Below are 239,988 nucleotides of genomic sequence, written 5' to 3' on the forward strand. Positions count from 1 at the left end.
TTAAACTACTTCTGCATTCACACTCGACATCTCTGTGAGTTTTTGATGAAAGGAGGCTTACTTCAGGGACTGCTGCAAGGAAAGAAGCAATTCCAAATGAAGTGTTTCCTGAAACCTATGTGCCAAACTGTTATTTGATAATTCCAAAATAATGGGAAGATCCTGAACCCTCTAAGTCCAGGACTCAATCTCATTTTAGCTACATCTCAGAACTCCAGTGTGGGTCTGTATGTAGAATTGTAATTGCTCTCATTAGATATGCCATCGTTGCATTATTATATTTGAAAAATACATTATTTCTAAGAAGACCAGCAAAGAAAAAGTATGATAATAGTATTCTTTTTCACAATCCTATTTTTATCGATATCTTGGAGATAGCTGTACGTATGTCTTTTTGTTGAATATAACATTTGTCCTGTTAGTGGAATAATACCAGTTTACACTGTAAGTCTTATTTTCTAATAGTTCATTTTGTTTTCATAAAGTAAACATAATTGCCAGCACTATATCACAGCACTGCTGAACAGAACACTATAGCAGCACTGCTAATCTTACTGACAACACATGACAAGATAGAAAGAAAGACAAAAGAAACATGTTTTAGCCTGATGAGAAACTGCACTCGGATCGTAGCAAAAAAAAAATTCAAAGCAGGAACTGCAGCCACAGTGATTAACAAGGAGTTTCCAGAAGTTAATATACCGGGCAAAAGGGTTGATCCTTTGGAGGCTGAGTACTGGAGAGTGGAAGTTAAAATGACTTGTGCACCATTGAGCTGGAACATGCTGCTCCTGGGTCATTGATCTGCTCTGCTCTGGCAGGGCACCACTTTGGTATTGTTAATTTTCAATGACATAAAGACTTGCATGAGTACAGGAAGCAGAATCAAAAGGCCGGAGACTAAAGGGAAGACAAAAGAGAGGCCAGTGGTAAACATGGAAGGTTCCAAGGACTGTGATGCAAAACCAGAAACAAACAGAGCCTCTGAACAATAAGAAACTCATTACTTCATTAATCAAATGGACCAGGCCAGATCCTCAGATGCTGTAAATTAGAATTGTTTCTTTCATATCAGGGAAACAAAGCTCACATGAGCTGGAAGAGTAGCTGATCCATAGTTTACATAGGCAATGGAGCTGTGTATAAGAATGATATTTCCCCCTCCCATAAGGTGAGTGCACACAGAATTGTACAATACATTTTTTATAAATATTTAACATCTAAAGCACACTGCCACTGCAATACCTTTTTATGACCCCTACAATAATGATAAGCATGAAAAGGTGCATAAACCTCAAAGAGCTATTCATTCGTCAGGAAGAGGGATGCTTATTCTGAAAACTGGGGGTGATAATTTATTGTTTGAATCTTCTGTAATAAACTTGAAATAATGCCCTTAAATTCCAGAATTTTATTGTCAGTGAGATAGCCATTAGTTCTTATGACTGAATTGCCATGCTATAACATTCATCAGCATCCCCAAACAGTCCTCCGGTGTTTTCCCAGGCTTTATATTGCAGTGGGTATGCTGACCTGGGGTCCTTGTGGCACAAGCACAGTCATGGCTTCCATATCTTTTTAACAACCATAGTTTTAACACCTAAAATATAGTAGACATTCTCCTCATTTCTTTTGACATAAGTGAAAGTCCTATTGTTCTTCCATCCTCAGCTGGCATCCAGCTTGGGAAGACAGCCGTCACTTTGATACTATTACATGTAAGGTGGCTGAGCTGTACATGGAGGAAACAAATTCTGCTGAAATGCCCATCACATTGTTGCGTCTGATAACTTATGCACTTAGAGCAATAAACAACTAGGAAAGGCATTAAGCCGGTGATGTGAGCTTTCATCTACATATTCTCTGCCATGCTGTATTTGCAAAGCAGAGAATTAAGACTGTCTACTTCCTTCAACATGATGAATGGAGAAAATAAACTGACACATGGTGGTGCAGAGGGTTGTTGCTGGATTTAGTCTGGGCAATGAGTCAGTTAATGGGCTTAATATAAAGTAGTAATTATGGAGAATCAAAATTTATTTAAAATATCAGTGATCTTCACTTAACCAGGGAGGGAGAAGAAGAGACAGTTGAATGGAAGTATGAGAACAGGCAGAGTCAGACAAACTGGAAGGAAATAAGAGTCATTGCCTGAATGAACTTGGTGGATATAGTGGTATGTCTGATTATATCAGTTACTTAAGACCAGATGAAAAACTAAACAGATAGGAAGTGTCAAAAAGGACATAATACTTAGCATTTAAATGCTAAACTCAGGTCTTATTTCCAAAGAAAATCACTAATTCAAAGTTTTCTGGAATTCACAAAAATGTTTTTTTTTTTTTTTTTTTTTTTTCCTCCCTCATTCAGATTTCAGCAGTACCTATTTCCAAGCTGGATTCAATGCTATGTGTGTGTGTGTATATATATATATATATATGCATTATATTTATGTATGTATGTATAAGCATTATATAGATATATAAGTATTATATATATATAAGCATTAAGACACTGCTCCATTTTCTTAATTAAAATAGTTTAGTAGCTTATGTGATATCAGGAACAGCATAAATCATTATATCAGCTGAACAACAACCTAGCAATGCAGAGCATCCCTCATTTCTAATAGATGCAAAGGAAATTTCCGAGTCTTCAGGACTATCTGTAAGATGTTTCTTACAGAGAAAGTATTCAAGATCTTGAACACTTTCCCATTCTAAGCTTGAGGGAAATCTTTTACTTCTTCAACAATGAATGAGTGCTTAGTGGTGCATAATGAAAAAATAAAGAGATTTTACATTAAGAAATGACAGCTTTGCTTTGCAGATTTATATGTAAAGCACATGAACTTGCTGAAAAACAGCCAGATTTACTGGGATTCATTTTTCAACTTTTCATTATTATAGCAAAAAGAAGGCTGGATTTCAGTGCACAAAAATCACAAAACATAACCAATTCAATTTTTGTTCTACTGAGTTTTCCATCACGGTGATGTGGATTAAAAACACTTGATTTAAAAAGAAAAGAAAAGAAAAGAAAAGAAAAGAAAAGAAAAGAAAAGAAAAGAAAAGAAAAGAAAAGAAAAGAAAAGAAAAGAAAAGAAAAGAAAAGAAAAGAAAAGAAAAGAAAAAAGAAAAGAAAAGAAAAGAAAAGAAAAGAAAAGAAAAGAAAAGAAAAGAAAAGAAAAGAAAAGAAAAGAAAAGAAAAGAAAAGAAAAGAAAAGAAAAGAAAAGAAAAGAAAAGAAAAGAAAAGAAAAGAAAAGAAAAGAAAAAACCCCACACCCCTACATGTGATTTGATTCAATGATTCTCTTGGCTATATCTAGATTAGTAATTTAAGTAGTGCCTGGGCACTGAAACTAAATTGCCTATGAAGTTAAATCATTTGAATTTGTCATGGTTTTGTTCTGGGGCAGTTTACACTGTCCCAGATGTTTCCCAGTCAAATTCAGATGGTTAGGGTGGGGTAATTTGTATTATGGACTGCCATATCTCACTGACCAGTCCAAATGCAGCCATCGTGCTTTAAATGCTATGAAAGTGTAGTAAAATGGGTTTTAGTCACTCTGTGCTAGTTAGTGCCAAGAAATTAGTATACAAGTAATCTTTCTAGCCACAGGACTACTGAATTTGTGAGGCTTCATTGCACAGTTGGATTAGGCTTTGGGATCCACTGACTAGTTGTGACTGGTATTTTATATCTAATCGATTCTCTCCCATTCATTCCTATGTTCCATTGTACCTGAAAAGACGACATTTCAGGTCATCAGTTGGAACAGAGCAAAGTCTTGTGGGTACATTCTCCAGAATTAGAAAGGAAATTCCTCACTAAGTCTCATAATAACACTTGTCTGTTTTTCTAGATACTCCTTTTTGTCACCAACAACATATTTAAAGTTCTTTGAGACCAAACCTGGCATATCAAATGTATATATATGTATATATATATATTCTTAGACTGTATATTAGGAGAAGAGTCTAGTAGCATCTTTCTGAAAGAACCTGTTGCAGTATTTTCTTCTCAGCTAAGAAAGCAAAATCAGTCACTTTAAATCCTTTGCATTTCCCACATGTGTAGAGCCCAACACATATTTAATAATAAATTGAAATGTCAAGAGAAGATCAGAATCCACAGCTGTCTAGTATTTCCCAGGGATTATCTTGGGAAATTATTCCTACGTTCCAGCTACCACTCCAGAAAGATGCAAGACTCCTGCATCCTCTGTCACATCTGCCAGTTCTGTGAGGAAGTCTTGGGTATCTTGACTACTCTTTCTTTGCATGTTGCTGTCACCAAAATTAATTTCCTTGATAACTTGAATATTCGTAGCCAAATTATCTTTTTCAGTGATATTACAAATATCAGTAGCAGTCATTGTAGTGGTGGTGGGGAGTGGGCTCCTAATCTTACATCATTTTCTATGTCTTCAAAGACATTTGAATTATCCAACCATCTGAGTGCAAAATCTTTGGGATGCTGACTATTTTACTGTATCTTTATCAACTGCAGAGAAAAGATCACCATTGTTTAAACAACAACAACAAAAATGCTGCATTGAGAGCAAGTATAACTCATTGTAGTTGACATCTCCATAAGGTGCAGCTTTCCACTGCAACAGAGGACGTCAAAAAATAGTCAGTCCCTGGACTTAAAAATGGTCATTTTATCGGTAAGGTTGGTGCCAGAAAACCATTTCCAGATTAGGTGTGTCCATCTCTATTTTGAGGACCCTTGGATGGAATAAAAAAATGTGTTTCATGGTAAGACAGTCCTTCTGATTTACACCACATGAGCATTTAGTCAAGTAATATGCTAAGATTACCCGTGGCAGTTCTAAATATTTAAGTTCAAGAAAACAGAAAGGAATGGAAATTGATCACAGTTCTAAAGACTGTTCAAAGCATATTATCTCGGGAAAGGCAGGCAGGCAGGCAGGCAGGCAGGAAGGAAGGAAGGAAGGAAGGAATACAAGGAAATAAAAGAAAAAAATGTTGAACGTTAATGAGATAATCAAATGCTAACATCTACGTAGTTTGAAAGTTATCTGATTACTCAAAGAACTGCCAGCTTGCATTTATTTCTTGCTTTTCTTTTACTTTTTCTTTTTTTTTTTATATTTTTTGTGCAAATTCAGCTATGTGCAAATTCAGCTATGAAGGATCCTGGACTAGCTAGAAATTTATAACTACTTTTTTTTTTTTTTTTTTTAAATCGTTTTGCTATCAAGGGTTAAGGTGTACTCAGCCATATTAATTTCTGTTTTAGAATTTTCAAACACGTAAAAGCGTAGGAGATTCTGATAAGGCCCTATTGTAGTTATCATGTGATATAGCTACAGCTAAGGTCATGTCGACCTGCTCTTGTTAGAGTACATCATCTACTTAGGAGAAAAGAAAACAAATTGTGTCACATTTTATTCCATCAACTGTTGTAAATGAAAAGGATATTTTGAGAAAATGAATTAATAATACATTAAAATAACTAGAAAGAGAGTCTGATAATTAAACATGCTATGTAATTCAATCCCAGCCTGAACAATGAATCTACTCTTTTTGGTAACAGTTCCTTTTAATTACAGAAGTGACAATTCTGAGTGACTCAAACCTTTGCTGTCATCTTGCACACAGACAAAGCCAATTAAGGTGAGACCAAAGCAAAAATACAGTTTATTCATTTTGCACCCAGTTTACCCAATCGCTTAACTTCTCTTTGAAGAATACAGAAGGGGAGCAAGACCCAGATCTGGTATATATTTACTGGTTTTGTTCTGCTTGCTGTTTGTTTTGGGGTGGTTTGTTTGTTTGTTTGTTTTTAAAGGTCTTAACAATTAATTTTGTAGACACAAGAACATGCATTAGGTTGACTTCCTAAATGTGGTACAGAACCATCAGTGAACCCTCTCAAATTAAGTATTCTTGGAGTGATATACTGCTCTACACAAGCAAAGCAGGCACAATAAGGACTAATGATAGTTACAGTTACTTATTAGAAGCAAGTAAAACTTTGGCTATCCAGGGTATTTTAATATGGAAGTGTTGTAAGACGTGGAAATATTGTGTCATAGAGCCAAGTAAGATTTACTAAAATGCTCTTTGTTGCATGTTTCTAGTAAAGTTCTCTTCAAAGACCGAGACAGTCCATCTCTTAGTCCCTAGGAACCATTGAATTAAAACATAACTCTCAGTGTAACTCAGTACAGATACATTTGCATTGATGATGCTATATGAAATTACACTGCAAGTGGGTGTGGCTTGAAGAATATGAAGGAGAGGAAAAACAGAAGCATATCCTTACTGGTCTTTTGTTGATGTCTACTAATAGCCATTTGCAGCCATTTGCATAACCCCATTTGGATCGTTATTCTGCTTTTCAATGTATCCATGTATTAATACTGCTATATTCCAACCAGGATTTGGCAACAAATTCTAAATTCTTAAAATCTTTTCAGAACTGTCCTTCCTGATAGCTACTCTATTGACTGTCCACAGGGCATTCCTTGTCTCTGAGGACTCCACAGTGGGAGGGGGAAACCAAGGTTTACAGCTGGGGAAGGGACAGAAATGTTGAGAATCTGTGGCAAGTCCATGGTGCACCTTTCTCACTTGTATTTGTTTAAGTAGGGGGACTCTGAATAAAGCATTGCTTTAAACTATGTCTGAACTTGGCCCTCACCATTAGATTTAAAGATGAAAAAATCTTAAAGTGATGAATAGGATTCATCAAAGTTACTGTCTTGGATAATCTGCACAATTATCATATTGCAGGGTTTTATGCTGTAAAGGGTGAAGTATTTCCTGGGCAGGCAGTGGCAACTGCTTCACCTTCAGTGCGTCTTGTAAATGATACAGAGCCAGTCTTTACAGAGCTTGGTGAAGGCTGCTTCTTGCTTGATTTGTTGAAATAAATAGCAGGTTGCAGATGAAAGCTCACTCTTCTTACTCAGGAAAAGTCTCATTTCTATCTTGTGAATTATGCAATTTTCCTGAATGATATTTTTCAGCATAGCTGTACAGATAATCTTGGATTGATAGATAAAAAGACAACATACTCTTTCTTTTTTTTCTTTCACAGGGAAGAGAAAATGTGGAATATAATATCCCCTTCCATACATTTTCAAAGTCTAATTTTACTGTATTCATCAGTGACGGATCCTGTATTCTCAAGTCAACAGCAATAAGAAATTTCTGGATATTTGCTCTTCATGGTTTTTGTTTGTTTGTTTGCTTGCTTGTTTGTTTTGTTTTGTTTTTAAACTGAGGACATGATAAAAGATTAAAGAAAAGAAAGGTTGTTCTCAAAAAACTTGAGAAATATTTTTGTTTCCTCTAGGTAGATTTACTCTAATGACAATCAAAAAATAAGCATTTAAAACCAGAAAGCTGGGTTGTTTTCCATTTAGTGAAGGAAAGCATCACTGTCATAAAGAACGATTTGACAGAGGCCAGATGAAGTGGATATTTTATTGCTAGGGAGCAGAAGGGCATCCACACCTTAGGAAAGCATACAATGTGTTTTACTCAGAAGCTCTGCTGAGCCATATCCTTCCAGAAACTCTTCATGACCTACAAATTGATCCCAAACCACAGTTTTGGAACTAGATTGTAGCAATAACCATTTCTTGCTGTACACACATTCCTGATGATGCTGATATAAAGAAAAATCAATCGAGCTTTTAAGAAAGGTCAGGAATAATCCATTCCACCTATGGTTCGAGGATACAATATGAGTCCAACAAAGAGGAAAATCACCTCTCTCTATCAACATCATGGATTCCTGGCTGAAACACTCCATACTCCCTACAATGCACTTGTCATTAAGAGGACTGATGTTACTGGCATCCTCATTTACTGAGAGGATGTGAAGCCAATTAAGCCACCATCACACTCTGAGGAGAAGCAGGATTCACTGAGGCCCATGGAGCCTCAAGAGACAGCTGGTAACATAATTTCTGGGAGGAAAGAACTGCCACGATCATACAATTCTTTGTTTAAGGCTTCACCAGAAATTCAGTCAGAATTTTGTACCAAAGTCTATTTCATTAGGAATAGTCCAATATCTGTCAATATTCCCTGGATGTGCAAGAGAGTCATTGATTTGAAGGAGATCATTAGGACCTGGTTCAACTTCCTTAGTAGGATTTGATGGGTGATGATACAACTGCCTAAAATAATCATTAGTGAATCTAATTTAAATCCACAGTAAATTCAAGGTTTATACATAAAGTTAACACCCTTAACTTCTGTTCTATTCACTTTCTGTATGAATATAAACCATATTTTGTGTAGTTGAGAGGCAAGTGGCACAATATTGTGTCTGCAAGTGGAGCTGTACAATATGACCTATATGGTGAGGGATACGCCACATTATCTTGGACACGTATTTTTCAGTTCAGAAATACTTCTGGACAGCTACTGAAACCTATGGAGATATGATTCAGATAATGAGATAAGCTCTGCTTTTTATCTACCTGTTTTTCTATTCTGATTGAAAAGGTAACCCTATGTTCAACGCCTTCCTACAGCTAAGAACACGATCAAATACATCAATTATTATTATTATTATTATTATTATTATTATTATTATTATTATTATTATTATTATTATTATTATTATTATTATTATTATTATTATTATTATTTTATTTTATTAGGATTTCTTGTATTACTTAACTTAAAAACTGAAAAATAAAGTGGGAAAGCTGAGAGGGCAAGGTACAGAAAAAAATCGAGTTAGCTAGATCCTAATAGGCAAGATAAGTAAATAGTGTTATTTGGTCAACAAAAGTATGACTGATTTAGGGTCAAACTTTGCAATAACAAAAAAAGCAGTAAAGGACAGCAGGAATGATACAAGCTTTTTAGTGTTAGATCACACAATGAGACATGAATAATGGGTTCAATGCAGATAAGCACCTGTGCTACCTTTAATCTAATTAGCAGAATATATTATTACATTGAATATTTAGTACAGAATGAATGATTAGCAGGAGAATACTCAATACAATCTACAACAAATATTACACTTGCCCAGTTGATCACTGAAGATGAAAAATCACAAGGAATGACAAAACACTACATTCTGAACTGAAAATTCTAAAATGCTTTATGAAGAAGGTTAAATGGCCAAATACAGCCATTTAGCAAAGCAGTAAAACTGAAAGAAGAGTAGACTTAAAACCAAGAGAAAGTGATTCCATAGATGAATCTACAAAGAGAACAAGAGAAGAATCTTCTTTGCCTAGAGAAACCCTTCTAATTCTCCACCTAAGCTGAGTTGCTTTAATAGTTTATTCACTGAAGAATGATTTCTTGAGAGACAGAAGCAATATATATTCAATGAAGCAGAGGAGCTTTAACCCCTTACTTTTAAGATCAACATGTTCAAGGTGGGATATTTAGGATCTTGACCATTACTTTCCCCATGGTGTTAAGCATTCTCAGCATGAGATTTGTCCTTGGATACTCAGTAAATGCTCAGTTGGTGCTGTCAAAAAGATGTTTTTAAGATTTCAGTGCTACTTCTAAATTGACTGAATTTATGGATTTGATTGTAAAAATGTGCCCCTCTTTCCCTCCCTGTTTCATGTGTCCCATCCTTTGAGTGCACTGGACATTGTGAATGGAAATTGTAACCAGGGTGGGCTCCCTCCTCCCGAATTAGTGACTGTGCTGTCACCTCATCCTGCTGTGCAGGTGGCTACGAAGAGGAGTTATCCCTTAGGGGAGCAACATAGCCTGTTCTAAAAATGTTTTTAGTGCTGTGGTTAGAGAGAAAGGAGCAGCAGCTACTGGGTGGCAAAGGGTTCCTTTGCTCTGCAGCCTGCAAACTACTCCAGTCAGTGAACCCCTGCATGAATAGTTCAGCCAAACTGATCTGGGTGGGCATTTCCCAAGTGGTTGTGACTTGATTCACCACTCTTGGAGCTTCTGTAGCTCTTCCTATTTGCAGAGGTCAAAAAGTAAAGATGCTTTGATTCTTTGTGCAGTTGAAAATGACCACATGTTGTGTGACATAACAGAAAGGAAAAGAAATATGATCAATCACAAGGAACATTCATAGAGGATGAATCTTCATTGTATTAACAGCATATGAAAACCTTTGGCTAGGATTCCATATTAAATATCTATATTTATTTCTATTTGTTCTTATTCCACATTGTACTTCACATATTCTACTGCTCATGTTATAGATTAAGTCATATTTCCATACTCAAAGTTTGTAGGTGGTTTTTGCCAGGAGGTTTTTAGTAAAAGGAGGTTACAGTACTTGACCCCAGGAGCTTACCGTTGACACACAAGACAGTCGTAAACTAAAAATCTTCAGAAGCTGTGTCAGAACTGTAGTTGCACATAAAATGGCTTTCTATGCCTGAAAACGCTTGAAATTATAAATATATATATGTATTTTAAGACATTGTGTTCTAATTACATTCCACAGAAAATGACAGAGGAACACCTGAAAATTGCCAATAGTTTGGAGATCCTCTTCTGAAACATAGGAAACCTTAGAGCTAAATTGTTGGAGTGCTAAGGTAGAGTCATAAAATTATTGAATCATTAAGGTTGGAAAAGACCTCCAAGATCATCTAGTCCAACTCTCCCCCCTATCACCAATGTCACCCACTAAACCATGTCCCCAGGCACCACATACAACCTTTCCTTAAACACCGCCAGGCACGATGGCTCCACTGCCTCCCTGGGCAACCCGTTCCAATGCCTGACTACTCTTTCTGAGAAGAAATGTCTCCTAATTTCCAACCTGAACCTCCCCTGGTGCAACTTAAGGCTATTTCCTCTAGTCCTATCAGTAGTTATCTGTGAGAAGAAGTCGACTCCCAGCTCCCCCCACCTCCCTTTCAGGTAGCTGGGGAGAGCAATAAGGTTTCCCCCGAGCCTCCTCGTCTCCAGACTAAACAACCCCAGTTACCTCAGCCACTCCTCACAGGACTTGTGTTCCTGGACCTCCATCAGCTCTGTAGCCCCTCTCTGGACACTCTCCAGGGCCTCAATGTCCTTCTTATAGTGAAGGGCTCAAAGCTGAACACAGTACTTGAGGCGCAGCCTCACCAGAGCAGAGTACAGGGGTATGATCACCTCCATGCTTGTGCTGGCTACACTATTCCTGATACAAGCCAGGATGCAGCTGGCCTTCTTGGCCACTTGGGCACACTGCTGGCTCGTGTTCAGGGGAGCGTCGAACCAACATCTCCAGATCCTTTTCCTCTGCACTGCTTACAGCTAATTTCCCTCAAGCTTGTAGTGCTGCAAGCGGTTGTGGTGGCCAAAGTGCTGGACCTAGCACTTAGCCATGTTGAACCTCATCCCACTGGTCTCTGCCCATTGACCCAACCTGTCCAGGTCTCTCTGCAGGCCCTTCCTACCCTCTGGCAAATTGACACTTCCCCCTAACTTGGTGTCTTCTGCAAACTTACTGAGGGTGTACTCAATTCCCTCATCCAAATCATCAATAAAGTTATTAAAGAAGATGGACCCTGACACCGACCCCTGAGGAACATCACTGGTGACTGGCCACCAGCAGGATTTCACTCCGTTCACCACCAATCTCTGGCCCCAGCCATCCAGCCAGTTTTTAACCCAGCAAAGAGCATACTTGTCCATGCCATGGGCTGCCAGCTTCTCCAGGAGAATACTGTGGGAGACCGTGTCAAAGGCTTTGCTGAAGTCTAGGTAGGCTACATCAGCAGGCTTTCCCTCATCCACCAGGCAGGTCACCTGGTCATAGAAGGAGATGAGGTTGGTCAAGCAGGACTTGCTTTTCATGAGCCCATGCTGACTGGGCCTGATCCCCTGGTTGTCCCACATACGTTGTGTGATAGCATTCTAGACGACCTGTTCCACCACCTTTCCTGGCACTGAGGTCAGGCTGACAGGCCTGTAGTTTCCTGTATCCTCCTTATGACCCTTCTTATAGATGGTTGTCTCACTAGTAAGTCTCCAGTCATCTGGAACCTCTCTGGATTACTATGACCACTGACAGATGATGGAAAGCAGCCCAGCAATCATGTCCACCAATTCCCTCAGCACCCTTGGGTGGATCCCATCTGGCCCCATGGACTTGTGACAGTCCAGGTGTAGCAGCAGGTCTCTAACTGTTTCCACCTGAACTGTGGTCTCATTTTTTGTGTGTTTATGGTTACTCTAAGCTCATATTAGTCTAGTCTTTGAAATAGCATCTTGACCAGTCTTGACCAGATATTCTTCCCCACCATAAACTAAGAAAAGTTTCCTGAAGAAAGTGTCATTGAAGCTGATATTTGTTGGCACAAATCCCCATGACTAGGCACTTTCTAATGAAAAAGAAGTCTGACAAAAATTCTCAGTAAGTTTCATACAAGTAAGCACTGAAATTAGACAAAAAATGAATGGACTTGGCATGTTAAGTCTGCATTGTTTCCAAGCACAATGCATGAAAAACTGAACTCCCAGATTTGTTTTAAAGTAAAAGTGTAATTGAATGGCATGTATCTTAATCCAAACAGTACTTTTCTTGCTTTTAATGCACTGAAAATGGAGATTTATATGCACAAGCAGTTCTGCCCAAGTAGCCAACCTTAAAATGCCTTTGTATTTAAATAGAGTGGCATCTGACATTTCTGTGTCCGTGTGTTATCAGACCTCTGTTTACCCTCTGGAAAGTGCTAGCATAAGGAGAGAATAATGGAAAGTGAGAATTTGCCTGCTGGTTTGGGGACAGCTGGAACTCTGATTTACTATGAAAGTTCAGGATGTCCCAATTAAATCAGGACACTTGAGAGATATGAAGACTTAAATGTCCCCCCAAAGCATTGGTCTAATGTGATTAAGCTGGCTGTTTTTGCTAATGATAGACACAGTCCAAATTGCAGAAAAATGATAAGTAGTTATAATGGGTTTTTACTGTTGTACACTTATCAGAATATGCCCCAAAATGGTTTCTATTCCCTGCTTCCATTTTCTATTGAATGTCAATCATTTGTAACTTTTGGCGCCTATTATGCAATCCTTCTTGAGATACATGATGCCCTTAGCCCTCAGGAACATCATGATCATTTATTTATACCCCATGACTCTTTTGCTACCTTTTATTAAAAATATATATATATATATCTTTGCTTGTTGATTTTTGGAGTGGTATGCATTTGTGAAATGCCTGCAACTTCTTCATTTGGAAAGCATTGTTTATTCAGTCGGTACTAACAGACAACAAAATGAAGAAAATGTACCACACTATACAGTGTAAGACTGTACAAAAGTGCACTGTGGCTGGAGTTTTGAATAGGCAAAAACATTATGTCCTAAATACCTGAGTAGCATTGAGCTGGGACAGCTTAGGAATCGCTCTCAGTTCTTTTTCTTGAGAATTATTGGTGAACTGTAAGCAAATATAACCTTATTGCTTAACTTCCACAATGACAAATATTCTTCAAGAAGCAAAAGGGCAAATAAAGGAAAATGGGTGTTTTGCAGTGCTGAAAGAGCCTAAAAGTGAATGAATAATAGAAAGAAAATCAATTTACAAGCCCGTAATTCTAAAATTTCTGTAACTGTCTAACATTATTTAAGCACCACACACACATTTTAAGACAGTGAAAAGTTACTATTCATGGTGAAATGTCATTCTTGAGCATGATTACCTCCTTTTCCCCCAACCATGACAGATTGCATTTAATTGAACAGTTTCTGGTTTAGAATTGTCATTAAAAATGCATATATTCAAATAATCTCAGTACAGTGTATTGCCCTTTCAGTTCATTTCTTCCTTTTATGTTGCTGTAAATATGCTTTCATATTCTGTTTCTAATTTATTTAGAAATAATGTGGTTCTTAGTAAGAGAGATTTTTATTTTTATTTTTTCCTAAGGATATACTATATATTAATCTTTAAGTTGATTGCCTTTTTTTTTTTTTTTTGGTTGTTAGTGACCTAGTGTCTTTCAGTACCACCGAACTCCAGAGTCTTTGTGGAGAAAAATCTTGGATCTAGGTGTTTGGGTTTTTTTTGTTTGTTTGTTTGTTTTGTTTTGTTTTTCCCAAGACGGTTTTAATAGAGATTATTTCTGTGAAGATAATTCTGGCCTTACAGGAGACAGAAATCTTCAATTCCAATCAAACAAAAAGGATCCTAACTGTAGGTAAACACTAGAGAGAGAGAGAGATAACTGGAGTTTTGCCAGAAGGAAGGATGAGGGTGTGTAAACCATATCCACACACACTGTGACTGACTGAAGAACATTTTTTGGCTATTCTCCCTCTCAGATTATACAGACTATGTTGTTCTCTAAATACAACCACACATCAAGTCAAAGAGCTAGCTGTCCATACAGATGTTTTAAAAAACATGCATACCCACACTTTGCTAGTAACCTGGGATGGAACCAGCAAGACATAGTTACCATTAAACATTATTGCTTGCCCTGCAACATTTACTTCTTAAATCTTAAACATTGATGTATCTTCTCTTTTCCTCTTTTATTTCATAGTGGGATGAACCTAACTACACAACACATTAAAATTACAAGAACTAATTCTATAAAATAGAAATATAATCTTGGAAGTAATGGGCCAGACCTCTTGCTGCTGTAAGCTGTAAGGCTTCACTAGCATAAATGGATCTATAATAAATCTACATCTACTGAAGATCTGGCTCATTGTTTATTGATGACAAAATCTTCAGAAATGTATGTGACTTTTATATGTTCTGTGTGGATATTGCTGTAAAACTTTCATATACTGAGAGAAAGGAGTGGTTAGCATCAGTGACAAATCTAATGCTTGGTAGACCCTGACATTGCTCATTTTTCAGCTGTCTAAATGAGGTCTGTTTTTTTGTTAGCCTTTTTTTTTTTTTTGAGATATTTCCAGTAATAATATTATGTACAGATAAAATAAATTTAACATTTCATTACTATTCATAATATGGCACTGGAGAGAAACTTGAGAAAATATACATTATTTACAACCAGCAAACTAGCATTATTTGAAATGAGTTAAGAACACTGACCAAAAAAAAAAAAAAATCACTAAGCTCTCACTATGTATTCCTCCAAGACACAGATCTAGAAGTGGAAGCTGTATGAGACCTAACAGTACGTTAATTATGTAAACCTAAAACCCATCACAATTAAGATGAAAATTAAGTATGAACATAGAAGAATAAGAGAGAGAAAATTTCTTTTACACTATGACTTCTCCAAAATCATGAGTTACCAACCCTGAGAACTGATACAAGTGATGAGAATAAAACTGGAGTGTTTAAATTCAGAAAGGTCCACAATCATTGATGAAATTTGCATGAGAGAGAGGTTTCTTAAACTGATGCTAAAACCTTAGGGAGGATTAGAACCTGGTTCACAGCCATTTGCACTAGCAGTCTAAGAAATTGGAAGGTCACTAATTCTTTTGTGACGCCAATGGCAAAAAAAAAAAAAAAAAAAAAAAAAAAAAAAGAGGGAAGCAATGCAAAGGCTTACAGCTGGTAACACATTTGTAGTGTAAAAAGAGAATCACTGAAGGTTCATAGGACATGTTAAGCAGTTGTAATGACATGTTAACATGGGCTCTGTAAGTATAATTATTGGTCAAGTACAGATTGTTGTAAAAATGGTAATAAAAGACAATTTTAGATTCCTTTGCAAAGGAATCTAAACCTCTAAGGCTCTATTTAGAGCCTTCACAAAACTAATATTAGTCGTACGTGCTATATATGTATATTTTGTACAAAACCAATTAACCTCCTTATTTGAAAACAAGAGCTTCGTTATTGTTGAATACAGGAGTTAATCCTTTGCTGCAGATAACTTTCAGCAGGAATGAGTGGAATGAGTTGTTCTTGCTGTGCCCATGCTCTTCCACCATTGAAAAATTAAATGTTTAATTTGCTAAATGCTGGTATATATGAAGATTAGGAAATTTTGTTATTGGAAAAGTGAAGACAACATCAGAGGATATAAAAAGTGTTTGCACTAGATCATTTTTTTCATTTAATTCTTTTCTAACCACTTAGGCCCTACGGGTAAAAACACACCCGTTTTGGTTAGCAAAGTCCAGCTTCTATTAAGGCAATAAGTTTTAACTAGCTTTAAATTAGCATCATAATTGCATAGCCAACAAAAAGACTGCTAAGAGAAGCAATCTTAATCTTTTTTTTTTTTTTTTTTAAATGTAACAAAATTGCACTGATAGACCAGCATAGGTGAACTGCTATTTCAAAGAGTTAAGATTAAAATATTTCTCTGAGATGCTTAACATAGGATTATACACCTCATGGGGAAAAATACTTAATCATAGTCCTGTCTTTATGATTAGGACCATAACTTAATGTAACAGCAATTCCTGATTCATGGTGATGTTGATGTAGCTAATTAGGAAGAAATGGTATCAATTAGGAACAAACAGTATGACAATGCAGTCCGAAGAGTCATTCCAAATTAAACTCTTGTTATAAGAATAACATTTGGTTATCAGAAGGTAAAACAGGCTAACAGATCCTTCATTATGGATTTTGGGCTTAAGATCCATGCTATGGCAACACCTTGTTTTCAGCTTTCTCATCCCAAAGAAGCACTGATTCTTGTACTCAACACAGGAATGATTAAAAACTAAGTGAGACTTAATCTGTTGTTCAGCTCCAACCAGACAAGGCTACTGAACTGTAGTTTCAACAAGGGACAGGACATTAGAAGTGTCTATTATCTTTCTCTACTCAAAGAACAGAAAGCTTCTTATCCCACTTAATACACTTAATTTTGAAAACAGACCTATTTTCCTTACACATAATTGAGTTCTGTTACAGAACACCGAACAGGCAGTGCTCGCTGTCATCCACAATGGAAAGAGGTCGATATCTTCGGACACAGATGTAAGCTCCACTTTATTTTCAAGGGCAAAAGTTCATTTATGAAAGGTGTCCAGAATAAACCTCTCCCTTCTGCATTTATGAAGTCCAAATGCTGTTTTGTCTGGATTAAGCAATAAACTGAACGTCTTCTGTATTCTTATTTCACCTATCCCACTCTTTTTCCCTCTTAAGGCAGCTACTTCAGTGAGCACCAGCTGCAATCAGGTCTTCCCTCTTTACTTGGATTTCTCTCCTTTGCTAGTGCATGTTTCATTTCTGTTTTTGTTTGTTTTTTTTTTTTTTAGTTATTATTATCTCTACTTTGTGTGAAAGAGGGAGGGTTAAAACAAAACTATGCAACCTTTTTTCGAACACTAGGGGAAGAAGGGCAGGCTGCTAGCATCATGCAAGCGTTCTCTGCCACAAGAATGGCTGTTAAAAAAACAAAAGAAGGTTGGCTGATTCAGCATTATTTGCAAATCATTTTAAAGTGTCCATAATAGAATGTTACTGGTGAACTAAAAGCACAATGATGATGTTATTGCATATGTATATATACATGTATATATGTTGTGTTTATTTATTTTTTTTTCACAGCACATAGGAACAGTCCTATTAAAATCTAAGTCACTAGTGACAGGGACTATCAGTTTGTACATAAATGAGGACAGTGAAGAACAGGTTTATGAGGTGCCAAGATGCCATCTTTACTTGTAATAAAAATTATAATAATAGAATAAGTGTTAAAAATGCTTTTTTTTTTTTTTTTTAATGATTCAGAAGAAATTCAGAAGTTCAATATATATGTCAAGCACACAAGCACAATGATCTGCACTAAGTTTCAAAACAATATTCTATTTCATCCTCTGAGGCCATAAAAAGAGACAAAAAGGCTTTTATGAAACCCGAGAGTTCAAACTGGCACAAAAGTTTGTCTCTTCTTTAAAGACTTATGCAGACAGTCTAATTTCTCCATCTACATATTAGTATGTCTTTATCATTCTTGTATCTAAGCAGTTATATGTCCTAAAATGGACATAGAATTCAGCTACCTCCATTCAGAAAACCATCTCCATTTATATTCCAAATACATCACTGCCACCTACTAAACCTGACATTCTACTATATCAGTCTTAGAAACACAATGTGAAAATAAGGTAACTACTTGTTACAAATCTCCTCTTCCTTTCACTTAAAAAAAAAAAAAGTGACAGCTGGCTAGGTGTCTTCACACATGCTTTAGATATCAAAGAGAAGTTCTTCTCAGACTAGCTGTGTTAGGATCCCTGGTTTCTTGTAATCAGTGAAGGTAACTGGACTTTTCCTATAGTACATTCAGGCATTTAAAGTAAGAATCTTTGTCTTACATTAAGAGCACAGTCCCAAAAATCACCACTGACTTTCACTGTAAAAAAAAAAAAAAAAAAAACCACTTTGTGTGTGTGTGTGTTGTGATCTTTATGTGCATTTTGTAGTGGGAAAGCAGTCTTTCTATAAAACTACAGTACACAAAATACATACACTGATGTATAGTTTACGTCTTTTTAATTGCTTGTTTTATGGAGCCCTTACCATGGCTGGACACTATTTACACAACAAAAAATCGAAATCTTCCAGTCTAGAGAGAGATAATTGATATCACCTTGTACAATTTATAAAAGGACTTTCTGGAGAGGAAGCATTACCATTAGGTCATTTACTTAATGTCTGCTTAAAGAATGCTCACTGTTGAAATTAACTCATTGACTTAAACTTAAGCTAACTAATGTTTACAGCTGCTCTACCAAAAATAAAAGAAATAATGGGAATATGTGATCCTGTCTGCAGTTCCCATCAAAATCACAAGGTAAGACATTTCTGTGGTCATCATGAGGCAGATAACATTGATTGATGTTCTTATATAGCAATGACACCATACATTTATGGACAGACTGGGGGACCTTTGCCAGGTTCACTAGAAGCAGCTGCAAGGCAGGACTGGCTTTTAACCACTCCTGTTTAATACTTCTTAATACTTCTTGGCATAAAAACTGTGCTAGTAGCATACAACCTGCAGGGTTACCATTACAAAAACAGATCTGGCCAGCAGGACATCTTTATTTCCTGAATAAATTCCTGATACATTACATGAAAGTGAACTTATACAGGCATATCTGGAAATTGCAACAAATTACAAGAACAAATGAATTCTTAGGGTACTCAAAAATAAACATATTTTTCCTTGATTTCTGATCTCCCTTTTCACTGGTTAAAAAGTAATATAATTTGACATGGGAAATAACTATAAAGTTGTCTACAGTGATGAAAGATATGTGGATGAATCCTTATTTCTTCAGACAAATTGATCCCTGAACAGTGAGGTGGGGCTTTTGCTTAGATCAAAAATATATTGCTAAGATACACAAGAAACAGTCTTGCTTGCTGTGGAGTCATTAATGGTTAAAACCAGTGTGCCAAAGTGGCTTGTCTGTGAGTTGCAAAAGAGTATTGTGGGAGAGCAATGGTATTTTCCTTCTCTTTTTGGGCAGGAAAACAGAGAATTATTTAATTAGGCATCATTAAGGAGGATGCTTTTTATTCCTTAAAAAGCCTTTATCTCTGTCAAACTCCATTTTCTGAATTCAGTGATATATTATCAGTGTCATTTTCTGGAACAAATGGTACTGTAAATAATTCCAGAAAGTGCACTTAATATAGATTTGCTTGCTAAGTGGTGGTGTCTCCCTCCAGGGTTAAAGGTAGAATAAAACATTGTTTATCCCATGAGAAAAAGAAATGACAAGATTTCTGGCTTCCTCTCTTGTTTCCGTCTGTGAGTCATCGTGATCCTGGGGCATGAGGTCTATCATATGCCAAAGGAGAGGATTCTTGCAAAGGGCCCTTTGTTTCAGTGGGGCACTATCAGTGGCTCATTGTACTATTCACTAATGCACCATCACTTTGCTGCTTCTTCTGTTTCCTTTTAAACAAGTCAGCTTCCTTCTGGAAAAAGTTGTTCTGTGGTCAGCTGTGTAACTCTGGATTATAGCCTCCTCAGTAAGCAGAAGAAAGAGAATTAAAACAGAGGGATGTGGCATGTTAGAGCTAGAATAAATTATGCTCACAGAGGGGGCTACTTGTCCCTCTCAGAGAAATCAATACTGCCAGTGAGGCACTTTTCTTCACACAGAGGATGGTGAGGCACTGGAACAGGTTGCCCAGAGAAGCTGTGGATGCCTGATCCCCAGAGATGTACAAGGCCAGGCTGGATGAGGCCTGATCTAGTGGGTGTTGTCCCTGCCCATGGCAGGGGGACTGGAACTGGGTGATCTTGAAGGTCCCTTCCAACTCAAGCCATTTTATGATTGATTCTATGATTTATGTTGCTGGAGTGAACCCAGAGCTCAAGTTTCTAGATCTTGGTGCTTGCGTGCACACATCCTTGGGCTCTTTCCAGCTAAATCTACTGCTTCCTCTTGCTCACTGTCCCTTTTGAGAGTTACAGTCTCTTTCTTAACAGCAAGTAGGGTAATGGTTGTCAGAGCTTGCACATTTGCTCTTTGCTACTTTCTTCAGCAGGGCAGTAAAGGATGGGAGTGTAGGTTTCTGGAAGAATGGGAAAAAGTACCACTACCAGATGCCAGATGTAAGAGTTTCCCGTTTAACAGAAGTGAATGTCACCATTTTACAGATGAATAAGAGAGCTATCATAGCTATGGTGGTGGTCTGTGAAGTTTATTTTGCTCTTATGAAGCTCTGGTCTAAATCTGATACTTTTGAGAAAAGAGCGGTGTGTGTCAAAATTATTGATTTCCATTCAGGTGAGAGCTTCCAGAAATCTTCTTTGGTATAACATTCATGTAATAGAATGTAATACCAAAGGGTATTACAAGAATCCCTGGGAAGAATACCTGGCAGCTTCACGTGAGCACATACATGCACAGTGCCTTACTTTGTGACTTATATGGTAGAAAAGAAAAAGATGGGGGCAGTTTTTCTGCTTCAGCTACTTGCTGGAAAATAAAGCTAACTACTCACCTAAAAAAAATAAAGCTGATTACTCACCTAGAGGATCCAGAAGATCTCTGTGGTTCCAGCACCATGTCAGAACACAGATTCACAGTAAAAACTCTTCTGTTTTAAAAACTGAGAGATGCTAATATATAATTCAATGCAAGAATGTTCATAAATTATTCATCTTTATATTGTTTGCAGGAAAATGAAATGAATATAGGTTGCAGAAAGGTGATGCTTTCCTATCATATGGAAGGAATCAGGATCTGCTGCCTTCAACACACACTGTTACAGGTGCTAAATTTCAAATTACAAACTCAAAACATTTTTTTGCTGGGAAGAAACTAGGCTTGTGATAGTTACATAAGTGTGCTAACATGGGTAATGTTTCCTAAAACTATTCAAAACGGCGGTCACACTAACATGCTTTCAGATTCAAAATGTTGATTTTCTTAAGTGTTTCAAAGTAAATTTATTGAAAAGAGTAAATCTACTTCTGAAAACTTTTACTTTGCTCCCAAGAACTGCTCTGCTGCATGTATTTCACATTCAGTGTAAATGAACTACTTTCAAACAGTGGCTCTGTTTCTCAACAGGCACATTTTAATCAACTACCCTCTTATAAAGTGACCACAACGTAGAAACCGTCAACCTTTTTCTTTATGTGAAATATGTGTATGAACATTTAAACAACTTTTACTTGAAAAGTCAACTTCTTTACATGAAAATTAATGTGAGGTGCACAAAACTGCATCTAGGCCTCTACCTCTGGTCTGTCTATCCAACTAGTTTATTTTCAAAAGACTCATCTTAAGACCACTAGAACATCTCCTGGAACATACATGATTAATCAGTCCTGCATTGGACTTATGTAAATACATAGCTCTGAGGATGTGAGTTCTGTTACTGACTTAACTGAAGTTGGTTACTGGCTTGAAATTCATCCAGTCTGAATAAACAAACTGCCAAGGTTTTATTTTTCTTCCCTACTTCTTGATAGACCAATTGGATTATTTCTGTTTAGGTTCATTTATTTATTTATTCTCTCTCTATTGTAATAATTTTCTATTCTTCTATCTAAACCCATATTTAATTTGTCCATTTTCCAGCTCTTACTTTTCTTCTTAGTATAAGTATTTACCTTCTTAGGAGAAAGTTTTACATTCCTTAGTATATTTTAATGGAAGACTTCAACTATATGAGATAGCTTTTTAGTGCACTATAGGGCTCTCCCCAGTGCTCATCAACACTATCACAACAAATGAATAAGTTCAACAACATCCATAATAATGTTGACAGACTATTAAAAAAGTCAAACACTCAGATATATCCAGATCAAAGAGGTTATTTTCTTAATGACAACTTGAGAAAGTGTATTTTCATTCTCACTGCAATGAGGAATTCAGCAGTGTACAAACTGCTGAAAAACAAACATTAAGAAAATGTGAAGGAGGTTCTTATTAGAAAATTCGAAAAATAGACGAGGACTAAAAATTTGACAACTTTTACATATTTCAACTGAAAGGACATCTCGCATGTATTAAGAAGGATGTTCTCCTGTCTTTTCTCAAGGAAGAGCTACAAGTATACATGTATACTGTATGACTAGAATGGCAACTGACACATAATTAAGGGCATTACCATGATTTGGAATCACTCCTACTCCTCCACTATCAATAGAATTTAACTTCTGAGACTTTTTTTTTTTTTTCCTAAATTGATGGCACTACTTTTTAAAATAGTCTGACTTTCTACACAAATTACAACTGGAAAATACAAGTGGCACAGTGTGGCTAGCACATAAAACTCAACTGATTGATTTCAGTTTGATTCAAACTAGGAGTTGCTTTATTTCTCCCTACATAAATAATGCCCATTTTCAAAAGGAAAGGAGCTGTAAATAATTTACTTTTTATATGAGCATTGCTAGTAACCAGAGCAGAATAAAGATGTCTTCATTCCTAACAATTATGCAAAGATCATATCAGACAATGACCTTTAGAAATGCTTCAGTGACCACTGTGTCAGGCTGTAAGTCTTAAGTGAGAATTCTTCAAACAAGATTTGACTTCACTTTCAGTTATACGCCTAATTTTGCCCCATTCATGTTAACATTTTTGCTACTGATTTTAACAAGGGAGGAACAAAGCCCTGATGTAGAATAAGCTTACAGAAATTAATAGATAGCCATATGTACAATGGGGAACTGAGGTTAGCTGTACATTTGTGTTTCTTGGCCTCTTGATTTTCCAAGGTCATCTTTTAGTATTTGATAATGGTGCCAATTAGAGAGAAGGTAGAGGTAGAATTTATAGCACCACCATCAATAAAACTCTTACAGAAGCGAAATGGGAACTATGTGCATGAATTTGGCTGAGTATCACTTTGGTAAAAGACAGCCAACCTACTGATTAGTTTCAGTTTGTAGATGGGCTAATAACTTCAAGAAAGCAGTGAAAGAGAAATGTCTGTTTGTCTGCTTTAAAATAACATTTTCAAGTGAACTTCTTACAACAACACTTTTCGTAAGATTCAACAATACAAATCCATAATATTCTCCTGCCATTCAAGGTCATGTTAACCTTCTTGAAGAAGAAGCCAAGAACTCCTTAAGTTAATCATCCTCTATGTTGAAGCTGGTGCTTATTTGATTCTGAGGTTTTGTTCAAGACAGAACAAGCATGTGAAAAATTGGTGAAATGCAAGATTTCATTTACACAAGGTCAGAGTGACCTAGATTTCAAGTGAGGTCCAAAGTATTATCGGTCCTTCATGAAAGAAAAGTTTTATGTTTCATTTAAATATTTAAGACATCTGTACAAAAGTATGTAAAAGAGCATTTTATTCATGCTCTGCTTAGGAAGGTCAAATAACTGTTAATACTAGGTAAATCTCATTTGAGTACTAGTCCCCAGAAAAACCTGGGTTATGTTTAGTATTCTCAATATGCAATCGTTTATTCAAGGAGGAAGTATATAGACAAGAGCCACATCCACTATAGATGTGTATTGTTCAGCTGTGTGAGCTCTGGTGTTGTCTGCTGAGGATCTGGACTACTGTTTGCTAACAAAAATAAGTATAATGAAGATAGACAATTTATATTGACTGTAAGACTGGTAGAAATGTTTTGTGTATTCAACTTTGTCTATATTGGAGCTCAAAAAAACAGGTAAACATATTAAAAAGAGTTCATATTTTGAGAAGAACATCTTTATGACAATTTAAGGAGCAACCTATGTTCTGGTATTAATACCTCAGTGACTCAGATCTAAACTACCAGAGTATAAACTGGTGAGAAAGCTGCTGGCTTGAAAATTAACAATTAATTCTATATTAAGTTTGGCAGAATGAGAACAGTACAGTCAATAACTCTAGCAAACAACATGATTTATATATCACATTTAATTACACGTGAATTCTTTAATGTTATTATTAAAAAAGCACATTAAACTTCTCTTATAAATATTTTAGCAGTAACATAATGGACTGGGTTGTTATTTGTAGTAAGACTTTTCTTCTTCATATTTTCCATCTGTCCTACCTGTCAACATGTCAATAGACAGATCAGGGACACAGACGAAGATAAATGGCCAGTAGAATACATGCAGAATAACTGATAACTGCACCAGACAGAATCAGATTTGAGGTGATCTTTTTTTAAAGAGTGTTGCTACACTGCATTGAAGTAGTTATTCACTTTTAGCTTTTAAATGTTTGTCAGCTACTGTAATTGAAAGAGGAATACAAGAGTTGTGACAAGCTGTGATAATTTTCCCTTAAGCATTTCCATACGTTAGAGAGAGATGAGAAATCTTTGGTGTGCAGGTCTCCTAAAATGTTTTTGCTGTCTGCTGACTTTCCTTGTGCTAAAGGTCAGGAGGGATGCTTGAAACCCCAGTCAAAGGAAGTGCTGCATCGTGCCTTGAAGACAGGGAGGCAGTATCCACCCCCAGCTTCTCCAGGAGCAAAGGTAGCCCTGCACATCTGCAAAGAGCACGGTCCTTTCCACCAGTTAATGCAAGGACAGAGGAGCCTCTACTGCAGCCAATCCCAGTCCAACATCACTTTGGCAAGGCTTGTGCTGTGAGCCAGAAGCAGCCCTTTGTACAGAGAGACAGTACAAGCTTAGCAGCTGTACCTACTACTCTACCTGCTCAGTCAATTGGTGAGCTTTTACTCACAGATTACACTGCAGAGAGGCCAGGAATTCTGCATCATTTGCCTTTAAATCCAGAGTGCATCTCACAACTGCAAGCCACTGCATTATTTATAAAAGGCATATTGCTCTCTTCTTTTTAAATACAGCCCGTCCTATTCTGAGCACCTCTCTAAATTGAATATTGTCTTATCCACCTTGGTTGTGTGTGAAAATATACTGCTTCAAGGTAAAAGGAGAGGAGTTGAGTTATTATCCTGAAGGCTGTTTGTACACTTCCATGATCCACCCACTCATCTTACCTTGAGGGCGATGAGAATTGCATGGGCCGGTCAAGAACAGAGCAAAGTACTTGAGTGCTGACTGACAAGGTTGCCCCTCCTAAGTGTTAGCTCTGAGCTCTGATCTCTGAGCACTATTGATACTCGTCAGTGAAGCAGAACTGCTGACATTCCTGCTGGACACCATGCAGAAGCCTGAACATCCCCAGAATATTCACAAATTGGAGCCAGAGTTCAAGGAAAAAAAGTTAAAGCAGGAATTTTTATCTTAAATGAAAGATGTTTTCACTCTGGCTCCTGTTCAGTATTGTACTTAAACATGCACCTAACTTTGAACATGAAAACCCTATTGCATGCTGGACTTCAGCCTATACCAAGGTAAAAAACATATGAAGCACCTTTCTTTATTAAATATATATATATTTTTTTCTACCAAGAGCTGACATGTTCCGTATACAACAACAGGCTGTATTTCTAAATAGCTCCTCTACAGTCTAAGAGTCTCAGCTTTCCTAATGATGCTGTAAGCCACTGTTTATCACACCAGATTTAAAGAATGTATATACAGAATGAAAGCTCCATTACAAAACCAGCTGTCACAATTGGCCTCACAACTCTTGTGTTAGTTAAAAAGAAAAGCAAATACATGTACGTGTGTATCTATGTATCTGTATGCATTTAATTTCTAAAACACAAAGGGTAAAAACTTGGCACCAGTAAACTGAATAATTGCCTTCCAATGTATTTCAGCAGGAGAAGATTTCTTCTCACATTTCTCATCCGCAGTTTGGTCACTTACCTAATTTCCCTCAGAATGTGGTTTAAACTTTACCCAGTTCCCTTTTCCCCTAATACCTTGTTTTATAAAGATGAAAACATAATTAACTGGGATTATAAAAAGAAAAACAGCATGTTTATAAAGGTATTATTGCTTCCTTTCATCTATTGGAAATGTATCACAGAAAGTTTTAAAAACACATTTAGAACATAACCTATAACTAAACTAGTTCTTTTGCATTAATCCTTAGAGATACACTTGGAACAAGTGACTGAAATAATCTACAAAGAATCTACCTCCTTTGGAAGAAAAAAAAAGGGGTGGGGGGAAAGAAATCAGGTAGCACTTGTAATTGTTTAAAAACACTGTTGATCACAAAGCTTTATACTGAGAGTACCAACATGGCATGGTCCAAACCACAGAAGGACACACAGTGGATCTTTGTAAAGATTCTTGCTATTGCCATGTGCTGCATCTGCTGAAATTTAAGGGGCAAATCAGTGATGAAGGTACCAGAGATGGTAAATTCAAGGCAATGCTTTAAAAGAAAATACTTCATAGCATCCAGCTGTCATCTTTTAGAGACTTCCCTGTGTAAACTTTCCTGCCCTTCCCCTGATTTTTCTCTTGGCAACTGAAGATACATTTTAAGTTGAAGTGGGTGGCTGGGTCAAGTTGGTTGGAATCAGGGGTAATAAAAAGATAAAAATATTATACCCAGGTAGATAACTTGGAATGGGGAATCATGATTGAAACCATATTTCTGTAAAGGGGATGCTGTCAAATGGTTGACCATCACTGGAAGGTCATCTCCTATATCCCTTTGCTACAGTCCTTACAAAGGCAAAGTGCCATCCAATCTCATGTGAGATGCCAATGTATATCATGCATGTGCCATGTGTATGGATATACTGAACAATGCTGAAATGCCCATGATGTGCAAAGCCTTAGACTCTTTGAAAGCTCCAGACTAGGACTAGGCAAATGTGGGTCCTTCTTCCTTCACCTGAGGTCGCATTCTAACTCCAGTGGAGTCAGATCACCTTTGTGTGCTAAGTCAATCAAGCCAAATACTGAAGGAGAGGGACCCATGCTTCACCCTTTCCACATGTGTGAAAGTCTTTTAGGGGGAGGTCTTCCTGATCTGTCAGCTAGACCACTCTGCTAACACTTTCAAACAACACACCTTCAAATCCTAGTCTAGACATGGCCTTATGCAAACACGAGATAAGAATCAGCCCCTGAATGGGTTTTTTGTTATATAACTGATGAAGCACAGGGAGTTAAACATTTGCAGTAGTTTGTAACATTCCTAAAGCATTACGTTTTCAGCAAAGTGGATTATCTTGTCTCATTTTTTTCTGATGAACAATCAACTGTGATCTTGACACATGAATTTATTATGCTTGGGTTAGACAAACTAAGCCTTAATAAGCTTTAGTTTGAAACCTCACTTTGTGTTTGTGGAGGGAAAATTCAACATGTAGGTTGCCTGACAGGGGTACAAAAATGAAATCAGGCTTCTCTATCTTTATCTAGCTGAGCTTGGATATCTGTATACCAAAGGTGATTTTTTTTTTTTTTTATAGGTTTTGTTAGATATTTGATTGCTTTGTTGGAACAGTTCCACAGTATCTGACTGAGCTGACCTCCAGATGTATCTCCTCCAGGGCATTATGTTCTGTTTCACATTATCAGCTGCATGTTCCAAAGGTTAGATTGTGAGAGCTGGGTGGGGCTTTTAACTCCTTTTTCCAGCTCCAAAGATTACAGCGTGCCTGTTCTCATATGCCTGCGTGGTTAATTCTACCCAACAGTGAAAGAAAAGCAATACAAACTCAGCTTGATTTAATAATTGCAGTCATGATTTATGTGTAATGGTGTCACTTTATTGAACATTGATTTGATAGATAATGGAAAGCATGTGCCTGGCTTATTTTGAAAGTTTATTCACTGCTACAGATCCTTTGAGGAATGTGCAGAAACTTCTAAATATATGGGACAAACTCATCCGGTGTAAATCAGGTGTCTGAATTGACAAGAGCAGTAATGAGTAAGGCAATAATTAGTATGCATAGATATTTCAAGGTGTGGAAGGTAATACAGTTCCACTGCTGGAGTGTCATTGATTTACGCCAGCTGAGGATATGGCCCATGGAACTGACAAGAAATGGTTATGCCTACTAATTACTGAAGCTGCTAATGTATTTCAGCTGGTACTAACTGTTTTTATGTCACTGGAAAATTACAGAAGTGCTAGCAAATCAGACATCTAAAAGTTTTTCTGTGATTTTTTTTTTTTTTCAGTTAAGCGGTCAGAAAAGCAAGGCTGCATTTTCCATTGTGGCAGCCCTCATTAACATTAAACCCCAGCCTGACAAGCAGATCAGCCTTTTCTCTGACTTAGGTGTCATCACCACAATTTGCACTAGCTTCTTCCCAGATTGAGGTAAGATAAAAGGTTGATTTTTTTTTTAATGATTTTTTTTTTTTTTGGCTAAAACCTTCTGGCTTAGTATGAAGATTCATTTAGGATGCATTCTTCTGAGACTTTAAAACTTCAGGTAGTCACATAGAAAGAAGCAATTAATGAGTGTAAAAAAATACCATAGCTTGTATTTCCAAAAACAAAAAAATAAGTAGCGACAGCTGAAAGCATGTGCGAAGTGCTTTAAACCTGATGGCTCAGATCACTTCTGGTTTCTAATTTATGTAGAGGGTTTTGAGTGTTATACTAGATGCTATATTTTGTCCTGCCAGATTTATGTCTTGGATCACTTCAGTCACAGGTATGTCTTTTCAAGGATTCAAGTCACTGAAGGTAAATCCCTGACAAACATGAGGACGCCAAAGTCCTTCACAGTGAACCATAAGTTGAGCTAGCATACTTTCCTAGCTTCTATTTTGTTCAATTTAAGACTCATGTGTATTTTGAAGTGTAGACTTTTTAAAATTATTATTATTATTTATTCTTATTCCTGGATCAAGTTTCTTTGATACATCATTGGTAACTGTTGGCCTAACTACTGGTGGGACTTGACCATGTAAGAATATTTACAGGGATTTTTAAGAGCAAGATCTCTGCCCTGCCTTTTCTCTTATTATTGGAAACACAATAACAGTGAAGATCTCTGGAAATTTTCGGGCTCTAACTTTTCTCCATACACTTGCATGCTCAACATTTCAGGTGTGAGAAATAACTAAATATTTGTTGTTGCTTCATTGAGAGGTGGTTCCCTTTGTACAGTTTCAGGCTGGAAAACAAACAACTGAGCCCAAGACTGTTCATGCTCTTAGAGTAACTTGTTCAAATACACAGCCTGTAGTCCTGGGAAACAGATGGTTACATAAGCATGTAGGCAATTCCTTCACTCTACATCCCAATTCAGTGTTAGTGCGTAGGGTGCTGGAAGGCACATTACCTCAAGATTTGAATGTAGTTCACACAATAAGAATTAAAAAGAAATACTCCTTTTCTTCTATGCACTTTCCTCTTAAAAAATCAGAGTTGTAAACCTAATAGTTATTATTAAGAGTAAAAATCTGGTCTATATGCTAACAAAAAGACTTTATGAGTCTGTGCAGGCCAACACCTTCTTGTGACCTTTGCTAGAAAAATGTAAGCAAAAGAGAGAGCTAATCACCTTAGATATTTTCTTGCTTTCACAGTCGAAGCCAAAACTGGATTTTAATTGTGACAACTATCTTTGTGTTAACATCTATTTTTCTTCTAAGTGACAAGCTATATTGTTTCATAATGTTAATCTATTTTGACAATACAGACAGGATATCTTCATAAGAACCAGACCTTAACAAGACTTGCTGTTGACCTTTACCACCTAACTAGGTTATTTTCATAATTTTACCTTGATTATTTTTACTTCAGCTATGAAGAGTCACAATACACCAGAAAAAAATTAAACTAAAATTAAATTGACCAATACAAAAAAATATTGGGGTTTCGGATGCTTCTTGAGCAGATGTTTTGAGTTTTAAATGACCAAGCTGGTTATAGGTGACTTGTCCTTTTATTATTCAATATCGCTGTGACTGCTTTTACTAACTGCTAATAAATCAACTTGAAAGAAGAAAAAGTATAATTTGGTATTAAGCCAGATTGCTTTTTTAAAATCCATTTTTTTTTTCCCCTTGGTTTTATTAACCACAGGGTTGGCTACAACAACATTTAAGTACCTAACATTTAAATAACATGTCATGGCAAAGCTATTGTGGCTGTCCACTAGATCCCTTATATTTTCATATTCTTACACAGACAATGAATATAGTAAGCCTGATTCTTCATTGTCTACACTATGAGTAGTGATTATGTCCATGAAACACAAACACAACATAGAAGGAAAAAATCAGATTTGGAAGCATAATGGATTTACTTTGAATTCATCACAATAATTACACAAGGTGATGAGTGATGGAGAATCCGGCTTGTTATTCCTAAGGAGCAACTATCTTTTAGCTAGTATTGCCTATCAGGAGATATAAAGCCCTGGTTTATTACAGTGATTATTATTTGTCCAGTTGCCAATCCAGAAATCATATTCAATTGTCTCATGTGCAGCAGAATATTAATCTATTTCCCTTCTTACTTCTTCCTCTATGCTTGTACAGACAGGTACGTTAATCTATTTGCCAAGAGCAATCTCTTTATCTATGCAAAACTAAAATGATTCTTCACTCTTATCAGTATTATCATCTGGATATACTCTGAGGATAAAACAAAAAATATTTCCTCACCCCATTTTTTGTCATTTATCTGCTTAGAGGGCAATCAGATCAGCTTTAATTGCATGCTGAGCAACAAATATCTGACATTCGAGTTTGAGTGACTAAGAATGGTATTTTTTTTGACAATACTAATATGTTCTTGTGTTCTATGTCTATCAATCTTTAGGAGCTTAATCAAGTGAATATCTCGCAGAAGACTCCTAAGAAGATCTCATATCTAGTACTGGTCATTCACCAGGTAACACCAAGCTAAAGACCTTAATCTGGAAAATACTGGACGTGTCATGTAGGGCATCCTGGGAAAGCAAATGGTGGTGGAAACAGGCCCAGTTCTTAGTGAGAGGGTTTCAAAAAGACAATCTGAGCCAACTCAGCTCGCTGTTGAGTTAACAGAAAAAAAGTGATCCTGCTCCTCCCCTTTCCTTTCTTCAGGCACTTCTCTGCTCTTCTGTCAAACAGATTAAGTGCAGTAAAATGGCAGAGTGAATCATCTTGCAGGGGCCTAGTGACCTCACTGGAGGAATTTCACCATCATCTCTCAGGAAGGCAGGATCAAGCCCATAGGGAAACTCTGAAGTAATTTAGCTCTGGCCGGAAGGGACCTGAAGTTACAGGACCTTTATCATGGTTAACAGGCTAACGTTTCATGCATAGCTTAATGAGATTGGAAATTCTGCTTTAAATTTTATTTTGGTAATATTTGGCTGTTTTTTTTTGTTTGTTTGTTTATTTGTTTATTTTGTTTTTGTTTTGTTTTGAGAAGTACCTAAACCTCTTACTAGAAGAGTAGAAGAGAGGTAAATAAATGAATGAAGAGGATCTTCTCATCAGTTTGTCAGCCCATGAGTCAGCATGATAAGATGCAAAGTGTGACTCAGTTGTATCTTTTGGATGACATGTTAAAGCAAAGTTCTGACCATTTGTGGTCATAAAGATCCTACTGCAGTAATTATATCTGCGAAGTGTGTTGACTGTGATGACCTGGCCAAATACCAAGTCTAAAAATTACATTCTCCATTCCAACATTCCTACTGTGTTTCAAATTGATACAATAGTCTTCGTTTCCTCTCCAAAACAGCTATGTTGCTGTAGGTCTCTAAATCCTTTCCGTGTTTCACCACAGAGCTTCAGCGCTGCAGTAGATTAAATGGTCATTATATAGTTTCTGCATCAGCTTGTAAAGGAAAGCAGCATTTCATGAGATGAAAACCTCTATAAAAATGTAGACTACTAATACTTTTGAGCCTGCTCACTGCAATACAAAATTTGGCCAGTGGCAAAAAGTATAGTCAGCTGAGACAGTGTTGACAGTGTTGTACTTCTATTAACCATTGAAGAGCAACTTTTCTTGCAGCTTGTTTAGTATCCTGAATGAATAAGTCTGACCTAAAAATCAGATCCTTATACATGTTGTGGTACTGGCTCTGCCTCCTTTTTAGGTCAGATTCTTATCAGATTTATGCTGCAAACAGTTAGAAGTCCTACAGGAGATATACTTGTGTTAAAGACAGAAAAACAAACCAGTACTTGGGTTTTTTGTGCATGTTCACGTTTGTGCAGTTTGTAGTCTGTTCTGAGGTCAGTCCAGAAAGAAAGGCTGCTAGACAAAACTCATTGCTGTATCAGGTCAATGCAATAAAACAATTTAGCTAAAATAATAGCAGAATCACAAAGGACAAAAAGCATGCTACGTTAAAATAAAGTTCTTCCCCAAGCTGGTGCCAGCTCTGAGTGCTTAGACAGAGAACATAAGAAAAGGGTATGACTTTATCAGTATTTCCCCTGGTAGTATCTCCCCAAATTCCCCCAGCTTCCAGAGGTCTGCAGGAGGATACACAAAGAAACAATGCACAGGATGGATAACCAGTGGCATGGAGAAATGATATACAATGGAGAAATGATATACAAATGTAGCTCATGCTGAAAGTGCAATTTGCATAATATGGTAATGTAGCATTATAGTTCCAACTACATACATGATCAAAGCACTCGCTGTAAATGATAATGCAAATTAATTTTAGACTCATTATTATTAATTGAACCTGAATAGAAATCAGATTCAGTAAAAATAGAATAAAGAAACAAACTGAAACTATGTAGGGAAACATTCATTAATATGATTATTCTCTGATTTATAGTTAGATACATGCTCCTCCCTTCTATTTCTCACTCTGCCTTTTCTGGTATGATTTCAGACACAAATTCTCCATTATTCTGCAACTCATGCTCTTTGCTTCTCTGTTGATGTTCATGTCACTCTCTCAGCACACTTTCTCAAATGTATTATTAAGGTCTACATGGTCTAATAGGTTGCCATTACCCTGAGCTTTATTCATCCCTTTTTCAAACTAAATCAAATTTGAGCTTGAATAATGTTGATAGGAACATTTGCCTAAACTAAGTTTGTTACCACAGTAATGGGCTTGTTTTTGTGAATTAATGGATCATTTATTTTTTAAAAAGAGGACACCAGTATGTTTCTGCTGTTCCTGCTCCTTCTAATAACTTTTTAATGGTGATCTTTTGTTCTGCTGAAATGGTTTCTAGTTTCTGCAGTGGCTTATTCCTGGGTGAGGATAAAATACTTGGATCAAGCACTGAAGTTTCTATGTTAAAGTAGATTTTAAATCATTTAATCACATTATGGAATTATATTATGATTTTCACTAAATGTTCTTTAATCTGGTGAGACTGTATTTATTTTTCTTTCTTAGACAGTATTAGTGTGATCTTCAGTGACTAAAACAATACTTAGCATGGGTAACTCTTGTTAATAACCATAAGAAATGTATGGTTAGTCTCCTTATAATTAAAGCCACCAAAGGATATGGTCATCTTTTATTTCTCTGTGAATGTTTTAACTTTACCATAAACTTAATTTCAATATAAGACAATGCATTGGGCTCAGATTGCACATAGCTGTAGATGCAAAATAATATTAAATTTCTTCCTAAATTGAGGAAGCAAAAGAGGACAGATGAAATTCATGATCTCATTCCTAGGAACTTTCCTATCTGTCTGCCTTTGGTAAGATATTAACAACTTCATTCTGTCATGTTAAAGGTAATAGAATTTTTACTACTAATAATAATTATTATTGCCATTATGATTTATTTGCATCTTACATTGTAAGAAGTATTAATGACACTACATGTTATTTATTTACTTTTCTAATTTATACCATATTGATACTTGATATCTGCAGTGAAGTTGCACAGAACCTATTGTCTTTATATCACAGTACATACTAGTTAAAAAACACTTTCCTAATGTCATTGTGGAAAATGTGCTGGAGGGATATTGTATACATATCACAGTGGTCGCCACTAAACCACCACAACCAATACACAATTGATCTAATATTGCTTGTGTCACCAACACTAAGCAAAGATGGAGTGACAACGGGAAGACTAAAGAGAGATATATTTGTCCCTGCCCCTTGCTGTTTCTTCACTTTTATCCTGTTGTGTTTGACGTGTTCTCACCCTCTCCTTTGAGGGAGACACAGGCAAAGAAGACCTGACTCCTTCTCCATTTTGAAATACAATGATATTCTGCATGGGAAGTCCCTGCTACTAAATGTGCCCATAGTATGTACAGACACTAATAGCATTAGAGCAAGCCCAAAAGGTTGATTTTGTCAACTTTATTAATGATGACTGGCATTTTACCTTTTAAGTGCTCATGAAAGTCAGCAGGACTTGTAGCAGAGTATGCAGACATTGATTTGGAATACTGGATCAAAATCTTTTCCCTCCCACCCCCCACAAATTTTACATTTTATTTTGGAAATGATGGTCATTGCTTTAGCTGTTCTAAAACTAGATGTTGCAGGTGTCCCTTATTAACAGCTGCAATTTTACTGATGCTGTGCAGCACAGGATGTCCAGTCCTATTACGTTTCAAAGAGATAGGAAATACAACTCAGTATCTGAATGCACAAGAAGGAAGGAACCTTTCAAAGTTCAAGGTAAGTGCCATTATTTTTAGATTATTGGAACAGAAGAGAGCATTTAATGCTCCTTTACTTAATTTAAAGATAAAAACTTACTTTTCATTTTTAATGTTTCCTACAAAATTCAAGACAACAGTGGAAAGCAGTACATGATGAGATATAAATTAATTAAAGACTTTAATACTTATGTGCTTCAGGCTTCTCCTTCTCCAAAACCACAAAGCAGAGTTAGAGGAGGTTCACGAATGGGAAATGCAGAACAGCCAGAGACTTGAAACCTTCCCACAGAATCACAGAATATCTTCAGTGGGAAGGGACCCACAAGGATCATCAGGTCCAATTCTTGCCTCCAAACAGAAACACCAAAATCAGACCATGTGTCTGAGAGCATTGTCCAAACACTCCTTGAACTCTGTCAGGCTCAGTGCTGTGACCACCTCCCTGGCGAGCCTGTCCCAGTGCCCAACCACCCTCCGGGTGCAGAAACTTTCCCTAACACCCAGCCTGACCCTCCCCTGTCCCAGCTCCATGCCATTACCTCAGGTCCTGTCACTGTCCCCAGAGAGCAGAGCTCAGCGCCTGCCCCTCCGCTCCCCTCGTGAGGGAGCTGCAGGCCGCCATGAGGCCTCCCCTCAGCCTGCTCTGCTTGGGGCTGAGCAAACCAAGGGACTTCAGCTATTCCTCGTATGTCCTGACTTCTAGACCCTTCACCATCTTTGTAGCCCTCTTTTTGATGTTCTGTAATTGTTTTAGGTCCTTCTTATACTGCAGCACCAAAAACTGCACCCAGCAGTCGAGGTGAGGCCAAAGCAGCACAAAGCAAGAGCAGGACAATCACTTCCCTTGACCAGGAAGCAATGCCATACCTGGTGCACCCCAGGGTATGTTTGGCCCTTTTGGCTGCCAGGGCATGCTGCTGACTTGTATTCAACCTGCTGGTGATCAGAACCCTCAGATCCCTTCCCATGGGGCTGCTCTCCAGACTCTCATCCCTCAGTCTGTACATACAGTCAGGGTTGCACCTTCCCAGGTGCAGAATGCAGCACTTGCTCTTGTTGAACTTCATGTGCTTGGTGATTGCCAACTTTGATCTCTCTGCAAGGCCTCCCTATCATTAAGGGAGTCAACAGCTTCTCCCAATTTAGTGTCACCAAAAGCTAGCTTCAAGTCCTGCATCCAAGTCATTTATGAAAACATTAAAGAGAACTGGCCCTAAAAGTGGAGCCCTGTGGAACCCCACTAATGACTGTTGTCATGAAGACAGACTGAAGAGACCACAACGTACAGGACAGAGGATGCTATGAAGAGCCCTTTGATTCAGAATTGCCAAGGGGGAAGGTAAGCATACAAAAGACTAAACAAAATAAAAGTATGCAGAAGAGAAAGCACGTTTGCTGCACTCAAAATTAGTCTGTTGACCTTGTTTCCTGAGGTCATAATTTACGTCAATCATTCCACATGATTGAAAAACTAGCTAAATATCAGTGTGGACAACACCAAACTCCCAGGGCAAGTTTTCTTAAAGTCCTATTGGAAAGGATATGCCTTCTTATGTTAAATAAATAAACTTGCTTGTGACATGCGAAAGGACAAAAGGGACAAAGCACTCCAAAGGTCAGAAAGCCCCTACAAGATCTATTCTTGATTACTCACTGTATTTTTTTTTCACATGACTTATTTCTGTAGACTTTGACTGTCTCAGGATTTTTTTTTTTTATTTTTTTTTTACCAAATAATAGGTGTTTTGCCTTAGACAGCAAGCATAACAAGCTGTAAAGTCCCATACTGGATATTCTGGTATGTGCTCATATCCTGGTATGATCTCATTTTATGGAATGTGATTATGACTTTCCAGTGGTACAAACTGAAATCAGGATCTGGTTGTAGTCTGCTGCATACTATGTAAAATACTGTCGCTCTATGAATTTTAGCTCATGTCAATACATCTTCATAGCCAATGCTGGAAAACATCACCAATTACTGTAGCTGTTTACAGAGAACAAGAAGAGAATATTTAATTTTACCAGCCTCTAAGGATAACAAAGCTGAATTTGAGCTCTAGTTAAAGTTTTGCTGATTACTCTTGACCTTTCCGGGACAAGCCATGAAGGTCACTGGAGTCATGATTTTTTTCACATTCTGCTTGTCTTTGTCATTCCCCTAATAATGCAGAGAACTAGAAACAAGAGCTGGGTGGTGTTTTTTTCCTCTGCCTGGAAATCTATTTAGATTAGTCACCAGGTTTTCCAGTCTATGGTCATTGAAGGTCATTTGGTTTATAGCTGAAATTCTCAACTGGAACCTCATCTTGTAATCAGAACTTAAAGCCCAAGCAAGGTTTTGTATCTCCCCTGAAAGGGTAGGTTGTTGTATGATTAGCCTCAGAATGTTAAATGGACTGTCTGTGTAATGATGGGTAATTTTGGGGGGCTTAAATTGCACTATGAGAAGACCTGTCTTGAATAATAAGTATTGGGCTATATTATAAAGGACAGTATTCTAGGCTTCTCCTAAATGCTAATTCTATTACACATTAACATTTCCTTTGCTGTAAAATGGCAAAAGGCAAGCCAGCAAGATTTAAAAATTTTGCAAAGTGCATTTTCACTTATAGACTGCTCCTAAGAGCAAGCTGTTTCCTGAAATCATCCCTTAAATAAGCATACACTTAAGGTGGTCATCATTATATAGTCAGCATCATCTAACAGCTGTTCCACAGCCCTTGTCGCTGTCAAATATGGGGTATCTATTGTGATCTATGGAGTAATTCAACATGCTTTATAATTTTTACAGTATTTGTAAAAAAAACATTTCTTAGCCCTGAGTTCATCACCACTTGTTCCAAGTATGGAGTGTCAGTCTCACAGTGTAGGGGTATTCCTAGAGGCAGTTCATAAAACCTGGTGTCTTGTATACTCTTTGTAGCTGCACGATTACTGCCGAATCTCTGAAAGCCCTTTTTATTTTAATATCTGTTCGATCCACGCACAATTTAAACTTAAATACAAATATAAATATTAACATTTATATCTATATCTATACATATCTGTATCTATATCTATCTATATACACATCTACATCTGTGTTGTATACATATGACCAAAGCTGAAGACTGTGTGAAGGAGTAAATGCAGTCCTGCCATGATATTGTTATGGAGGTTATTATTTTATTAGGGTAAATTAGTGGTTTTTGTTTTGTTTTGTTTTGTTTTTACATTTCCTGACCTAGGACATGATCTTTGTTTTCTTCATTTTTATTAATCCTTAAGTTCCTAGCTTCAGATAACATTAGAGAGCTTAGATAACATTATCATTTTCCATCTCTCTATTTATCCCAGTTCCTGGGTACCTTTCTGTGTGTCCATTTGACCTCCATACTGCTGCTTGGATACAAGCAGGTGGTTATCTTGCATGGGATTTATTATTAGACACCATCCTGCGAGGTGCCACCTTGATGGGTGTCTCCAGTTACCTCACGGATATCACCCCTCAGTCCACCACCATCACCATCATAACCTCTGGCATCAGCTCATCACTTGCTCCAGCAGGTATTGGTGTTGCTCTTTTTGGCAAATCAGGGTGTCAGCACATCACTGTAGGAGCTGGTGAATCCACACATTGGCCCCTTTCATTAAGGAGTCTGAATCACCCTTTAGGCAACCCTTTTTGGTTCCTCTCCAAGGTTGCTGGAGCTTACATAACCCACCTCTTAGGTCTATCTCCAGAACCACTTAGTTAATGATAGATTACCTTTCTCTTTTATCTTCTTTAACCACTGTACAAACAGAGCTCCTTTTAAGTGATTACTTTTATATATTCACTATATGGATTTTTAAGTTCAGTGGTCTCCATAATACCCCACTCCAGTAGATTCCAGCTCAGCAAGTCTGCTAGCATCTCAGAAGTCACATACACCATGAACACACATGCGCTCCTGCTCTCCATGTTTTTAAATCCATGACATACTCCAGGATCCAAATTATGACACTGTTGCTTTGCATTTCTCTGATGCAGAGATTACGGAAAACTGCTGTAACTGAATGTCTGAAAAAAAAATCCCTGTAAGGATTAAATACAGTTCAGAGCTGTCTGCATTTTTTCAGTCCTCATTAGTCAAACTACTTGACTATTCTGGAGAACAGAAGAAGGCACAGAAGTTGAACAACAGCCTTTTACTCCAATCCATGTCAGAATTTAGACATATCCCAGGGATCTGGGCCCACATTTCTGAGGCAGGTTATTTGGCTGAGACCAGACTGACTTTTCCCAGCTAGCTGACTCCCACAACTGAGATCTTAGAAGATAGAAATCAGTTTAGTTCACATTAAAAGGGCACCTTTCTCTAAGTACTATTCTCAGACAACCTCCTGCTTCTCTTAGGCTGGCAACCAACCACCAGCATATTAGAGAATGCATTTACTATTTGATGAAGTACAGATGTTAAAAAGCTAAGCTGGATACAAGGTTCATGACAGAGAGCAGTCCTTCACTGCAGAGAGAAATGTGCAGCCATGGAAAAAGAGTGCCTGCAACATACTGCTGAAAGACTACTGTTTGAGATACTGTGCTTTTTAATAGGCCAAGTATTTTCTCAGATGTATGTGGTACTATGCTGATTATATGGTCGTTTCTCCAGCAACATTGTAGTTAGCTATGTATTCTCTTCTGGCACGTGATTTAGTTGATGTTCCTGAACCTAATGTGTTTTGGCGGCAGGAATGATAATAGCAGACAATTGTTTGTCCCCAGTCACTAAATTTTGTTACAAAGTCAAAATAAGCCTGTCTGCTTGACTAGTCTCATGTGTAACGAAATCAAAATAAGCCTTCACAAAGAATCATTTTCAAGCATCATTTTAGTTTTTGTCTTAGGCTTGGAAATGCCTTTTCTGCTTTCTGATATGTCAGATATCATAATGAAAAATAAATAACCAAGGGAAACACACACAGATATTCTCTGTGTGGTTTGTGATGGAGAAAAAAAAATCTTCCACTACTTTGCCTCCTTTCTAGTCTGTTTCTTCCTATGCTTGCAATAGTGTCTTCTTCATAGCATATACATGAAACACTAATGTTAATTTAATGCTGTACCTTCTGCAGCATTTTGGAGCCCAGGACCCCCACTGTGCTAAATATTGTGCAGACAGAACAAAGTCAGCCCTGGCTCTGAGGACAGCCTATCCCACTTTCCACCTCCCATGGCCACAGGAGACTAACATTGTAAATGTTGATGCATTCAACACATCTGCCATGCATGCAGATCATAGAGACAATGACATTGGGTGAGACATTAGGGGTTTTGCAGAATTGCCTACTGGTTGCTAAATACATCATTCAAGTGTAACTGGTTTTCGAAAGGTTTGAAGCTCATGTTTGCCACAAGAGGCCCATGTGAATTCAGCTTTGCAGGAAAGAGAGAAACATGCAAAAGGAGAAGGACTTCTTAGGTCAAATATTTAAAAGTCTCCCAGTCACTTTAGAACTCACAGCCTTAATTTCAAAAACAAATTGGAATTGGATTTAAAGGACCTAAGAACTTATGACATTTTTGCAAAGAGGACTAGTTTCCATTTCACTTCTCAAAATATTACCCCTTCTGTTTAAAAAATATGCTGCCACGAACAGACCCACTACTCTCACTACAGAACAGAAAGAAAATAGCAGTAATTAACAGATTAGCCCAGCACAATGGCTAACTTTATCATGACTGGAGAGAAAAAAAGTCTCTCTTACACTCTTACAACGTGACCTCTTTTGTTTTTCTTCCTTTTTTTTTTCCTCTTTTCCTTCCTTTCTTCCTTCCTTCCTTTTGCATAAAAGCAAACCTGTTTGTGCTAGAAATAGCCATAGGCATTTGTCTCATTAATTTTTTGTTTGAATTACTATTTTTTTCTAATCAAAATAAGTTGTTATTTCTAAGTTACCCCCCAAAAAACAAACAAACAAACAAACAAACAAAAAATGATTGAAGTTCAGTCCTAAAACAAAGCATACTTTCTATCTTTTAAAGTAGGGATCATAGTTAATGGTTGTTATTTCCTTTTTCTATGAAGTTATTTGTGAATTAAAACTATTCTGAAAATATTTTTTTCCTATATGAAATGAAATATTATGTCCCTTAAAAATAGTAGTAACAGTGTGAGTTAATACATTGTAGAAAGATAAATAAAACTGCTCTCTTCCTTAAAATTTTTTGCTCTTGACCTATAAGGTTAAGATAATGATTCCTAATACATTTAGCTTTTCAAGGGAAAAACCTGTTGACTGTGGCACAGGAAGAGCTTAAAAGCAGTTTCAAATAATGAATGATCTAGTATCCTTGTTGAAAATCCCTCAGAAAATCTTTTACTTGCCAGCCTGTAACTTCAAGGTCTGTTCCTGAAGCTGGCCTTCATACCTAGCTGATGCTGGGTTTGCACTCCTATTGTATGGTGCTCCCCTGTTTTGTAGGTGTTCAGGCAGATTCCTAGCATCTCTATAACACCCTCGAGTTGCTGCATATGTTTTTCTAAATTGTCTGCTGGTTCATTAAAATGCAGGGAAAATTTCTATACTTTTAATAAGTCAGTAGAGCCAGCTGCAGGGACATGATTTTGCTTGGATGGGGTAGAACCGTTGGGACTCAAAGATCAAGACCTTTAACCAGTGAAAATCAACATGACTTTGCTGATTTCTTGTAGCTGAGGAATTCATTTCTACAAATGCTCAATGCCATACAGTTCTGAAGGGCCAGAAACAGCTTGTTTCTTATTTGATAGCTTTCACGCTGTTTTCCACTGATATACACCATGGCTACACCCTGCACAATGGAATCAATACGTGTTTTCCCACCAGTTTCAACTCTTCCACATACAGTAAAAATTTGCAGCCAAGGAAAAAAGCTGTGGCTTGTGAAGTAAATTATGTGTTCTTTATTCTTAGCTGGTAGAAATTTGGCATAGCTCCCTTGTATTAATGTAAAGTCGACATGCATCAGATGTATATCTGCCTCTGGAAGTTGATTTATCATTGGTCCCTCAGTGTAGGTCAGAAACTATCACATGTGTACATAATTGCATGTGCAGAACAGTCAACATATAAAGATAAAAGTGTTTTAAAGAACACTGAAAGTATGTTTAAAAAGCCACAAAACCATTCCCAGATATTTTTACAGAGCATACGACAAATTTCTCATACATTAACCACCTGTGAAGGCTACACTAGTTCCCTTCAATTAGAAAGGCTACCACTTGGTCTTTGTCTTTACAGCCAAGGATTTCAAGGACACAGCTTGTTGCTTAATTCACTTGATCCTATTGGCTAGCTGTCAACAAAAGTGACAATCCCGTACTTGTAACGTCATAAACTTCCAAGTAGTTGTAAACTGAGGACCATGACTTTGACTTAAGGGCAGGAGCAGATGGCTTGGGCACTTACGATGTTGTTTTCAGGAAGTGAGACCTTGCAGTCATAATAATAAAAAGTTACTTCATTGAGAAAGAAGGCAAGAAATCATCATGCTGAAGTGCCCCTACTGTTTCCCCAAGTCTTCCTGAAAAATATAATTGATTTCTAAGCTTTGTGTAAGACTGCATATTTATTGCACTGAATGAAATATGGATTGCATGAATTCTGTTGGTGTGACTTTCAACCCACTCGAATATTATGAGTTTGACAGTTTGACTCTAGCTCTGTTTATTTCCCACTTGAGAGACTGGAAAGGAACAGATGGGGATGTGCGAACAAAGAGGGAGGGGATGAGAGTGCAGCAGCTTGAGCCGCGGGCCTGTGTCAGCGCACCTCCCTGCAGCTAGGCAGGGGTGGCGACCGCGATCTAGAAGCAGTTTTCCAGGCATTATTAAAGCTGCAGAAGTAGATGTAACTCTCCAGGCAGGCGTTAGGCAGCCCCAGAAGGTAAGGGAAGGTCTGCCGAGTATATGCTGTGCCAAATTTAGAGCTGGAAGGGAAAAGGTGTCAGAGGTCAGCTTTACAGGTCTTGCAGGACGTTGGCTGTCTTGACTGATCATCAGTGCCATCGGGCATGTCCTCACATTAGTGCTGAGTTAATAGATAACCAGCTGCATCATCACAATATTTACTCCACCAGCTTGAACACTATTTTCCCTTTTAATAGTGTCTGTATTTTTTAAATGTTTTGTGTATTTTCAAGTCTTTTGTCTACTTACCACATTTTGTGTCCTTATTACATATACTGCTTAGTCATATATTTACTGAAAATTAATGAAGAAGAACACTTGGCACTTTCCAGAGTTAAAATACTTTGCAAACATTAACTAATTAATAATGTATCCCTTATTTTCAGGCATGCTAGCATGCCTGAATGCTGAGTGAAATTCTGCTAAATCATTGCCTTCCTGCATGTCCCCTGCTCCTTTGCTGCCCCACTACATGGTTCAGGAGGCCAATCATTTGAGCTCGGTTATAGACAGTGAGCTGATTCAAACTTCTGATAAGCACATGATTTCCGAAATGCCTCTATAATCCACCCCAGGCTTCTAAACAAAGCTCAATGTGACACACAGCTGTGTCTGAACCCATGAGGTACGATCTTAAAATAACCGGAATGTCTTTTATCTGACGAAGCACAACCCCCGCTTTAGGTAGGCCTGGCCCACACGGCCAGGGATTTGTCAAGGACTCGGAGGGGTTTTACTTTTTTGTGGCATATTCCTGCGCAGGCCCTGTGCCCTGTGCTGCCTGTCACCGTGGGCCCTGCGGCCCTGCCTCCTGCAGTAGCTGAGCCAGGGCCTTTGCCTTAAGGCTTTGCCAGACAGGAGGCCTCTGACAGTTTCCATCAAGATGGAAAACCGAGGCACAAATCTTGTCGTTAACATCTGCTATGCCCATGCTTTATAGAGCCTTGTAACCAGTTAGGTTCAAAGGTGTTTGCTTTCACTGCGGAGTTTACAGAGGCTGTGCCTTTATTTATCCCAGGACACACTTATAAATGTTTGAGAGCAAGGCTCAGTTACTGCAATCCCCTCCTAGCAGGAGTTTGCCATAACTCAGCTTGTTCATGAGGCTTGCTCGCCGATCTGACAGCTTGAGTGATACTGCTCCCATCTTGTTTTCCTTGATTTTTGCCAGCATTTGCATTGTGGGCCACGTGCTGTTCACCATCTCCCTATTGCAGTGGCATGTCCCAAGCTGCCTTCTTGAAAGAAATGCAGGCGCTGCAGAAGTGCTTTATGAAAACATCCCTTCCTGAAACTCCCAACACGTAGATTAATTCCTCTGCAAGTCCTGATACCTCCTTGAGGCCTTTTTAAGAGGGGAGAATTGTGGAATTTATGGGTTTGTTTTTATTTTACAAAAACTGTAAGAGCACACAGGCTCAAGGAGATAGATGCTCTTCACCATATCTCTCTTTAGACGAAGAGCACTGAACACTGCTCTCATTCTGGTACTACATCCAGATGAAATGACTTTTAAGGATTCACTTCCTAGAATGAGTGATGCCTGTCTAGGATGTACCATCCACTTACCAAGCAGAACAAAAGGTACAGTATGTACATATTCATAGGTAACATTACCAAGGAAGGAACAACTAGTCTCTCCCTTCACGGGAGGCTTATCTGAATTCAGTACACAAGCTTCTTTGAATTTGCGATGTTTACAGTTCAGTCAGAATTTTTTTCTACATTTTCCACCTCACTTGAGTGTTCCAAAGCCTAATACGAGAGCTAGCAGTGTGCTTTTTCTGGTCTGCAGAAACCAGCATGCCCCACTTTTCACTTTCCTTAGAAATTTGTTTCTTCAGAGAATGTTCTGTGGCAATGTAATGAATCCTCATGGTGTAGCAGACTATACTCCAAAGGTCAATTGATTAATATTCCATATTAATCATAAAGCTTTTGATTAACTCTGGTCATCCCTGACAGCATTATACAAGAATTGCTTTGTTGATATTCATTGCTGTCTTTGTTCTTCAGGTTACATGGAACAGTTAAGGGGTGGGCCTAAAACCAGACGGATCTAGATAGCAAAATATAATTTAAGAGAAACTGCAGTGATGGCATCTAGGCACTGATACAGAAACAGCACCTCTCCTATGTCATGCAGAAATCAAGCCTCCTGCCTAAGAACTTATTGCTTCTAGGACTCCTAGACTGGCCCTTATAAATAGCAAACTTGTAAATAGTTTGACAGCCTTCAGGGACTGCTGACCTTGAATTCCCTTTGTATGAGTGTATCTAAAGATTGTGCAAGCAATCCATGGGAAGCAACTCCTGTATTTATAAGACTTACAGAAATGGGTAACGTAGCAGACCTGGTTTGGAAGCAGGTGCTGTCTTGACAATTTTACCATTCTACGTCTGTGACACAGGGAGGAAGGAATAGCCATTAGATCATCCTTGCCCTTCAGGAATGTTGCTCCTACAATTACCTTGATGATTTTTGTTTGTAATCTGTTCAACCCCTCAGGCCTCACAATCTAGTTCTTACTAGTTCTCACTCCTATACTACATGTAAAAAGAGTCAGAATACCCCAAAATGAAGCAATTTTATCAGAATTTTGCCCTGCCCCAGCTTCTGGATCTGTCTGTCCCAGATCCTTGGAGCTGTTTGTCTACCCTAAATGTCAAAGAATCAGACTGCTGTGAACACTCTCCTCACTGGGGACTCTCAGCTGCCGTTCAGATGTCTGCAGGCAAGGAGGGGGGGTGGATATGTCTGGAAAAGGGTTGTGACCAGGGTGTGTTTCCCATATTTAAAGTGAACGTAAGGTAAAGCAACCCTCTGGGTTTCTTGACAAATGCCAAGGACTGGATAAGAGACTAGAAAACCTAGGCTTTGGGTCTCTCACTGACACTTGTGCTTCCTTCCAAATTCACATAAAATTAATGTCTCAGCTACTGACTTGAAAAAACACAAGCAAATACAACCATGCATGTCTGCTCCAAATTTTAACTTTTAACATATTTTAGGTATTTTTCTTTACTTTAGATATTATCTAGATGTATGGCTAGAAACTCCACTGATGCAAACTGGAACATTTCCACTCAATAAAACTGCTGATTTATAGTGGCAGAGAATTTGGTCATTTCTTTTATGGATGCTGTTAAATGGGAAATACTACATTTGTCTGTTTTGTCAGCTGAGCACTGAATTGCTCTGGTGAGATACTTATTACTGTTTCTTCAGGCTAACTTTGCAAATGTAACTTAATAGGAAAATGTATAGCATTATTATTCATTTAAAATAGAAATTACAGGTGTTCTACTTGGACTTGCATTTAAATTTGTCTAATATTCTCTTTAGATAATTTAATGGATCTTCTCCTATGTTTAGAGTTGACTTGACAAAAGAATAATAACGCCGGGTCATCAAAAGTAGTAGTGGTTAAATATGCTTGTTTGTAAAATTGAAAGAAGTGCACTGATTAGGTGGAAAATTGAAATTTTCAATGTGTCTTGAGCTCTTTGTATTTTAAGAACTCTGATTATACAACATTAATGCCTCTGGCTTAAACTTAGTGTTTAAATCGATGCATACAAAATAGGGAAATTTAGATCTGCAGTGCATTGCCTGGACCTACGGAGTTAAGGCCCTTTCTTTGGGATCATGGTAAAAAGTAGCTCTGGGAAGGCAGGCACATGGACATAGGCTCCCTCTGATTTCTGCACAGGCCTCCTGTCCCCCAGTTGCCCAGACTGTCCATGCAAGCCATATAACTGGATTTCCTTCTCATGGAAAGCAGGGATTGGGTTCCCAGATCTAACCTGAACATGCACCCATGTACATGGGGAATTGCTCCCGTAATTGTAAAAATTAATTGTAAAAGTGCAATCTATTCCTGATGTTGCAACAGCAAAACACAAGATGGGAAAAAAAAAAAAAGTAACTCCTCACTGAAATATCTTCACCAAGTGCTGCTCACAGGACTAAGTGTTACTTCGAAGAATAATGCAAAGGCTCCAGTGTACAGTTAAGAACTAGTTTGCCCATTCATAGAACACAGACCTGTAGTGCCATGGGTAAATGGGGTTGGAGTATGAAGCTTTAAAAAGTTGCTTAAATAGAGCAGTACTTCACGTACCAAGTCCATAAAAACAAAATGTGTATTGCATCCGTATTTCATATCCAGAGAAACATACTGGATCTTCAGAAACTTCAGTGACACCTTGCTTCAGAGGAGCAAACAATATGCAGAAGAACAGAACTTACCAGCCTAGGTGCAGCCTCAAAGATTAAGAAATGTTTTGAAATATTAGGAATGCAATAACCAATTCCTTAATGGCCATGAGTTCAATTATAGTTATTTGGCTTAACGGAACTTGCCTCCAAGGAGGACCATCACTCAAGGACATTTTGCAAAGATACTGCAAATGGCAGTTGCTTCACTAACAATTTAGTTTTATTTTGAGAAGTGATACAAAAAAAAAAAAAAAAAAAAGGTCAGGACTCTTAATCTCAGACTGTAACAGCCAGATGTAACAAGGATGGCTGGAAGGGTTATCAGTGCCATGCCCTGGCCCTGGCCCACAGACTACTGCCACCATCACTAGCTAGCACAGGTGAACAGTAATCATGTCTGCACCTCCACCACCAGAGTTCATAACCCAGCAGGTCAACTTAAGCTGCCACTTATGTCAGTTTGATTTGCCAGCCTTTAATTCACACAGCAGGCACTGCAGTGTACCCAGCCCACCCTGTGGCCTCTGCTGGGAGAGTGGGGCAAAATCCAACATAGATCCCGGCTCAGAGTTGTACCTTTCCGTTTTTTTGGGGATATGTATGTTACACTGTTTGATTATATCAGCTACTTACAAGACTCCCTCTGAATGCGCCTGCACAGGTTTGGTTGCAATGTAGGCTTTGAATTAGAGCTGGTAGGGAACTTCTACTTGAAAACATTTCTCACTCATAACCACTGATGTCTCAAACTTGGAGTTTCCTCCAAAACATGGCTATAAGCAGGAAGGGGTTAATTAGCCTTCTGGAGAGTAAATATACTTTGAGGTCCAGAGGGCTCCAGGAGAGGAAGAAGGAGATGTGAGTTTGTCAGATGGGGTGGATTGGATGCATACATTTTAAATGCTGTGCTTCAGAAGGGAGGCAGCATTTGTATCATAAAGGATGTTGTAGGAGGGAAGAGCTGCCGCTTGCCTGGATCCAAAGTTAATGCAATGCAGAAGGAAATGCAAGGCAACCGCCGGAATAACTGTCAGCCTCCTGCAGTGCTCCCCTTTGATCACGCCGAGCCCTTGAGGGTTGCGGTGTGCTTTGTGATGATGCCGTCTGCTCCACATCCTCTGCCAGCCAGGAAGCTCAGCGACACACAGAGCTCTCCCCTCCCAGCCTCCTCACCTGCTGGCCTCGCGTGCCTCACCGTGCAAGTCTTCGTTCCCCAGGCATTGGCAGGCACGTTTCCCCGTCCATCAGTGCAGCCATGGTTGTTTCGTAAGTGCGTGAGCAAGGCTTGCGCCCTCATTTCATATAATATTTAATTAGATAAAAACTAGATGTTTCTTAAATACTGCCTCGTATTCTACTACTGGAATGCCACAACAGTTTGGTTTGTATTGAGATTTGCACTTAGAAATTTCTCTGTACATTCAAGAGTAGGTGCTGTGACTGAAGAGCAGCCACCCAGTCAGGCACAACAAAGCTTATAATTTAATTTCTGGGACTGCAAGTAAATCCTTTAATTAAAGGAGTCTTGCATACTTTAGTGGTTCCTTCTGGAACCACAGGAACCTCCTGAGGACACAGATGTCCTGCTCCACTTCTTCTACCCTGTCCTGTTCCTGGACCTCCCCCTTTTCATTAATGTGAGCACGACAGGGTGACTCTCGACTCATTCATGCTCGAAGTCTGATCAAGCACTTGGGGTTCACTCAAGGACAGAGCTACGGCAGCTTCTCTGTGCTCTCCCTGGTGACACCACTTTGACCAGTGTGCAAGGGGTAAGTAGAAGCAAAGCTCCTGCCCGAGGGCAAAACGTACCTGCTGCAATTTGCCTCACATAAGATCATTTCCATCTGCCTCTCACAACACAACCTCTCCACCCATGCCTCACCCCTGCTCACTGCTTTGCTGCACCCAAAAGCAGGTAGGACACACCACACATGCCCCATGGAGCCCCTCTTGGGCACTCCAGGTATGCCTGCTTCTACACATGGCCACTCCAAGAGGTGTTTCTGTGAGATCCTGGGCAGAGCCTGTGCAGTGGACGTTCACCCATCTGGTATTTCATATGTGGTCCCAAAAAGAGGATCAAGCTGCTGGTGGCTGCTCTGTGGAGGGAGTCTGCCCTACACTGCATCAGGGTCCAGCCCCAAGCTGCCTCATTACATGCTTTGCATAGAAAGCTGGAGCCTTCTTGCACACCACCACCTCCTTGCAAGAGGCACTCACTCTAGACCTGCAATAGAACCAACCTGTAGATACAAGGCTATCTCTCTAGCCTAACTGTTATGGAGAAATGCAGCAAAGTTTATCTGTTAGGAAAGGAGACTGATTTTCTAAATTATTTTTCCCCATAAAGTGCATATGCCATCCTGCTTTTAAAATGCCTGCAACCAAGATTTATTTTCAAGCAGTGGTATAAACAAGGCTGTGAAGTGTTAGCTACTATTAAATAATTAATTTTTTTTGGACCACTTGAGCTCATGCATGATTTTCTCTTCTTTTTTTTTTTTTTTTTTTTCTCTTTAACACAATTTAGCAATTCTGCTACTCTACAGATGGCTACAAAAATTATTCAGCAAAAAACATTTGAGGGCTTTTTAACCTTCAAAAGATATTCCAGAACTTTCATTTTTAAAACTTTTCTGCATATTTAAAAGTATTGGTAGATCTTGTTAATATTCAAATTACTACTTAAAATAGTAAAAATATTTTGACATATTTCTGGGAGTAGTCAACCCTGTTAACTTCCACTTAACGTGCAATTATTCAGGAATATTATAGATCATTATGTGGCTTTGGGGAAAAATCAGTACGACTTAAGTGCCCATTAGTGAAAGTGAAATGGTAGTAGAACACCTATGAAAGCACATGTGGTATTCCCATGAATATCAAATTAATTCATTATGATAGCACTACTAAAGTGTTAAACTATTTCCTATTTCTTGACACAAGATTTATTTTCCAAGGCTGGAATATAAACACTGTCCAGTAATGGTGTAGGAAAGGGTTTGTCATTGGAAAGGTTTATGTAAGAGATGGCCTTGTGTGTCTGTGTTACGCTTCTGTTGGTGGCTCATTTCTTCTGTCTCCTTGTTGGCATCTGGATAATAACTTACACAACAGAGACTTCCTTTCCAAAATCTGGCTGGATGCAAGGGAGAGCAACACTCCGTTTGAAGTAAACCATCCCCTGTGTGGAGGTTGGTGAGAGCACGCTTACAATTACACACTAAATAAGGGCACATACCAACAGGAGCCAGGGAAGTGGATTCTGCACTGCAGAGCACTCACCAGACTGTGCATCTCCCCTTCCTGGCAGTCCTGGTGCTGCAAGGGGACAAAGGACAGGCAGCAACCCCTTGCCAACCTAAGGGTAGCCATTTCAGCCACCTGAGCCATCAGCACACCTGGAGCAGATGAAATTCTGCCCCATCCCGGGCATTAAGCAGGGCTCACACAGCTAGCTCCAGCTTTCTGTGAGCATCTAATGTGTTCCTCTGGCATAGCACTACAGCACCTCTGTAGAATCTCATGGTCCAGAGGCTTCAGACTTTTGGTGTTTCTGACTAGTTATATCCATGTGCCTGACGCAATCAGGGAATAGGCAGAGGTTATGGCACAGTGGAATGACCAGGAATATGACATTTTGTGACATCTCTCTGATATATCACGGCATATCTACCCCTTATGGGTAAGTAAATAAAATGTTTTCTCATCTGTTGCTCGCTTATTGTAGGTTCAGTTCAGAAGCCAGCATGGTAGTAGGAAAACTGCACCTCTCAGGCCAGGATAGGGTATATATGCTCACATGGGAAAGGAATAGGGAGGAAGTCTAGACACTAGCACTGCTCTGAGATGTCACTAGTAGGTGGCAGCTGGAAAAGGAAGGATGAGGACTTTCTGCCTTGCAATGGATCTCAGGCTAGATCTTATGCAATGCCTCATGCTTCCTGATGGACAGGAAAAACTCAATGGACACCTCTGCTGTTCCAAAGGTACCTCATGAAGGCTTCAGTCGTGTGAAAATTAAAACATGCATTCAGTCCCACATCATACAGCTGGGACATGCAGTGATGCTTGTCTAAAAGAATGATCATTTTTTAAACCTAAGACAGGCATTTGCATTGTGACCAAGATCACTGTGTGTGTGTGTATTTTGCAAAAATACTTTGACCTCAGAGAGTTATTTGCACAACACAGCATTCAAAGTTGACCTAACTGGTAGTTTTTTATATTGCTTTAATGGATGCTTTTTAACAAAAAGATCCACTTTTGCATTTCTCTTCAAGTTCCCCGATTTCTATTACCTAAATAGTGGTTACATTCAATAAAAACAAAAATTCCACAACTTCTGAATGCACAGTATGATCTAAAGATGTATTTCCCCAAAAGATGCCAAGAATACAATCTTTAACGTAGGAAAAATAGGGGGGAGACATCCTAAGAAGCTTTTTCAAAGTGTGTTAGTTTAAGAAATCTCAACAATTTCCATTTAAAAGGAAACAACTTCAGGAAGTTTATTCAGGAAGTGAGTATCACACTTCAATGCACTGGTGATGCAATTGGCATGGTTCATATCCTATTCCTAGCAAAAGACCCGCAGATTATCCTTGCTCTCCATTTGCCCTCCAGTCCATCACCCTTCATTCCGTGACCCATTTAGCTGTTTGGTCACTAATCTGCTCCTGTAGGAAATGTCTCCCAGCTGCCAGGGCACTTCACACCTATTACCTGTTGTCACCTCGTGTGACATAGATTCAGTCACTCAGAATATTCCCCGGTCAAGTGACACCCAACTGATTCACCTCTTCCATTTTGTAATTAAAACTCTGTTGACCTTGCAGGAGGTTGGGAGTGCCTTTTGTTTACTTAGACGCTCAGTGTAATTTTTCCATCGGGCCCCAAGACTTTCTGGTGATGGTCATCTGCAAACTGAATGTCCTGCTGGGGAAAGTGTTCCCCAAAATGACAGTACACTTGGAGGTATTTAAACTAGGAATGTTTTCTTCAGAAAAATGCAGGAATCCACATACAGGATAATTAACCCTGGACAACGCTTAGGAAATTTACATGTATAGTACTGTCACACTAAAGCCAATATATCCTAGACCAATAAAACAGAAGAATTAGGAAACTGAGAGGAAAACAGATGCAGCCTATATTAACACGATACACATTTGTTCTTTGCAAAGTGGTAAAAAACTTTTGCAGAGTTTCTTTGGTCAGAACAGCTCTGCAGAGACCAAAAGCTACTTTAAAACCATATAGAGTTGTGAAAAATGCCAGATGCTGAAGAAAAATCAAGCACAGGGAATAACTCATCTAGTAAGACTTCTTAAAAATAAATCTAATGAGTTGTTGACAGTACTACAGAATTAGATGCATTATTATTACCTCAACAATTTGCCAGGTTTGATGTTTTGTTTGTTTGTTTGTTTTTGTCTTAGAAGTAGAGGGACATGAAAGTAATTACAAGTAGGGGAGGAAAATTGATGTCCCAAATGCAGGTCATGTGAAGCAACTCTGACATCTCTCTGATGAATTGAGTAGATACTTAGACAAGTAAAATACAATAAAACTAATCTATGTAGATTTTAATGATGAATTTCATATGTTGCCATACAATAAATTAAAATAAATAAAGCTAGTGTTAGGAGAAACATTTTGTATATAGTTAAGGATCTTCCTAAATAGCATTTGGGAAGTGTGAGGATGCTGGAAAATGGTGCAAGGAAAAGTCTTGAAACCAACCAATCTTTCTTTAAGGGTATTGGCACAATGATAGAAATACACAAATGAAATGTGCTGATCACAATGTTAACGTCGAGGTAGTGTTAATATAGAGGACTATTAGGATATCACATGGAAAGAAATAAATGACAAATGGAGTAATTGAAATTGGATTAAATTCAATTATACCAATTGCAAGGGCACATGCTCAGGGACAAGTAGCAGAAATCTCATAAATTGGGAACTTTCAAGTGGAAACCAGCCGAGTACCCTACAGACTCTGGTACAGTTATTCTTTCTGCATAAATACTAAGCCCTTATATAACTCAGCCATGAAAGGCAGAAACACAAATGAAGGCTGGGCTGGGCAGCCAGAAAGAAAGGAACGTGAAAACATCACTCGGCATTCTGGGCATCTGATCATCCGTGTTCAGGAAAGATTACTTCAGATGAAACAGATGCAGACAATGATCAGGGAAAGAGAACAGTCACGAGTAGGCTGGAAATCAAAAGAAGATACTTGAATGTAGAGCAGAGAGATTCTGGAAAAATCCAGGCCAAAATTGTATCTTCTATTAAACTGGTGATCAATCAGCTTATGAAAAGGATTGTATGACATAATTGTGGCGGTAAAGGATTTGAGCATAGGACACCCACAGGAAAATCCCCAAATTTAATCTGTGGAGAAGGAGAAAATGAGGTCGGGAGAGGAGAAAGACCTCGCAAAATAGATTTTGTGGGGGTCCTCACTATGATGAGAATGAGGAAATACCTATCTTTGGCTTGTGAAGGTGAACTGCTGTCAGAGGAGTGCAAGAAAAAGTGCTGAAACAACTTGACAAATTAAATTGCAATAAATCACCGAGACTGGAGCCTATTCATCTCAAAGTTCTGAAGGAGCTAAACAAAATAGCTGAGCTATTAAACATATGTAATTTATCATTAAAAACAGCTACTAGATCAGAGATTTGGAAGAGAGCCAGCGGTATTCAAGATCTATAATTTAAGTAGGTACCCCGGGTGAGCCTAAGGAACATGGCTATGGCTGGGGTACTACCAGAGCTGGCCCGTGGAGGAGCGGCATCAGGAGCAATGATGTTTCCATGGGGCTGTCTTAGGAAGTGCCTCACGTGAACCAGAACACCTGGGGGGTGAAAACGTTGCCTGGAACTGGGGCTTGTGTGTTGGAATACATAAGATGGAAACTAAGGAAGGAAGAGATCACCCCTGTGGAGATGACAAGCTCCTGGTGTTAGCCAGGAGCATGCTGGTGTCAGCCAGCATCATGCAGCTCCATTCTATGCCAAGGCATTCTGTAACAGAGACTAACGTATGATTTGCTCTTATATGTTGCCTTCAACAAGCCTATTTACCTTTAAAGTTTCTTATATATTTATTTATTTATTTGTGATATTTGATTTCCTGCAGTCACTTTTATGGATCAGGATGCCATCATGCAAAATGTTGTTTAGGCAGAGAACAGAAAGCACAGGAGAATACTATCCAATTATCCAGCAGAGACAAGAGAAGCCTGGGCCAGCAGAGGTGGGACTACAGGAAAATATCAACCCAGGTTGAAAGGATAAGCAGGCACCCCGGCCTACCCAGTTTTCCCTGAGAGCTGTTAAGAGGTGTTTGAGGAGAGGACTGCAGCTGCACACTGGTGCATTGGGTGTGAGAGGCCTCAGGGTGCAAAGCTTTACATGGTTGTTTGGAAGTTGAGCAACCTGTAAATGAGGGATGCTACAAGTGGCCAACAGACAGCAATAATCTTTCCAAGATCAGAGTCTGTCACTTCTGTTGAACTGATTCTCATTTGTCACTTCTGTTGAACTGAAAATCAGTTCAACAGAAGTACCATTCTGAACCAATTATTTTCAGCCTTTTCTTTTTCAAACTCTTTAAATATTTCCTGAGAGAGATGCAAACAACACATAGCATATTTGAGCCTAAGGACAGCAGGCTTGCTTTTTGAGTTCATTTTCACAGACCATTTAAGAGCAGTTAATGGTGCACAATTTAAAAACTACTGTTTCATACTCTTATACGTGGTAAAGAACAGGATGTAGCACTATGGATAATAATCTAAATTCAGTAACTTATATATTATATACATTTGAACATACGTCTACCTAATTTCAAAGACAGATGACAGGTCTTCTGCTTACATTGGAGAACTCACAGAAGTAGTCCTATTATAGTCCAGTTTATAAAAAACTTACTTCAGGAAATCATCATCATCATTATTATTATTATTTATACATAGCCTCAAACAGACATTATCCAAGAAAAGTACATTTAAGTGGCATGTTTTACAGCAAACTCTACCATCAGAATTTGAATGCAGGACTGGAAGCTTAGGTGCCTAGAAATCAGGAATAGATGACAGTATTTTAATTACTCTCATATAATGGCAACTTGCACTAACAACTGGCCTGAAAGTCAGGAATACACTCATGTAGCTACAAGAGATCCATTTTCTGAACTTCAGAGCCATCTCAGGCATTGGCTGTGCAGTTCTGTCAGTGTGGTCAGGCCAGCTGAGCACAACAAGGAAAAGAAACCCTTTGCCCAAGCTGCAAATGCCCCAATGGCGACAGAAGGGTGCTCTTATACCCTTGGCTAACACCAACTGTGGGAGATGGCTTGGCTGTGCTACCGGGAGGTCTCCATTCACTGGCATAGGATGTATCTCCACCACCAGGTTCTGTTCACATTTCATTGCATCTTGCTGCCCCCTGAGCTGTCCTTTCCCTTCACTCCCAGGTATACAACAAAACTACAGACCCAGGCCATTAACCTTGGGGCTTGAGATCCTCCTCCTAGAAGTTTCTAGCTTCTCTGGGAGCTTCCAAAATTGCCTTACCAGACATAATCTACAGTAAACCTACAAGAGCTTAGAGCAAAGGAAAAGCTTTCTGTTTTCAATGTCATTAGCCATGTTATATAATGTTTCTCAGTACTTCAATCACCAAAAAAAGCAGGAGGCAAAAGTAAGGACTGCGAATTATGGCTGCCATTTGGGAGAACTGAGATTAGATAAGCATCCTTTTAGCTCTAACAGGCTCGTCCAGCTAATTTCAAAGACAGTATTTTGTATATGAAGAAAAAAAATCAAAAATAAAGATGTCTTTATTCCAGTTGAAAAGACCCCCAACCACCCATGAAGGTAAAACATCATGGTTTAAATGTAAATTAAATGTTATTCGCTGCTCTAATGGCGTCAATGAACTTTTGCTTGAAAGAGAATTTATCCCCAGACTGCAAGTTCCGCAGTGCTGATAATTCCTGATGCACAGGCTTGTAAGATTCATTGACCTATTTAAATGCATTTCACTGTTAAGAGGCCTGATTACCCTGGACTGGCCAAACTAGTCCCACTCAGTATCTAAATGCGACATCGTAACTCCAGAGTGATTCATTATTATATGATAAGGATGCCAGGAAGCAGCAAACATACAAAGTGGGGAGGGAATGCAAGCGGGAAATATCTGACATTCAAAGAGGGTGCTTGATGCTGGCTTAGTGAATTTTAATGAACGTTGAGTTTGGACCATTTCCTGCTTATGCTAATAAGAGGGTTGCTTTATCAGAAATTAACCTGGTTTAAATGCAAGACGTATGAAAAGCGTTAGCATGGTTGAAGAATACACCTAAAATCCCTTTTGCTTTAAAAAATGTAGTGCTATTTTGGAACCAGGTCAGGAGACAAGTCTGTTGTAACTGACTCAGTTATAATTATAGTACAGATCAGGCCCTGACTGCACTGTAATTGTATAGTATGACAGGCTCGTGCATGAACTAAGAGTAGGAGTCTTGGCTAGAGTGAGACAAATTCTAATATCATAAACATAACAGTGAAAATCATAATTACAGATAAGTAGCTGAGGATCTGGGATGTAACAGGCACAGACCAATTGCTGGTGACCTGGGAGGGACTGACTCAGCTCTGCACTGCAGCTCGACAAAGCAGCCAGGCTACAGTCACTGTGTTTGGCCAGGACTGAAAATGAGTGGTGGGGTGGAGGATATACCTCGTGGGTCTTTGGCAGTTGGTGGTGAAACAGGGGCACATCTTTTGCTATGCCCTGGTGGGGGGATCACTGACAGTACACAAACACCTGCCTGGCAGAGCAACATCAAGTGCAGTAACAGTGGGGTACCGTCATTGCTCCCCCAACACATGCAGGACAGGCGAGCAGCTCCAGAGGGTCTTGCTGGAGTTATGCTACACATCACCATCCTCCCACAGCATCTCCTCTTCTAATGCTCTGTCAGGACAGGTAAGGAGTGCCATCCCCTCAGCTGGCAGGAGACCCATAGTGACTGTACCGTCAGCACACATGTTCAGCAGCCCCCTCTGCCATGCAAAAGGAGACCTACAGCAAAGGCGTGGGATAGGCAGCCAGTGACAATACCGTTTCTGCAAGCCAATTCATCAGCCTCCATATACCAGGCTTTGATGCCTCAAGGTTTGGTTCAAAGCAGACAGGTCACCAAAGAGAGAGGAAACTGCAGGGAGTCAGACACCAAGTGCAGGTGTCTTCAGCACCTCATCTTGGGTGTCCTTGGCTGCAGGGAGGTAGCGAATACTTTGCCTGGTGCTCATTCTCCTGTTACACCTTTCCTTTGGGATTTGGTGATGATATCAGTGCCTTTTATAGAACGGGACAGTAGTTAAGCACTTTGATGGGCTTCAGGAAACACAAGTTCAGGGCCCTTCTCAGGTTCATGGATTCACATCTGACCTTTCTTGCTTCCCAGAACAGCATCCTATAATCACCAAGCTCTAGGTTACAGAGAACAAATGGGTTCTCCCCACCCTTCCAGTGCTGTGGAAGATATATTTCCCCCCCCGTAGCCTTCCAAAAATGGGTGAGGAAGGGAGACACAATTATCCATTTCACATTAAACAGTTACTGGAGTTGACATTTGAGCATACAACAAAAAAACAACAGATGGATATTGACAGATGGAGAAGCATGAAGAGACAATGAGACATCTTCAACCGCTCTTATCTGCTTCTGCAACATGTTATTGTTTCCCCTACCATCTCTTTCGACCCCAGCCCCATTTTCAAGTGCCGCTCCATATGCTGCCTTTCTTTGCCTCCATATGTCTTAAACATGTAAAAAAAATAAAAATCCACTTCTTCTTGCCCGATTCAGCTAATTCCTCCCCCTGTAAAATCTGCGTTCTGTTCTCTCTAGTCCATAGAAGTGCCTTCTGGCACTACCAGCAAAGTCACCAGTGAGTTCTTCCTCCCTTCCGTTTTAGGGTGACTGCACACCCTCCCTTCCTGAAAACCACCTGTTCTCCAGCTTTCAGAAACACCTCATGTTTCTTGTTTTCCTCCATTCCCATGACACGACACACTTCCACGTCTTCAACTACCTCTTTCAAACTCAGCAACTTAACTTCCTCATTTCCACTTTGCTTTGCTAACTGCTTGCTTTACCTTGTCAGCTGAATGTCCTGAATCTTTGCAAAAAGAAAGCCAAAACTAAATCTCAAGCACTTTCATTAAGTTCCTGCTCTTCTTAATGCTTGTTAAGCATGCAAAATTATCATCTATTTTTGACTCACTGCTTCTCATCCAATTTCTTCACTGTCACTCACTCTTCAGATTCACACAGTAATACTTCCCCTACCATCTACAACAAACAAATGTGCAAGCACTTAGGTTATAGATAAGCGATATGTTCTTTTTTTGGCTCCTGATATTTTACTTAAGCCCATTTGTATCTTACCTTTCACTTGGATCATATCCTGTTCTTCAAGTTCTTTCACTGGCCTTCCTATTAAATTTAGGTTCTTTCCCTCTCACCTTCACAGACTTGCACAATTCAGTGCATTTCTGTATCTTCTTCTAACAGATGTTATCTGCAGAAACACTTTATTCTCCACTTTCAAAGATTCTGTCCTGTCTTTTCCTTCCCTATTCTTGGAAATGATCCATTGGCCCAATCCATCTAATTTTCATTGGCTTCTCTCTGAGAAGAGCTATAAATCTTACCCTCCCTGCTCTCAATATTAGAAATTACTAATAAAGACAAATGGAAGCATTAGCCAGATGCAAGCAAACTCTCATGCTTGTTTACTTATATTTCATTGTTTATATGAAAATTTTGTTTGTGATTATAAACCTTGGTAAGACCTTTGTCTCTTCTGATGTGCTTTCTAAGCACCTGGCTTGTTCTGAGATGTATATAAATTACACTCAAAATGTCATGAAATTGAACTAACATTTAAAGCTTTGCAAAACTTGTCTCCACCAAATGGTGGTACCTGAATTCAATGCTTCATTTGGAGCCTGGCATGCAATATCATTACAATAGAAGGTGAAATAAAGAAGAGTAGTATGGACATGTCGCATACCTGCTATTCACCATCTGTTCTTCTCAGTGACAGAATGATACAGACTCTCTTTACAGAGGGGCCTTTGACTTGACAGAAAAGGGAAAAACATTCTTTTTAATTTTATTATGTACTGTAGAAATATTTAAGATTTTATTTTTAAGATCCAGATAAAATGAATAAACTTAGTATATTTTAGTGTTCTGTGATGATGCATAGGATGATTGCTAATGTTGGAATCCATAAACTAGCGTGCTATTTCTATGAAAACACAGAACTGGTGTAAGAGGAGCACAAGGCACCAAGAATAATCCTTGCCCCACCCCCGGACCCTTTTGGAGTCTTTTCATACTTCAGATTACGGGCTCTGAAAGGAGCACCAGAGGTTATCTTAAAAAGATGCTGAAATTTTCAGATTATCGGGGTCAGACTCATTATGGGGGAAGAGGTGCCATTATGGGATTGGCGACAATTCCACAAAACATCTGCAAAACAGAGTGAGAGGGGGCACTGGCCCCTGCCTCACATGAACCAGGGTAGCTGAACCAGGGACACCCGGGGGCAGGGGGGCTCTGCTGATAGGCACCTTCTTCACAGGGGCACCCCCACCCCTGCCAACTCTCAGAGGGGATGAGCAAGCACCGCTGCTGAGCACCGATGGCCAGTCATCAACTTGGCTGACCCGGCAGGGTGAGCGGAGGCGCTGGGGCTGCCCCCCCCCCCCTCCCCCCCCGCTCCGGCCTCCCTTCTGGCTTCCTGCCCCCCACCATCGGCTTCCCACGGGGGCCTCCAGTGGCAGCTGCACCGGCCAGGTGCTGGGGGTAAGCTAACACCCGGCCGACAGCTCCCTGTCGCGACATGCGCTGCCACACGGCGCTGCCCGCCTCACGCGGGGAGCCGCCCGGTCTTTTTAGGATTTCCAGGAAGAGCTTTGGCATCTGACCTTCAAGTGTTATTAAAAGAAATCAAAGGTTGTGTAACAGCCTGTGAGAGCCCTGCATTTCTTAGCGGGGTTGTGTTTCATCAAATGCCTCCGCATTTCTGAGCTTCACAGGTTCTTTATGCCTTTACTTGTTTATCCTCTGGTAAGTATTTATTAATGGAGAGACTTATTCCTTTGCTGTACTTGTTTATCTTTCAGGGGTTTTGTTTTGTTTTTCAATTTAGAAGTGGAAGGGTCTCCCACGCATTTTGCATTTCTGTCTGTGGGTTAGGGCGCTGCATTGTTGTGATAGCAATCTTCCAGCTGTCCCTTTTCACCATGGAATCCCTCCCTTCAGCTGATTTTGTGCATTATCGCCATAGTTTTTGACTAAGACTATTAATCCACCTGTCCCTCTGTGAGAGCAGCTAGATTGGTTTGTGTAAAAGGGGAGTAAGATGGCACGAACCATAAGCCTGCTATTAATCCCATTAATAAGGGATTAAAGCGAAGCCCTGTGAGTAGGAAAGGCTGATTTGATTGTTTGGAACTATAACTTAGCTCTCCCTTGTGCAAGCAGTGTTTGCTGTGAATCGCATTTCATGATTTGCATATTTGGTCTCTGAGGAAATCAAGGTTAAAAATAGCAAGGAGATTCTGCTGGCTTAAACTGGTAGCACAACCGTGCCGCCTCAGCCTAACAGTCACTTAGGTAGCAGAGGCAGGAACCCTGCCTTTTCTCGCCTGGCAGTGACTGCACCCTATAATGCTTCTTATATTGTTTGCTTATACCTTGCCTGTGACCTCTGCATGCACTTTGCTGATGTACCAGACAGGCTGCATACCTTATTTTAGTCAGAAAGGAGCAACGGAGGAACTGGACTAAAATAAGCATTTTGCACTGCAATTTTCAGGAAAAGATTTACAAAAGCAGCAGCAACAGAAAGCTGAAGAGCGCCATATATTCCCTGTGTGAGGCTACAGAATAGAGCAACATCAATCTCATTTAAAAAAGTTGATGCTGTCTCTCTGTTAGAACTTAGCATTCTGCTTCCACCTCAGCCTTAAGAGAAGGCCCATAAATTATTAATACTAACATCAGCGTGAGACAACAGATGGTAAAGATTACTTGGAAAAAGTCTTCACACCAAAGTATTACAGCCCTGGTTTCACAGCCTGCTGGGGTTGTTTCCTGCTTCTGCCAGCTTCCCTGGCCCTGGGAGAAACCTCTCGTCCTGTACAGGGGAAGGAACCCTTGCGCAGCCCAAGGGTGCTGTCTGGGTTCAGCTTCAACAGGTACTGCATGGCCTGGCACCCCTCGCACACCGCAGCATCCTCTGGGGGTCCTGGCATATGCCATGCCAAGGACGGGGCCAGGAAAGAGTGGGAAAACCTTCAGGCAGCTTTAGTGCCTTCCTTGCTGGGATGCACTGAACATATGTACTTGCAGGTGGGATCAGCTATGTTTGCATGCTCTGTGTAAGTAAGAAATACCCACTGGTCACTTTTGAACTGCTCTTGAGCCAATGTTGATAAAAGACCTGAAATCCTCACTGAAGTAAGTATGTGTGCATTATGCATAAATCTTGCAAGCAATGGAATTATTTTAATGCTCCCTAGTACCGGTTTATTCAGCTTTTTCAGGCTTACAGATGTGTTAAAACTTGTGTCAAGGAAGTAAATGAGCAATTTATTTTCAGAGGGCAAAAGTACTGTTGTGCTAGGTAGCAGTTGTTAACAGCAGAACACGATCTTTACACTTGTTCAGGAGGTACCGGTCTATATCTCTCCAGCCCACTGCCCTGCTCACATCATTTTTGCAGAGAGCTCTGTGTCAGAGCCTCTAACACTGAGAGAATTTACCTAGCCTTTCAGAGATTTGCACAGGAAATGTCTTCTCATGGACCATTACTTCTGCAAATGCATGTGCCACGTGAGTATTTCAGTGTGATTAAATCATGGTTTAAAACATAATTCTCATGTTCCTAAATCCTCTTGGTGTTGTGGAAAATTTTCTACAAATCCAAAATAACAAAGATGTAAGCAAGCACTACCATTCCCAGACTTCAGATGGTGGGCCCAGGTGTGGTCACGTAGGAGACACAGGGCAAATCTTTCCTTGCTGTAAAATGAGCAGGAACGGGTTCTTCATTTATCAGCCTGTTGGCAGCAAAATTGGAATCTTCTGCTCCCGAGAGGCTGCCAGTGCATGGGTGAGGGCATGGTGGCACTGCTGGAAAATGCCTTCGGCATTTGATTCATACCTCATTGTTTTCATAAACTAGTGATATCTATTTTCCTGAACAAATACAGTTAGCCCCTTCATGTTTTTGTCATACTGCCTCACAGAATGCTATGTTACCTTGGCTTTCGCCATTCATCTTGAAGGGGAAATGTCTATGTTTGCACAGCTGCCAAGCCAAAACAGTCACAGTGAAGCTGTTGCTTACATCCAGGTGGCACAGTGTCACCGCATCAAGGCTTCACCCATGGGACTTCTGGGTTTATATTCAGCATTACACGATGACCTGAAAAGTCAGGTGTTCTGTAGAGATTTACTCTTGATGAGCAATTTTGCAGTTCATTACAAACCTTAGATGCCACCCTGGAATCAGTCAGCCTTTGAAATTTCCTGACTTGGGAATGAGATGCTGGAAGAGCTGTTGGAAGAAGCCTGATGTCAACAAATCATGAAATGTCAATTTTTTACTTTTATTTATTTATTTATTTTCGTGTTTTAATCTCTTAATAATACAGGCCATGGTTTCTTGGAAATAAAACCAAGTTAGTCATTTCTGCTACTTCAGTTCATTCTGGAATTATTTTCTGCCCTTAAAGTTCCATCTTGCTATTATAAACCCTATTCCTTTATAAAGGAATTCCCAAAGACCAGGTCCTGTTGCTGTTGAAAGTGAAGGCAACATTCAGATTAAGGTCAGCAGGGAAAGTGTTCAGGATACAGTATTAGTGGTATAGACTGGGTTCAGATGTTAGCATTTGGTAATTCTTGGTCACCTCTACCTAGGAAAAGCAGCACCAGCATAGTTTTGTGCTTGCCTGTGGGCAACAAACCAGTGTCTGCAGGCTCTGAATTACAATGGCGACACATCTGCTATGTCCCAGGAAATCTCATTTCCAAGTGCTGAATGTGGGTAATTTGTAATCTGTTTTCTGTGAACAAATACACCCCTAATTACTACATTTATGTGGGCTTGGGAACTGAAGTCTTGTTTGCCAGATGCAGTGTGGGGGGGTGGTCTCGGCCCATGGGGAGGGTGCAGAGTGGTCTGCAGCCCCCAGTCCCACTGGCATCCTAGGAAGAAAGAGGTAAATTAGAAGGGAGACTTCTAGCTGAATGTGCAAGGAGGAGGGTGTGGGAGTATTGCCATGGGGGTTGACAAACACCATGGTTGGTGATACCATCGATGAAGCCATGAGGAATGTAAACAAGTTAGAAGGAACAAAGAAGTCGTGATCCATGAGAGCCTTGCTGTCTCAAACTGCTTGTTCTCCAACCTTTAAGATGTGGAAGTTGCTAAGTGTTTGCTATTGATGGGCAAAGTTGTTGACCAATGAATAGTTTGTGGAAAAATAACACTGGTAGAGCTAATGATATAAGAAGAAGGGAGCCTGTCCTCAATAAAGTGGTTGCTGAAGTTATTGATCCCTAAACATGCCCTAGTGTTTGTGTGGTCTTTTCACCACAGAAGGGATTGGGTCACAATTGATTTTGTCACCTTCTGAGTGAGTTTCCAGGCTCTCCACTATTGGTACCAGAAAAGTCATGAAATTGTGGGCCCCAGAGGCAGAGGGGGCCGCTGTCCTTGCCCAGCAAAGCATGTCCTGAGGAAGGTTGCTAAGGTTCCCTGAGGCCAAGGGAGAAAAGCAAGAAGGAACGTGTAAAAACATAGAAGTGATAAGATATGTGTAAAGCTAGCTTACACAGAGTACAGGCTGTCCTACACTGGTTCTGCCCATTCTGAGCTGTTGCTGCATGAGCAAACTCAAATTTTGAGCCATGGATTGTGCCAAGTCCCTGCACATCCATCCTTCCCCAAATATTTGCAACTCCTGTTTAGACCTCAGAATAGAAGAGGTCTGCAGATCTTTAAATTATGAGCCATAGTCCTTAGTGAAGTGGCCTTTTGACTGATGTGAAGCAGTTGGCCTCAGGGAAATCAAACAGTAATAAAGAACTGGAGAAAGCCTCTTTGGCCCTGCTGTTAAATATTAGGGCTGGAAGGATGATAGGAAGACACTTCAGCATCATGCAAGTATGTATAGAGGGTTGAAAGTCATTGACAGTTTTTTTAAATATAGATTTGACACAGTTCAAAATAGTGGGTGCCATTTTTCTCAAAATAATAATAAAAAAAAAAAGAGTACCTGTTTAGCTCTTCATGTTATGCTGTGTGCACAATGAGGATGCACTATATTTTGTGTGAGATCATCTAGTGGCCTATACAAAATAAAGCTGCTATTAAAGAGAACTTTGAAGTCATTGAAACAAATGTAACTGAAAATATTGGTATGTCAGAGATATATATATTTTTAAATATATATCAAAAAATCATTAAGATTCCTGGGAGGGGAGGGAAACTGCTTGCCACTGGGTAGAGGAACTAAATGCTGAAGGGAGGAGTAGATCTTTATAGGTAATAAGGCTATGAAATGGCAAAGTTTGGTCTGGGAGAAAAGCAGAGCTTCAAAGGAGGAATGTGAGCAACTTGGATGGCAGGCTGCCTTTATGTCTGTCCTTAGCAAACTGGAAGATGAAAGGCTCTGCACTCAAAGGACCTGCTTTCCTGTTGCCTTTCACCTGCTGAGCTTATTTGTATCTATGCAAAGGGCACGCACGTTGCCAGGGCTCTTGTTCACTGGCTTGTTGCCTGACTATATAGGATGAGTCAGGCTGTATGCTGTGCCCAGCGTACATGGGGATTCGTATATCCTACCGCATGCTGCTAATGGTGCCGTCTGCCTGCTGTGCTGGCAATGGGTGTGAATATCCTCGCTGTCATGGCATGGTATATCTGTAACGCAGCGTCTGCAAGCACACATGAGGCAAGATACTGGGACGCCGACAGATTTTTCATGGCTGTCTTGTTGCCCTGCTGAGGACCACAGCGCGGTGCTGCTGCCCTACTGCCCACCACCTCACTCCCCCTCTACTGTGGCAGCAAGGGCGAGAGCAGAAGAGCCTCTCCATTGCTAGCCACAGTGGTGGCCCACTGGCTAATGAAGGAGTCCAGGGGCATGTGGAAATTGAGCTGGGGTGGAGGAGAAAGAGGAGGGGGTGAATGGAGGGCTTCCCTGTGGGCCTGAGCTCCCCAGGGCCAGGAAAGACAGGGAAAAGGGCTCTCCGTGCTGAGAGCTACCAGCATAGCCATCAGGAGGGCATGGGAACTGCACAGGGAAAATGCTGAAGTGCTGAAGGATCAGGAGTTGATGGAGGATTCTGTACAGCAGGACGTGTATTCCACTTTTTTTTTTTTTTTTTTTTTTTTTTGGGGTCTCAGTTTGCTTGTGGGAGTATTAATTATGAAGCTGTAGAAATGCTTGGGAATGCCTGTATTATATAGCGTGCTTCAGGATTCACTGCAGTTAAGCCCCAATTACTCCAATGGTATTAAAGGGTCCTGTGTGGGTTTTGCAAAATTCATTTACATCTGCTTTAAGGCCCCTTTGCACAGTCTGAGCAAATGATAACAGAACATAAGTGGGAAAAAAAAAATAAATGAAAAAGAGGAAAAATTGATTTCAAAAAGAAATGAGCTTCACATTTGTGGTCCATTACAGCCAAAGGCACAATCACCTAATCTGACTCCTAAGGTTAGTCCTAAATATCAGTGTAGGCGAGTCCCTGGACAGTTGCCAGTGTCTCAGGGCAGATAACATCAGGGCAAGTCGAGAAGAGGTCTCCAGTCTAGCCTGAGTTTTAATATACTATTAAAATAAAATGAGACAGCAATTAGTTTCTCTTCAGCTATTCCACAGCATAACTTCTTCGGTCAATTAGTATGAATAAATAAATATAGCTCTTGAATTATTAAACTGCAAATAAAAGAAGCATCTGCACTTAATATTTCACTGTTCCCTCTCCTTGTTCTTTCACTTTGCTTGGAGTTTTGACTTGGTTGGCATTAGAGGAGTGTTATCATCTATTCTTAACTCTTTCAAAACTTTTAATTCTTCCTTAGGATAAGAAGAATATTCTTATTCCAATAATACTCTCCTAATCTTGGCTCAAGACATGCAGGTCAGATTATCAGAGTGTGTGCATTCAGAGAGCAACAGCCAAGCCTCTGAGAGCACTGAGGAGGTCAGTGATTTAAACAAACAAATAAATAAATAAACCAGGATGTTTATTTAAGTGCCTCAGCACGGGCTTACTAACTTTAGGTTCTTACTTACTAACATCTTGGCCTTAATCTTTTTTCTGCATGAGCTAAAGCAGAGTAAACAATGTGTGATTATCCTACCAGTTAATCCCTTTTCCTAGTAAAGGAGGCAGAAACGAGGGTTGATTGGGGTTAGGAGATCTCCTGTTCGTGTCCAAAGGCCTGTAGCTACTTTGGGTGGAGAGGGCCCATCCAACAGATCTGCTCAGGAAGCTGGAGCACCATAGGCTGGGGGATCTTCGGCATCTCAGGACCCACATGCCTTGCCTTTCTCAAATTTTATATGAATGTGTGCGCAACACAGATCAGGTTCTTTATCTGCTTCTAGGGGAAAAAATCAGACCTGGGAAAAAGAAAACCCCACTGTAATCTTAGGCTTTGGATGTTTCCAGGAAATCTGAGAGGGAAAATTGGAGAATTTTCTGACTCATTTGTTTGAAAATGCCAGCGCTGATCTCTTTGGTCACTGGTGCTGTCTCCTACAGACAGCTCACTACAGTTCTATAATTTACCACAGCATTTAGTTGTCAGGTCACATGTTTCCCTTGAGAAAAATGGCCAAAGAATGTATTAAATAGCAGTAACATGTTTAATAGTTGATGAGACTGTCGATGCATACAAAAGGAGGAAGAAGTGTGACTTTAAGTCAATAAGTAGGAGAGGACCTGAAAGCTCTAGGGTATTTCTTTCCTTCCCGAATTGCACCTGCCCTCTGCCCTTTGGCTTTGATTTTGGACCAAATTCTCATCGTAATGGCTCTGCTGTACGTGAGAAGACAGTGGACTCTGACTGCCTTGGGGGTGAAGCACAAGCAGAGTCCATGATACAATCTCTCTTGTGATATATGTGCTGGGGGGCCCAAACTTTGGGCTCAGGTGAGCAATGCTGTGCAATAGGAGTGGATCTGTGGAGGGGAAAAGAAAAAAAAAAAGTAGAAAAAAAAGTAAAAAAAAAAAAAGTAGTGCTGAGGAGCCAGCAATCCCCAGCATATGTTGTGAAGTCTTTTGCTTTGGACTGGCTCCAGCAGACTGAACTAACTCCTGCACGTCAGGTGCGAGCAGTTGGGGGATCTGTTAATCTGGATTAAAACATGAGAATTGCCGCACCCTGCTTAAAGCTGCAGGCTGTTGCAGTGGCAAAAACACCCCTAGAAAGCCCCCCGCAGCAGTGCTGCCTGCTTTAAAATGCAGCATGCAGACAGCAGGGTGACGGTACATGCTTGCAGTGGGGAGGCAGGGTGGATTTACAAGGTGTAGCAAGGCACCACAGGGAACGAGAAGGCCAAGGGCCACAGCCCCAGCTAGCAAAGGGCAGCAGTGACCTACACCTGCCCAGGGCAGGCTCACCTCTGCTGCAGTCCAGCCTGTGTTTTTCCACTACTCAGTTTTCTGTGCTGATGACAAACCTTGGGCTGCTTCTGTATATACTTTAAATGTGTTATTTTTTCCTCTCTGAAGTTGCTTGAGGCGCTCTTTGTATTGAGTGCATTCCTCTTCTACTGGATCACTGCAATGTATTTTACAATGGTAATTTCAATACGATTTCTTTTTCTGTTCTTGTTTAATCATTCTTTGCCATTTTCTGGCCAGCTCTTATGTTCTTGTTCTGTTATTGCAAGTGTAAAATCTCTGTAGACTGTATCTTGGGTATGTTAATATTTCATATTGTACAGTTTTTGGGTAGAAATCATAAATGGGTCATGGCAGCAACCCGGTGAGGATGTGACATACAGCCTTGTGGTTGTCTTACAAGCACTGCTGTCTGATCTGCTTTGCTGCATGGTGTTTTCTCCTCTCTGCTTAGCTGCCGTGGCGCTAGGTTAGTTGGACATACCAGAAATAGACAAACTAGCAGCACTGTCGCTTAATCTGATCATGAGAACGCTCTTCTGGCTTAGTGAGCTCGAATTTGGGCACAGGTCTGTAAAAACTGCCACCTGAAGCTGTTGCATAGAGAGCCAATGGAACAAATTGCATTGTGCTTGCATTCACAAATGTACACGAGCTTTTACTGGGAGGGGACTGGGTGTATGAACCAGGTTTCTTTGTTCTGCTAAACCTACAACAGAGTGGTTTACTCTCACTGCCAGGTCCCAGGCAACCTTTTGCAGACTAGCAAGGCTCCACAAGAATTCAGCTCAGTAGGTGGGTGCCAGCTGTGGTGGCTCCGTGCCTGCAAAGCAGGGATGGCCCCTCGCTGTCAGTGGTGTCTCTGGTCCCAGAGCATGGGCACAGACAGCACTGCTCAGACTCCCCTTCTGAGTGTGCCCTGTTAACAACCTGCTGAAACCTCATAGGAGATTTCTAGATACGTGACACAAAGTTAAACCAGAACTAGGATAGGGCAAGAACTAGAAGAATAAGCCTTTGCAATTGAAGCCTGAGACCCTGCTCTTGTGTCTTTAAGGCCAGGGTAGCCCACAGCATGACCCCAGAAGCACTTCTCTGCCTTTTAATGTCAAGTAGAAGTAGTCCTTTCCTGCCCTTGCAGGAAGGAAACCAACGTGTGTGGGTGGTGTTCCTGACCACAAAACCAAAGTGGTGTGCTGACAGGAGGATGGCCAAGTCACCTTGCAGGGACCACATGCCCTGTGGTGCCACATGGACAGTAGAGGAGTCTGAAACCTGTCGCATGCAGGATAGTCCCTCAGCTGTGTGCGTGGCCAAGCCAATGTTGGTGGAGATGAAGAAGGGGGTGACATACTTTGAACGGTCTCCGAAATAGCTTTACTTTTACTGGAATGCATCTCACTGTGAATGAAGAAAACTATATGTTGAGAATTTTTCTTGAGATTTTTTTTTTCCTTTTCAGAAGTATTAGGAGGTTGAGAGGATATTGAACCATTGTTTCTTTGAGCTTGAATGGGAACAAATAATTTCTTCAGTGGCAGTTGGAATCCCAGATAGTGCTGTGGAAATATGCTATGCAATGCTGTTTCAATTCTTTATACAGAATTTAAAAGTTGCCCCTTCTTGCCTGAAGAAAATAAGATAACATAGACTATTGCACAGAGGTGTTAAATGGCAAACAGGAACTAATGGGCTGAAACTGAATGTTCACTGTGGTGAACTTTGGAAAAATATTTTATGAAGTAATAGATGTACAGGGCTAAGATAGTTCTTTGACTGCATTTATGCTCCTTGTCCATTTTCTTTAAGGGATGTTTAATCTGTCAGGTCACAGGTGGTTTTAGAAACTAAGATGGCTGTGACTGCAGGGAGATATCCTTTGCAGCTGGAAGACTGCAAGAAGAGGGAGAAGGAAGGAAAGGAACTGTTGGGTAACAGATATAAGAGAAAATATTGGGAAAATTATTTGAAAACAGGTTAAAAGAAAAAGGAGGCTTTTAAGGAGGGAAAATCTTATTGTATGGGAATATGTGGGGTAGGCCAGCAAGGAGAAAAGAAGCAGAGACAATCAGTAAAGCAAGTGCAATAAATAAGAAAAAGGTAGGTAGATGGAATAAAAGAGTTAATATGGATGGTTGGATTTTTTTATCTAGCAGATGAGCTGTTATATGTCACGTATTCTGATCTCCCACATTTAAATCTAAATTTTGTAAGTAAGCTTTCTTAAGGGAGTTGATAAGGTTTTATTTTTTTATGTTATTAAGTTGGATTTGACTGCTGTCTATTTGTCAAAATATTGCAAGATGTGCTTCTGTTTTACATATGGGTATGCATAAAATATATGTAAAATGTAATTAAAGTTAGTTTTAGTAATGAGCTGATGATATATAAAATCATCTCCCTTAAAAAAAAAAAAATCACCATTATTCATGTGTGCACTTTCTTCAGCTGAAGACAAGTCACCATCTACGACTAAGAGACTAATTTGCTGGCTGTGATTTCTTTGTTAGCTTTGCTTCTACTTCTGTTTGCTTGTTAGTTACATAGCACAATTTGCTAAATAGTTTCTGCAAACAATTATTTGTTGTAGGAGTGTAATATTCAAAACTAAAGCTACAAGTCCAATTACACAGATTAGTTACAGGCTATGTTTTTGATCCCTGACTTCATTAATAGAAAAAGGATGCTGTTTCAAATGAATAAGTTTAGACTAGGTTCTGGTTTTAAAACCAAAATGGTCCTGTTACTAAAGAAGATTTTCCTAAATGGTCCTGTTACTGAAGAAGACCTTTCTGCAGTAAGGAACATGTGCAATGAGAGAAGTGTTTCTAGAGCAACTCTGTACTGAAACATGAAGTGTCTCTTTGTATGCATGGTCTATGCCCTGTTTCAGGAATGTACCTTTAGCAGCTGGTGATCTTCTCACTCTCTGATACATTGGTGGGCCCGAAACACAGCAGAGTTGACATATGTGTTTACACTGATTGCATACCTATTGATTTTGCTACTAGGACTTTCTTTCTTTCAAAATACTGATAGCAAAATAGTAACAGAGAAGCTTTGAGACTAAAGAGTTCAGGTTTTCTAGAGAATCAGCTGATTTAGCCTTGGGACCTTCAAACACTTTAACAAGTTGTGCAATCTCACAGAAGTAGGATCTTTAAGTTTGTGAAGTTGCCTTGTATTCTGAATTGCTACATATACACGGCCTTGAACCCCATTGTTAGATGAGGTGGCTCTGATAGGTAGAACCAATCCAAATGTTGGGTTCTAAAAAAAACAAAAACACCACAAAATCCACAAGCTTGTCTTTTTCCTTGGTAAGGAAGGAAATGTACAACAGTGATGAATTATGAAATTGCCAAGGTATTTTGCAATGAAAAGTCCTCGCCCACGTGGCAGATCTTTATTCACAATGTGCTAAACAATGCACATCAAAGTCATCTGGTTCTTTGTATATCAGTTGTATTGTGTCTGGTCACCAATGGCTGTGTTTTGTTGTTGTTTGTTTGTTTGTTTTGTTTGTTTTTTGGTGTTTTTTTTTTTTTTTTTTTTTGAGGATTTATTTTATTTTATTTATCATTGATGCCTGACCCTATATATATATATTTTTTTTTCTTTTTCCCACCCTAACATGTGATGGGAAATCTCTTTTAAAAGGTTGAGTAGCCAGGACACATTTGTGTAACCTTTTATTCTGTTGGTATTGACTTAAAACGCAGATCTGACATAAAAATGAAAATAGCTTGTCAAGATTTGCAACAGCATGTAAGTTCTTGGGAGTAGGTAAATGTGAGCCAGAAGGAGAGGTTCACATCGACTTAGGAGATTTTTCTTTTTCATTGCATGTGATGAAAGGCACTGCACAGCAAGGTATTTTTCTAAAGACACAAACTGTGTATCTTCTGACAATGCTTTCATTATAAGATGGGAGATACTCTTAGCAAAGATGACCTAGGCCTAAAAGGACAGTGGGTCAGATCTGTTAGCTTCTTGCTTTGCTAATGTATCCAGGGAGGTGTCTGGGGCACTCTTGCTAGGGTAGGAGCGAGCAGACATGTCTAGCCAGGTTTGTTCCTCATCTGCTGGGGAGTCAGCAGGAGAGGCAACACAGATAAGTAAATAAGGCACAACACGGAAACTCCTGAGACAACTCTAAGCAGTATACTCTAAATTACCAAACCAAAAAGGAGAATTAACTATTTCCTTCTCTCCTGTGAATGCGATAAAGCCATTTTGGTGCCATCCAGATGAATACCGCAGCAGTACTATGCACAGGAGAACACGTAGGGGCATGCACCTACATAAAAATGGCAGTTGACAGGTAAAGATTTGTATTGGTGTTATCTGCAGTCAAAGCTGAATTTTTGTTCAGTTGCTGTTGCAGAGCTGTTCCTGAGCTTGTGGTGGCTCTGAAGTTGTCTATTATTTTTTATGTACACTTCGTGTTTTTTTTTTTCTTTTCCTAGGCTACACTAAAGTGCTCGTAAATCCTATTCAGTCCACCTGTTCTTCCTTCTGTATCTGTACTTTCATGACCTTTGCTGTGTTTGCTACAATATTCTTTGTTTTTTAACATGTTTTTCTGACCCTACTCTGGGTAATGTGAAATTGCTGAAATCACCTTTCCTAATAATGCTGTGACTTCTGTCTTGTAAAAGACAGAATATACTCTCTGATGCTGAGTGTTAGACTCTTTCAAAGAAAGGTGTCCTGTATCTTCAACAGCCAATTTGAGTCAGTTTATTGTTACATCCCTTGTTTTTCTATGCCCAGTCAGTGACTAAAACCTTTATCATTTTTTTTCATCTCTGCTGTTCTTCACATCTGCATCCTATCTACTAAGCTACTACCATTGCCTTACTACACAGGCCTTGAAAGTTGTGAGTGATAAGCTACTTAACATATTAAAACACATTTAAAATTACTTCAGCTGCCCTTCAAGTTCCAGTCCAGCAATGGATGTCCATGTTGGACTAGCCATGAGTACACAGATCATGCCACTGGTCTGAATGGCCCAGTGTTTCTGACCATTAAAGCCAGTGCAATCACTACTGCTCTGGAAAATAGATGACTCAAAGGTCTTGTATTGTGCATCTGCACAGCCTCTGCTGGGTATAGTTTGTGAAGTTGTCCTCTTTCCTACAGCACTTTTCAAACTTCTGTATTTTTAAGCACTCAAAATGTGCTCATCTGCTTGCTCTGGGAGAGCAAGAAATAGGAAAACCCTTGATATAATCAGGTTTAGTTAAAGATCCGTCTCCATGTTCAAAATCACAGCAACTTTAGCAATTGGGTACATGGAATAGGCCAGAAAATAGGCCAGCAACCTTCAAATGGAAGACAAGAAGATAGAGGTTGGGAGTGCAAGAAGTACTAGTAGTGTGTAGACAATGGTGGTGAACTTAAAAGATGACGATACCTTCCTAAATGAGGTCACCCTCCAACACGCCCTCCCTGCTATGCCAGGGAGAGAGTGTATGGCTGTATGTGAATTCAGATGAAATATTTGTCAGTCAGTGGAGGTTTCTTATGTTTACTCCTACAAGTATGGAGGCTAAATCACTTGTGTCAGGATGATATAAGTAAACTGAAGGTCACTTTCAGCATACTTTAGCATGCCTGGGAGGCACTACTGATAAGGAGAAAGACAAAAGGACAAAAGCAAAATTAACTTTTAATTTCCTACCAAAACTATGGCTGTCAGAAACAGGGAGATGAGTGAAATCTCTTGCAACATTCAGCAGAGAACTGTATATTAAACATCTTATCTGATCCAGCCCATCATTGAGACAAAGTATGTAATGCTGTGTGTGTATGTCTGTACAAGTATAAAAATATATGGATCTGAACATGTAAGTCAGGAAAATTTTAGTGACATATTAGGTGAATACATAAACAAATCAGATATATTAATTTTCTGTTGAGAATGCTTTGGTGATTGCTTTCAAAGAAAAGTTATTTACATGCTGATATAAGGCATTACTTAGCATAATGAGTGGCAATTTTCTCATCCTCAAAGGTATTAGGCTCCCCTACATGTTATACCTAACTCATTTACGTAGTTTTGCTGCTCCATATGATCCCCAGGTGTATATCTAAAAAGCTTTGTTTTATCTGATTTAATTTAATGGAACTGACCCAAGCCCCAGCAGCCAGCGTGCTGGTATCAGATAGGCAGCCTGAACCAGCCTCCAGCATGGGCCACCTCTAACTGGGAAGGCTCAGGCAAAAACCTCCCCAGAGCCCCTCTTTACCTCCGGAGGACAGCCAGATGACAATGCTTTTGGCCACCCACAGCGTGTAGATGGGTAACACCTACCTGCACCTATCCTTAATGCAGTGGATGTAATGGTTACAGGGGCATGGCGGCTGTTTGCTTGGGTTTATTTTGGTGGTTGGTTTATTTTATTTGTTGTTATTGTTTAAGAAATGATTAATATATCCCCTGAGGATAACTGGTGATTATGGTATGTACTTGGATCACTTTCCCCTCCTCCTCTTAAAAACACATTTGATATATGCATGTAAGAATGACATCTCTCAAACTATAGTAGTTTTTATTACCACTAATGACATTGATCTGAGGCTTAAGAGTATAAAACATTATGTTTCTCTGGTCTGAGTTATGGAAAGCCCCTTCACTTATTTTGAGGTTTACCAAACAACATGTTTGTGTCCAGAATCCGTCTCTGCAGAAAATTAAGTCTGTTATTTATCCACCGAATAAAGTGGCCGGAAAATGAATTTAAGTCTCCCCTGACACTCCTTTGGTTTTGTCTCAGCCTTGATCTGGTCCTGAAACCACTTTGCCTTTTTGAGACTCCAGCTTTTTGGATTCTAGCTGTTCTGTGGAGAGTCATGGCAAAAATACGACATGTGGTGATGGTCTTTGTAATGTAGATGGAGAATGGCATGAGACTCACTTACCGAATTGAGTCTGTAAACTTTGTTAACATTTGCTTGAAATTAAACCAATGACAGACTGTGAACCCTATAGTAACACTCAGTTTTATGATCTCGAATTATGAGCTGCTCAAAAATATTGTATTTTCTGCTTAAATAGTTTTATATCTGTTTATACTTTAATTGAAACAGTATGTACACATCTGCAAGCATCTTTCTTATGAAAGTTATTATTAAATATTGGTATTGCAAAGGTGTCTTAAAAATGTATTTTTATTGCATTGTAACGTAAGTGTTGAGAATCTCTCCATTAAACAATTAAGCCTTTAAGGCTTTTGCCTGTAACCAGTATAGGTTCTGTTTTGTCAGCAACAAATGGCATAACCACCTGCCAATTACTGGAAGAAGATCCTGCACTGAGATACAGAGAGGTCAGTGTATATCTGATAGAAGTCTGAGCTTCCCCATGTTTCAAAACCCGCTCTCCTGAAAGACCCCAGGGTGCTCTTTGTTGTGCAGAGGTGCCGGGGGCACCCAAGCCTCGCCTTTACAAAACACATGAGTGGGAGTACTTGGAAGAAGCAAATGCCTTCTTTGTCCTGAGATCATAGTTCTGATGTAACAATGGAAACAGATGCTCACATAAACCAAACTGCTGAACTTACTCCTTTTAAAGGATCATAGAAGAATTTAGGTTGGAAAGGATGTCGAGAGGTCTCCAGCCCAACCTCCAACTCAAAGGAGGGTCAGCTATGAGATCAGACTGGGCTGCTCAAGACTTCATCCAGGCAGCTTTTGAAAGCCTCTAGGGACAGAGCCTGTACAGCCTTTCTTGGCAGCCTCCTGCAGTGCCAACATGTCCTCATTGGTAAAAATGCTCCTAACATCCTGTCTGAAACTCTCCTCCCCTCAGGGCCCCATCCCAGCCAGGAAAGTCCCTTCTGCCATACCTTAGCTAAAAGATGTCTCTTTTGCCTTCCCTGCCCTGGCACGTGTCTAGGGGGGGTTGCTGATAGCTGTGTGCCCACACACGTTGGGAGGGGAGGAGGTCAGAAGGGTAGCAAAAAAAAAAGGGGCTTCTGAAATGGTGAAATACCTGTGCTACCAGAGATGGCTTCTGCAGCTGAGCTGTGCAGAGAACTGGGTGTCCTAGCTTGGGTGCAGAAAGTGGCACATGCTGGCTCTGAAGCTGGAAGTTAGAAATCATTGTTCAAAGCAAACAAGAACTGTGTGCACACAACATAGAAATACAAGTGCGGGATGTTGAGCACCCTCTGCATCTCTGTGCTCTGATAGCACAGGATGGTGCTTTCAGCATGTATTAGAAGGAAGAGCCAATGAAAGGTAGAGTGAGTCCCAGTACCACTTATTCATCTCTTGAACTCTGCTAAACCACTCTCGAGGCAGGACAGTAAATGCAGTGTACTATCACTTTAGTTCTGGTATAAATACAAAAATTTGGTGTCTAATTGTGGACAGGTACAGATAACAAAATCTGGAAAATAAAAACTCTTGGCTTCAACAGAGGAGTACTTGGGTTCTGTAGCAGTTGAAAAAATTGCAGGTTCACAGAGCATTTTGATTTGATTTCATTTTGATTTTATTTTTGTCATTGCTATTCACTGGAGAAAAAGGTCTTCTCCCTCCCTGTCTATTCTTTTTTTTCTGTATGGAGTGCTAGATATGATGTGATGTTACCCTCTCATAAGCCACTCTAATGTCATTAAGTGCTGACATACTGTGGAATACAAGATAGAAAATTTTGATCTACCATTTCCAGGGCACTCTATTTTTTATTTTTTCCTAGAAAAAAGGCTGGGGGGAGTGAGTTCATTTGAGGGGAAAAGTAAAAAAATCTTCCCATGTGATTTTCTTAAAAGGAGCGTTGGTGGCTTTATTTAGTATCCAGGTTCTGAAAACACTGGGAAGAAAACACATGGAAAGGATTTGAACTTTAGTCTTTTCTGGCCCTAAAACCTAGAGGAGTCTGTTTCACACTTTTATCTTTCAACCGTGGAAAGATGAGACCAGACAGCCAATTAGCAATGATGCATATCTGTTGACTAGACATCATGGGACAAAGCTACAGCTAGTCTAAAATAGCTTAATTCCACTGCCTGCCCTCAGTTTTTCTCTGCACTAGATAGGGATAGCGCCTTGTTAGTGCGTACAATGGACATGTGGGTATAATTACACATAGCTCTTGTTTAGAAAAATAAGACAACCACAGAAACAGAAGCCAGGGCCTTACTGTCCACAGGCAAGAGTTCCATAAGAACTGAGAGAGTCTTTCCCAGAAGTGCCAAGGGATCATGCTGTTGATCATGCTGTAGCTGAACTCTGTTCCTCTCATGTGCTCCAGCTCAGCATTCTCTTTCTTGCACTTTCTGCGAGTAGTCTTTCTCAGAAAACAGCTTACAAATTTAGGAGGAAGAGACACCACAAAAAAAAAACTACCACTGGAAAATCCAACTGCTCTTTATTATCATTATTATTATTTACTTATTTGTTAACTCTCCATGCATAGATAAGGAATAACAAGCAATTGATCTGATTTTTTTTTTTTGCCACAGAGTAGCTTCATCAGCTTTTCAATGCATGGGTCAGGCTACTTTAGCTATAAAATGACTATAAAATTGCTCCTGAAATCAGTATTCTTAAATAAAAGCATAGGATTAGAGAAATACTAGAATTGATTAGCAGATGTTGGAAAGCTGCTGCTTCCCAGCATTCCTCTGATGATCAGTAAGTCAAAATAACAATGGGAATTACTTTAATAAAGGACTACCATCATGTATTTAATTTACATCTTAATCTGTTGTTGTTTATCCTGTTCAATAAAGTATGTCTCGGTATGCACCTGTATAAAGAATTTCCATGGAAATAGACTTCTGAGATTTTCTTCCTTGATGTGGAAACATTAGAGGATCTTCCAGAGATCAGGATGAGATTAAATCAAATGTCTTGAAATCTAGGACTTCAGTGGGACTTTAACCAGGGACCTCCCTTTTCTTGGTGTTAAAAAATACAGGGAGATTTTAACTTGGTTGTAAATGGTTCAGATGCTGCATGAAAGTTAGGCTGTTGGCCATGCGGTGACAGCTCAGGAGTGTATTGTTAGTGTCACGCAGTGATATGTATATGTGTGGGTGAGCAAGGAAATCTTGTGCATATGCCCAGCACATATCTATCACAGTTCCACTTAGGGTTGTAACTGAGGTTTCCAGCAGCATGTAGGCTTTCTGGTAGTCTTCAGCACGAGACTGAATATTGTCTGCAGCTCCTGATCCATCAATAAAACACCTGCACACCATAGCATACAATAACTAAAATCCTGCACCCAACTGGTCTGCACTAAGTTTGTGAAGTCCTAGGAGAAAACAGGTGAATACGTTTTAAATATGCCAGTGGTGATGACCTTTCTGACTAACACGGACTACAGGTCTAACTGACCTTGGCAGCACAAGAGGGTCCTTTTTATGACATGGCTGAACTGTTCTTGAACAATTTATCCAGCAAGGCTGGTACAAACAGTCTTTTCTTCAACATCAGGCATGCATGTCTTATCTTTCTACCTATTCTTTTTTTTTTTTTTTTTTTTAAAGTATCTTAGCCATTGTGAAGCAGGCAAGGAAAAACATGTTCTCTATTTATATTGTTTGTTCTCCTCAGCCTCTGCTGTTCGATCATGGACAATAACATTTCTTGAATGCCTGTTTTTGCCCATTTTTTGCTCAGTTGATTTTAAGGGAGACTCTTTTTCTTCTCCAGCACTTCAGAATAGAGTCTCAGGGCTTGATCCTGTGGTGGTGATGTTGATGGGCCATTTGCAATCAACTGAATTGGGTTTAAACAACATCTAATATTATATTGTGAATGAAAGAAAAAAAAAATAATGCTTGCCAGTCTATTAAGCAGTGTAGTACTTGAAGGAGAGAAGGAGAATGCCTAATAAGAGAACTTCCTTCTTCTGCTTTCTCTTCTGAGAAAATCTTACATGAATACAGGGAAGAGAATAGATTTACAGGTGTCCAGAATAAAGAATCCTCTTTGTATGGGGGACAGTAATTTCCTTGTGTTTTGTTTTGTTTTGTTTATTTTTTCCACCAGTGGAAGAGGCAAAAGATCACATGAGTTTCAGGTTCAAGATGACGATCAGTGCTTTCTTCTCAGTGGATTATCGATGTTGGTCTCTAAAACAGATTTACTCACCTGAATTAGTTGAGTCCCAATATAGACAGTGACAAATGCCAGTGTGTTAACTTGCAAGGTTTTCTTTTCCTAAAGGAAATGTTGTGAAGCTACTGCGCATGAAGAATATCTCTGGGGAAGAAATGAATGGTTATGAATTTTACGAAAGAGGATTGACTCCTGTATGCTCCAAGCTGCTCCCCATTGCCTTAGCTATTATGTTGTTGGATTTGTTTAGAGCTTTTTCCTTAGGTTTCACAGATGGTTTGGGGTGACTCAGAGACATTTTATTATTTTTTTTAGCAGTCATCAAACATTACACTACAAGAGCTTTTAGATCTGTATTACTTCCTTTTATTTTCTGTCCTTCCCATTATTTTGAAATCCTATATTTATTCTCTATTAGAGAATTAGAAGATGCAAATGTTGTAGACAATATTTTAACCATATCATTTTAGGCCACAATCTAACAATGTGTACTGATAATTTTAATAATGTTTTCTGTGGAAGATGTCTATTTCTAGTGTAGAGCATGAATCTCAGAAGAAATATACCTATACAGTCCTATTAGGATGTCCTTGCTTAAAAATCTGGAAAGTAAAGCATAATGCAAATGAAATCAGTTATGTTATGAATAATGTAGGCTATCCATTATTCTTTATAAAAAGTTGCACGTGCTTCCCAAACCTATCTAGATACATTCCTTTTATGTGATCCTCATTGCAATGAGTACTATGGAAGGCAATGTTGTATGGCAGAAGGAGAGATTAAAGAGAATGATGTTTGGCTGGAATGTTAAGCTAAAAAGTATCTAAATTATACCAAAGTGCCTCCATGTCTTCACACTGGTAACTCCTTCTTGAAATACAACTCCCCTCTGGAAGTGGAGGGGCACAGGAGTCTTGTGTACCTCTGGTCTTTTTCTCATGGCTGAGTGTGCTTCTGGCAGGTCTTGCAACTGCCCGTCCCCAAAAAGAAGTGAACTTGTGTCTCTGAGGACAGGATTTGGCTCACAGAGTTACCGCAAGCCTATGTGTCTTTATTGTTTCTTAATAAAACAGTTTCTTTGGCTGAGATCCTGCAAAGATTTATGTACATGCTTAATTCTGTATGCTGGGAATAATATCACTGGCTTCAGTGGGACCACAAGCAATGTGTAAATGTAAGTCATTGCAGACTTTGCTTGTGAAAATTAGTGTAAAGATAAAATACATTTAAGTGGATAGCTGGTTATGCAACCATGCACACTGTGGGATGGCTAATATTTATTTGTGCAGTATGTGCTTTACTGCCTGGGATACCTTCTTGTGATATCCTCTCCACCCTGGGATGCTTTCTGAATACCTCACCTACTCACTAGGATAAATTAATACATATTTTTTTTCTTCTCTCTCTCTCTTTTTTTAAAAATTTTTATTTCTTTGATAAGTAAGTGATTTCCCCCAACTAAGTTTCTGCATCCTGTAAAGTGCTAAATGCTGAAGTTTTGCAGAAGTGGGCACACCAGGCTTCACCAGGTTAGTCGCTGACCTTAGAGCCTCTTTAGAGGGGAGGAGAAAGATCTTAGCAGTGGAAATGCAAATTGGTCAAAGTTGCATGTGAGCAGGAGGCTACACAGGGTATACCTGAGTGTACTAGGGCTATGATTCAGAGTGGACCTAAATGCTGTTGCTTTATAGTTACTGAGGGAGGAGGGATACAGGGACAAGTAGTAAAACTGTAATAAGGAGAATGAAAAAGCAAATGCCCGATGTTGCTTTTTGACGGCATCACTGCTTTTTTTTCAGCATCACTTTATTCACCTGCACTTTGCCTTTAAGGCTTCCTGTTCAGAGGGACTGGTGGAGGTGAAGATAGGGGAAGGGAGTTTCCCAGCCTGCTAAAAGAGGGTGCTAACCTCAGTCTTGAGCACTGAAGGGCTTCTGCTGTTGCACTGTAATCCTTTGCTTGAATGAGCCAAATTCTCCGTTACTTAATTGGGCAAAGCTCCCATTGAGTTATGCTTGATTAACAACTCTGGAATCTGGCTCTGTGCAGTTGTGATGAGAGATGCTTTAGCATTTCAGCTCAGCCTGGCCAACACTGATCTCCCCAGCTGCTGGTTCTCAGAATTTCCCAGCTACTGTTGTTGAGCACTATTTGGGGAGGGAAATTTCTCTTTGAGCAGCTGCAAAATGTTGTACTAGGCATACTGAAAGGCGCAGACATAGTCTGGCAAGTGGGAATGAGGGTTAGGCAAACAACAGAGCACAAACCTCTCTCCTTTCCAGCCCATCTGCAGCATCATTGTCAAGAAAGTTTGGGTTTTGGCTTCTTTTTTTTTTTTTTTTTTTTTTTCCCTCCTTCTTCCCCCCCTTTTTTTCCTTCCCCCCCCCCCCTTTTATTTTATTTTATTATTATTATTAATAATTTTTTTTCATGAGATTGAGTTGCTTTTGTGGTTGCCTTTGGGTATTTGTGCCATACAAAGGCCACTGGTATTTGGCATGAGGCAAGACCTTCTATGGGTTTATACTGATGGTGACAGAATCTTTACTTGTGTTTGGGTTTGTTGTTTTTTCCTTTTTAATGGAACGTACAGACCTGATTTCAAACAGTTTTTATCATTTTGGGAAGTTAGAGGTGCAGAGAAGTGACATTGCATCATGGGCTTCTGTGGCGAAATATGCTCTTCGCAAAGCTGTGGCAGGGTTAGACAAGCATTAGGCTGCATACATGTTATGGAACAGGGGCTGCCTAAAACTGTGTTCTCCAGACAGGTTGTGAGGTTTCACCGGATGCCCACTGTGCACAGCTAATTGATACGTGCAGTATGCAAATCTGCATGTCAGACATGTACAGCTACATTGTACTGCTGGTATGCTGCTACCATACGCAAGAGTCACGTTATGCAGACAATAGGCTTTGGTTAGTACAGTCTGTTTAAAACAAACACTCTGCTCTGCTTGCCTGCCCATTTTTTATTACATATGAACACAAAGAATACCGTCCCTTCAAAAATCAAAACAGTCAAGCTGTATAGACTAGAAAAATTAGACTCTGCACAGGGCTGTTATTAAAACACCTTAAATGTCCTAGCCAGCCTTTGATTTAAAACAAACAAACAAACAACAACCAAAACGCCTGAAGGCTTCCTGGTGTTTAGCTAAAGAGAGGCAATTAATGAATTAGGTGTGAAGCTGCACTATGATTTTTGTGAAAGACAGATTATGAAAAGGGTGTTAAATTTATGTAATCCATATTTGGCAGAGATTTTATTGATTTTAACTTCACACTGCTGGTTAGTTTTGTAAAGAGCATATGCACATAATGGACAGGAGAAACTTCCCCTGGTGTAACACTCTCAGTATCTTCCCTTCTTTTAATACGAAATGGTTATGCAAGAAAATGTAAACATGCACATTATTCGGTTTCTATTACAGAATTATTACAGTTATGGCAGATACAACAATTTCATATTATGCTTGATCTTTAAATCCTTGCTATATATCTCCCTAATGGTAATTCCTTTTAAACTGAGTGATAACGTAGCTGGAATGAGGACCCCAGTGTTTAGCAATGAGGAATACCCAGGCTTGGAATTCAGAGAAGCTGATGTTCTGTCAACTCTCCAATGTAGATGGTGATGTGCTCCTGTCATGGTCACTATTCCTGCCTGAGAATAGCCTTTTGATCATCAGTCTCACAGTGGATGAAATTGCTCTGGGGTCGATATCTTTATCCTTTTTCAGGGAAGGAACCTGGATCCCGCCATCTCCTCTATGGACCACAGCATATTTCCTTTCCTTTTCTTTGAAGACTGTAATTCCCATCACTGGTTCAGCTGCTTTCCAGTCCACAAAGATGTAATGACATGTTATGACAAATGTGTATGAATGGTATGAATAAAAGGCTGGACACTGTTTTTGTGGACAGAAGGAGATATAAACAAATGGATTTCTACAGGCACATGCCTACTTGATTTGCTAGGTAGAGGGGGGATTGCTAAGGAAATAATATTTTTTTTTCTTTTTTTCTTTTTTTTTTCTGAAAAACATACTGATATTTTGGCCAATTATGTGAATTTCAGGACTTATATACCATCTAAAGAGTGACTTATTAGGAAAAAAAAGGAATACTTTTCCATTGTTTGAATCAGTGTCTCTAAATATCCAGCTGTTGAGTATGTAGAGCCGGAAAAAGAAGTGAGAAGAAAATAAACTGGAGAACATATCATAAAATGGATTACCCCATACTCAGAAACATACATTTCTTGCAACTGCCTTTGGCTGCTTGATATGTAGCTGACACCAATTTAGATTATAGCTCTTAATATTTTGAGTAGATAGAATTAAGTTTAGATACACTTAGGGATGATCTGATCTCATTGTCTTTAGTTTTATATACATATTGATACATGTATATTTGTTTTTATACACGTATGCCTCAGAAGCTGGTCCCCTCTGTGATGCCCTGAAATGTTAAATCTGGCAAAGCAGCATTACTTTTGCACAGAAACTGCTACCACACCTAAGAGTCTGTGTGGCTCTCCTCTGTTCTGTAATGTACAGTGTCACTTTTGCTTGGTAGCATAAAAAGAAAGCGAGGGACAAGTAAATTACAGCAGTGCAGCCTCTGGTGCTTTGTAGTTTTTATGGGGCTGTTGTGCCTGACTGCAAAGGGACTCTTTACTCTGCTGCATTTCTTTTTACAGCATCCACTTTGTGTCCCAATTTACTGCAAAATTTTAAGGAGTGTTAATTTGTTATTGATGTTGTTCAGGAATTACAGTTTCAATTTATGTAGACTTCGTGTGGGGAAAAGAGCTTTTGATGTGTGTGTACATTATTGTCATTTTTTTTTTCTTGGTGTTTTTCTGTGGTAAACCTACTCTTACACTTCTGACAGTGCAGTTGGAGCAACTGAACTGATGGACTATATTGTAGATTCGTACTAGTCTTTCAAAAAGCAAATACATATACATTTCCTGGGGAACATTCTAATAAATTTCAGTTTTTACTAGTACCTGAAATTGCTCTAAATTTTAATGATATTTATGCTATTTTATGTATTGAGTCTAGTCTTTGACACCCAGGATTTTTGATACCTGGTTGCTAATGGTAGCTCAGAGGATTTAGGATCTGTCCCTGTACTACTAACTTCTCAACTAACTTCTCTAATTTCCAAAAATTAGAAACAAAAATAGTTGTTTTTACCTTATTTACCCTGTTGGAACATGTGATTTCACTTAAAACCCACAAACACAAAAAACAAAACCAACCCCCTAGAATGGGGCACATGGAAAAAATAACAACTCAGTAGGAGGCATGATACAGATTTGCTTCATGCAGTAATCCCTTTGATTTCTTTTTCTTTCATGTGTGGTACTATCGTTTATAATTCTAGTATTTGTTTGCATGTCTCTAACTACAGTGTTTACTCTCAGGAATTGTTTTGTGATGGCTGATTGCCCCAAATCAAAGATGGCTAGATAACCTTGCCTTTAGCTAAAATAGCTTGGTGTTTTTTTCAGCAGACAAAATACACTTATTGATGGAATACAAAAATCAAATATTTTTCTTTAACCAGTAACCTGCATAGGAAATAAAATCTGACCTTCAATATAATTTGTAGCATAATATTCACAAGCTTATTGAGAATTCTGAATCTTTGGTGGAAATGGAAACTAAAAATTCATTCACTTCTGCTTGTTTTTCCCTACTTACAGTGTATTTGGAGACAATAACCTTATATAACCTTATAACCTACAATAATCTTATTTTGGAGGATACAGGCCTAATAAAATGCTTGGCTTCTGTTTTACTCACTAAAATTAAAAAAAGAATAAAATAAAATTTGAACAGACTTCCCTGAACATGTTGGTAATTTAAAAGTGACACCCACCAGAGATGTGACTACTATCATCATCTTGACATACATTACTGTATCATTCTCTGTAATATCCTACATGTATGCCAACAACTGTTCTAAGTCAAATCCTTGAATAAAAACATTCATAGAGCCACTGGAGACCATAAAAAAACAGAGGGAGATTTTGTTGGACCCTTCTCTAATTTCATTGTGCATATGTGCTTTCATTGCAGATGTGTTAAATTATTGCATCAGCCTGGTTAATTCTATATTCTACAATTGCTATTTTTTGTAAGAAGATAATGATGGTACGTTGCAAAATACATCTTTCTGTTCAGCTGAATTTTTGTGTATCTCATAAGAATAGGAAAAATATAGTGCCATAAACAGTAAAAACTGATTTCCCATAGGTTTGTGCTGAATATGTATATTTATACAGCATATAGCTGTATATATAAAGCATATATAAATGTACAATTTAGCATATATAAATGTACAAAACTTGATCAGACACAATACTTTTTTAGCTGCTACCATTCTGTCAAAACTTCATTGAAATTGCCCTGGAAATCTGAAAGTTATTTTGCAGTATAGACAAATGCATAGAAATACCTATACAGGCAGCTGCAAACACTGGCTTCCTTAGGAATATAGGATAGGCTGATAATAAAAACTGATGTACTATGTTCAAGTTCCTTCAACTGTATACTGTACTAGGTACCCTGTGCCTCTCTTTGTCATGGGGGGAAGAAGCAAGACCCCTTCCCCATCCCCCCAGCATTGACAAATCTCTTTTGATGCAGCTCAGAATGATTGCTCTATTTCCAGGAGATCTTAGAATGAATTTTAGTCTGGAATAGTATGAGCTGGATGGTGATTGATTTGGTTGGGGGATTTATTTGTTTTTTTCTTCCCTGTTGTGTAACAGTCCTGAAGAACTCCAAAAATGCTTTTTTTTTGATAGCATTAACTAAAAAGTTGGAAACAACAAATTAATGAATCAACAGTATGTTCTCTCTCAATTCTTCTCTTCCACCCACAAGTAAAACTCAAAGTATTTGAGTTGCTGGATTTCAATTTTGACTACATATTTCTTTAAATTGTTCAACTTTCACTGTAGTCAATATCACTGTAGAAATGGGAAATATAACGTTTCATTTTGAAACCTCGGAATGTGTTGGCATTTTGAGAACTTAAAAATATTTCACTGCCAGGAATGTGATCACAATGCTGCCATTCTGGGAAGAAGCCTTGTTCCTTGGTATCCACATTTTTCTAATGACTGGTGGGGAAGTGTGGATTTAAAAAAAAAAAATCCTGGCTGTTCCACTATTCAGGCTGCACTCTGAGGAGCATCTGATGGGAAATCTAAGAAGAACTGCATGCTCTGGATGGTTTTCTCTTCCCCTCCCTTCCCTTTTTTGATTTAATTTCTCTTCTTGGAAGGGAGTATTTGGGGGTCCTAGGAATTGGGGATATTTGAATTAATGAGACTGACAGCACTATCTTTTGTATTGACAATTAGCATGTACAAGTAACTTGACGTTTTAGGATACTTATGCCCTAAATAGATTCCCTGGAGCAGCTATAGGTTGTTTAAAAGAGCCCTTTATCCTTTTTTTTTTTTTTTTTAAGCACATACTTGAGCAGGTTTTTTACAGTAGAGTTGGCACTGCAGAAAACAGTTAAAAACAAACAAGACACAAACAAACAAAATTAAAGAAATAAAACAAAACAAAACAACAAAACCCAAACCAAACAAGCAAAGAAACAAACAAACAAACAACAACAACAACAGAAAACACTAGGCATGAAGAAAATGACATGCCAACAGATAAAGTAGCCATAGCTTTCCCTTGTTCTTCTATTCCTTGTGCCTGGAAAATGTGATTCTTGAAATGATGTGTGTTATCTGAGTAACTGCTACCATTGGCAGGGTGATGCCTGTAATTAGCCCAGGAAAGTTTATATCCCATCTACTGCAAGTGTTTGTGCATATGTGCTAGAAGGGCACAGTTTTCATCCTGACGCTTAAGTGCCTTGATGATGTTACTCAAGTGGGATCTTCTGAGACAGAGTGGCATTTGTATGTGGCGTGTTGAAAAACAAAGAAACAAACAGATTTGTACTAGTTCTTTTCTCCAGGAGCCATGCTGTCTGTGTCCCCTGACAGAACTCCTAAGGCTAAAATGTCTACCAGTGAGGGAGGCACAGGTGCTGCAGCAGGGTGCTGATGTCCTGGCAGGGCCACCGCTTGTCCCCTGCTGGCACTGTGCTGCTGCTGCTGGCACAGGGGAAGGAGCTATCTGGGGCTGGGGGGTTCATCCTTTTCTTCTCTTTGGTATTATCCTGCTGGTTTTGTCAGCTGAATTTCCTTCCTTATCAAATCATTCCTGCTTTAAAATGGGAAAGCTGGCTCAGAGTACCTTCAGGTTTTAATTTTCATCTTTTGTATTTGAACTTCCTTTCAGGCATCTGTACCTCCTTGTTGTCTTGTACCTCCTGGTTGTCCTGACACCTGGTGCCTCTAGAGCATTTGCCTGTCTCTACTCCACAGACCCAGCGAGCAGCCAACCACTGTGCTAAGGCTCCCTGGGAGCTCTCTGAAACCTGCCACAAGGAATAGTCTGCATCTGCAGCTTGTGATGGCCTCAGGCAACTCCAGGTGCTTCTGGGTTTAGGAAGCTTGGGGATGTTTACTGGGGCCTCTGGGTCCTGCATTAGGCAGTAGCTAATCCATGGCAAAGTTGCCATTAGTTCAGACTTATGCAGCTGTGCCTACGTGACAGACCTGAACAGGCCTGTCTTGCTCAGGGCTGTAGGAATTAGTGTTTGACTGGCAGACACCTTGCATAGATGCAGCTGAAGCTTCTTACTGGAGCAGTTTGATGGTAAAAGCTCACTGGCAGTGGCAACTGAGAGGGAGGAGGTCATGATGGAAAGGCTTGCTTCTGTCATGCTGCTCCATCTGGTGAAAACTGCTGCTGTGGTGGAGCAGTACTCCTGTATCAGCAAGGGGCTATTTTGGTGTTATTTTAGACTGCGTAGGCTGTCTGAAGAGCAGATGTGCTAACTGGGACAACTGGAGCTGTCCTGATGAATGCCCTGTGCAACAAATAACTGTGTCTAGGGGCTGGTTATCTTCACTACCCCACCTCTGGTCACCTGCAGAGCCAGTGCAGGAAAGCACCAAACCATTGGTGGGTTTGGAGCTTTAATCATCATCAGCTAACTCTGCAGGATGAGGCACCTAGAAACTTCTCATCTGATGGGTTTTGTTTATTACTAGAGCTTGAGTGATGGAGATGAGTAACACATGAAGCTTCCTGAATCATCTCCTGGAATATCTTTCTCACTAGACCTAAGCCTTGCAAATGTTTTCCATTGCATTCCTGTCTTCTGTTCAGCCCTGTGAGAGCTTCATCCTTCAGCCAGTTAAACCCATTTCCTGGCCCCATGTGTGCTTAACCTCAAACATGTCATAGCCTAGTACAGGCTATGTGCGTATCATATGTGCATATGTGTGTATCAGCTTACAGCTGTATGTGTACCTTTCCCTTTGGATGTGCCTAGACAGCTAGGGAAAGTTCTCAAAAATGGAGATCTGCATGAGAGAAAAAAAATAGAAAACAACAGAAAACTTTAGTGAGGAGGATAGCTAACTGTCCTAGTTAATGACCTCTCTGAGAAGCTTATCAAGCAAATACTGAATAGTCTTTGAACTTGCCCTTAACACAGGAATTGATATTGGGCTCATCAGTGCTGCAGAATTACAGTATACTTCAGGGAATTGTTTATCGCTGTGATCCTCAAAAATAGGATGACTGGATGGTTAGAGGCAAATACCAGCCATTTTGTCCTGGCATGGGCTGGGTTTTCAAACAGTTTGAGAAGATGAAAGCTATATTCTGTTTTGCTTATGGTTGTTATCCTGCCTGCTATTATCTCTAAGCATCTATGAGATAATGTTTCATTTAGATAGACTAACTCAGATTTTTATAAAAAGCATTTTCTGTATTTTTTTTCTCTCTCTCTCTTTTTTTTTTTTTTTTGATGAGGTATATCCAAACTGATGTACCTCATGGCCTGGTTTCTAATGTATCTACCACCTTGAGGCCTCTTTAGCTCTAGGCTTTTGTGTGTGCTTTACTGAAGTGGTAACTTAATAGACTAAGCACTTAACTTTGGTCTTGGATTTTTTAGAAACTGACCTCAACTTTATATTCTGCCTGTAACTAAACAGTAGTAAAAAAGCATATTTCACTCTTATAACTTGACTTTGCTTTCAAAGAATCTCAGAAGTTAATTCACTGATCGCTGAATCCTTCTGCATCTGGAGTGATACTACTGTTAAACGATTTGTGAAGGCGAAATACTGCTATGCCTATAGTTCACACTTACATGTGTGAGACACATCTCACTTTACACATCATGGCTAGACCATTCCAGCATAAAATTAGAAGGGAAAGGAGAAACTAATTGTAAGAGGCAGCATCAGGAGAAGTACCGTCCTCCTCTCTGAAAATGGAGGATTTAAGTTCTACTTCCTTCTATGTGATTAGTTATTTGGAGAACAGCTGTTTGCCATGGACTAGGCAGCATTCCAGCTGTGTGACATTATTGACATACCCTAGTCATCACCCAACTCTGCCTACACATTCTGCCTACATGCTTGAAATGCTCGTTTCATCATCTTTTGGGTCAACAGGAGACGGGAGTCTGTGTGAAGGTTGAGATCAGTGCACTGCTTTAATAAACAAGACTTCTAATTCCATACATCTTTGTTGCAACTTTCTTCATTCAGGGGGCTTTCAGTTGAGCTAACAAAGCCAATGAGGGGCTCCCTCAACTCAGGGATCAAATTGCAATGTGGAGGTATTTTTTATTGAGCAGTCCTGGATTAAATCATCTTCAGCAGCTAAAATAAGACCCATATCTTTTTTCAAAAAGGTGGATTTCTGTGTGCTTAAGTTCTGCTGAGTGACTCAGAGAGAGATTCCACAGATAATCTTAACATTTCTGTGTGGTCTCATGAAATGATATCTGTAACCCCTTCCCCCTCCAAGGGGTCAGTACATCATCACATCTTAGTCCAAGCATTTTGGAAGGGTTTCAAAAATAACTCCATTAGACTCACTGAAACGTGACTGACTCACTTGGAAATAAAACCTATGCTAAGGAACCATAAGAAAAAGATGAGCTATAGCTGTCCTAGATTTTGGATATGCTTTTTGGTCTCTCTTTGCACTTCAAAAGCATTATGTAATTGTCAGAATGAATCAATGAGTTACGCATGTATGGAGAAAGCTAAAACAGAAAGGTTAGTAGCTTGAGAGCAAAACTAAAAGATGAATACAAGTTTGGTGGGGTTTGTGTGTGTGTTCTTTTTCCTCAGTCCTGCAGTAGACATACGTGACAGCTTTATGCCTTGTTCTCTTCCTTCTTGTTCCAAGGGAGGGGGAGTATTTCAGTCTCCAGCACTGCACTTCCACAGCCATGAGCTGGGGCAGGCCCTCCTTTGAGCAGGGCTGCCGGGGTCACAGCCCAAATGAGCCCCAAGGGACTTGGACCTGTGACACAGGAGGAGCAAGTTATGATGTAGCATGGAAAAATGGTGATAAATGTTCCACTTTAGCAATGGGTTGTGCTTTCAATTCTTCTTTGAAAATATGGATTAAAAGAATAGCTGAAGACTGGCATATCTGGGTTTTGGTTTCCTTCATTTTTAAGCATCTCAGTGGCTCAGAAGCTGTTTCTGAGAGCTCAGATATCACTTGGACAATCAGTGCTCAGGGAGAGGAGCTTTATATTTCCTTAAAGGACAACAAGATCTACCTGCCTAGCTGGTGAATGGGATTAATTGTTGCTTGTCTGTAACTGTGGAGTTATGGCCTGCTGGCTTCTCATATTGGCTTCCTCTGCCTTGCCTCTCCTACAAGGCCATGAAAATGAGAGCAGTGAAGAAAATGAAGAGGTTTTTGTTATGATGCTGATACACAGTGAAATGCATGTATATAAATATACTTCTTTTTAAACTGGTTTGCATCCACAAATAAGCAGATTACAGTAAAGCATGGGGTAAATCTCTTATTTTTTTTTCATAGATAACAGTAGTCACGAAAAGCAGATCAGTTTTCAAAACAACTGCTTTGCCAAATGTGAAATTTCTATATATACACCAGTGTGAATCCAGTGCTGACATCCTAACAGTGATGGAACAAAATCTTTGTCTTCTAATGTTAGTGTTTATACTTTGTTCTCTCAGTAGCTGCTCAAGATGTGACTCTGCTGATAGGCGTTCATCAAGTTCTGTTTAGCAGAGATATTTGCTATATTCTCCCTGTGACATGGGATAAGGAAAGAGCTTTTTAAACAGTAAGGCTGCCATGTTCCTGAAAATCTTTGGGTTTCAGCATTTTGAATAAAACTCACATGAGATGATCATTAAAAAACAAAGGAAAACCCAACTATATTCTTATTAATTATCTTAGAAGAAAAAGAAGACCCTTCAGAAGAAGTTGATCTTCCTCCTCATCATCTGCAATTCCTGTTTTTGCTGCTTACTTTTTCTTACACAGATAAGCCCATTTTTATTTTTTTTTTTAATTATTAGGTATCTGGATTATGCTCTGAAAAGGGTAGGACATGGTCCTGGCTGTGCTCTAAGGCTACATCTAGATGATGGTCCCACTGCAAAGTTCAAGCCTCCTCACCTCCCAGATTTTCTTGGGCACTGTCTTTAATGTTTTGTTTGAAGAGGCTTCTGGTGAGGGCTGTGGGAGCAGAGCAGAGCAGAGAATCCTCCTCTTCCACATGCAGCTGTCAGTAGCTTTCTGTGCAGGAAAACCTGCACAGAAAAAAAGTGCTGTTCTTGTGCAGCAAGGCAGGACTGATGGAAATGCGTGCAAATCCTGCATGGGCAGCTCTGTTCTGCAGGCTGTTCCCCTCAGGCAGATGTGGGGCCAGAGGAGAAACAGGCCTGAAAGGGGAGTGATGATGGCAGGGCAGGGGTGAAGGAGGCTTCTTTCACCCGCTGCCCTTTCCTGCCTGGGAACCTGCAGGGACTATGTGACCTGATGAGTAGAACCTGGGAGTGGATGTGGACATCTCATTCTCATCCTTTGTCCAGAGGTGGACAAGGTTTATTTCCAGCTTGACATACCAGGGCAGGATTACCAGGAAAGGGCAGAGAGCTACAATGAACTTCAGGTTCCCCCACGCCTCCATACTGTAGCTCTGTGGATGCATCCACAAGGCCAGGAGGGCAGCTGTGGGTCAGCAACATTTCCCTGTCAGATGAAAGTTATGTCTGCTCTGCAACCAGGCTTCTTTTTTTAATTCTTCTTCCTGTCTTTGGAGGGGTGAACTGTGGAGGGGATAGGGCTGTAGTGAGGCATGCGAACAACAGAGCTGGAATCCTCAACAGGTCCCTCCACTCTGAACTTGTCTCCAGCTCTTTATTTTTACATCAATATTTTCTTCTTCTGTGTGTCCTTCTTAGCCTACTCTCCTTACAGCCCAGCTGGTACTGTTTGTAATTGGCAGGCCATTCAGGGCTTAGGCAAAAATAGCTAGAAATTAAAACACGACTGACTGACCACTCTCTCCCCTGCCTTGCACCTTCTGTAGATAACTCCACGTGTGGAAAAAGAGTGGGAAATTATATCATTTTGATCTGGTAAGATTTTACATATGCTTTACATATGATGTAAATAGTACAGAGCATATATGGGTGGAACTCTATAGAAATGGAACCAATAGTTTGCATTAAGGTTTGTGTGATAATTTTTCCTATGGTTAACACTTTCCACTTTTTGCATATTTTGTTCATTTTAATTATTTATAACATTAATAATACATCAATCTTCCTTCTATTCTGTCCCAGTGGGATGCTGTCACAGAACTTAAAAATTAAGTATGTTATTACTCTATCTATTAACAAAAGGAGACTGATTATTCTAGATAGTGATATCTGGAAAGTATACTAATAATTTTAGATAGTGACTCACCCAGATAATGAATTGGAATTGAAAAAGCAGTGGGGGTGTCAAGCTATTACAAGCCCTGTAACAGCAGCTGTGGAAACCTCAACAGTGATTTAATAATGAAAAGGACTCCAAAGCCATAAAAACCCACACCTTACAACCGTCCCTACCTGTAACAAGACTGGTTAATAAAATGCTTTTGAAATGCTTCTTATTAAGATGAATGACTAATAATTAGTCTATGCAATTATCAGATGGCTTTCAGAACAGAACTTACAGCCTTTGTCTCTGTTTTGGAAGGGATGATGGGCAGGGAGAAGGCTATCATGGGTGTGATCCATCCATCCTTACTGCACAGACGAATACTGTGAGAGGTAAAGCCCACGACTGGTAGTGTACCCAAGAAAGAGAAAGTCTAACAGTTGTGTTCTTACTGAGTGAATGGAAGATATGCTTAACTTTGACTTGATTTAAATTGTACTTAACTAAAGGGGCTGTTCTTCTAGCAGGAGGTTTACAAAGGAGTCAATGTCAAATTTTCTGGACCAACATCTGTGTATAGGGTCAAAGCTCCCTTAAGTCTATGTTTTGATCTCACTTCTGCACCAATGGCTTTCCTTAGAACAGACAGCCAATTTGTCTTAAATTCCTTTAGATCTTGTTGACCCAGGAGAAGAAAGTCTTAAGAGTTCCTTCTGTGTCCAATGATTGCAAAAACAAAGTGAAGAACCCAGCCCCTGTGAGTAAATTACCATGTTTGGTATAAATGTCTGCAGACCTCACACTCAAAAACCAACAGCAAGATGTGTGGCCAGACTTGTTTTGATTCTCCCCTACCTTTTCCCAGGAATTATTACTCAGAAAAGGGTCTGTGGGATGAACTTTGAATAGCTGTTATCAGTGATTTCTGTTTTTACATACACTCTTTTTCATACACGCTTGCTGGCATATTCATTATACTCACTGTGTAATTGCTGTTCTGTGCTGCATGGAGATCTGCCACTGAAGCAACTGCAGTTCCTGCGTTGAAGGTAGAAGCTTCTTTCTGAAGACAGCCGCAGAGCTCCTATTTTTGCAGAAGGTAATGGATTTCAAAAGCCTTAAGGAAAGCTGTCAGTGGGATCAGGCTGCATATTGCCCTAAGGCATGCACATATCTTTTTCTTTTCTTTTTAATTAATTAATACAAACTAAAGCTTCTCAAGACTTGGAATGTTAGGAATATCCTCGAAGTGGATTTTCTGGCAGAAGCTGGTGTAAAGGATCAAAGATACATAATAGATTCATTACTTCATGGACCAGCATCAAAGAACTGAGTCATGTCATGATGCAGAAGTCGACGATGATGTTTTGATTTGTTGTGTAATCTATTTTAAATGCCTGTCAGAGCTCTACTGTGACTGGTTTTCTTCAGCAGTACTTACTGCATAATCGACTGGCTTATCATGAAGTTGAAGGTATATATTCTATGTTTGAATTTATTGAGTGTCTTTGAACTGAAAGCCCATTTTAACATGTAGTTAGCTTCATACTCTTTGTTGCAGAGGAGAACAGAAGTTTGAAGATGTGTGCACTTCAGATGGAAGAAGAGGGTTCAGTGTGTTTGACAGTGATTCTTTTTACTTGTTTGAAGAGCATACTGAGTATGGTAGTGTTATTGGACTGAAACAAACGATAAAGAAGGAATTAGTGTCTGGTGGCGCTCTGTTGTTAAGTTGATGGCTGACTTGTTTGGGGACTTGGCTTCCTTTCAGAGTGTCTGATGTTGGGGAAACAGCCTTATATAGGTTCTCTCTAGGTTTGTGCTTAGTGTTCAAACATGCAGCACATTTTGAAAGACAGCTGTAATCAAAGCACTTAATAGGATAAAGCAGAATGTAGACTGTACAACCTGAAGAACAGTCACAGAGGAGCAAGGGAAGGGATGTGAGAAAATGGATGAGTTAGAGGGGAGGGAAATTACACCTATGTCTTCCTCATCACCATGATTTTTTTTGCCTTTTCTACCTTTTTGATTGGTTGCTCTTGGTCCTGGTGAGCCTACTGTCTTGGTTCCTGTGTTTTTGCTTTTTCTGCATGCTAGGATGTGTGCAGAAACTATGTTAGGAGCATGAGGGATGGAGAAAATATGTTCAAATTATTTGGTAGTGGGTGAATACCTGAACTGACTCCAGGTGAACCACCTTCTAGACTCATCACCTGCTGCCACACCTGAACTAATTAGCCTCATTGAGATTGTTTTATTTACTGTGAGGAAGTCCCCTGAAATTTTACTCTCTGTGTAGGAAGAGGTTTAAATTGTGCAAGCAACCCCTTTCTCATACCCATCTTCTGTTAGAATTATTGTCATCTTTATTCTCTATATAGTATTGAGAGCAAATTGATAATTACAACTTTTGTAAATTGTTAGTACAATCATTTTTTCTAGGTTAAGTGATTTATGATGTTTTACCACAGTCTTATAAACAGGAAAAGCCAGACTAAAGACAGAAGAGAGATGCTAATTAGAGAATGATAGAAATACAAATTTAAAACAGCCACAGTAGAGCAGAAAATTTAAACACACACACACACACACACACAAAAAAAAAAAAAGCGTCCCTTTTATTACAACCTAAGTCTTAATTACATATCCTATGTCTTCTATTAAACCCCAAGTCTAATTGCAGAAAACAGGGGATGGGAAAATTAAGCCTTCACAGCCGTATTTGGCAGAAGCTCAGAATGGGATTCCTATTAGAGAAGAAAGTAGGAAGTAAACTCTCATGAGGAGCGTGTAAGGGAGATCAGGACACTCTGTGTGGCTGAGAGGAGAGGAGGAGAACCTGGAGCTCCTGCCAGGAAGGAACCAGAAAGAAGTACTTTGGCGAGTGCAGGCTGGAGCTGGATGCCTGGTGAAGTACCTGATGGAGAACTTGACTGTTAAGTATGATCTGGTGATGTGTTTTGATGTTTCCTCATTTCATTAGTGTTTATTTCTTTAATTCCATCAAAGACTGAATATGCTTTAGTTTCCCATATTTCTGTATGTTAGATGGAGTCTTCAAATAATCTGGCCAAGTTATGGAAAACAATCTCTTCAGTGGTGTGTATTTGTAACAGGGTAGAGCCTGCTAAATTATGAATCATATTTTTTTTTTAGAAGTGTATTTCTTGGGATTGGTAGTATTGAAAGGTGAGTTTACAGAACCAATGTTTTTAGTAGATGTCAGCAGTTCAAAGGGAGTCATCAGTATGGGTTTCAATGCACTTGACAGCCTACAGAATATGTGGTAAACATCTTCTTGTATTTTGGCTGAATTTCGCTATCAGTTGGTGGGCCCTGTGAATTCTCACCTTTTTTATTATTTATTTATTTTTTATTCAGAGCTCCTTATTTAATCCCCTACCCTGCCCTGGCTCTGAGTATGCCTACAGGCAAGTGTCTTTCTGTGTGTGGGAACTCATGGTCAAGCAGCCTTAGTTCTTGAGAACTAAGGGGTCCCAGTAACTAAAACACTCCATTTGTCAAAGCTTTAATCATGTAGGTTTTCCAATTTACAAGACATAGGATTACATAAGGATACAAAATACAGCTCCTTGCTACTTCTGAGTATCCTTAAGTAATATTAAGATTTTTCTACTATATGTGGGATCTCTCTCTTGTACAAGGCTTTTCACCATGAGCTGTCTTCTGCAGACAGAATCTTTTTGCTTTAATTTCTCCCCATTCTGTGCACACTTGTCATTGAGGGATACGTCCTGCCTCAGCTAGTATATATTGCCTGCTTTCTTACAGTGAATCTTGGCCTTCATCTATTGTTTATTTTATTTTGCCTCTAAATCCACTGGACTACCCAGCTAGTCTAAATTCAATCTATTCTTGTGAGTGTGTTCCCTCAGTCTGAATAACAAAAGCATCAGTTTATTATGAAGAATAAAAAGAGGACTTAAACTCTCTTAGTTCATTAACTGTAAGTAGATTCCTCAAAATTTCAAGAATTGGGGTGTTCTGTCTGTTTTGTGGGGTTTTGTGCATGAATGTGTGTGAGTTGTATTTTAATTAAAAATATGTGGATGTTTGCCTCACAAAGAAAAAGGCACTCCTCTAACAGTCTGTTTTATATTTTGAATTCTTGCTTCAAACCATAGGAATCCTATAGAATTTCAGAATGAAATCATGAAATATTTTGCTTAGCAGTATATTATAATTGCATTCTTTAAAAGCCTTAGCTGTTTTGTCAGAAGTTAATGCACTAAAGCTAGGATTTTGGTTTATTGGAGATAAAACAAGGAATCCTTCACTGTTCATATTATACAACTTCCACTTCCACATCATAAAATGTATCTGTGTCTGTGGAATGGCAAAACCTGGGCTGTTCTCTCATATTTAAAGGCTTTTTTGGAATGCATCATTTTGCCCTCAGTAGAGGTTCTGTTTGCCAAAAATGTAAAAAAATGTAAAGAGCCACTCAGCACTCACTTTGTGAAAGAGGCATGGAGAGAGCTACTTCTGTGTCCTGGACTGGGACACAAAGCAAAGACTGGCTGACACCTTTGAGAAACAAGAGAGTGTTTCCACATCTCTATCTCCTTTGCATAATCTGTGATATCTGAATTAAGTTTCATGACATATTAACACTTTGATGTTGAGTTAATATGCTGCGTTGTATAATACATTATGTATGACTTGGGCATCAATTGTGCTGGAGCTTCAGCAGCGACAGACTTGAAAATGTCTCTTTCAGTGACAGAAATCTTAAATAATACTGAAACCAAATTCAGTTGGCATCATTTTACTTTGCATTCCTTATCCCATTACAGTGTCACTTATTCGTGAAGCCACTCATGTTCAAGCCATCTAGCATCCTCTTCTCTCCTCCTTGTACTTGTCAGAAGGTCCCCGCTCCAAATCTTTCATATTACAAATATTCCCATGGTGCTGCATGGTAATATTAGTTTGTAAAATCAGAAGTGTTAGGATTCTGTTAGCTTTGCTGAGTCTGAGCACTATGATGTGAAAAAGAACAATGATGAACATTAATACTTACAATAATGATGTGCTGCAAAGAAGAGTTAGAAACAAAAAGAATAAAATAAACCCCACCATGTTTTTATTTTTCATCTTCTATATTCATATTTTGTGTTTCCAAATACAGCTAAGATATAACTTATTTTATCTGAAGTTGTTTTGTAAACTATATATTGGTCTGACATTGGATACAGTATGTATATATAGGCAAATATTCAGTCAGAGATTTATTGGTCTTAATATAACTCATCTTAAGCCTGATTACTTTATTTCAAAATTAGAATCTCAGAACATATTAATTATGGATGTATCCCCAGACAACATAGTTGTCTACAGGGGATTTCTGCCCTTAACTCTGATTAGTGTTAATAGGAGCCATCCATATAAACTCCTAGAGGACCAGAAAGAAAAATAATTTTCTGCTAGCTATATTTTTATTTTAGTGTCGAACAATAATGAAATGTTCTGAGAGTGATTTGGTAGAGGGCTTGAGGATGCTAGACTGAAACCTTTCCTATCTGTGGTGGATTCTGGCTCTGATAAATGTCTTACAACACTCTACACAACTTCGTATATTTTTAAAATTCATATATGTGACACTCTTTTTTTTGTTTTCTTCTTCTATTTATTTATTTTAATCTTAATTAAGATGTTAGGAATTTTTTTTTTCCTTTTTATGGAAGCACTGGGCTGAGGACTGCTAGTATAATATAAATTACGTCTACGTGACCTGGTGTTGTATGCACTGATTATCCACTTGTCATGATTCTCCCATCTCAAATTACTCAGGAAAAAGATCATCTACTTTGGAATTAGCAACAGGCACAATTTTTGGAGAGAGAGGTTGCTTGTGCTTCAAGTTAAATAAAGATTATTGGGCTTGTGTTGACTGAAACTTCTGGGATCTAGTGTAAGCTAAGCATACAGCGAATAAAGTATTTTCTTACTGATGGAGAATTTACTGCATCTTTTGACAATTCATCTTAGTTGCTAATTATACTTAAAACACTGCTTTTTATCTCTAGATTGAACTTGCAAATATTGGATTGTGTTGCATGTCTGCCCACTAATTTGCAGTCTTCCAAAATATCTTCTCGTCTAGTCTCTTAAAGATTATAATCTTCTCTTTGAAGCAAAATACATTTAGTTCAATGCCTCATTGGAAAGAGTCTTCTCTTTTTCCAGAGCTAAATCATTCTTGTTGCTCTTCTCTGCACTCTTTCCAAGTTTGTTTACTTCTTTACCTTTAATTAAAATAAATAAATATTGTGGTTTACCAGAGGCCTGCCTGCTTTGTTCACAGGGTTGTTATGATTTGCTTGACTTCATTCAAATTCATGTCTCTGACTGTCCCCAGCCAAGCAAATCGCACAGATCTTTGTGCCTGCCCTCATAAACAAGCGCCCAATGCCCTTGATGAAGGGATGCAAAGAGCAGAAAGATGTTATCCAGAATCAACCCAAGAGCTTAATTGTTTATCACCATTCAGAACCTGTATCCAGAAATGAAGTAGGATCTATTCCAAATGATATTCATATCATTTGGAATATTCTTAGCAACAGATAAATCTCATGATCATCATGGTAGACCCATGTGACGGGAGGGCAATGTTCCAGAGGTGAGGTGAATGGGGGCACCTTAAAGAGAAAAGATCACGGCTTACTGGTCTGAAACAGCAAAATAATAAGGCATAACATTCCTGTAGTTATGCCAGCTGCTTTGCAGCCATAGAAGGGCTGGCAGTACTGTTACTGAGGACAGTATCAACACAAGAAAAGAAATTCTGTCAGTCTGCTCTCTGCAGAGTATGCAAATCAAACTCTAGGATTAGATGAGTGAGGTGCTTTCAAAGTGGTGAACTGAAGTTTGTGAGTAAACAAAGAAACCTAAATATGCAGTATTGGGCTTTTCTCAGGAAAGCTCAGGAACAGCCCAATAGCACCACTTGTGAGACCTGGCAGGTCAGATTCATGAAATAGAATGGTTCAAAACCTCTTGACCCAATTTATTCTCTTCTCTTCTGTCTTAAACAGTAGTTGAAAGTTTCTTCTTTTTTTATTTTTTTCCTTAATAATTCTGTTAACAAGAAGAAAGAATAGCTGGGTGGGGTGGGGAGTTCTCTCCTCTCATATGGAAGAGAAAAACGGGGGAAGAAAAACTGACCACAGAAGCATGGAAAAAAATCATGTTGAAGAGATGGTTGTGATGAAAAATAGGAGTAGTGTAACTATGATCTCTCTGTCTATAGACAATTTCTTTCAAACAGGCTGTGACAAATATTTGTGGTTGCTGTAGCCAAAGGTGATATACTTTAGTGTTTGTTTTATTCTAGTTGTATTTGAAGAATTGCTCAGGAAACCTTTACTTTCTTAATCTTTTTTTGCTGTGTTGTTAGGACAAAAAAAAGATGCAGTGTTGTATTGACAGTATCTTCTAGTACATTTCTGTTCCTAGGTGTTGTTTCAAGAAATTCATATGTATGTCTTCAGCTTTTACTTGTGGCACAAAAATGGTTTAAGCATCTTCTTTGGCCCCTTGGTCCTCATTTCCATTTCTGTTCCTGTTCAAAGTTTTATTTCAGTGAAGGCTAACAAACAGATGGCATACAGGTGAATCTGGGCCTTGAATGTCTTTTCTGTGGATGTGCTGTGCTGTGCATGTTAGCATACATTACGGTGAAATACACAAAAGCTAAGCACAGCACCTCTCCAAAGTAAAAGCAATAGCAAAAATCTGTACAAATATAAAACAGCTTCAACAGGCCTCTGAGATCTCATAATAATTTAGTAAAGTAACACTAGTAAGTGTGAGTGGGCGGACGCTTTCTTGACATAATTTCATTTTTTATCTGATTTCTAAAATCAGGATGTTGCTGCAGGCAGAATTACTGGGGGTATCATCTGAAGATGCGATCTCTGTGAAGGCAAGCCCCAGAATATTGCCTACTTTCCCTAATTAACTCTGGTTATTACAACTGAGTCACTCAGAAGAGCATGAACAACAAATATCCGTGGTGTTCAGAAGGTGCACAAAGTCTAACCTCTGTTGTCTGCACTTCTTAATATTTAATGTAATCCTATCAAGTTGGGTGGTGGGCTTTTGGCAGGAAGGGTGGGAGGCACCCCATGCCATGCTTTAAAGCCTCAATAACAAAGAACTTTACTTAAGGAGGAGATGTTAATAAGTAATGAAACAAAGGCTCTGTTATAGAGATTAAATGTGCATGTGTCCGAGTACAAAGTTCGTGTGGCAAAGAGCAGCTGTTGCTCTGCTCGCAGCCCTGCCACAGCCTCCGAACCCTGGGTTCAAAGTCTGCCTGCTTTCCTGTCACAGGGCTGGCCAGGGCAAGGGTTGGCCGAAGTTCAAAGTTCAGTGTCTGAAGGGTTGCTGGCTCTGTCTGCTCTGCTATCTGGCACTGTTTGGATGAGCAATAGTTGTTTTAAGATTATAAGTACAAACAACAAAAACTTCCCACTCTGTTTTCAGATGTGTCACATTTCATTAAAGAAGGAACATTTGGGGAAGGATTCATTCAATTGTTTAGAAATAATGTGCTGTATAATAGTCTACCCTAAACAAAACCCACTGAAGGAGCACTATTAAAATGATGCACACAGGAAATAGTGCCTGTCTTCATTCTCCTTCCTCCTGCAATTTATTTAAATGAAGGAAAATGAAGCAAAAGAACTAATTTTCTGTACACAAAGAGGTAAAGCTGAACTCTAAAAAAAAAAATAATAAAAAATTAATTCATGTGTTTCCTTTGTGTCATGGTAACTGTGTTGTACACTGTGATGGTGAAGAGAACTTAATATCTCTGGATATCCTGCTTTCAAATCCTCCTTTTTTTCTCCTCCATCAAAGGCTTTTTATGAAACTAGCCCCAACTTTCTTATTCAAAAGGGCTGGATATGCCTCTGTGCAAAACCCGCCTTTGCAGCTTTTTTTGATTAGTTGTGGTATTATCAAAGGTTCCTCTACCCAAGTAGGGATCCTGAGTGAGAATGGAAACCTCAGTACTGATGCCTGAGGGCAAAGGCTGATACAAATACCCTTGGAGGAATTTATATCAGGCAATGCTGTAGCAGTATTGCAGATGGAGAAAAGTTTCCTATCTGCTGCCATATCCTTTCTCTAGCAAAGAATGGGAAACTACGGGTGGTAAACCATCTCATCAGTGCTCAGCACCTGCAGAGTGTCACAGGTCTGAGAAGACTGCTGTCATCTCACTGCCCTGAAAGGAACATGGAAGCTCAGAAAGCTTTCTCAGACAGCAGAGGCTATCCCTGTTCATATCAATCATAGCTTCTCTTTCTCTGGATTCAGTAAGTGTAACCATTGAGAGCTACAATTAAAGCAGGACACAAGGAATGATGATAGCAGCCAAAAACATCATTTCTGGGCCAAAATGTGCTTATATACAATGATTTTTTTTTTTTCTTCCCTCGTTCAGGTGCCCATCAAACACCAGAGGAGCCTTCCCTGATGAGTTGCTCCTACCCTTTGATTATCACCCCAGATCTAACCTTCTACCTCTGAGCAATTTACTTGAGAGGCTAATCAAAGACAAAATGTCATCTGGTGATTAGGAGCCCATGGAGATACAGCTAACACTCCAGACTGTGTGTTGTAAGGTTTCATATGGGCATATGAGCTTAGTGGTGATGAGATAGTACCTCCTTTTCTCCAATTTTTGGCAGTAGTATGATGGCTGAGCCCTTTCTGGGAGGATGTGTGGAAGGAGAAATAACAGGAGCTGAACCTCTGCAGTCAAATTCCTGTCCTGGGCTGATAAACTCAGTAGTATTCTTTTTCTTTTTCTTTTTTTTTTTTTTTTTAATTTTTTTTTTCCTTCCTATTATTTTCCTGTCTCCGTACAACCAGTATAGTGATAAAATTAAATCACTGAGACTACTAGTAAGTAGTGACTCTGGTGGTGCATATCCATAATTAGTTTGGTCTGCAGTGATGCAAACCCGTGACATAGCAGCACCTGTAAATAAGAATTTCTGTGGCTTCTACTGCCAAAGTTGCACTCTAGTCTGTCACATCTTTGGCATCGCTTTGCTAGACTTATTATATCTGGCCTTGAAATCTCTGTTTCCTAAGAAACTCTGACTAGAGTCATTACTCTTTCCAGTACAGTAGGCCACTGAAAACACACGTAAGGTGAGGAGAAGATGATGAAATTAACAGGTATAAAACATGTATATTGCTCGCTGCACATGTAGAAGTCTTTTGGATGACATAGTTCTGCTAGATGGTAACTGCAGATTAGAGCCTTGGCTTGCCTCCTCCAAAAATTTGGCCCTGTCAGGCTATTACCTACTGTGAAGTGGGTTTCTTTCATTCCTTTCTCTTGGCATTGGCCACCTTTTATTAATAGCATAGGGGAAGGTATAATGGGAGGAAGAAGAGTTTGTATAGCCCTGTGGTTAGAAGGGTTGTGTTGGCAAGGCCAGTAAGCTGAAGTAAAGGTACATAGTCCAAATCAGGCAAAACAGGAATTTAGACCAGGCTTGCAAGGTAGAAGTTGTTCAGAAGTAGATGGGTGAATGTTTGTGTCTTCTCCTCCCACCACCCCACCCTGAATTTTCATGACCTTGTCTGTATCCACTGGCTTGAAGGAAAGACTTGAGTTAGAAATATAATTTAAAAAAAAAAATCTTTTTTTTTGGCTTAGGTCTATCTGTATTTAAAATTATATATTTACCTTCTCTGCAGATAGTTTGAGAATCATCCCACCTGTTGCCTATCTGAAACAGGAACCAGAGCCTGGAGTAGGAGTACTCTGGTACTGACTGGCTGAAGGTCTACCAGGATCCTAGCACTGAGACCAACCTAGCAGGTAAGTTGAAATCAGATTTTATTTGAGGGGCTGAGGTCCTTAGAAGAGTACTTTAGTCACTTGCCTCTCTTGGAAAAAGAAATCCCAGATAAAGGGTGTGTGCTTGCAGATATGATTTGCTTTTTATTATTATTTTTTGCTATCTTGAACCTATTATCATTGCACTAAGAATGCGTGCCTGTGAATTGCTTTATTTCCAGATTAGACACTCCCCGGCCCGTTTCTCACCCCTTCAAGTATGACTATCAGAAAAGCTAGACTGCAGTCTAGCTTCCCTCTTCTCATTCAAATTCAGATGTCTTAACAAAATACAAAGGAATTTCCTTTGGCAGGAATACTGGAAGAAAACAAACAAGATTAGTGTAAAATAGGATTGGCACAGCTGCCGTTGCAGTGGGGTGTTATATTTGTTTCTGATTTTGTTGTTGTTACTGCTGCTGTTCTTGCTCTCCACCTTCAGAAAGTTTCTTTTCTGCACGCCTTCTGCAATCACTCTTGACTATGCTCCATATTGGAGTGTTGGAGCAAGAAGGTTTGTCTGCAGCTGAAGTTTTACTGCTTTATTTTGCTGGTGTAGTTAAGGTACTCCACACCCCCCCCCCCCCCCCCTCAGCCCCCCTTTCCCAAGCTCTCCTTGCTCCTTCCTAATGCAGGTTGTGTTGTAACAGGAAGGAATTGCTGGTACAGATACTTAAGACACCCTGTACAGCAAATTGACATCTATTATTTGATGCTATATTTATGCATTTTTTTCATAAAGACTTTTAGATATAAAACCACTTAATTTATATATATATATATATATATATAGATAGATAGATAGATAGATAGATATGTATTTCAGATTTTTAAAAGATACACTGGGTAAATGTTAAGAAAAATCTCTGGGTAGTTCACCTCTTTATAAGCTGTTAATAATTAAACTAATACACCTTCACTTAGAGTAGAGAAACCCATTGTTACAAAATTAGAAGGAAAAAGTGAATTGAAATGATTTTTATAGGTATACATATATTTGCTGGGTAAGAAGTTTGACAGAGTTCCTCAGAAATGTTGTTCAAACAGTAATGCTTTTTGCTTCCATCTAGTTTAAATATTACACTGTCCAGAACCTCCCTCAGTCCTATTCCACAGCCTATTCTATGTAAAATAATGATAAAAATATTTCCTTTAAAAAACAAATCCTAAGCAAAATCATAAATTTTGCCTGCAGTATGTCAATTATGGCAAGAGGTTCAAATCTTTATTATGAAAGCACCTTGTTGCTTTTGGTATTTGTGGTTGACATGAGATTACTACAAGAACACAGATTTGTGTTGCTCCTGTGTCAAGTGGAAGGTTCTGTATTAACTTGTTTGTTGTCAGGACCTGGGCTCTGGTTTGCTGTAGTTACTGATGTGATGTATTTAAAGACAGAGCTCTGTAGTTTGTTGTGGAGATGCTAGTCTTCATTTCAGAGTTCAGACTGTGGTAGAAGCTTTTGGTTTACTGGGATCTCAGTTATCAAAAATCTCTGTAAAATGCCATCTAAGGTGGCAGTGACTTAAATATTTAATGATATTTTGTTGGAAAATGAGCAGAAATAGGAAGATCTTTAAGAGTTAAAACAATTTATTAAATGCCAATATTTCTTTTCGCTTATTCTTCCGTTCTTTGTCACTCTTGCATTCTGGGTTTGATCCTTTGTTCCCCAAAGAGAAAACTCCTTGACTGGATGGATGTGCAGTTTTGATCAGTGGAGAATTTTTTAACTTTTTAGTCATAACTGAAAATTTATGTGCTAAGTTCAACTCAATGAATTACATGACAAATCTGCAGTAGTGCAGACGCCATCACGGAGACAGGGAGACTGGCTGTTTGTCTTGCCAAATATCTCAGCAGTCCTAGGACGGAATAAGCTTCCTAATGCACAGAGTATGTGACAGCAAGATGTGCTGACTTTTTTGATATATATGTGTACAAAGTTCCTATTAAAGCTTCTGTCTCGGAATAAGAGGTTGAAGCAGCTGGGTATATACTGTGCTTTAAGATCTGTTGAGGATGGGAGGCGGGAGGGAGAACATTAGGGCATGTCAGTATGTTATCAGCCTCCTGATGGGCAATGTGAAGATCCAAACCAATGAGAAAATGTACTCCTCACAGCTTTTAAGGTGCGTGCCTGCATGTGTAGGGTGTGTTTCATAATGTGACTTAAACCTAGCTCTTTAGCTTTTGCTTATTTACATGAACTGTGCTTAGATCTATGTACTGTTTTTATATATTTCAAAAACTTTGTGCTATTTCCTATGCAGAATGTATACCTTCATTGTGCTTTTATTTCCTGTATTCAAAGACAAACTTGTTTCCACATGAGAAAATGAATTGTTTAGTTTTCAGACAAAATAAGAAAATACTCTTTGGAAATAAACTATAGCATGATCTGATCTGGCTGAGAGTCTGGTAGGCATACATTACACCAACAGTGGGTGTTCAAATTTATTGCTATGGCATTAGCAGAAACATGTGCATAAAAATATCTGAGAATACAGGAAAGATTTAAAAATGTCTCTGACCTTCTTACTCATATCACGTTTATATAGCTCATTTAAATAGTGAAATTGTTTTGGCTTATTTGGTTTCAGTTATTATTGGCTGAAGAAGTCGAGTGTGGATAAAATAATGGGTTAACCTGAGTGTTAAGATGTATCTTTTTCTTTTTCCTTCAAAAATCAAAACAAACAATGCCTAGAATTAAATATAAGCCAATTGATTTTTCATGGATTTCATCTGAGCCACAAGCTGCAGGTCAATGAGACTTTGATTTCTTTTTCAAAATATCAGATCAATTTATGTGAAGGATACAGCTTAGATTTGAATGTTAGTTTCGGTTCTCTGTATTTGATACGCTTTTGAGTGGATTCTTTTAGCCTGTAATATTAGCAGTGCAGGGGTTACTTGCCTTGGCTAGTATCAGCAGTCAGTCACTAGCTGTGTATGACTGGCATAGTGAAATGAAAGAGGAGGAGGCACACCTGTGAAAGAGAAAAGATCCTGGAACTGCAATTTCTCAGATTAGCTAGCCATCTCCTTTGTAATAAAATCATGCAGTCAAAAAGGCTTTTACTCCTCTGTTTCCACCTCCTATTCAGGATTCAGCAGGTGTCCCTGGGTACAGAGGGTCTGGCTTATGTGAAGTGGATGCTAACATTTGCACAAAACTAAACAGAAATCACCCCTGAGATATGTATGCAACAGTGATACGTGTATTTAACTTCATTCCTTTCCTCCCCATGTAATAGAATTAGTTTGCACATAAAGAGGATAGAAAACATGTTGCACCTTAAGCATCTTGTCTATAATTGTTATTAAATTTTACTTTTCTGTATTTACACACTTCTTTTTCTCCCTACTTTGCCACAGACTTGTGGCAAGGTACTGTTGTAAATAATGTGGCTCTGAAAAACCCATATTTTGTTTCTTACACATCAGTTCAGCTTCTGAGTTGCAAAGCCAGTCTGATACTCAGGATTTTAGCCAAAGCAACAGGGGAAAACTCTGGCTATTGACAGAAGGAGGAAAAAAAATAAAAAAAGAAAGGCAAGCAATGGAACTTTTAATGATCAAGCAGAGATGATAGGACCTTGGCATATGAAAACATATGGTGTAGTAAATCAAAGCAGGCTGTCTTGAGTGTAGTAATATTTTTATGCTAATAAATTAGTGTCATAAGTGATTTGTCAATAAGATGTAGAATATGCTATGAAGGAAGTCAGACAATATTTGTCTTTCATGTGGAAAAATAGGGTGAGGTCATTAAAAAAAAAATCCTCAACAAGATTTTTTTTTTGAAGACAGATGCTGTTGGCCTGACCCACAGCAAAATATTTGCATATTTAATTTCTTATGTGCCTAAAATACCTTATATACCTATTCTAAATTTAATGTTTTAGAATAGTTCAATGGGAACTATTACGGTAAGGAGCTGCACTGCTGTGGTGGAGAATGCTCCAGTCAGGGACATGCAGAACTTCTGGAGCAGTGGCTCCAAAACTCATGAGATGCTCATGGCCCATTCCACCCTTTCTTAGTGGGATGTTCTTCATAGCTGCTGGTTTTGATGTCTCAGTCAGAGGTAGTTGAATTTTGGAGCCATGGCAGGAAGGAATTTGAACTTGGGCCTAGGATGCTACACACTAAAGGGTTCAGGACAGTCCTGGATCGCTCTGCTGCTGGACAGGTTGTTTGGGACCATGAGGGCTGCCCCATCCCTTGGGCTCTCTCTATGCCACAGGCAGCAGTCCTTCACACTGGTCACTGCACCAGCCCTCCCAAAACCTATTGTACAGTAACCTATACTCCTGCACACCAGGCCCTCCAGCTCCAGCCGCAGCTGATTCCTTCTTCACTTGCCTTAGCTTTTCTTTTTCATTTGTGGACAGTTCATTTCCACCTGAATCTAGAAAGTATTATGTGCTGCCTAGGAACAGATGAAGAAGCTACTAAGAAGCTACTAATGCAGTCCAACATGACAAAGCCTTGTTTCCCCTTCAAACTACTTTTGTTTCCTAACCTGCTTTGTTCTGCGAAGAAGTTGCTGCTTTCCTTGATAAAAATGCATTCTAAAGGAGCCAGAGAGTCACTACACCCCTGAGCAAGCAGGACCTGGATTTCTTCTGCAAGTGTACAAGAAGGGAGAGCTGTCCTTCCCTTGCATGCTAGCAGCCCAGTAGCATTAAGGCTTCTGATTTGGCAGGATGAAGGTATTAGCCCAAGGTAAAGCAAACTTTACACTGGGGAAATCCAAAGGAATAGGACTTATCCTTTATCTTCTAATCTGCACCTTTCATACTGGGTCCTCTTGTGTAAAAAATGTCCTCCACTGCTGCTTCACACATAGAAAATTACAGGTGGAAGTCCAGTCTGACATTTTGTCACTGCTCTCTGCAGCAATACTAAGTCCTGGGAAGGTCAAAGGCTTATAAAAACTCAGAAGATTCATGCTACTGCAACATTGATCTATTTGTTTTAATTCATTCCTGCTTTTAACAGATTCTGAAGGTGCATGTTAGTAACTAATTTAATAGTGGTATGCGGATGTAATGCTCCTTAAACTTGCTGTATCAGCAGTAACAGAAATAGTAGCCTTCTATTAATCTACCCAACAGGTATATAATGCAGAGAAAAGTGTTTCCATCTCTCTCAACAGCTAGTCAGTTCGGAAGCTCATTTGTTTTATATTTCCTGGAAAAAATGTCTGCAGCTGCGTGTATCTTGATGCAACAAGATAGTGGTGCTTGTTTTACTGTCCATTTGGATTTTCTTGTAGATGTGTCAGAGTTATGTGAATATTAATATATTAATCTTATTTTATTTTATTTTTATTCCAAGATATTTCTAAGATTTTTCCACCTCACCCTTAGGTCCTCAGTACCTCCTCTCCAACTCATAAGGGTCAAAGAATAACTTGTTTAACCCTGAGTCTGTTGTAAGATTAATCAAAATTGTGATGCAGAGAGAAGGATTTTTATGTGGACTCAGCCTCTGCAAGAGTATATCCACTACAACCAGCTGTCAAGTTTGTGACAACCAAGTGGGAACACCCGACTAGCTTACTATGACCGTTGGCTAATACAGACAATTTATCCACCAGCATTGGACTGGTAGATAGCTGGCTTATTTGCTGCATGATTAAAGCAAACATATACTGCATGTACCATTTACACTGATACATGGCTGCCTTATCTTCACATTATCCTCTGTATTGCTAATCTGGGATAAGACCTTCTTCTGCAGCAATTAATCAGGTTCTCAGTGGTTTGGACCCTTTTTAAGGGGTTAGCTGGATCACATCTGCTGGTCACTCAGAAGCAGGTCTATGAGGCAGAACCTGAGCACATCCTGTCGTGCATCATACCATACACTTTTGAAAACACCTCTGCATTGTGCCCTGTGATTGTACTAGTTCTTGTAGGTTTCTTATTTCAGCTCAAGATTCCTGCGCCGATGCTTATTCATATCTCTGGCTGCTGACCCTTGGTTTGACTTTCTGGATCCTGATTTTTGGCTATGAATGTTCGGCTTCTTTCCCAGTTCTGGACATGGGCCCTAACCTTTGAGCTGAATAGCCCATGCTCTAGTCTGTAATCTTAGAAGGCCACCAGGTCATCTGTAGTAGACTGTACTCTATTCAGTAACAAATGAAATCTAAAATAGTAGATACATTACCTTTTTTTAGGGGAGCATGTGGTGTGGTTTTGTTTGTTGTTTTTTCACAACTACAGCCATTTACTTGTAAACTGGTCTTCCATTAGTGTTTTGTTAGACTGCTAAATAGAACTTTTTCTTTCTCTTAGTTATCAAATTGTGCTTAATGGCTGTTCTTTCTCTGGGGAGATTATAATCATATCTAAGCCAATAGAGTGAGTGAACAGAACTGTCGGTAAGTATGGACATTTTAGATTGGTGGCTACAGATCTGATAAGGTGCAAGGTACCAAAGAAAAGGCAATAGTGTCAGCATATTATGAACTTTCATTTCATTTGATATATGAAATATTATAAACATTATTGATAAGTCTGCTTTTTCTTCTGGAATTTCACAATGTTACTTCATCACATGGCATAAGAGTGTAAACACACTCAAACACAAAAAGTAATGTTCATTAGAGACTCGTGACTGAAAATCCATGGAAAAAAATGAGATAGAAAGTTGACAAGATATGAGGGAAAAATTTGAGACAAAAGAGGAAGAACTGAAGCCTATAATGTATGTCAGTGTTCAGGTGGGAGAAGGGTCAAGTTCCTTTGACAAGTGAGTTAATGGATCACAAATGCAAAGCTGAGTTCTAAAATGAACTTATGGTTACTACTTAACCAGCTAGAAGGTAACTTGGAATAGGCAGTAACGTGGATCTGAGTGAAAATACAGCTGCTTTTCTATATCCTATATATGTTACGTATATTATTTATATGTATAGCTATGAATATATGCAAATGCTCAACAGCAAATAATTACAAGATCTGTGGGGATAAAAAAACTCTGTGTTGATGCAATGTTTTTGCTTTGTGATGTTTTGACACAGTTAAGTATCTGAAATCAAGGTAATGTATGATCCATATGCACTGCTTCTGTTTCAAAATATGCCACAGTTATCAATCCAGGAAAAATATTTTTTAGCCTAAAAGCAGATTACAGCTCACTGTCTCAGAGAAACGTGGTACTTCCTTACTTTTAGGGCTTCAATACAGAACTATTGATATGGAGATATTTGGATCAAACTTTTATTATATACATATAGACATGCTTGCTAAATGCATCTCTTTCTGCCCTTTGACAGGAAAAACTGTACTTTACTAGGGTAATTTTCATGGATGTGTATATAATTTTTTTCTAAAGCAGGCTAGTTTAAATAGGGGGTAGTTGGATGTTTGTAGAATTCAGTTAATGGTGACTCACTGAGATTCTCCTTTGGTTAGTGTACATGTAAGTGAAGAGCCTGTTTGGGGGTTGGGAAACAAACAAGTTTAGTGGATTGCTTCAGTGTTTTTCTTCCAAATCCGTCATTTACATTAATATGATTTTATACGCTTTTGTTAAACTATCAGTTCAGAGAAAGAAATGTGGTGAAATAAAACAAGTGACTTCTTCAATCTGTTATTCAGTTTAAATTTGTCACCATAAAAGCTAGAGAACAGTAGGGCATAGTTTTTTATTTAGACTGAGAATTTTTACTTGGTGTAAAGCTTCTTAATGGAACTGCCTGTGAACTGGTGTGACATTCACCATGTGTAATGACATCAGTTTGGTCTTTTTTTTTTTTTCCTTCCTCAAATGAATTAAAAATGGAAAGTACTTCCAGTACTTCTTGGTAAGTATCAAGAAGTCATGTCCCTTGGTACAGCAGAGGTCCTTCCTTCATTAGAGGCAGGTAGTTTCCCTTACTCATACCAGGTACCATTTAAAATCCCACCACCTACTTAAAAGGTAAGATGTTAATGAGAATGTTACTGGAATGTCAACTCTCAATTTGATAGTATGTGATTCATCTGTTTTAAATTTGCAGAGAATGAAGCTTCCATTACCTTACATCAGAGAAGATTTTTACAGGCAAGAAGATCTAATTCTTGCCTAGTTTCCCTTGATAGCCAATTGCCTTTCTCAAATCTACACCATTTACTTCTAGGTTAGTTCCCTTGTTTCACTTTAAATAATTTCTCTGATTCCTTCGTACTCACACACTGCAGTTAGTTAAATATAGACATTCCTCATACTACCCCCATCCACTTAGCTGGTGAGTAGCCAAGTGATACATATTTAGCACTTTTAATTTTACCTCATAAATCAATCATTTTAGCTCCAAAATCAGTTATGTTTTTTCTTAAACTTATCATTCAACACAAAGAGTCCATTATGCTTGCCTGTGAATAATATTAATTGTGTGGTTTAAATTATAAACAATATTTTATAATTAACTTCATAAAATTGCTCACTTTGAAAATTGTATAACTACGATTTCTATAATAGTAGCTACAGGATGACAGCATTAATCTAAACCCTGTTGCTCTGAATTGTTGCCAGTAAAGCAAAGGCCTCTTAACTGTGTAATTATGATAGAGAGAAAGTGTATTCTTTGTGCAGATTTATTGCTTTAAGTACTTTTTCAAGGGTTTTCACCTTGTTTTCCATTACCATGCACTAACGGTATAAGGAAAGGTTACTTCAAGGAATGGCTTTAATAATATAAACAGATAACACTATGTTTAGTTATTTATTTCAAAGTAGATTTTATTTTTCCAGTGTGCTATATTTTCTATCAGGTTGTTTTAAAAAAAAAAAAAATCATTCTGATTTTGCTCTTTTGCTCTTGGCAAATAGTGTTTATTTTCTCTTGGGATGGAAATAGAGCTGGTATGAACAGTAGGATTTATAAGTAAAGAGAAGTCAAATCAGATCCAATAGGAAAACTGTGAATACATTAATAATTAGTTGTTTCACGTTAGGAGGTTGAACTGATGTCCAGATCCCATAGCTAGACAGCTTTCCAGTGTCTCTAACAAAGCAAGAAACATTGCAGTATTGAACTGTGTTTAGTTAAGGCAGGGAAAGAGTTGAAAAAGATATTACTTTAATTTCAAATCTAGGAAGCTGAGGTGCAAAGAGACTAAGCAATTTGTCCAGTATTACAGAGGTCTGCAGGAGTAGTAGGAGTTTAAGCTTCTGCCTCCCTGTTGAAGCTGATCTACAAGACTGTATGTATTCTGTAATCTGTTTTTATGCTCTTATCTATTTAATCTTCCTCTCATACCAATTTTTGTAAGTATGTCTCCACAGAGAACTCCAGCATAAGAAATGTTTCTGCAGATGAACCTTGAGGTTTTATAGTAACACTGTATAGTCGCTACGTGGGAGGTACTTGGAGTTAAAATGGTGCAAATTGCCATTAGAAGTGAATCACTTCAGTATAGGGAAGTCAGGTTAGCTATCTGCTTATTGCTGTCTTTTCATCCTTCACTGTCAACAGCAGTGGCTCTTTCAGCATTACATAACATTACATATGTTGAGCCAGATTGCCTGCTTCTGCTGGGGGAGCGACAAACACATCTCCCCCTCCTCCCCCCCCCCCCCATGCTGGGAGTAGGAGGAAAACCCTGAGGAGTCCCGCTTGGGATTTTCCACTTTTGTTTTCCAGGCATGGGAAACTTTGGCCTGGATTGTCTACATGTGTGTATGTGCCAGCTCCTTCCTTAGCATGTTCTCTCCTCTCCTTTCCATTTTTCCCTTTATTTCTTTCTGAATGGAGGGGATTGGTTTTGGCTGGCAGGAGAGGATGCACACAAGAACACCATGCGCTGCAGCCATCCCTAATACTTGCTGTGTAAAAACAAATTCTGTGGATGTTACACCATGGGTTACAGCTACAGGATGTAAATACATTAAAATTAAAGCTCAGGCATGGAATTGATGGATTTGATCCTGTGTGACTCAAATTAAAAGGCAGCCACTCAGTCAGTGAGTGCAGAGTACCAGTTATTTCATGAGTTATTCATCTAAACTGAAGATTCCACCACTGCTTAATTGCACTGTATGTGAAGCTCAAAAATGGCTGCAGCTCCAAATTTATAAAATAGCATTATACAGAATATAGGCCTATTAATTTTACAGTCTAATTTCTGATTAGGTTTTACAGTACCTCTGATGAACGGCATAGATTTTACCCGTTAAAAATGATGACAACTCAGTTCTGTCATTTTAAGTGGAATTAAACCCAGTATTGCCAAGTACAATAATATCCTATAAAAAAAAAAAAAAAAAAAAAAAAAAGAAAAAAAAATACAGCTCCCAGGATCATGGTATTTCTGTAAAAGAAAATTTCATTCTCCAAGATAGTGGGACTGTTACCTGTTATTGCAGACAACAAAATGTGGGTCTGACATCTGCTATAAACTTAAATTCTCCCTTCAGCCTGGGCAAGTTAATCAGTGTTTTCTAGTACAGCTATGTAACGTGTCTATTAACAATCAAATAGCCTAGTAGAGCTGATGAAGGAAAAGTTTCAAGTAAACTTTTCTATCAGAAAATAATTACATTAAATAATTAAATCTTCACATTGTCTGTGCTTTATTTTAGAAAAAAAAAAAATTTTTTTTTGGGGGGGGGGGAACCTGCAAAAAATGAAACAGTCTGTTCTTAACATTTTTAGATGCAAACTTAAACACATCAAAATCTGAAAATGGAAATACTGTAAAATGAAAGAAAGAAAATGGATTTTTTTTAACTGTGAATTTTATTCTTTGGGGGAAGGGGCTTACTTTAAAACAAAGTCTGAAAACAGACATAAAGTGACGTTCTTGCTTGTGACATGACTTTACATTGGCATTTGTAGATGCAAGGTATATTTTTTAGCTCCTATTTGGTATGATAATACTGTTGAAATCTCTTGAAAAGAATGGCATGTTTCACACTAACTTTATTAGTGACAGGATTGGGCCTTGATGCAATACCTCATGTCATAGCAGCAAAACTTGTTGCCAATAGACTGCCTCAAGGGAGGAGATTTCCAGTAACTGCTCCCTGAGAACTATTCTAAAAATGCATCTTTTTCTGTCCAGCCACCGGGATAATGATATGCTCCATCCCTAAAGAGAGGGGGACTGAACTGAACTGCATTGATGGCACCAGAGGTCCCTGCTGGCTTGTTCACTAAACAGAATTGGCAACTGACTCTGAAGATAAAAGTTCTTGACGTTTTTCCAAGCTGGTGGAATGGAGCTGAGTGACACTGAAATAAATAAAGGAGGGAATAGTATGATCTTGAATGACAGAGAAGCTTTCATGGAAGGCTTTCATGGGGGAGATGTTGGATGTACGGTACAAGGCTTGAGTCTAGGGGATTTGACACTTGGATAATGTGCACATTTGCTACCACTAGTATGAAATGTAGAGGAAAATAAAGGGAAAAATTCTGAATGACTTCTTTAGTCCCAGTTAAAGCATTAAAACTATATCTATATTTCCTTTTCATTGACTCTCTATAAATTGCCAATCTCTTTGGAAATCTGTTAGAAGAACATTCTTTCTCCTGATAGGGAAATACACTTCACACAAAACATTTGTCATTTGTCTGTTATTATAATTCATGATCTTATCCTTCATTCTCTCACTTCTTCAAGCAAATAGTAATCGTACCTCTAACCTGAGACTTCAAAGGTAAAAACATTGTGAAGGGGTCTGCATTCTTTTCCTTCTTGTCTCTGATCTCAGCCAAAGCCTTTGAACATCAAAGCTGCTCAAAGTTTGGGGCAAGTTCTTAAGGATTGGGTTATTAGGAAAAAAAAAAAATCATTGAATTTCTATGTTCATATTCAACGCAGATGAGAACAAATATTAATATTCAATAATAGTTTAATTTAATCACAACAATTAAAACAAGTTGCTGCTTAATCTTTTTGCTCAGTACAATGAAGCTCACTCATTCCATTGTATTGCTTTGAAAAATCCTTGACTTCTGTCACTCTGAAATTGCTTGAAAATTTTTCTAGCCTAGGAACTAAAAAGCAATTAGAAATTTAAAATAAATTCCCAAAACAAAGAATGTTGCCATTTTAATTACATTATAACACTGTAATATGAGGTTAACACTTACAAAAATGAATCCTGTACCCTCAGTCTATTACCTCTAAGCGATTCTCATTTTCACATTAATTTTTGTAGGCTCTCATCTAAATTAAATACTTTTCAGCTCTGTCAGTTTATCTCTATACGTATTCTCATTACAGCAGTCACTAGAGCCAAAGTATTTTAATCTTCAGTATAATCCCTGTAGGACCATATTCTTAGCTACAACTTTTAGGGGTTCTACAGCTAGTCTTTAAGAAGTAGCACTCCTTTGTACAGCAGATCTCACCCTTTTAAAGACATTCAATAAACAAGTAAGTTTTGCAGTCTGATTCTAATAATGTAAAGGAGAAAATGCTCTTCATTTTCAGTGGCTAGATAGGTAGTCATAAATCCTTCCTTTCCCCATTACTCACCTCGTAATTTCTGCGTTCTCAGGAAATGTTCTAATCACTGTTTTGGTAGGTCTCATTTCTGGTCTTTCCTTAAAAGCCAATTTGTGGGGAAAAAAAAATCTTCAAATTTTCATTAAAAAAAAAAGATAAAATATTGGTTGTAAAACTAAATCACCAGAAATATTAGTGTTTAAGTTAGATCTCTCTTCAAATCCGAGCAAATGTGCATAAACCTGAGCGACTACGAGAGTCAGTAATCAACTCATCAGCAGAAATGCATGCCATCAGGAAGGCCAATAGGGTAGGCCAGTAATTCTGCTATGCCAACGTTTCTTACATAAATTATGGTATGTTTTCTTGTGGAGAATTTTCACTGACTTCAGTAGCACCATCCAAGTAGTAAGATCCTTGTTTGAGTAAGGTTACCTGAGAAAACAAGCTGCTAGCACTACTGTTGTTTGTTTGCTGGGGTGGTTACATTGGTAGGTAGTTTTGCTTTTATCTTGGTTTTGATTAATTAGTGAATAGTAGAGAATGCTTAGTCCAGATTCCTACAAATAATTCAAAAAATAAATAAATTTAAATGGCTTCTTAGCTCTTGGTAGCTGACAGCCAAGCTATAACTCATCAGAACACAAGAAAAACCTGATGCAGCTTGTGGCATATTCAGGTCCTCACCAGACACAGCTGAACTGTGTCTCTTGGCGCTGGTAGTCTGGCCACCCTGAGAGAAGGCCCTGTGGTGTCACACGTGGGTTTCCTTCAGAAGAAAATCAGAGCCTGCTAAGAAACAGCGAATACACCTAGGTTTCATTTCAATATGCAGGATATAGTCAGAGTGCACAAACACCTGGATCCAGGGGCTGAAAAGGGTTTCTGAATCTGTAAGTTTAGATTTCACAACTCTTTCCAAAAATTATACAGAAGGTAGAGACTTATCATTTTCTCTTGTCAGAGGACATGAGCAGAAGGCCATCACCCAGCATTCATGTCAAAGCTTTAAGAACACGAGTAGAGGCAATGTTGGCTTATAGCTCATTTCTTCTGGAGTCAGTGACGAGGCCTCCATTAACTTGGTAGGATCAGCCCCCTGATGAGTATCTCTTAATAAGTCAAAGTTTGTGGAAAAACTTGGTAGGGCAACAGAAAAAACAGTTTAAATAGACTTTGTGGTGTATTAATAACCACTGTGAAAGAGCAGCAGGTATGAATAGTGTGTTATTCTGTACAATAGACTGCCCTGGAAACAGAATTTTCTATGCAAAATGAAATTTGATAATCAGTCTCATCATTGGATTGACAAGATGGGCATTAAAATAATCCTAGTCTGGGGAACATAAAAACATAAATGAGTAATAAGCAAAGCACATTTATTTCAACTAATAATAGGAAGCCTTAATCTTTTGTCTGCAATAATGAAAGAAGAGCTCACAATCAAAAACAGCATAAGGTTTTTAACCAATGAACTCGGTTTGAATTTTAAAGATGGGTTAGAAGTTCAAGTGGGTTTGGGTGGATGGCATGAGCCAGCCATGAACAGCTCTGTTTTGTTTGATTTTAAGTGAAGAAAATTGATGCTTGTAGAAGCTTTTGTAGTCACCAGCTTGTCAATATGGTAATAGTGTAGTTTGAAATTGCTGGTTTGGTTGACAAATAGGTCTGTGTCTTGTCGGCATAGAAATGAAAACCAGCATCAAGCCAATGAATAATCCTGTGTACAGGCAGCTTTGGAATGCTGAATATGAACAGGGCCAAAATGAAGCCCTACAGAGCACAAGAAGTAAATGCTCTAGGAGAAGGACACAAATTACCCTTGAAAATATAATGCAGGTAACTGTTGGATAAATATGATTTAAGCCAATTTAGAACTGTGCCAAACAGGAAGATAAAGTCCCTCAGGCATTCAAGAAGAACATTAAGATCTAGCAAAATGAGAATAGCTGTAGAATGAGAACCTGTCTTTTGGAGAAGGTTATGTCTCATTGCTGTGTTGCTGAAAATTTTAAATAGTAAAAAAAAAAAAAAACCACCTAAAATATAGAAATTTTATTCTGTATTCACTGAAGACAATGGCAAATCTTTTACTTACATTGGTGATACTGGATTATGGGGATGTAAAATGAGACAGTAATAACACTAAAGGGTTTTATGCTTTGTGTTGTACATTGATGTAGCTTTTTTTTTTCAATATAGCAAACACACTTTGTATGTGGTGTTGCATTTCTTGCATTTTTTTTTTATTCCAGCAACTAAGTAATGCTTACCATTACTAGTTTTCACTAAAGCCCTGAAGAGACAGCAAAAAAGTCTATTAAAAATAATAATAATTTTTTAAATAGTTCTGCAAATTTGATTTTTATCAATTTTTAAAAATTTGAGAAAAGATTTGTATAGGTTATTTTTTAGCTTCTGGTTTACAGGTTTTCTTTCTATCAGAAGCGTTCTAGCAGAACTGGAAAACGTTGCTGAAAATGTTCATTGATATTTCAACTCACAAGGAAGACACAGGGGAAAGAAGGAAGGTAAACCTTTACCAGAACCTTTAACAGAACAGCAGTACAGTAGAAGCAAAGTTTGAGTATCTTTGTCTTTTTCGTGATATGGAATAGACAAAATCCACCCATCATTTTAATTAAAAAACAAACAAACAAACAAACAAACAAAACAAAACAAAAAAACAACAAAAAAAAAACCACATTTCTCTCGGGGGATAGAAGGTGAGAACTAGGAAAAAGCTGGAGAATCATGGCAAATAATTACATGTCTTCATGTCATGATTTAAACTGTGTTTTTTATTCATAAATCCAAGTACTGGATATTGCTGTAATCACAGTAGTCTCTGAAACTGGGAAAGAGAATTTCAGTATAGAATACTGAGGGTCATAGCACAGCAATTTGTTTCTGCCTTTTCCTTTTTTCTATAGAAATGAAATAAATAAAACCTATTTGCTGTCAAAGGAATAACTCTAGAAATCACGTGGAACTATTTGTTTAAAAAATCAAAAACAATAACAATAAAAAAAAACAAACAAGAATTCATCTAAACTGTTGCATCATATTCTAAAATCATTTACTAGCTCATTTACTAGCTTTCTTAAAGCACCCATATGAGCAACATCAATCAGATAGCAAGAGTAGCAAATTACAAATAACTAGCATATAAAGTGACTTTGGAGAACTGAAGAAATCTTTATGGGTTTAATTAATTTTTCCTATATCAACCTAGCAACTTTAACTGCTAGGTATATGATAATATTTGTCAAGTGTTTGCGTTTTCAGGAGTTGAAATCTGCCCTTGTCAAACCACACACAGACATTTATCTTTGCACATATATTTTTCAACTAACATTTTTCTATGTTTCTGCTAGGTAAACAGTGCTACTGACCAGTAAAAGTTAGGAGGAATGTAGAGGGCAAAACATTTTAGATGATACTTGTAAGGAGTCATGTGAGTCTTTACCCTTCTATTAAGAAAGTTGGCAATAGTGCTGAAGAACTGATGTAACAAGGGTTTAGATGTCATATATGTTAAAGAAGGGATTTTAGAGAGGGGAGTAATTTTAGATAGTGTTCATCAGAAAAATGTGAATCCATTTATATATTGTATGTGATGGAGGTATTTTGCTTACGCAAAATAATAATAAAAATGATTCACAGCATCAGGTTACACAAAATTCAACTTGAAAACATTTTTTTCTTGCTGCTTGATGATCTGATTCCTCAGGGATGCATCTGTTAGGCTGGGTGGGAAACATGGAACAGGAATTCCTAGGCGTACAGACTCCTCCTTCCTCTGTAATAGGGCTTCCATGTTCAGGCTTTTTGTAGTATTTTATCAAGAACAGTATTAAAATCCTGGCTTTCCACCTGGGAAATTGCACAGTGGGCAATAATTACAATGTTGTAGGACTTTGAATGTTGCTTCTCAGTCCAAATAAACATGAAACAACCCTTTCAGATTTTTCACAAAATGTAATTATTTTTTTTTCCACACAAGCTTATCCATTAAAAAAGTTACTTTAGCCATTGTAATGCAGCAGAATGGATGTTGTTCAAATGAAGAATGTAACGCAGAGATCTTCTGTGCTGAGTCATCACAATTTGTAATGAATTCTCTTCTCCACAGAAGATGTTTTCATGTATGCTTTTTTTTAATTACATCATTACCCAAGAAAAATAAAAGATGCAATCATATCAAAATCAAAATTATTCATATAGCATCGGTTTGTACTATCTGCTTTTTGTATATGGAAGTATGCCATGTTCTTACTCCCTCGTTTTCAAAGTAAGAGAAATCTTGAGTTCTTTGAAATATATATAAAAAGTAGCAAGAGAAATTTCCCACCTCTATGAAAGGGTTGTAACTTACGTGAAGATATTTGTTGCTATCTGTTTTATGGTGAGTTGAATCACTCTTTAAAATCTGCCAGCTTTACGTCACATGTGAAATATTGGTATGATGATCAACAGCATCAAAGCTGGATTTTTTACGTATCTAACATTTAGTGAAACTAATGTCTCATAATAAAACCTAGATATTTGTATGCTAATAAAACTATGCAAAGAAATATAGTTGGATCAGTTATAAAACCACAACTAATTTGATTCTAATAAACTAATCCAATAAAATACATACAATAAAAATAAGAAACTTATGTATAAGCACAAGACCCAGTGATTTGAGTTCCTTAAATTTTTGGATGCACAATTTAAATAGATTTTCCCATTAGGCATCAGAACATAAACAGAACCAGTAATCACTTGTGACTAAATCTGTGACATTTGGTAGGTAAGCAGCAATTTTCTTGAAAATGTTTAATGCTTAAGAACTGGGACCATATTTCCCAGACGGTCACTTTTTAGATACTTAATGACAGAAACCAGATTTTTTTTCAGTATTTCTTAACTCATTACCTTTCAGAAGTCTTTTACGAATGACGTTGTAAAATAGTGCATTGTAGTCCATGTGTTTTTGCTTTCCATTATGTTTATGTGATTTCTGAAACTGGTTGCGCATAGGATTTTCCAAAACGATATTTATCCTTTTCATTATGACATAAGCATATGATAAAGACCTTCTGTAGTCCTGAATTCCAGTAATCCTCTGAGGCCTCTTTCATTCACTTCTCCCTCCCACTCTCACATGAAAAAAGAAAGAAAAAACAACTAGCAACTCAGAATAAACAAACAAACAAAAACATTACAGACAAATGGAAAAGATAAGATGCTACTTTGGCACTTAAAGCACTGCTTCTGTATTATTTCATCAATAAAAGTCCATTTTTTTTGAGGTATGAAGGATGTGACTGAGCAGGCTAAATTAAAGTTTCAGAATGGTGATAATGTCCAGCATATCCATACAGGGCTGGGAGCTGGGAGAGGCAGGCACTTTGGTGAGGCAGCTGGAGGCCAGGCTGTGTGTAAGATGGCACCAGAGGCCAACAGTCCTCCTGTTTTCCAGAGTAAAAGTGAAAGCAGTCAGCATACCACTAGAACAGGGGAAGAGCATCTTCTCATCTGCTGTAACTGAAATCAGATAAAATAAATCTGGGCTTGCTGGTTTTCCTTCTATTTGTTATTAGAGAAAACAGTATTGTTTTCTTCTAAAAGGAGAAAAAGAAATATAAATTAAAACTCTGACTTTGTTACTCAAGTAAGTGTTTCAAGTTAGTGGCTTCCATGGCTTCAGTGTATTAAATAACTTGCATCTTATGCTGTTGTTTTTCCATGAAACCTCCTCTTGTTCATAAGCTAATATACGAGTAGGTAAAAATATTGATAAAAATACACCAGATATGCTGTTTAACTTATCACAGCAATTTAATTTACTTAAGTCAGAGCACTTAAGGTCATTCGTACTGAAGAATATAAGAATTTTAAGATGTAATTAAAATGTTCCTCTGTTGTTAAAAAAAAAATAAATTAAAAAAGTACCTGTATTATTTTTAAGGGCAACACATAGGACGCTTTAGTTTCTCTTTTTTAGCTGCTTCCTAATGGTCATTTCTAGAGCTCTGTTCCACTGCAGTATGGTACTGGCTGCCTGTTCTCCGTATGTATAATTTGTACGTACTGTTCATTTTATCTTGGAACATACTGTTTCAACAACATGGTTTGTGTCATCATGAGAACCACGACAAAAGGTTATCCAGATTTTGTGATAGCTGGCCAGAAAAATGGTGCTGGTGACAACAATATTGTACTGACAGTAGCTTCTAAATGCTGAGCCTCAGAAAAGGCAAGATGCTTCAGTTATTATTCAATTCTTTATTGCTGACATTAGGAACATGTTTGTCAAAGAAAGGAGGAGAGAGAAGCAGGAACATGAAGTCTGAAGGGACCTGTATGGTCAGAATGGTTTCAGCTACACACATATCCTTCTCAAATGTTATCTTTGCAAAGTCGTTGACCCACAAGTAGTATGAGTATTTTCACACTGACTGTTACACCTGCTCTCCTGGTACTTCCTTGTGTGAGTTTGGAAGTGGTAACTCTAGGCAAGGCTACCCATTTTCTGGACATGCCTTCATGCTATCAGTAATGAGTGACTCATCAAAGGAACATTCTCAAAAGTGTGTTTTTCATTGTGCGAGTGGGATGAAATTGCAGAAAATTCACAAGTACAGGATGTGTTCTTCTGGCTAAAAACACAAGTCTTTTATTCTGGTAAAATGTTAACAATTACTGTAAAGTAGCCACATCAACTTAACGTACACCACTTTGATTCTTCCATGAAAGGTGTTACAGGGGCTGAAAGTAGTGTTTATTTCCTGCCAGAAAATATAAGCCCCAAAGTGTCAGTTCCTGTGTGCTGTCGAAAAATGCACACAGACATGCACAAGAAATGCATATGGGAAAGTAAGCCTAACCCTAGTTCATGCCTCAGAACAGATACGGTACGCTAGAGGCATGGCCGAAACTAACCAGATGCTGCAAGCATATGACTCCTTCATGAGAGCTTATATGTTACAGCTGTCTTTAAATGTTTTGTAATTGGAAAGACTCTAGCATCTGGTACTTTGCTTATTACTCTTAGATCAAATAGTCATGATCTGAAGTCTACTTTTAAACAACGCAGAAAGAACAAAAAGAACTTGAGGTGCTAAGGGTGACTAAGTGAAATGACCTGCTTCAAAGTACTTGCAAAAACATTACTAAACGGTGTAATTAAAAACAAAAAACAAGCAAACAAACAAAAAAAAAAAAACAGAAAACAACTCTGGGAGGAAATTATATGAATTATGTAAGCATGCTGATATACTTATCATTTTAAATATAGATAAATTAACTTTTTGATACAGCATACTCACGTTTGATGTCTTTTGTTTTTATGAAGAGTACATTATTTTTTCTTTTACATGTAACTAAATTCCACCTCCCCTGGCAGCAGACTTACTGCTGTCATGAACAAAATGGGACATGTGCTATATAGTATGCCCTATAGAAGCCATCACTCTGTTCCAGTTTTTCCTCTGATACGGTTCCCACAATACGGTTCCCACTCATTTCAGTTTCTCCTAGATAGTACCTCTGAAAAAAGGGAGACTTTTCCTACTACTGATTCATGCCTGAACACTGTTCAGACAGAGGAGGAAGTTACAACTAACACTTATTTAGGCAAACCTCCTTTGAAGTCAGTTATCGAATAGTGATGATTTTGTGTACTTTTTTTTTTTTTTTACTGTTATTATTTTGTGTGCCTACATAAACTCTGGAATATTAGGTGATTTAATGCTCTGTGAAGGTACCTTCCAAACAGTGGGTAATCTGACATATTACGTGAATTGAACTAGGCTGAGTCAAGGATGGAATTTCATTATTGGTCTATGTAAGTCTGGCATAGTATTTTTAGAGTAAGACTTTGTCTGTAAATGAATTTCAGTAAAGCTAGCTAGCTTTTCAACCGTGTTCCAAGCCTTTCACATCATGATTGGATGTCATAAAGCAACGCCTTAATTATTTTGATTGAAAAAGGTAGTTTCAGAGCCGTTAGTTTTTTGAGAGGCTGAGAAAAGAAAATCAAAATAAAAGCAATTGTAGTTCAGCTAAGCTCTTAAAAACACTTTATGCAATTTAAAGATTATATAATTAGCATTAGCATAAAAATGTTTGGGAATCATGTAATAGCATTTTTATTTTCTTTTTGAAAATAATATATTTCTTGTTACTGCATGGCACAGACCTATGCTTTATTTTTAGCAAGATAAGATAAAGACAATGTTTCATTACTGGAACTGTAATGTTGTTCATCATTTTAAATGCGTTATTGTAGCCACCAAGGCAATCAAAGGAAAATTTGGGGGTAAGTCAACATTTTTATTTAACAATTTTTAAAACAGTCACAAGGATTGATTTTAGAACTGCAAGAATGTAATAATTACAATTGCATTTTGATTTTGCCAGAATTCCTAGTAGATCAAAAGTATGGCTTTCTGTCTTGAGATTGATTGATGGTTAGCAACTGTAAAGTGTGTGCGAGTGCACATGTATGTGTATTATTACATATATTTATAAATATAAAAATAAATGGTTCACTGTTATTACCAAATGTGAATTTATGACTAAAAAAAACATGGTGAGAGAGCTACAGGCTTGCAATTCTAGGATTGATTTCTAACATAACCCCTATAAATATAAAATTATTCCAAGACCAATCCAAGCCCAGTATGTTTTCCTGTCATAATTGGCCTTCAATTTATAGATGATCTTATAATAAAGAATTTCCCTTGAAGAATTGAAAGGATGTCTCCTTCTGTGACGTTTATAGCGAAGAGAAGTTATAGGCACCACCCCCAGGTAGTGGATAGGTAGGTGCATTGGTAGACGTGCATCTTTTATGCTTGGAGAGTGAGTGTGCATTAAAGTTTGGTTGAAGACTACAGAGAAAGAGCCAACAAATACACATCAGCACTTTGATACTTCTTGAGAGAAGCATTGTGTGCTGCAGTATTTTCTTCACTTGTACAGAAAATGTATTTCCTAACTTGTTTTGATTCTCATACTTTGGGTAACTGTAATGGGCAAAATTTGGTGTGATATGAATATTAAGGGTTGGAAATAATCTGCTAAATCAATATATAGCATTGTTTGATACAATCTCAGTTGATTGTATCATATAGAACTTGTTTCCTCAGCCAACTATATTTTATCTAACAAAACGCATTTTAACAAGTATTTCATGAAGATTTTTTCCATTGCCTGTTCAAGATTCCTCGTTTTGTAGGTCTCTCGTCTACACAATAAATTCCCTAAGGTTAAGAATGAAAGAGGTCTCTACTACAGACATTCTTGATTGAAATAGCAGCTAAACTGCTGCAGTAATGAGAATATTTCCTTTCTCCTAGACAATTCAAATAAAAAAAAAAAAAGAAAAATTAAAGATCATTTATTTACTATGAGAATGTGCTAATGATGCTACTATGGAAATGAAGAGCAAAACTCATTGTTTTACCGGAAGCACGATCGGGCTATGTTGTGAGACATTCCCTCAAAGAAAAAGAGACTGTCATGTATATATAATGTGACACGCAGCAGCTTTAGAAAATGCAGCTGCTTTTCTGGAAAAAAGTGGTTAAAAACACATGATGATGAAGTTAACCTAAATCTTTCATTGGCTTACAAAAAATAGGTCAAGTAGTGCATTACTCGCTCCGCTGTAAGCCTGTACACAATCCGTGCATTCCAAAGCAAAAGAGGTTTTGCTTCACATTCCTACATCTACTTTCAGTCATGATATCTGTAAGCTAAAGCACTTGGCTTTTCACAAGCACGACTCCCTTTTGCTTTCTTTAAAGTGGAAATTCATACATTCTTTAACGGTATTTTTATTTATTTATTTATTTTTTTCCTGAAAAGATGTTTGAGTGTACCACTTGTAATTATTTTATGTTAGTTTTAGAACTAAAATACTGGCATATGTTGACACAGATACTATCGCACAGTTCATAGCCGATTCGTAAACAAATTTGCTTCTCCTTTTCCAGTCTTCAACTTCTAAGAGAAACAAAGTATCATGATGTGTCTCCATGTCAAACAACACGCCAAGCGTCGAGGCTTGTTCTAAACACGGGCACTGCGGAGGCACATGGATGATGTGGCTGGGGTCACGCACTTTTTTTGCGGTCTAGCCTCAGCAGCCAAGCCGGCTGCGTGTCTCGGGGCTCTCCCACCCCTCCTCGGCGGGCACGGAGCCCGGCGGCAGAGCAGCCCCGGTGCAGCCCCCCCAGCTGAGGCTGCCTCCAGGCCGCCGTGGCTGCCACCCACCAAGATGGAGGCCGCCTCTGCTCGGAGCCTCTGTCCCGTGCCGCCCGTTCCTTGGTTACTGACACGGGGCCACCAGCCCCGGCTCCCCAAATCCGCCCTTTTTTTGGGGGGTGCGGGCAGCTGCTGCCTCCCCCGTGGCACATCCCGGCCCCCAGCCGAGCCCCCCCCCCCCCCCGGCCCGGAGCAGGAGAGGCCGCGCTCGGGGCGCCGCAGGCCGCGAGGGCAGGGCCGCGGGGGGGCGGCCGGGGGAGGCTCGGAGCCCGGGGGGGGGGGGGGGGGGAGGCCGGGCCCGCTCCGCCCCCGGCTCGTCCGGGAGCCGCCGCCGCAGGTGCCGGGCGGGCCGCGGGAGGCTCCGAGCGAGGGGGGGGGTGGAGGTTGTTGGGAAGAAGAAAGAAAAAAAAAAAAGAAAAAAAAAAAAAAGAAAACAAAGTTTCCAGCTGATGCTTTTGGGAGGAAAGGTGGAAAATGCCCGCGCTGAGCCGGCAAGAAGCGGTAACCGCGGGAAGCCCCTTCCCTGCTACTCCCCGCTTCGCGAGCACGGCGCCGCCGCTCCCACGGTGGCGGCCGGGGGCTGCGGGGCCGGGCAGGGCAGGGCGGGGGGGCAGCCTCCATCCCTGCCGGCCTCCCTCCGTGCCGGCCGCGGGCGGGGTGAGAGAAGGGTTAAGAAACTTGGCTGAAGAGATGAATGGCGCGGGAGGGGGGGGGAGGAGGAGGAGGAGGAGGAGGAGCCGGGCTGCGCCGCGCCGGGCGAGGTGGAAGGCGGGGAGGATCGCGGCTGCGGGTTAGGCTTTGAAAGTCAGCCTCGCAGGCATTGCAGCAGGGCCCCGAACCGCGCAGGGGAGCGGCGCCGCGCCGGGCTCGGCTCGCCGCGTACGTGCGGGGGGTCGGGGGGCAGCGGGGTGGCGCGGCTCGGCTGGGCTCGGCTCGGCGCCGTCCCCGGGTCGGGGTCCCCGCGGAGCCGGGCTGGGCGCTGGGGGAGGCCGGGAGCCGCGGCCGTGCGGCGGAGGCGGGGGGGGGGGAGGCCGGCGGGCAGCGCTCGGGAGGAGCCGCCGCGGGGCGGGAGGCGCTGCGTGTGCAAGGGGGGAGGGTGCTGGTGTCCGTCCGTCTGTCTGTCTGTCTGTCCGCCCGCGTGTCTGTCCGTGCAGCGCTGCCGGGCGGCGGCGGGGAGCGAACAATGCCGGGGTGAGCCCGGCGAGGGGTGGCCGCGGCGGGGACGGCTTCCGGGGGGGGACCCCCCCGTACGGGGCCAGCTGGAAGTTTGGGGGGCTTGGGGGCGGCGTGGGAGCGAGGGGGGGACCCCGGCTTTTACAGCCCGAGCGCTGGCTGGGGGGAGACCTCCGGGGTCGAGGCCAGGGTCGGCGAAGCTCCGCCCGGGGCAGCGCCGAGGCCGGCTGCTGCCTCCCTTTCTCCCTCCCTTTCTCCCTCCCTCCCTCTCGGTCCCAGCCCCACCTGCGGGCGCCCCCCGCCCCCTTTCCCCTGGCCGCCGGTCGGGGCGGCCGCGGGTGCCCCCGCAGATGCCGCCTCATCGCCGCCGCGCCGGCCCCGCGGGGACGTCGCTGTTTCCCTTCTAGACTAAAGGTTACTTTTCCTGGCGTGTTTTCCTGTCCCCGAAGCCCTTTAAAGGTGATTTCTGCCTCCCCCCCCCCCCCCCCCCCCCGCGCCGTCTCCCTGCGGAAGGTGCTGGAGGCGGCCGTGCCGTGCGAGTGCCGCTCGGTGATTAACTGGGAGCAGAGGGGAGCCCGAGGAGACGCGGGGGCAGAGCGTGGGCAAAACGAGGGGCAGCGCCGTGCCCCTGCTGCACCCACTTTGTGCCTTGCTTGTCTTCTCGTGGATTCCGATCCACAGCGTTTTAACTGAAAGGAGGCTCGAGCTGAAATGCCTGACGCGCGTTGAAAGTGTGGAGAAAACGGGGGAATTTCTGGCTTTGGCAGCGTGCTGGTGTTAGGAGAGCTGAAGTGGAAGTTGGCCCCTTTTGCATGGTCTTTCTGGAGTCTGGAGACCGTACCGCTCTGCGTTTCGTCTAGGGGGACCTGCCTGCGGTGCCTGAGAGCTCCTTGGCTGATCAGAATTTAACTGAGTCATGGCACGATAAATGTTTAGAGATGTTACAGAGCTTTACTTAGAAAAGCGTGCAGATCTAGCCTACAAAGAGCCATAGGGAGGAAAGGTGGAGTATCCCTGAGCGAGAGCTGGAAACCTTTAATAGTCCAACCTGAAGCGTTGCTCGTGGGCCTGGCTGAACACGCTAGAAAGTGACACATTAAGAAGCCGTGTGACACAGGCTTTCTGAGCTGGGAGTATTTTGTGGTTTAAATCTGATCTAATGGCATCTGAGTAATTGTTGTTGTACGGGCGACCAGAGCGGACGTCTCGGAGAGCAAAAGTTCTCGTTCAGGGCTGTGCTTGGGCAGATCTGTGACTTCTGCTGTCTGGGGCATTTGTCTTCCCAAACTTGTGGTTGAGAAGGGCTCTCTTGTTATTTTATCAACGTTTGTATGGCCAGGGATAGTCTATAAGGCAAGACGGTCAGTTTTTTATGAGTTAAATGCATGTTAAATGCATTGTTTGTGTGTATGCAGGTGTGTGTGTATATATATATGTATGTGTGTGTATATACATGTACCCATACACAGGTATACGTTTTGTTGAGCAGGAAGGAAGAAGTAACAAGTAGTGACTGCATGTTTTAGGCTGGGGTGAAAATTGACCTCCTGTTTGACTGGCGTGCAGTTCTGAGTTATCTGATGAGGGAGGTCTGTCAGTGGCTTTAAGATTTTTCTATATTGTGTATGCACACAATATAAGATGCTGTCAAATGCCAAATCATGCAGGATGGATGTTTTTTAAATATCTAAACTTGACTGTTGTGTTGTGTTTTTTTTTCTTCCCTAGTAGTCTTGGGGTAAAAAAAAATAATAATAATATATGTATATAAACAGATGAGAATGTGTTCTTCCTCTTTTCTCTCTGCAATTGTTTCTTCTTCTAAAGTGATAGATAATGCTAAACAAAACTGGTGGGTAAAAATAACAAAAACTTATTATGATCATAGAGACTATGTTGATAAAGAAGTGAACAGATGTTTTTATATTGTAAGCTTAAAAAGCATGTGCTTTAAATGTTGGCTGTGTCACCTCCAGCATTTGATAGTCAGTTGTGTTTAGGATGACTCCTGTTATGTAAAAGACATCCAAGATGCATATATTTCTTAAACTGATTCGGTAAAGGTTATAGGACTCAAACACAGATTAACTTGATGATCATATGTGCTGGTAGTTTTTATTTAACATGGGATTAGTTTAAAATAATTGACCAAGGCTTGCTTTAAAGCTTTATTTTGACTTTTCAGAGAGAACTTTTCTTTTTCCTCCTGTATTTGAACACTGACATAAGGTTTCTGTAATGCCACCTGTATTATTGTTAGCACTGAGAGCACTGTTAATTTTACCAGTGACAGTGCAGCACATTGGTATACCAAAAGATAAACTCCGTTTTGCATTGTGCCGAGCACATGTATAAACTTGCCCAAGGCAAAGCTGGGGAGTTGCATTTCCCACAGTCAGCTGTCTTGCTCAACGGTAATGCTTGATGCCTCACTGCAGGGGAAGACTTGAAGACTGTAATATTTTGTTAATTTTAGAATAGCTCCTATGAACCAGCCTGAACCTCAGAACCAAAATGGCTTGCATTTTTATTCCTGCATGTGAATGTACGGGGATTCCAGAAGGGAGACAGGGAAGACTGTGGGCTTTCTAGCCAAGCACCTGATGTGGGGGCACTGGCCCCAAGAGCGGTGGGGTGGTGGCTGCCTGGTGCCCTTGGGGCTCCGTGATGTGTGGGGTGCATGGTTGGGTTACAGGTGGTAGATGGGACAAACAGGATGCACATCCCATGGATGGGAAAAAGGGCTAAATGCTCTTTTGGGACAAGAAGTGTGCATTTTGAAATATAAATCATTACTGCTCAGCAGGAGCTTAATGACAGGCAAGTGGAAAGATAATGCAGGTAGGGAGTGAAGTCTGAACGGGAGGAAGATGTACAAGAGAATATGCGCAAATGGATAAAATGATTAAAAATACAAACTTGACAATCTGTCTGAATAGCCCTAAACCAAAGAAAGAAGGGTAACAGTAATAGCGTTTGTGGTTTGCTCTCTCTTCCTGTGAACAGGCCAACATGATAAGAGCAGTGACTAGCTGTATTGGTCTGCCCACAGCACATGTGAGGAACATATTTAACAAGTGTGTGTGACTTATCTTCTGGATATGATGGTGTTTGGATTTTGATAGTTGCATTTGAAAATACTGAATTAGAAAATAATATGCTAAGGTTTGCAAGTGATATTTTAACTGGACATCTGTGATCACATAAACTTGCTTGAATTTGATAATGGGAAGATTTGCCTCCAGGAAAATGGGAAGGAAAACTCTCTTGCTAAAGATGAATGCATATATTTTAGTGTTTCTGGATTATTTATTTCAAGTACACTGAGAAATGTGACCAGACCTATATAGCACTTGAAAGAATTAATGTGGTAATTTGTTTGGCTGTCTGTTGCATGTCACTTGACTTAAATGGTTAAAGAAGGAGAACAGAAACTAATATTCCTGTAAACATCTGTGTGGTGCGGAAGGGGAAGAAGCAGTTGCTAGCCATCGGGAGAGTTTGGCCCAAAATAGGATGCAGTCTCTTACTGAAATCGTTCCTGGAACTCATTACTCCTGTTTAATAATTACCTGTCTGGAGAGAAGTTCTGCTTTCACACATTTCACTTCTAAATATCACCATCTCTGGCAGAGAACAATTTTGCTTATAGACAAAATCAGGTTAAAAGCAGAAACTGCTTGTCTTCTGTTAGCTGTGGGTTTCTAAGAGGTTTAGTGTAGAAAAGTTGAGCATTGGGAGAATAACTCGGCAGGCACATTCTTCTTCCTCTCGAGAAAGAAAGCTGCAAGAAGGTGATCATAACAGATCGGGCAGATGCTGGGTGTAAAGTGTTTGAGTCTTGACTGCACCTTGTATTTAAAAACAAAGAAGAGATCATTTAAGTGGCCTAAGAAAGCACTTAATGAATTTCAGTGCTGAACAGTACAAGACGCATGTCTTGCGGAAAAAACAGTCTTTTAGTTCCGTGTGGCCTTAGGCTGACACTGTTGCTCTGATGCTGATTCTTTTTACAGTGATCTGTAAGTAATCCACAGCTGCTGGCTTCTTACCTCTTTTACCTGCCCAACACTCATTGTGAAAATGGTGTTGGAAGGGAAAGGGAAAAGACTTCTTTAGTGCTGAAGTGAGCTCAGCCTTCTACAGAGGTGAGAAGAAATGATCAGTCCCATCCCAGGAGATTGTCCTGGTTGCGTTTTTAATGTCATCAGACATCACATTTTCAGTGACTTATAATGGGGAGGAGAGCAACAATCAGCCACTGAGGTGCACAAACCCAAGTATCCAGCTGTTAGGTTTTTGCAAATAAAATAGTATTCTAGCAAAGAATTTCTCGAACATCAATGAAGAAATATGGATTTATTTTTCTCAGAAAGAGTAAATTCTTTTGTTCTTTTCTCAGAACTCTTAAAAACTTTTTGTAGTCACAAGAACAATACAAAAAGATTGCTTAATGCTGACCTAAAGGAAATCTTATGCATACATTGAACCTTGACAGCAATACAGTGGTGTTCTTTCTTGTTTGCTTGGTTTCTCCCTTAGATAGAAATCTGTCTTCTCATAGAAGTAGGAATACTTAAATAAAAACATCTGTCAGTGGTGGAAAACACTGTCTACATCTATAGTATAGCACAGAACTACTAAAATGAACTATTTTTCTCAAATATACGTAATCTTCTCAATTTATTGCCTCAATTTATTATGTAAATTTAAAAGCACAGCTTCCTACTGCTCCAAGGGTGTTCTGCTCTTGTCCCTCTCTTCTTTGGTCACAAGAGGCTCCATCATCCAGCTGACCTGCTCTTTCAGTCAAGTGGGGCTGGAAAGACTTCTGAATGATATTTATTGCTGCATTTGTCACTGTACCTTTGTCACTTCTCCTTTTATTTTGACTGCAATGGTGACTTAATCTCTTTTTTTTTTTTCCCTACTTAAATTTGAATGTTGAGACTTCTATTGTTCTGTGGGACAAATTGACTTTTTTAATGATGTATTTGGGGGAAGGATCTGAAGTAGTCTCTGCATGTAGTATTTCAGGGTATTTACTTTTTTTTCAGCATAGCGGATCCACTGCTTTTGTTGGATTTTGATGTTGGCAGTAGCCCAGTGCGCTTCTGTTTCACTGACCTGAAATCTTTGAATAGGTTGTCTTTGGATGATGAGCCTTCTCTCAACACCTGTATCTCTTTTCCCAGGTAGTACATTACAGTAGTCAGAGTCAGATGTTTTCTCTGAACTGACTTTAGCCCAAATGGCTTTGCAGAAGTGGGCAATGCTATAAGCTGCCTGCAAAGCATGCATTTTTCCCCCTCTACTCTACTGCCTCAGTAGCCATCCTTGGAGTCCTCCATACTAGAGAAATCCTGTGTTTAATTCTTCTCTCGTTTGTAGGCTTTGTGAGAACAGAGGCTAAAAGTGAGGGAAAGAGAAGGGGAACCCTCCCTGTGCCAAATGAGAGAAGGGCAAAATTCTGCAAAACCAAAGAGAGAATCTGTTTTTGTTATTTTGTTTTATTTTTCTGTTTGATTATAATTATTTTTTTTATGCATAATAAACTCGCTGCTTAGGGTGGTGACCTGGAGACAGAGGAGTTAACATGAGCATTATTCTTCTGACAAGCCCTGTTACTGAAGGTTAAGTAGTACAAATAGCAATGACCTGCACTACCTGTAAGTTTGTATCTTTTACCATAAGTTAGAAGTAGTAGAGAAGCGCTGAGAACTTTTAAAGTGGTACTTGTGGTGGATAACATGTTCTAAGTATACTGTTCTACACTATTTAATTCTTGAATATCTCAAAACAAGTGTTTTCATTTCTATTGGTTTGTTTTCTTTTTTTTTTTTCTAATTATTTTGTGGGCATTTTGTTCACCAATTATACTTTGGTCTCATCTTTTGCTTGTATATATTAAAGGGCTCTTAAAAATATGACTGAGATTTATAGGTGTGAGTCTGAAGTGTTAAGTGGTACTTGCTACATAGGAAGGAGGGCTTTCATGTCATGGTTGTTTTTTGAATAAAATGAAGAAAAACAGGACCGTGGCTTTGAATCAAAGCTGAACGTGGACTTTGTTCTTGCAGAAATGCTCTCCAATTATCTAGACAATACAAGTATAGGTGATGCAAGTTATTTGTAATTGATTTACAAGCGGTTCTATTTGGAAAACTTTGGTTTCTGATGTTTTGAGCTACATTTTTATTTTGAAATAGAAACATTAAAAATAAAACATCCCTTATTGTTACGCTAATAATGAAAAGGTAGACATAGATTGGAAGAGGAGAAATTTGTATGCAGATTTTTATAGGACAATTTTTGTTTCTTCTTTCAGGTGAAGCATAGAATTGGTGAGGAAGAAAATTAATGCATCCTTGGACTCCTGAAGGAAGAACCTTCCTGATGGGACCACTTTCAAGGTAAATGATTTGTTTCAATTGTTTCCCTTGTTTCTTCAGTTTTGGGTTTCATCTTTGTCTTGCCAAATCTGTCATACAACTTTCTGTCCTGTACGAGTCTTTTTAAGACTACAGTATGTTTTAAAACAGTAGATTTTCAAGATAATCCCTGTCTTTTAATGTCAGGCTTCCTTTTTTCTTAAAGTGTGTGCTGATTAAAGACCACTAATATTTTTGATAATGTTTGAATGTTTTATATGGAATTTGCTGGTAAGTCCTGAAGATTTGGCCTACTTGTTTTGCTTTAGATTTGCTTGTAATTTCAGAGTGAAAGAAGTTTAAATAAAACTTGTGTTACAATGTTTTATTTTTTTGAAATAAAACAGATCCAAGTTGAGCTTCTGTGGCAAGGGACTGTCACAGTAAAATCATTATTAGATATTGCATTACAATGGCTTGCAGACATTTAACACCACTGTCATTTTGTTTGTATGTGCTCCCTTGGTTCCCATTTTCTAAATCCTATTTTTCTGTGATGCTAGGGAATAATTCCCCAAGTGTTGTCCAGTGATTGCTTATGTATATGTACTTTGGTTTGTGAGTAATTTTATTCACTTGAGTAGCCCCACTGTACTCAGTGGGCCTTACATGCATGCCTAAGAACTTGAGAATGCTGATGAGCATAAAGAATATAATTTGGGCATGTAATGGTTGACAAGCAGTTGTTGTTTTGTTTCTGGTCTCTCTTAGGACTCATTTGTGTTGCCTCCAGTGGCAACTTTTGGGAGCATTAGTAAGGAAGGCCTAGAACGCTGGAGGCAGTCATATCAAATCCTAGCCTGAAAAATTTCTAGCATACCCACTGTAATGATGCAACGTATATGGCATACTCTTTCTCTAATAAATGTGTTGTTTGACTTCATTTTGAGTATAGAATTGGTTTGAGCATCCGTAATAGTCAACCGTAGTGAGATCATCAGAAAATGTTTGTGCTTTTTTAAATTGGGGAACTCTGGATTTATCAAAAAATCCAGATAATCCTGGTGTTTTGGAAATAAAGGTAAATCAGAATGAGGGATCCATTTCTTTTTCTGTGATGCTTTCTGTTTGACTCAAAGTCTAACACTGCTATAGTGCTTAGTTGTTTGAGCAATTGTATTTACAGGGAAGTTAACTGCATTATTTGCTGATATCAGAACTGGTGAGATAGACACTTGGAATTAGAACAAAATTAATAGTTATTTACAACTTCACAGTTGTTGTGGTCAGCAAGAGATGGTTTCTTAAACAACCCTGATACTACTTAATAGACAGTGGCTTTTGTGGCAACAATGCTTTTGAAATGTTTCAGGTCTTCAAAAATAGCTAAGTAACTGAAAGCTTTGTTTCAAATTGTTACCTGTGTTTAAAAGTCATTCTATTCAGAGTTGCAAGAGTCTATACTGTGAATTAAGGTTTTGCACTGTGTGTATCAGCTTGTCAGTAAGGTGATTAAGCTAATGTTTTGAGGAAAATGTGTCTGTCAGTGCATAGGTGTCTGATACTTTTGGCAGAGATGGCATTCCTTACTCCATTTCTAACCAGCATTATATTGAAGAATACCTGTCTTAGTATGCAACTTTGGGTTGCATAGCGTTGTACGGTTTTAACATGGAGCACAGTGGTTGTCTTGATTAGAGATTTTTTTTTTTTTTGATTATTTTGTTGTTTTTGTTTGTTTAAGTCATAATTCTAGGCCACTTGGATTCCCGCAGAAAAGTACAGCTTTGCAAACATAACTGTTGATCTGGCTGAGGCTGTGTAAGTTTCAGGAGGGTTGGTCTGGCTGAGGCTGTGTAAGCTTCAGGAGGGGAAGGCGACTGCCTAGATGTTGTCTAAATCTGAGCATACATCAAAGAAAAGTCTGCCTCATTGAGCTAAAATTTATAAGCTATGTTCGAGTTTATACAGATATACAATTTTTACATGAAACTTCAAAAGATGTAACTTACAAAAAGATACAGATGAGGATTAAAAACTTGGAGTAATTATAACTATGCTGTCAAAAGAACAAGGTGGTGATTCAGTGTAAGTGAGGCTGGCAGAGGCAGTCCTTAATTGAAGAAGAATTGGTCACTGTAAACTGATTGCATTTTATTTTTAATGATAGGTTTCAGAGAACAGCAAATGAGTGTAGTGTGATCTTGACTGATAGCATGCTTTTTCCTTGTTGGTTAAAAAAAATAAAAGTAACGAAAGCCTGAGGATATGAAGTTGCAAACAAAACTTTCACTTTTCTTTCCTTTCCCCTCTAAAGAGGAAAAGAAAGACTACATGGAAGTGAAAAGAACTGTGCTTTTGTTGCTAAGCATTTGGGTGTGTTTGTCTTTGGGAATTAACGTAGGTGGTGCTTCTGTTATGTCAATCTAGAAAATTTGGTGAAGGGATGGGTAACTTGCAGGGTGGAGATATCCCTCATTCTCCCAGTGGCTTGGCATTTAATATTTTACAGCAAACTTTTTAGTTTAACATATTTGAACTTGTACTAGATAGGGTTAATAGGCTAGAACAAAAGGTCAAAGCATGAGGCATTAGGCTTAATTAAGGGAGAGCAGGAGTGGCAGGAGTATGTGACAGTTAAATGGGTTTCCCACAGACTAATGTCTGTTACAGTGCAACCATGCCTCAACTTAAGTGGGTTATTTTGTGCAAAGGGCAGCAGTGATTAGCAGTTTGACATGCCAGACATTTCTGGCCAATCCCATCTGTTTTAGAGGTTAAAAAAGCACACCTTTATGAGCTGATAGATTGATTTGTGTGCCCGTTTGGTAAAGATTACAAGTCCAAGGCCAGTGCTGTAAATGCCAGTTATAGAATATTGTACTTTCTTAGTTGTTCTTTGTTTAAACTGTCAACTGTTTTGTAATGGGGATAACAGCTATAAAAGTGACCGTACAATATGAAAAACATGGCAAGGATTCTGAAGCAAGTGTTTTGAACCAGAAAGGTCTGGGTGGAAAACTTCCTCATCAGGTCTGTTTTGAATTTTGTCCCATGAGTCTTGGCCATTCTGTGATGCTGTGCTTGGAAGGGGAATCTGCCTTCGTGTGCTCCTACCAGAAGTTCATAGCTTTTCTTTATAACCATCACTTTTAATGTATTTGTCCTGAAGTTATCTGCCTCAGTGCTAACAGTTTTTCAGTTCTTAGCACTGTTGGATAGAAGAGAATCCTCAGTACTTAAAAGGATTCAGGGTTTATACCTGACTTCATTACATTCTCTGTTTCCTTCCTGTTCCATTACTTAACTGGGATGATACATGCATATTTTTCTTGGATTTTCTTTTGTAGCTATTATTCTCTGGATAGTTTATTTTATTGTAACATGAAGTTGCCTTAAACCCAGAGTAAAATAGGTAGCACAGTAAGTCTTGACTGTGTTTCCTGTCATCTTTATGACTTTGTAAAGTCAAAGTTACATTACTATTAATATGAGACTATTAATAAATCGTTGATGCAATAAAACTGTTTTTGATAATGTTCAAGGTTCATACATAGTTGAAGGTGATTATCCTATTTTAAAATCAAGTAGAGGTCAGACTGTGTTGTAAGATACTGACTTTGGCCCAAATGATATCTGATGACTGTCATTGGTCACGAAGCTTTCCTCACTTGAAACAAAAGTGATTTTGAATTAAATTGTTAACTAGAATTGTGCTTTATGGTAACATGCTGATTAACTTTTGATTCTGTGAAAAGCAGTGACACATATGTGCTTACTTGTTTTTAAGGACTAAAGATTTTATATTTAAAAGCTATTAAGCTTTCCCTATTTTCTATCTCCTGTCCATTCAAGCAACGACACTTTCTGCTAAATAAAATTGAGAAATAAAACTGCATTAAATTAACATTAGACACCTTACATTTAACGTTCCAACATTAACTTTAAAATTGACACCTGTCTTAAATTTAATATTTTTCGACTTGCAAACATGATTTTCTTTCACTCAGTTTAGTATCTTCAACTCTTTTAATGATTTGATATGCATATTTTGAAGACTGCTGCATGCAGCTAAACTATACTTTTACTGTAACAGCTGTGGCCTGTTCATGAAGAGAACTGCGGATTCATGACTTATGAACAGCTTGTCTTCACCGTATCTAGCTTTGTGAGAGCCACCTTTTTTTTTTTTTTTAGTATTATTATTTTTTATCTTGTGAAAGTCTCTTCCCCTATTTCTCTTTGAAAAGCCTAGAAATACTTTCAGTGTCCTTTAGGATGAGCAAGGCATCATCATTATCTTGCAGTTTATTTAGCAACATGGAGATGGAATGGGCATATGCAGCATCATGTTCTCTATGGAATAATATCTATTTAAATGATTTGGATCTAATACATATTTACATGAAAAAACATCTTGCCCTTCTCTGTGGGGAGAGAAGGTGAACAAGCATAAATTTTATAATACTCATTGCTTCTCTTGCACTAAATCATACTTAAATTGCAGAAGGTTGTTGGCTTGAGAGTTGTGTAAAAAGTGCTTGGCTAGTAAAGTGGGGGTGCAGGGAGATTTATCTAATTTAATACTAAGAAAATGTCAGCTGTAGTGTGTTGATAGTGATTGCTTAAATCCAGAAGCTGTAATTCAGACTTCTCTATATGCATATTTGTAATATTTTCATCTTTATAACACACAAAATATAATCCTGAAACTAGCTATTAGTGCAGTGTGCATGCATACTATATTTTGGCTAATTGGATTGCTATTGATCATACCTGAGCCATTATCTAATAATCTTGGGAATGGGGTGGATGCTGTGTATGCTTGTCTGCTATTTCAGGGCAGAAGGTACTTTATCAAGTTTCTTGCAGTGGTTGTTATTAAAATCTCTATAGTTGCTGCAATTTGTGTAATTAGCATTTCCTGCTCTAAGTGTAGCACAAATGAGAGGTTTTCAGGTAACATGATAAAAAATCTGTTTGAGACTACAGCACAGGATACTTTTTACCCATATCTTAAGGCTAGAGTCTAGTTTTGTTGATGAGAGTGGAAGTGATTTTTATTGTGCTTGGGCTTCTCTCAGAGTCTGCTTAGTTTGTGAAGTATGGTGCCATGAAACCAGTATGGTGGCTTCCCTTCTACCATTCCATTTTTCATTCCTAGATAAATTTGTGCAAAACCATTCAGTTTAATGTTACTGAATATAACAGGGCACTATAGCAAATATTCTGTAATTGTTAGTGAATCTGCTGCTTTTTAACATGGAATCTTTTGTATTGTGCCTTTAAGTTAGGATATAAAATATTTGCATAAAATATTCATACTGCTTGATTGGCCAGTAGACATTAAAAGCTATTTGAAACTGTCTATTGTTTTCAACTTGTAATAGTCTTAAAAAGAAAAAAAAAGTTAAAAAGTTCCCAGTGTTAGGTATTTTAGAGTACTTTGCTTTTTATTTTTATTTTTTTTCTCCTCTCCCTGTAATAGATGACATGTCAAAGGCAAGCACTTGGTTTGTACCCCTGACCTTTACATGCTGCTTAGGAAGGATGCTGTGCCATGTTCATGTGAACTGGCCTACTGTAGATTTCTCCTTATTTCAGACTTTGATACTCTTTGACCTTGTAGTCGTTGACTTTGATCTGGAACAATTTCAAAGTCATGTAAATGAATGTAATTAAGGTATTGCTTATCATCTTGGAGAGTTCACAGAGAGGCTTATTGGCTAGAAAGGTTTGTTTACTTAATATGGAAGGTTAATATAAGGTTAAATTTCGCTGTGTAAAATGGCTTCATAATGTTTTTATTTAGCAGCTGAAGAAAATAGTGCTTGAAAAGGCAAATAATAGTTTTATCTGACCTCCGTATGTCTTCTGTAGCTTGCATTATTGGGAAAATTTATCTTCATTGCATAGTATTATTGCAGTCTTCTTTTCTCCTCCTCCTACAAAGAGAACCTCTCACGCTTATTTGTCAGCTCTTATGTAGGAAAGGAACTACATTAAAGAAGGGACTGCAAAAATATTTGACAATAATTGCTGTAAGTAGTCCATCCACTTCCACTTAAGTCTTTTATTTCCCCTCCCCCTTTTTGCAAGAATGGGATTTATATTTTGTTCTTCAGTAACTTATCTTGTTTTTATTCCTAGTGCTGCCACAATAAGGTGAAAAAGCAGTATAAAACAGCAGAGAAGAACATTGTTACTGCTTTCTGCCTTCCACTTCTCAGGCAGTAGAGAGAACAGGGCTTAAATCTCTGTGTTCTTGTCTATATTCCTCAGCTTAATTTGAACGGAGTTGCTTTGCTTATCACTTATGAAAATAACATTTGCTTGAGTGTTGTTTTTTTTCTGCTCGCTTTAGAAAATTTGTAGTTATCGGAAAGGTAATCACATGGCAAGTGTCAATTAGAAAACTCTTTTCCCATACCTTTTCTGATCCCCTGCTCATGGCTGTTTTTCTAAAAATGTACTTCCCAGCTGGAAAAGCATAAATCCCTGGTGGGTGATGGTGTCCAAGCAGGTGTGTTCTGCCAGACCTGCACTGGGCTGATTTCAGTGACGATGTACAAAGCTACATGAAGCTTGGAAACACCTCTTCCTGCACAGCTCTTTCTGGAATAATTTAGGCAGCAAGGTTGCTGGCTTGTTTGCCTTATTTTGTAGAGTACTTGCTTTTATCATTTCTTCTTTGTGTGGCAAAAGTAGTAGGCTACTTGCTGTGGAGGTAGCTAACTTTCTTCTGCTTACTAGAATATTATGTGCTAAATAAATTATGCAGCAATGAGAATTAATATCCTTGAAAGGCTGATTAATGCAATGAATGTCTTATGTGACTATTTCTGGCTTCTGGGGATGCCCTATAACTCCTGCCCAGGAGCTTTCTTTTTTTCCTATCCCCCCCCTCCTCTACTTCCCCCTTTGTTTAATGAAGGTTCAGGTTCTGATCCTTGCTTCCCAAACATGCAACTAGGAAAATAGCTTGATTTTTTTTCTTCCTCCACTTTGTAATAACAATCATAATTTGATGAGATCTAAAAGTGCTTTCAGAACACAAATAAGCAAAAATCTCTCCTTATCTTCCTTTTCCCACATACAAAAGGTAAAGTTCAAAATCATAATATAACAATCTGAGTGGGGAGAGGGGAAAAGGAGCACAACAACTAAGTGTGAATTACTTAGCCTTTTTAAGTTAGACGGTATTGTGCTGTTGACTTCAGTAAGGCTAATATTTCACTTTAATTCTAGAGCTTCCTGAATAGTGGACAAGAGGTATATGGTTATGGGGAAGAAAGGCAAAAACACCTGAAAAATGTCCTTTATCTGTTACTTTAGGTCCTGTTTATGAAAGATAAAGGAAGAATCCATGCACTTTTGTTCTCTTTTTTTTGCTTAGCTAACATACTAAGAGCAAATCTGGACCTAACTTCTTAACGGTGACCATGTAAGAGTGCAAAATGTCTTGAAGAAAAGGTTGCCTTTGTCTGGTGGTTAAGGTGATTTCTCAGTTGTCAGTCCTGGTTCTCTCAATTTGTTGGTGTTTAATTCTCTGCTACCTTAAGTTTTATCCTGCTACAAATAAATGAAGAAAGAACGTTAATAAACTGTGCTGATATCATACTGTAACCTCTTTGTACTCCCTGACATAGGCTTAACTGTAGAGGTGAAGAGAGAACAAGGTTACACAGAATCACATTTGTCGTGTACTGAGCTCTGGTTTGGCTTGGGATTGCAACATCAGACGTGCAAGCTTAGTGTCTTTTTTTTTTTTTTTTTTAATATAGGTCTTCAACATATATGTCTTAAGCTCTTGTTCACCAACTCTTTTTATTTTGCTAGAATTTTTCACACGGTCATGATTATCTTAGTATGCATGTGACCATGAACTGCTTTTTGATCTGAAACAAATAAATAGTCAATTTCTAAAACTTTATTGTTTAGACTCAAAATTTTGTCATTAATTGTTTTCTACTGTGATTTTTTTGAAATTCAAAAAGGATGTATTCACTGTGCTTTTCAGGCTTTCCAACAACACATGATTTTCATTTTTGCATCACCCAGCTCTGGTTTTGTTTTCCAGGTGTTTTACTGTGCAATGGAGATGAACAGTACATGTATTCAGACATCATTTCTGTGGTGTTTTGGTTTACAATCCTATATAGTTCCTATACTAATTTTTTCCGACCCTTGTCTAGGCAAATACTACCCGTATTTTTGCCTTTGCAAAACTAAACTTAGGCATGAAATCTGCCTTTAAAATATTCTTTGTGTGGATGATCACAATATTTCTGTGGTTCTTACCTTATGACTTCTTTTGTTACTTTTTGAGGAAAATTGTGTGTGCCTCATGAGATGACAGGAGAACAGGAACAATCAAAATTCCCCTTTTTATGGTCTTTTGGGATATCATAGGGCATTGCTGTTCTACTACTTAAGTAGATTTAGAGACTCAGATATCCATTACTCTGGATAATGTATTGTATGAATTTAACATATATAACCATCATGCTGGTCTCCTTTTTCTGTCCTCCTTAGATCGTTGTACAGGAGGGAAAGTTAAGTCATGGGCAATAAACACTTGTAGACCTGCCATCTGATCTAATTCTTATTAGTTTACTGCTTGATGCTGTGGCTGGTGGACTTTGCCAAGTGTATCCATGATGGTATTACTAACCCTGGTTACTCACTCCATTCCTTTATGGAAGAGTCCCCTCCCTGTAGCAGGATGGCAGAATTGTGTGTGCTGTTGTCTCCTCACCTGCTGCTAGTCCTTGTTGAGCAAAGAGAGTAGCTTAAAAATGGAGATGGTCCCTGTGGAGCATACAGTGTATTTCTGTAGTAACTCACCCCTCTTATTTGCAGAGCATCTGCAGCAGCCTGAGAGCTCTAGTGAGATGTCTTAGGATGTCCCAGATTGCTGAAAGAATGGTGGTTGTTTAAGTAATTCATAAAAGTAACACAAAACGCTCAAATATGCCTGAATGTTGCAGTTATTGTGCTTCAGTATCAAAGGTATGGAAAGGAGAAAGACTATCAGAAGGGCATGTGACAGCATGTATGTTAGAGCTAGTGATGCTAGGAGCATTGCAAACTCTTAAAACTGGGAGGGAAGTAGTGGATGGGGCTTGTTTTTCAGTTTGTGAACACCTGGTGATGAAGCTTGTAACAAGAGGTTAGGCTTCTGTTTGCTTGATTTTTTTTAATCCTAATTTAGAGTCTGTATTTAAGACCTATCAAATGACTTCATATGTTCTCATTAAAAAGAATTAGGGTAGACGGCTGCCTTGTGACATATTTGAAGCAAAGGTGAAGCTTACCTGTAGAAACTTCAGGAAAAAATGTAACAATAGAAGTCCTGAGGGCATAAGTCATGATAATTTTGCATGCTTTTACATACTTCTGATGAGTGAAAGCCTTGCACTTTCTGGGTAAAACAGATCTCACCTGATTAATCAAATGTGAAATGCTTATGTTAGAATGCTTCTTGTGATTTTTCTTAAGAGTATGGCTAATACAGTGGTCTTCAGATATAACTAAAATAAGTTGGAGAAACAAATGTGTGCTTAACTTTCAGCCTGCATATCAATTAATGTAGGGGCAGATATTTCTGATTTTTCTCTTTTGATTCAATTGTTAGGCCACAGAAAGAAGTATGTAAATATAAGCACAATTCATAAGCTGACTTCTGGTATCTCTCTCTGTTCCAAAAGTGTATTCTTGCATTTATTTTTTTTACAAGCAATACACTTAAGAGATGTAGAAGTAACTGTTAATTACTCAAATGAGATCACAGAGGAGGAGAAAAAAGGTATAATATTTTTTGTATGCTTTTATTAGCTCTCCTTTGTTACCTTGTGTGTGCTATTTAGTCTTTTCAGTTTGCTCGTGTGTAATGTACATAAAACATTCTCTTCTGAAATGCATGAGTGATTTATGTAGAGTTGTTCAGTGACTACAGCACAACTAGGAGGCTTGTCTTCTATTGGATGTGACCAGCGCTGAATATTTGGGTACTTCTTGTGGTTTGTGGGCATTGTTTTCTCTCAGATTACAAACAGTGTTTTCCTGCTGTTGGGACTACATGCGTAAGTAATACGTTTGAACTAATTGTGGCCGCATTTTAGGAGTTATTGAAGGACTTTGGGTTTAAGTTGCACTTTAAAAAAAAAAAATAAAATTAAATATTCTCCTCTCAGTGGCTCTACCTAGAGTAGAAAATATTTTTGTTTTTGTTATTTAAAAATTACAATAATAACAGCAACAAAATAAGTCTTTTTGTGCCTGAGGGATTATACCCACTTATATATACCCCTACCACTGAGTAAGTGAGAGTGAAATGTGCTAATCTGTTTTAATATATTCTGTAACAATCATTTTTTGGGTGTAGTGATGGAGCAAATGGGTTAGAAGCAATACTGTGAGGAGCGTTGATTGTTTAGAGGGAAGGAGAAGATACCTGAGCTTTTCTAATCAAAAGACAGAGCCTAGGAATGCAATGGAGGTGTTGAGACTTGCTGGTCCTGAATACTTGGGACTTGAACTCTGATACTTACGTCACTGGAACCACTGGTTGGAGAACTAAAGATATTGCCAAAACTTTGCACGCTAACTTTTATGTGACTTGTTTGATTCTGTGTCTCTGGGTGAAGGGGAGGAATTCTTCATAAAGTAATCTGTTGGTTAACAGTGCGTGGATGACGGGAGTTTTAAATAATCCCTTTGGACTAGGTTGAGTAACCTTTGATCTTAGAAATTGTTAAACAATTTAGAGGAAGAAGCAATGATGTGGAGGTGAAGAGCAATGATGTGAATTGAAGGTAGAATTTGCAGACTATTCTACCCTTCCCACTGCTGCTTTTTTTTTTTTTTTTTGTTATGCTGTTGATATGATCATTTTATTATAATTTTACAGTGTATTTTTACAAAATGTTATAAATATGTCCGGAACTGCTCTGAGACTGATAGTCAGTCCAGGGCATGAACAAAATAGAAAAATATCAAAATGCAATGTGTCACAGAAAATATTTTCCTGTCTAGAACTATTACATAAAAGAACAGTTTTGTGCTCGTCTCCCAGCTCTGGAGAGGGACTTTGATGTCTATCAGTGGCTGCCTGAGTTCTGGTCTGCAGATAGTGCACATTGGTTAGCTGATATAAAATAGCTGGTTTAAGTCCTCCTCTCCACCCCCCATCCATCCCCATAGTTTTTCCAACTATTTGCAAGTGAAATGGGAAGAGCTGATGTAGTCTAAGGGAAATTCATTCTTCCTTAGATAGTTCACACTGTCACCTCTGGATGTCTGAAGTCTTTACGTACTTTCAGAAGGTGTGTGTTCTACATACAGGTGTTCTGGTTCAGAACCTTTCTAAATAAACAGACCATGGTTTAAAAATGTACCTTTCATGAGCTGTATCAAGCATATCTAAAGCTGTGGGAGCTGAAATACAGCTAGTAAAGAGAAAACTGCCAGAAGGTTTAGTTACATATGTATACAAAGAAGCCTGTGGTGGGTTTATTCCATTACAGGCATACTATCAAGCTCAGGCTGGCTACCTCATGAATGAAGGCTGGTATGCTTACGTATTCTTTCTGTAAAAGTGTGGGAACAGTGCTGACTTTTTTTTCTTATTTTAAGCCTTCTAACACTCAATTGTATGGCTATATGTCACCTACTGTGATAGAAAATACATATAATAGCGTGCATGCTGCAGGAAGTTACGGGTCTTGGCTTGTAAATGCTGTGCCCTGTTCTTATATACAAGGTTTACTCTTCAATCTTTTTTTTTTTTCTTTTTCATTTTTGCTTTCTGTTCTGATTGTGCAAGTATGCTATGCAAACCTGACTTCTGTATCCTTGCTGCTTTTGGTAGTAGAATATTTGTGGAATATACAGGCTCCATGGATATATTTGGGCAGAGGGAGGCTGGAAGAAGTATGGACGGCAAAAAGTACCCAGATCTAAGTTTAAAAATTAACCTAGGAAGGACGTTCTAAAAATAGATTATAACATATGAACACGTACCTGTGAGAAAGATGATGTAAAAGGTTTTTGTCCTAAAAGAGACTTTTTAAAGAGAGAGCTGTATGCATCTCTTTTAACATGTAAGATTAGGCATTTGTGATGCTTTAAAATATTTATTCCCTGTTCTGAGGGAAATCTATCTTTGTTTGCTTTTGCTGCTTCCTGTTCCTATTGTAAACCTTGACTCTGAGTATGAGAGAACATCAGACCAAAGTGGAACACACAAATTTTAGGGGAATAGCTCTACTGCCTCCTGAAAGCTGTCTCCTTTAGTTGGAGGTAGGGACTGAGATTGTGACTGAACAGTAAAATCTAAGTTAGCACATTTTTTTTTAAAGTGTTATTTTAGTTACTCCCTTTAAGAGCTATATAGTAGTAAATATGCCTTTTCCAAGAAGAACGGTCTGTCCTTTAAGTGTGCTGATTCCAGGGGAGCTTAGCACAAAAATCAGTGAAGTTGTAGCATCTCCTGTGAGTTGGTGGTTTGATTATTGTAGTTTTATTTGCTGGAAGGAATAGATTATATCCAAAGAAAAAGTGATTCTCCGTCCTTAAGCACTCCAAAGGTTTAACTATGCTTTTTTGTTTCGTATGATAATGACTGTTTTGTATTACAGGTATGTAGAAACTGTATCTGGAAGTAGAATTCCACAGCATTCTGGAGTGTAAAACACAGGCACATGCTAAGGGGAGGAATGGGACTGCTATAACTTTACAGGTGTGGGACTAAAACACAGGGACTGAAGTTGGGCTGAGCATCCATTAGGGAGTTCTGTGGCAATGGTATACCCCTTCCCAGACTGCCACAGTCTCAGGCCAGCATTCCCAGATGATCATTCAGTCTAGAATTGTCAAAACACAGATTCTAACTGCATGGAGGCATTATTTAATGGGTACACTAGAACAGGTGGGGTTCAAAGTAGGTATCAATGAGGGTTGTCTAACCAATTTTCATTTTGAACCATTGTCATCAAATAACGTGAGTTTTTTTCCTGTACAGAAGGTTGACATTGTATATGAGGGAAAAGCTTAGGCACACTCACCTCATTAGGTATGGAAATACAGGAGAGCTGTAAGAGTGAAGCATTACCTATAAAGACCAAATACATAGATAGATATTCCAGCCAGGTTTCACTGAAAAGGAAGTCCTCTCTTCTGCCCATCAGTCCTTGCACTTCACTAGTACAGCCACAGACAGTGGTACTGCTGGAAGCAGTTTAAGGAGATGCAATTATTTGTCCTGTTAAAAAAAAAAAAATATAAACGTGTCTGCTGTCTTAATTACCTGAGCCAGCTTATTGCAGAATCAGGAAAGAGTGCTTTTATTGATTAAAGATTTGGGGGGATTTGAGGATGTGATATGTAGCAAGAAGTTTCTGCAAGAGTAAAAGTAAGGGAAAATGGGAGACTGGGAATGATTTTATTATTATTATTTTTATTATTATTTATTTTTAATCACCTCCCCATTATCTCATATAGGCCTATCCTGAACCTATTGACAGATACACAAGCTCATGTTTTCTTTATCTTGCTGCTGTTCTTGGTTATGTTAGGAGATTCTCTGAGCAAGAATAGTCTATCATTGCAAGAAGCTGTATCAGTGTTCAAAGCTTCTTATTATTCCCCTCTTTTTGTCTTCCTTTTCTAATTTTATATTTTATTTTAGCACTTCTTCAAAATAAAGAGAAAAAGCATATTTGGGTACTTTAGAAAATGATATTTTGGAATCAGGCTCATAAGATTCTACTGTAGTTTTCTTAAAGGAAATTTTATTAAATCAGAAGTCTGTTTCATGTAACATCCTTTCAGTTTAGAATGCAGATCTGTACTATGGTTAATAAATGACTACTCTAGCCTCATACTGTATATGGAAAGGCACAGGTTATCAGAGTAAATTCTGAATGTGTTGGACAATCTGTGCTAATTTAAACAAAAATGAATTTACAAAGACCACTCATTTCCCTTAAGTTTTGTAATAACAGAAAAAGAGGACAGGCTTGAAATTATTTACAAGTGGTTTTTTGTTTGTTTGGTTTGTTTGTTGTTTAAAGGCTGACTTATGAAATTCCCAAAGCAGATCTAGTTTCACAACTTTGAGGTTCATGAGACTTTACTGATCCAGGAACGCAAAAACATTCTTAGGTAATAGCCAAACTGAATAAACATTAAGATGATAAAAATGGAAACATGTTTTGTACTTTACCACTTCTTAGGGTTGGAGCTTTTTAGTAACTTTCTCTAATTTTTAAGTGTATCAATTTAAAAGCTTAGAAACGTGCTATTTTAGCTAAAGTAAAAAAAAAAAAAAAAAAAAAAAGTGAATTAGTGAGATATGACAAAAACAGGCAATATCTTTTAAGTAATTATTAAAATGCTCAGTGGAGAATGTATTTATTAAATTTATCTACAAATTCTGATAGCACATTTAGTGAAATATAGTTTGAAATACTGTTTTGTTTTTAACCTAATAACATTATTAACAGCTTTTTATAATGCTTGTTCTGAATCAAAGAAATATCCCTTAAATACTGCTGTTTTCTGAGTGTGTGTGGTATAGCAACATCACTTACAGTAGCAGAAGAGAGATGGGAGTAAGGGTTCAGGTGTTAGGTCATGCTAAATAAAGCTATGTGCAGAAATGCGCATTTCCTAAGATGTGCGTTGTGAAGGGAGATGTGGAGTTCTGCATGCTGTGTGCGTGTGTGTGTGTTTGTGTGTGTGTTGAATTTTCAGTGCCTGTGCACTGAATTCAAGAAGCCCTTTCCAACTTTGTCCTTTTAGCCATTGTAAGAGGCCCTGGATAGTAATAGTGTTTAGGTTCTCTGCTTGATGAAGAAAGGTGATGCCAGGCTGTTCAAAAACAGAAAGAAACCTCAGTCTACCCCTCTGTAAACTGCTGGGGTTTAGATGGCTGCTACACATCAGGGGACTGAGCAAAGGCCACACAGATCTGGGGGCATTTTGCCTTTGACACAGAAGTTGGTCGTGCTGGTGTTCTTGGTTCCTGTCATCAATCTTTAATCTGTGCAGCTGTCTAAACTGTCGTCTGCACTAAGAATTTGTGTATGTAATACCTGCTCAATATGCAGTGTTCCAGAGCTTTGCTCTGATTATAGGAGACCCATCACAAAGTATTGATGAATGAAAGAGCAGAAGAGGAATGACTGGGTATTTCTAAATCAAAAAGCCTCTTTGGAAGCATTATTAGGTTATCAACATTTTATTGACTGCAAATATCTTGGGAAGGGGAAGGAGCTGCTCTAGTTCATAAAATTTGGTCACTGGGGAGACTCACCAGGCTTTTACTCCCCATAATATAGTGAGGCTATAGTGATTCCTGTTGGCTTACATGAAGAAATGTTGTCTACTTATTACAAGTACTTTTAGGGTTAATTTTGACTCTTGTTGTATCTGAACATTTTATTCCTTATCTGGGTTGGGAACAGTTTGCACAGTATAAAATAGGGGAAAAAATTGTAAGGCATTACGTTTTAGGATGGTTTTTGTTTGTTTCGTTTATTTTAAATGGTGCTGGCTAGATTTTCAGAAAATGATCCTTGAAACAAACGATTTTGAACTGAATGTGGAACTGTAAATAATTAAGAAAATTTAGACCAAGTGTTAAATATATATGTTGGACAAGCAGATTGTATTTTAAGCAGGGCGGGAGGAGAATCATTTTGTTTTGTCAGTGAGCTAAGTGAGCTGCCAATGGTCCACAGGACTGCATGTGCTGTAATTGCCAAGTAGTTGGCTTGACTAATAATGACTTCTTTCAAATACTGTTTTTGCTTTGAAAAGTGCATTTTAGCACCCACATTCTTAAGATTTTTAATAAAATAATACAAATGTTGGATTTGCTGTAGACTTCTGGGTTTCCATCTACAGTATTATTTTTTTCTGTCACTTGAACATCTAAAAAGCATTAAGATTCAGCAATGTTTAAATGCAAAGGAAAATATTGATTATTATTTGGAAGCCTGCTATGAGTTACAGATTACAGCTATATATTTTCATATTTTCCTAAAATATATATGTGTGTGTGTGTATATATACATATATATATATATATATATATATATATATATATATATATATATAAATCCTTTTATCTCTTTTGCTTAAAAAGGCTGTGTTGTTCAAGCCATTTGGGTACATAAGGTGAGCCCCCTGGTTTTCTGTTAAAATAGTAGCTTTGGAAAACACATTAATGGCAAGGGTTCACTTTAACATTTTCTTCCTCTTCTCTAAGTAATATTTTGGAAATAATTGGAAGAATATGTGGAAGGATGGTCAGATTCTGGGACAACTTTTCCTGTTGAAGACTTTCTTGGCATTGCCCACCAGTTAACTCCAGGATTGAAACTGTGAATTTGAATTCTTTCCTTGTTTGCATTATTAAGATGCATTCTGAAAATTGCTACTGCTCCTAATCAATTTTCCCTTAAAGAAAGCAACAACATAATCTGATGATATCTGTTATTAGACTAGTGTTTCAGGTTTTTAAGACTTATTTGGGTCTTGGTCTGGTCAAAAGTGGTATTTGACTGCTTTGTTACTATCTGTTGGTGCCCACTCCCCAAACTTGTCCATTTCTTTGACTCTTGGTGTGCTTATCCATCTTGCTGCTCATTTATCTTTCTCCAGATTCTTCCTCAGAAATGTTACCTCCTTTGCTTTCAGAAAATCATGCAGTTGTTTCTATTCCATGTAATAGTTAGATAGAAGTGCATTTTCTGTTTACAAAACAGGAAAACAGATTGCAGTCTCTTTCTTTGGGAGCTTTTTTTTTTTTTTTTTTTCCCTCAGCCAATGGTCTTGTGAATGGTGTTCTGAAATACTAATTTTTCTCTTAGCAATAATTAAGAGTGACTTGACTTGGTCTTGTACTCTTGTCAATATAAAGATGACTTTCCAGGTCATCTTTCTTTTCCAGTTGGACAAGCACAAGACTTACCTTCAGCATACATAGAAATGGAAGTATCAGCAAATGGAGGTATGACACTGTAGAGACGGGTGGTGCTAGTTTACTAGCAGCCAACATCTTATATAACCGTTTTGTAACTTGCTGGTTTTGAGGCGTTTTTGGCTGGCAGGCTCTCAGCCTTCTGCATCGGGACAAAAAAAAAAAGTCTATTTCAGGGGGTTTCACTTCAGAATAATAATCTCCATCTCTGTCACCTCCATGTGAGGCTACAGGGTAGCCTGGTCTTGAGGCTGCACTTGACTGCTGCTACGAAACCCCAGTTTAAGAAGTAGGCAGCTGCCCGTCTGCAGAGAGGGCATAGGTGGCAAGAACATGCTCGGGCAGTTCTTCAACAGCTGCGTTGGCTTCCTTTTGGCTTCTAGGGGTAATTCAAGGTTTTGGCCTTGATTGCTTTTAAGCCATAATGTGACTTGAGCTCCAGCTGAGAAGCTGTCTGCTTTTTTTGATCCAACATAGCAATTAATGTCAACTGGGATACTTGACCTAGATCATCCTAGTTTTTAATGTCAAGTAGCCATTGGCAGGAAGTTCTTCGAGAAGGACTTTTGACTGTGGAATGTGTTCCCAACCTGGTCTGATGGAGTCAGTTTGCTGAGAGGGCTTGGCGCCAGGCAGATCTGATTTCTTTGCCTGTGGAGATGAGAATTATTCAGTGCTTGTCCTGTTTTCCTTTGCCCCTGAAGAAAGACAGGTTCATATTGGTTTATGATGGCTAAACTAAGATTTTTCCACTTGAGTCATGTAGGAATACATGTGAAACATGTTTTAGAAGGAAAAAAAAAAAACAGCATACTGGGGTGTGGACATAAAAGGGCTGCTTTTGGTGAATTTTATTGAATGTTTTGCATGGAAAAGAAATCAAAAGATGCTTCCTCACAGAGAGCAATTTGAAAGTGTGGTAAGTCAAATTCAGATACACAGCTTTTCTTAATTTTGTGGAAGATGCTACAGTTTAGTGCCAGTCACAGAAAGCTTCCTTCCTGCTAGGGAAGGAGATTTGTCAAACCATCATTAAGTTCTTTAAGCTTACAGTACCCCACTGAGATGTATAGCTGAATAGACTGTTGTAGTCCCACCTTGCCCCCATGAGAAGGTGTTTGATGTTTTTTAATAGCTTTGCAATTTCTGAAGCAGTTGGTCAGATTAGAGAAGAAAAATGTTCAGGAACAAAAGTAATTTTGAGAAGGACTGGTTTTATCTGGTGTGTAGTACAACAGGTGCTTGGCAGTCCCAAGCATGAATACTGGTTGGGTGGAGAATGGGTTGAGAGCAGCCCTGAGGAGAAGGACCTGCGGGTTTTGGTTGATGAGAAGTTCAACATGAGCTGGCACTGTGCTCTTGCAGCCCTGAAAACCAACCTTATCCTGGGCTGCATCAAAAGCAGCACGGCCAGCAGGGCAAAGGAGGTGATTCTCCCCCTCTGCTCTGCTCTTGTGAGAGCAGTTCAAGGAGCTGGGACCAACTTCTGCATCATACAGCTACGTCATGCCCCATTTTGTCAGGTGAGAGATTGTATATTTCTACAAGCTGATAGAATTGAGTTTGCATGTCTGCTTTGGACTTGACAGGAAAGCTTTGAACACCTCCATTTAAAAAAAAAATAAAAAAAAATATATATATATATATATTAACCCTTTTCTAGTCAGCCTATTTTCTACAGAATTTCTGGAACAGTGTTGTGGAGAAGAAAGGGAAGGAATGAAAGATTAGAACTGCAGGGGAACAAACAAAACTGGGAAATATTAGGAAATAGAGAAGTAAAATTAGAGCACTTGAGAATATTCATAATTTTAGTTTGTGATGATTCAAATAAAAATGAAGATGCTATAAGAAAAATTAAGAGGTAACATGATCAAATTGATCAGTTGGCTCGATCTAAAACCCACTGAAAATTCACTTCTTTCAGTAGATTTTAATGATACTTCCTTTTATTCTGCCTTTTTAATATTTTTTTTAAAGAAAAAAGGCTTAAGGGAAGTCGTAAGAAATTGAAAAATAAAAGGAAATAGACTAGAAGAAAATATATAGGTCACACCAAACGGGAAAGGTCTCTGCTAAGCTTTTTTTTTTTGGTTCTTTTTTGAAGACTGGTAATGAAGAGGAGAAGCTTCTATTCAAAGAGTTACTACCCAGAGTGGGACAACGTTTGTGGTGTCTGAGAGGGCAAAAATGAAGGAGTAAGTGCAAACTGTTGAATATTTTGAAATAAACATAGTAATTCGTGTCATGTAAATAAAAGCAGTTATGTGAAGGACTGGTGTTACCCAGTAACAGGCATTCACTGTATTGAGTGGGGAACTGTGAGAACTTGCACAATCGGTGTTTTGTTGCTGATTCTTAAATGGAGATGGTTATGATGGACCTAGGACATAGCATGGGATTTATCTCACCTGTCATATAGACAGATGCCTACCCCCTGAATGGAGGGAGGATAGGGGAGAGGACCCTGTATACATTTGGTGAAGAGAAATAGGAGTCCTGTAGAACAGGCAGTGGGCAGAAGTAGGCACTTAGAGGGTGTGTATTGTTTGACCTCCTTTAGGCACATGGTATAGGATGAGCTCAATAGCAGAGCCTAGCTCTTTCCTAGGCAGTCAAGGAGGCTAACATGACCTGTTCAGATACTGACACCTACACTATAAACATCTTCATTTCGTCAAGTGAATTCTGGCTTGGATTCCACATCTAAGAATTGAAAGACAAGGGTGCTCTGTTATTACAGCTTGTGGTTAAGTGTCAAATGCTAGCTGAGTAAAGACTTGACACCTTTTCTAAATGGAGGTTGACATCCTGAGGCTTACAGCGATCTGCCCAGGTAGGGCTAACAACACATGCTGAAGCACTGCAAGGGCAGCTGGGGCAGCAGAAGCAAGCGTGTTCTGCTGCCTTCCTCTTGAGTAGGTGGAGTAGCAGTGGTGGATTTTACAAGATTGGATTCTGCAGAATCACTGGCAAGAACTGAGCACATGTATCGTTTGCCCAGCTCTGGAGCAAGAAATGTCTTCAAAGAGCTGGAAGTAGCAGCCTGTTGAATTCCCCTGGTCTAACAGGATTGATTTGTAGGTGGGTGTGCATAGATGCAACAAGTGGTCAAACTGTAAGCTTCATAGGGACGTGCTTACTACAGAGTAAGGTGTATTTGCTAGTGACAGGCTTGGTATTTACTGTAAATCACATGGCACGTTTGGCGGACCATGGAAAGTAAATGACCTGTTTAAGCTGCTTTCTGGGTGAAAATGGAGTGTTGTACTATATTGTTAAATAGGACCACATAAGACACAGGAACTCACATTTTGTTGATGCTAGAAACAGTAATTTGACTCCAGTTTTGGATGATAAGTAATCTGCAGATGTTACCCTTCTATCGCTTGTTACTATTGAATCCATACAATGGTACTCTTATAACTCCAGGGCTTTGAGATTATTAAGCTGCTGAACACTTAAATACATATATCTTTTAGTTGCGAACTTATTTTTCTGGGTACACAATATAATGGATATCTCTGGGACTTCTTAAAAAATCAAAAAGTGTTTAGTGTTCTGTTTCTCTGAAATGCATTCAAGTTAAAATTTCCAGGAAACTTCAGCAGGGAAATAAAATCAAAGCAGTTGTTTTCATTCAGGTTATATTAAAATTTAAAGCACTGGGATAATCCCTTAAGAAAAAGGAGGGCATCAGTTTTAGTGTTATGACTGTTATGAATGTTTTTATTAAAGTATGTTTAAATGGTAGCCTTGTTTGCAATAAAAATGAAGAGTTTCATACATAAACAGATCATTCTTAATTATTACACCTGTTTTCTTACAGAGTGCTCATTGTCTGTGTAGGCTCATTGTATAATGTATGCATCTGGTAATGAAAATAATAATTAAATTCTTTCACAATGAAACTGTGACTGGGGGGAGGGCGGAGATTGGGAAAGCTCAAGTAATACTAGTAGCCAGATGCATATGCAGTAAAGCTGACTCTTCACCTAATGTATTTTAAAGCCTAAAGTTATATTTTAAATCGGTGGTTCTCATTTTCTAATTGGCACTCCATATGTGGAAACACTGCTTCTTTGTGTTTCTTTGCCCTGCCTCCCTCTTACCATTGCTCCCCCCCCCCCCGCCACGTCTCTTTGCCCACAGTCGTGTTTGCATTGTGATCTTCCTTCAGCCAGTAAAGAATTGCTTTTGTACTGGGGCTGAGAGCAACCCAGGCACTGACCTGAAGTTTGCTGAAGATGCTGCTGCTGAGGAGCCGGGGGAGCTCTGTGGCTCTGTTACTCCAGAAAGCTCACAGGGTGGTGAAGCATGCTCTGTGACAAAACCCTAATGAAGTCTTTCAGTCCTGGGAAAGGCAAGGGTGTAATATAGGGTCAAGTAGCAAAAACAAACTGGTATGGATTAAGATCTAGCTATTTAGGTGAGTGCATACATGATGATTGAAATGTAGGAAATAATGCAACTGTTGTCTTGCAGTATGGCTGAAAAAACATTTGGATTAAAGCTGATTTACTTTTTCTATTTCTTAATCTCCCTGTTCTTCATTTTGCCCTTGCTTGTGTTCTTATTTGGGATTGTGTGCTTCATTTATTTATTTTATTTTATTTTTTGTGGGGGGGGGGGGGAGGGAGGGAGGAGGGAAGTATGCTTTTTTTCTGAAACCATGTTTTTCCTTCAAATCTATTGCACTTTTTTCCTCTGTTGGTGCTACTTGACCTAGCAGTAATCATGAAGAATGTTTTCTTTCCTGGATATGCTCTTCATCTCTTTCAAGGCATAGTCAGACAGGTCTTCTGTTGAGTTCTGCTTTGAAATTAATAGGAGCAGCATCAAATATTTTGAGAGCTCAGGACAAACTCCTGACACTGCCCAAGCTCACTATAGCCCATGAGATCTGTATTCATGCTCTCGTGCAGGCACAGATTAAAGCTGAAATAGTTTCACGGCCTTGGACTGATTGGAGATTTTGTAATCTTGTGTAACTGAGGGGACGAAAAGGAGGTGGGACAGCTGGCTGGCTGTAGGAGACCTGGCTGGGCATGTGGATTTCAGCTTAGGGGATAAGGGCAGCTGTAGTACTGGGAAGTGTCCTTTTCAGGAGGCCTTTCAATCATGTTTGAATCCTTGGGTGGCCATTTATAAGATGTGATTTTTGGGAGGGCCGGTCTGATCCACACTTGGTTTATTTGTTGGTGTGGAGTCAGTCAGATTTTTCTGTTTGAGATTGTTGCTTTGTTTTAATAAAATGTATGTACAACCTACTTTATTAATAAAGCAAGTGGTGTAAAATATTAAAGACCAAAAAAATGCTCTGAAAAGATGGCACATAAGGTCAAGATTTCACTTCCATGAAGAAAAAAAAACAAAGTGACTGTTTTTGAAGCTGCTGCTCTGTTGTTAATTTGGAAACTAATTTTGGTCTTTAGTGAACTCATTTAAACTTATGGTTTCGACTTTTGGTTTCAGTCCCCACCTGTTATAGTTTATTCTACTACCTCTAGCATTAAATACTTCTGCCAGACTTATCTGTGTACTTGTATTTTCAGAGAGTCGCTTTATCTGACTCTGAAAACCTCTTAAATCATCTCAGAGTATCCTCTTTCCTCATAAGAAAAAAGACCATGGATCCTTGAACCTCTTTGTTGTAAATTTCTAAGGTTGTGTATCACTTTTTTGGGTTTTGTTGCCATTTGTATCCTTCCTTAGATCAAAAATGAGAACCAACAATTTTTCTTTGGCTTGCCGGGAAAAAGAAATCTGTTGGATACAGCTGTTCAACTTAAGGGAAAGAGTATAATTTAAATAATCCAAACTAATCTTCTTCCAGAGTAAATTTTTTTAGAAACTTGTTCAAAAATAAATACATTTAAAAAATCTGTTGTAGTTTGATGAAAAGCGAAGATGGGCTTGACAAAATCTGAGTTTCATTGGAGGGTTTGCACCTATGTTTGTCCATGGCATAAATTCTGCTTTGTGAGACAGAACTCAACTGAAAACTGTAACTTTGCAGTTTGGTTTCTGCTTTTGTCTTTGACCATCACACCTGAATAGAGGAACCTGGATGCTCAGCTGGGCAGGAGGGTGCTGTAGAGGGTGACCTGGCACCCTGCTAGTCCCACATCACTTCTCTCTCCAGGCAACAACTTTCCTTCTCAAGGGGAAGACAGTGCACAACTTATTCTCTGTCACAGATATCATAAAAGGACATATCATAAAAAGGACATTCAGGCCAGCAGCATCCCCATGAGAAAAAAAAAAAAAATTATTTCTATCTTTTTACCATGTGAAGCCATCATATATTCATCAAGCTACATAGTGGCAAGAACTCTTTTCTTCCTGCAATGACTAATGCTTTGAGTGTAAGTAGAAGAATCACTATTAAGTGAGAAGGCCACATTGAATTAAAACTTTGTGGAGGTAAACAAAACGCATTGAACCACATTTGCTTCAAATATTTAGGTATGATTTACTGTGGGACTTTGCTTAATGCATGTATGTTGGAGTATGATCCAGTGAATTTGCTTCATCTCCAAACTTGAAATGGTAGTTACCAGTGTGGGACGATGTGCAGACATTCAAGACTTAAATCATTGCTTTTTCTTTATTTTCTTTCTTTTTTTTTTTTTTTTTAACCTGCGATAGTAACATAAGTTGCTGATTTTTTTTTTATAAGGAAGATAATCTATAAATATGCAGGTAGGCTAGAACTGTGGTATGTGACATGAGTGAAGGGGAAAAGTTGTCTTTGGGGATGGTATCAAGTTCAGCAGGTTGTAAACCTGTAAACCTTACTTGTTAGAACTTCTCTGTTTTTAAGAGGGTGGAAATGTTTCCTCCCATGTCCTTTTTTGCAACAAATTAAGGGGGGAGAGAGCAAGAACAGAGAACAAAATATGAGAGTGTAAAGGCTGTGTGCAATTGATAAAGAAGAAGAATTCATCCACTTCTACCATGTAATGATAGACCCAGGAATCAGATTCAAATACATGTCTAGGTTTCTACTGTGCTATTAGTGAACCCATACAGTTTGTTACTCAAACTGAAACACAAACTACTCTGATAGAAGAGCTCAATTGTATAAGGACAGAAGAAAACTAATCAGAGTTTTTGGCCATTTTATGCAGTTTTTCTTGTGGGACTTGACAGTATGGCATATATAATGCCTGTAACCTAATCAGTATTACTGTGCTGGTGAATGACATTGTGTGGCATTTGTGTCATGTTAGTGGTTGCAAGGAAGTAAGACTTTAAAAGTTGCTCACATCTAATGTGAAACAGGAAATAAATCTACAAGCAAGGAAGCAACAGAGGAAAGTTGTTTTCTTGATGGGTGGATTAAAGGATTTAGTATGTATTCTTAACCATTATGAAAGACTAGTAAATCCTGTTTGCATATGGGTTGGTAAATTTTTATGAGTAATTAGTCAAGTTAATTTGAGCATCCTTTTTTTTTTTTTTTCCCCACATCACTGATACTCAGGTTTTTGCCATGAATTATATTTTTGCATGACGTCTGACATTTTAAATAAGAATACCATCCAAGTGCCTTTGTTCTGAAAGCACATATTAATGACCCTCCATTGTTCTTGAAATTGTGCCTTTTCAGTTGTGATCCTGAATTTCACTATCTACCTAAGGAATGGGAAGATCTCTGTATTTCCTGTGATGTTTGTTTGTGGGTGTTTTTCTTCCTTGTGGATCTAGGTCATTAATTTGAACATCTTGAATTCATGGACTAAATTTTGCAAGTTTTGTTCATCTCTTCACGCCCACCTTGTAAGTAACAAGTGTTGAAGCCAGTGGGCTGGTTGATTGTGAAAGATTTCTTTTGCTCAGGTTTGGTCACTGCTGGTTCTTGTTGTGATCTGGTTATTGATCTATATGCTTGTTGTAAGGTTTAGTAAAGCGGAGAAGAAAATTCTGTAGACAAAATCATTTTTCTGTATTTTTAATTTTGAAGCCTCCCGACGACTAGAAGATACGTGACTGTTATTAGAAATTTTAGCCATAATATTTCAGAATAGTGTTTTGGTGTTTGTTTTTTATAGGGTAAAAATAATGTAGTGCTGTCACTTGTGTCTATGACAAAGAAAAATCTGCTAAAAGAGCTTACAATGGCCCAATTTAATTGTCTGATCTGTGCTAAAAACAGTTCTACAGTATCCATTTTTTTTCCCCTTTCTAATTTTGAAAGAATCAAAGATAAATGTCTTGCACATTAAGGAGATGAGCTATAATAAAACATATATGGATAATATGGCAGCAGTCCAAGAACATTAGTATGCACTCCCTGATGTAGTTATGGTGGCAGCTAGCAGTCACTCTTAAGCGAATGGTACTCAGTCAGCACGGAGAGCCCTCCTCGGTGAGCTGTACCTGGTTTGAGAGGAACCCATCCACCATCCTCACTCCTGCCATGTGAGGCATTTATTGCCTGGATCGATGTGAAGCTTGTTCATTTGAAGAATTAAAGTCCAGCCGCTCTAGGGAGCAAAACTTGTTATGGAGTGTCTGGGCCACAGCTGATAATGTCCACAGCTGTGTGGATAACTGCCTAAGGACCGAGCATGTGTATGTTGTAACAAGGGTTTTTTGGGAAGTGTGCTCACCCTGACATAGGACTGGCCATGCTAATAGGCATAAATTTGGAGAGCAAGTCCTACGAGGAGCGGCTGAAGGAGCTGGGCTTGTTCAGCCTAGAGAAGAGGAGGCTCAGGGGTGACCTTATTGCTCTGTATAAGTACATTAAAGGAGGCTGTAGCGAGGTGGGGGTTGGCCTGTTCTCCCATGTGCCTGGTGACAGGACGAGGGGGAATGGGCTAAAGTTACGCCAGGGGAGTTTTAGGTTAGATGTTAGGAAGAACTTCTTTACTGAGAGGGTTGTGAGGCATTGGAACGGGCTGCCCAGGGAGGTGGTGGAGTCACCATCCCTGGAAGTCTTTAAAAGACGTTTAGATGTAGAGCTTAGGGATATGGTTTAGTGGGGACTGTTAGTTTTAGGTCAGAGGTTGGACTCGATGATCTTGAGGTCTCTTCCAACCTAGAAAGTTCTGTGATTCTGTGATAGATACGCCTGTAAATGTACGTGAACTTTGCTCCATGTGCCAGCTATGTGAGCACCATCACTACTGCATGGTAACCTACAGTTGTGTGTTTTTTTTTTTTTTTTGATGGAGTGGAGGCTGCAGGATTCTCATGAAACACAGCAATGTGAGAGCAATTCCTCTAACCCTTGTCTGCTTCCTCTCCGTATCTAATTAGCCATATGGGAAGAAGACAGTAAGGGATGTCTGCAGGCCAGGCAGATTTTTCCAGTGGATTGGATGTGGTCTGCAGGTTGCAATTTGAGCTTTCCAATATGGATTACAAGATATAACTTGAGGTTTTATGAGTTTCTTGTACCCAGTTTGCTTTGAAACACATACATGTTAGATGTTGATACTTGTTATAATCAAAGATCAGAATGTTTTTCTGTTCCTTAGAAGAAAAAAGGCTTTTGGAAGATCTTAATTTCTTTTCCATGATAATCTACATACTCCATTTGCTTAGGGGAGGAGTAAGCTTTACTGCTTCTCCACATTATTACATATTTCTTGCAAGTGTTCAGGCTTTTACTTTATTATCCTTTGGAGGCTCTTTCACAGAGAAATGAACCTTGATGTCAGGTGGCAGTGAACATGAATATTCCAGAGCCAAGTTGTTCCTGCTCTGAAAAACCTCATAGGAAAAAAATTAAGAGAAGGAAATTTTCCATGAGGTTCTTCTCACAGACATGTCTGTTGGGTATTCTGATGGTGAATATGACAGATCAAAGGAGAAAGGCTGCTTCGTGAGCATAGGAGATCTTCTGGGTAATGCCTGGAATTCAGGGAGTCCAGCCACAATGTAGAGCCCCCTGTGCAGGTGCCCTGTGTGCAAAGATAGTTTTTGGCGGTCTTAGGTTTTGGGGGCAGGGGTGTTGGTGGTCGTATACTATAACATTCAGTTTTACTCTTGTGAGCAAATAAATTGGGTCCTTTGAAATTTTTATTTGTATTTTTTTTTTTGCGGTGGTCAGTACTTATTCATGCTTTGTTTAACACGTTACTACTAATACCCAATGCATTGCAAGGAGGAAAGCTGTAGAGTTTTGTCAGTTCTCACCCATCCTGTGGCTGATCTGTTAACCACTCTAAGTTTAAACAACCTGTAAGATGACATTTGATATTTATACAACTATTTTGTAAAGGAGATAAGCTACATTTAGAGTAGTGACCAAAATGTGCTACCTCCTTTGTCCTTGTGAATATTAGTTTTCAGCTTGTTTTCCTGATATTGCATCACTGCCTCATCTGCTCATCCATGATTTCTCAATAGTAGCTGATGTGTACAGCAGGGAAGATGAAATAAGGGTACAATACTTTTCCATTTTTATGGACTTCATTTAGATTTCTAGTAGCTCAAGCCATTTTTGTGATGTTAATGCAAGATTAGAAAGCTGAAAAAAATCAATGTTGTTTCTTGTTTGAGGAAAATAATCGTTCTCACAGTATTTTCATTTAGTGTTTTTTATGTAGCCCCATGCCTCCTGAAGAATGTGCTTCATGTCTGTTTGACATGCAAATGTATTGTTAGTCATCCACAAATGAACATAATTGAGAAGTGACAAAGGTCTCATAAATGTTTTTGAAAATCTTGGGTGCATTTAAAAAAAAAAAAAAAAAAAAACACAAGCAAACAAAAAAAAAAAACAAACTTTAGAAAGCATCATAGTTCTGATTATGTAATTGAGTCAGCCTGGAGGGAGGAATTTGTAGATTTGTATTGTTGTCAAAATATTAAAAGTTAGGGAAACTTGAGTGGGCTGTTTCTCATGGCAAAAAAAATGGAGTTATATTTTGTGGCATGTACCGAATGCTTAAATGCATCTTCTGAAATGCATAAGAAGTCCTCCACATTTTCCTAAACTAGTAGTTTCACAATATCTGCAGTTTAAAATTTTGTCATAAGTATGAAGCTATTGTTCATTTTTATTGAGGCAATGTATTTGGCTTTAGGGATTATCTTTACTGTAAGACAATTGAGAGGACTCATTTCTAAAGGGATCTGTCTAGCCTTCCTCAAAAAGGAAAAAGATCCATAAGCATTTGAACATTAGGAAACAAACAAACAAACAAACAAACAAAAAAAACACACTAACATTTCAGGCTTAGATTAGTGCAGTAAAGTAGGAGTCCCTGATCAAGTGTAAGGCAAAGCACTGGCAATCTAAATTAAGAATTCTGTAAAGTTTAAAAAACAAAAAAAGATAGTCAGAGAATGCTTGTTAGATACATTTCTGACACTCTCGCTAGCAGGAGAACAGAAGAAGTTTGAGTCACTGTTTGACCTAGGAATTTGTATCACTGAAGGTAGAAACGAAGTGTGTTTGAGAGAAGGAAAAGCAATTGGCAACTGAATACTCAAATAAACTCAATAACCAGGAACCACTGCTGACTCATGTTGGCTTCAGCTATTTTGCTGGACACCTGGCAACAGTATTACAGTGTGATCATTGCTGGAACTGTACAAGTATGATTCATTCTTCTGTTGGGCTTTTCTGGTTGTCAGCTTCTTACTCTGTTTTCTTAAAATAACCTGGACTACCAGTAAAAGTATGCATGTGTATCACAGATGCACATACATGGAAATACAGTGTATTGTATACAAAAGATTGTTGCCTGCCAGACACATCCGGTTCTCACTTTTTGCAACTTGCTGTGTTTTCCGTAATCAGTATGCTGCTTTTTACTTGGTAATGATATCTGAGATTTCCAAAGATAATAGACGAGTGTTTAAATGAGAATATTTGAAGGTGAGCATTGGCAGTGTAATGTTCCAGTGATGATAGAGACCAATGTTTCTACTTGAAAAACAAAACATTTTTATACCCCATCTTTCTGATACTACTTTAGCTATCAGATGCTGACGAAATTAATGATGGCTAATACATAATACAGTAAAAATATGTGCTAGTTTTTCTCCTCTGAGTCCCACATACTTAATGGAAAAGTGGTAGAGAAGCCTAGGGAGATCAGTTGGAACGGTAAAAGAAAAAGGCTGGGGACCAGGGAATCTTTCTGAACTGCTTATGATACAGACAACCTAATGGATATTTGCAAATTGCAAATTATGATTGAATGGAAGTAGCTTTCTCCCCTATACTTCCCATGCTTTAAAGTGGAAATTTAGAAAGCTTGTATCTGGCAGAGTACGGAGAGGAACTCGAGTACCTGATTTTCTACCGGATGCCTTCAAAGACTAAGGGTGGGAGGTGTAGCTTAGACTTTGAGATTGCAGGAGTTGAGCCTGATTTTACATCGTGGTTATGCCTTCTTGATATGGGTGGCTGCAGAGACTGGAGACTAAATTAAAACCTATGGTTAATAGGGGTAGCCAAGTAGAATTAATAACAGACAAATTGATTAACGCAACTTTAAAAGATGTTTTTCACCATTTAAAGATGTTTCTATACATCACTTTACTCTTAAATGCACTTAAGAAAAAAAAAAAAAATCTTTGCTCTGCAGACAGCCAAAAAGCTGTGCTTGTGAATGTTAAAAATGACCTTGAGCAGAAGAACTCAAAGGTTGTTGGTGGTTTTGTACTGAATAAAATGAACTGGCACAGCAATGTGAAAAAGCTGCATGAAGTTTCAGGGCCCTGATTTAACAAAATGCACTTAAACATGGATATAGTCACTATTCTGTGAATACACATGTAATTCCTGAGCAGCACACAAGTTAAATACTAGAATAAACCAAACTCATGAGTGTGTGTCATGTGAAGTGTTGCTCACATTCTTAGATGGGTATCTGAGATGTCTGAAGCAGGAAATGACCCTCCCCCCTCCCCCAAATGAACAGTGTTATCTCTGCAAGTAATCAACCTTGCTTTTTTGAGATGCACCCTATTGAGAAGTGTCCCCCGGCCCAGGTTTGGAAGACATTGCTTTGGGAAAAACACCTGCAGAAGATTCATTGCCATGAATGCTCAAGTCATTGGGAGAACTGAATTAAAGCACTTGTTTTGCTAACAAGGGGCAGAGCAGAGGGAGAACTTAAAGATGACTTGGAAAGGAAATTGCCTGGGTGTTAAATGAGACCTTGGTAGAACAAGGCTATTTCCTTTCTAAGTGTAAACACTGATAATCTGTTAAGACTTTTTTTTTTTTTTTTTCCCCCTGTGGATTTGGAAAGAATTGCAACATTTATTTCCTTCAATCCACAATATTCAGTACTTAACCTCCTTAGCTACTGCTTAAGTATAACAGTTGTACTAGTAGGCAAAAGGAAGCTAATAATATAGCTAACATATTCTTATACTAGAATAAGAATATTAGTTCTATTAAGTATACTTGAAACTAATGCACTAATTATAAGGCTTCTCTGCTTTCACTTCTTTGCATGTTTTCCATGACTTTAGTTAAGATGGGGAGAACTTAAGTAGATGTAACTAGCACTTCATAATTGTGTTTGTGTGCGTTTTCACGTGCACTTCATTTTCCTTTAACCGTTTTAAGATTTGTGTATATTAAAGTTTTATCTGTTATTTCTGTACTGAGTTTGTATCTGGTGATGTTTCCATTTTCATGACAGCGCACCTATTTTTACTGTGTTAGTACTACTTAATAGTACTATGTTAGTACTACTTAATAGTACTAGCACTGTGAAGACCAATTTATCAAAATTTCTATTTATTCAGGTTACTTAAAATAAGTAGCCCCACTTACCTAATTTGCAGTTTAAAAAAAAAAGTCACTGTTTTTACACCACAGCTCACAAAGAAAATTAGAATCATAATTTACAACTTCTGTCTCTAGAAGACTCTCAATGTGCTGTGCTAGACCTTGGGCTGCTTCTGATACTGCTAGGAACACAGGTCATAATGTTGTGTGCCATGGCCACAGGACAATTTTACATCTGTTACTTGTTAATACTGGCACCAATGGAGCATATCTGTGTTTGCTTGCAAGAGAATTTTTTTAAATCAATAGCATCTCTGTATTAGCAGATACAGTTTTATTTAATAATGGGGTCCAGGTGTGAAAAGAACAGATTATATTAAACTGCCATCTTTGTTTTCTTTTTTAACTTATTTTATTTTCTGCATTGAGCTACAGTGTGTATAAAATAACTGCCCTATGCTTAAAGTATAGTCAGAATCAGCATTTAGAAAATGGTACAATTAAAGCTCCATGGACAACCTGTACTTGGACTGGTTGTAAAGTGCTGGTCTTGTCCGTTACTGGGTTTGCGTGTGCTTGTGCGAGCATGTCTGTATAAGGAGCCAAGTGGATAGTGTTACTTCGGAGAACAACATGCCTTGGTGCAGTTGCTGGCCATGAGAAATTGTAGTCCCAAAGACCATTTTTATCAGAAGGTTAGAAATGAATGCCTGTCCACCTTCATAGATAGTATGGTGCCCTGATGGTTGTATTCTTTGCATATGGGCATACAGTTTGCTGCTGTAACTTCTGGCTTGGGTACTGTATAACAACACCAGTGCCTTCTGTGTGAAGTTCTTAAGGTGGTCTGAGTTGGAAAGTGTTTGTTGGACTGTTGTAGCCCTAGAAGAAAGCTGGTAATTTGTATTTGGGTATTTCGGCAGGGGCACACAATGTGTCCCATGTTTGGCAGTAACCACTACCTGGCTTGAAAGCTGTCATTGCACCTTTAAATTGCCCTGTTCAGCTGGAACATTGCAACATGAGTTCTTTGTTTTTGTTTTGGGAGTTTTCACAATTCCTGATGTTTGGAGAACCTGTAATATATTTTTGTTTCCCTACGTGTTTGGAAAAAAAAATTAAGAAACCATTGATGTTGCATATTCAGTTGTGTATACCATGAAAGTACTTCTCAGTATTTTCTGCTAGACTGACGTGTAATATAAACTACTTAAGTTGGTCTCACCTAATCACCTAATCCCTTTTCCTGGTAACTCTGGCGTAAACTAGAAAGTTTTCTAGGAAACAGTGTAGGACCCATTACTTCAAAAAAAAAAAAAAAAAAAAAGTGTAATAGGCCAACAGGCAAAACTTTTTTTAAACCACAATTGGCTGCCTGTCTGGTGTTTTGTTATTCAAGGGGCACAAAAAGAAAATGTTTGTGCAGAACAATTAATGAACCACATGTGTGGATCTGATCAATCTCCGTTTGCCAGAGTCCCAAAATGGATGAGAAGGCATGCTTGGTTGTGTGCCATTCCCATATGGCTGCGAACCAGAGCCGGTCTGGGACCTTCCTGCGAGGCAAACCTTGAGAGCATTCTGAGTAATGGCAGAGGTTATTCTGACATCCAGGCGCTGTGGGAACACTGGGGCCCTCTGTCCAAGCGTAATAAACATGTTAGAAGCCTTGGTGGGTCTGTGGGAAGTCCTGTGTATTGTACAAGTTCCTCTTCTGCCAATATAAAAGGTGCTCTCACTAGAGTTACTTGAATCTAGCATGTAACATGGTTAGTTGTTTAACAAGGAGGATATTCTGTGAGAAAAGCCATGACTCTCGGGAATGACGAAGTGAGTCTATTTTAGTGTTAGGTGGAGGATAGTGTCATAACAGTTGTGACATTACTGCCAAAGCTGTGTCCTTCTTCAGTAAACTTAAGTGTGTTTTGCTCTTGTCTAGGAGTACATAGTACTTTAAAGACCCGCTATACAAAACCAGACTAACTTAAGCCATTAATGTTCAACCAGAAAAGAATTAGAACACCCTCTGCTGGTGTGAATGGCTCTGTTTTCCTCTTCTCCACAAGGACTTGCATGGTGTATATCCTAGAAATAGTAAAAGATGATTCTCAAGTGTGATAACTTTTCTTGATTACGCTGAGATTATTTTGACCCATTTGTGTTTTCTTTTGCCTGCAGAAATTTGATAGTTTGAATAATACCACCACTAAAACAGACATGAAGATAAGGTGGTGATGCTTTTTCTTTACTTTTGGACACAGGAATCCATATTATTTCCTCAGTAGGAGTACGAAAAGTTGTTATTCATTGGGAAATTCTTTCTTCATGAAGCTGGAGGGTGTGTGTGCAAGTATGCTTTTGAAGAAAGTGGCCATGTCTTAAATATGTTGATAGTTGCATTTGCATGACACTGCCACATCCATTGGGTAAATCTGTGGTTTTGTAGAGTAACCATGCGTGCCTTGGGCCTTTCCTACTGGTTATCTCTGTGCATTCACTCAAGTTTTTAGAAAACTTCTGTGTCACTTGTCAGATGATGAGCAGTCAAGAGCAGAGAGGCTGGCTGTCTTTATTTCAGTTCCCCAGTACGTGCGCTCATGCCCTCAAACTCCTGGTAGGCCTGTCGCATGTTAATATCCTCTTTGCTCCTTCCTTCCCAGCTTGGGATGAGTGAGAAGGAAATAACAGGGTCAGATGAGGAGTGGACGCTTCTTAATTTCTCCTCATAAAGCATGTCTGATGCATGCCAAACAGTCCTCCTCGTGTTCTTGACCCTCCTCCTCTTACGTGCCTCGCCAAGCTCGCAACCTGTTGAGATGGGGGCTGCCCGGTCTCTGAAGAAACCCTTAGTTCACAGCAAGTACAGACAGGGATCCTGTGGCCCCGAAACGCTGAGCACCCTGAGCACCCCTCTACCTACCTGTGTCACTGGGAGCAGCCTGAGCCAGGGCACGGCACCGCAGTGCTCCCGGACTGCACAGCCGCGTGGGGAAGGGCACTGTGCTGGGGGTGGAGAGGGATGGCGATTGCTATGCAGGGAGCCTGCTCTGTATTAATAACAGCACCCTTCCCAGTAAATGGTTGCTTACATAATTTTGTTATGAAAGAACGCTGCCGGTTGAACTGTGTTCATCTCTGCTGCTTATGAAAGTGTCCCTTCAGCACGCCTGCAATACGCTGCCTGCTGCAAGAGAAGGGTTAAGAGCAGACAACATCCTGTCAAAGACCTTGTTTTTAATTTTGCCTCTCACACGGGCACAGATCCGGCTAAGAGCAGCCCAGATTAGTTCGGAAAACCTTTGAAGAGATTTAAGATGTCCTTCAGCCAGTTTGAAGGTTTTTGTCTTGCAAATCCAGTACAAGGGCGCCTGCAGGCATCTCGACCCTTGCTGTGCTGCTGATGCAGCTCAAGGTCACGCTAACCCGCCCTGTGACATTCAACAACAGCAAAAAAATTATGCGGTGAAACTGCTTCAGCATTCAGCCAACCAACAACTTCCTCAGCTCCTCACTAAAGGAAGAAGTGTGTATTTTTTTCTTTTTTCTTTTTTCTTTTTTTTTTTGGCTTCGTAGATTTTTGCTGCAGGAAATAATCCAGGATTTCTGGTGTGTGTGATGACAAGGTCATTTCTTAATTAGAACACATGTAAAGAACAAAGCTAAATGGCTTCAAAACAGCTTTGTAGTTGATGGAGAGGATTTAAATTATTTAAAGAGATAGTCACCCAAGTATGATGGAAACTGAATTCTAAACACATTAACTCTTTCAGTACGCTGCAGTTTCCATATGCTATTCAAAAGAAAATGTCAAACTTGATGAGCAATATTTCAACTGCTGTTAAATGAACATTTTTATGTCTATTTATAGTTGGGATTGTATTATGCATTTTCTTATCTGAGTTGTGAAAGCCAGGTATTTATTTATTTACAGTGAAATATGCCGTGCTGGCTAGAGATCAAGAGATAGCCATAGGAAATTGCTTCCTAGACACGAGAGACTTAATTTCTACCATATTTTATATTTTAGTGAATTTATTAGCATAAATGTGTGTGTGCGAATTACAGTGCAAGCATGCACATATTGTTTCAGAAGTGCTACTGGAAGAAAATTGGACTACTATAAAGGTGAATTTGAGAGAAAGGAATTGAGCTTGAGAGGAGAGAACCGGCAATATAAATGGCAACTTCACTTAGTTTTAAAGTACTGTGAGCTGTCTGGAAAACCTAATTGTAGGAGGGATCTCGGAATGTGAGTTGTGTTCCCCAGGTTTGTCTGTGTGACTGAAAGTGCAGAGGCGTTGGTTCAACAGCCTGAGACGTGGTTTGGGGTGGCTGTGTGTGTGACCTGTCCACCCCTTTAAGCCTGTCCCCAACATTTCCTCCCCTGATTTGATTTTTGGCCTTCCTGTGCTGTGAATTCCCTGTTACCGACCAGGTGCCCACACCTCTGCGGTCACCTCACGTGTGCGGAACCCAGTGAGCCACCGGCCAGCTCGCCCGCGTAGCGCGGCTGCTCCTGCTGGCAGCACGTCCCCACAGCACCTGCTGTGCTGGCAGCTTTCGGAGGGGAAGCGCGACCTGCCCTGCTCTGCTGTGCCCTGCCCTGCCCTGCTCTGCTCTGCAGAACCTGGCTTTTGTCGCTAGCACACAGCACCAGCAGCAGAGGCACTGGGTAGGGTTCTGCTAGCCAACTTAGAAGACGGGCTGTGCGTGCGCTCAGAGATGCCACTGCATGGTGCATCGGGGAATTGAAACGTGGAGGAATAAGTCTTCCTTCAGCTGTCAGAAGTTAAGCACTGAAATCTCCCAGCCGAGTGTTTCATGTGTAAATGACATGGAATATACTGGGAACATATGACAATATCTCTTGTTCTTTCTGTTTATGGTTTCTAGGCTTTTTTTTTTTTTTTTTTCCTGGGTGAATCTTGTTCAGCTGGAACAGGAGGTGCAGCAAATGTCAAATGTCAGGCTGAAATGGAGTATGCTTACAACAGACAGATTGTGCTGGCTTCCAGAACCTCCTTGTGAGAAAGGAGGAAACTGCATTTGCCAGGACAGGGAGGGAAGAGCAGGCACTGCAACTTGTTTCCCCTTTGGGCTGCTTTTCTTCGCTTCCCTGTGCTGTCTGTCTTCAGATGAGGCTTGTGAGGAGAAAACAGTGGAGGAAAACAGGTTCCACACAAGAAAAATGGATAGGACAAAACGGATCTGCTGTGCGAAATTTGTATGTTCTTGCCCTTGCCTGGGGTGTGCTGTGCCCTTAATATTATGGGAGACCTAAGCTCACCTGCTAGTAATTCCTAATTTACTGTCCTAATTCATCGATTTGTTATCACTAATTGTACTTCATTTACTTCTGTGTAGTTTCCAGTACCTAAAGGGTTGAAAGGTTGCTGTAATTGGCACCCGCAGCTGCTCTTTCTTTTGACAGGGGATAATTTTGCAGCCTATGCTTTGTGTGACAGCTGCCTAATTGGGCATTCTCCCCTTGTAGCAAGCCTGCCTCCTCCAGCCTCCCTGCTGACAAATGGTGGTGGATTATAGATGAGGACACGCTGACCCATTCGACCTTGCTGAGACAGCGGGGAGGGGCCTCCTGCTACTTGAGGGAAGCTTTGGGTCATTTAAAGGACAAGGTCATGAGCCAGGTGGGGAAATGACATGATATCACATGACAATAGCCTGGTGACACGGTCAGTATGTCAAGGGCAAACTCATCAGTATTGATTATGCTGCTTTTTTATGGTGTCTCTGTGAAGCCACTGATATTTCAAAACTATTTTGCTAATTTATTCTAGGTGAAGTGCCAAATGCTATTTTCAGGGTTATTTTTAGGAGTATTTGTACAGTATTTTCTTCTAACTACAGATCACATACAAAAGCAGCGTTATTAAAACCCTGTCAATAGTAATTTACAGGCTTCGTCTTGATGGTTTTGGCACAATGTACATCTGCAAGGACTATGAGAAAAATACCAGGAAGGGTGAAAATCCCTGCTTTTAGATTTCAGTATTTCACTGTTCATTCCTACTTGAAAGGCAAGTGTATGAGCCTTTATGAAAACGTGTATCCACATACGTATGGCTGACTCATGTGGGGAAACTCTTTAAATAAAAAGAGCCAAAGAGAAAAGTTAAATATAAATCATGTGTTTAAAGAAAAAGTCTTCCATTAGCTCAGGGGTGATACAGTGAAGATAGCCCTGCCTATTTTAAGCAGCAATACAGTACCCAGCTATGCCAGCCAATAAAAACCTGCTAAGTGGGTTTTAGAAAATATGTTGTGAATACAAGTGACAATATTTTGAGAGCATCTTCATGTTGCATTTCTATGCTAATAAACTTCAAGGTAAACGAACAGCTTGTTTGACATTTGCTATGTTAGACAATAATAAAATGCTTTCTTCTGGAGTAATTAGATTTGATAGATTGATTATGTGAAAAGGTAAAGATAAAAACAGTCAAAAAGAAAACTCTCTTGAAGCAAGTTACTACCCGTTTCTGAAGGCTAATGGGATCACTCAGCTGCCCAGCAGTCTGTTGCACACGCACCCACACGTGTGCACAAACACAGGCACGTGCAGACACACGCAGCAGGCGCAGAGTTTCTGAAACAGCCTGCTAAGTACAGAGGGGAGTGTTCACCCCAGCACGCAGTTCGTGTTTCTGTGAAATCTGATTTGGTGTTGGATGCTGTTATGTCTGAATCTCGTCAGTTCACCAGGATGTAATTTTACTCCCCTGAGGTAAAAAGCCGTCAGTGGTAAAGTGTGATAAATTAGTTCACTCAAGTAGACGCGCGTGCGTGTGTGCGTGTGTTTAATTCTGACCTTGCCGTGCATGTGTTTAGCTACTCTCAGTGCCCGTGTCAAGCTTGGTGGAGGTTTAATCCTGTGCCCTTGTACACGTATGCTTGATTAGTAGTTGTGGTTATCTCAGCAGAAGACATTCCGCCCTCCTCCTTGTATTGGTCGGGACCCGGGCATTGGGGAGTCAAGTCGAAGGAGAAAGAAAAGAGATTTTGCATTAGTATTCTATGAAAGCCTTACTGTCTGCAGAACAAATTGATTGCTACAGTGTACCTGTGCTTGGCACCACTGCTGTGAAAGAAAGGTATGGTTGTAATCTGTTTTATTGTATTACATATTGTGACACTCCAGGAATGTTTAACATTCAGCTCTTCTGTGGCACATGCTAGAAGTCTAAGTAAAGAAAAATATGTGAATGAATGAAAAGTATGTGAGCCTGTCATATCTGCAGCTTTGTTTACTACAGTGAACTAAGTAGCCCCTGCTAATGAGACAAATATATTGCATATGCCAATGGCAACGTAAGGAGATAGGTAACAGAATTCTCTATATTATATACAGTTTCTCACGTCTGTGTCAGTGGCTGCTACATACCTATACAGATAAAATTCCAGTCAATATTGCAAGTGTGATTTTTTTTTTTGAGCTTTTAGTAAGATGATAAATGGGAAATACTTATATTTGAACATTGATGTGTTTTGTCTCTTTAAATGAAAATGGCTTTTTTCCCCAGTTTTTGATCTGCTGCACTGGTCTTGCATGGAGGGGTATGTGAGGGGATGTATAAAGGTAGGGAAATCTTAGACATGCTACTAGTGATAAACAGAACATGAAAAAGCTGAGAAGTCTTTACAGTATTTTAGCCTTCAGTCCTTCTTCCCCCAACCATGTAAATATGCACCCATTTTTTAAAGAGAAAGCTAGTGCTCTTCATTTTCTCAACTCTATTGCAGACTTTACACAGTTGATTTTCTGGTTTTATAGATGCTCTGCTGATCTTGGGTGTGCGTTTGTGAAGTATGAAGTGCTCCATTAATAAGATTCAGGCTGTTTCACAGAGAGCTGTGCTTAGTGCTTCATTCTTGGCATCCCTGAAATTGTGTTTGTGATTATTTGGATGTTTGCTTGTGGTCATTCCAAAACATCTGAAAAGTCTGTTCTTGTCATGTAGACATTCCCAACTAATTAAGTTTAAGACAAGTGGCAGACTTGTCCTGGACATTTAAATCTGGATGCAAACCGAATCTAATAACTTGAAGAGGAAATGAAAATCCACCTTTCCAAGTGTGTTATCATTATACACGAGCCGCAGATGTATCTGAAATCCTCTCTCAGCTCATTGTCTGGGCAGGTGACAAGTAAATGGCTTGCTTTAAGGAAATGAAGGACTTAGGAAGCACTGTATGCTGAAGAGCAGTCATGCACTATAATAGTTACTTCCGTCATGTGGCCTTGCAGACTTAAGATTAACACTTCGTAGATGTGTGGTATATTTATGAGTGTAAGCTTGAGCTTAGATTTTACACCTTGCGAAGGGTATGAACACAGCCTTATGCATGTAAGTTGTTTATCATCTAGATCCTGTGATAGCTAAGAAAATTTCTGAGAACCCCAGATGCTGTGTTGTGATTGTTTGTACTCAAATGATGACTAATTTCATTAAAAGTAATTATTCAAAACTTACTTAAAGCAAATGTTTTATTAGTAAGCTGTTCTTCCTCCCTGGAATTCTTTTGGAAAACTGTATAAACACATGTTGTAACATTTAGAGAGGAAAAAAAAAAAAAAGGTTGATTTAAATAAAAATTGCACAATTTACACAGCAGTTCACAAGATAAAAGGAATTGGCCATATTTAACAAGATATTGAAAGTTAATTGCAGTAGTACCACAGAAATGGTTAAATCGCATCTTAAATACTGTATTGACTTTTTGTAAATTTTAACTAGTTAGTGGAAGGTTCTGAGCTCTAAAGAAGATGCTAAATAAATACAAGGCAATACTGCATTTCAATGTAATTAACTTTTGTTCATAAATAATTCAACCTGTGACTTTAAATAAATGATTAGAGGAAAAGAAAATGACATGCGATTAAATCCAAGTCCTTGAAAACGTTTTAACAGTCAGGATTGCTGTGACTGCTTTAAGACTTCTTGTAACTCTTTGTTTGTTTGTTTGTTTTTTGTAGTAGTAGATCCAGTTTTGGAAGTAGTGGTTTTATTCCCTCCCGCCCCCCCTATCATTAGTGTATCAAAAGAGATATGAGGTAGACTCCTGAGTTCACAGTTAAGAGGGAAGATGGTGCGTGCTTTTGGTACCTCACTTTTGCTAGCGCCATGGAATATGTCAGCATGGATAGCATGTGATCTGTCTGGGTTTGTTCTTTTAAATGGAAAGTAGAAGTCTGTCTGCAGAATTAAAACTTGTACTGCCAGCTTTACTGAATCAGTGTGCCTGAAAACACTAAAATCTGCACGACGGTTTCAGACTAAAACTGGAGTGGACTGCTCTATTAGAAAGAATATTTAAAATCATGTTTGAAAAACAGTCTTACTTACAATGGAGGTAGGCAGTTGATTCCACCATTGGCTAACTGTGTAGCAGTCTTTCCTGTGGAGATATTTAATCAGGTATTAAGCTGGAGTTGATGCTTGAACACATCATCAAGTTGGGCAGATTTTAGAAGAGAATTCTAGTTTAGGCACTTTTTTGAAAGGTAGCTGTGCCCTCCTTGAGGCTGTGAAATGCCTGTTCCCCGTTGCCACCCCCTGTCCTTCTGTTATCATGCTTTAGCATGGTAAAGAAGAGGAAGTTGAGGTGTTGCATAACTTTTCTAAGTAAACAGATTTTGTGTGCAGATATTGAAGACAGTCTTAACTCAATCAGTGCTGTAGCTACCAGATTCCTCTTAATGCTAAAGGCAGTTGTGTAATTAATGGCCTTGTGTACTGAATGGAGACTGCTGCTAAACCTCCCGAGGGAATTATTTTGTCTATTGTGTTGGTTAACTTTCCCTGAAAATTAAGTGTTGCTGATACTCCATCATGGTGATGGGGGAGGATTTTTACGAGGCCTGATGAAATAAACTCCAGCATTGTTTTTCCTGACTACTGGACAGAGCATCTGCAGCAGCAGATTCAGTTTGAATGATTAAAGTATAACCATTAATAAAAGCATGATCAGGGTTACTTCCAGGGGCAAGTGTGGTAAGATAAGGAAATGCAAAACTGCACTTAAAAAAAAAAAAAAAAAAAAAAAAAAAAGAAGAAGAAGAAAAAAGTGTATTTATTTAAAAGATGTTATCATTGTATAGTCATAGAAAGAACTGAGACCTGTTTCTGGCAGTAGCATGAATGCCCTATTGCTATCATGGTAAATGATTTAGAGCAGGCAAGATTAATAATCCTCTTCTTTGTTCAATCTATTCTGTTGAAGCCATTTGGAAACCTTGGAGCTTATTAAAAGTTCCAACCGTCTTTTTTCTTTTCTAACTTTTTTTTTTTATGGATCTTTGCTTCTATAACATCAACCTTAGGTGGCACTGCCTATTAGCAGTTAGGGTTTGAAATACTGCTACTCCTCCCAAACTTTTTTGTGAAGCTGGTGGCAGTCACTTGATGTATTTTCTCACCCTCTGGCAAAGGGTTAAGTATGGCAGGTGTCTGCAAGTTCTACAAATGAATAACCACAGTAACTAAGTTTTTTCGTAGGCTTGGTCAATTTGGAAACTTCTGATTTGAATACAACTCTAAGATCAACTTAAAGTGTTTGTCCTTTGAAGCCAGTCTTGCCAGCTACAAAGCTGGAATTTAGGCTTCTAAGAATTCAAAAGGAAAAATGTTCATGTTTATTTTTAAGGGGTGAATATACTTTCTATCCTCTTGGCTCTGTTTAAATGGGAGGCAAACACGTTTCTGCAGGCTTAGTTCTAGTTACCGATGCAACATTTACAGGATCCTCTCGGTCAAACGTGGCAGAATTCAGGGTTCCAGAACCTGGGCAGCACCGAGCAGTTCAGCAGATCTCTGAAAAGCCACCTATGTGAATGCACTTTTGTTCCCTCAGCTTCACTCACCTTTCCTTTGTAGCTCCACTTTGAGCATAGACTACTGGAGTTCTGTTTATACATTTGTGTATGTGTGGATGAATTCACAAACTGTGTCTAATCCATCCCAGCAATCCAAAGCTGAATGTATTTCAGCTGAATTAGACCACTAAAAAGCGGACTGTGACAGCTTTCCAAAGCAAGGATATAAAAATGGATCTAATCTGGAAGGAAGTGCTTAGATACGTTTATACACATTTATACATAACTTTTTATTCAGAAGCAAGGACCTTTCAAAGTAGACTTCATCGTTCTTGGGTAGGAAGGAGGCTGAAAGTGGACAGTGGATGAGAAGATCCACTGCTGCAAAACTCTCTGCTGTGCAGTGGTCCTTCCTGCCCCAATAAGCTCAGTAGGCTCTGGCCGCCAGCTCATTAGGACTGTTTCTGCATGTCAGATCACCTATAAAGCCTGAAAAAAATGGTGAAATGTGTGTTATTTGTAAGGTGTTCTGTTTTTTACAAAAACAGAGTAACACTTTTCTCACAATTTTAATAGTGCCCAATAGCCTCCAACATGGCTTAGACCCATACAGTGCACATGATCAGGGGTCTGGGTGGACAACAATGGAGAGAAATTACTCTGATCAGTGTGCAATGAGCAGCAGCAATCTAATATCGGATATTTAGGTGTCAGATTGAAATAGGACTATGGTAACTGAAATACCTCATCATTTTTATTATTATTATTTGCTTTTTTTTTTTTTTTTATGATCTCCCTACATGTATAAATAACACGCAATTGAATTTCTTTAGTTCATAGAAGTCTTAAATAGCTTGAAATTTTCTTCTTTTCCAGACTCATGTACTGGATGGATAGATAATGAAAATTTGTTCTACAGTTAGTATGCTTCTTATTATCTGCAGCTTGGTGGTGGAGTATACCAAGCTCATTTTTATTATGGAGTTTTTAAATTGTGGTTGTATGTTTCATTAAGGAAAAACAAGCTGCTCAGGATGTTCAGCTTCAGACACTTTCTTCTCAGCTGTTTTACCTGTGACTATTATTTGGAGAATTTTTTCATTTCATGGAAGGGTAGTTCAGATGCACGTTTTGTGTAATTTGCAAGTATGGACTCTTGCACAGTTAAAGCTGACAGTACAGACAATGGAAGAAAGTCTTTTATCAACCGTCCTGTGCTTCTAAGAGCATTTCTTGTGTTCTGTAAGGCTTATGAAGTCACTATGTCAAAGGGTTTTTGTAGCGTTCAGCTAGTCATGATGGAGTGCAAACCAATTTGGAATTAAAAATGGCTGGATGAGCTTTACTATGCAAAAAATAAACTCGTAATCAAATCTGCTAGTCAAAGAGAAATGTTTAAACAAGAGCAGTTTTAGTGGCACTACTTGGAGCAACAAAAATATTACTTGAATATCTCCATGAAATAGTCTGTTTTTTGGATGTGCAAAGCTGTTGTAAATACTTTTACCTTTCTCATGATTGATAACTGTGAGGATCATGCTTGTTCTTTGACAATATCTATTTGCTTTAAAGATAGGTAATCAAAGGTGAATAAAAATAACTCATGGAAAAAAAATGAGATGTGTTTTCAGTACTGTGTTCAGATGTGTTAACAAAAAGGTGCATACTATTGTTCCATGTTCTTTTGAATGGCTTGTGTTTTATCAGGTAGCAGACAAAACCAATTTGCGTTCAGTGTACATTTTGCTTCTCGTATGGAGAAGTGAATTACAAAAACAGTGTTTAGTCTAAAATTTTATTTTTGGACTTTTTTTTGAGTTGATTCATTTGGTCTGAGTGGTGATTTAACAGGTAGTAACTTATCAATTCTACCCTCATCTGCCTTTCCTTTCTCAGCAGCAGATTACAGAGTCAAGATGTTTTAGGTCTTTCAATCCTTCCTCCTGTTCTGTTGGTCAAGATCAGAATAAAACTAATTCTATAAAACTAATGCTAACATCTGAAGATTTGGAATTCTCATCCATTTGCATTGCATCATAGTGTTTACTGCAGTTCAGTGGAAACCCATTCTACAACAGTGAAGAAATAAATGTGATATTTTAGGAACTGCAGTACCTAGAATTTCACCTCTGGCTTTATATTTTAATGAAATGGGCTGCTTTCTTTCTGTAGTCTGCAGTATTCTATATAATCTTGTTCCTGCTCTTCTATTTCTTACTCTTCAGGACACCGTGCTTGTGAGACAGCTTCCCAGATAGCTTGGATAACATCTATGCCTTCGCTTAAGTGTTGCTGCTTTTCTTCCTTAAATCTACTTTTTTTTTTTCCTTACAAACCTTCTTTTCTGCTTAGTTATGCCGGTATCTTGTCTTAGTTTGTAATCACTTTGGGGTTATAGTCTAAATTTATGGGAATATAAAATGTTTTACAATAGTAATTATGCCAGGCAGTGTATCCCAGCAAATGTCAAGCACAGACAGACTTGTTCTCATAAACCTGGCAGAATATAAAGAAGGCAAGTGAAATTTGCATCCCAGTAGGTTATTCTTGGTAAGCCAAACTGTTCACCTTCAGAAGTGCTACAAGCGATACTCTGGTTTACATGATTTAGTAGAGAGACACCAAAGGGACTTTGGAGGGAAGTCAGGTTAAGTTTTATTTGCAGCAAATTTGAAATCTGAGCTAGACCCAGTAAATCCAATCTTTCTGATTTAAGCACTGGAAGGAGAAAATATGTTCAGAAAAAAAAAGGGGGGGGGGGGGGGGGGGAAGATGAGCTCACAGAATTAAGTCTGCTGTTTGGGCTCAGAATGTTATTTTATTAAGGCAGCCGAGACAGAAAGCTTCCTTTGTTTCACTGAATGTGGCCTGGGTTTATGTTTAACCGCTCCCTGGGAAAGGTACTTTCTCTGCTTTCAAGTTCCTCCTCAAAAATTTCCTTGTTCGTGTTGTTTTTGGCACCATCTTCTGTCATGATTAAAATAAATAAATAACTAAATGTTGTCATTCTGAAAATAAGTTTTTCTAGGAGCAGTGTTTCCTTTCCTCATCTGGACTTTCTGGTCTGTCTTTGACCATTGCTCTCTGAAGTGAAAACAGCTTGCAACAGGGCAGGGGGATTTTCATTCTGCCAGCCAGGGAAGGGAAAGGGCTCTTGCTGCTAACTCCTTTTAAGATCAGCAGCTCAAGAGAAGGGGAGCACTTTCATGGTAGATTTTAGCCCTTCTGTACCCTTTCTTCCTTATCATTAATATTTCAGTGTGTTGATACTTTCGTGTCTTACTCTTCCCTTCCAATCATATGTGGTAAAAGAAAGCTATCAAGTGCATTGATACATTGTTGCATTGTTACAGCAAGGTGCATGGTTATACTGCTGCAAAAACAATACAGGCATTGTACCCTAAGGAAGGGAAAACACTTATTCTGGAGGCCAGGCTTGCTCTAAGGCTTCGTCTAGCCGTTGTCCAGCTGAACTCAAATTATTTATGTACTCAGCATCTCATGGGTGAAGATGTATTGATTTTAAACTTGGTATAGACTATGATGAAGGAAAGAGGACAAATAGTAGAGTGTGAATCTGTGAAGAAAGGCAAGCAACATACATAATCTGTGTTTTTGGCATGTGGTTTTCCTGGAGGTATTTTGGTGGATTTGGATTAATTTCTGCTATGCTGACTTACTGTTGTTGAGAGTGAGCCTCAAGATTGTAGCTGATTTTTGTCTGGGGAGCAGTGCAGGAGCATAATGGAATTTCCTGTGTGAAAGGTGCCTGAATATTTCGATTAAAATGGGTGTTTGTGGAAACGAGAGGAAGGAAGAGAAATGCAGTAAGTGGTTAGGCTATGTGGGTAGAAATGAAAGAGTTATTAATGTCTGTAGAATTTGGATGATAAATTTTAAACCTCATCTAGAACAAGAGAAAAACAATTGAAGTGAAGGGTTATATGGTCAGTGTGTTGAGGGGAAGGATTACAGTAATGGCTGTGTTTCGTGTAGTGCAGAAGGGTTGCTGGATGTGGAGTTGTAGGGATTTGAGAGAAAGCTGAATGCAGGTAACTTAAGGAAAAGACAAGTAAAATTTTAGAAAAGCAGAATGCAATGTCAATTTGTTTGTTTTTTAAGTCATCATCAGTAAGTGGATAGCAGGAACATCATAATAATCTCCTATTGACAACTTTTTTGGGAGGACAAAATGGATAATATTAATGGGGTGGGGAGACCCATATCCTCTGTTAACGTCATGCTACCTTTGTCACCTTGTTCAGCTCTTATACAGTGGTCAAGCTCTGTTATTGTCAGAAACTGACCACGAGTATAACCAGCTTTAGGGAGAAACTATTTTAGTCTAGTCTTGTCTGTTGATGCTGTCTTAAGTAAGACAGTCTCCCTTTCATGGGCTAATAGTGAACTAACAGAATGACAGTAAACAGAATAACAGTAAAGTGGGGAAAAAAAAAAAGAAGTAGATTTCCATCTTCATTTTCCACATTCTGATTCTAATGTATTTATTTTTGGCAGGGTGAAGTGAAAAGCAGATTCACAAAGTTCCAGCATTGACACTTTCAAGGTATGAGTTTCTGCCCATGAACTAGAGAAGTTTTTTACACTGTATTTTTTTCATCTCAGGCATAGATTGATAACTATACCTAATTCACACCAGCTTTAGACCTTACCCCTCCTAAGAATTCTGAGTCAGACGATGGTTTATTTCACATGCCCACATAGCCCTTGATCTCTTTCTTGTGAGATTGTTAGCTTGGCACCCTATTAAGCAATCTGCCTGAAGTATCCTGGGAAGCTAAAGACATCGTCACCTGTCCACCAGAACTTGTCGCCTTTTCTCAACAAATGGATTTTAAATTGTATGCTTTTAGAGTATAAATATGGTTTGAGACAAGTGGCTGCTGCACCCTTCCTATCCCTACTGGTCTTTCTTTGTTGCACAGTTTGGCTTGCACCTCAGCTGTCCAGCATGATTCACTTCTGCATTAATTTGGTATCTGTGAGTCATCTTGCAGTCCTGTTAGGTTCTGCAGGTATGTAAGAACCAGAACTGCTGTTGAAAGATACTAGATAGGTGTAATCTTCAATGAAGTTCTTTGGTATCATTTATTGGCCAAATTTAGCAATGGAGTTTGAACAAAAACCTCTAGTTTTATGGCAGGATTAATTTAAGTGTTCTTTTTTAATAATAATAATAATAATACAGGCTAGTAAGAACGTGCAGCCAATGAAACTTACCAGTTATATTCAGGTCACGGACAATGCCTTACTGTCTGTTGATCCAGAAAACACTGGAGTTATTTATTGATGCTGGTATATTGAGCTGGGAGACGATTCTGCAAGGTATGTCAAGGAAAGATGGCTTTGTGTAACACAAAGGACATGGATTGTGACCCTTCAGCCATGCTCAGATCTTGACCAGGGCAGATTAAGCTGCAAATAATATCTAGTCTGCTTGGCTGAATTGATAGAGTTGTGGGTTTGGATACTAACTATTAGATAATGACTTTACTACATGACACATAGTTTATGATAACTTGAAGTTTTCTGTGTTTATTTACTGTGTTTGTGACAGAGTTCTCTTGTTTTGTGAAAATTGTATTCTCTCTGCACTTTATCAATAGACGTTAAGTAAACAGACTAAAACAAAATTACAATTTTGAGATAGTCCCATGCTGTTCTCCATCCATGCCCTCAAAACTGAGAAGATTTACAGAAGGGGATTTATTACCTGTCACACATTGTCTTTCATTGTTACCACTAGCTTTTTTTGTTAGATGATCAACTGGTATCAGACTCCCAGCTTGTGGGCTACCAGATCACTTGTTATGGTTGGTGTGTGTTGAACGACTTAAGGAACAGGCAAGGTGGAATAATCAGTCTTGCAAGTCTAGTTTGGAAAAGGAAATCTTAACTGATTATAGTAAGAAAAATATTTAAATCTTGAATGTGAAACAGTTTACATTAACTTCTAGAGCTCCAACTTTATTAGTCGGGATTTTTAAACTGGTGGTCTATTATTGTTTTTCAGTATGGTAGATACCCATCTATCCAGGTACCTAGTTCTGCAACATTAATGTATGTTGCATAAAATTTAATACTTCTCTGATGCATGAATTGGTATATATACATAATCTTTCCATTATTTCGATGCCCTATAAAGATTTAAAAAACAAAACAAACAAAAAAACAAACAACAACAACAACAAAAAAGATGTAAGATCTAATTTGTTAGTAAAAATAAATAAGTAGAAAAAAATGGAGAGGAGTTACTATTAAAGCATTCATCTAACTGACATTTTGAATATTTTAAAATACTTCTTGATTGTATGTTTTACATGTAAATACAATATTTTCTTTCTTTAAAGAAAAATAAAGTAGTACCTTTACAAAATCAGTCATGAGCAGCCAGCCATTACTTCAAGATAATCCATTGTTGTGAACTACTTTACTACTGAATTGATCAAAAACACTTTCTTCTTCGTGATAGCTGACATATTTGTTTTTGTTCTATTGGCTAGTCATTCGTTGTAGTTTGTCATTACCATCTTTTGAAAGACAGCACACTTAAAATGGCCTACATTTACATTTTTAGGCTCTCGGCTGAGTGCTATGATTTTGCCTATTAGGATTCTCTGTATAGAAATAACATTGTGTTTCGGACATTCTCTTTATGTTGTCACAGTAAGAAAAACTTAAAATAGTCACTGCCCATTGATAGCAGTGTACAAAATCCCTTTGACTTAATAACCATGGGTTTTGATCCCAAATTCAGAAGTAGCTGAAGCCCCCTGCTCCTGCAGAGGATATAGTGTGTGAACTTATATTTAACAAGAGGAAAAAAAGTGCTGCTGACTTGTTTTAGTTAAGATTTTATTTGATCTGGTTATAATGATTAAAGAAAAAGATTTTATAAGCGGTAGAGGAGACCTAAGGTGATACTGAACCAACAACTGTTCACAGCAATATAGCTCAATGAAAGTGTGGAAAAGAAAAAAAAAGCATTAGATTTTTTGTGTTTGTAAACTTAAGCTATTAGGCTCCATGTAGACTTGGTTTGAAGTGTCAGATAAATACTACATACAAACTACTGTGTTTCTTTTCTTTAAATATTTTTGTTTGTGAAATGCCTTGCATATTTTCATGTGTGTTTCTTTCTTGACAAATGAGAGAAAGCAGATGACTATTTGCAGATGTTGAATGAACCTCTGGTACCTTTGATCTTGAATCATAATCATTGCTTGATTTATTTCTTAGAATCATAGTATGGTTTGTGTTGGAAGGGACCTTAAAGATCATTTGATTCCAAGCCTCCTGCCATGGGCAGGGACACCTTCCACTAAACCAGGTTGCTCAAAGCCCCATCCAACCTGAATTGCAACCTTGAACACCTCCAGGGATGGGGCATCTACAGTTTCTCTGGGAAATCTGTTCCAGGGCCTCACCACCCTCAGAATAAAGAAATTCTTCCTAATGTCTAATCTAAATCAACTCTTTTTTGTTTAAAGCCATTACCCCTTGTCCTATCCCTACGCTACCTGATAGAGAAATAGATACCTCAGGCTTTCCTGTAGGCCCCTTTTAGGTATTGGAAAATTGCTATAAGGTCTCTCTGCAGCCTTCTCTTCTCCAGACTAAACAACTCCGCCAACCTGTCTTCATAGGAGGGTTGATCATCCTTGTGGATCTCCTCTGGACTTGTTCTAATATGTCCACGTCCTTTTTGTGCTGGGGGGCCCAGAGATGAACTCAGGACTCCAGGTGGGATCTTAGAAGAGCAGAGCATGGGGAGAATCACCTCCCTTGACCTGCTGGCCACACTGCTTTTGATGCAGCCCAGGATATGATTGGGTTTTGGGCTGCAAGTGCATATTGCCAGCTCATGTTGAGCTTCTCATCAACAAACACCCCCAAGTCATTCTCTTCAAGGCTGCTTTCAATCCATTCTCCATTCAGTCTGTATTTGTGCTCTGGATTATCCTGGCCCAGATGCAGGACCTTGCACTTGGCCTTGTTGAACTTCATGAGGTTCTCACAGGCCCACCTCTAAAGCCTGTCCAGGTCCTTCTGGATGGCATCCCTTCCCTTCATTTGGACATTGAGCCACTGACTGCAACTCTTCAAGTGCAATCATCCAGCCAATTCCTTACCCATCAAGTGGTCCATCAGTCAAATCTGTGTCTCTCCAATTTAGAGACAAGGATTTCATGGGGGACAGTGTCAAATGCTTTGCACAAGTGCAGGTAGATGATGTCAGTTGCTCTTCCCCTATCCACTAATGCTGTAACCCTGTTGTAGAAGGACACCAGATTTATTTTTCTTTATAACATTTTAATGCAGTGAGAAGATTTCTCAAACTTTTACAGAACAGGAAAGATAAAAATTCCATTAAAAAAGAAAAAAAAACAAACTCCACTTTTCTCCCATTTTGTTCAAAGGGGTTAGAAAAGGGTTAGCAGAATTGTATTGCCCCAAGGTCTGAAACCTAGCTTAGTTTGATCTTAAACCAGTGACTGTTTTAAGATCGCATGAATCAGTATCAGAGCTAAAAACACTATACTGTTGTGCTGAGAAGCTCGCATGCAAGGCGTCAGGAGTGATTTGTGTGTGTCTGTAGTAGCTCAGGCAGTACTATAGCTGAAGGGAGTGACAATCTAACTCACATGAAGGATGTTGTTAAGAATGGAGCAGTCTTCTTAGCTGGCATTATTTCTCTCATCTTTTTCGTTTAAGGCCTATTCATTGGTAACTGAGCCAACCCAATCAAACAGGTAGAGTGCTGCAAATATAGTATCTGTACAAAAATTAGACAGAAAAATCAGTGAACAAATCTTGAAACAGGAACGAGATGAAGATGGATGTGTAATGACATAAAGGTTTTACTGGTGATGCCTGAGAGTCCCACATATGAGTTAAGCAGGTTAGTCCAAATGAGTTCTAACGAAAGCTTTATACCAACACGAACAGTCCTATTTATAGACATAGCGCTCTGTCTAAATATAAACTGCTGCCAGTCATGTCTAGACTAACATCGGAGCTGCTGGTGTTGAAAGTGGGGACTCAGAGTACAAGCCATCCTGTTCTTCAGATTGCAAGTTATAATGTAGTTACAGAAACTTTGTGATGGTATTACATGTTTGAACGTTATGACATTGTGTTGCTCAAGACTCCTCATCTTTCTCCTGTTTGTGTCAGAAGGTGTGTCTGGTGGACATGATCTGTACAATAATTATTCATCAGCATGTGGTTAAAGGCTTGAGAACTTATCAGTGAGTGAGTGAATGGATGGAAGATCAGTAAATGACCTCCATTGCTAACTATTTTCAGCTGCTGAGTTTTAATGAGTGTTTCAACTGTTGCTACTGTGTTTTAATCTGCTCACTTACTCAGTGTTCAGTATTAAAGCAGCTTTCTAGGAGGCAAGTGTCCTGATTACAGAAGAGGTTAGTCTGATTGTATTCTGCACAGACCTTATGTTACAAGGTTCTTCTTTTTTTTTTTTTTTTTTTTAATTGAGAAATATATGCTGTGCTCACAGCTAATTAGGTTAGATGAGTGAGTGTTGTGTTTGGCAGTGCACATTCAAATACACAATTGCTATATTAAGATAAGTAACTCAGAGTTATAAACTTGAGGTTCTGATTCTGTATCAGCGGTCTTACTACCATGTCCTATACTTCTGAGGGGGTTCTCCTTTCAAATTTGTGATTTAATATGTATTGAATAGAGTGAAAAAAAAGATGGCCAAAAGTGGTGTCTTCCACTTTGTTTTCATTTAATGCAAGAGGCATTCCTTAGTTTATTTGATAACCTGCCTAATATCTCTTGTTAACATAAATAAGCCCAGGTCAGCTGCTCTTAAAGGTGGGGAATACTTAAAACATGTAATGCACCAATGTGAAGAAAATGTGGTGGTATTTCTGGTAAGCACACTAAATAAATAAATAATGTAGGAGCTGTGATCAAATGCCAGCTCTTACATCAGTCCTCTTTGTAATCTTTCTTGCTGATCTGTGACCTTGACCTTGTGTATGTGTTTGTATGTCAAATCTATTTTTGGGATGGACAAACTAAGTTCAGTTTAATAGGATTTATACTGCGGCTTCAGGGGATGCCTCACTATAATATAAAAATAAAAGTAATTTGAATTATTTTCAGTGAGCTTTTCAAATTTCACAGTGACTGAAAAGAACATTGGAGATATATATGCATATATATAAATATTTAATTCTGTTTAGGAAATGCTTCTTAAAGGTATCTTCGTCTGAGTAGTGAACTCTTCAGTGTTCAGTAGAGACATTCTGTCTGGAGATGGTGGTTTCCGTCTAGAGAATCTCAGCAGTGGCAATGTTCCTTTTTGCTTTCATTTGACAAAAGTGTGGTTTGGCACTTACAGACGTAGGTCCTGCCCTCTGTCCTTCCCCACACCACTGCAGCAGTCACGCATCCCCACACGGAGAACTGTGAAACAACCAGTCAACAGCTTCTTTGGGGTTCACATTGGTGTCAATGAGGTCTTTAGTCCTACTTGTCCTGTAGGAGCTTTCTGTAGGAATATATGTCAATGTAAGGAAGGCAGCAGGAGTAAGCAGCTGAAAATCCATAGAGCAAGACAACGCTACGTGTTTTGTCAGTAGCTTCATGCTTAAATCAGACAAATTCCTGTGGAACCATATTTTTATATGCCTTTAAATGTGCAGCTTCTGAACTAGTCTGTTTTATTTATTATTAAAGTTCTTCATGGTGACTGAGGTTGACTCTTTTTTGTTCTACAGAGGGATGGGACTCACTAGCAGACAGTTAATGATTCACCAGTGCTGTGCATGTTCAGTAGGGTTCTTGAGAACAGGCTTAATTTTAGACATATCTAACATGGACGTGAAGCTGGTTTTGTAACTGACACTGTAGGCATATGGCTTTATAAAGGCTTAGTGAAGTTGTTGGTTTGACGTGTACTATGAAAGATGGTCCCAAATTAGCTAATGCTTACATGTAAGTAAGAGATGATAGGTTTATTTTTAATAGCTCTTTCATTTTGCTGGCTGCGTTCTTGCATGTGGAAAATCACACACTTAGAATCAATTCCACATCTATGTTGTTTTGTTTTATATCATCTTAAAACGTGTACCTATTTCAACTTTCTTGACATTAATGGAACAATCAGTAATGATAAACAGTTATTTATTGCTATTTTGTAATTATGTCCTTCATATAGCACTCACAAAAGACAGATATAAAACATATTAGTAAAAGCTCTATTCCACAACTTCATGACAGCATATCATCGTTCTGCTTAAAATGCTTGTCATTTTTATCAACATAAAATTTGAGAAATTACTTCAAAGTTCATGCCCTTGTATTAAGGGGTAGTTAAACACTTGCCCTTGCCAGCCTTCCACTGTTCCTACCACGATTTTGTTGCAGTGTATACAGAGCCATAGTTTGCTTTTTTTTTTTCTTGTGAAGTCAGTATTTTAACTGTTCCAATTTGACTCATGACTTAGGTCAATTTGACTCGTGGCTCAGGATGAGTAGCAACCCAGTTCCTGAAGTTTGAGAGTATCATTAATTGTCTATTCGTCTTTGTATACATCTGTGTGACTTAAAAGGCTTTTAGTGTTTTAGCTGGGGATTTGTTTTGAATGTTTGCAGATTAATTCTGGCCCACTGGTAAAATGAGGAATTTGTGACATTCTGTACAGGATGTTGATGGCTTTTTCTCTCCAGGTTTCACTAAAATTGGTTCTTAAGTTGTATAATCATTTCTGCTCGATTTTATTACTGCTTTAGAGAAAAAATATTTTTTAATTGTAATTGAACTACAAGAAACCCTCTTGTTAAAGCAGATTTTTCCTTTCCCACTTAATAGAAGTTATATGAGCTTTTTCTGTGTTCTTAGCCTTTAGAAACATGACCTATAAAAGGCTGAAGTCTCTCACTAACATAGAAACTATATTGCCCTTTCACTTAAAAAATAAATAAATAAATAATCACCCAGACTTTTAACATGGATTTATACTTTTTTTAAAAAACATATAATTGAATACTGCATGAGTGTGATCCACCTTACTGTGGAATTGCTGTGTGTGTTTTCTGTTAGTTGAAACCTATTCTGCTGAAAGTCATGAAAGTGGCTCTTATTCACAGCTAGCCATGGAACACATGGTCCCAAGTGGAACACAACCACTACTGGCAATAAGAAGTGTGCCTTACTTTTAATCAGGTGTAGCTTGGCCTTTGTGAAACCAATTATTGGTTAAAATAACATAAAATTAATTACATGACAAATTACTGAGCATGTGTGTACAGTTATACCACCAAATCCAAGGAATACACAATTTTATCGTAGTGCTGTGGAGAAATGGCTGTATCTTCAGATTCCTCTAACAAGAGGGAAGGTCAGAGATGTGTGGAAGTGCATTATCTGCATTGATCATAACTCAAAAGCATGATTGTCCTGAAGAGAACATTGATTTCTTCACTGTATATTAATCAAGTTTCATTCTTGGGGAACTGAGACAGTTAAATGTATAATCAGTGATGAGCATTTGTGGGGGTAGGGAGGAAGGGGCAATGGGAATCTGGTTGTCAGTTTTCTTTTAATTGCTTATTGCTATGAAAGTACCACTTTCATAGCAATAAGCAATTAAAGTTACAGAGAATGGAAAGATGCATCCTCTGTCTGTTGTGCTGTACCTACCTATGTATTTTGTTGCGTATCTATCCCTCTATCCTACAATCAGATCTTGCTATATTTTTTGTGCCCATTTGCTCTTGGTGTCTTGAATAGGAAGACTCAATTAACAAAGGCCTTTCTGTCCACTATACTTCTGAGCTTTGATCCAAATGCTACCAAAGTTAGTTGGCATTTACTGATATAGGCTACCTGGGATTTCTACCCTTACTTTGGAGGAAGGACTGTTTTCATTTTTCAGCCTTAACGTTTAGTTTCTGCCTATCCTGCATTCAACAGCAAAAAAGATCATTGAGCAGTATTTCATGAAACAGTTTTAGATGTCAAATACTCAGTTCCTTCACAGGTGGTATCTGTAGACTGAACATCTGTTCGCCTTCATAGTAGAACTGGCAAAGAGCGTGTTTCTGAGTTCATATCTAAATGACAGCAGATCCTGATCAAGAAATTAACTTGAAGACACTCTTTAGTTCTGTAAGTGTTGCAAAAAGAACTGTTCCTCCAGTAGTATTTATGAGAAGAAATTCTTGTGCACGAGTCTGTGCTGAGGAATTGACTGAAATTTCCATGAAATACTCAGTTACAAGTGTAAAATGAAAGTTGCGTGAATAAGGTGGGGTCTTCCGATACATAAGCATGATATTTCTGTGAAGTTCAATGCTTCTACTTACTAGATTAAAAAATACTAGTTTAAGGTAGGCTGACATGCGCTATGGTTTTAAGACTGCCTGCACACCGTGTGGAGGATTTTGCTGGGAGAGGTTGAATGCTGGAACCAGCACTGTGTTAGTAGTGATGCGTTGGAGCAGGCTGCCCAGCGAAGCAGCTGAGTCACTGTCCCTAGAGGTACTCAAAAGATGTGTGGATGTGGTGCTTTAGGGACATGGTTTAGTGGTAGACTTGGCAGCATTGGTTAATGGTTCAACTTGAGGATCTTAGAGGCCTTTTCCAACCTAAATGATTCTGTGATTCTATACCCTGCTTCCCAGGCTAAACTCTGTGGGCTTCCTTGCTGCCAGGCTAGACGTACTCTGGCACCCAAGCTATCTTGGCTGTCTTCTGTACACATCGGGCTGCAGAACGGGCATATCTTTCTCTCTGACAGCCACTGTTCTCAGATGGCTGTCATTTATGCTCTTACTGACCGCTCTCCTGGAGAGGCACACCTCCAAGTCAAATAAGGTTCCTTTCCAAAGAGCACTTCCCCAGGGTCTGTAAAAGTCACAGGTTAGCCAGCACAGCTCAGGCCTATGGTCTTTCATGTAAAAATACTTTGCCTCAGAGTTTGAGGTGTTCCAGATCCTGCTTCTCTCCTCCCATATGCGTAGATGTCCCCTATCTGCCCTGCTGCTTCCCTGAAAGGCTATCTGCATAAACATGAAAATCTCTCTGACATTTCCTCACCTCATTTAAACAGACAGTGGAAATATTATATTGCCTCTTGACATATTATGTATCATCCCAAAGCTCCACAATGCCGTGCGGTGGTATGGCATGGTCTGGGTGAGTCACAGATTCCCGGACTGTGGAGAAGCCCATGTGAAGTCTGAGAACGGAGTGACGCTGAGATTAGATGTCTGGATCCCCCGCTTCACACCCCACAGGGACGATGCATGAACAGCTGCCCCTTCCTTGTGTGACTGGGGCCACAGTTAACAGCTACACTCATTAGCATTTATACTGCAGAAGGCTTTAAAACAAAAGCCCAAGTAAACCTAACTAGTCCATACTTGCCAGAACAATTGGGTTATTTTTTGGTCCAATGGCCTGTCATATCTTATTCCCCTAGGAAAATAAACATTTCTTGTGTCTGCTGTGGTGTTGGTTCCGTGTTTAACACCAGTTTTACGTGACTTAAGACTTCTCAGTGTTTTGTGTGCTTTAATAAAATGCTATCTCTTTGCATCTCTTCAAGCTATCGAGTCAACTGTTATGGGACCAGTTCTCTGCAGAATTTTTAAAAAGCTGTTTAAGCAGCTGAAACTGTCAGAAGGTCGTGATGGGGCTGTTTTGGCATTCTTCCCTTCAACTCAACCCCCCTTCTCCTGCCTAACACTCTGAACAAGAGAAACCAAGGCCCCGCTTGTGTTTGGCAGTGCACAGCCTAACAAAGCAGCAGGGAAAAGGCTTTCCCGCCTCATATGCTTGTGAATACTTTGGAGCCCTGAAATTACTGCTGTTGTTAACCCCGCCACAACCCAAACGGCTATTTTGAAGAGCAGGCGGTGATCCGGCATGCAGCAGGACTGCTAGGTAGCACCAAGGGAAGAGCCCCGGGTGCACAGGGGCTCAGCTGCTTCTGCAGGGCCTGGGGAGCCCCTGGGGAAAGCCTGGCAGCACCTCCTCCTGCTGCAACATGATCCCCAGCCTGCCCTCTCCTGACAGGGCCTTTTAAAAGTGGTTGGCTATCCTTTCCATGTTTAAAATGTCTTTTGGAGTCAGTAGGCATGAACAACATGCCAGGTTGTTGGGAGGAAGCCTGTTTTTGCTTTCACAGTGGTATCCTACGATCACAGGGAACAAGTTGCATTTTTACAAATTTGTAGTGAAGAAGGCTTGTTGATTCCCAAGCTTTCTAGTGTGCAATTGTGGAAGAAGTCACCTGTTACTGATTTTTTCTCAGTAATCTGATTACATTTGCTTTTTTCTCCTTTAAAAAATAAAAAATAAAAAAAAATACATTTTCAAATGGAACCTTCAAAATGTCTTGACAGCCTGAATCAAACCTGTGAAGAGGTCTCAGCTGCTCCATTCATCTCAATAGATTTCTGAGATAAAGCGGGGATTTAGCAAAACACTTAAATACTTGATTCTCTTAAAGCACATGCTTAAGTACTGTTGAAGTACCTGCACGCTTGTGCAGCTCTGTGGGTTTGGTACAGTGGGTTGTTGAATCAGGCCTCTTTCACTGCTTATAACCTTAGCAAAAAGTCAACTGAAGTGCTTATACCACCACTCTGAATACATCCTTCCTGCCTGCTAAAGTCAAAGACAAATTGAGCTCAATACCAAATAATTCTGGGACAGCCACTCTCACTTTCCATGCTCACGTTTAGTTCACTGAATGATTCTCTTGCAATTTCCATTTCTAGTGCATCTAGGAATCTTTCTGTAGACCGTAACTTCATTGTGCTCTGCAGCATCTCACTGCTGACAGTTTATAAAGATCAGGAACCATCAAAAATCCTATGTAAAAGGTGCTTTCTTACAACTATTATTGAAGCTGTGGAGAAACCCACAGCCTTTAATATATTTATTCTCAATTATTTTTCTGAAGTTTGCATCTATTATTAATCAATCTGTGATAAATTAGTAGGGGTTTGTTCATTGTCCTTGAGAATTTAAAGAATCTACTGAGGAGATAAGGTTTCACAACTCACGGCATTGTAACATGGGGACAAATGGGGAAGGGGGGTTGGGTGAACATCCTTGTTAAAACAAAGATTTTGTAAGATACCACCCACCCACTGCAAGACATCCTGTTTTGCCCCCACCTGAACACAAGCACAATGCGTGATCACCAGAGGAAGAATAACGACCCCCAACAACAGACTGCGCAGTCTCAGGACAGGTCTCGACAAGTCGACAGGTCTCGACAAGTCGACAAATCGACAAGTCTCGACAAGTCGACAGGTCTCGACAAGCCGGAACTTCAATGCTGTAAAACAGCGACACTGGAAAGGGGAAGTTGCGTGCCGTGGTGGAGCGGAGACTCCCCAGCCGCCCAACACTGTTTTGCTTGTGTCTGCTTACTTGATTAATAAAATAATTTCAATAGACCAGTAAATTGTGTGGTCTAACTTATAACAATTTGGTGCTGTGACTCGGATGAAGGCAATCTGATTGAAAGAGCTTTGGAGGGGGCGCCCCGCTGATTTCAGTGGCCTTCGGTAGGACTACTTTCATTCAAATCCTTCACCGACGAACCCAAAATTAGACACAAGCAAATGAAACTGGTAAACCCCAGGCAACCTTTGTGCACGAAGCCCGAACGAAGACCCACGGGGTGGGTAAGTATAGGCCGATGATCCGTTCGGTTGGGGTTGGGTATCCCGAACACAACAAACAAGACGTCCAATTGCGGACGAAGCGAGTGTGGACCCCTCGGTAGTGCGGTTCCCACATCCCGCGAGGGACTGGGCCACGAAAAGGGGGAAGCGATCCATGCATGTGTGTGTGTGAAGGTGTTCCGTAAGATGGGACAGAAGAAGAGTAAGCTTTCTGGTCCCATGGGTGGGGTAACGTCTGATTTTAGGTCACACCGGGATTAATGTTTAAAAATTGGCAGGATTCCCCTTTTAGGCGGGGAAGGAATAAAGTAAAAATGATACATTATTGTGTTGAAGTTTGGGGTGGTAAACAGATTCGAGGAGACCACCTTTACTGGCCTGTATTTGGGTCTTTTGAAGATTGGGTTTGTCAGGCCTAAATATTTATGTAAACTCAAAGGAACCCTTTAGTCTGGAAGAAAGTGAGTATGCGCACCTCTGGATAAATTCAGATACGAGGATGCATCTATATCCTCTAAAAGAAAAAGGAGGGGAGGATAAAAAGAGAAAGGACTTGGAAGTCCCGACACCGCCCCCGCCCTATATTCCACCGCCCGCATCAACGGCTCCCATCCTTAATGGACTCCACGAATTAGCTAACCCAGGAGAATTGGAATCGTATCATGAAACACAGGGGCCGGTAACCAGAAGCAGGGCAAGAAATCAGAAATCTGCTTTAAGGGAGGGATTATATCCCCTACAAGAAATAGCGATGGGGGGACCCCAGCCAGGAATGGAATATGTGGCCATCCCCATTAACTCCGGGGATGTCCGAGATTTTTAGAAAAGGACAGGAGGAGGGTAAGTGAGCTTTAATGGCAGCTGGCATAATGTTTGCAGCTGCTGAGGAATAATTCTAACTGGAATAATAACTGCACGTTTTATATTGTATATATAAAAGCCCGGGCATTTTTGTTAAAGTACACTTTTATACATATGTTAATATGTAAATATGTAAATATAAGAACTGCCATTGAGGTGTATATCTAAGGGAACAAAATTTGCCCAGGCATATTATCGGCTCATCAGGTTTAAATGTCCTCAGTATAATTGTCTACAGGCAGTTAATTTACAGTGGTCTGATTTTACTTGTGTATCTATATATTGTGGATTTTGGAGGGATTGGGATTGACTAGTAAAGAGCTTCTAGGAAAACAGTGAAATATTAACCACTGTAGATTACAATAGGAAAGTTCAAAGCAAAGAAATCCCGAGGAAAAGCCCTCTAGGATGTATACTAACACATTGGAGGGATATAGTGGGGTGAGAGAGTACAAAAAGTAAAGAACTCTTATCAAATATTGTAATCAGTGGTGGCCACTTTATAAACAAATGGAACTATTAATTATAACACCATATTACAGTCAATGTTGTTTTTGTGGAAAGAAGGAAAATGGGATGAAATATGGTATATTGATTGATATGTTGTTTCAGTATCTTGGAGGGAAAAGGTATGGAATTAAGTTGGACTCTGACTGAGCCTTTGGTGCTGGTATTAGAAAAGTACAGGCTGGAGAAAGATAAAGGAAGTGTTAAAAGGGTTGCTGAAGGTGTTAAAGGTGTGGCATGTAGTATTTAACAGAGCTGTTTGAAATTGAATGAGCAGGGAAAGGTGATGTAGGCATTATCTAAGTAACAGTCTAGAAGTTTTGGTATATTTGCTGTGGTGTTTGGTCAGTTTCCCAAGCATCGGGGAGGGGGGAACAGCCTGCTCCACCAGGGGCCTCTCCAGCGGCCGCAGGGGGGCTTCGGCTCCAGCGCCTGGAGCGCTTCCTCCCCCTCCTTCTGCACTGACTTTGGTGTCTGCGGGGGGGTTTCTCACTCTCCCAACTGCTGTTGAGCAGCAGGTTTTTGTTTGTTTCTTTGTTTGTTTGTTTTCGTGGATGTGCTCTCACAGAGGCACGGACTGTATTGCTCATGGCTTGGCTCTGGGCAGCAGTGGGCCCCTTTGGGGCCAGATGAAATTGCCCCTTATCTACCACAGGGAGGTTTCTGGGTTTTTCTCACGGGGGCTGCCACTGCAGTTTCCCACTCCCACACCCCTCACACCCCCCGAACCCTGCCATCAAACCCAATACACTGGGGCAGTTAAGTCATTACTGACTTGTAAAGCATCAGGGATTAAATTAACTAATGAAACCGTAAATGTGATGGGGGTAGAAGGTACTGGGATAACAGTGCCACTTTTGGGGAATACTAAGCTGAGACCAGGGGATAAAATGATCACTGGGCAATTATTGTATGTATCCAAGGTGGATACTAACTTGTTGGGAAGGGATTTGATGATTAAATTGGGCATTCAAATAGTAATTTATTAGACTGGAATAACAGTGTTATTAATGGAGTGCTCTCTGGCCCTGAGAGCAAACATACATGTATATTTACCTCTGACTGGAAAGACCCTGAAATGGGGGCGGAAGCAACAATATAGGTGGACAATTTTACCTCAGGGGTTTACAGGGCCACCTATTTATTTGGGTAAATTCGAAAGATTTTGGAGCAATTACAACCTCCCAAGGAGGTATTAATGTTACAAATATGTGGATCATTTTAAGGAAAATCGATACTCCCTGATGGGAGAGAAATGCTGAATAAAGTGATAATGAGGCAAATATTAACTGTTTTACATCAGAAGAGTCATTGGGAGGTGCAAGCAATGTGTGATGTCGACAGGTCTCGACAGGTCTCGACAAGCCGGAACTTCAATGCTGTAAAACAGCAACACTGGAAAGGGGAAGTTGCGTGCCGTGGTGGAGCAGAGACTCCCCAGCCGCCCAACGCTGTTTTGCTTGTGTCTGCTTACTTGATTAATAAAATAATTTCAATAGACCAGTAAATTGTGTGGTCTAACTTATAACAAATCTGTGAAAATACAATACAGAAAAGTAAAACCAGAAGTCAAAGACCCTGCCTGCAGTACAGCAAGTAATTGGACCCCACGATCCCAAGCTGCCACTGCAATCACTGTACTGTATTCCTCAACTCTGTAACGATTAAAATAACTTTCTAAACCATTGCTTGATGTGGTGAGCTGTATCCACTACATTTGGGAAGATGAGAATTGGCAGGCAGTGAGCTCTAGTGAGAGACTTTCTCTTCTAACCATTAAGATGCTGAATTCATTAAATAATTAAAGATTTTAGTTTCGCATACCAGTTTGATTTCAGCTATACAAATTCATGTTTTGATTTCAGCTCAACTTAAAATTGGAAAATAAAATTAACACATGAATTTAATCACCATTAAAGGACTCCGGAATGCAATTAATAAAAGCATTTCATCTGTGTGTATATACACATCTCAAACTCTGTATTGATCATTTTAACAATGTGCGTAAGTTTAGATAATATTTTAATGAGTGTTCGTGTGGGAGATCTGCTAGCTATTGTCAATTTACTAGATGTAGTAAATATTTAATAGTTACTGTAAGATTTTTTCCGTGATATCTTGAATTAAGACTACAGAAAATACCTCTACAGTATAGAGTTTTATGAGTTATCTCTGTTAGAATATGCAGTTCTCCTGCCTGAATAATACCAGTCTAGCATTGTTAATTTGTGAAGTTTAGGGGGCTAAAGTACAGAGATTTATCTGGAAATGCTAGTCAGTAATATCAGAAAAATGACTTAAGGATGCAATTTGGCTACTTTAAGTTGTAAACCGATTTTAATTTCTTAAATGACAGCAACTGATTGTCTATTGGTTAACTGTGAAAGTACAGCTTTAGTGCCTCTGTTTAGTTTTTATAGATGAGGCATTCATCAATTTTAAAAATAAATGAATGAAAAAGTGTGTTGTGTGTACACACAAGGGAAAATGCCGTTGGCTCAGATGTTGTGGTTTTAACCTGGAAGATGTGTTCTCAATTTTAATTATCTTTTGAAGTACTAATACTTTATAGTAACTAAAGCATCTTAGAGTTTATTGTTATCGTTCCATTGAAATCTTTGCAACTGATAAGTGTATCTGTAGTTTGCAAACATAGAAGAGCTCCAACAACAGCAAAATTATAATTAATATTCTGGACAGCCATGGTTTCTATAGTTCAGTGTATGTTTTAATATTCTCTTATTTTCCTACTTTTCTCACAGTTTCTTCCTAGGCATTTTTTAAAAAGATGTAGGACTGATTTCCCATGGTATGCTCCACTTTGGGAGTGTCTCCCCACGTTACAGCTTTTGTGCTGTTAATCATGCTGCTGCTTTAGTTCTGTCTAGGTAAACATGACTTAATGAGCTGTGATCGGTTTGTGTTCATGTAGATTCTGAAAATAGCCTCAGAAAACAAGCATTTTATTTATTTGTAGGATATGAGAATCTGTGAAGGGTTGGAACAACAACAACAACAACAAAAATAGTTCATATACAGTAGTTGCATGGTGAAGAAAGTATATCAAATTTATAGTTCCTCAATTCTTTCTCAATAGTTACATGCAATTTTTAGGTCTAGAGATTCATAGTTATTAGATGCTAATTTTAGAGGTTCATTGCAATAAGTCCTTACTGAGAAATTAGATGTATTTCTGTAGGGCTTTCCACTTCTCTCCACCCCATTCCTCCCCTCTCTCTCCCCCCTCTTCATTTCAGGTAGTTTCTGGAATAATATTTAATAGCACGTTTCAGTGGGTCCAGGGAATTCCTTGGTTTAGTCTATATGTTTTAAAAGGGTTGCTGAATGATTGCCTTTGTGTCCAGCTAAACATTAATTTCCAGAGCTGGTTCTGTTTCCACTTGACTACGCTTTAGATCAGATAGAGAATGAAAAGCATACTACGTTCAAAACTTACTAGAAATGCATAGTTGTGAGATTGCTTTCAAACCCTGAAATTTACTATCAGGCTTCCCATCACAAATAAAGTGTAAGTTTAGAGATGGTTTTCATTGAAATGTAATTTCTGATTCTTGACAGGTGACTTCATCACATTTGTGTGTTGCACGTTAGGCTGTGCAGTGTTTTATAATGCTGTTATTGCTGTTGCAGCACTAGATCAGAACAGATTCTTTAAAGTGTTTGGTGATGTCCTATTCCTTATGTTAACATGCTTTTCAGATTTAATTCTGTTTAATGAAGACTCCCTTGCATCAGTCTTCTGTAAAATTATGAATATTTCCTGGGCCTTTAGGAATTCCAAGCAAACAAACAAACAAAAAACATAAAAGTGGCAAAATGCTACTTAGAGTACATCCTTAGAGCCTGTACTGGCTCTGTGTCATCTGCAGTAGTCTTTTTGAGAACCTGAGGGATTTGCATAAATGCTTTGTCTTTTTTTTTTTTTTTTTTAATTTTATTTTTTTAATTACCCAGAGCTGCAAATAATAATGTCTTAATGGTGCATTTAGTTGTGACTTTGACTTAAAGGTAGCCTGCAAGGCACAACACAGTGAAAGATATGCAATTTTATTTTCTTAAACACAAAATACAAGGTATCAGTGCTATTTGCTCCTTTATACAAACAGCATGCTGTGAACTTAATTCCATTTTTAAATGCAAAAATGTAGCTGCAGATAAACAATTTATTTTCGGAAGCTCAAAAACTTCATTTTCTAGATACAGTGCATTCCCAAATATTTGAGGAAATAATCTTAATTTTATTGACGTTACACTTGCTGGATACCTGATGTATATACATCAGAAGCATAATGTATTTGTTGGAGTTTCTGTTCAAGGATTTGAATTTTTTGTTATTTAAACCACTTTAGATTGAAACTTTGTAAAGTCCACCCAGAGACGTACGGGTTTTTGAAGGAACAGTGAGATGATAGGTAATTTCTAATTAGACAAATCCAAGTTTGAGTTATATTTGAACAAACACAGTGTCTTCTGCAGGTAATTATGTAAGTGCTGGTCAATGTACACTTGTATTTTTGAGAGAAACGTTGAGACCTTAGTAATAGCTACCAACTTTTAATTTGATATTTAGGTACATGAGGTATACGTATCTACACTACAATGAATTGCTGGTGTTTTAATTCTGTGATTTTGTTTTGTCTTTTTTTTTTTTTTTCAGAGAGTTCTTAATTTTTCTCTAAACCACTTAAAATGTAATAAGAATGTAGCTATGTATTTGTACAGAGGGGTATATGAACTTATGAACTAATATTATGGCTGTGTAGCTGTTCTGATTCTTTACTTTTTTCATACCTGATATTTTTCTGACTTCTAGTTGTCTCTAGCTTTTGAATTAAAAAAAAAATAATCCTCCAAGAAATCAATCATAAAACATTCATTTACTTCCTTTAAAGATGCATGGGTTTCACCTGTGTATGTCAGTTTGGAAACTTGTATTTACAAGTTTAAACGTGCTTTTAGTTTGTGAAAGAGAATTGCAGAACTAGATACGTTGAAAGACACTAAGCTGTTCACATATTGAATATTTATACCAATTTAGAAAGAGGAGGAGTAGGCATGTGTGCTATAATGATTTCAATATTGAACTGTGTTGAACTGTTCATGCTATCGTTGACTGGTGTAATAGTAATATAACTTAAATCCTAAAGAGATGTGTCTAACATAAAAGCCATTGTTTTGTTTTTCAAAACAGCTTTTTATAGCATAATGTCTTATTCAAGGAAGTATTTTGTAGAGATGTTCTACAAGAATTGCTTTGAAAATAGTAGTCTTCAAGGAAGGCCTGTTTTTTCACCATTTTACATTTAATACATGGAAATGATGTAAAAATAAATATCTTCCAACAAAGATCTACCAAGAAGCATCATTTTCTCCATTTCTATTGCCTTTATCTTCTAATAATAACAGTTTTAAATAATAAAGATTTCCTCCATGCTGTACTATCATGCCAAGTTTTGCATTACTAGATAATCCTGGGCAGCAGCGGCAATTTGGTTTTTAATTCTGGTAGTATCATCTACCTGCTAAACAGAAGTGTGGTCATACATGTTGCTACTTATTTTGAAAACAAGTATTTGAAACAGATTCAACATGAACCTAAACGCTGCCTTCAGGCATGCCTTTTCCCATTAATTCTCTTCTACAGCAATTGTGTTCATACCTGTGTATTTACATAGAAAGAAGAAAGATCAATGCAACTGTGAAATAAAATTTTGTATTTTTTTCTAAGCAATATTTAGATTTTATTTCCATGGTTGCCATTCCCTGTTTTGAACTGTAGGGTAGAGAAATTCAATGAGCATGGTAGCTATGCTTATAATAGTGAAAATGATTGAGACAGAAAACTTTATGTAGAATTTGAGTTTAAAGTAGATAAAGTTCTTCAGATTAGATGGCATGGACTCTCTGCTTTACTCAATTATTAATGTATTCCAGCATGTGGTTATCACTGAAATATCCTGTATCTTTCTAAAATGGTATGTTAAAAAAAAATCTGATGCAATTTATTTAGATCTTACCCTAATTCTTTTTTCTTGACCACTGTTTTTTGTCTTTGTTTCACTTAGGAATTCTATGTGCTTGATGGAGATGGAAAAAGATGAAAAACAAACTGGATTCATGGAGAAGGGTGAAGAAGGCAAATACTTAATGGAACTTCATTACCTTAGAAGCGTGTTCTAAATACTCTTCCTAGACATCTTTCATAAATATTCAATATATCAACACAGTGACATGATTGGAAATCTGGCTCATCAAACAGTATACACTGGAAGAAGCCTACTTGGAATGTGACTGTATTGTTTCTAAGAGTTTGTGAGAAAATGCTATAGACATCTACCTATTATTTATTAACTCTGCATCTCAATTCAGCTGCAGCAAACTAGTCTTTGAAGTGAATAGAAACAGAGCCCTTTTGGATACTTTTGTTGAACATGACTCATGGAGAAGAGCTTGGCTCTGAGATGCACCAGGATTCTGTTGTTCTAACTTACCTAGAGGGATTACTAATGCATCAAGCAGCAGGAGGCTCAGGTACTGCAGTTGACAAAAAGTCTACTGGGCATAGTGGAGAGGATCAAAACTTTAAGATTTCTGGAAATATACTTCCCAACTGTCAAAGTAATGGTCCAGTTCTTAACACAAATACGTATCAGGGATCTGGCATGCTGCACCTCAAAAAAGCAAGACTGTTGCAGTCTTCTGAAGACTGGAATGCAGCAAAGAGAAGGCGGTTGTCTGATTCCATTGTGGATTTAGATGGAAAAAAGGAAGCGTTGCTGGCTGGCATGGTTGAAAATGTGCCTAAAGGCAAACAAGATAGCACATTACTTGCCTCTTTGCTTCAGTCATTCAGCTCTAGACTGCAGAGTGTTGCTCTGTCACAGCAGATTAGGCAGAGCCTTAAGGAGCAAGGATATTCCCTTAGCCATGATTCTTTACAGGTGGAGAAGGATTTAAGGTGCTATGGTGTTGCATCCAGTCACCTGAAGACCCTTTTGAAGAAGAGCAAAGCAAAGGATCAGAAGTTGGACAACAGCCTGCCTGATATAACAAAGAACCTGCCCAATGAGAGGTTTATAGAATCTCCTCATGCAGTGCAGAGTGGACCTAAAGTGATAAATGAGCCACTGTCCTGTGCTGCAAGATTACAAGCTGTTGCAAGTATGGTAGAGAAACGATCCAGTCCTGCTGCTTCACCAAAGCCCAGTGTAGCATGCAGCCAGCTAGCTTTACTCCTTTCAAGTGAAGCTCACTTGCAGCAGTACTCCAGGGAACATGCTTTAAAAGCACAAAATGCAAATCAAATAGCAAGTGAGAGACTTGCAGCTATGGCCAGATTACAAGAAAGTGCTCAGAAAGATAGTGGCCAATTCAATTTAGCAAAAGGAATGACAAGCCATCTCAATGGTCAAACAGGATCATCAAACAAAACGGTATCAAGCAAAAGCAATATGGCACCATTTCAGAGTTCAGTAGGAATCACGCATTCGCCTCCCAAAAATGTGGGATTCAAAAGTACTTTGGAAAGGAGGAGTAATGTGAAAACCTCTCCCAGCAACAGTTTGCTCTTACATCTTCTGAAAAGCCAGAATACTACCAAACAATTAAAAGTGCATGAAGAGAGCAGCACACCGACAACTATCGATGAGTATTCAGATAACAATCCTAGCTTTACCGATGACAGCAGTGATGACGAAAGCTCCCATTCTAACTGTCTTCCCATAGACTTATCCTTTAAACAGAGGACAGATAAACCAGATGCAGGTCCGCCTGCATCATTGGATAACTTGACTCAGTCTTTGCTTCATAGCTGGGACCCAAAAGTTTCCTGTCCAGAGAACAAGGAAGACAAAGACACTCCAAAGGCATCTAAGCTGAATCCCCATCAAAAAGTAACACTACTTCAGTTGTTACTTGGGCATAAGAGTGAAGAAAAGGTTGACAAAGGTAATGAGCCTCAGGGACCACACAGTGCAGCTGATGTGGCAAAATTCACTGTACAGACTGGTAAAAGGACTCCTGTTACTGACAGTCCCAGTGCAAATCGAATGACTCCACTAAGCACTCCACCTTTGCTTGCTTCTACAAAAGCAGACTCTCCTATAAATCTCTCTCACCAGTCGTTAGCCATCAAGCGTAACTCACCACCATATGCCTGCAGCATCCAGCCAGACAGGCTGGTGAATCCTGCATCTAAACATTTGATAGACCTTTCTAAAAGCAAAGAAATTCAAGGAGCCAAGCTGAGCAGAAATGATAGTCCACAAAACTCTTCAGCTTTCAGTGCCAGCAAGCTGTTGCAGAATCTTGCTCAGTGCGGTATGCAGACTTCCATGTCAAGTGAAGAACAAAGACCTAGCAAACATCTGTTAGCAGGGAACACAGATAAACCTGTAGGCTTGATTGATAGATTGAACAGCCCTCTGCTTACAAATAAATTGAGTACGCATGAAGAAAATAACAAAATATTCAGTTGTCAGTCTGTACCCACTGAACAAGGACTTCCAGGTTCGGAAATAGAAAATCTCCTTGAAAGGCGCACTGTCCTTCAGCTGCTTCTGGGAACTCCCAATAAAGGTAAAAGTGAAAAGAAAGAGAGGGTGCTTTTAAGAGATGAAGGTTCTCAGGAACAGACAGATAAGGCTTTGAATGAGCAAATATTGACAGTGAAAATAAAAACTGAACCATCTGAAGAATCAGATGTTCCTTATAATTCAAATGCACAACAAATAAGAGAGTGCAAGGGTAACAAATTTCAAGGATTTATTCATTCACTGCAGAGAAACACAGCTGCTTCTCCAGCATCTGAGGAGATGAAACCTGAGCCTCTTTCACCTCAAGATTTTTCTTTTTCCAAAAATGGTCTGCTAAGTAGATTGCTGAGACAAAATCAGGATAGTTACCCTGCAGATGAGCTGGACAGAAGTCACCGAAACAATGAGCTAACACACCTGGAATCAAAGAGTCTTTGCACAGTACCGAAGAAGAGGAAGCTTCATGCTGAGCCTTTGGAAAGTCCGTTAAAAAAGATGAAAACTAATGTGTCTGATGCTGCAAACAATCATGTTTCTCCTACAGAGGCACTGTATGGACCTTTGCTAAATCAGCAAGAACTGAAATTCAGCAGAAGTGATTCTGAATTTAAATATGCTGTAAGTCATGGTTCAAATAATGAAAGTGAAAACAGGAGTTGGTCTAGAGATAGTAAAGGCTTTAATGTGTTGAAACAGCTGCTTCTCTCAGAAAACTGTGAGAGAGATCTGTCACAGCATAGGAATAACTTACTAATGGAAGGCAAGAAAAGAGGAAATAAAAGCAATGCAACAATTAAACCCGAATTCAGCATTTCTTCAGTAAACACATTAATGGGAAGTCCTGTGCAACAGAGCAATTGTGTAGATCACAGAACATTTCACTATCCAGTAGTGGTGAAAAGTCCTGCCAGTTCCCCCTTTCCTGAACATTTGGGGAGTACAGTATCTAGGCTTGAATCTGACCAGTTTAGTGTGTGTCCTGTGCCCAGTGAGAAAGGTCCCATCAGATGGGTTATCACAGGTATGGACAAGAATGATTATGAAAAAGACTCTCCAAGACTGACCAAAACCAATCCGATATTGTACTACATGTTACAGAAAGGCGGCAACTCCATTAGCAGCCAAGAAGCACAGGACAAAGAAATTTGGAATGAATCTTCATTTACTGGTAGTTCAACTCATGTTACAATCAAAGAGGAGTTAACATCTGATGCAGAGCTTGAAACTCCTTTTAATAACTTAAGAAGCCCTTACAACAGCCATATGGGGAATAAGACCTCTCATCAACATGGTGTGAATGGTGAAGTGCATGGACTTCTGGAAAAAGTGCTAACAATCAAAAAAGAGCCAGAATAAACTACAGTCTCATCGATGAGTTTACAATCAGTGGTTTTGAATCTTTGTTAAAAAAAAAAAAAAAAAAAGAAAGAAAAAAATAAAAATGAATACGAACTTGACTACTGTACAAATTGAGCATGATTTTAGAAACGCATGGCCTAATTGAAACATATTTTCATTTGATAAACTTTTTATTTTTCTGGTGATGTTATTTAAAATACATGTAGATAAAATTTGCTTTACAATAGATCGTCACAAGGAAGTTAGGTTGTAATTTGTACAAGACATCTCTGTATGCATCAAAATAAGTTATGAGTACTCTTTGATCAGAGTCTTATTTGGATCTGCAAGTCTTTGGTATAAGATAAAGTGTAAGCGTACAGCCTAGGTGGTGGTAATGCTGCGTTTCCTCCCTTTCCTGTAAAATAATCCTTATTTTTGGAAGCCTGAGCATAGAGACAGTGTACCTTTTTTTTGAATGTTTAATAAGTTTTGTGAAATTTTAAGAATAACTTTAAAGAAATGGAGCAGTCCGTCCAAGGTATTAGCTCGTCACACAGGGAAAACCTGTGCCAGTGTTAATAACTGAACTGCACTGAAATGTAATTTTTAGTGCTTCCAAATTTTATTTTATTTTTAAACCTTGTTTGTGGTCCTGCCAGAATAGCGGTGTAAAATCTATTTTTCTTCTTTGCCCTGCTTTTCACAAAAGCCTTCCTCAAATCCTTAGCTATAGTTAAGAGTTCCTCATTACGATTGTTTGCTTTTTTTTTTTTTCTAGGTTTTTATATAAAAGGCAGATTTTCATATATTGTGCAAATACTACATGAGTCTTTTGTTGGTGCATTCCTGTCATTTCCCTCCTTAACAGGGGAAAGTCAAAATGCCTCTTGGAGTACTGCATTTCAGAAAGCTTAGCACATAGATTTTGTGAGGAAAATGGTGGAAAGTTTGTGAAACAGCTAATCAGAATTGTTTGTTTAGCATCGTCTTGCTTCTTTTAACGAAGAATACCATCCGCACTAAAGCAGCACATCAGGCTTCCACTCAAATATAGAATAGGATTTTAATGAAAAAATGTGTTGGCCTCTTCCTACAACTAGGGGAAAAAAATCCATATTCTGCCAATATTTACTACTCTCCGAACAGCTGATGCACAGTTTAATGCACTGCCTTTTCTCTGCAGAAAACTTGGTATCAGAATAATTTTTCAGGTTGCACTGAGGATAAAATTGTAGTTTTGTCATGTTTTGTAATGGGTAGTGGGACATGTCTCAGAAATTCTCCTCTGCCCTTTTCATCAGTCCCCACCTGTGCTGTGATTTGTAACATCTGGCAATATCAGCCTGAGATGGGAATAACTGAAAATTGCAGTCAAAGCGGAGACACCTTAAAAGAATTGCTGACTGGGGAAGAGCCAAGCAGCACTGTTAACACTGTCAGTGTTAACTCCATTTGGAGCCCTTACTTCTCCCGGGGGAGGAGGAGGACAAAATCTGGTTCCTCTAAATTATATGCTTTAAAAGTTTTACTGAACTTTTAACTCCTCTGAAAGAATGTTCTCTGTAGGTTTTAATTTCATTGATAATTCCCTGTGCTATCAGAAAACAGCTTAATAGCTGGCTTGCACAGATAATGAAAGCTGCACTCTTTGTAATGTTGACCATTTTCACCATTGAGAGCTGATGACATGACAAAACTCTGCTATTTCTTGTTTCACTCAAGTTTGCAGAGATGAGTGGTGGGGCATTTTGCTCTCTTCCTTCCTGGTTTTGTTTCAGAGACACTTTTCCCAGCCTTCGGGCTCACCTAGACAGAGTGAGCTGTTGTCCCCTTCTCACCCTCTGCCCACTGCCTAAGATTAGTTTCCCTTCTTTCCAGTGCAGTCCCTACTGAAAAGGACTTCTGCCTGCCAGCTGGAAAATGCACCACAATTCTGTTTAACCCTCCTGGGGATATCTTCTTTTAGGGAACACAAATGTTTGGCAGTATCCAATATAAAACATTCCCCTGGTTTATATGAGAAATAACAGAGCAACTTAAAGATATATTTTTATGTTATTTGGGTGAAGCGTAATATATTAATGGGCTGTACAAAGAAGATTTATATTTTAAAGCCTTCATGCAAATCTAATATCACTTTAAATGTCATTGTCTGAAGAGTATTATAGAAATAAATTTTGTCTTTAATATTTGCATTTATAAGTGGCCCAATGACAATTCAGATGTCTCATAGAATAGTCATTAATGATATAAAGTATATTTTGCATTGACAGTGGAACTGAATTCTTTTTATATGAGTCAACCCAACAGAAGTATTAAAAAAAAAAAAAAAGAAAAAAAAAGATGGCATTTTCCATCCATTAAACATCTCTTAAAGTCTTAATCGATTATTTTTCTTGAAACAACATGTATATAGCTAGGAAATATATACAATATAGAATAATAGATGCTCCCCGGAGTAAACACAGGGCTATAATTTGTTTGAAGGGCTCCACAGAAAAATGCAGCTTAAATGGAGGTGAAATAATCTGTGAAAATTTCATCAAAGCAAGGTTCAGATGAAAAGTAGGGAAGAGAGTCTAACCCTAACAAAAAGTAATATTGGAGTCTAGGAGTGTGCTTTACCTATGTATTTATTCTATGGTAGTCTGTTGTTATAATATATACTTTGGAACATTTAATTTTTAAAGTTTTTAAATTTTTTTAAAGTTTTATAAAACATTTAAGTTAAAATGTTAAGTTTGACCAGTTAATGATTTAGCTTTCTTTTAAGTGGTGTTAATGAAAGGGTATTACAATTCTCACACATCTTTAAACTATAATACACAAGAATTTAATTGTAGGTCATGCTGTTCATAGAGGAATCTTGCCTGTTGTGGTCACTGCAATCTCAAAGCAGTGTGTAGCATAACGATGAGGCCCTTGAGAGGGAAGGGCATGCTAACTTAATGCTCTTCAGTTGGCTGCTAAAAGGGCAACAGTCTTCTATGTGAAATTCTCCAGCATCACCTGTGTTACCGCCCCCTAGGGAAGAGAGTTCTTTTTCAAAATCTGCTCCATCCACATTTACAGCCTTCAAACCTGAGGACTGAAGGCTTTTTCATTATTTTTTATCTTGTAGCTTGGGTGAGTGAAAAGGAGTCACAGTTGTCATCCTTGGGATATCTTCCCTCAGTTCTTCCATCAGAAAAGGGAGGTGCGGGAGCTGGGTTTGCTGCCCCAGCAGAAGAACTGGTAGGGCTTGCCAAGTTTTCCCAAGCAACCCAAAAGATCCTTGATTTCCCCCCGTCGCTGCCACAAACCAAGGTCATTTGTTGCATAATGCTCTGTGTTCTCATCAAATCTGGTCTCCTTGGTTCAGTAGATACTTACTGCTAGAATATGTGTTTCAGCTGTGCCCAGTATGCTTCCTCAGCCTGTGGGAGTGGAGGCTTCAAAATAAGTCTGCTATCTTAGGTTGAGGTTGCAGCTAGGCCTTTAGACTGTAGATGTGAAGACGAGCAGGGCTGTGTCAGATAAGGGGAGCAGTAGCAAGAGGTGCGGCACTGTTGGGTGCTGTTGTGTGACCTCCCCATCCTAGGAGCAGGGAGGGAGGAGAGGAGGTTGCAATGCAGTAGTAAACGGGGGAGACTTCTGGAGGAAAGCTGCCTCCACCTCATGGAACAGTGAAGAAGTGAGATAGGAATATGTCTATGCCACACCTAAAGTTGTAGCTGCAGCCCCTTGAGACTTGTACCGGAATTAGCTTGAACCTTTCTTAACTCTGAGTAGTTGCAGCAGCAGTGATGCTAAGTGCCCGATGCCTTGCTCGAGGTTGGATCTCCAGGCTTGTGCTGCTTCATCTGCCATGTCACTGCAGTGCTCAAACCAGATAGGTCTGGGGTTTGACTTGTAATTCCCACACAGATATGCCTTTTGTTTCCAGAGGGAAGTGTAAGGGACTGAGGTAACCAGATTTTTAGCATCTCCTCTGCCACAGTGTGAGGCAGTGATAGGGGGGTGACACACAACTGCAGAATAAAAGCTGTGTTGCTGGAGGGCTTCTCCGCTGATACCACTTAACCTGTCAGCGCGGTTTGAGAAGTTTATAAACACTGTCAGATCAAAAGGGAATTCAGCCATAACTTTCACTTTTCTTAGCCATTTTCTCTTAGTAATATTTTTAAATTTTTGATTTACAAATCTTTTTAAAAGAAAGAGATGAATGGTTTAAATTTTCCCTGTTAAATGTTGGTGAAAGTATTACAGCTCTCATTGACATCAGTGACATGATATTACCGGTTTGTTCTCTGCAACATCTTACAGAGGAGTAAACTGGTAAGTATATATTATATATATTTATATATAATGTAAATATATTGACTTGTTACACCTATAATATGTTGAAATTGGTTTTTAAAAGGTGATGTAAATAGTGGTTTCCTTAATGAAAAATACATATTTTGTATTGTTCTAATGCAAAGGAAAAGAAAAACCTTTTAATCTTTTTTGTTTTGTTTTGTTTTTTTTTGTTATGTATATTCCATGTATAAGTGTAAATATGATCAAATAGGTTTAAAAACTTTTGCATGTATGTATACAGTTGCAAGTCTGGAAGAATGTATAGAAAAATACTTTTATTTAAAGTTGTGATAACCTGCTGCATGAAAAGTGCATGGGGGACCCTGTGCATCTGTGCGTTGGCAAAAATGTCTTAACAAGTCAGGTCAGTTCAAAACACAACAGTATTCCACTTCTGGACATGACTTCTGCTGTGGTATTTTAGCTTTGTGAAAGAATGTGCTTCAAAACAAAAGGGTCTGGGAAAAAAAACGCAAAACTACTTTTAAAACATGAAGTACTCATACAACTATAATCAGTCACGTAAGTTCAGGATTCCATTTTACGTAATTGAAATATTGTACCAGGACTGTTCCATTGCTGTAAAACAAAGGAATATTGATTTTTCATTGCCGTACATAAGAATTTGGGATTTTACCACAACCAATTTTATTGTGATGTGTTTTCAGTAATTTATCTAACTGGTCTCATTTTTTATTAGAAATTAATTTCTTCATGTGATGTCACAAAACTGTACATACTGCAGTGTGAAGTTTTTTTAAATCTTTCAGTGTTTACTTCCTGCAGAAGATTTGAATAAATGAGAAAAATGCATTGTCTTGATGGTTTTTAAATCTGCTTTATTTCATGGGTATGTTCTGTTATTAGAGTGCTAGGGGGCTTTATGCATCAGTGCTATTAATATAAATTTCTGACAACAAAAATATCTCAAGGAACTTAGGGGGATGTATTCTTCAGCAAGGCTACTGACTGGAAACAGAATCAAGGAGCTGGAAATGAAACAATCTAAATCAGATTAGCAGCTTTACTTTACAAAGCACTCCATTATGTTTTATTCAAATATCCTGCTCCTTATTAACTTGAAATCAGTGACCATAAACTAGAAACCTTTAAATGGAATTTTTTAATTTGAAAATTGTTTTAAGCAAACATGGAAACAAATTCAAGTTGCCTGTGCAGGGCAAGAAATTCGTACTTTCCAATTAAAATCTACTTTTGCCCATATCACAAAGGGCATCAGTTGTGTTGAGCTTAGGTTCTTAAGCAAACACGGAAAACTGAACACAATTTGTCTGTGAAGACTGTAGAAAGATCTAACTGTGTTTGCATCATATTCTACAGGTTTTTTTTAGGTTAGCTTATGACATCAGTGCCACTGGTGGGTTGCAACATTAGTGAAAGTGGCATTTCCCCAGAGAATTTTTGTTCGAGGTCATACAGGTGCACTATCGAGAGCTGTATATTTGCAAGTGAGCAATTGGGTCATGACTGTCTTGGGTAACAGTAACAGCGATTTGCATGGATCATCCTATAATTTCTGATTTCTTAAGACAGATAAACATGCTTCTGTGAGGTTCTTTGGAAGCTTTCTGGAAAGTATAAATTATAATCCATAAATTTAATTTTAAAATGATAATAGTAACTCCATAGATTTCAGGTGGGTTCTCATGAGATGTATTGCTGAGCATTTTGATTGATTGTTATTGTAAATCAGATAGGGTCTGGATACTGGCTGTCTTAAAGTATGATGTCACCAGAGATGCTCAGCTGTGCTTTGGAGGGAAAAGGCCCTTATACCCAGCTTCTGCTTAGCCTCTTCTCTTCATGAATAGGCATGCACCTGATTTCAGAGATAAATGGCTAAGCCAAAATACAGCCACATAAAAATGCTGTATGCCTAAGGAGACAATCTAGTCTTCTAATAGTAATACAGCTGGGAAATCATTTCTGAAATACATGCTTCCTTGCTGACTCGATTCATTTAATTTTAATTCTACCAACCAAACAAAAACAATGGTATGCCTTTATTTCTCATGTGAATATGTCCTAGGGCACTTTCCTAGGGGCACCTGAATATCACCATTTGTTGTTGTTTTTGTTGTTCTGTTGCTCAGGGGGAGTTCAGGCACTTTTAATTTCAACATATTTATTCACAATATACTGTAACACCACGTAAAACTTGCTTTGTGTCTACCAGAACAAATAGGCCTGTGGAACTGAGCGTATGGTATGCTAAACAGCCTTTGGAGTGACGAGAACGTTGAATGGGTGTAAATTCTAAGAGATGTTTCACTCCAAGCGAACATTTAACAGCATTTTCTTAGTGATTCACAAACTCACTCAAAAATGCCTCAAACCGCCAGTGAACTCTTCACAGACAGACCCATGGTTCTGCAGAATCTTCTTGATCTTCGGTTTGTTCCTCACACAAGATGCATGTGATGTTGGTGATTTATTACAAAACAGCCTCTGGGTAAAGAAACTGAAGTTTTGCTTCAGAGATTTCAAAACATAGGAAATAAATAGCAACCCATGTGCACAGGGCTTAGCAGACCTATCTTGTGCTCTCCAGTGAAACTAGCATTGTGGAAATCAGGGACGGATGCTGACTCAGGTGATATGTCATATGCAGGCCTGGGTATTGGGGAAGACTGTATCACAGTAGGAAAATTTGTTGCAGTAGTCATACAAACACACATCTGCAAATAAAAGTAAAGCAAACATTTCTTGATTGACCCTAATCATTGCCAAGAAAAATGGGATTTTTGAAACTGAAGAATACAATGAATTTTTTTTTTTTTTTTTTTTTTTCTGTGTGGTGCAACTCAGTGTGTTAGAGATGTCACACACCAGTGGGAATGACTGTAGGGACTTGCTATGGACCTTGAGCAGTGTCTGAGACATGCAGGTAACAAATTGTTGATAGTATTTTTATTTTCTTTTGATTATCAGAATGACAGAGACAGCACCTCCTAAGCTGCAGGTATGCAGGCAAGTTCTCTGCTGGTAAATATCAATGTAGCTATGAAAGCATATGCTGATCTGAGCTCACAGTAGCCCACTTAGATTTGACTTTTTAAGGACCCCTTGTTCTTAATGAATAAAGAGATTTGTCACTGTTTCCAGGTTACTATTCTGATTAAACTACACAGAATTTAATTGAAAGTGAAACATTATTGGCTTGCAACTGTGCCTGTTAGATAAGCTTGATGCCTGCCTTCACAATTAAACTCAACATATGCTTTCAGTGCATCTTATTGTGTTGGAGAGAGAGATGGAGAAATACCTTCCTGTCCCTCTTCTCAGTACTAGACGACCTTGATTGTCTTTGCCCAGTCTATTGTGGTGAGGTGAGGACATATCCTCACTGAATGCGAGGCAAGCTAGATTATTTTCTGAGTTAGTTGGGGCTCTCCAACTCCAGCCTTTGCTGAAGCTGATGTTAACATCTAGTTTATACCCTTGCATGCTTAGAAATTGAAAAATTCAGTATAGACTTCAAAGGTAACTTCTGCAAATTAGTTGTGGGTTGGCACTGGGACACAGATATATCCAATCTGTTGCTGTCACTTCTTCATCTTTGCCTGTCTGCACCTTCGTAACTCCAGCAAAATATCATAATTTTCTAAGTTCTGCTTGACTAGAACCGACATATAAATGTCATCACCAGTACTGGGAAGCAGCGTAAGAGGTGAACTTCAAGCATGGTTTGGAGTTGGTTGCCCTGACACTTGACCTCTCGTAACCTCTTGTATGTGATAACTTAGGAAAAGCTTTGCTAAGACTTTGTGAAGGAAGGAAGTTCCTCTAATACTTCTATTGGCCATTAGAATGTTGCCTTTTTTTTTTTTTTTTTTTTTTTTCCCAAAAAATATTTTATTCACATCCCTTGTGTATGTTTTACTTTAAGGAACCTATGTGAATCTCTTGCATGCCTTACAAATATCTCAGCATGTGATTTGTCTTTGGTCACATAGGAAGTCTGTGTTCCCTCGGTTGCTGCACGCTTCCGCAGTGGTTGAATGTGTCTGCATCACTGTCCTTTGTGTGTGCTGTGGCAAACCAGCAACTACTCACCTCATGGGCCACAATTAATTGAAGGAGAGGAGGAAGAAGAAAGAGAGGAAAGGAGAACCTTAGGGTAGCAAAACTACAGTGATGTTATTCCCAAGTGCTTTTTATTTTCTAATCCCAACTCGTTTTCCTCTATTCAGCATGGTCACAAGGAGGAAGTCTTCAGTAGCATCTGAAGCAAGAATTGGATACATCTTAGAGGGTATAGATGCTCTTCGCTTCCTGGTTCAAAGCCAAAGTAGCCTTATATTTCATTATGCATAAGTACCAATAAATGTTTGGTTAATCTGTAAATACATTTGTAAATCTGATAGGAATTAGTTTAGCTACTCTTTGCAAGTAGTAATGAGTCTGTCTCATGCTAGCAACTGTTAACTCTTGTGCTATTTGTTCCCCTTCCTCTCCCCTATTATTTTGAGTCCTTTCATCTTACATGTGTTTTTAAACTATACGGTAGCCCAGTCTGCACCCATGAATGGTAGAGGTGGCAAGGGGAAATACATACTTTTTTTAGATGGAAAAAAAAAACAAAAACAAACAAACAAAAAAACCTGTTTTGGGTAAGGTACTACATTATGACTATGTTGACTGTACCATCTTGCTCTCTCCTGCTGAAAGTATTTACCCAAGGCATTGTATAATGCCTGCGATGAGAGGTGATGACCTCTAATGGCATCTACCCCCCAGTATCTCTTTCCCTAACTTTGGAACACTGCTTACTATGACAGAAAGAAGTAAAATGCAAGTGACAAAGCAACTTTTTAAACATCAAAACAAAAAATTACTAGTTAAGATTTTTTGAAATATCACAGAATAAAAGATGCAAGTCCAAGAACAGAATAAAAGGGCTGTAAGGAAAAAGAAAGAGATGGAGTAACTTTTTTTTTTTTTTTTTGGTGTCCTCAGAGTGGTCCAGCCTGCAGCCTGTTGCTGCTCCCATTCTGTGCCACCACCTGTTTCCCTGAGGGGACACACACGGACAGCATGGGCAGTGGCTGCTTCCCAGGGGGCCAAATGCATCCGTTTGTATGAGTTCTGACACACAGAGTCGAGAGCTGGTGGCGGCTTCTCTCTCTCTGAAAAAAACAGTGGCAGCTGCTGATGGAAGAAGAGAAGGCACTGAAATCCCCAGCTGAAAAATGTTAGCAGACCAAAGAATCATCCTGGATTTTGCAGGTTTGCAGTTATTAATTTAGAAGCAAAAGGAATGATTGTCAAGAAACAAACAGCAGTTATTGTATTGAATACATCCCCCTTTTTCAAGCTTGCATCAAAGGTCTAAGGATAAACCCAGTTACATAAAAAAAAAGAAAAGAAAAGAAAAAAAAAACACCCTCATCTTTTTATCTATATCCAGTGGTTTCAGGGGATTGCAGTGGTTTCAGGGGATTGTTTCGGTATTGTTCTTAGCACATGTGCTTAGCACTTGAAAACTGGGTTCACTTTGGTAAAAAATACACTATTTCAGTTTTCTTGTCATCCTTTTCTATTCTTACATAAACATTTATGCTATGCTTATGCGAGGAAAAAAAAAAAAAGGGCTTGCTATCCCTTGTTTGATTTCAAACTACGCCTGTAATGTGCAACAACTTGGCATGCAAAATGTCTCCTGACACTTCCAAGAACCTCCTGCTCGGAACAGAAGTCTCCTCTGACCCCGGCTAACCGTTGTTCCTCGCTGCTAGGATGCCTGGAGTAGGAAGTGGTAACATTAGTGACACGAGATACTGAGCACTGTATACATTTCTGCCTAGTTCAGTTATTGTATCTCCCAGTTTGGATCAAGGGGATACAGAAATTTTTGGCAGTACATAGAGCATAGACTGCAAAAGTAGCAGGCAGCTTCCAGACATCCATCCACTAATATTCATGTTACCCCACATCTGAGGCAAAGCTGTGCCAGTGCCACCCTGCAAGCATGTGCCCAGTTGGTCCAAAGCAACCATGATTACACTGAAGCCAAGCTGATGCTATTTGTTTTGGTGTGGAATATGGCTGCCTGTAATGCAGAGCCCCATGCTTTGCAAGAAAGTAGAGGATTCAGCATACAAGATCAAACTCTTAATAGCAGTAGCAGCAACTATAGGGCAGTGTAGAGCTTTATTTTTGAGCAGCTATGCTAGCCATTTGGAGCTTGCTCAGCTCCTCTGCTAGATACATTTGTATTTTTCTGGACTGGGAACCAGGAAGAGAAAAATGGGATGAAGAGTGGCATTTATGGGGCTAAATCCAGTGCCTGGAGTGAGGAACCAGATCAGGTGGTGGTTAAGCACAGTCTTGACCTCTGTCAAAAACAAAAAAAAAAACAAAAAAAACAAGGGCAGGAGACAGTCATAGTAGTAACTTGGTGAAAGGAATGGTGCTCATGTCTTTTCTAGATAGCATGCAAATTCCTGTTGTGATAGGTCTTATCTGGGATCTGGCAGGGAGTAAACAAGATACCAGAAAGGGACCGTGGTAACTTAGTCCTGCTGGCTCCTGCTGCTCATGGGGTGGAGGGTCCACAGCGGCCAGCTGGTAGATAGATGGTAGCAACCTGAGCCTGAAGGGAATATTGACTGGCTTGGTTGGACTTGCTGAAAAAATCTAGGGTAAGATGAGCATTCAGGAAGGGATCTCAGGAGAGGCTGTGTGGTTCTAGAAAACCTTGTTGTAGATTCTCAGCAAACAAAGTCTAGTTACAGAGCCAAAATTATGTGACTCCTAGGAAAGCAGAAGTCCCTGTTTACTGTTTTCTTTTTCCATAGCAGAAGTTACAGCTGCTGCATCACTCTTTACTCAAGTTCAGCTGTCATCGGTACAGACTTCCTGCCATGATCAAGGGTTGCTCTTGCCACAGTAGTTGGAAATAAACAGCATAGGTAGTCAAGTAAATCAAGCCTGGCTGACCCTGCACCCTGTCAAGACTGATTGTGTTATCTACCACCATCCTCCTTACGAGAGGAAGGATAGTCCTGAAACACACTCAGAACCCTCAGATTTGCATTGTGGGTTTTCATAAAATTTCAGGTAGAGGATATGGTCATATTGCATCTCAAAGGTTAAAGAGAACTAAAAAGACTCCCTGTTTTAGGGAGACTTCAATGCTAGTGGAGCATCAACTGTATATGTACCCAAAATAGACAAAAAGGTGTCACTTGTCCTATGTTGTATTTGGTGTGTTAAAATGCTTAGCACATGATTTGGCATTATTATTTAGACGACCTAAATGTGAAGATTCCCATTGGTTGGATGGGAAGTCCCATCCTTGGATGTGATGGAACTGGTGTGCTCTGGCAACCTGTCTGTCAGAAATATCTTTGCAAGTGAAGGGTCACAGAGCAGAGTCAACCCTTGTCTGTTTTGCTTCCCGTCTCTGCATCAGATATTGAAACCGCACTCTGTAACCCTGCCCCTGCTTTGATCATCTCACATGAGACCTTTGAGTAAAACTAGGTTAAAATGTACATGCGAGAGAAATGTTTTGGAAATGTAACTCGATTACAAGGCATTAAATAAGCAAGTTTAAAAGCAGATAATGATAAATGAAGTGGAAGAAAGGCTTCTGAAGCCAGAGAGTAACCAAAGTGGAAGCAGAGGACTGGCTGTGATTTTTACCTGAAACCCATGAAAGCTGACCCCAGGCTTGCAACTGTCTTGCAGATCTAACCCCTACTAGGCTTGGACAAATAAATAAGACCTTGCAGCAGTGAGAGCCTTGTTATGATTATGCTTATGGAGCTCGATGAACTGTTTTTTCTCAGCTGGGCTACACCTCACTATGCTTTCCTCAATATAAAGCTCTTTCTCTTAGGCTTAGTTCCAGTGTTCACAATTTCAGTGTATTTTTAGCATGTTGTTTGTTTATCATCTGCCATATATTATGTCTCCAGCATGGCAAGTTAAACATGGGGCCTTGTGTCTAAAATAGGTTTTGCTGGATAGGTTTTGTTGAATAACACAAACAGTGCTTTTATACTTTCTGATTATGTTTTGGGTAGAGAAAGGGTACTTGTCTAGGAAGAATAAAAAAGGGGAATACCTTTAAAGCTGACAGTGTCTCCAGCAAATCCAAAATGCTTGGTTTTATTTGCAAAAATGAGGAATTTCAGTGCACAGGACTATTTTAATGCTTTTTTCTGTGGAGAGAAATGTGAATGAGCATGTGTCCATAAACACATACAGAACATGGGTACAATGACTCATGCAGACAAAAGAAAAATTAAGAAATCTGACAATACAAGGGCTGATATTTAAAACAGTAGGGGCATACAATGAGCATTCTTGTAGAGTAGCCATTATTTATTAAGTACAGACAGAGTGATTGGAGCTATACAAAATATAATGAGACATGCTTCAAGGAATTTGCAGCCTATTACAAACTCAGAAAAAACACTGCAGGCACATAAAGTACATTAAGTGCTGGTACAAGTTAGCAGTAGTGAAGGAATCTGGCTGAGGTCATTGTTGAAAAGTATTGTGAAGAGAATAAGCTTGGTGGAGGAGGGAGGAAAGTCATCCGAGGTGAAATTCTTTGCAAGACTGAAGTCGATCTGGCATCAGTTCTCCTGTGTGGGGTGGATTTTATCCTTGATGGTGGAGAAAGATGACTTCCCATTTGAAGAGGTTGTGAGGGAGAGGAGGAGGAAAGAGAAGCAGAATGAACTGATAAAGAGAGGGTTTTTTTGGGACTTAAAGGAGGCTTTTGAAGGCAATAAAAAAATAAGAGTTCAGGAGGAAGGGAAGAGGAAAAAATGCACGTATATGAAACTGAACTACTATGGAACTACCTGAGCTTGATTTGGAGTTAGTAAAGAAACACTGTTTACAGATAGTGCTGAGCTAATTCTCAGGAGTTGAAGCAAACCATTTATCTTCTAAAATTTAGGGGGAAAAAATAGTTAAATAGAATAAGAATGGAGGAGGGGAATTATTTATTTAAATGGTAAACTTGGTAGGTAGGTATTGGTATTCCTAATTTCTGGAGGAGAGGTTTTGTTTCTAAACTTGAAACAAGAATGATTATCTACAGCCTGTACCACGTCGGTGATCAGAGAAGGGACCTTTCACTGTGGAGTTCCCCAGTAATCCCCTAAAAAACATTCTGTGAAACAAGGAATAAGTATAGAGAAAAAATGAAGATCAAAAGTGGAGTGAGAAAGAAGTTAATTTAATAAATTGCTAAGAGAAGAAAAAAAAAATATAAAAAGCCTTGTTTAACATATTAGAAAGTCTAAAGTATGTATGGAGGTGTTTACATCTGTAGCTAAAAGCTCTGATGTTCTTGGAAATGCTTCAGGTGCCCACGCCAACTCATTTACAGCTAGGGTGGGTATGTCTGCACAGCTACAGAGGCAGAGCAGTAGGAGGCTACGCAGACTGGCCTTGAGGATTTAGCAGAGAAGTGAATGTCATCTGGTTCTGAAAAATGAGCAGTAGCGAGGTAAAAACAGGCAAGGCTATGTGAAGAGAGCTGACTCCTAGTCCCTAGGTGCTCCCTTTGTTTATACTTGGCTGCTTTTAACTAGCGCAGAAGAGTAGTCTGGTGTGTGGGTGGTCCCCACACTGCAACCCAAGGCTAGTCTTTGCTTAGCTAAAGGTTAGTGCTGACAATATCATCTTATCACTACAAGCTGAAAAAAAAAAATGTAATGAGACTTTCTACTAACAAATTGTAGGGAATTTTCCTTCTATATGTTTGCAAGGGTCAAACAAATAATAAATTATGTCTGATATAGCTGTTGGGAAGGTTTCAAACCAACCATGATTTTATACAGGTCTTGATGATGACCTTATCTTCCATATAAACTACAAAAGAACCTATCTTTCCTTCCATAATATTTTTGTGGGCTCATGGGAGCTGCCCACATAGAGTGGAGCCAAGCAGCTACAGGTGGCAGATGAACCTGGTTGTTCACTAGAACAAACAATGGAGAAAAAGGGCAGATGATATTTCTTCAATCTTCAGACCATACATTTCAGGAAAGAGAGTCTTTGTCCTCCTCTAAGAACTAGAGGACCTAAGAACTAGAGGACCTAAGACCTAAGAACTTGGCCTTGTTTTTCTCAAGCTATGAACCCTTAGCCTTTGCTTTTCACCATGAAAACAGAACAGGTTTGTTTCTTTTGGATATGATCGTTGGCTCTTCTCTGATGTAACTTAAAGAGTGTTGGTAACACCTCACCTTTGCAGACTGACCTTCCTTGCCTTTTCACAGAGAAGACTGAGATTTAGAATAAACAACTGTGCATTTAGATATAAAGTTAGGTAAACTGCATGTTATTCTCCAGATATTTGACATTGCATATGGGGGGAATTTTCTATTATCTTCAGTTATTCTTCAACTCCCCCTTTTGGAGCAGGGGTTCTGGAATTGACGGCCTCCTGCATTTTGTTTTGTTTTTTTTTCTTTATCAGAACAATGCAGGCAGGCACTATTAAGTCAGTGAAATTAACTACCCTAACAGAAAAATTTGCTTTTTCCAACTGTCTTTCATTGGCTCCTTATATTTTCCATGGATGTTTAAAATCTCTATGGTCCTAGAAGAAAAATGTCTGCTGTAGAGAGAGTATCTAATGATTATTCATGTACTACAAGTAAAAGATGCAGGAATACTTGATGAAAGGAAATATTTTGAAACAATTTAGATTTAATTGTATGCCAGATGACTTTTCACCTGTTTAACATTCTAGTTAATGTAAATATATCTTCTGTGCGTCTCCTCAGCAAAATCTGTTTGGAACAACCTGCTCAGATCTAGAAACACAAAGTTGCACTTTGGGAAAAAAAATTGCATCTGTGGACTGCTGCCCCTGCCAGATTACAGGAGTTTATTACTCTTAGGGGAAAGCTTAATAGTCTGTTAATTGAGAAGACAGAAGATCTTTTACACTTGGCTGCACACTATTATTAGGAGCATAGCAATAAAAGGAGCAAAGCTTAGCCTACATAGTCAAGTAAAATTTTGCAAAATATGTTTAACAAGATAGTGAAGTATTATCCATGCTACTACGTGCATGGTTCTCTGCAGAGTACAAAAGGGATAATAGTAATAAATGAATTGATTACAGATAGGGATTCTGCTGGTTCTTTTTATTGCCAGGGTCAAAGTGCAGTTGCCTAAGAACAACATGTTTCTTTAACATTGTATGAAGACCAATGCTGTGAGAAGAACTGTGATGTTTCTGGTGCTTCTGGCTGGATCCACAGGTTGCAGAGTTGCAACTCTGTAATGTCACAGCAGTGTGAAGTGAGACCTAGCTTGCAGAAAGTTATCAATTTATCTAAAATTTCACTGCTCTTTAAACATTGAATCCAGACTGCTAGATCAGAGTGAATGTTGAGTTCCTTGAAGGTACGGAACAGTTTGTTCCAAGGTTTTGCTTGCTTTGTATGCAGACAAAACTGCTGCTTTTCAGAGAGTGATCTGATGGTACTGTGATTCACACATAGTAGCACTGGTACCATGACAACTCCAAACTCAGCCGTGCTTGTGAATCTCAATCTCTACTCGTGTTGCCAGTCCTATCTTTTATATTTCCCAGTTGTTGTTGTTGTTGTTTTTTAATTGTACAATGTCACTCTGAATTGCATCTTCAGATTTTAGTACCAGTTATTGCTGCCTCAACCCGAAAAAAACACACTTAGCATTAAACACGCAAGCACTTCTCCATATTATATTCTTATACTTAAGTAAACTATGGCTCTGTAAGCAAGAAAAGATTTCATATATTCTATTGTGATTGTTTCTTATTGACTTAAAACTAAGGAAGTCAAGCATAAGACCATCCTGCCTGTATGAAAGCTGTGAAATTTGTATCTCAGACATGCTCATGGGTAGCTCCTCGAGCTCTCATATATCTTGGCATGGGCAGATGCTGGAACCTCTGCACACCCGTGTTTCTGCTGAGGTCTGTGTCATCACAAGGATTCCTTAAAAGGAGACTTTTGAATCTGCATGTGTAAATTCAGTACCTTTCCGATGGATCTGCAGCATATACGATTTGGGAGATTATTTTAAACCATTTTAAAGAAAGACCTTCTGTATTGAGCATGTGGGTGTTGCAAAGTAGGGTAATATTTCTTTTATGTTTGTACATTTCCTGTCACAGTGATTTAGCAATGCTACTACAAGTTTTTAAAAAACTTTATTTTTTTTCTTTTTTTTTTTCCACCCAGTGGCATAAGTTAATTTGAGCACAAACATTCTTGTCCTGTCCTCTGCAATTCTCTGCAAAGTAAGAGAAATTCACCATCCAGAGACACTTACTCTAACATGCAGGAAGTGTATCTGACTTTCCCCCAGATCTGACAACACCTGTATTTTAATCGGAACTCCTCCTATTTGTATAGATGAACAACTCCTTGAGTGCCAAAAGTAGATTTCTGGGGCAGGTCTGGGAAGCAGGACAGCACTGGTGTCTGTCTGCTCCCAGCTTGGGCCCGTGAGCCCTCATAATCCTTCTGCCCCCCCATTTTATTTTTTGAGAAAGTGATTGCTCAAGGGGGGAAGTGGGTAAGTATTCACAGCCCACGTATTTCTCAAATCTTGCAGTTTGCTGAAGAAACGTTTGCTTACAGTCCTAATCATAAATAAATAAATAAAATAAAAAAATAAATGAATGGGGCTACTGTGCATGAAGGGTTTGCATCTTGCATGACACGACAGCTATGCTGTGATGAGATTTTGGTGGCTGACATGCTGAAGCTGATGAGGGGTTTTACCAGGAAGAGTATTTTAATTACAGTTACCATTAATTCCAATTTCTGCACTTGTATAAGGAAGCACAGGAGCTGGCTCTGTTGCAGTAGGGTATTTGTCTTGACCATTTGGTTACATGCCTAGCTGAGTCATTGTTGTCACTAAATTTCCAGTATTTTCCTCTGTGAAATAGTTCATTGAAGAACACCTATAATCAGGGCTGCTGTGATAAACTTTCTCAGGTGTAGATGACTGTTCTTCAGCCGCTGGGCCCTGCCACCCCACAGTACCATCCTGGCCAAGCCTCAGTTGGCCTCCCTCGGCCCCTGGCCATGGGGCTCCATGGGGAGGCCCAGCCTGGGCAGCTGCAAGAGCTATGACAAATAATGGCTGTCTAGCAGATGGTTGTGGTGTTTTTCCTAGTTCAGGATGAGCAGAGCACTTGGGGGCAAGGTCTCTGAAAGTGCTAGGAAACAGGTGGGATGTGCTTGCCTGATACTCCGACATCTTTTTGTAAGTTCTGAGAGGGGAAAACAAACCATGTAACCCAAGATCTCAAAATGAATAAGAGAGAAGAGGGACTTTTCCAACAACATGTCTTTCAAGTGCTGCTTTTTTTTTTTCTTTTTTTTAACTGCAGCAGGTCTGTTGTGTTTTGTTACTAGTAATGACTAGTCTTGTGTCCCCTGATTTAAGTTCTGTCATCTCTGGCAAGAGCATGCTGAGATTATTTTGGGCTCACCCGAATTACGTCAAGCCATTTCACACCCTCTTCCCTGGCACCAAATGTACCAATATATGTCTCCAGCTGGGTCATGCTGCTTCTCTGACCAGGTCAGACAGACGTGATGCAGCCATAAAAAAACAAACAGGTGCCCACTGTGGGAATGTGCTTCAGTCAACATGTCCTCCTGTCCTGGGAGCAAAATAGGGAGTCACCATACTGCACTGAAGGAGTGGGCTTTGGGGGCCAGATCTCACAGGTCTTTGGGGTTGTTCACAAAAGGTGAGGATGGGGAGTCAGAGGAGTGGTCCTGCTGACTGCAGCTTTTTTCGACAAATGTCTTGACAAAGTCTCACAGGACAAAAACAAATAATGTGACTAGGTTGGCATCTGTACCATGCCTAAGTCTATGAGCTACTCAAGAGAGCTGAGATGGCCTAAGGAAACATGACAACTTCTAGAGTTGCCATGGACAAATTTGGAGTAAGACACTTGTAAAACATGGGCAGCAGTGCACAAGCTTATACTGGCTTCCTGAGCAAGGGTTTCACAGCCCCTTTCTCTTCAAGAGCCGAGGGGGGGATGGGGTGTAGGGAAATGGCAATACAGTCAATGGTGTCACCAGTCAGAGAGAAATCTCAGCAACTGCACAGACCAAGAGAGTGTCAGAGACTGAAACACACCCAGAGAAGGCAGTGTGGTGGTGTCTGAAACTGCTGTTCTTTTTTTCATGCTGGTGAAACTCAAGTCTGCACAACTATGTCAGCAGAGGAGCATGAAAATTCCTCGCATGAAAAACTTGTGATAACAGTTGGCATGCTTCGCAGAACAGGGATGCTGACAGACAGCTCTCAGGAAGTGAACAGGAGCACTGAATTAGAATATTAACATCTGCCCACCAGGAATGAAATGCTGGGGCTACATTCTCCAACAAATGAAATGAACTGACAGAGTATGGTCAGCTGCCTTCAGATGTGGAGTGCTTGAAGACTTGCATCTCTCCTCTGCAATTTGACAGCCCTATCACGTGTAATACTCTTGGTGGCCAAACTTTGCCCATACACTTGATCCATTGCTGCAAACTGACTGGGTGCTCTGATAGGTTGTCAACTGGTGGGATTCTAAGGAAAAAGACAAACACTTTGCAATTATTATTATTAATTATTTTTTATGTGCTTGTTATAGTATATTTAGATGTGGAAGTACTTAACTGCATAAAGCCCCAGATGTCTAAAGGCCTCTTATGGATGAGAGCATGCATGGATGATATTGTAGCCTGGCATGGTGCTTTTTGTGTACATGAGGAAAGACTACAATTAGTAATGAAAATTGAAGACAGGAAACCACCTACCTAGAGAAGAGATTGACTGACTATAGGTGGAACTGTGCACAATAATTCTGAAAACCAGCAATATTTAACATTCAGATAAAATGAAGATAAGTCTGAAACTCAGCCACTCAAAGACAAGTTAAAGTAGGTCAGTGAGTTTAAACCCAGCACTGCAATTTGAATAACTTGCAGAAAGTATCTGCATATTTTTTAAAACATAGGCACTGCCTAAAGCCATTGCTTTGCAGAAGATCCAGAAGTCAACTAAACATCCATTAAGTCTGATCCAAGACCTAATGCTGCAATAACACAGAAAATGATACTAAATCATTATCTTTATTTAAGAAGTGTTCAGTCAGGGAAAAAGGGTTACACTTCAGCTGGCACACACACTGCTTTTAATATGAACTTAGTAGAAACAGTGGTAGGAATACATCCATGTGAGAGCAAAACAAGCATGGAATTTTGTTTTGTCTTTTGAGTCATAACATTATGCTCCTGTCTAGGGTTTGTGCAGTGCCACAATGTTTTCTTCTAGCACAGTGTTACCCAACACTTGTTGCTTTGAGCAAGAGCAGAGCCTACCTACAGCCTGGGCTACCAAAAGCCTCTCTGCACGTGACAAGGTTGATACTCTCTTGGTGTTAGAATGGTGGGGAATAAAAGGTAGCAAGTATTCAGCTTCTACTGGGAGATTTAAGTAATATATCACCCCAATATATTTATAAGTAATGCCTCCTTGATTGAGAGCCCAGCGGGACACCCAGAATTGCAGCAGGCTGGGGCATTGCTATTGGATGCAAGTATACGGGTCACCATTAGAAAAGCAAGCTGCAGGATCACTGTTTTCTCACATGGTTCCAATGCTATTGATAAAAATAGAGTAACTGCTAATTTGTTACTGGGGAGGAGCAGGAAAATTGGCCAATTACAGGGGTGGGCAGGCGACTTCACCCTTTTTGCATTTCAGAAAAGTTGGTATTTCTCCCCTCTTGAAAACACAGAAACTTCTGCTTTTAGCATGCTGTTTGGCTGCAGGTTTTCAGCCCAAAACAGGGGACTTGCTTAAATAACATCAACCGACCAACAAAGAAACAAACAACCCCCCACAACACAGAATGAAATGAAATGACACCACGTAGCTAGCTAGAATCGTTAATCTCGCTTGATAGCACAGGGAAGCTTGTACAGGCTTTCACAGTGAATGACTCAGGTTGGTATTTAAATTTATTTGAGAAGAAATCAACCTAAAAATATAAGTGAAGACTGATACAGTTTTCTAGGTTAGGTCTGCCTTATTTAGTGAGCCTCGTTACATGTTCAATGACATAAAACCAGGTGGCAGTTGACACACTAAACCAGTCTAAACAGGTCACAGTCTGCTACAATGTCAATCATTTGCCTGAGGTCAGGAAGTAAAAGTAGGCCATGACTTCATTTCTAAAAACATCAGATTTGTTTTTGTTCCTTGTTAGTTTTGTTCAACCCTCATGTTAAAATACAGTGATCACGTGCATCCCATGGAAGTAGCTGAACTTGAGAATGTGCCTTCAGTAGGAAGCCCACGTACAGGCTTGCTGCTGCTCCTTGTGCCACGTCCACACCTTCCTTTTTTGGCTATGGTAGGGTAGTTGTTTGTTATCCCTCATGCCTTGAGCAAAAATCATTTCAAATTTCACAGAACAACTCCCTTAAACGGCTCCCTCTATGTATGCCAAAGGTATACATAGTCATGAAACACACTCACTGGAATAAAAGTCTTAGCTAAGAAACTGGTATGTTCTTTCTTTTGGTGCAGTTCTGATTTGCATCACCTGGTTGACACCTCCAGTACCTCTCTTTTCAGCTAGCAGGGTAATTACAATAATACATCTTTTAGCTAAAATAGAGTTTTCTGAAAGTGTAACGTATACAGCAGCCATCCAAAAACTGATGCTGTGTGAAAAGAGAGACTGTAAAATTACCTTTTCTGTGAAACAAAAGCACAGGTTACTTTCAAAGACAGTGTTTAATTGTACAGTCCTACCAGGTTCATTCTTTTGTTTCCTATCCGCAAGTATTTACTCTTTAGGAAAAAAAAAAAAAATCATGAAATATCAGAACACAAAATATAGTGCTTTACTTTATTTTCACCTCCAATCCAGCTGTAGGGCCTTAAATTAAAAAGCAAGGTTCTCCTTTTCAATCCCATGTTATAACATGGTGAAAGCAATGATATCTCAGAAGAGAATTGGCCTGAGATTTTTCCACAGGGGACATAACCCAGCCTGGTTTTCTCTTAGTATGCAGCACCACTTTCACTGAGTGATACTTTGTCACGTCACTGATGTTTTCACCAGGTATTTGGGAGGCTTTAGTAATAAAAACATAGGTGACTGCTGAATCAAGCGAAAATTCATCACAATCCTTTTAGATAAGACGATGAAGAACCTTTGACACAAGACGTTCAGTGATAAATTTCTATTGTGTATTAAATAAAATTACTTAGAATCATATTCCAATTTTTAATTCCAGGCAGCTGTGTGAATCATCAGCATTCCTAAAGGATCTGAGGTAAATTCAATTACTGAGAACTGTTTCACCTGATATAGAAAAGTTGAGTGGTGTGCATTACATTATTAGATGTTTGTTTATTGATTTCTGAGGAGTTATCCTATTACAGTTCTTTAATCCTACTAAAGACTGCCTCACAGGTTTTTGAAAAACACTTCAGGTCTGAACAACCATACTGAAGGAGCAACTTATGTGGTCTTAGTGTGAGGGAAAAAATAGTATTTTTAAATTTATCACTAGTTGGAAAATAAGATTTAAATTTGACAAGGATCAAAACTGGATTAAGTATCTTAAGTATACTTCTCTATAAAAAAGGGAACAAGCAGAAAACTTCTGAGAGGCAATTCAGAGGTAGAAAAAAAATATATTGCTGTGTGAATGTTAAAGGAGAAATTTGCTGGAAACAGATGGAAGCTTTCCAAACTCTGATGTGTACTGCAGCATAAACTGGCTTTTAACAGTACCTTCCATTAACTTTTGCCTGTATCACAATTCTCTCTGAATCAGTAAATGGAGTGTAGCATAATACAAGTTCTGTGTATATATGTCTGGGGTGTTGGGTAAGTAAATTCATTCATGATTATAGAGTCCCCAATGGAAATATCTACTACTGTTATGAGGCATGTACCCCTGGGCTGACTTCAGCATGTTTGCTGTTTCTCTTGCATGTGGAAATGCCAAGTTCTCTTCCAAAACCACCAATGTTGAGAGAGATGTGAGATATCTCACATCTTCTGTCACTACCCAGATAGGGGCGACTGCTTGCTGGGGTGGGTGGCAGGAAAGAAAGAACTGTTCAGGCCATAGACTTCAGCTACATCTGACAGAAAGTGGATAAGTAAGGCCTTTGAGTTACAGTTATAACAGTGAATTTGAAGATGAGTCCTGTGCTGTTTTTCATCCAAAATTGTCATCTTTCCACAGAGGATATGAATTATTGCCCGGCCTCTTTTAAATAATTGATTGTCACCTGCTACAGAATGGATACTACAGTGCCATCTCCTCTTCATCCCTGTCTCCAGCAAAAGAAGCTCCTGGTCAAACACAATAACTTTTATTTTAGCACCAATGTGTTTTTTTTTTTTTCACTATGGTAGGTTCAAAATATGTCTTTACACACTAGAGACCAAACAAATGATTTATCCAATTCCATATGTCTAAATACAAACCTGACACTGACCATAATCAGTTAAATCTCAAACCCTAGGACCAGAGAAAAAGGCTTGTGCTTCAATGTTCTATAAATGTGCTCTGATTTTGCAGAACATCATAGTGTTAATGTTTCATGTTACCTGGTAAGATGAACTTAGATGATATATTTAAAAAAAAAAAAAAAGTACATTTTAGACTTGTATATGAATTTCCAATGCATGCTAAACCTGGTTGTAGGAGTATTTGGTGGGGGGTGCAAGATAAAGTGAGATAATTATCCCAGAGAAACTGTTGATTACTCATTTTTCTGTCTTTCCTTCACAGAAACTCTCTCCAAGGTTATTTATTTTAGGATCATAAGTGTAATTGTATCCTCAGAGCATATCAGTTCAGTTTATGTAGAGAGCATCTTGGCATGTGTCATATGAATTCACTGGTTGAATGCTATGCTGGTCTGCTGTAGTTCAGATTTTCAGTAGTTAGTAAGTATAAGACTATGATCTTTGTTAAGAGTCTCAGTTAGTAGATATATAAATGGAGATCATCAAACCTTTTCCTCAGAGTTAACCCACTGTTGACAATTTAATGGTAGAAAGGGAGAGTGCTCTATTTCGTTGATCTTTACCGAAGTTCATTAGAAATTAATGGTGCTTTATTTAAGATTCATTAGTGGAAAATAAGCAATCATCCTCTATTTACAGAAGCACAGCTTATAGAATAAAACTCAAAACTCTGCCTTGTACCCACATCACTAAAAACTATTTTGGACTTCAAAGAAACATAAACAGAAGAGGTAGAACACATCAGGTCACTGATCGCTTTCTCCAGAGACATTAGAAGTCAATGGGAATAGCTGAATTGGATGCAATCAGCCACAGCAAACGTGAAAGCTTAGTATGAAAATATCCTCATAAGCAAACAGAAATGATATTTGAAGGTTGTGCATGCCAGAAAATTGCTTTCCTTGGAGATTCTTAAAAACATTACTTTTGCAACAAATTGCTGTAAAATATATATATCAGATTATGTTTTATACATATTTTCCAGAGCCCACACTTTTAATTGCAGCCCATTGATTCAACCAATAGTGAGGAATTCTAGCAAGTATTCATACAATATTTCTTAAAAGTGTTAGATCTTCATATAACTGAGGTAGTTATTAAGTTATGATAGTCTCTTGAAACTCATTATTCTTGAGGGGAAGTTACTATAACTGTTGTTGAATCAGGTTTTTGCTTATTTCAGTTTGTGTTTTTGTTTATTTCAGTTCATGTTGTGCAAGATAATAATTTGTAGAACTGGTTCAAATCTGTGTATTTTGATATAACCAGTAGTGCAATCTCCAATAAAGCAGAAAGGCAGGAATTTGCATTGATAGAGGAATGTGTGAAAGTTTCTTTCTTGTAATACCTTGGTCTTGTCACTTTTATTAGCATTTTATTTCCCTCTTGTAGCCAGGTAACATTGATTATCTGCTGCACTACATAAATTAAACAGCAGCTGGTTGGGTCACACATTATTCTGTAGATATCTTCAGTATAAGTATTTCAAAATTTAGCCTGATATATCACTTTCCATATGTTTCACACTGAATTCTCAGGAGATAAATATCTGTCTTAGCCTAGATACTTGCAGTCACACATTCCTAGTATAGCAAGTCCTGTTTCGTACTTTAATCAAAAATGTGCTTTTTCTAGATCTCCACAAACATTGCTATTTGCTATTCCTCTTCTATTTGCATGCCAGTTGTTGCTGGGATCATAATTATGGTAGAAAATAAAAAATAATATCTTTAAAAAAGGGGGGGGAGGGGAGGGAACTGCAGCTATTTGAAAGATTCTATGAGGATCAACATCATAGAAAAAAACTCAAATGAACCTGAGCCTAATGGTAACAGCAAGCATCCTGAATACCAGGGAAAATGTGAGTTCATTTGTTTATTTTTTTAATATATATATTTTGTTTTTAGAGTTTACAGGTTACTCTGGTGCTGATCAGCCATAGATCTTACTAGAGGCATCCAGAAAGATCCCATTTGTCAGGATTATAGGTGAAAGCTGGAAAATAGAGCATTATAGTAAGGTCAGCAGCAAAAGACCAGAAGTCCCTTCATGCTTCCCAGGCAGTGGGTTAGTGAGCCATACTGTACAGGTGGTAGGGGCAAATGCTTATTTCCCATTTGCTGTGCAGTGTCAATAAACTGATATGTGCTGCTAACCCTATGGGTTAAGCTTTCCTGTTCAACAGAATGCATATTATGGCTGTTGTTGTTATTTTCTTGTGATGCGTGGTGTCTTTTTTTTTTTTTTTCCTCTGAAGACTAAGTCAGACTAAGGGAGGCAACAAATTGTGAACCTTTCTCTTTAAGGGTTTTTCTTTTCCCCATGGCTACCTATGCCAAATGGCACATTAGAGTGAAAAGGCAATGGAGCCATAACAGCTAATTTTTGCTATGGTGAGTGAAAATTTTGATATTTTTCTCGTCTGGCTACTTACTTTGGTAGACCCTAATTTACTGAGAATCTTTTGTTTCAGATCTCACTGCTATCTACAGTGGGAAATGCATAACATGCATGGTGTATTTTATTTCATGTATGGGAATCCAAAGCTGTAGTTACACTCATGAAAATGAATAGAAACCCATTATTCCAGCCTTTCTTGAAGGAGCTCCATGGGCAGCAATAGGTCTTAATCATCCCCACACCCTCTCCCCATGGACCCAGGAGCCCCATTCTACCTTTGGGCAACTTTACCTGTTTCCAGTCCTGTCCCTAGCCCAGTCTCTGGTCCTGGCAGGACCTCTGAGATAGGCCCTGACCTCATTCCAACTCATCACGACATTTGGGATTGCCAGTAGGCCCTGCAGCTGCCCCAGCAGTTGGAGTCTGGAGGGTGAGGGCTAGTGGTATCCTGGGCTGCATTAGGCTGAGTGTTGCCAGGAGGTTGAGGGAGATGGACGTCCTACTCAGCTCAGCACTGGTGAGGCCACACCTGGAGCACTGTGTCCAGTTCTGGGCTACCCAGTACAAGAGAGACATGGAGCTCCTGGAGCAAGTCCAGTGGAGGACCACAAAGATGATGAAGAGATTGGAGCATCTCTCTAAAACAAATGGCTGAGAGAGCTGGGACTGTTCAGCCTGGAGAAGAGGAGACTCAGGGTGTACCTTTTCAATGTATGTAAATACCTGAAGGGAGGATTCAAAGAAGACAAAGCCAGGTTCTTTTCAGTGGTGACCACTGCCAGGCAACAGACACCAGCTGGAACATGGGGAACCCTCTGAACATCAGGAAGCACTTCTTTCCTGTAAGGGTGACTAAGCATTGGCACAGGCCGCCCAGAGAATTGTGGAGTCTCCTTCCTTGAAGATCTTCAAAAGCTTTCTGGTCATGGTTCTGGGCAACCTGTATTGGTGACCCTGCTTGAGCATAATTGTTGAACAATATGACCTACAGAGATCCCTTCCAACCTCAACCGTTATTCGCAATTCTGTGTGTAGAGCTCACCCTTGGGGGCAGCCCTCATACGTAACATCAAACAGTGCTTCTATTCCATCTCAAGCAGCACAGCTGTGAAGGCAGCAGTACTGAAAAACTGGCAGCACATCTTAAAGATATCTCACTTGTCTTACCCAAAACAGCAACTGGCTATATTGAAAGCAGACATCAGAATGGGCTGATTCAAATTATAAAGAGTTAGTTCAAGAGAGTTCAAACAGACTCTGTTTAGCACAGATCACATGTTGAACTTCACAATGATCCTTCTGGACTCAAGAAGCAGGAACATTATAAAAAAAGACACTTATTTGGGAAATAAAAGATTTGTGAAGAAATTTGGTAGAAAGACAAAGCTGGGGACATGTACACCTTTACTGGTACATACAACATCAAAAATATTTGTGCAAGGATCTCTATATGGGGTACTACCATTTCCATCTTTAACTACTTTGACAGATCTTGGAGTAGCATTTTGCATGTGAAAAAGAAGTTGATCTCGGCAGTTGAATAAGGCCTTTTCCCTGTAGTCAGCCACCTCTCCTCTCCTTCATGCAATGATCGATGTGATCAAATAAAAATCTTATATGTAACAGTGCTACAAGAAGATACATCCCCAGGGATGGTGAGATAGCTGCTAGCATACTTAAGCGTGGAAGAAAGAAACTATTTTCTGTTGTCCTTTCACTTTCACCCACATGTGTAGAAAAGGAGGAGTGGTGGAAGACTTTAAGGATGCCTTAATTGCATATCTATAGAAAAAAAGAAAAAAAAAAAGAAAAAAAAAGAAATAATAAATAAAAAAGAAATATGTTTGTTCAATATGTGAGAACAATCTTGCATCCTCCTCCAATTTATACTCTGGAAATTATTGGTTCAGATTGTTTGCAATGTGAGCTTATCCTTCTGATAGTGGTACCTCATGAGCAGGCAGTTTCTGGACTGTCTGTGGTAACACTGAAATAATTACTTCTGGACAGGCAAACCTAGGAAAAGCAGAGAGTTTAGGAAGAGTTCAGTGATTTCTAAGATAAATGATCCATCTTTGTCCCGTGTTTTGGCTTGGAGTGGCTATTAGTGGATGTTTATGGGTGAGTATAAGAGAGAAAACATATGTTACTACTTCTCCCAGTATGTTCTCAGCTTCAGCAATCAGTATCTTCATATTTCTTCAGATCAGAATCCATCATTCAGATCAGAATCCAGTAAGTGCTGCTAATTGGACTAAACTATTTGATTTTTGTGTTCAAAACTCAGCAGTCTGCAAGTCTTCAGTAAGCCAGGCTAGTCTGATAGAATCTGTAACCTCATCTGCTCTTTTCAAGATGATGTAAAAGCCCATAATCCTCCATGTTAGAGTAGTTTCTTGTTCCCAGTGGACTCAAACAAGGTTCTGTACTTGAACCTAGCCTATTTATTTTTCTGTCCTTGGTAATGCTTCTCAGAGCATGACAAAGGAATGCACCTTCACTAGAGAACTGAAGGTCTCTAGTGAAGCTTAACCTCATCTGACTGAGAGGCCAACCCAAGGAGGCATTATCCGGAAGTTTTCATTCACTGATGAATGCAGGATTGCATACCTATTTGTTGGAAGACCTTAGGCTATCCTCAGTTGCTTTGTTGTCATCCAGAGATGGTTGTCTTTCTACTAGTATACAGAAGATGGAGGTCATTGTATGAGCTGACCCAAGGCAGCTATTCAGCTTTTTACAGCCAAATTTGATGAAACAAGGTTCAAAGTGATTGACATGTTTACCTTTACAGCATGCTTTCCAGGTCAGCAGTAAAGGAGGATGAAGCATCTCTTTGCTTTGGGGAATAAAGCTTGTTTTCATCATCGGTTAAGTCTTATTTAGAATTAAGATATCCAGTGCTCTGCCAAGGATCTGATGCTTACTTTCTGCTATTTTCCACAAGTGGAATGGTATACAGTAAGCATATTCAGCAGTCAAACAGCTCTATCAGTGCTGCTAATTTTGGATATTCACTAGCATAACTCTGTAACAAACACTGAGATTATGTTGCAGCAACTTCCCGTGTAGCAAAATTGCCAATGCACAATCCTTCCTGAGTTTGTAGCATTCTCAAGCTTGTCTTTTCCCAGAGTCTGTGATTATAAAGAAGATCACCGTGAGGATGACACTTGAACCTTTTAAGAACACCCTGAAAATCTTCAGCCCAAAAAGTAAGGTTACCATTGTGTGTCAGGTAAAGTCTTTGGATTCAGATATCTCTGTCAAAACTTTTGAATGGGGGCTCAGTTTCTTAGGTGAAGCACCCAGGAAAGCCATTGGCCAGAACAGAGGAAAAGCTAATGAGAAGACATAATAATGTTCTGGTCACCTGAAATTTACATGTTTTATCTGAAATAATACCTGTTCATCCTAGACTGGCTTGTTTTGACATTGTATGCACAGATGGTAAAAGTAAACACAGTTAGAGCTGACTGCCAAGCACTGACTGTCAGTTGTGTTGGACAACTAATAAATTATTGATTAAGTTTCACTACAGAAGCAAAATCAAGGATTCTTAATGCTTACAACTCTTGTATTGTTAATGTTTGAAAGTTTCTGTTTGTTTTCACACTTTAAGAAGGTCTCTCTTCTCACTTTTTAAATTAGAAGTCATATAGTTGATCTATCAGTGTATGAAATTTTAGAAACAAAGGTTATTCATTTGCAGGTCTCTTACATCAGCAGAGACAATGGCAATAAAATGATTATTAAAAATGGCAGTAAAACGATTCCTGAGCTTGATCTGTAGCTTACTGAAGTTAAATGAAGAATGACCACTGACTTTATTCAGAACTGAACAGGAATCTGAATTAAATTCAAACTACAGACAAAGATAAGATTTCATTTTTTTTTTTTCACTATCTGCAGAACTTGAAGTTTTTTTAGCAGTTTTGCCCAGTGTGACAGTCACTTTTCATTTAGCAGCCCTTAGATGTATATCCAGAACAAGAATAGAATTTATTTTATCAGCGCTAGTTTAATTGGTTAGATTAAAATGCTTCATAATGTGAATACAGAGGATATAGTTATAAACTTTCTCATATTGTTCCAAAAAATCTTAACATGTGTTATTGACAATTAGGCTGAACGTACATTTTTCCTACCTGAGTAACTTCTGAGCAATATGTGAGAAGAGATACAAAGCTGAAGTTAGATTCTTTAAAATACCATGATAAAACCAAACAAACAAAACAAACAAACAAGTTTCTCGTTACGATTGAATTCAGCCTTACATTTTTAATGCATGTCTAAATTCTGTAGTGATTTCAGTCTACAGATTTGAAAATGCTCAGAAGACTGTATCAGCATCTTGTCAGTTTCAGTACATCTGATGTTTTCTTTAAATATATCTGTCTTAGTTGATATATTACCTTAAGACCAATAGAGTAGAACTACATTTGGAACAAATTCTTGAATTTAAATTTGGAAAAGGCCTTTGCTGCATTTTCTATCAACTTTAGAAAACAGTCTATAGAAGAAGTGATATAGTTTATATTCACAGTTGCAAAAGAATTAATAGCAATATTTTCTGTTCAAGGGGACAAGAGAAATTGGAGTTACATAATATTTCAAAGTTGCTAAACAAAGCAACTTGATGGTAGAGGTAATATGAAGTGAAATATCTAAGGTTTAAAGAAACTCTGATGGAATGGTGCTCTTAAAGTAACTGGGAATGCTGCATCTCTAGAGAAAGCTCTAGCAAGTAACTAGGCCAAAGAAATGAGGCTTTCAGCTTCATCTTTAATAGATAAGAAGCTAGTTTTGTGAAAATCAGAGTAGCACAGTTAAATTGAGGCTCTGATAATGACACTAGCTAAAATTCTGTTAGAACCATTAGATATCTTTTCTGTACTTTTTCCTGTTTAACTGTTTGTTGTCTTGCTACCCTGTCCCCCTACCTTTTCCCTACTAGCCTCCAAAGAAAAAAAAAGACACACAAAAGCCGATGTGTTAGACATGGAATTCAACAAAACCAGAATTAGCAGCTGCTCGTTCTTAGATGCATGGTGTGATGTGATAGTCTTACTGGAGAGATCTGCAGCCTTATGACTTTTTATATCATTTGGAAAAATATAGATGGACTGTTGATACTGCACTGAACCTTACTAAATACCTTCTGTATCACCAACGGTTGTCTGAAGTGCATAGTAAGTAACATAGTTCTTTCTTATTCCTCTAAAAGGTATGAAAGATTTAGAAGCTAATATCTACCTAAAAGGCAGCACACACCTGCAGATCCAAAGAGGATGCTTTCTCATTTGTAAGAATGCCAAAATTTTATTGTGATGCCTTGGAAACATCTCTAGGTATTGATTCTGAAAAATGATGGCAAGGTTCAGTGCTAGTGAAAGTGGTGGAGTCAGCTTGCTTTTGAGGACTTCAGCAATACATCAAGAGGGCATTGGAATTTTCACATATCCAAATGAACCATTACTTTAAAGTAAACTGTACAGGGCTGCACAGAAATGCTTATCTTACTCTAAAAGGTGCTAATCTGTTTCACAGATTAACACTTTATTTTTTTTTTCATTAAGAATGTTCAGTGATTGTTTCCTCTGAGAGTCAGTTGCTGTGATTTCAACCTTAAACAAGTGATCTTTCTTGTTACAGAAGATGCCAGCCCTGTCATTACTAGTCACGGGGATTGTCACGTTCTCCTTCCATTGTGCCTGTAGATCTTTCTCCTTCTCTAGCTCATGCTGCATAACCTTTCTCTCCTACGTCACATGCACTGCAATCCTTTTCCTTTCCTGTTACATGCACAGCAATAATCTCCTGCTAACGCACCAGCTCTGGCTAAGAGAATAAGCCCTGTCACCTCCAAGCTCAAGCAGCTTCCTGCATTATACCACATGATGGGAGATTACATGCTTAAAATGTATTTCAGTCTTAGAGTTTTCTTGCTGCTTGTAAGTCATTCAAGCCATTCCCTGCAGGTTGTAAAGTTGCCCAAATCCTTTCCCAGGCCTATAACCCCACGTTCAGTTGTCTAGCATGACCTGACTACATATTCATCCTTCTCCAGGTTGCTGGTGGCACACATGGCATCTGATATGCCTTTAGCTCTCAGAGAGTGCACTTTATTGTGTCCCTCAGCTAAGACATCAGAACAATATCCCTTGCCCTGGTGCAACACTTGGATCCAAAAAATTGCAAAGAACTTTGCAAAACAGATTTCATTTTGTAATTACACTGTCTTAGGATGTAGCTGACTATTAACCTTCTTATTTACTTCTCTATTGTTCTAGACATGTAAGTGTCATACTCTTCTTCTCCACTAAGATTTCAGTAAATAGAGTATATATAAATCTCTAAACAACATGTTTGGAAATAAAGCAAGCATATATATCTGCTTATCCATAAGCTATATCTGGGTATCCTAAAATGGGATGAAAGAATGGGATCACTGATGAGCTCTGTTACATTTGTGGGCAAACACTGGGTCAAATCAGGCACTGTTGAATACAATTTTACTATTGCAATATCTTGAATGTTTTGGGGAAATGTTTCTTCTCATCTGTCATTTTTTAAAACTGTTTCCTTTCCCCAGACTCTGAAGAATGGCAAACAGGTATTCTAGATTGCAGAAGTCTGTAATAATGCTCTTTTATGCATCATGCAGACAGAGATCCATAAAACACTTTTCTTCTGCACAAAATCTCATATATTTTGTTTGTGATGATTCAGAATGATATATTGAAGCCAAAATGGTTTAGGCCACTTGAACTCATTATGTGTTCCACTATGCAACTTTGAGAGTGATATTTTGCTCTGTGGTATGCCAACTGTAAAGTGAAGGTATTTAGTCTTACCTTCCTTGGTATCCAATCTGAGGTGATATAAGTGTGAAGGTATAATTATACATTATTACTATGATAGAATTTTTCCTTTTAATGTATGGGTAACATTGTACCTTTTAATGTATGGCTTCATGCAATACTTACTAAGAGTCTTATTGCTATGCCATTGTAGCATCCATTAGTTTTTCCCTGTAAAATCATGATTTGTCATATATTTACAAGATGGCACAATTTTTCTGATATAACTATCTTTCTGGCTGGGGACCTTCAACTAATGCTAAACTGACAGAGGGAGAATGTTTTTTTCTTGAAACCCTCTTCTTGGCAGGCATATGAAGTGGATACAATCTGAATTACACAGAAGTGTTTTAGGGTGGAATTAATTTCCTTTATACTTGACTATCTAAAATTTTCCCAACCATTTTAGGTTAATTGTGTAGCTAAATACCTTTTTGGTGAGTATCTAAGTCAGCTGTCAGTCTACCTCATGGTCTGGTTACTCTTTCTGAATGCTATAGAAACGCTTTTGTCAGTCCAAAGTATTATATGTTTTTATACATGACAAGAAATGAGTGTATTTTCTGTTGCAGAGTTGTACATTTTTAGCCTGAGTTTACCAGTTGGTCTATTTAAAAAGTGTAAGAGTATTTGGGTGTCATAGAAATAATTTATCACAAGTAGCAATGTAAGAGAGGTCAAGAATTTAGCATCCGTTCTTCCTGGGGGTTCATTTTCCTACGACAAAGAAACTGTCTAGCCAAGAGACAGTTACTCCCTTTCTATTACATAGCTATAAATAACTGGAAATTCACAGAATTTTATTCACAAAGCTGCAGAAATTACTAGGCCCAGCTTAGTTTAGATGCATTTTCTGAAGCATAAAACTTTTGCCTGAATTTTGCTCTGTAGCTTGAGACAATTGTGTTAGATGTGTAAGTTGTAAGGGTAGTGGAAGGTCAAAAAGGGAGGTCTGTTGTGTTTCCCATTGTCTCTAGGCTACAGTGCAACACATGCAGTACACCAAAGTGGTATACTTTGCAACCAAAGTTAGAAGGTGGAAGCTGGACTGTGGTCTCTATGCAGTGCTGAGTTATATTGTCCTGGGTGGGACTATATGTAAAATTACAGTTTATTCAAGCTTGGGTGACTTCTTAGAAGTATTAGACATAAGCAGAGCATTCTTCTTTCAAGGTGCCACATGAGTTGCACTTGAATTGTATGGACTCACATGCAGAAGCTTGATCTTCTACTTTGATGGAAGAATGGAAACTCCATGAATTCAACATAACTTCTTATTCATTTTAGATGACAAAATCCGTTACACTGGAAAAGGCTGTATGGTTGAATGAATCATAATGTATAAGAAGTCTATCTCAAATATCTTTATGTCCTGGTTCCTGTTCCATGGATATGTCTTCCCTTACTCTATGTTGTAATAACGTGCCTTCTAGGATGTTGCATTGAAACATTGCTGTTAAAAAATAAACAAACAAAACTAATTAAAAAACAGAAATCTCTTTTAGTCCCATTAGAAAATCACATGAAAGGTAGTGAGAGACACCATGACACCAATACCATAAGATTTAAAAAATACGTTTTTTCCTGGGTTTATTGAGAAATGCTATTAGTGGATTGGGAGCATCAAATGGACAACTGTGTAACGCAAGGAAGAAGAAGGTAATAGCAAACAGTGGATCAAAGACTGCTAAAGCAGAGTTTTAGTTGGTGGTTTAAGTGGTTCAGGTTTAATAATTGGAGGGACAAGCTATGAAGTGAAGAAATGGTAAGAAATTGTAAGTACTGTTTTCAACCGGTCAGTACTTAAGTTTCTGATTTGCTGAAAGCCATCTCGAAACGTTACTTGAAGTCTCTGATTTAGAATTAAGTTGAATATTTGTTGAATATGTAAGTTGACTAAGGTCATGATCAGCCAATGCCTGCAAACACAACTATGCATGCTTAAAAAGCTACTGCCCCATCCATGGCCACCCGTCAGGCTGAATGAGAAGAGCAGAGGCACCTCAAGGGGAACAAATCCTCCTAAAATGCCTCAGTAATTGACAACTATTGTAATTATGTTACTATGAAGCAAGTAACAGTAAACATTTAAATGTTGATTTATGAGAAGTATTGTAAGAAAATAATTTAATAGAAGCAACAGCAATAGTCATTAAACTTCTTACCAAGTACACAGAATGTACCAAAGATTTCAACAATTCTCAGAATGATTTTTGTACTGAACTGCTTAAATTTTCAATCAGAATTGGCAGGAACAGTAAACTAATTAATGGTGGATTACTATGGAATTCCTACAAAAGTATATGACATCTAGATTAATACCAAATGAGGCTGTCATGATTAATGTTACCATGATGAACACCATGGGTATTAATAAAGATTAGACCAATTATTGGACAGTGTCAACTAAAAGAAGATAGTTCAGCGCACACACACACACACAAAAAAAAAAAAGTTCTACATGAAAAAAAATCAGTATCAGTGTCACCCCTTAAAATTCATGTTAGTAAAATGATAAGGATCTGACCAAAATTGAATAGCCAAGATGGTTATCTTAAAAGTCCTGCAGTTTAATCCTTTCTGGTGAGGCAGGCACACACATGTTTCTTGCTTATGGGGCACTCCATGTGCTTTGAAGGGGGTGTGTGCTCTGTTTTCAGCATGACCAAATCTGGATCCACCCAAGGACCACTGGCAGCATCAGCATGTATGGTCAGAAAGCATTTCTAAAGGCTGTCAAATATTGTTTCCTTAGATCTCAAATATCAGAAAAACACTCAGACCTTGATTCAACAACAGTGCAGGTGACATGTGTGAGTAATACATGAGAAAGTTTTTTTTCTCTAGTTTATTTGCATATCATCTCCTTGTAGAATTTCTCCAGCCTCAGCAGTATTCTCACCTTTGTCTTTAATTTTCTGCAGTTTATTTAAAGGATTAATTTTAATTGAAGTAACAGATTATCTGAGGACTTATTTTAAACTACAACTTACTATAGGCTTGAAAAAGTTGTGAAAATGAAGTGTGTTTTTAAAATATACCCACATATTTAAATTAATGACAAATGTTATTAGATGTCAGTGGAATCATCTGGCAGGTAATTGATTAGTCCACGGTGAAGAACTGATAGAGCCAAAATAGACTTATCCACTGGGCATCATACACTGCTGTAAGAGGAAAGACAATGTATGGAGGTTGTTTGGAAGGAGAGAAATGCAAGGGAGATTGATCCAGTACACCAAGGGGAATGTTATAGATTAAGATATATGGAATAGGTCACAATTTCATTCACTTTCCCTGCACTGTGTTTGAAAACTTGAACTCAGTTTAGTTAGATATATCCTCTACAGTGGCACACAGTGCAAAGGAAGGACTTGGAAAGTTGACAAGAAGTCAAGGACATAGCTTGTTGTGTATGGTTTATCCTCAGTTCACAGAGTGAACATCCTGCCACCACTGGTGATCATCAGGTCACAATGACCCCAGCTTCTAATTATTGTAGTGTTGTATTGTTTGGTGTGTAATAATGTGGGCATGATGTATTTAATCTGCTAACAAAATGAGAAGCGTGTAAGTTGAGGCAGGAACATCCCTAAGCAGATCCTCGACCTGACCTGACACTTTTCCCTTGCTACCTGCCTTGACACTGGGGCTTTCTGTGCTGTTAGGAATGTGAACATATTAGCAATAAACTAAGAGCTACCTAAGCCCTCTTTTGGTCTTACATTTCACCTGGCAGTATCTACCTGCACAATGGTTCCTGAGAACCTTTTTGCAGGCACCCAGCATTCTCAGAATGCAGTATTCTTGACAATTCTTCCCTTTTCCTCAATCAACAGTCAAAACACATCAACCTCTGAGATGGTGAGTGAGTGCTGGGAACCAAGCCTCTTCCCAAAGGGAACTGATAGGCGAGAAAAGCATGAGGCACAACTAGCTGAGCTGCAGTAAAATGAAAAGCATGATCCAATTATAGTACTATTTTCAGAATATCATTGTAAACAATTTTATTTTTAACTTTGCATTGAAAAATTAAATTTTAATAAGAAAAATCTTCCTGCTGCAATATCCAGAGAGATTAAAATGACTTACATGCAATTAGTACGTTATTTGATAAATGTAATGCTTCTGTCCATTCATGGAATAGCTCTGTGAAAGCTGCAATGTTCTTTGTTGCATTTGTTGTTAAGAATTATTTGACAAAGTATTACTTCATTGTTCATTTCAATCAAGCACTCTGAGAGATTTTTATATTTGTACTTGTTTTGAAGTCCTGTTGGCTATGTGTAAAAAGTTATGTTGCATTGCCATTATTCTCTGATTGGACAGTTAGTGCAGTCAAGACAGTTCTCCCATGCATGTAATTTTTTTTTTATTCCCTACAAACTTAATCCTTTTCAACCAATTATAAACCTGATTGTAAGCATATATTTACAGTGAACATTCAAATCAATTTTTAAAACACTGAAACAGAAGCAAGATTTACCTAGTCCAACAACACTCCTGAACTTCACACTATGTAATAGGAAATACAATCTGGGACATACAGAAGATTAAAGATATGAGAAAGATCACCATCAGCT

The 239,988-nt window shown here is 38.9% G+C and overlaps 1 protein-coding gene across 23 annotated transcripts; it reads left to right on the plus strand.

Moving 5' to 3' along the window:
- Positions 1 to 59,914: 59,914 nt before the first annotated feature.
- NRIP1 (nuclear receptor interacting protein 1) lies at positions 59,915 to 208,383 on the plus strand. Of its 23 annotated transcripts, XM_068690724.1 has the most exons (6): positions 94,846 to 95,496; positions 103,306 to 103,429; positions 133,673 to 133,757; positions 152,813 to 152,903; positions 179,772 to 179,820; positions 199,415 to 208,383. In XM_068690724.1, the coding sequence occupies exon 6, from the start codon at positions 199,781 to 199,783 to the stop codon at positions 203,237 to 203,239; it is 3,459 nt and encodes a 1,152-aa protein (XP_068546825.1). In that variant the 5' UTR covers positions 94,846 to 95,496; positions 103,306 to 103,429; positions 133,673 to 133,757; positions 152,813 to 152,903; positions 179,772 to 179,820; positions 199,415 to 199,780; the 3' UTR covers positions 203,240 to 208,383. The 23 variants fall into 23 exon arrangements, with proteins under 23 accessions (XP_068546710.1, XP_068546825.1, XP_068546697.1 ...); XM_068690609.1 differs by lacking the exons at positions 94,846 to 95,496; positions 152,813 to 152,903 and adding an exon at positions 59,915 to 60,052; XM_068690596.1 differs by lacking the exon at positions 152,813 to 152,903.
- Positions 208,384 to 239,988: the final 31,605 nt, after the last annotated feature.

The sequence above is a fragment of the Anas acuta genome, chromosome 1 (genome assembly GCF_963932015.1).
Source record: "Anas acuta chromosome 1, bAnaAcu1.1, whole genome shotgun sequence".
NCBI classification, from domain to species: Eukaryota; Metazoa; Chordata; class Aves; order Anseriformes; family Anatidae; genus Anas; species Anas acuta.

What these genes read in the sequence shown, in the direction of transcription:
- NRIP1 (XM_068690609.1), top strand. Translation starts at nt 199,781, where the DNA reads ATGACTCATGGAGAAGAGCTTGGCTCTGAGATGCACCAGGATTCTGTT.